Source organism: Gnatocerus cornutus, chromosome 8 (genome assembly GCF_029298725.1).
Source record: "Gnatocerus cornutus isolate USDA-ARS CGAHR chromosome 8, icGnaCorn1.1, whole genome shotgun sequence".
Taxonomy (NCBI): domain Eukaryota; kingdom Metazoa; phylum Arthropoda; class Insecta; order Coleoptera; family Tenebrionidae; genus Gnatocerus; species Gnatocerus cornutus.
This window is the reverse complement of record NC_142240.1, coordinates 10,460,365-10,727,647: the sequence shown is the minus strand read 5'-3', so window position 1 is coordinate 10,727,647 and position 267,283 is coordinate 10,460,365. Positions and strand designations below refer to the sequence as shown.

The following is a 267,283-nucleotide window of genomic DNA, read 5'->3' as shown; positions in this document are numbered from 1 at the left end:
AAGAAAAAAATAGAGAAATGAGATATCTAATTGGTTTATTATATTTTTGGGTCGTATTAGACCGACCAGCTAAATAAATTAACCGCAAGGAACTTACATAACATTTCGTTTCCAACAAACAATCCCCAACTAAACTACACCTACATGTAGTCTATAATTAAGAACTACCACAAATAAATAACAAAATTAACTTGGCAAACTGTTCCTACCTTTACTTATTGTTGAATTTCCACCCTTGTCGGCACATAGGGCATTGCTGATTAACAGGCTGCGACTGAAGCCACTTCACAATGCAGTGCATATGAAAACAGTGCGAACACTGGCCCCAAACTAATGGACAATCATCACCAGGTAACTTGCAATCAGGGCAACACCCATCGAAAGGCATACGACAAATCCCACAATTATCGTCATTTGCAACCCATCGCCAAGTCGCAACCCCCGTCCAATCTGGTATATAAAAAAATTTAAAATAAGCAAAAAAAAAATTGAGGTTATGTCACAAAACTGAATCAGCGTTCTACTTACTTTTGACCGTCAATTTCATTATTTCTAGGCCATGCAGTATAGTAACATTAAAGTTACAATAAGATTTAATTCACAGAAACAAATAAAATTAATCAAACACTGTGTATAAGACGAAATAAAAATGGCTGCACTAAATGACAGCAACCAACAATACACCCACTTGATTCCGGGAGATTCGAAATTGTAGAAAAATAGAATTGTTAGAAATAAATTAAATAATTATTATAATTCAAATCTTTTATTAATGTAATCTCATGTGGCTGATTACGGCGTGCTCAGTCCCAAATAACTTCCCGCAAACGGGACACGCACAAGTTTTTATTTCCACAATGTTATGTTTGGTCTTTCTGTGCGCCCTCAGTGAAACATTCTGTCTAAAACCCTCTCCACAGATTTCGCACTTGTATGGCGTTTCATTGGTGTGTTGTCTCACATGAGTCCTTAGCGCAAACTTGCTGGAAAACGCTTTATGGCAATACTCGCAGATGAACGGTCGCAGTTTCAAATGTGCTGTTTTAATGTGCTTGTTGAGGTAAAAGAAAGTGAGGAAAGCTTTACCACACGTCTCACAAATATGTTCTTTTTCGCCTGAAAAAAACTATTAACAAGTGACGACAAAATCGCGATTATACCTGCATGTTTTTTCTTATGTAACAGGAAAGAGTAGCGTTTTCTAAAAACTTGACCACATTCTTCACAATTGTAGATCACGGTACTGTGGGTGTGGGCAAGGTGTCCTCTCAAACTCTCCAAGCTCCTCAAGCTAGCTCCACAAAGTTCACAAATTTGAGGTCCTGAGGAATGATTAAGGAGGTGTTTTTTGAAGTTACTTTTTGAGATTTCAGCTTCACAGACAGGACATTTCTTCTTTTGATGAGTGTGGTTTGTTAACTGTTTTCTAAATTGAAATTTCTTTTCGCAAATATCACAGCTATAAGGGCCTTTATCCAGGATTTTCACAGCCTTTTTTGACTCTAATAAAGTGTTGAACTCTTGGTGTGCTTGCTTCATGTGGATGTTGTATAAGCTTTTGTAGCGGAAAGTGACTCCACATGTCTTACAAGTATGATTCACGTCTTTGCACTGTTTATGCTTGTGAGCAATATGAAATTTGTACTCACTAATATTACTAAAGGATTTGTTACAGAAATCACATGTTTGTTCATCACTAAAATGCTCTTCTACATGTTTAGCTAGTAAATTACCTTCCATTTCCATCCCACATATAACACAGTTAGAGCAGCACAGCTTCAGCAATTCCTCAGAGTCTGTTAACTTTACAAGATCTGTTTCAGGGTTCAAGATAATATCTGGGACTTCAAGTTTCACCTCAACGTTATTTAAAAGAGAAATTTCTTTGAGTTTTTCATCTGCTTTGAGAATGTTCTGTTGAATGTTAAAAGCCAGCTTCATGTTTAAAAGACACTTCATACAAGATATTGTGGGCATGACATCATTGGCGTTAACCTGCAATGTCCTCGTTATAAAAAGACACGACAGAATCTTCATCACCTTTATAGAAGTTAGAGCTTCCAACATTTCTGAAAGATTGTTTTCCAACAGAGAATAACAAACGGAGGGGTACGCCAGACATAACCTACAAATGCGCTTATTCATCGCTACCGCCTACAAATAATGATTTTTTAGAAATAGACTTCTACAACAATTAATTATTCATTTGAATCAATATTTGAGAGATACGATTTTAAAATGTTATTCGAAGAAAACAAACTTGTCGGACATCAAAACAACTGATTACCAACTGTAGAAAAGAAAATTTTAAAATTTGTGGAGGGCACCAGAAAGCTCTAACGTCGCTCCTAGTAGACATTTCTTTTCATTCGTATCTCGGTGAGAGTATAATGGTCTTAGAACGGTGGTTTACATGTCTTTTAGCTGGTTAAGTTATAAATAACTCCATTATTTTCAATGTTTTGAGTTGGCGCGACCACACTAAATTAATGTTGGCAGCTCTGGCTTTCACTTTGAAGTTTTGTGACGAAGATGGCAGCGTTTGGCGGGTCAGTGGTTATATTTTTCTTGCGCGCTTTAACTTCCTGTTAGTGTTAACCACGTTGTGTAAACAGTTTTTCCGAGGTTTTGCCTGTGACAAAGACTTGTTTTGTTTTATTTTGACGTTGGATAATGGAGTTACAAAGAGGCGTTTGCAGTTTATGTGCAGAAAGCACAAGAGTTTTAACGTCGTCAGATGCCGAACAATTTTCTAATTGCTTACCTAATTTGTTTTCGGGGAGTTTTTTAACGGAAACTGAAGTAAGTTCCACGGAAATAAAGTGATGTACTAAAGAAGTTTCTAGTTCCAGACCATCAAAAACGCAATAAAAATATGTGGGATTTGCTGCCACAAGATCCAAATCGCGGAAGAAGCAAAGTCTCACTTGAACAAAAGTGATGAAAACCACGTCAGCGACAAAGGAGTTTGTCACTTTTGTAACACAGACAAGTGTGTAATGCAAGTTGATAAAACTTGGAAATATTTTTCTCACAGGACTGAAAGTTACCTAAAATCTGCAAACTCAGAGTTAGGTGTATGCCCAAGATGCCTCTTCTATTTTGATGTTATATTCAGCTTTAAATCGAAGTTGTTAAATAAATTTGTGAGTATTCATTAAACTTCTATTTATCCAGTAACGTTTGTTTTGCAGCCAAAATTAGTTACTCAAAAGAAGAAGAAAGTCCTAACCCAGAAACAAAATGATACCCCTAAGAGAAAGTCTTTATCAAACTCACCTCCAGGCGCCAAGAAAAGGAAGATTTTTGATAACTGCTTTGATTACCTTCAACCATTGTGTAATAATAACTATTGCATTGAAGATGAGTTGAAAGAGGACAAGAGATTGTACAGAGGAATAGCTTATGTTGATCTTAGAAATGCTAAAAACTTTGAAGCTAATGAGACACCCAAATTGCGTCCTATTATCAAAATTAAATTGAAACCTAAAGGCAAAAAATCTGAAAAAGTCTTACTAAGTCAATCTGCAGATATTCCTAAAGATGAAAACAACAGAACTCATAGGAGACATTCTTGTATTGGTATCACGGAGCCGTCTGAGGAAAAACTTGATGAGACTCCCAAATCAGCGATTGTTTCAAACCTTGTGCCTAAACGCCGCGTTTCTACCTTCATAGACAATGGGGAGAACCAAGAAACCAGTGAGATTGCTCCAGTAGAACCTGAAGAAATTAAACCCAGTACTGAATTACCACCAGAAGAGAGCACAGAAGCAAAATTGGAGACTAGTGAAGAGACCACTGTTATAGAGACAAATGGGGTGGACAAATCTGACCAAGAGAACACCGAAACCGAAGAAAAAGAAGAAAAACCAAAGGAAGATGAGACAGTAACTGAGGCCGTCAACGGCAAAAAAGAAGAACCTACAGAAGTCGTTCCACTGGATTCTCCTTCTCCCGCAAGTTCTCCAGTGCCCTCCCCTAGAAATGATTCTGATTCTAGTGATAAAGATCAAAGCAAAGATAACATAGAACAAGACGGGCTGGAGCGTAAAAAGAAAAGAGTTACGTTTAGTGATGAGATAATGGATTTACTCAATTAAGATTTTTTGTAACATTTTTACGGTGGACTACTGTTTTTTACATAATTGTAGTTTTCATTCTTCAATAATCCTTTCTCGCAATGAATTATAAGAAAAACAAAACTTGCTTTCTTGTGTCCAAAAGTGCTCTTTTTCGTCGATCCATAGAATTAGTTTCATTAAATTTTCTTTACCTTCTTCAGTGTTGTCGCACTTTTGAACTAAATTGATGAACGCCGGAAATAACTCTTCACCTGCAAACAAATCACCTCACAAATTTGTATGCTTACTTTGCAGCCAATCGAATTATTAGAATCTGTTGAATTTGAACATTATTTGTTGTGTATTGTAGGAAGATATATTTTGTTTGGTTTACAATAAATTTGATGACTTTGTATCGAAATTTGTGTTTTACGTTATTCAAATTATTGTCGTAAATTTAAAAAGCTGGAAACAATGTTAAACAAAAAAAAAACGAATTAAAGTACCTGCAGAAATGGCCGACCACGTCCTCGTTTTCTCCCTCCTGTGTAAATCTTTAACCTGATGATACATGTAAAAAGCCATCATCATGTAAGGAGTAGCTTCGTACGGTTTCTTCCGCTTCAAATAAACTTCCCCCGTAAATCTGTAAGCTTGAGCAACAAAAAACGGTAAATTGTTCTTCTGCGCTATAATCTTCAAGTCTTGTAAATGTACAAGACACTCATCGGATTTCCCATGTCTTGAAAAAAAGAAGTCAACATTTGAACCCGCGTTGTCTTTTACTCACTGTAAATTCGCAAGAGCTAATGTAGTTTTACATTCGCACACTTTATCAACGAGTTTTCGACGGGTCATTCTGTTTAACACTTTTGTCGTTGTGGCTATAGCATCTGCAGATTTGTTTAATAAAAGTTCGCAACGTGCGCGGATTAATAGAGCCTCGGCTTCACCAGCGTGGTCACAAGCCTCTAGTGCTCTTCTCCGAGCTACGTTACAAATGTCAATAGTTCTCTCGGGATCAGATCTTAGAAGAGATTGGGCTTCATCGATCAACGCGCTGTAAAGTAGTCTACATGATTCTATATAAATCACGTCTTGTTTCTTGTTCAGGATCTTGGCGCAAGACCATGATTTTCCTTCAGACATTTCTCTGGCTAGATCGAGGTAGAACTTCCCCGCGTCGACTTTCGTCCCGTTTTCTACCAGATATTTCCCTATTATGAAATACGCGATGGCTTCTTGTTTGTCGAAAGTTCCTGGATATTCCATTGAGACACACTGGTATAAAAGTTGCTCCCCTAACCACCACCAGTCTTCGGCGCCAAATGCATAGTGCGCCGCTAATCGCAACAGTTCTTCCCATTCCACCGCAAACCTCTTCCCTTTATGAGCTTTTTCAGCAGCAGTCAAAGACTTGACAATAAAATCTAAATTTGGTTTGGAATCTTTCAACTGTGGTCGAATCCAGTCCACACTTCCCGGATCATGTTTCTTACGATTTTGAGTTTGCAGCTCTATTAACTGTCGGATGAACTCCGCGGTGTTAATGAGACCAGCTTCTTCTAAATCTGCAAGAATTGCTTGGTGGTAAGGAAGACGATACTTTCGGATGTCTTGTTTTGTTAAGACTGGCAAACTATTCCTGAGGGTCTGTCGGAGGCGTTCTTTTTCAACTTTTTTCAGACGCTCTTTTTTTACCGGGGACACGGTGGCGTCTTCGAGGTCCTTTTCATCGTACAGCGACATTTTTGGTTTTAGTTTGACAGTTTTGTTAATTGGTAACTCAGGTTTTGAAATTGGTGTCAAGATGACTATCATCCACGCTTCTGCCTCCTACGAGAACCAGCTGCAAGGAATAAAGGAAACAAAAATTGAAATTCTGTGGGCGATGTGCATTTTTATTGTTCTATTATTCTACTTTTGTAGCGACATCACGGATTTGTTCGAGCGATGAGTTTAAAATAAAAAGCGGAACCGATTAGTCTCGAATTTTATCACTTGTTCGAGACGAGTTAAGTGGAAACGAATTAAATCGTCTATTAAAATGTAATCATTTAATCAGGCTTTCATTCAAGTTCATTCATTACTCAATAATTCTCAATTCGTTATAATTCAGAAAAGTTATCGACTTCTTAACGTTGGTTTTTGAGATAATTATAATCGTCTGAAGCATTTCACGGAGTTGTCGTCCATGGGTGGCCTATATATGGGCAGGTTTAGATTTTACCAAACTAAATGAGTCATTATTGTCCAGCCTACCACGATTCCATTGACACTACTATCGCCCACTGGGTTTCATATGGGTTGGCTGAATCTCGAACTATCGCCACAATTAAATCCATTGAAATGACGAAGAATGACGATTTTTGATAAGAAATTTAGCAATTGGCTCCTTTTTTGAGGAAAATAGAATGAACCGCTCAAAATGTATGAAGTAGATACTAAGAACCGGAAAATTTAACATTGGAAGCTTGGAAATTTTAAAGATGATACATCTGATCCTGAAAACTAAGACTGAAAGCCAAGGAATCTGAAAATCCGAAATTTAAAGCAAGCGAAATTCCGGGACCAAAAATAGAATCAAATTCTGCCTTCAGTTGAAATGTTGTTCCACCTCCAAATGACAAAAAAGATATGTAAATATTTCAACAGGTGTAGACATGAGCGTGCACTTTTTGCAGTTACGCGGAAGTGCTAAATTATTTTCACATTTAGTGGTAGAAATCGGAGGTTAATAAAAATTATAGGTCATGGTAAAATAAAATTGAATTCCAAACGAGGTAAGTAAATTTTAAGCACTTGTAACATAATCAAAGTGAGAGGAACTCAATCTTAGACGCGATTTCTACGCAAATTTTTCACATTTTCAGTTGTGGGAGTTTACAAAATCTCATCTCATTTCAAATTCCTTTATAAGACCACGATGATGTCTTTGGAAAGTGGGCAGAAGTTTTATAATGGCATCAAATAAATACAATAACATGTTACTAGTACGTGTACACAGGTCTTTAAACAATGAGACTATTGATCAGTTTAAAATGACCTCGGTCCTTGTAGCATGAGAGAAAATCTCACTTTGGATTAACGACTACATGACACGGAATAAGTAAACACGCCAAAATGACTTTCTCTGCAATTAAACCAAAAGCCTAATTGGAACGATTTTCTAGAAGATTCTTACAGTGGGTGTAGAAAATCAATTTGTAATTATAATATAACGGCAAAATTAAAATAATTTTGCAATCCCACACTGGACAAGTCAAACCACCGGTGCTTCCACATCATGAATGAACGACCGGCTTACTGTAATAAATGACACATGTTCTTTAGCTTACCTAACAGTTGTTGGAAATTAAACTTACTCTCTTTTGATTTCCTTGTAGATCGGTAAAAAACGTGACGTGGGTAATCGAAGTATTATAAACTTGCCACGGACTTAAATGGTCATCATTGCGATCGACATGTTGTCCTTTGAGACCACCTCTCCACCAATTTCTCCAGAGAACCGTCCACTTTTTTCAGTGGTGGGGAACTTTACATAGTCGCGGTTTTCAGGATTTAGAATCAAAAGTAGTTGAAGGAACTGTGCGCGGAGTTTTGTGTTGGGCTTGACACATTTTTGGAATAAAAATTGCACCACAACAAACGTAAGCTCAGCTCTAGGTTAAGTTGTTTAAATCAAGTGCGAAAATTAGTGTTAATCAAACTATTTGGAAATTTAATTTGTTGAAATTCGTATTAATATCTTACCGCTAAATCAGAATTGTGCGTATCGCTATTTTATTTTAATTGCACACTTTATTTTTTATGGACAAAAAACGAATATGAATAGCACAACCAATTAAAAAAAATCGTAATTTTCATTATTAGCAATATTCGAGGTCCAAGCAAATATTTAACGATTTTTTATTGTTTGCAATGGGCCAGTTCAAATACCACAAATTATCATTACCTAAACGAGAGGTCGTAAAATTTTGTTGCACCAAACAAAATTTATGTTCGTGTGCACTCAAATCTTCTACCAAATTTGAAAAAGTGAGTATTGATCGGTTTCGTTGCTGACTTCGTGATTGCATTTTATCCTTCTCTACCTATTAACCAATAGCTGAACGAACATTCGCTAAAGATTTTAGCAGGTCAAGATACACAAAATAAGGATAACATGGTGCCTGGTACCATTCCAGATAAAAACTGTGTGCTCCGATAAAATGTCACGAAAACTTCAGTGTTGTGATTTTTTCTTTTGTAAGTAATTTATTGTTATTAATGGCACCAGTCGTTGACTAAATGTTTATACAAGGATCATGACTGTACCTTTACGCTTTGTGGTCACAGACCGGTAAATCTTCCTTCTCTATTTTTGGGCATTACATCAGTTGGTCGTTTAAAATGAAAAATGAAGATAATTATTTAATTCTTGTAGAGTTTAATAGGTGAGTAGGATTGTTGGGAGCGGCCTACAATTTTGGATTTTAGGTCGAATCGATGAGTAATTGAATTATAAATTACCGGAATGAAATAATCACTGTAATTTATTAGTTTCAATCTATTGATTCGGATCCGACTAGTTCTCTCGCGTGCGGCAATTGGATGCGGATTTTTAATTACTGTTGTTGTTATTTACTACCTATTTTTGTACTCCATTTTCCACAAGGATTTCTCTGTTTATTAAACTGAACCTTGAAATGATCTCATCTCGTAATGGTATAAATACAACCACAATTACGATCGTGATTTTTTCTATTAACATGAATCTGATCTCACACAAATGAGGAGAAAATCACATCACTTCCGTTGCTGGAAACCTGAAATCCGAAATTTCGATACTGCTTTCATTAAAATTGCTTTCATTACCTTCAACACATTTACCTTCACCCAATTATGACAACAGAATCAAAGTAGAGACCATATGTTCGCTGATTGTGGTGATTCATAAAGGATAAATTGAAATGATCAAAAATAAGAAACTTCTAACAACAATACACCTTAAGAACATCTCTGAGATCTGTAGGACAAGGTCGAGGTCTTCATAAAACTCGCGAGAGTATAAAAATGTTAGGTGTTAAAATTCACGTCCTTTAATTACAATAACAATAGTTTTTCTGGTATGACACCATCGACAATCTTAACATATTTAATTCTACATTTGTACAATTTTGCGCTATCTTAATTAATTATTGTTTCATTGACCGGTGAATTTTCTAATGACATTCCCACTCACCTGGAAATATGATGTCATTTCTATAAAAAGCGAACTAAAAATGTACGTAATCGGTCTGTAAATGGCAACAACTTTATGCGATAATTTTATACCTAGAAACAATAAATTAGTTTTCATTTTTGATGGTTAATATTCATGAGATGTCCGCAACATTGTTGGATAATAAAAGTCATGAATTTATGCCTGTTTTGGATTTGAAATGGCAAGTGCACAAGAGATATTCAATATTATGCAATGCAAGTTTGATCTGCACTGATGATTTTAATTACATATTATGTTTTTAAAAATTGGATTTCCAGAAAGTTGCAACAGCTTTCTTCAATTAATCATGACTCATTTATAGGCTGATTATATTTGGCCACGAACGGTTGTGTAGGTTGCATTTTTAAATACTATAAATATTAAAAAGCCAAACATGTGTTCCCATCTTGCATTTTAATGCACATAGACGATTATTCCAGAAAATGGGTGGTTTTACTCAACGTCCATGGACCCCAACAAAACGACGAGGTCCTATCGCCGCAGAATACAAAAGTCCGGGTCCAGCCTGCGTCTCTCTTCCTTCCTACATAGGTACTGCACTTACGAATTTAGCTCAATTATACGTCATGTTTAAAACACTAATTAGAGAGAAACATCGTTTTAACTAATCCCACACGTCCACAGGTAAAAAAACATCGGAATCAAAGAGTGGGCGCGCTCCAGCTTTTAGTTTCGGCGCTAGGCATAATGGTAAGGTAGAAAGTATCGGGCCCGGACCTGGACAGTACAATGTGACCGGACTTAGTGCAAAAGGTGGGTTGGAATTATATTTTTAATAAATCAGTGTAGCAGAAAACCAGTTCTGATATCCCTTTTCGACTTGTTTGTTCCACGCCCATATAAGGGCGAAATGTCCCCGTGGGGGGCTACGCGATGGACAGATGGTTTTCATTTTTAAAGTGATTAAAAGTTTCGTCATGAGCTCTTACATCACTTGATTGACAGGATAAATGCTCTCACGTTTTTTGTTACACTTTTAAGCCATTTATCATGCTTGAAGATGGAGTTGTTTGTAACAGGAAAAGACACACCTCCTGCTGTCAGTTTGCATGGACGTCCAAAAGACGCAAGATCTGAAAATTTTCCTGCACCGGGAGATTACAATCCTGATAAGGCTGAAAAAGTGATTCATGATAATGCTCCGAGGTACACATTCGGGCTGAAGACTAATGTTGAGAAACCAGTGGATACGCCAGGTATGCCTTTAACCAAAAAACGGAAATTAATAACTAAAATTGATAATTGATAGTTAATTTTGCTCAGATTAATGTAACTAATGATAGTTAGACTAAGGTTAAAGGTTTAAAATTGTTAACACAGCACCTAACGCCTATAAACCATTGCGCCGCTCAAACGCCCATCGCTATTCTTTTGGGATGAGAACGCCCACTCACAGAGTGTCAGACACTCCGGGTTAGTTATATTTTTATTTTAAGTTTAACCCTTACTTTATTATTTAACCTTTATTTTAGCACCCAATGAGTATAACGTACCAGATTCTGACGAGTCGCCAAAATACAGTTTCGGTGTCAAAACCCCAATCGAAAAACCATCTGAAACACCTGGTTAGTTATTTAATCCAGCTTTAATCCAGATTACGGTGGTGGTACTAATCTGGACCGCTTTTTATTGTAACTAAAACTTTATTAAACTCGTAGCTCCCAACGTTTACAACGTGCCTACCGCCGATAAAGTCTTGCACGAAAATGCGCCCAAGTACAGTTTCGGATGCAAGGTACAATTGGAAAAGCCTTCAGAAACTCCGGGTTCGTGTTAAAATTTTTACTAACACTAACTTGTGTCTACTAATCCAAACTTTGGATGACATTAGACTAATTTCTGGTAAACTCTAGCTCCGAATGTTTACAACGTACCAAATTCGGACAAAGTTTTGCACGAAAACTCTCCGAGATACTCGTTCGGGCAAAAGGTTCAACTGGAAAAACCCTCGGATACGCCTGGTTAGTGCACAAACTAAACTTTCTTTATTAATCTTTCGCTTGATGGTGTTGCGCTGAATCTGGTCTGTTCTCTCGTTTTCGTCTCTTTAATTTATTTTTTCCTAGCACCAAACGTTTACAACGTTCCCACTTCTGACAAAGTTCTGCACGATAATTCACCCAAATATAGCTTCGGAAATAAGGTCCAATTGGAGAGACCCTTCGACACGCCTGGTTGGTTGAAAACCTGACACTTAACTCTTGTTTTTGTCAGTTTAAAACTGTTACGATACCCATAAGTTTTCCGTTTTAGCTCCCAACGTGTACAACATCCCTTCCGTTGTCGGTGACAAGAAATCCGCTCCCTCTTACACTATCTCTGGAAGAAACAAAGAAATCCTTGATGAACGCGTAAAAAATCCCGGTCCAGGACAATACAACAATGTGAATCCCGAAAATTACAAGCAACATTCTCCGGCTTATACCATTGGTGGACGTACTAACGTACCAATGGATTCTTCAACGCCAGGTCCTGGCGTTTATTGTCCGGAAAAGGTAACTTAGAATTACCGTAAGTTTAACTAATAAACATCTCGTTGCTTACTAACTTAAGGTTACTAGCCACCTGCTTCATCCTCCTTCGCATTCTTTTGGGATAAAACATTCGCCTTTTCTTGGCTCGCAACATATGTTCCTAAGACGTGAAAAAACGTCGCTACTTTTCTAACACTGGTGATACGAAAAAAATAGTTTTTATGGTAGTAACAGTGTTGTTTTAGGTCGACCTCGATTTTCATCCAGCCCATAGTTTTGGAATCAAGCACTCTCCGTATGCAGAACACTATTAAGTTCTAACAGACTGCAAAATTATCTTACTGGACCATTGCTTGCATTTAACAGGTTGCTTCGTTGTTGATGGAAGTTTATTCAATTTAACAGTGTTATGAGCTTTCATTAATGTTTGTTATGTAAGTTAGTTCCTAGAGATTTTATTATATCGTCTTTTTGGTAATATATTTATTAACATTTTTTTTTTCGTTTTAATTAATAAATCAAGAGTCATTCTTTTTTATGAGTGTTTTATTATCACTTGATTGCATTACCGTGCAGTTTTGGAACGATATAAAAACTCTTCGGGGTAAACGATAAATCATTCTGACTCTGCCACCAGGTAAGAACTTGACTGTTTTTGTACTTTTTTTCTAAAAATTAATTTTCAGAAAAATGAGATTCGTTGCCCTTTTGTTCTTCGCAGTCGTTTTGACTTCTGCTTACGGTTGGTATTTGAGACCCAACGTCTTTTCGACTTCCTCAAATGGTGACAACACCCAGCTGTACCAATCTTTGGCTCAGTTCTTCGGAAAATTGAGCAAGGAGGCTGCCAATGCTGCAGTTTCTGCTGGAAGACGCTGATTTACGAAAACTGTTATGAATTGGATTTAATAAAGCATTAAAATGATTTTTTTTTTATCTTGAAACGCCCAAAAAATTTGCATAACAAAAGTATGTCTCTATCATCAAGAATGGTTTTGGAATTCATGTCATTTACTATTTTGTCGCTTTGTATTTATAGTGAATATAGCTAAATACAGGATGTCTCAAAACTCTTGACCTAGAGGCAACAATTCTAAACAAAAATTTCAAAACAAAAATTTTTTAACTCAAAAAATTAACAAAAAACGGTAGCTATGGACTCATACTATCATTCATTGGTCTGATGAACATTACATTCTCGTTGCGTAGGATATTTTACTCCATCTCTAGAATAAGATTCCGGAATTGGTTATTAATTTTTTATCCTTTCTCAAATACCTTTAAACTTAATCAATTTTTGTTGTATTTTTGTGGGCACCTGCCCTTGCTTTATGAGTTCTGGAACATCCTGTATGTTAAAAATTATTTAAAATGTCACCTACGTCAACGTTTTAGTTACAGTTTTATCTCCAAGTTGTTTATTTTCAGGTTTAAATTCATAATTTGAACATTCTTTTTAAAACTAAATGCTCTATGATTGAAGTTAACTACAAATATCAGTTGAAAAAATCCAAACCCACATTTGTAATAAACGGTAAATTTATTTGACATTTCATAACCACTCTTGACGGTGCTAGAAATATTTAAGTCAAATGCAAAATCCGACATCTGCATCAGATCGTAACACAACAGTATTGTGATTAGTTCGTTCTATACAGATTTTGAAAAGATAAATTTTTGTCTTCCAACATTTAACAATAAAAGCTTCAGAAGAAAATTTTCTTTTCCTTAAAAATTAAGATTCGATGCAGATGTCTGCGTTTGCATTAAATCGACTCATTTATAAACACTTTGTATAAATTTAATTCATTCTATTTTGCGAGTATAAATATGAAAATTCTACAATATGGTAGAGTAGTGAAGTTTTTTGAATATGTATTTGCTTACAAAAAAATTGCAAGGACTTAATAAGCCGTTTTGGAAAGCCCAAATTAATTTTGAACCGGCGCATCCACCATTTTTTCGATTTCAGAAACTTTAAATGTTACCAAAATCTCAATAGACTAATTTTAGACAAAACAAACTGAAAACTTAGAGACAATGCTTTCGAAGTACATATTAGTACAGTAAAGACAAAGATTGAAGAACAACATTAATTTATTAATTAAAATACATCCAGACTGATAAAAAAATCTAGCTATGTCATTATTTTATCATAATTTTCCGTCTTAACGCCCAGCGGTATGTCCATTAACATCCAAAGCTCCATTATGATTCATAATGCTCATTCTATGGAAATAATCCCCAAGAGACTTAAAGATGTCGGCGGGATTGTGGCTCTCAGTGAAGCTCATGCCGCGATGGGTGGCAAAAATATTGGGTGTTGGACCAATACCATAAGCGCTGGTCAAAACGACAGCCAAGACAACAAACAGAGCGAAATATTTCATTTTGAACTAGAAAAAAAAGTTTTATGACTACAAAAAGTTGCAAATACTCACGATGTGGTGGGTTCAACGTTGAGGACACGTTTTATTCAGTGGTGGCAGAAGTCGCTTTTTATATCCGAGCTTATCAATTTCGAGAGTTGTAAATACTTCAGAAGTTATATTTCGGGTTATTAGTCTATTTGTTTTGCTATCAACGTATTGAATATTACATTCCTGTGAATTTTTCAAATATAAACTTTTTTGTTCCCACCGGAACACGTTGACTGAATTTCAACCAACCTTTGGCCCGAATAAATAATCTGTTATAATGTAAAATCATTAATTTTCCAATCACGTGGCATCCAATTTTAAGCCAGACTCTGTAGACAAAGCATAAATTGGATTATGTATTTATTTTCTATATCCAAAAATGTTTGAAATATTTACTGACGCTCTTGTATGGGAGGATTTATTAAAGTGATAACGAGGTGAACAATCCGCCCGGATTCAGTAATTAAAAACCACAGCTCATAATAATAAATTAAAGCACAAACAATTATTACATTTATTGCATTTTGACACAATATTCAAATTAACAATAGTACAATATAAAACAAATAACAAAACCTGCTAATTAAAAACTGAGATTTATTTTGATTTTGTCAAGAAGGAAAAATATAAAACACTTATTATAACTACATTCGTTTGCCTATTCAGGTAAAATCTTCCAACGGTAGCAATAGGAATTTACAACTATTACAGGTTTTGTTTCACTTTCTGACATGAATGTTAGATGAAGGGGATTTTGGCCTGACAACAGTGACAGCGACACGTTCGTGTCGGAGGATTTTAACACAAACACTAAAACCATTGATCTCACAGCGAATTATCTACAGCTTATGCGATATGTATTTTACATATGTATAAACATTAAAATTAATCACATTTTGTGATTATAAATTCGAGAAGTTGGTTCCACTAGGTTTGGAGCGGGTTTTTGGTGGTGGTTCCAGAGGAAAAGACAAAAAATTGTCTTTTTCCTGGAATTCTAGGGTGAACTAAGTAAATGTCGCACAAATGTAAAAGTCTTGGTCATATTTGTGCGAGATTTTTACCAAAACCGTACCTAGTAGTCCTAGCACCTAATTATATTTCCGTAGAAAACTAAAATTTTTTAAAAAAGAGTCTCTTGTGCTCTGGATTCCATATCCGTTTGAGCAGTCTCAGTCACTTTAACTTCCGGTAAATCAAGATTTTCAACAACCGTCAACGAAGACTTTGATAAAGACCTACTGCTAATTTTTGGCGATACACAAGAAGGTCCATCGTTAACAGGAGTACAAACCAACGACTCACAAGTAGTATTTTTCTTCTTCCTCCTGTTGTAACAAGCGCCAGCATCACTTAAATCGCTATCAGTGGAAAACTGTTCCACTTCATCATCAGTACTATCTCTGTCTTCTTGGAAAACAGAATCACTGGTATACGACGCCATGTCCAAGTCTGTATAATCAGCACCTAGAGAACTATTACAACTACTGATAGACGCTAACGGTGCTAGACGTGGAATTAAATTCGGTGGTTCGGCGACGCGGTCGTACAAAGCGCGATCACTCCCACAAGGAGAACCCCCAGGAGTCGGCTGAATCACCTTGATGTCGATCGGATAGTAAAAATCGTAGATTTCGAGAAGCGGCGATGATTGGCGTCTGCGACTTTTTGATTTGTGACCTGGCAGCACTGGAAGGCCTAGAGCGACGGCGGAGTCGCGACGTTCCAAGTAGGAACTTCCTGAAGACGAGCAGGTTATGTTACTGGGCCTCCTCGGAACGTCAAGATGTCTGTGAATTCAAACGAGTTACATGAATGCGGCGCCTGGCATATTGATTAACATTCTTTGTGCAGCTACACTAGTCACGACTGATTAAACAAAGAAAAGATGGCATTCATCACGAAAACAATGCCAAGAGATGAAGAACAAACGTCTACTTAATTGGTAGCGGTCGGTTTTGAATAATTCTGTTTGCTTTCACGAACTACTAAAAATTCACATTAAAGTTCCCCAAGTTTTACGGCAAAGTTTCCTGCTGGGCCACGATAAGCGAAGGAACCCCAACACAAACAAACGGTAATTGAAAATTGAGAAATCTTACCCGTTGTAATAGACATCATCGTACAAAGATCGATCTTCTTCAGGAGGCGAGTCCTCGTCAATAAAACACGGCAGTCTTGAGTGCGTCCTTGTGGGTGGTTCCATCAAACTACTATACCCTCCCACCGACGAGAATCTTGTCGTCGTTTTAATCCAACCTGGAGGTATACTTGAAGTATCTAACGATCTCCTTCCACGTCTCGGATTTAATTGTTGGTAAGCCGTCGCTTCGAGGACAGCGGCTAATTGGCGTTCTTCTTCTTCGACTTCGGCAACCGCCGCAGCCGTGAAGTCAGGATCTTCCAAGGCCTTTTCAGTCTTTGATTTGGATTTATACAAAACGAGAATTACCATCAAACCAAAAAAACCACCTAGTGTAGCTGCAATGCGAACTCCGGTCATAACATCATATGAATCGTAAAAGACTCTTTCTAGTTCTTTTCGCTCCACTTCTTTTGGATCGGGTGTTGTTGAAAAAGGAGGCAGTACTGTGGTATTCTGTAGCGAGCCATTTGGCTCCGCCGCCATCACGTCCGTTGGGGCCCTGCAAGAAAAAAAAAGTTGAAATGTTGATTATTGAATTAATTAAGTTCTTCAGCGGTTTTACGTTAAAATTCATAATCCACTTGCGCTCCAGACATGTTGAAACAATTACGTCTAACTAGAATCAGAGACTGGTATTTTGCTGCTTTAAGCTGCTTTATAGCATCAAACGTAACTCTCTGTAATATGCACGTGGCTTTGAAATGATTAATAGTCTGCTCGCTTTAATAATTTAGTTGAGAGTACGTAAGTATTAGTATTAAAGCTTGCTTGAGGACACTCTCCTGGAGTAATTAGCAAAAACACGCAGCAACTGAAATTTATAGTGCACATTTAGCCTCAGAGACCGTACGAAACAATGATAAAAAATGCTTCTTTTCACGTGTATTTATTGTTTTTTTGTACCCGCTTCGCAGGCTGTCTTTATAAATAAACGTGAAGAATATTTTTAGTGTGAAAACAGCTATAATTTTCCATCAAGATTCGACTGAAAGCCGCATTAACTATATCGTTTCTGCGTAAAAACGGCATAAAGTGGCTCCACTTCATCGCTCTCAATTTATCAAATAAATCAATAACGAAAAGAGCCATTAATTCCCATCAGCAAATGTAGGTGGCAGAAATAATTTTCCTCGGCCATCCTTCATTTCTTGATAAGCCAAATACGAACTCCCCCACTAAATAATTTCAGCGCACATGTCGGCAAAAACGTTAAATTATGAAGCCGAGCAACTTTTTCTCCGGTAAAGTATTGACATAAATCAAGAACATAACTTATGAATTTCCCACTCCCCAGCGAAATGCGAGGCCAAAACCATTGTAAAACCGGCGTGAAAGAAACTCTAGTTCAAGTGGGATCCCACAGGTCTCGTTTCGCCAATACCTTTCCTAAATTATTCTCTTTATATCTTTTTAGAAGCCTTCTTCTCCACTAAATGGCCCGTAATTTTAAATATCCGCTTAAAACAAGAATTGGGTTTTATGCACTCGCCAGTTGTCTCAAATCTCGTTGTAATTGCCCCAAAATGACAAGTTCTCTGCAACTTTTTCTTGTCCTGGAGGCTTTTAAACTTGGAAACTTTGCCATTAAATTAATTTCCGTTTTGTGGCAGTTTGATGCAAATTTTAAGCGGCATTTGTTGAACGAGTGTAAAGAGATTTTAATTCAATGAATTTCTGGTTTAATTAAGCTGTGAACTTGGAGATGACGGTTTTTCGATGAAACGGAACATAAAAGAACGTATTTTTATTTTGCTGCGAGCGCCGTGTGCCTTGGTGGCAGCTTTTATGGAGGAGGAACACGCGATATTAAAAAAATGGTGGAGGATCCGGGAAAACGCCCTTAACTATTTTCAAGTTACCCACAGTTGTAGGCGGGAACTTTAACTTTAGCAGCGGTAAACTGTAAGGTGGATGTGGCGTTTGAAGGACTGTTATCAGGGTTAAACGGTAATTATATCTTTTACATATTGAGAAGAGAATTTTATTCGCCAACCTCCTGGCCACTGCATTTTATCACCTCAAAACATCCGGCACTGTCAACAATGAATTAACCAAATAAACCACCGAAATGGCACAAACACAAAAATTCTAAAAATAAATTATAAACATTTCAACATACTGCAAACTATAAAATGAAGGTTATCCATAAACTGTTATTATTAGATTTCACAGTACTCTCATCGACACGTGTCCACAACCTGAAGAATCCCCTAGGAAATGGCATTGTCAATTGTAATTTGCTCCATTCCGAGTTTGATTTTAATACCTGAAATAAAATCGATTCATAAAAAATGTATAATACAATACGTCCGTCTGTTGGAAATCTCATGTTGTCATGACTACGACGTCTGAAGCGTCACGACGCAAAACATGATGAACTGACGCCGTGGTAACCGTCAAGGTTGCAGCGGATTTATCGAAGAGAAATGAAAAATGTTTACCGCTTAATTTGATGTGTGAAATTGTTCGCTGGTTCTGACCGAAGCCAAAATGAGAAACAAAGTTTGAAAAGTTTACTTTGTGCGAAGTTTAAACGGGTTCTAAGTAAGCTGATTGCAAACGGGGGAGCATGGGAGTTGTTTGAGGTTTTCAGAAAGAAACTCCGGGCTTGTTTTACATTTTTCCGTACAAACATCTTCGTTCTATTTCTAGATTATACAGATATTTTTAAGTTTTCCGTACCAAATAAACGAATGGAAATAGTTCGAGTCTTTATTGTAAATTCTTGTTCAGATAAGTGTGGAATGAGAGAAAAAGATTGATGGTAATGTTGTTTTTCACTTTAGGTTCCTGTTGATCTACAATCGCATATAAAAGTTTCTTATTGTTCTTTCTTGTGCAGAGATTTATTACAGATTTCGAGTTTTTCGGAGATTCGTATCTGAGAAAAGTTGGATGAAAAACAAGGACATAATCTAAACTAAACTAAACTTTTGAATCACATTTGGGATAAATAAACTCGGGCAAAGTAAAAATGACCCACCAAACTTAAATCTGAGTTTTTTTTTATTTTCGTTTGATTGGTTGCATTGACTAATTACAAACAGGACCAAAAATAGGAATGTGCAAATTTACTAACACACCATCAACAATTTACTTAGATAAGGCAGCTATATTTACCAAAGAACTTATTTATAACTTTCTGAGAGAAAGATCTGTTTGAATTCAATTGGGTTCATGTGCTCCTGGCGGAATTCCAACCATTCGTCTAATTTGATAACAAACTGAGGTATTTTAAACCTCTGGAGGAAGAAACAGTCATTGCAATAATTCTACTTGATTTTTATTTTCAGAAAAATTTTCATTGTTTGAATGACCTAGTTCAGAGGCTTTAAAGACAACCCAATTTTAATGAATTATTTAAAATTAGGTCGCCCCAATTGCAGTCACAGATCGCTGCTACTTAAGGTCTTTTGTGGTCTCAATCAATAAAGAACAATTATCTTACCAGTCAAACAGACAGCTAATGGCTTTATCTCTGATTAACGAGGTAGCTTTCAACGATTGGATAAATAATAGAGTCGCTTCGGGGCACATTTCGAAGATTAACAAAGACCGTCTTACCTATCATATTCAACCGATGAGAAACGACATAATCAAAATCTTCCTTCATATCAGCATCCAGATTAGAAAAGCACTAAACTCTCCCACTGTTTCTACCCGGACTTGAGTAACAAAGCACCAAATAAGTTTCACAAAAATTCACCGTTCTTGAACACATTACTATCAAACTGGCAAGATCTATTTTTAGTATTTGTAATTGAAAGGATGGGCAATACGTAAATCACTAAAATAATTTTCTCGTTCTATAAACATCACACATTTAAAATAATCTACACTACATTGTTTAAAAAAATGGAAAAACTCGTTACATTGTGCAAAATTTTCGTTTAATTTGGTTTCTCGACGCCACTAATTCGAATCATACACTTGGTTTTATTGTCCCAAATTTGAATTCTTCGGCCTTTCTTGAAAAACATGTTCATTTATTTCGACATGACAGTCACTACTGAGAGACGGCGGCGTCACGGCGCAAGCGTCTATAATCGAACGACGGCAAATATTAAACACACACCTACGTTCTACAGCTGTGATAAAGCAACAAGCTAAGAGCCGTATTCTTGAACCGTTCGAGTTGAGACGTATACGAGTCGTATACGCGTTCTCACCGGTGACTTGACGCGAACGCTCGAGCGAGTCCGATCAAGACCGATGAAATCCTATACGTCTCGATTCGCACGGTTCAAAAATACGGCTTTCGCTCGGACTCGAGCGTGCGAATTTAGCGTTCGCGTCAAGTCACCGGTGGCAACTCGTATACGACTCATCTCGTGCGGTTCAAGAATAGGCCTCTAAAGCCGGCAGGATGCGGGAATCAAGGAAATTTGGGAAGTTTTAATATACATAACAAGTTAGAAGATATGAGAAATGATGGGATGTTTGATAAATTATTCATTTTTGTTCGATGGTGGGAAAAATGGGGCTGGGGATCATTGGGAGCTATTTTTCAGACTAACGAGATGATCTATTGTGGTTTCAAGGGGCCCCGAAACGGCTTGAATTTACAGAGACTAGAAAATTGGGTTCTTAGTCTGGATGTGGAGTGGAAATATGGACAGAGGAAATTCTAAAAATTCATACTTCATAGGGCCTGCTCTTGTAATATTTTGTCTCAAGTTTTTCCACATTTTCCAAAATTAAATAAAATTTATAAATTTTTTATTTAATTTTCATTGAAAAAAATTACGTGAGTAAATACTATAGACAAGTTGTATCCTTCCCTTTTTTTCTGCTTCTATTGTAAGCCCCATTTGTAAATTCCCAAAAGTTAATAAAGACAAAAAAAGTTATTTTAAAATTAAATCCCAAAACAATAAATTAAAAAAATAATAATTGAATCTACATAAAATGGGTACCAACAAATTCCCCATTTTTTTTTCTTGCTTAGGAGACCGACTCGTGATGCGTCTAATAATTCACAATTCACATCTCTCATTACCAGGAGAGCAGAATCTTAAGAAACATGAAAAACCAAAGAAGGATTCTAGTCTCCTCTCTTAATAGATGGCACCACAATCGCTATACCTGACAGCACGTTGACAGTTTTCATCTGATTTTGACACACACTTAACCTAATTTTTTGGCGGTATTTTTATTTTCCATCATGTCAAATCAGCTCGAAAAATACAACAATGATCCTCGAACACCCTGTAAGTACGGTGATAAGTGTTATCAGAAAAATCCCGAGCATCTGAGTAAATTCAAGCACCCTCCTAAGACTAAAAGAAAGGTAATTGGAATTTTCTTTTTGTGGAAATTAGTCAGAATTTGTAGCATCATTCGAAGTTGTTGCCGGCGAAAAGGGCCAAACTGAGTGAAGACGAGGATGATCTGCCTGATTCATCAGAAACTGGGGAACAAAAAAATGAGGAAACAAAGAAGGAATGCATCTCGTCAAGCGATTCTGAAGATGAAAAAGTACCTGAAACTCAAGCAGATGAAGAAAAACCTGAAGGAGCTGAGTCTCAACCAGCTGAAACAGAAGAAATTCCCTCAAATCAACCCTTTAATCCCAAATCCTTTATAAAATCTCGTTTTTTGGTTGACCCCCCTGCCGATTTTTACGACTTTTGGGACTACTGTAAAGAACTCAAACCATCATCGCCCACTCACGCTTTTAAAGACGTTGGTTTAGAGCTTGTAGGTCCTTTTGACGTTCTTGCTGGTAAATTCAAGAATGTTAAAAGATCCCCAGAGGAATACCTCAAACATTGGCGCTTTTATTACGACCCCCCAGAAGTTCTCACTGTTATAAAAGGTGATAAAACAGGCTACCACATTGGGTACTTTTACGACTCCCCTGAGGAAGCCCCCTCATTTCTGGTCAGCAACCACGGGACCAAAGATGGGGTGTTTACCAAAATGGGAGACAACTTATTTGCTGCTGTAAAGTAAGATTCACCCTTATGGTCGTTTTAACACCCAACAGTTTGTATTTAGAGGAAATAAAAAAAACTGGGGACCCTTTCAAGAAGATGTTTGTGGCAAAACTTCAGAATTCTCTCAAGCAAAAAGCTGAAGAACTCAAAGTAAACATGTCAAGTCACAGTAAAAATATGAGGGAACGAGAGTTCAAAGTTGTGGCCAAAACTTTTAACAAAATTGGTCTTGTGGTACCTTACAACAAGAAGTAGCAACCCTCTTTTGTTGAACCTTTAACTTTACTTTTTGTTCTAGGACTCAATTGGGCTATCGCGACTTGGCAATGGAAGACAAGGATCTAATGACTTTATTGACCAAGTTGCAAAACGCGGTTCCAGAACAAAGATCTAAATTTTTATCAGACTTACAACCTGTCCTGACCTATGCAAACATCGCTTTAGATGAGTGCGATTTTGGCACTGGCGTCAAACTCGGCTGGCAGCTTCTCTACCACGGAATTGACAGTCTGAATGCTACCATAGCCCAGTTCTTAGGCAACTCTTACCGGTTGTTAAACAAAGAAGCTTTTGCTAAAATCGCAGAAGCTCACATGAAGAACCGGAAAAAGGGTGTCAACTTGAGTATTATTTAAAACTAATAAAGAAAAACGTTTATTTGATTGTTTATAATAAATATTCATCCAGACGACCCAACTTTCAATCCATCAATTGTCTTTTTCATCATCTGACCGGTGTAAAACGAGTTGAAATCCAATCTGAAAAAAATTCGTTATTTTTAGTTGTTTGGCGGGTTTCTTACCAAAGGAACGGGAAATCGGGAAATCTTCAAGGGACAACTTTAGGGGATATTTACCTGTATAATAAATTAAAGAGTCTGTCGTGTTCACTGCTATCCCGGTTAAGATCGCTGATTTGATCAAGAAGATTAACCAGAGCGACTGAAAACTGTACGTCAAACAGAGAGATCTGGTCTTTGAAGCTGGGGACAGCTTCAGGGGGACTTTGGTCGTGGAAGGCCTTCTCGTTCTGTGGAAATCAAAATTATTAGTGTTTTTAAGGGACAGGAGACGGGGTGATGATGGCAGCCAGAAGGCAGCGCTTGATGAAGTTTTAATTGCCTGTCTCTTGATTCTTTACCTGTTTAACTTTCCGACGTACAATACTATACAAAGAAAAGTGGGTTTTCATGCTAGGCCAACTATCAACGTTCTAAAGCTCAAGCTGATGACACGATCAATTATAAAATACCTGATTGAATGACTCATACAATGAGTTTGGCAGTGAACCGAGTTCAGCTTCCACAAAATATCGCTGCGTCCGCTATGAAAGAGCAAGTGAAAAACACAAAATGAATAATAACAAAGCTATGCACAGTGCGCCACATTGCGAAAGGGACCCATTTCTCACCTGCATGAATTGACAGAATTGTACGCAAATCGACAGAAGTTTCATGACGGTCCTCAAAATCGGCGGAATTGTAAGCATGCAGTCTTTCAGACAACTGTTCAAGAAGTCGCAATGGCAAGCGAGAATTTCGTCGACATTGTGCACCTAAAACAAAAATAGAATTGGCGCAGTAAACAATTTTACTACCTTTGCTATCTTCTGCAAGAAAAGACACCAATGCGGCTCGATAACTTCCACCATCATGTGGTACTCGAGATTCTGGACACAATGCAGCATCCTCTGGCGCAAAGCAAACGCGGTTCTATAATGTTGCGCGTCTTCAAAATGAAACTTCTTCGCGACTTTGTTGCATTTCCAAACTTGGCAGATCATTCTTTCCACGTATTTGCAGTAGAAAAGGTGTCGGAAAAGCATTTGGTACCGAGCCAATGACTTCCTGTTCAGAATCAGAGATAACGGCCAATGAACCTCGTAACTGAAGGCGAAGGTGTCGATAACGTGGAGTTTCTGGCGGTCATGAGACGACCAATAGTCTAAAAACGTGACTTAAAAAAAAGTACCGAAAAACCACTGTCGTACCTTGCTCTAAATTAGTTTCAATCATTAGAATCTTCATCATTTGGAATTGAAGATCATACGGCAAGATCTCGGCGCGCAAATCGTCTTTATAGGGATCGCTTACGGCACTGGAGAGTCGTAGCGCCAAATCCATCAAAGACTCGAGGCGACCATGGATCACATCACCAACATCTTTACTTAGTTCTTTCTCGCAGAGCGTTAGGAAGGTGACAATGAAGTCGCCTTGGTCCAAAAGGAAGTAATGTTTGACTGATTTCAGGCGCCCCAGTAAGTCTTTCTCTTTCATTACCAAATCTAACAAAGTTTGACTCGCGAATTTGTAAGCGGTCTCTATGGATTCAATGTACTCTTTTCCTTCGATTTTGTACAAGATGGGGCGGATCTTGTTTTTTACTGGCTTCCCACATTGTCGGATTACATTCAAGTATTTTCCGGCTTTGAGTATTATGTCGGCGACTGATTCTAGGAACTTTGGGATTTTTTCTCTTTCTATGGAATACTTCTTGTCCCAATAGTCGGCGGAGTAGTCCACAGGCATGTCCTCTTTTTGGATGACTTCATTGTCTTTCACGAGGAACTGCGGAAATAAAGGGGTAACGAGCGGGACCCTCGAAGTGCCTTTTTTACCTCACTGATGGGATCTGAGATGATCCCGCGGTAAATCCACATCCCTAACATCTTCATGTATGGCACACACGCGGCCTCCATCAAGTTCACACATCTTTGCTGAGTCTTCTCATCACCAATAGACCCAATTATGTGGTCATGAAGCAAACTTAAGACTTTTCCCCCTCTAGCGTCAGACTACAATGCGAAACACATAAGAACTGGTAAAACTAAAATTGATCTGAACCTTGCTAATTGTTGAAGCTATGTTAGCTGTAAGACCTAAGGAATGCAACCGTTTCTGCATATAAAACCACAGCTTTTGCAAATTCAAATTGTCCCCCATAAACTCATCTTGCAACTGTGTGACATAAATCTACAAAAAAAATTACAGTGTGTTTGCAAATCTTAATACAATCCTACCAAGTGCTCCTTTAAAATCGCGCCCATCTCCTCCGCCAAAGCGTTGTTGACTTGCCCAAACTCAAACCTCATCTTCTCCTCAGTGAATCTCTGAATGACTGAATAATGACTGGCAATTGGTAATATCTGTCTAACTAATTCTTGTAGAGGAAGCGGGACGTTATCATTGATTTTAAAGCTCCTGGGACCATACAAATCATTGAGTTCTTCAGCCTCAATGTAAGACCCTGGAAGCCCAATCAGTACATTTAACAAGTCCTCAATTAGAATATTCTCTTGGGAAATCGGTGGGACTGTTGCGGTCAGAGTACTGAAACTTTGCGACGAAAAATCCCACGATAAAGTCGGGCGTCGTTGCACCCACGAGGTCATCGACGGTGTACTAGCTCTAGGAAGTGTAGAAACATTTAAGACGCTAACATGTGAATCATTTGACTTCTTCAAAGCTTCTCGTCGTAACCGATCTTTAACCAACGGAAGATCGTCTCTGGTAATTTCAGTTCTTTGCTCAGAAGCGCCGTGTTTTGGCGTTTTCGCCAGCATGTTCTTCACGCTTGAATCTTGCAAGATTTGGTACATGAGCTTGACGTAAGACCCCAGGCAATCTACGCTGTTGGACAAAATTAGACTAAGAAGTTAGAACACCCTCCCTTACTTCTTTTCCTTCAGATCCTCGTATTTCGCCAGGAAAGCTTCAGAGTTTTTAAGATCTTCAGCGATCCGTTGAACGTAACTTTGAATGGCCACTTGAGAGCCCGAACATTCTTTACCGGTGCTATTGTCTATGCTTTTTTGTAGGGTGTCGACGAGGCGTTCGGGTGAGTTTTTTCCACTAAAAAAGGAATAAAAAATGGTGGCAAAAAAAGGAAGGGCTCACCCTAAGGATTTTAATAGTTCCGCAACCAAATGCTGCAGTTTGAATTCGCTCATTTTGAGATTTCGAAAGATGTGTCAGTTTTTACCTCAAACATTTAAATTAAACGGGTTCTGTCATTTTTATTTACTTTGACATAACCTCAAAGTTTTGAAAAAGGAGTGGGGTTTTGATAGTATAACGTCCCGAAGCGCGCGAGATTTTAAAAATAATTGTTATCTGCTTCCACATTAGCATGATTGGATTTGGTTTCATGTTATGTCTAGAACTCTAAAGAATTCTATTTTTATACTTTTAAGTTTTAATTTTACAATTTATTTATTCTTTTTATGCTAGAAACATAAAAATAAAAGAAACGAATTTGTTGTAAAAGACATCCAATCGTTTACAACACAAGTTCAAACTTTCTCGTCCAAGAACCAGAGACTTGTTAGAGGGCAATCGATATTTAATTCCGTTTATTGTGTTGGGCAACAGTTATTATAATCATGTAATCAATCTATTTGTAGAGATATACACAAACAATAGAGAAAGCGTCGCCTGTCTTTAGGGCCAGCACGCAAGTGTCCGGACAGATACTTGAATAATTTATACGATAAACGTAACTTTAGTATTACACTTATCGATGAATGTTTATCAGTATTGATCATTCCGTTCGTTTTATTTACAGAAACATGCGAATCATGCAGAAACAAAGAAAAGTCAAATAAATTACTAAAGTAAAGTACCTAATTGATAATATGATAATGCAATACAAACGTGTCAACTTGAACACAACAAGCATTACTCATTCTCATTAGATTCTTCCTATTAAGTACATCCGGTAGTCATATTTGGTAGTCCAAATAAAAAACTGTTGTTTGAAGTTCAACATTCTATGAAGAGACTACGAGTCTCAGCAGTAGAAAAATACACACTACATTTTAATTCTAAAAATTTAAACCTTTTTGAGAAGCTCTTGTATATGAGCACACAATTTTAAAATCTTCTTGAACGACTATCGCATAATTTCACCCAATAAAACAAAAGATACTGAGTCCTAAGTTACGCCAAAAATCCAGAGCTCGATCTCTTTCAATTGTGCGTTTTTGTTAACATCTTATGAATTGCTTAAATTAACGAAAAATATACAGGGTAGGTCAACGAAAACGAAACAGAGGCGTTTTAAGCCATTTACCCGTAGATTTTCAAAAAACGCCGAGACGGGTCAATTTTGGTTGGGAGGGGGAATACAACACACGTAATTATACCTTTCTACAGACAACCCCTTTTGAGGAGTGAAATTAATTCCTTTAATTTTTTAAGATAGATATAGAACATTTTGGAAAGGCCACACATTTTAATATCATTTTCATCCCTTTAATGGAAAATGGAACAAGACAGGTTGGGTTTCCCACCGTTTTCTTCATTTTGATTTTTGAAAAACGTAGTTATTTGCGTTTATTTTACATATGATTTACACTAGAGTAAAACTGATCCCATCAGTTTGTAGCGCTCGTTTTCTCTTAATGTACAAAAAAATAATAATTTTATAGCTTCATAATTAAGAGCGATTTTGGGCCGGAACACTAGTGTCCAATAAACAACAGTTTTGAAGATCTGACCAATTAACGAGAAGTTTTGATCGAGGTGGTGGTTTGGGTGCGTTTTTTGCTAGAAAAACTCCTTTGATAAAGACAATGCGGACCAATGAACGAATTCTTTTTTGCGTTGCAATCCGATTTCAATCTCATTCTCCATTTTGCTACGAAGAAAGGGCGAATCTTTAATTTTTATATCCTCTTTGACTTCTGTTCGATAATGTGTACCTACTGCAAGTGACTCAACTATCTATCTAACTCTCGTTTGCAATTTCGCTTAAAGAACTGGTTTATCCTTAAACAAATTTGAATAAATATAGAACTAAAATAAAATAATCGAACATAATATTTATAGAAAATATATTTAAAAACTGCACGCTACATTTTGATAATAACATTTGAAAATATCTATAAGCACAACAAATCCCATAATTATATCACACGTTTAAGTTACCAAATAGAAGTATTTGTTTAAATTTTTAATAACATTTCCAAACTATACATAACTAGACCTCAGTCTTTTTTTTACCCAGAGTTTATAATACTTAAAATACGTGTACTGGAGGTATAACAGAAAATATGGCAACAATTCAACCGAAATATTTCGCTTTCAACGCAAGAATCTCAGCAAACAATTTTTCAACATCTCCAATCATCGGCGCGCTTCCTCTATCTCGCCTCGTTTTAACAATACAATTGATCCTTTTAACTGTCTCCTTATCCAGATACATATTGGAACAACTCTCTGCACAAGACAGTCTTGACCTTCTTCTTGGAGCTGCTTCAAACTCGCAAAATATCCTTCCATGATTGTTCGGTAAAACAACCAACTTACAGCCCGCGGGAGCGAACAAACAAATCCTTTTAGCCAACGGTTTCAAGAAAGTATAACTGGCGTCCTTTTCATGCGGAAAACAACAGAATAAAGTGTTAAACATCTTCATTAAAGAAGTTGGTAGAATGTTACCAACGAGCATGCTTTCGACGTAGTAAATGTGTTGCGCTCTTGCGATGTGGCCCACTAGTTCCGCGTTGTTCTTGATGGCCTGTGTATCACTAACCGCCAAACCGTTCAATAAGTTCAATAGGATAATAGTAATCATGAAAACAAAGAGAGAGAAAATTAGTTTACTGGTGATGGGGTATGTTTGGAAATTGATCGATCCAGCGTCAAACTCCCCTGTTAACATGACGATAGTCTTGAAAAGAGACTTTCCAGGGCCTGTAAATAAATCGTCGTCTTCAGTGTTGGTAGTGTTGGAACTTTGAGTCGGAACCTCCGTCTTCGCGAAGAGAATGTAGAAACTAAGAGCAAACGCGATGATTAACAATGAATACCACAACAACAGCTTGAAGAAGTTGACAGAAACTGTCTTTAGCATCACCACGTTTGTCGATAGTTTGGGGTGTTGCCCCACCATGAGCACCAACTCAAAAGCAGCCAAGAGGATCGAAATTGAAGCCAACTGTTTTCTTGTGTCGTTCGTAGGCGAACTTATGTACAATATCATCCCAGTTATAATAATCAAGATTATCTCAACGAAGTTTTCAAAATTTCTAAAGTAATTCCCGGGGGATACTGCAATTTGAAACAACTCCCTTAAAACTAGGATCCAGAAAGTCACGTTAAGGGTAAAACACGACAATCTTGCGAGTCCTGTGCAGAAATCTGAGCTCTCATTTGTGAAGTTTGCGTAGTACGTGAAAATATACGTAATTAACGAGGCGACAAAAACAATATAAAATAAGAGATTAGTGTAGAATAAGAACCGAATCCTGTGCCACTTCATAAACAAAAAACTTACAATAACAGGGTGTTGTAACAAAGCTCGAAATTCCGGGGCGCTACTCATGTAATTTATAACTTCCGTTTCCGGTAGAACCTCAGGATTTAGTTTAAGACCTTCAGGATCGGCTTTGTCGAATTTCACTCTTCGTCGCGGAGGAACTAAACTCTGGTAATCAAAAACAACCTCGAAGTCTCGCTTCTCGTCGTTCTTATTATTAATGTTGAACTTAACACAGTCATCCAGATGTTGTTCCAAAAGCTCTGGTCTAATATCTTCAATGGGCATCTTTCCGAACTTGTTCTTAGAAGCGAGGGACGCCCCAAGGTTCAACAATTTCTGAGTGGTAGCATCATTGGAGTACCGAAGAGAGTAATGGATCGGCGTGTTTGTTAATTCGTCTTCATCGTTCACATCTAAAGTTTTGGATTCAAGCTTGTTTAACATGATTTGGCAGCATTTCTCGTGGTCAATTGTGTCGAATTTGGGGCTGTCTGAGTGCTTGATGACGCTGCAGAGGGTGTTGGCTGTGATTTCTATGTCGGGGTGCTCGAGTAGGATTTCCACGATTTTGAAATAACCGTGCCCTGTAGCTAATTCCAAAGGAGTTTGGTCGTGGTTGCTGATGACTTTGTTGACGTTGGCGCCTCTGTCTAACAGATACTTGACCACTTTTGGGAGACCTTTCTCGCAGCTGTATTGCAGTAGAGTTGAGGTACCATCATCCAAGTTAACAAAATCGCTGGGATTCGTCAAGGATAGAGTATCAAAGTATTTTATGAACTCGTCTTCTTTCGATTGTTTCATCAACGAGAAGATTTTGTCCTTGGGAACATGATAAAGAATTCTTTCGGGTAGAGGCCCAGAGAACAACTTCTTCTCCTTTATGAAGTCCCTCGCAGTTTTATTCCGGAGTTGATGACTGTCTAAGTCAACATGACACACACTCGTCTCCAGAATTGTTTTGACCACCTTCCCAAGCGCGTTCTTCGCCGCCCAAAAGATAGCCGATAAGTTCTTCCCATCACCTTCATTGACACTGACTCCAGCTTTAAGGAGAAGTCCAACATTTCCACAAAACTGCTCTTCATCTTCCTTGATGGCGTTACATTTAACTAAAGTGTGTAACGCGGTATTTCCATCAATAGTATCGTTGATGCGTCCTGAAGGAAGATTTTTGATGATGACTTCCAAAATGGAACTGTCGGGATTAACAGCCGCTAAATGGAGAGGTTTCCATTCTTTATTTCCAGTAACATCACCTCCGAGATCGACGAGAGTTTGGATGGTTCTTGGCTCCACTCCTTCTTCATTGCAGGCTGTTGAGAGGATGTTTTTTGAAGTGTAAGGATATTCGTGTTTGAGGAGGTTCTTGTTTGAGTTGACCAGAGTGATGATGGTGTCGGTGTCGTTTCTTTTTACGCTTTCCAGAAGAACGGTTTCTGGAGGTGGGCAAATGCTGTTGGTCCGAGTCAAGTCCTTCATTTTCTGAAATTGGAGAATAGAAAGATGAATTTAAACAAAAATAAATTTGTATATTTCATTTGATTTATTATTAAATATCTTTTGAAATTAAATTGGAGGAACAGATGGAACTTTTTGGTCTTTATAAATATTTATATGTCATGTAAGTGAGAATGAGTTGACTCACCAGCTCTTCCCACATTCGTTAGACTATAAAGTGCAATTAAACAGTCTTGACGTGTTTTAAACCCTTTTTTTAATATTAAAATTTTTGATTTAATCTACTCTAATCTAATCTAATCTAATTAAAAATGATTTGTGTACTTTTTGCAATAAAATGTACACAAATCCGATCCGAGCTAATACTGAACAAATATAATTTCATTTCAAAGCTGGCGCAGCTGCATAAAAATTTTCATTTGAGTTGTCTCTGCTCATGAAGCAGGATATTGTGAAACAGAAGCCCTAAGCTATGTTACCTACTTTTTCTGTAATTAGATATGGTTATAGAGATCTGTGAGATGAATGAAATGCGCAATTGTAAGAAATAGAAACGATTTATCTCTAATGTCTTTAACGGAAAGGTCTTGAAAATAAAAAAATTCTTTTAGAAAGTCTTCATGTTGTAAGATGAAAATACTACAATATGTCGTGTCACATGACCATGTGATTTATGTAAAATCAATTAATGAAACCCTAATAACCCGTCGATGGTCTATAATCTCAACATGAGCCAATTAAATCCAATTTGCTGATATTTATCCACCCCCAACTAAAGCTTATCACAAATGACTAAGCAAACTTTTCCATATTTACACAAGATTGCACCAATCACGAGAGCAACTTTCGCTTAATTTTACAAAAAAGGATGTTTGACCGGACTTTAATTGCGTAGAACGGTGAGGCGGTGTCTACTGGACCGGATCCGACTAAATAATCCACTTGTTTTATTAGATCACCACAGTAATACACATCGTTCTAAAAACATCAAACGGAATGAAAACCATTGTGAAGATAAAAGTGATAAAGTGATAATTCAGCGCAATTTTTACCACAGATGGTACGCAGTTAAAGTACTCACCCCAGATCGTGAGTCACTTTAAATCCAAATAAACACCACAAAAAACACAAAATGCGTGGGAATGATGAGTTTTTCACGTTTTAGAGCACCATTTCAGCAATTTTCCGGGCAGTGTTGCGCGATGAAGAAGTCGCAACATTTGACGACGAACTACGGATCTCCAGTCGATTGTAATATGCTTTGGTGGGACGCGTTGCGATGGCGATGGTATAATTGGAATTATTAATGCATTTACCTGTTTCCTTTTTTGAAATTTTTAACAAGTGGGTTGATATTTGCATTCAATGGGTAGGTGGATGCAGACAAGGTTTCGAAAAAGTGCGAAACTGAACACGTAAGCACCTGTCTATGCGTTTACGTGAAGTACAAGTATTTTACATTAATGATTACACGTGAAAATTACAACTACATGGGCCTGTTTATGACACACACCTTTTATGGTATTTTTACAGTCTTCAAGCTAGGATCAAAGAGCAAAAAATTACTTCTTTTTAAGACCTATATATTGAAAAGTTAAATCTCGTCTTAAGCAAAATAGGGCGCATTTTGATCTGTATGTATAAAAATAACTAACTTTAGTTTTTTTTTAAATCATAATTAGTATTTTCGATTTACAGATATCGTCGGTTTAAGTCGTTAAGTTGCTAAGGTCACTTTGAATATTTTGAACCGAGATCTTTATTTTTCACATATTTGTCGTCAAATCTGATTCTGAAATATAAATACATAAATGAATCTAATGCTGTACCTTTTTGTACTCTATTTATAAAATTGAAAACACTTCTTGTTCAGAAGGAGATAATAAATTTTCGATTCCTTCATGAACCGGGACGATCTTTCATTACCTAAAAGCGATCAAAAAAGGATTATCTTTTGCTCGAGACAATTTGCTGAAAATTGACAACAAAAAGGGATTAAAGTAATTTTTTTTTGTTTTTATTTTATTTCTAAGTTCTTTAGTTTTAGAATCTCTGCTAATTCGATAATATTATTGTACTGATTTTATTATCTTGGTTCGTCTTTGGGCCGACTTCATCAGACTCTGGACCTATTGGATTTTTCTAATACTAACTAAATTAAAATTGTGTTGTTTTAACTTCTAATGGAATTAAAGTGATGATAACACATTTTTAACTCAATATTTAAAGATTCGGTCATGCAATGTGAGAGAAATTGTACATGAAACTTAAGTCTTGTTTGGACTTTAAATAAAATTACTTAATCCGCAGCCAAAAACTACACTAACGCTATCCTGTTATATTGAGGTTGAAATACAATTTTAACTTGCATTTTTTTAGCTCATTAACTCGCGGTCATTCCAATTGTCGCGGGCAAACGCCTGAATTTGATTGGTTAAATTTAAACCTTTCCAACTAACTTTAGTAAAGAAGAATTGCCTTAATTTCGTTTTGATTGATAAAAAATTGTGTCTTTTGGCGACTGCAAAATTTCGCACTTCCTTTTTCTATCATAAAAGAACAAATATTTGCAACAAATTTGTTTTTAAATTTTTAAACTTGGTGAGATGGGGGATTTTCTTTTTCCAATGTTGGTAGCGTGGCGACTTTGACAACCTGCATAACCTAACTTTTGAGACATGCCATCACAGACTTTCGTTTGAGTTTTTCGCATCAATGGAGTCATCCGATTCTGATATTCCGTTGTCGAAAAAGGTGCATAAATGCACCTTTCCCCAGTGTAACGCCGCTTTCTCCAGAACCTATAAATTAACAATTCACGCTCGCAAGCACACAGGCGAAGTATGTAATTTTTCCAATTAAAAAAAAAAAATGTCACATTCTTGTAGCGTCCCTTCGTTTGTGATGAGCCTGGATGCAACAAGACTTACACGAACAATTCACATCTAAGAAGGCACAAGAAAGTTAGCCATGAGGAGAAAACAGCTCAGACTGTTATTTGTGATTTTGAAGGTTGTGGGGCTATTCTAGCTAATAAATACTCGTTGAAAAAACATTATAATCGTAGACACAATCCTGAGTTGTATCCTTTTAAATGCAATGAATGTTCTCAAGGGTTTCACAGGAAGAAGCAGTTGCAGGAACATGTGTATCTCCACACTGGAGAGGCAGCTTTTAGGTTTTTTTTATATTTTTTTTCTGCCTTTTGTAACTTTTTTTTTGTAGTTGTGATTATTGTGATATCAGTTTCACTACAAGTCTTAAGTTGAATAAGCATAAAAGGTCACATAGAATCTACAATTGTGAATGTGGGCAGATTTTTCACAGGTGGTCTTTAATACTCGCTCATCGCAAATTGTGCAGAAAACCACGTAATTTTAAAACAAAGCTTATGCAAAGTGTTTAATTTGGAGTTTTAGGTTACTCCTGTGAAGTCTGTGATAAAACATTCTCTCATTTAGGAAATTACAAGAGTCATCAGTTGATTCATAAAGACAAGTCAGAGAAGTTAGTTTATGTGTGTCCTTTCAAAGACTGCAAAAGGTTTTACTTTTACAAAAAGAACTTGAAGGTTCATATTCTCACTTTTCATAAGAAAATTAATGAGGTGCAGAAATTCAAGTGTACTTATCCTAAATGTAACGCTGTGTTGAAGACAAAGGTAAAAAGTTGAACTAATTAGAGCTGTTTTGACGTTTTATTGTAGCGCCTGCAACAATTACATTTACAAAGGCATTTCCATTGGAAGAAGAACAAAACTAGGAAAATTCGTAGAGATAAAGGAAAACCTAAGAAAGAAAAAGTGACCACAGAGAATACTGTAATTAGTCTGTTGAAAGAGAATAAGAGGAGTTCAGTTATTTCCACCACAGAAGTGGACCCTATTTTACGGCAGTGTGAACAAGCCCTTAGTCTGCTGCATAAAAAGATTGTTTCTGTAGAATAGCCCCAAATAAGAAATTTTTGAATAAAAGATTATTTTGGACGTTTTGGTTTGAGTCTGCACTGCTGACGTAACGTCAAATTCACAGGTCAAATCACATGATATCATGTTCCGATTTTTACAAACATTGAATGTTCACAACTGGAAGTGCCAAAGTAAGGTTTACTTTGCGCCACGTTTTCGCACTCGTAAGTAATACGTTATCTTTAACTCACGCCCGTAGTTGTAAAAAATTTGAAAAACCTTCCCGCGGTACCAACAACCAATCATGTCACAGAATTCTGACGTTTCTTAATCACCTTTAAAGGTTATGTGGAAAAGTCACCTCTATCAAAAGTCATAAACCTATCAAATTAATGAGCTGCAGTCCAAATATTAATTAAAATGTCTTTAGTCTACCTCTCAAAGCAATCAAAAGAAGACTTCAAGAAATTCCTCCAGTCAGTGGACACAGTTCTGTTCGATTGCGATGGAGTCTTATGGCTAGAAAATGAGCCAATTCCGGGTTCCGTGGAAGTTGTCAATCGACTTCGTGAACTCGGTAAGAAAATATTCTTCGTTACAAATAACTCGACCAAAATGCGAAACGAATTTGCCATTAAGGCGAAAAGAATGAATTTTAACATTGAAGCGGTAACACCACCACGCTCTAAGAAGCCTTCTATCAATAAACTTAATTTTTCAGGACGAAATCATATCAACAGCTTACTTAGCTGCCGCATATTTGAAAAATGTCGGTTTTAAGCAAAAAGTCTATGTCATTGGATCAAAGGGACTAACTCAAGAACTCGACGCGGTGGGAATCAAACATTATGGAGTTGGAGTAAGATTTAGTTTTTCTTTCAGTCTTGATTTGACCATAATCCTCAGCCAGATGTCCTCCAAAACGCTTTGGTCCACATCATTGAAAACCTTCAACTGGAAACCGACGTCGGCGCCGTCATCGTCGGTTACGACGAGCATTTTTCCTACGTAAAATTGTTGAAAGCAGCGTCGTACCTCAATAATCCCAATTGTCTCTTCATTGCCACCAACACAGATGAGCGGTTTCCGATGAGTACAGACCTGGTGATTCCAGGGACTGGTGCTATTGTCGCGTCTGTAGAAACGTGCGCGCAGAGAAACGCGCTCGTTGTTGGGAAACCCAACCCTTTTATTGTTGAAGACCTTATAAAGAAATACGGGATTTCCCCGAAGAAAACCCTGATGGTTGGCGATCGGTAATTGGAATCTTAACTTCGGCGGAAATTTATACGTTGTTTTAGAGTCAACACTGATATTCTTTTGGGGACAAGATGTGGGTTCCAGACATTGCTGGTTTTCTCCGGTGTGACGACGGCTAAAGAAGCGGCGGCGTTAAAGTCGTCCCATAAAAAAGAGGACAAGGAGATGGCAGCTGACTACTACCTAGAGAAATTGGGGGACATGTTGCCGCTTTTTGAGTAGACAGTATTTATAAGCATGAAATCAATATATCACTGTTTGAAAAAATAGTTTAATATTTACAAAACTCAATAAATTAACGGAATTAGGGCTTTCCTCTCCTTGGGGAAGTCCTTCTTGAAGTGGCTCTGATACCACCAATGACTTAGTAAGATAGTCTCCACCTAAATAAACTCAACGTAACTCTTGTAGCTGTTAAATTATAATTACCTGATTAGTAACAAGCCACGCGTAGACATACCACCATCCTGTGTTATTTGCCAGCAGGAGCGTCAGAGCAGAATACATAACAATTTCGGCCGTCGAATGGGGCGACGACAGGTAATCAAACCAGTCACCTTCAGGAATCTTATAGCCTTGGCTAACAACAGCACCTATCGCAATCATTTTAGTAACGAGTTTTTATCAAAGTTTTTATTACCTTTTTTATTCTTTCTGACGTTGCCTAATATCACAGTGGTAACGTGTTGATGGTACCATGCCCATAGAAACAAGACAATTGCACAAAACTCCACGACTCCGAAATCAGACAAGTAGAGATTTGTATCGAGCGCTGCCCCCCGTGCGAATTTTGGCGCTTCGCTCAGCACCACCAAGAAAACTCCGGGATAATACGCCATTCCGATTAGATAATGACTCAAGTTCATAACGGCGCCTTTGCTGAAAACTGACACAAAGTGGGTGTCGTAGAATCTTCTGAAGACTTGGAGGACCAAGAGGATGACGGCTATAAACACTCGGAGAGCCGGGACTGAAATTTCTGTTTAATATTTAGAGATTAGATCGGATTTTTACCTGTTGCTGTCCTTTCGTAGCCGCATGCAAAATTCAGAAATGATTTCAGCCAAGAATTTACATCTTTGTGTAAGAGGAAGACTGCGGTAACCTCGTACAAGGCAATGGGGGCGTAGATCAGGGCGCTACTTAAGTAAAAGTGGCGGAAGTATGATTTGGGCACTTCAAGGGGTTTAATGAAGGATGATTTTTCAGGGGATGAAAACTTTCCATATCTGATGGTTTTCACAATCCAAATGGGCAAGTAGGGTTCAAAAATGTTTATTAGGGTCCCGCACACCAAAACACCGAAAGTGATCGATGCAAAAAAGGCTTTACACAGATTTAGACTGAAAAGAACATCTAACATCTTGCGCGGTTCTTCTTCAAATGATAACTAGGTAAAGGAAAGTAGGTGAGAGAAAGCACGCCGGAAACAAGTGAACATATTAATAGACTTTGATTTTGAGTCTCAGCAAATGTAGTTGCGACTGTGGCAAAGGACCGCTTTTCACATACGAAGGTAATAAATTAAAAATTAATAACAATAATGTATAAAATGTATAGATAATGAAGGCACATTTTCATTAAAAATTAATGAGGTCTCTCGATGCATGACGTATAATCTAAATGCATCATTAAAGAAAAAATTATCTAATCAAGAAAATCAAAGATCAAGGAGAATGTTGTAAATAACAAAAACAAATCCTGAACAAAAATGCTGAAAGAAATCGGAGACAATCACGTATCTTGACTGGTGGCAAAAGTCACAAAACCAAAACTGATTAAATGATTATGTTACCATTTTTTATTTTACTTTGTTATCTTGTTGATTAAAAACTTGACAACCCGAGGATCATTCTCCTAACCTCAAATGTTTTTCTTGTCAAAACTGATTCAGCGGTTCCAAACATTTTTATTTCTCTAAGCACAATCGGTGATCCCTGAGCTCCAATAAATAATAATAACGATTGCTATTGCCCTAAAAAAATACCCTCAGTATTTAAATCTAAACCACGATGTCCACCGCTAATAAAAAAAACATTAAAAAAAATCTCAGTTTAGTACCACTGATCGTTCTTTTGTCATTTTGACACAATCACATGGTTACGACATTTGTTTCTTTTAATGAGTGCACAAAACAGATAAAGGGGATTTACTCGGTAATTACCTGCTAGTGATGTAACTCGTACCTTTCTATAAAGTTATTTTTATAATGTTTTAGTTCGGCTCAAATCATGACTGATAAGGAAGAGCAGCACCCTCGCAGCCCTAGAAAACACGGCCATTCAAATAGAGGACGCCCTGGCCAAAGTCGAATCTACCATCACTTGGGGGTTCGTGATTTAAGAGAAATAATTGACCGGAAGCGCGTAGAAAAAGGCGTCAATGTTAGTAACGGTTTACTGGAGTTTTATCAGTTATTTGTGGTGTTTACAGGAGCCAGTACCTCCTAAAGATCCTTCATACAACTACCTGAAGGATCCTCTAAGGGAGACCGCAGAGCATGACGGGGAACCAAGACAAAACCCCAGAAGATCTAATAGAAGGGAGAGGGAACCCAAAAGTTCGCCCTCACACCAACAAAAAGATATTGAGAATCCTTTAAACATTAAAGTTGAATTTTCTACTTCAACAGGTCAACATTTTTATCAACTGGATGAAAACACTGTTTTACCTACTATAAAGCATGTGCCTGATCATACACCAGGTTATACTCGCCCATTTAGGGGACGAGGTCGTGGCCGTGGTAGAGGAAGAAATTACTACAGCAGGACTATAAGAAATACGCGCCAAGGACAAGCTCCTGGAGGCGAACAACTCGCGGAAGTAACACCTAATGATGTTGAAGCAAATTGGGATTTGGAAGAGAATGAAAGAAAAGAAGTTAGCAATGACCAGGAAGCTCCACAGAATGAAGAAGTAACTCTAGAACAGAGCATTGGAGATTTAAAACTGGAAGAGGATAAAGATAAGATTGAGGAAACTAAAGAGTAAGATTGAATTAAATTTTGGTGATTCTTGACACATTTCTGTGCAATTAAAATGTGATTGAAGAATCAACAATGACCAATAAGACTAATCCTAGATTAAAGCGTACTATTTTCTAGAAAACTATTTAAATTACTTTCATAAGTACATTTTAATGTAATGCTTTTGCATTTTTTAATCGATAGAATAATGTATTTGATAACTACTGGTTGTGATGTTGGCAATAATTAACGCTTTTAACAGATGTTAATTTATTATATTTATTATACAGTTTTCCAATTATTAAAGCCCGTTGAAAACGGAATGCTCCCGGGGTTTTAATTTCCCGAATTCCTTCCTTATTTCGTCTTTCAAATCTTCGTCGTGAAAATCATTCTAAATGAACAAAAATAATTACAAATAATTTAAAAACCTATCGTACTTTTAGAGCGATACTGTAGCAAATCTCAGCTTCACTAACATGCTTCATCTTTAAGTTCACTAGTGTTAAGTATCCCCAAGCTATAGCGATATTATTATCCAACAGAACTGATTCTGATAAACATTCTTCAGCACTTAGAAGATCATTCAGCTACGACTGTTAATTTTACAAGGACACCTAACGAACACGGTTACCTTGAGGTACGCGACACCGCAACACAGCCATGTGTAAGGCGATGGATGATTTTTACATGCTAACAACAGCAGTTTTCTTGCTTCTTGTTTGTCTTTAATGACTTGGGCACAGTTTATGTACAGTAGATGCATGTCATCGGGTCGTTCGTACGATTCTAGCACGTATGAGTACTCTTGAAGAGCTTTGTCGAAATTGTTAAGCGCCATGTAGCAATGCCCGGTCAAACTAACCACCGCATAGTCCTAGAGACTCTGTTAGGTGGAGAAGTAGAAAGATTGGTCTTACTGAGCCGTGAAAGAACCTGGCACGCTCCAAGTGTTTTAGCGCGTGTTGGTATTCTTTCTTATAGTAGCAGATAGCCGCTAGGAGATAATGGACCATGCCGGTGTCTCGGATTTCGTAGATCAGAGCGTTCTCCACCCACTAGAACTCTGATTAGTTTATTCTAACTTTACTGGAGTTTCGTACAGAATACACGCGCATTTTTAGGAGGAGAACGCTGACTTTGAAGTAGAGACTGTCAGGAACGATACTGCTTTGCCATTCTAAGTCCTCAGATGTCAGAAACTCATCTGAGTCCAATTCAGGGGCTTCAAAGTACTTCTGAGCCATTTCCATGGCTAGATCCATACCGCCGATATTGTCGATTTCTTTGTAAAAAAAGTACAATACCATCCAGGCTGGGAGGATAAATACAGTCAAGGATGGTCTGGTTGAAGATTTACCTTCAACCCAGCGCGGTTCTTGCACGAGTACTGTAAGCAAACACACTTCCGCTTCTTGCACTCGTTTCTTCTCAGCCAATCGGACTCCGATCATTATCAAACTAGAAACTGTTTTACTTGAAACGTCGAGTTTTGCTCTCACCTGTTTCTGTGGTACATGTGCTTAGATAAAGCCGTGTGACAACACAAGAAGGCTTTTTCGTCCTCACCACAATGTTTCTTGAAGATGGCGTAGTCAAACCAGAAGTCTGGGTTTTCTGGATCTCTGTGAAGCCTCTTCAGGAGCACAAATTATGTCACTTGTCTGTGGTTGTTTTACCTCGCAATAGTACTTTTCCGCCAACACTAAATTTCCAAGGGCTGTCGCTTCTTGTGCGTAGAATCGAAGTCGGTCCTCTGACGGTTTCGGTACTTCAGTAACAGCACCAGTCATTTGCGTTTTATTCAAAATGTGCTTTATTTCCGACGTGAAGAGAATGAAAATGTCTTGAACTAACTTCTGTTGTTGGAGGTGATCATAATCAAACTCGTTCAGTTTAAACCGACCGATTCTTGAAGCAATGTCTAGCGTACTAAGCATGAGTTTGTGGTAAAGACCGGTTCGTTCTAAATAAGTCAAAAAACTGGCTTGGTTCTCACCTAGAAACATTTGTACGATTTTGGTGTTCTTAGAGCACTTTTTTCTTACAGTGGCATTGTTTCTTCTTCTCCACGTACGTATTGTACTCTTCATTGATTTGTTTAATGACATCTTTAACATTTTTTCTGCACAACTCCGTTATGAACTCGCTGTCCAATGTCACTTTCGGCTCTTCTGATTTAGTTTGGACTAGTTTTTTCAAACTTCCATGTAAATCCTCGAGTTTTCTTTGTTCAGTTAGTGGTTCTGTTAGTTCAAACTCTAGAACTATGAACGTGGGAGTACCATCTTCACTATACACTCTAACACTTGGTTCGGGTGGAGGTACAGGGGTGGGTTCCGGTGGTAATTTCTGCAAACAACGCGTTTATTGTGAAGACCGAAACTAAATTTACATCTTTCATATCTAAGCTTTCTGGTTCAACTTTTTTGCCTTTCTTTTTTCCTTTTTTGCTTCCTTTCGATTCTTTAGACTTTTTACTTCCTTTCGACTTTTTACTTCCTTTCGATTTTTTCGACTTTTTGCTTGACTTGCTACTAGCCGACTTTGCTCTTTTACCACTTTTCGGATCGGCTGGTTTTTCTTCTTTTACAACTTGTTTTGGTTGAGAAGGAAAAAAGTATGAGTTCTCCAAACCAGCAAAGCTCAGAGCTTCTTGTTGGTGGAACGTTGTCAAAGGGACAGCAGTGCGAACCTTTGTAACTACAATGAGGTGAGAAACACTGAAGAGATTGTTTTACCTCCTGGATATAACAGTGAAGACAAGTCTACCAAGGCCATCAAGTGGAGATAATTACTAGCTGTAGCCGCGTCTCCTATGTTGACAAATTCAGACTGTTTGCTTTTCCTCGTTTTGGTTTCTTTCTGGACTGATATCTTCTTAGCATGGATTTCAACAATCACTCTTTGGAACTTTCTTATTTGATCGGACAAGGCGAGGAAGGCTTCTTTTAAGAGGAGATCGCGGTAAATATAATTGAATTGTATTCGTGGTTTGTCGTTAGTAAAGGAATCTTGAAGATCAACGTTGTCGATGCAGTTTTTAACACCAGCAGGATCATAATTGGTACTGAGGCTAAATAAACCAAAAGACAGATTTATGGTACTCACCTATATTGTGTTACATTGGTGTAATCATTGGGGAGTTCCGGCCACTGTGTGAATCTCTTCGTATTTTCTCCTGTCTTGCAGACCCCGTTTTTAATGATGATTGGGTGTTGACACTATTAACCATGGTCATCTTTGTATCATTATAAACACAAACTTACCATGTTTATATAAGGTAACATAAAACACAGGTGGTACTCATCCATGTCTGCCATGATTGAAGGAGTATTGTAAATAGAATCGACTGTCAGTGTTAAGATGTTGGGTTTACAAGAAAACTCCAACGGTTTGTCGGTGAAAACAGTAACCAAAACTCCTGGTCTGGCCGACCATCGCGTCATTCGTTCATCATAATTTTGTTGCGCCACTACCAGAGGAACAAATTCAGTAAAGTTCGACTTTCCTAAAATCCCAATTCTTCTTCTTATTATTGTTTTATTTTCTTAACGTACCAAAAATTAGAGGCAACAAGTCTAAAATGCACGCCCCTGTTTCAATCTCTTTGGGTTCAACAGGTTTATGCTTCTTCTCACTGTCCAACAAGCGGCTCTTCTTCGAAGAACCTTTAGAGCTGCTTGATTTCTTCGATTTTTTACTCTCTTTGCTTGATCGCTTTGATTGTCGATCACTTCCTTTGCTGCGTTTCTTTTCCTTCTTCTTTGGTTTCGGCATTTTTACTTCTTTGGATTCTTTCTTTTCAACAACATCACCAGTTAGAGCTTCGTACAAACTTATGGCGCTTTCGATGGACGAAAGCTCGACGCTTTGCATTTTAGCGCTGCTTTCTTCGACGTAGGACGGTCCATCAGGGTTGGGGAACTGAAATAACTTTACTGAAGCATCAACAGTTGAAGAGCACTGGTTCTTTTATTTACAAATAACTGGATGCGCCGCTAGTTTATTTAGTTCTTCAGGAACATCCGGATCGTATCGGATTGTGAACTCGTAATTGGCAGCACTGAGAGGATCGTCTGTCATTAAAAGTGTCGGGGATTCACCGAGGTCTTGCCCCGCGAACTGACATTTTGAATAAATCAAGCTTGAAGAAAAATTCGGGAGCTTGGGGGAAGAGTTAGTTGAAGGTGGTACCGAAAACGAGACTTACGATGTTTTGGTAGCTTTCTAAAGAAATGGTTATTTTGGGAACGTCTTTTTCGATAACAGGGGCAAGATCGGAGGGTTTTCTTTCTTTAGAAGGGACTCCTTGGTTAGAACTCCGGCTCTGTTATTCAACAGTTGATACATAGATGGTTGAAAGCTTATGCGATTACCTTTTTGGACCTTATAGACGTGTTTGATTGCTCTTTGACCATTTTTTTGAAGTGGAACGTGACAGCCGATTTTTGAAAAAGTTTCTATGACTACTGGGGCTTTGGTTCTTTGATCAAAAGATTTTTTTTATGAAAACTGCAATTCGTAATCGTCTAGACACATCGAAAATATTTACGTTGCAGCGATAAGAATCTAACTTATGATAAGCGCAAAATATTTTGATTTTTTAACAATATAATTTTTATCTTACACTTTTTTTTAATAAGATTTGCGAACAAAATTTCGAAATTATTTTGTTTTGTTCTAACGGAAATCGATCGGTCAAAACAACGATAAAAATGCCTATAAAAACCAAAAAGCTTGAGTAGCAAGTATCAATAAGAAACCTTTCTAAAATGTTCTACTTCGCCATTTTTGTTGTTCTTGCGACGACTGCGTATTCTGCAGCCAGTAAGTATTTTTTTATAATTAGTAGACAGTTACAATATTTCTTGTAGGTCCAATGGTCCCAATTTGTCCTGCTCGAGACGGGAGATTTCCCGTTTATATTCCAGCCCGCGACTGCTCAAAATTCTATGAGTGCTCCAACGGAATTCCGGTCCTTTTTAAATGTCCCCCAGGACTTTACTTTAATCCCATCAGAAACGTCTGCGACTGGCCGTGGAGAGCTGGATGCAGAGGAGTTCAAGACTAATTCAGCAGGAAATTATAGATTGCCTTAAATGATGTTTTAATTACGTGTAATTTTGCATAATTATCCAAAAATAAATCTGCTATAATAAGATGCATCCGTTGCTTTTCGGTATTCAAAATGTGGCTGCTCATCCTAGTTCTAACATTTTCTTGCAACTTCGCGCAGCGTAGGCCTAACAATGTGTGTAAAACTTTCGAAGATTATTTGAACTACACCGTGAATAAAAACTGTTGGCATGATCCAGACATACTTTTGGAAACGGTGAGTTTTAAAGTTCACAACAGCAAAACCTGAAATTATTTCAGCCCGGTTTGCTAAAAAAATACATCGGTAAATACGAAAGTTATAAAATCACGACAGACGACGGCTACATCCTGAAAATGTTCCGAATGCCCAGAGAAAACCCGAAAGGTGTTATACATCTCCAGCATTCTCTAGCTGTTGATTCCAGAATGTGGATAGGTCCAGGAAAAGATTCCATAGCATATTATCTATGGAACGCTGGATACGATGTCTGGATGAACAACCATCGTGGTACTCTTTTCTCGCAAGGACATAAAAACCTCTCTTATTCCAGCTCCTCGTATTGGAATTTCACGTAATAATTCAAATCGTCATATCAGTGATTTAACTTTCTTTCAGTTTCCATGAAGTCGGTATTTATGATATTCCTGCTCAAATACGACATATTCGAAATGTAACGAATTCAAAAATTATCTACATTGGTCACTCTTTTGGTTCGACTAGTGGTATGATTTACGCTTCAATGAAAGCCCAAGAAGCAAAGAAGAACATTAAAACTTTTATCTTCATGGCTACGCCGGTGTATTTTAAACACGCCACAAGTATTTTAACTTTGTTTGTACCTTACAGACACTTGCTTGAGGTAGTTACGTATTCATAACATATTTGTACATCTTTTCACCCTTTTTTTCAGTCGCTGGTTGATATTATACGAATTGGAAACGTAACATTGTTTTTACCTCTGACGATGATCATAAAAATGACAAATCGGATGTTGCCATTTCTTCTTGTAATTCTCAATATAATAATGTGCTTAGCTTGTGGACTGACGCTTGAAGAAACGGATCCTGTAAGTGTAAAAATTTGCTTCAGCTTAGCTAATTACACTCTTTTAGCTTCTTTTAAATTTGGACGCTGGGATCTACATCAAATCTTTTTCGTTTAAAATTCTACAGCATTATCTTCAGTTAATCGAATCTCAAACCAGATTTCAGATGTTTGACTATGGAAAGGAGACAAATTTAAAGTATTATCATTCAGAGACTCCACCAGCTTATCCGTTGATGAATGTTTCAGTTCCTGTATACTTTGTGTCGAGTGATAACGATTCTTTGACTACGTTACCGGTAATAAAAGATTGAAAAAATTAAGTTTGATGTGAAATTTTGCAGGATTCTGACTTGTTGATCAAGGATTTACCGGAAAATGCTACTAAATATGGGCACTGGAAATTTTCTCAAATAAATCACGTGCAGTACGTTATTGGCAAACACGCGAAAGAAATTCTTTTGAAAAAGTTGTTACAGTTTGTTGATAAGATTTGATAGAAAATGAAGAACTTAGAAAGAGGAAATTGCCTCGTGTTGTCTTAGTTGTCTTATGAAATACACAAAAATCTTTTAATTTTCTTTACTTATGCAGTCTTAATGGTTTACATCTGTCGATACTTTAGATTATGTTATATTTGAGATTATTGAGATCTTCAATTCCTGAGATTCTAAGGTATTATTAATTAATTTTATTTGCGTTTAGAGTACTTGGTCTCATTAAATTCCATAATTCCATAATTCCGATAATTTTTAAGCGGCCGCCACCAGCTAATTATATATTGTCTTACACGACCTTTTAAATACCTGTAATTTTCTATTCATTATAAAAAATAAAACTAATATAACAAGAAACATCCGCTTCTTTTTGGTAGTACCGAAATGTTGCTACTTGTACTAATTGTATTAACATTTTCTTCAACATTTTCGAAAGGTCAATCTAACAATGCTTGCAAAACTTTCGAAGACTATGCGAATTACACTGTGAATAAAAACTGCTGGTACAATCCCGACATGGCCCTTGAAACGGTAAGTCCAAGTGCTCATAACTGCAAAAACTGAAATAATTTTAGCCTGGTTTGCTTAAAAAATACATCGGGAAATACGAATCGTATAAAATTACCACTGAGGATGGCTACATCCTCACAATGTTCCGAATGCCCAGAGAAAACCCGAAAGGTGTGATTCTTCTCCAACACTCTCTAGGTGTTGATTCCAGAATGTGGTTATATGAAGGAAAGGAATCTTTAGGTATGACTTCTTATTTTTGTTCCGATAAACAGTGATGATTTAAAGCGTATTATTTATGGAACGCTGGGTACGATGTCTGGATGAACAGCCACCGAGGTACTCTTTTCTCGCAAGGCCATGTAAAACTCTCTTATTCCAGCCCCTCGTTCTGGAACTACAGGTAATAATTCAAATTGTATTATCTGTGGTTTAATTCTTTTTTAGTTTTCATGAAGTCGGCGTTTATGATATTCCAGCTCAAATTCGGCACATTCGGAAATCGACAAACTCGAAAATTATATACATTGGGCATTCTTTTGGTTCGACTTCTGGTTTGATTTATGCGTCGATGAAAGCTCGGGAAGCTAAAGAAGCGGTTAAGACTTTTATTTTCATGGCGACTCCCGCGTATTTTAAGCATGCGACGAGTGTAATGACTTTGTTTATACCTTATAGGAAATTACTTCAGGTAGATTTATTGATATTTTTAGATGTACTACAGATTTTATTTTAGACACTTGTAGAGAGTTTACATCTGGGAAACGCACTTTTCTATCTACCAGTAGCGATGATATTGAAAATGGTAAATCGGGTTTTGCCGATTCTTCTTCCGGTGATTAACATAATAGTATGTTTAATAAGTGGATTGACGATGGAAGAAACTGATCCTGTAAGATTCGACCTTTTTTATCCGCTCAGCTGAACACCTTTTTGTAGGCTATTTTAAATTTAGACTTTGCAATCGTAATCAAATCTTTTTCATGGAAAATTCTTCTGCATTATCTGCAACTACTGGAAACTAAAACCAGGTTCCAGATGTTTGACTACGGAAAGGAGAGAAATTTAAAGTATTACGGTTCAGAGATTCCAGCAGCGTATCCGTTAATGAATGTCTCAGTTCCTGTGTATTTTTTATCGAGTGATAACGACTCTTTGACTACGTTACTGGTAATGAAAGATTAAGAAAATGTAATTTTGACTGAATGTTTGTAGGATTCTGACTTGTTGATCCAGGATTTACCGAAAAATGTGACCAAATATGGGCACTGGAAAATTTCTCAACTAAATCACATGCAGTACGTTCTTGGCAAACACGCAAAGGAAATTATTTTTAAAAAGTTACTACAGTTTGTTAATGAGATTGACGTAAAATAAAAAATTACAAAAACAGGAAATTATTTTGTACTATTCAATTCTGCGAAATTTTACAGTTTTAATTTATTCCTACATACTACCCACTCGAGACCCCAGATTTAATTCTTTTTAGGTTCTTTGGATTCCAAAAACCTTTGAGAAATTTGCGACCTTTTTAATTCTTTAGGTTTTCAAGATTGTCTTATTACTACACCACTTTATAATCAATTTTTGTCAATTCAAAATGTTGAGAAACTAAAGTTGTGTTAAGACAAAATGCTGCAAAATTAATGGATGATCAATTGGATAAATTATTATTATTAATTTCAACAAAATTCTGAGTTAAATGTGAACCACCCTCGTGTATTATCTCTAGTTAGCGTTCAATGGATCAATTACGAGCGGAAATCCTTCCATCACTGATAATTGTGATAATTCAGGATGATTAATGAAATGATTGATTGGTGCGCACCCTGGGACCTTCCTACCACTCAATATTATTTCATTGGCTTGTGTTATCTTTATCAAAGTGGTTTTTACAACAAAAAACGCACAAAACGGTCAACACCAGTGCTCATTTCTTACGGAATTTATGATTGGTGGAATTTATAAGCGAATTAAAAGAAGTAGATGATATCTTTACTGTATTTTGTGTTGCAGAGCACGACTTCATTATTCTAGTCTCGGCCAAAAAAAAATTCGGTCTGATATTCGATTTCGCTGTCTAAAAAACGTTTTTGAAAACGATATCAAAAAATTGTTAGATTTTTTTTTGTAAAAATGCGTCGTAATTCATTGTCAAGCGAAACAGCGTCTTTTGCCTCTTTGCCATAAAAACCTCGTCCAATCTGCGTTAATAATCTCGCGTCGCAAATAAAAGGCGTCAATTTCGATACCTAATGAAGTCAGCATCCCACACAACCTGACCCAATCCAATTTCTAAACATTTTTACGAACCACTCGAACATAAAAAAGAGACAATTACAATGTGGGCAGCCGCGAAACCAGTCTGAAAATTGCAATATTTTATGTATTTAAAGATATGCCATATTAGAGCAAAACCGTGGGCACTGATGTCCTTTTTCCACCTCTGAGTGAACGCAACTTTGTTATTGATTCAAAACGGATACAGATAAAAGAGTGCGAAGAAAATTTATTGGCGAAAGCTACAAATCCACATCTTAGATACATTTCCTGGAACCAAGAAAACGGTATAAATTCCTCCTTCATAACGAAAAGCGATAAAAGTCAACTGTCGCGATAAAAATCCCGCTAAAATTAAAACGTCGCGTTGTTAATTGCGACAAGCCATCCGATGGAGCCATTCTAGCAAGTTTTTCTTTACGATGGTGCTTTTACAATCCTCCGGTTTCCCCAAATAAGGCCATGGATGTGTTTTGAATGTATATTATGGGCATAAATCAGAACAAGTGGAAATATGCACCTGGCTAATACGTTGACCTCGGGACCGTCGCCCACATGAAAATTAACATTTTTCATCAAAGGTGTGTCGCCAAACTCATTTGCGTTTAATCTACTTACCTATAATTACCACTGCTGGCTTCAGGGCCCCAATGTGCTTCTTTGAATTTGGAACAAAAAGAAGATTTTTACATTGAAAAGCGCAATTAAGAGATATTGTGAATGGAATTCCGAGGCCTTGTAACGTTCGCCAAATAAAAAAATAATTGGACCATTCATGAAAAGAGTAGTGCTCATTCATAGTTGCGGCGGGGGGCACCTGGGATTCCGAAAATGTAAAGTCGTAAAATTACATTTACAGAGAACTGAATTGCGCTGTGGCATTTCTGGTGACTCAAACATTGTAAACATAAAAATGAATGACTACCTAATTAAAATTAATTATTTTTTAAATTAGTTATTTTTATCGGGAGAGGTTTAGTATTTTTTTATGTATTTTTTATTCTCGATTATTTTTCATGTCTTTCATAAAACGTACAGTGGGGAGTTTCAGCAGCCGAAAATAATTTCATAAATTAACAGTGGAGAATAAAACGAGAAACTCAGGTCTTAAAATGAATGTAGCCAAGTTGTTTAGATTCAAATTTTGACCTGAAAAATTTGAAAAATTTTGGGCAGTGTAAAAAATTACGTAAAATTTCAACATTCTTCCTATAAATCAAAACTGTTAAATTTACGAAATTGGAAAAACAGAATTAAGTCATCGAGGATGACGTAAATGTTATTTAAATCTAAGTGAATGTCTGCGGTGACAAGCAAAATTTTCGGTCTCACGTTATTTGTGCATCAAGGACATCAAACTGCAAGAAGAGCGTTTTTGTTTAGATTTTTACCATTGGCCTCTAACCTTCGCTCTCTTATTAAACCTACAACAAATGAAAAAATCCAAACAATGTTAAGGTTGGTTCACACGCCGTCAATCTCCATTCATCCGTCACCTGATTGACATGTTTGAGATCGTATTAGTCTAACCCCCACGTGTCTCTAATCCCATTTATATTATGTAAAATATCCAAGCCCGAGCACTTGTGATTTATCGTTGGAAATGTCGAAATGTGATAAAAGTCCGAATAGGTGCGCCTATACCATAACTCGAACCCACACTTCCACCCTAAAAGGACAATAAGTAGGCCCCGAGTGTTTGGCAAACAAAAATAATCCTCTGAAACCTTGAAATTTTATTTACTTTCCCGGTGGTTGTAGAATTCAAGCGATCGAATTTTTCGACACAAGCGACCTTCTCTCTTTGTGGCAAGCCTTTGTCTTTATACGGTAAGAACAGCCGCCTCCGCGCCGCCCCCGGTGCAAAAACATCAAGCAAATTCCAGAGTTGCACGATTTCCATTTATAAACTCGCAATGCCTTTCCTACGTAACTTCCTTCTCGGGACGATCTGAATCCCATTTCGGACAGTTATATGCGACAGTTATTTAGACATCTGGGAAGCGAAATTGGACCTCAAAACGCGCGTGGCCTTAACCTGCGACCCACAACTTGTCACTTGGAATAGTGCCATCCGTAAAACATTTCAATTCCTATAATATGGAAAGTAAGAAGGGCGCGCAAATTTAACGACTTGTAATTGGCATTCCAGCGGAAGGTGCGAAGATTCTTTAATGGCCGATGGAGGGGGGACGTTGGTGGTGGAGAACACTGGTCCACCCACGTGCTCACTTGACAGGTCCACGCAACGTCCGTGCCACTATTTACATGGAGCCGATCTGCGATTGGACGATATCGAGCGCAGGAGAATTGCTCCGGACTCGCAAAAAAAGAAAAAAAAACATACATCCAGTTTTCAAAATTTTAGTTCAATTTAGGCAAAATTTAATAAAAGCCGAACGGAATTCACCATTTGAAGGTATTAATAACATTATTATTATCATTATTATTTCTCAATTTTTGGTATAAAAATCAGAAGCTTGACTTGACTTTTTTCTCTGACTAAAAATAAAAAGAATGACGATTCAGGACAATCATTAAAGTCCCTAAACAGTAAGCATCTTCAATTTTTTTCTTAAATTCAATTAAAGCTTTTCGATCTTTTTGTGCTTCTCTCTGGCTGTCCACCTGGCGCGGCGCAGTTTACTTGTGCCGCTCGCCCGCCCTGAATGAAAACCTACACATTCTCAAAGTATTTACGTGATTAATGCAGTAAATTGAGCCTTGCAACAGAAAGGAGACGTTTTCTGCTAAGCGGATTGTTTTGACGTGTTAACTGCGGTTTTGCTCAAATTCCAGCCGTCAAAATCGCAAAATGCTCTTGAGATTCTAACTTTTTTTTCGCGTCCGTGGTCAGTTTTTCGTGAAAAGTGAGTGGACATCATGAGGTGATCTGATCACACATCAGTGCCATGGATATTTTCCAAGGAAATCAGGCAAGTCAATTTTCATTCATTATTAACACCTTAAGTCGTGAATTAAAAAACAAACACAAAATTTACACAAGATTTGACGCAACCGTTACGAAATTCATCGTTTTAATTGGCCGTTTTGCCAGCCTCCCCTCTCGCGGCCATGGATGCGACTCACGGGGTTGGTTGAGATTTTTCCTCCCCTTAGCGCGCCATTATCCCGCCCACTCGATTGAATGAGTTTTATTGAGTGACCATTTCGCAATTCGGGTCAGTCATGGAAAAAATCTCGAAATTAAGCAACGAGAAGAGAAATCTGACATGATTAGAAGTAGCGTGGGTTGTCACGTGAGTTTTGAGGGTTGTTCACCCTTCTAGGCGCCACTTGTGTAACACTGCACTGGCCGAGCGCATATTTTTAGAGCAAAAATGCCCAGTACTTAAAAATACCATGGCCCCGGCTTCAATGAAGCTTAATTGACAACAAACGAGAAAAAATCGGCGTTAATCCCGAAAAGCGACGGAAATGAGCGCGCCAAGTGGGAGGCGGGAGGAACATAAGAACGGGTTAATAATAAACCTAGTGAACGTGGAGTACCAAATATGGTTCAATCTCGTATTACACCGACGTCCAAATTCAGAATATACCTAAGAGGAGAGAGGGCGTCCGGACGCCGAAAATAGCCGACGTCGCGCGCCTTCTACGGCCAAAGTTGTCTTCGCGCGCTCCGTCAATGCTCAAATCCGTCTCATAATAAATAATAACAGAGTAACAGCTACGCGAAAAATTTCTCCTGTGCATGAATTGACAGATTGATCGGTGAAGAAGTGCAACAAAAATGAATCAGAGTAAGTACAAGCGGAACACTTCCGACATAACATGGGGGCTCCGGGGGCTTTGAGAAATATCGGGTTCACGTGTATGCGGTAATATTTATTTTCGACGTCGTATTTTTACTACACCGCTCATTTTATACTTCTTGTAGAGGGGGTTACCATGCAATGTGAAGAAGTAGATGAGGCGCAGTCGGAGAATCCTGCAGCGGAAATGACTTTCAGTGACAGCAGGGACTCGCCCTCGCCGAAGCCCTCTGCGCAATTATCCGACGACTCCAAGTAAGTTACCCATCAAACTTTTGTATCGATCTAACACTGTCCACAGATTCCAGATGACAAAATTCGATGGAATTAATCTTGAAGATGACATTGAGAAAGTGGAAGTGTCATCTCCCGGCTCCTCCGAGACTATCGAGGAAGATTTTGAAGGTCCACCCCCAATCATCCCTTCAATCCCTGAACAGAACCCGAACGAATCAATCAAGAGTTGGCTTCAACGCATCACTGATCTCCAGAAGAAGTTAGCGCTGGAACCGAATCCTGTTTCTTCATACTCACTTAAACCCGCCCCCCAACCCGCTCCTAACCGCGTTGTTAAATTCCAAGACTTGCCGTACATGGGGGAGATGACTCTCGATAACTCCAAGCCCAGAAGAGGTCGCAAACCGAAGAAAGCGGATATCTGCCATTTAATCTACAAGAACTACGGCACGATATTTCCCGGGACACCCAACCCGAAAAGTTATCTAGAGAAAGACAAGAAAGAAGTTAAAGATGACAGTAAAAGTGATGTACAGAACCGAATCATCAGCAGCCTTCTGGAGAAAAGACTGACTCAAGAAAACAAGAAGGAGAACCAAGACCAAAACGAGCCGCTAAACTTGTGTATCCGCGATCTCAACCACTTAAAAATCAGATTGTTGAAAAAGAACGACAACACGTACACATCTGAAATCAAATCAGAGCCTGCGAGTGATGATGACGTGGAGTTCATCCATGAAACGCCGTCTCCGTCGAAGGCAGACACTCGGTTTTCCGACACTTTGAGTACTCCAAGTCCCACTCCGGATGCTCCGGGTGGTTATGTCTACTGGCCGAATGCTGGAGTGTTCATCCATCCCATGGCTTTGCAACAACACCTCATGTACTACCAGAGGATGGCCGCCAATAATAGTTACACGCTCCCCAGCCATAGTCCACGCCCGCCACCTCCTGAAGAATCTCAAGAACTTAGGAAAATCATCCCGAAATCCCGTAAAAAAGCTGAAGTAACTGAAGAGACTGAACACCAACCCGAGCAAAAGACAAAACGCAACGCTTCTTCGTCTTCGGATAAAACTCCGACGAAGCGGAAACGTTCTGCCATCTTTATTCCACCGATTCCTGCAGAAAACAATACGAATCCAGCCACAGAAGTCAGTATTTGTAAGTTTAAATTCACTGGAGGGGCGAAGCCGAGTTTACAAGAAAAAAAGATGTTATCCGTTGACTCTGGGGGTAACTTCCGGTATTATAGCGGTACCGGCGATAAAAGTATGAGAGGATACGAGTTCTTCCCTCGGGAGACTCTCCAACAACAAGTGAACAACAACCAAGGAAGCAGTACCGGAGCTTTCTTGCAAGCCAGTGGCGAAAAAATCTACCCAGTGGCCCCAGTTGACTTCACCGGGTCTAAACCCAACCAGGACTTCCTGCTAACTCCGGAAATTCCAGCGACTCCGGAGATGCACTCTAGACATAAGAAACGAAAGTCGCGGAAGTCACTCCAGAGGGAAAAGCTCGAGCAGACGTTCAAAGAAAAAGGATTTTTGATACAAACTCAGCAACTGGAATCCGCTGAAGGTGCCACATATTGTAAATTCCGGCAACTGAGGAAGTTTACGCGGTATCTGTTCCGGAGTTGGAAGGACTATCTTCCGGGAAATGTGAGGGAGTTGCACGAGGGTGAAAAAGTGGAAGAGGAAGGGGCAGAGCGTGATGCGGACTCCATGTCAAGACATTCAAGTGACATGAGTAACGTGCAGTTGTGACCAAAGAGTTTTGGTGCTAATTTTGTAACTCTAAATTAAGGGTACATTTCTATTAATCTAGTCGTTACGTCTGTACTGTAATTGTTGTTAATTTAATTAAACTTAAGGTAATTCCCGGAATAAATTGTTGTTAATAGTTGGGTTTTATTGAGAAGAGAAGTGACGTGGAAATAATTTATTTCTTACAATATCATCTTTAATTACAGATCAAGTAAAAGCTTTAAATTGCTATAATAATAATATTGCGTCAAGAAGGTCTAAATTACAATGACAATCATGGAATTTGTTTAAAACGTACATTAATAGACGTTTTATTTTTAAAATTTATTGATCACGAACTTTGTGAGCATACTAATAACCTATTAATAAAAATATTTACAATAAAGTACAATAACAGAGTGATTTAAGTCAAAAACGTGCTTAAAATCTATCACAAAATTATTATTACGAGGATGACAACAACGTTGCCGTAGCTTGGACAAAATCGACTCTGATCAAATCACAGTCGATTCCATCGACTATAATATTATTTTAAAAGCATATCTTACCAAACTTAACAAAACAGGAGAGACTTTTCCATTTACTACCAAAATATCAAGGGAATAATAGAGGCAACTACGGTATGATTGAAAATGCAAAGACTTTAGGGCACTTTTGTAGACAAGGACGAATTATTCCATTCGAAGCATCCTGAGGATAATGGACGTCATTATCCGGGAAATCGGGACAAATGGGATCACCCGACCTTCAGACGAGGAAGATTACGAGATATTTAATAAATTTAGAATATCCTTAGGACTACCGGTTAAATGAAGATTAGACCGAGCTTGAACTGAACCCACAAAATTTTTGGAACGTGGCCAATACAACATTTTACCGTTTTTCGTTGGACACCCTGTATATACACTGTAGAAGTTAAGTGAGGTTCTGGCAACAATTAGCAGGAATTTTGTTGCGGTTCGGTCCAAGCTGCGGCGCTTTCGGCGGTTTTCATCATGTGTTTTTGTGATTTGGAAAAGTTTCAGTTGGCAGACGTGAAAGTTTCGCTCTGTTGATGCGAAAATTCCGTTCGTCCGCCCGCCAAAACCCAAAATTTGGTTCCTTGGTCCAAATGTTGACTTAATTCGGTCATTATAATACAGTGAATAGTAAGATGTGCAAATCACAGATGCAGAGGCACTCTTTAAACAAGTTCTGAAGTTTCTATGTACAAAAGTCCTTCCGGCCTTATCAGGAACTACATTCGTTGTTTCCGGTAGCACGCTTCCAATTCCTGCTAGGCCGAGGTTTTTTAAAAAAATCTTTGAATATTTTATTAAGGCTTATTCTAGAAAGTTCTAGCAACCTACGAGAAAAAAATCTTCTTGTATTGGACCCTTGTTACATACAACTCACGCGAGAAGTCCAATCCGAAGCTTGTGGGTTGAAAACGCTAATTTGATATTGAAATTAGGCTAAGTTCGATCGATATACACAACTCGTTACGAGTCAGAAAAATAGATTGTCGATAGTTTTGACTAAGGGTTTGTTTTACAAACCCCTAAGCTACCGGGTGCACGAACCAGTGTCAAAAAGTCCCAGTGGCAGCTCGTGCACGCCGTATCTAATCATATAACTAAATAGGCACGATCTAGATATAGATATGGAAATCTAAAAGTGACTAAAAATATATGTTACATGATTATTCTTAGTCATTTTACATGTGTGCCCCATAATACCATGATTAGTTGTAATATTGACTAACTTATATTTGTATGTACATTACCAATTCCGTCGTTACCAGTGAGCTAAACCTAACCGAAAAAAAATCCTGGTGGGATATGTAGACATCTGCAAAATTATTGCTCTTGCACCCGATATGAGACTGTATAACAAACAATTTTGTACGAACGAAAACACCCTCAGACATCGTCTTCTATCGATCTTAAGGATGCTTGGTTTTTTTGTGCCAACGTATTAAGGATGTGGGTTAAGGCGTCTAACTTCTTGTCCATTGTTCCCAACTGTAAATCCACACAATGTCATTACTCACTCGTGCTCTGTCTTCATTTTACCTGTTGCTCTACCCTGTATAATCTAGCTCCGACGGTCATCGGCTTTACGTTGCCCACCCTGTCGATCCCTGCCAGGTAACTCCCCGGTTTCCCTAGTGTCTGGTCCAGGCGCCTTTGCAGTTCCTGAAACATCCCTCATCACGTTAAAGCTGACAGGGGATAGAAAACTATTATTTCAACGTTTAATCCGGCGGAAAATGGAAAAAAAACGAGAAAGTTTCACGAATTATTTCAACCACTTTAATGAGAAGATTACATCAGTCGTTACGCTAGTTTGTAATAAAATCCATTAAAAACGTCTCCGCCTCCCTTATCGCAGAAACCGGAAACAGATTAAAAAAGTGTAGCCGAACAAACCTGTCAGCGCGTTGATAATGAAACTTTGGTTTGCCTCCAAATCAGTTCAAATGAAGAAGCTTAAATGTCACCTGAATTAATTTTTTATGTAAAATAAAATGAAGTCGTTCGTGTAAGAGTTCTCGGTCATGCAACATCGCATGCAACCCAGATAACTACATAACAGATCTGTCACTTCAAACCGATTAAATTACAAATAAGTCAGTTAAAAACCGGAAGAAAAACTCACCTTAATTCTCACCATCATGTTCAGATGCCCCTGACTATATTGTTCGATGACATCTCGTACGTCGTACGGCTTCCTCGCTTGTTGGAATTTCCGTCTTGCGACGAAGTATTTTATCTTTCTGATTGCCCTGATGGCGTTCTTGTGGGCCTCCGTCAATCTGAATTACTCACACGTAACTTTTGGTAACTAAAACTGTTTTTCTTACTGTGTCACTCTAGGGAGCTCGCCATCCAAATCGTCGATGTCGTCGCTCGCAGCTTCGGTGACAGTGCTCGTTTGACTCATGAAGACAGCTCCTCTGGCGCTCTCGCGTTCTCCTCGGCGAACCCGATTCGGTGTTCCTGGAAAATTCAGAGCTTGGAGAAATGCAATAGCACCCAAGCGAATATTCCAGGGAATCGAACTACTGGAGATTACATTTTATGATAACTGTGAATTAAAAATGTAGCACCAACACCTAGACCTTTATCAGAAGAAGTGACACAAGTCCGTCAATAAAATGTATTATTTTCGGTCAGGGTGGTTTAGTGTTCGTGAATTTTTAATAAGAGACACCAATTTAGTTATTTACGTGGAGGGTGAATTTTTGAATACGATACATTAAATTCTTGTTAAAGACTTCTTTCTATGCATAGCGAATAACACGCTAAAAGCGCTCGCTTCTAAATTTTAGTAGCAGCTAGACTATACTTGTTTTTATCCGTCTCGGCAATCACCGGTAAAGTACCCCGTTAAAAGCATCCTGTCTTCGACAGAAATTTTTCTGAACAATTCCCTTTATGATTATAACACGGGTTGTGTCTACAGGACGATTTATTCTCAGCACCCCTTTCAGTATCGTAATGACGTCACTACAAGAGAGCGTACGTAGAAAAACCCTTCCCGAACAAAAGCCTACCTTTGGAATCTCGGTAAAGCTTCATCGTTCGTAATGATTCCAATGGTAAATTCTTGAAGCACGTAGAACGCGGTCTTTATCGATTTTCGTATAAGACTAATAAAGGGATTACTGGCTTAAAAAGGCACAAAAGCGACTTTTCCAGTGCCTCTTTTGCTGCAAAACAAGAAAAATGATGTTGCTTTCATACACGTGCTCTACCGGTGGAGCCTTTGTCCGGGCCGAGTGCGATTAATCTTTAGAGTCCATAATTTATAGAACTTAACAACAAAGTCGGTTATTTTTGTGCTCCATCTTTGATGAGGGATAAAAAACTACGAGTGAAATTCGCCCCAGCGAATCTAAATCTGCGCACGATTTCCTACCTGCCTTGGGCTCCTCCATGTAGAAAACAACGTCGGAATCGGACTCGCATCTGGAGGGTGCTGTAGTAGGACCTGCGGGGGCGACAGATTGGACGGGGGTGTCGCCCTGCGGCGTTTCTGGTGTCTCCATGCGATTCCGCGATTTCCGACGTTTCAAAACGGACGCCTTCTTAGCGACCTGCAACATCAGGGACTGACCCAAGCCATGGAGACTTAACACCGAGACACCAAACACTGCATCTAGAACTAGCCTAAGTAAACGTACACTATGTGATACATGGCCCGAAAAACCGATCTTTCCAAATGTACGAAGTGATTTAGGTGCGTCAGATGGAGTCGCTTTGGAAAATTCAATTTTATATTGCTCAAGGATTTACATGAGGAGATTTCATTTGAATTGGTTCTTTTGGTTTTTATGCGTGATGAAGGGGATGTAAGTTTTCGCGCGAATTATTTATGGGGATGAATTATTCAGGGAGGTCATTGATGGGACTGTTTTTATGAGGGCATAAATTATGCAATTGTATGACATGAAAAACAAAATCTTTGACTCCATTATGCGGATATTATTCGGCGTTTTCATTAAATTTAACGGCTCGTGTCTAGTCGCTATGAAGCAAAAATTATTTTGATGTTTCGTGTATGCAGACTATTGGATCTTTGTTAAAATGATTGATGCGACACGAAATCTGTTAAAGGGCTTTGACCTCGATTAAGTTGGTAATTTGTAGAACGCACTCTAATTTGACAGCTTATTAGACAGCGAAATACGTTTCCGAGCCCATAAAGATCTCGACGAAACATCAATTCTTCAACAGCCTCTTATTTCGTGACGTTTCACAAGAAAGCAGTGCGATAATGTACATACAGTGGCGTGAATTGCGACTTTCCCGTACTTATACAGACACAAAATGCGAAAAATTCTAATTTTAAAATAATTGCACTGAATCTAATTACAATTCTAGCAAAAGATTACCAAAAAATGCGAACACAAAATTCTTCAGAATTGGTGGATGCGCCGGAGGAAAAAGACAATACAGTAAATGTTATTCTACATTCTTTAAAACGTACTTTTGCGGAAAATCTGTAATAACTCGTTGAAAAAGTTAGGAATTTTCTTGAGCTTTCATCGTCCGATAATTTCAGCAATTCAACTCACCTTGGAAAGCGGAATGTTGCAATTGGCGCCGCTCCCACTGGAAGAGTTGTTGGCGGAGTTCATGCCATTCGTATCTTTGAGATAAACTTGCCACGTCGCCCTCGAATTAAAACTCTTGTCGGCGGCGTAACACCGCCACAAACACTGTATAAGCATGGCGGCCGCCGGAATTTGCCTATTGAAATGTTTCTGGCGTTGTTTCTGTTGGACTTTGAGAGCGAAGCCTGAACCGAGAATTCCCTGGAAATCGCTGCATGTTATTAAGTTACGGGTGGAAGGTGGTTTTGTTGCAGGACGAATAAACAGAAAGAAAGAGTGTAATTAACGGTGGATGCGAGATGAGTACTCAAAGGTCTAGAAGAAGTCTTAGTATGTATTCTCCATTAGAGGCTGCTTTAAAATTTATGCTTTTTTTGAAGCGAGACTTCGCGGAAATTTGAAGCCTCTGAATTCAGCGGCACACATTACATGATTGACGTCACGACGGGGTTCATTGTTAACGAAGATAATGACGATTTACATTCATTAAACAAGGGAGGATAATGTGGTTAGGGAAACTGAATTTGCGGTCAGATTTGTGAATATTACGACCATTAATATTACTAAAAACTACGCCCAACATGTGTCAATAAAATGAAGATTGATGGTCGATCAATTTTGGGAGTAACGCGATACGCCGAGATTTGACATGCAAAACATAAAACAACAATTTTCTGTGTCAACTCACGGCTGGAAGAGCGAAGAAGGATATGGCGAAGACGCTGAAGCAGGACGCGACGATTTTGCCCATCCACGTTCTGGGCACCGTGTCCCCATACCCAATGGTAGTGACGGTGATAACTCCCCACCATAAAGCATCAGCATAACTGGAAAAATCGCCCGTGTTCTTCCCATCAGCACCCACAGCATCCTTCTCTGCCAAATAAACGAAGTAACTGCTGAAGATTAGGCCCAAGAAACCGATGTATAGAGTCGTTATTAGTTCCTGGAACCCCCAAAATCACCCAAAACTCCCTTAATTTCTCAACTCACTTGTCGATGTATGAACACAACCGAGCCCAGCAACCTCCACGTGCCACCTTGTCTGTCCACGTGAAGCATCCGCAGGATTTGCAAGAAGCGAATTCCCCGGATGGCAGACGTGGCAAACACTTGCCCGTTGGAACCGAGTGTTAAAACTACTATCGAAGCTACGACTACGATTAAATCTGAAAGAAAGGAGTTATTGGGGGTGGTGGAGAGGTAGAGACTTACCGATGATGCAGATTGGTTTGCGAATGAACCTTAACCGCCCCCAGAAGCCCATGTATTTGGACCGACATCCTGCTGACCACAAACGCACCAAATACTCCACTCCAAAGAAAACCACCAGACATATTTCCTGGAAAACAGGAAAATGAACGGGACTGTACAAATATTGCGAAACATGCAGGGTGCAAAATTCGCCCTGTGTAAATAGCGATATTGCCGACGCGGGTTATCAAATGTGCAACCTAAGGGAGCATACAAATCGAAATTATAGAACAACAAAGCGAGTTTTGGGCCTTTGCGTAGTTAAATTTAGTTTGGAGGAAAAACTGGGATACGCACCATCCAGAAAAGAGTCTCATTGGCGAAGTTCTGATAGGTGTCAATGGTAGACAAGACGCTGAATATTAAGCAAACGAGTACTAACATAAACCTGTAAAAAATGAGTTAATTAGACACCCTCATTAGCTCTTTCACCCCGACCCATACTTCAACATAAATTCTCCAATTTCGTTCTCCCAGGAACGAAAGGAAGAGCTAATAATTGCCGACAAATTAAAAATTTACCGGAAAAATAAACTCAAAACAGCAATAATATGTTGTTTGCGATATAAGAGTTTGATACTCGACACGCCAAGGTGCTTTCTTAGATTTTTACGAGGAGATCTTTCGAGTGGATCGATTGGAACGGTTCAATTTGGCTCAAGTGGAAGTGTCGGCTTTCTGATCAAAGAAGAGAATAAAGTTTTCGAAATGTTGAAGTAGTTTGGAAGTTTACGCGGATTTGGTATATGCAAAAATAGTGTTGAGTTGGAGGCAAAATATTGCAATATTAGCATTGTTTTTCTTCCTCATCTTCGTGAGGTAGAGAGCGACCTTGGCCTTTTAACATCGTGATGAATTTAAATTTCCATTTCGTGTTAAACATGTGTTAGATTCGGACAAAAATTAGTACTTTCGGCGATATCTGATGCCAAACACGCTGTCGCTGGTTTTGTCAGGATTTGAAGCGCTAAATAAGCGACATCGCCTTTGTTCCTTCCTCCTACGATAATTAAAAAATTCATCTTTCATCCGTCACGACTAGTCGATAAAATCCATCTTGTAACTTTCTTTACAACTCTTTTATTGCTGCATCTCATAGCAGCAAATTTGATGGTTTTTAATTACACGTGTTTATATCAAAATCAATACAGAAAGTGGACAAAAATTTGAAGTTTACTTTTCACCTGTTGACACGCTTCCGTCCATTGTCTTTCAAAATCAAAGAACCCGTAATCATCGCGTAATGATTTATGTTGTCATTATGATAATGGACATAAAAAGCGTCGCATTGAGTCAAGGTCCGCGATTCGATTTTCAATAACCCACTTTTTACATCACAACGACAATCGAAGTGTTTGTATTTTCAAGGGAAGCTCGTAAACAACAAAGTGGCATTGTAAATATCGATTGAGGTTCATCAAACTGATTATTCAAGAGCGAGCCGCCACTGGAACGGTAATTAAAAGTGCACGTTTGAAATTAACTCAATTTTACTAAATTAGGGGTGGAGAAGTTATTTTATTGTGGAGGTAGTGCTGCGATTCAAAATTAGGCAAATTATGCATCAAAGAGTTCTTCCCCAGGGTGTGTTTCATGTTTTGTTAAACATGGCGGATGTCAAACAACAAGGCTGCCAACTTATTTAAAATTCCAAAGACGCCGCCGAAGTGTGAAACTAGAAAAAGCGAGTAAAATATATATTTCCATGGTGTTATCGACATAATAATCACATCAATTAACGCGTTTAAAATAATTGGGCGTAAATAATAAATGAGATTTTAACTTGAAAACCCACTCGCTTTCATACTCCTCATGAAAATTAAATTTCTTTTAAAGTAAATGTCAATATCAAGCTTTTACATTTTAATATAAACTTTCCACTTTTCCTCTTATCACATTACGGCGCTGTCACACTTCTTCCGCCAAATATCACGTCAGGTGGAAACCAACTCCTCTAATAATTATGCTTCTCCACCTATTCGCATCATCCCTTAATCTCGTCGAACATCGCCGTTACGATGACACATTATCCCCAATAACTCACCCTGAATCTTAGCTCCTGTTGAAACTGTGTCCTTTACATTATTGAAACGCTGCCCTCTGACAAGGGTGCAATCTATCAACATTTACTTACCCCTTGCGGGGTATCAACCTTGACATTTTTCCACAAAATAATCATCCTTTCGGGAGTAATCAAATTGAGATTAACGGAAAAGGGTTAATTTACACTTTGTTTCTCACTCTGCTACACAAACAAACCGTGTTTGATTAGGAGAAAAAGGGATGTTTATTAAGAGCCCTATATCGCACAACTACCCCTTTTTCCATGTTTGTTTAGGGGAAAACGGAATATGTTTGCTATTGTAGTTCGTGCCCGTTGTGAAATTCCCAGAACCACCACTTTTTAATAGTCGCGATTAAACTCACTATAGTTTCAAAACCGTAAACCTCCCACAATAGTCTAATTATCACAGCCCCTATTTCCTCCACCCCAAAATTTTCAAACGGGTGCTTTGCACGCATCGCTAATTAATTTCCCGAGTTGATTTAAATGAAAGCAACCATGTATTGATTCCGCCACCGAAATTTTTAATCAAACTTTTGAATAGCGCGACAGCTACTTCCCGGACTATCGTCACGTCGACGCCGCCATTTGCATACGAATCGCAAATCGCGTGACTGTCGAGATTTATAGTTTCGCGGAATGAAATTGTTGATTTCCCACCGGATTTTGGAGGGCCCGGAGCAGTTGCTCGGGAGAAGTCGACGCTTTATAAATAAATAGAGTAATTGTAGGTGTATCAACCGTCAATAATAGATCTGATGGTTATCGGAAATAGATAAGGAGTTGGAGTAAAAATAAAATCTAAATTGGGTGTAATCCCGCATCTTTTAATTACGTAAAAACCAGCATAAGCTCTTGCAATCATTGCCGATAAACGTTCATCATTTTTCGATTGATGTCCACATATCCATCATCCTTTTCATCAACTTCAGATTCGCTGCTCATTTCAAATTCCCCGATTTAATTAAATTTATTCCCAACTCTGTTTTAAACCGGAAATCGGAAATATTTCAAACTTCCCCATAAGCTCTCAAAACGAGTCTTTTCCTTCCGATGTTGCCCCCACACCGATTACTATCAAACACCTGTTTTAATTCCGAATTGTTTAATCGAGTGCGGCAGTTGGTAAATGGAGTTTATTAAGTATTGAAGCAGATTAAAACGGTTCAATTCCACCGACACAGACCCGTGTGGAAATAGGCCATCAACCAACACGACATCGTCAAGTGCAATGTTATAATTTTATATTTATTCCGTGCGGCTATCGATCGAGTCGCAGCTGATACGAAAAGGTCAAGGAGGATTCTCGCTTTTTATTAAAAAAGATAATTTTCAGGGTTCTTGAAAAAGACCAATCAGTTATTAATTCATGTAATCGTTCCAGTGGAACAACTCCAAAATCAATGAATTTGCTAAACGCATAATTAAATGAGGAGTTTCCCAATTCGCCACAAATTTATAGTTTTTGGTTTCCAACGGCAATAGTTTGCATGTCTGGGAAGAAACACGCGAAATTTTTGTGGGTGATAATGTGAATATTATTTCGCGTTTTCGGAGTCACGCGATTGGATAATAACGGAAAGAAAAAACGGACAATTGCTTTTAATTGCGATGGAAAGTACATGCAAAGGAAAAATAGCTGTAAGTTCCACGGGGGAAAATAATATTCAAAGTTTTTAACGCTAATAGAACTGTCTGGCTTTGTTTGGAATCAACAGTGCAATAAGGGGCTCATTAGAAGCAAGCTTTTGTAAGGAAAGCAGTTCTAATATTGCTATTGTTGCGTTCTACCGTCGGTTATTCCGTTCTGTTGCGTATAATACCTGTAGAATTTTGTGTACTTAAGGCAGTTCAAGTTGGCCGAAAATTAGTAATTTTATTGTTTTCTAACTGAAGAAACAAATTATTGGATAAATATGTTCAAATAAATATGTTTTATAAAGTATTGATTTAATTTATCTTGACGCATCCACCAATTTTTAACTTTAATGACAGTCACTACTAATTTGTTATTAATTTTTATATTTAGTTGTTCCAAAACAAGTAATGAGTGGCCAACGCCAATAAACTTTGCCGCTTCCGAAGTATCGAATAATTTGATAAGACACCTGATCATCTTTCTCCAATATTTATCGAACGAAAGCGATGTTTTTATCAATTTTAACAGAAATTGGTCATCCCGCATGAAGTTTACTTTTCAAGAAATTGGTTCAAATTAAGTTTGTTGAACACGGTGTTGAACTCGTAAAAGTCAGGGCTTTAGATCGAATAGAACTTCAAGCCCCCCAATCTATTCCTGGGGGTGGTGGAGCATTTCAAAATGAAAATAAATAATTCCACCTAAATGCTTGCGGGCAAATAACAAAAAATTATAAAAAATTAACAGTAATGGGTATCGATTTGCAAAACACAACAGAATGTAAATTATATTGTTGGCAAGCATGAAATAGGCGGCTTGATAATGTGTCGTAGTTTGCAGAAAGTTCTCATGTACCGACTCGTTCTTGACATTTTTTGAGCAAATTAAATTTAATTCAATGATTAGTAATTATTTAACTATCGATTATTGTTGAAAAGTAAACTGCCAGAAGTTGGTTTGTAATTTTTAATGAAGGTTAGTGTCATTATAAAATTGAACATCTCAATTCGCCGCGTTTATTCCCCTCGATTTGCTTAACCGCCCCATTTGAATAAATAACGTCATAAATTCCGCGTCCTTGAGAACTTTTGCCGCCAAGATTCCAATCGAACATCGATCAATGAATAATTCATCATTTACTTTAGCCCCCCGCGATTGTCTCCCCAGTTTTCCCGGGCCTCCATCTGCGACTCGCAATTAGGTTAATAGTCCTGTGATCCGTTAATTTCCTGCTCTTGTATAAGACCCACCCCCACCACAAACCTAGTTGAAAATCCGTGTTGGGCCGCCCCCGCCACTTACACAGTGAAGTGATAGATAAAACACAGCCATCCTCCGGGATGTTCCAGAAAAACGTACGTCCTCTCCTGACACGTCTTCCCTTTTTTGTGATGGAACACGTACTTGGCCTTAAAGGCTTGATCAATGGGCAAATAAATTGGATAATACGGATCGGGCACACCACGCGGCGTCTCTTCCGCTGCTTCAACATCATCTTCTTCGTCGACGACGTCCTCAGGCTGCACAACATCATTCTTGTGATTTTTAGCGAAGCGTTGTTTGCGTTTCAAAGGGGTGGGGACTCGTTTGTGGTGAGCTTCACCGAAGCGTTTGTGGCCACGAAGCCGCTGCAAGAACGGGAGACGTTCCGAACACTCGGCTTCCTCTTCGCTTGGGTCATCGCGAGATGCTCCCACGTGGTTCACGGGACTCTTGAGCACGCTTAACACTAAGTCGTCGCCGGGCTCGGATTTCGGCTCGAAGTGGCTCCCGATCGGAACCAGACTTAGTTTACGGGACGTGCGATACAAACTTTCCTGTTCAGACCGATTCATCTCGCGGAACATCACTAATGACAGCATTTGCGACCGAGGGTTTGGAGGTCGCGAGGCGATTCATCCTATGGTGGGCATGCTGAAGAGCTAAAAAGCAAAGAGTCAGGAATGGAGTGGTGGGACTACCATTTGACTCTTTGCTCCAAGTAATTAAAGCGGCGAGAATAGGACGCTGGCTGGCAAAAATTATGTTGATAGCTCAAATTGTTCTATTAACAAATTGAGTTAATGTTTTATTAATATAAAATCAACAAAGCTACTAACCAATATCTACTAAAAAAACTGTTTTGAATTAAAATTATGAAGACATTTTTAATAAGGGTCGTGAAAATATAACAATTTTATATAAAAGAACTGTTTACATGTTCTATTTTATTCATATAAAAGAATAACATGGATACGAAAAAATTAATGTTATGTTTTTCAACATAATTTTGTACTAATGACGATTAATATACCCAATGATTACCTATTTATTAAACAATAATTATTAAAAATGAATTTGACTGTAGACAACAGCAAAAATGGCGAAAATGCGAGCTTATTGTTTGTTGAAAATGTACAAGTGTTATATTACCGAACTGCATCAGAGAATTTTACTTCCGGCATTATAAATTTGTAGTTTTTCTGGAAAATTGTAGAAGTGCATGAACGTTATTTATTTTTTTTTTAAATACAGTTTACCAAAAATTTTCGGTAGCAATCGGCAATGTTTTTGGCATGAATTTAATTACATACGGCTAACTCTATTCGTGTTACAAGTTTGTTAACTACAACTATTAAAAACGAGTGCAGTTTAGTGCAATAAATCTTTTTCTGACGTCTCTCCAAACCTAGGTGAATTTAGCTTTATTGAAATTTTGCATTTTACCTTTGAATTCTCTGATTATTATGAAATTGTGTATTATAATCGCACCGTTATGATCCAATCACTTTGCACATTTCTAGCGCCTATTTGCTGAGCCTTTTTGTATATCATTCGCAATCCCATTTCCTCCCTAATCCTTGTCTTTCTTTTATCCCATCACCAACGCCAGCGTCCTATCAGCAGTCCCACCAAAACCTGTATGATCGTTGTGTCCCGGCGCCTCCGCCAATTTCAAGGCGGCGGTGGGGGCCGTCTGGCCCCCGATTTATCGACAAAACAAGTAATGGTCGGTCTTACAAATGTACACATACACACACACACCACAACTGGCGGCGGCGGCGGTGGCGGCAAAGAGCGCGCGGCCACTAGCGCGTCTGGAAACCAACTGTTGGTTCGCGCAGGGGACGGCGTTCACAACACGACGACGCTCTCCATCACATCGATCTAAGCCAAAGCGGAATCAAATCAGGTAGGTCGACTTTAAACGGCGCGTTGGGCACGGGAACTGATTACCGGGAACGGGAACGGTAGTGGAAGAGGAATTTAGAATGACAAGTAAATCAGGAATGATCGGGAAATAAAAAGAGAACGACAAGTTTTATCAATAATTACCGACACGTTCACTTTGTCTGGAAGATATTTCATCTGGAATTAACTCGTTATCCTTCCAGACTAATAACTTTTAGACAGAGATATCACGCTAACAAACGAGGCTGCAACGCTTGAATATTTAACATTTAAGGGAAGTTTTACAAGTAGTGGCTTGTTGAGAAAGTTTTCGGACTGCATAATGTTATTTTCAGTGGCGGAAAACTCGAGGGATCGTTTTGCTACAAAGCAGACTTTTGTGAAGTCATTAATATCACGAGATTGAACAGTTGACCTGTCTACATATTTATATCTTAAAATTGATGCTACATGGTGTTGCCATCATGCCATATTTAGTTAATTGTGACACGTGTCAGGTGCAGAGTGACATACATATTTTACATCAGTGTCAGGTGCCATTGGGGATTTGCGTCGGTTTCTTCGGCGTCGGGATGCTTCCTTATCGCAGTCTAAAATAACATCTGTGAAGTCGGAATGAGGCAAATTTGGCGGCTTCCTCGGCCTAATTGTCGAGTGTGGACGCTAATACAGTCCTAATTGTCCTCGTTACATAATATACGTATTATCTATGCGGAGTTTATAGCTAAAAAACGTCGATTATCGCTAATAAATAACAAATAAAAGCGCCCTATTGACCTGTCGGATTGGCTACCGATGTTAACGTCTACCAATAAATAAAGTTAATCCCCTTCAAACCTTCTGACGTGACATGTAAACAACCTAAAAATATGCATATTTTCCACATTGTTTTCCACTCTTTAGTTGAACATTTCGTCCGCAGCTGGCGCTAGTTCTCGTACAAGTTCCAGTATTGAGCAGAGCACAATTACAAGCGAACCACCCTCTGATATTATATTTCTCCACTTAAGTACTCATATATCATATATCATTCTGTACTCCCATTAAGTATCCGTAGGGAATAAAGTTCAAAGGTCAATTTCTCCTTTTATTACTCTTTCAAAACCTCGCAGAACCAATAAACTTGTAGTGGCGATGTAACTTTTATTGCCCCATTTACAGTAGACAGATGGCGCTGAAAATCATTAATCTTGGAGTTAACACCTTGCATTGTACATCACATTTTATCTCGCGATAAAACTTCATCGATTATTGAAAAGTGGAAGTAGTTGTCTGAAAGAATAGACCACGAACCCAAAAAAAGTTGATTAATTTTTGATGGAGACTAACGAGAAAAGTAAATTTGTGTAGAGGTTGTTTGTTCGGGAAAGGACCGGGTCAAGCACAAATTAATTCTGTTTTATGAATTGTTATGGAAATTGGGTCAGAACCACGGTGGTGATATCAGGGACCATTTAATTGAAAATTGCAACATTTAAGTTTATTGAGTACTTGGAAAAGTGTAAAACTGAGAATTCTAAATCGTGTTCCATAAAAACGTTATTTCTTTTTAAGAGGCAATATTTCATCCGCTTCTGTTTCATTAAAATAACAAGTGCAAAGAAAAGCGGCGATAAAAACTGTCCGTTTTTGTTCCTCCATCTTGAACAATTTTAATTGAGTGCGCTGTTCTCCTAACAAGAAAACACTCGCTATCTCTTACTTTTTATCCTTCGGGATCCTCTTTTCTCGGTTACTACTAACCCTAAGCTTAATTGGTAGTAATTCGCGATCACCTTACTCGCCCTCTCGAGGGGTAATATTTCAGGACCGCTGAATAAAATTTTCAGGATGGCTATTTATTACCAATAACACTGAGCTTGGGGATACTCGACATGACGCAGTTCGTGCGACCATTAATATTTGATTACAACGCGAAATCCTCTAGAGGTCCGACAAAATCTAAAAATACACTCACACAACGATGTGATAGACGAAACATTTCCAGTTGTCCGGACGCTCCAGGAAATTGTAAACTTGACCCTGGAAAGTGGCCCGGCCGGCGATCTTCCTGTGTTGTCGTGAAGCGTAACGGGCAGCTTCGCCCCATTTTGGGGGGCTCTCGATTAGGAGCGACGCCGCGTTGAGCCCCTGACAGCAAGTCGTGCTAGGAACTAGAAAATTATAATAAAGTCCTAATTGCATTGGCGGTTTAATAAAAAAACTGCAATCAATTTTGTGGAAGATCCGGGAAGTTTGGAACCGCTCTAACTTTAAAGGAGCTTTAAAGATTGAGCAGAAACCGTAACTCGTCAAACGTGTTATTTACAAGCAAACCCGTGAAAAGTCTTGCTTTTTCCTAAACCCCATTCATTCATTTCGATCGGATTACAGCTCCGAAAGGTCGCGTTTAGAAGCACACTGACCTGTGTCCAGGGGCGTTTCAAGTAGTTGCTGAGAGCTGCGGTCAGATAAGGGACTCGGTTGCGGCGTCCCACCCACTTCGACAATGGTGACGGAAAGCTGCGACCGTCCACCTTCCAACCAAATTTTCAAAACTCGTCCAACTACTCGACTTTTAATTACCTGTATTGAGAAGTTTCTGTTGTTCGTCCAGGGCCATATCCAGAGATTCCGGAAGCGCAACTCCCAGATGGGGCATTTTTCTCTGGATAAAATACACCTGTAACGAATTGTTATTTACGCTGGGAATCGATTTGGCCTTAATACACGAACACGAGGACGAGCATCAGTTTTTATTGACAATGGGAGAAATGTAGGGAATTGGTGCGATCAATGGCATTGTTGTTCCTAATTTGACTGGCGGACAAAGGGAAAAAGGGGAGATCTAATCACAAGGGTTGTACATGCAACAGGCTTCGATTAAGCTTTAGATAGCAAGGGGTGATTAATGGAGGAGACTGCTGCTGATTTTAATTGCAAAGATGACGGGATGCAGCGGGAGCGGCTTTTCTCCAAAACGTCAATATTTTTATTTCAAATATTTCTTGATTCGGTGTTTAGACAGATGGAATCGACAAATTGCCGCTCTTCGTTCAATTCCAACTGTTAAAAAGAAAAACAGGTCGATCAACTGAATTATAAATCTAGTTGGCTGTTACTTTGTACGTATGTCTTAATAACTGTCATTCCCTAATATCTGTCAATTATTTGACGTTTAAACGGCAAGTTGAGACATACTTTCGCAAGACCAGCCGACTAGATAAATAATTCAGTTGATATGCGTCTCGCATTTCTCTTAATTTTATAGATATTTGGAAAATTCGTCTGCTTTAAACTGATAAAATCGACAAGCAAACCCTCACATTTCAGAAAACTGTCACAAAAATATTTTATAAGTTACAGAGCGCTTGGATATCTCTTCATCACGCATAAAAGCTTTTTCTATTTCCTATTCCTTTAGATATTCGGAAAATTTCTCAATCTTTGTTTAAACAAAAGGCAAATTTTCCCCTTTAGCATTTATTGGAATCTCAGTTCCGGATTAGGTAGAATTTTCGGCAGAATTTAGTGGTCAAATTTGGTCACTAATCCAGAGGATTTTCTAACGGAAATTAGTTAGATTCGACTAATTTCCAGAAGTAAAATAATACCTCTAAAGTCTACACCATTTTTGCCAAGCCTCGTATTTCTGTTAATTCCCAGTTTCTGTCTTTTAAAAGCCCAGCGTCGCAGGAAACTGCGCCTCCACCATCTTCATCGTGGTTAAAACTTTTCCTATTTCCTATTTCGTTAGATATCCCGAAAATCCTCGTTCTTTGTTTAAACAGTAGATGCACTAAGAGCTCCACTTTTCGCAAAAGTTTTCGCAAAAAAGGAACGTTAACAAACAACAAACTTTCCCATTTAACATTTAAGTCAGCTCAGCCGTCGGTCCCGAATCAGACAAAATTTCCTGGGAAATTCTGCCCTGCAGTGTGAGTGCTGTATAAAATGTGAAGAAAAAATCTCGCATTTGGCGTAGCTGGCATATCACAAGATTGCGCAAGATTTTCCGATTGCATCTACCTCATTTCCGGCCCGAAATCTGTATTTCCAAGCCGTCTAAGCCCAACGATCCCTAATTTCCTCCATTTTTGTCGTGTGTACTTTATGACCAAAATTGTCCCGCAAACTTTCCGGCTGAAAAATCCGTAATTGGCTAGGTCTGGCTGGTGGCGATAGGAAAGTCATCTCCAATTGATTGTTCAATCACAAAAGCAGGTGGAGGGACTAAAGTAACCACAGCAAACACCTTCTTTCTCGAGTTTATCGCCTTCGTCAGCTGCTAGTTGCCATTTTCTCGACGTCAACGCAGCTTTCATGTCCAAATCTGACAGTTTATTAACGCTTTTCGCTTCCCTAATGCGAAATCGATGGGGACGTCGATTTTACATTTCCTCTGAAGATCGAACGTAATTAATTGTCGTTGCCACAGGGAGATGTCGCTGTCGGAAGTGACGCTGGAAAGTTGGAGCAGAAACCAACAAGAGAATTGGAATTTCTCTTTCCGACGTTGATATGAATTTTAAAAGTACATTAAATCTGCGTGCTCTTTCGAGAGTTCTCTCAGTCGCGATTGCAGCTTCGCTGAGATTTATAGCGGAGAAAAGATGAATAAGCTCAGATGAAAGGCATAAAATAAGCCGTAAAATCAAAAAACGCACATCCTGCTTTTCATCACTGTTCCACATCCTTGTAGTTAAAAAACAGCAGACACGTCAGTGAATTATTAACCCAACAAGCCAACAGATCAATAAATCGATGTCTCAGAATTTGCAGAGTGGTGTCGAAAAACTGCCCCAGATGGCCAACAAACTTATCATCGACAATGGCTTTTCCTGTAATGCGATAATAAGCTTTCTGCTAAAATACACAATGGAATGCTGACCTTTACTCTGAAATTTTCGCTATATCAGAGATAATTGGGGTGCGGCCTCGAATTTAAAATTCTAGCTTGGGTTGTTGTGGTGGTTAGTTAATGCTTTATTATTAATGATAACATCGTACTGGAGAACACAAAGACTCCTTTCAGAAAATAGATTACCATTCAACGGGAAAAAATGGTTTAGTGGGTGTATGGTAAGAGGGTGATGTTTATCGGTTCGTATTTACACTACAGATACAATCAATTGTACTGAAACATGTGTTCGATCACTTGACATATGTGAAAGGAAGTGAAAATATAGCCAAGAACATAAAATAAACAACAAATAAATATGTAGTCGATCGATATATGGTTAAAAATATTTTATAGTTAAAGTTTTGACCCGGCGCATCCACCATTTTTTGTTTAAAATATTTGCGCTGAAACTAGTGTTTAATGGAATGCCAGCTTTTCAGTCAACAAATTCATGATTTATGTTGATAGTTACGGTCTTTTATCTTTGAGATACCTAAATTAATAACGGAATTATCTTTTATTTGCGCGAATCTATTTTAGATATTACCAAAATCGATTCACTTGCAAAAATTACGTACGCAACAATGAAATAAATGCATCAACTATAGACGTGGATTTATTATATTAAATCACAGCGCTATATAAATCAATTTATCAATACCTGATAACTAATACGTGTTTTATTATCCGCCCCTCAAACTTCTGACATTTGGTTAATATAAAAACTAAATAAAAACCTCAGTAATTTTCCAATTTATGTTCTGATTATATCAAGCACTACTTTCTACGTTCAAAGCGAACGTCGGAAGATTAATCAAAAATGGGAAGCCCATTAGCATTCAACACAGGTGAAAAACGAGCAACGTTCCCATAATTTCTTGCTTAAGAAAATTAACGTTTCCACATTGTCCAAAGCGACTCAGTAATTACGCAAAGAGCTCGGAATTAAAGAGTGCGGTGGTTGGATTTATGAAGATTGTATTAACGGAATTCCAGCACACGCTACAAAAAGCGGAAGTTTTTCTAGGGAAAATCGTAATAAAGCTTGAGGGGATTTTAATTTCAGTTGCACCCTTTGACAATGAAGTAATTACTTTTTTGACGCTAAACGAAGCGGAGTTGATCAACGAAAATCCAGGACGAGGAGATTTTATAAAAATTAAACAATTATAGACAAGATCCACGAAGCAACACAATTTGACGGAAGGATTGAGCGGAAATGAAGTTCGTGGTGCAGTTGGAAAGTAGGTGACAAGAAGCGATCTTATGATATTATTTTTGGGACCCAGGCGCACCTACAGAAAAATTACCTCAGAAAAGCCACTAATTGCATTCTTTTCTCTCTGTTCTACCAGAATGGAAATATTGCTATCAAAGCCTCGAAAATGAAAAAATAAAAAATGTATATCCATAATTAAGCGGATTTATGGCGGGTGCTCGATCACTACTCCTTCTGAGTGCAAAGCGAGGGTTAAAAGCAGCAAAAAAAATTCGAAGCAATTAAAAGAATAAATTTACCACATCAGGTAGAAGGAGTAGCCCCCCACATGGTGAACACGTCAATCGCCGCACCACACATCATAAGTTATGCGCATCTTTGACGAAAAACAGAGAGGTTAACTTGTCTTATCCAGGGACGAGTGGATGGTGCGAAAGCTTGCGTGGAAATGCCGCCGCTGGACTCCTACAGAGCGGGAAATTCAGGATAATCAATATTTTATTTGAAATAATACTGACTATGAATGACGCGCTCCAATAAGCAGCGTCGAGACAGATGACTCCAAAACAATGTATTGATTGAATTAAGGGTGCATCTAGAGAAAAGTTGCAAATGAAGACAAAAGGTGGAGTTATCATGAAAAACACCAATCAGGTGAGTTGGTCGGAGTCACGGGGCACGGGGTGGAGTCAAAACAAACAGCCTAGATGTAGCTTAATAAAAAATATATTGAAACAACCAGATAATAATAAAAGGACACCAAAAATCGGGAGAGTGTTTAGCACCATTGCAGAGGTGAGTGCTGCATATTCTACAGTTTGCGTGACGAGCTTTTTTGGTTTCTTTACAGATGTTGAGTAATTTCTCGGAATGTTTGTTATAATCAGATTCGAAGGAGACGCAAGATTTTATAACCGAATCTGAAATGATGATGAGAAAAAAATTACGAAACATATAAAACTCACTGTTAAAGACCACATCTATGCAGCTATCTGTAAAACCGCGACAATGCATTTTGCCTGGGGTATCACAAGCAACAAATGAACCGGCCCAGTCTAAATCTTCTGGTATATTGAGGAGACAGTAGAAACAATCGAGACAGTTTATGGGAGGCTGCAGATACCCCAGGAGAAGTATAAAAAGAGCAAGGCTTCGGTGCAATGTCATTGTGTCAAATTTAACAAAGGAAACAATATAAGAAAAGAAATTGGAAGCCACTCGGATGCTGCGAGTTTAATATTTCCCGGAATATTAATTAATTTTTAGCATTAAAACATGTTAAAAAACGCCCTCTTCTTATTTTAACCGTTTCTTATAAAATGAAAACCACACCACTACAAAATATTCATGAAAACAATTGCAAACTATCATTTTCAAAATTACCGCTCTTCTTTTTCGGTTGGCGACACTGCGCCGTTCTAACCTCAAAATCAAAAGTGACCTTCAACATGTTATTTTCGATTTTTTTCCAGCCCTATTAATTCTTTTTTACTTTCAAACCGTCCACACCTAGTCCAGGTACTTTTTCTTTAAATATATTTACGAGAAAATTCTCCACTTTCTAACCTCATTTTCCAGCACCATGAAAGTGGTGGCCTTGATCAGTGGGGGCAAAGACAGCTGCTTTAACATGATGCAATGCATTGCTGCCGGTCATGAAATCGTCGCTCTAGCTAATATAACCCCCCACAACAAATCTGAGCTTGATAGTTACATGTACCAAAGTGTGGGTTTTGAGGCTATTGAGTTTATTGCAGCAGCTATGGATTTACCCCTTTATAAAGAAACTACACAAGGGGTTTCTAGTCAACAGGGCAAAAACTACGAGCCCACGACTGATGATGAAGTTGAAGACTTATTTAAGGTTTTGAGCGCCGTCAAACGTGACCTAGATATAGAAGCTGTGTCTGTGGGGGCCATTCTGTCTGATTACCAACGCGTTAGAGTAGAGAATGTGTAAGTTGAATGCCGGTAACGCTTCAAAGTTACTTTTTTTTTATTGCAGATGTATAAGACTGGGACTAATACCATTGGCATATTTGTGGCAGCGCGATCAAAAAGATCTCCTTGCGGAAATGATCAGATGTGAAGTTGACGCTGTCGTTATCAAAGTGGCGGCTTTAGGATTGGACCCCGGGAAGCACCTAGGGCGCAGTCTCAGCGCCCTCCAATCCCATTTACTAGCAATGAACGAAAAATACGGCTTGAACGTTTGTGGCGAAGGGGGCGAATATGAAACTCTAACTCTTGACTGTCCACTCTTCAAAAGTAGGCTAGTAATGTATACTTTACATCCTTCTCTCCCCCAAAAACGTCAGTTTTCATCCCTTCTAGCGACGATTCCGAGGTTGTCCTCCACTCCAACGACCCCATCGCCCCCGTTGGTTTCCTCAAACTAAACAAACTCAGTCTAGAGACCAAAAGACCCCTTCTAGATCTCCAAGCTCGACTCAATGGTCTCCCCTTAAAAGACAGCGATGGTTACGTCACCGACTACGGCGTGGAGGCTTCAGACTTCAGCGATGATGACGACAAATCAGCCGGATCCACTGAAGACTGTGCCATTAGTTTCGAGACATTGGAACAAGAACCCTCGGAGGTTAAAAGTAACGACGGCTGGCTGTGGATCAGTGGGATCCAAGGCCGATCATCTAACTTCCGGGAAGCTATGGAAGAAGCCACTCAACTATTAAAGTGTAGGTATGCGACTGGGCCAAATGGGGCGCCAGTCGGACTAAAACGTTGGTAGTATTGGCGTCCCATGAAGACGTTAGTTTAATTATAAGTAAATTTTACCACAGCCATCTTGATCAAGAACGAACAAACGATACAGGATGTCTGCTCGGTGGTGTTGTACGTCTCAGACATGGCGCGGTATGGAGAGATAAATCAAGTTTATTGCGAGACTTTTAATCACGTCAATCCACCCAGTAGGGCTTGTGTCGAGGTGCCCTCTTGTTTTCCTGTTATTTTGGCGGCGTTGTCGTGGTCGCAGCCGCAGAACAATTCGGGGGATTTCCCGATAGAAAGGTAAAGACTTTTCTACTGCCCGCGTGCGGGAAGTGATCACCTTCTTCTTTAGACATACGATGCACGTTCAAAGCCGCTCCCACTGGGCGCCGTCAAACATAGGCCCTTATAGCCAAGCGGTTCGAATTGGCGAGCTTTTGCATCTCGCTGGCCAAATCGGTCTAATTCCTGGAACCTTAGAACTAGTAAAAGGAGGAATCAAAGCCCAGTGCCAATTAGCATTAAGACACGTCGGACGCCTACTCAAGGCGGTAGATCCAAACGTGAATTTAAGAGATGTGGTCCAGGTATAGGTGCCCTTTTGAAAACCGATTCCCTTACTATTTCTTCCAGGGAGTTTGTTATGTGACCGAACTGTCTTTCGTGGAACACGCGCGCAAGTTGTGGGAAGAAAAAACGAACAACGCCATCGTCAACTACGTCGTCGTCAGTCAACTGCCAAAGGGCGCTTTAGTGGAGTGGCACGTTTGGGCGCATCGGCATAACAACCAGTTTGAATGTAAGATTAGATCGCTCTTTGAACAAACTTGATTATTTCTTGTAGATGAAGAGACGGGCAAGTGTTTCGAGGGGTACTCAATCTCTATTTATCGCCGTTGGAACTACGAAAACGACATCGCAGCTATTGTTTGTTACGTCGATAATGCGGAGGACCAAGAACTGAGCGAAGACGTTTTTATAGAAACTGTTGACTACACGCTGCAGAAATTGAAGCAAGGTCATGAAAACGACGCCACTTCAGTTTACAATTTTTATATTTTTTATTCCCGACTGAAAATACGTAGTCTCAAAGTGGAGTATCTCCAAAATCTCGCCAAAAAAACGGCACTGGCTTACACGCTTGTACCTGTGAAATTTGTCAAAAGTGAAAGTACTTATTTGTCGATTTGTGGAGTCAGGAACCAGTGATTTTATGTGCTTGTTATTTTGTTGGTAAATAAAGTTTATTATATACAAAAAGTGTTTGAAAGAAAAGACGGTTTAATAGTGAGAAATGTTTATTTCTGCAATTCTAAAACAATGATTTATGCATAATAAAATATTTAATAATAAAAGGAACCCCGAAGTCACGTGTCTAACGATAAGTATTTTTTTTAATATACACGACATTTCTACAGACACCATAGGGTCTGATTTTATATACACTTGATATTTTTTATTTACAATTAAACAATAACAAAATAAATAAAAGTAATGTTGACTTCAGATCTATAATTACACATAATATGGAGAAATCTTAGCTGGATTCGGGTCAGACGGGAGCAAAGAAGAAAATTGCACCTACGGACTAAGTTTAAAATTTACTCTTTTATGTAAAATATTAAGATAAATAAAATTAAGTACACATAATCACATCGTTATGATACTAAATCTACGTAGGTTAAAGAAAAACATTACCGTAAAATGGAAGAAATGAACGTCTTTCCTTTGTAGATTCGAAAATTTTGTTTACTAACACCAATTAAAATCTCTGAGCGATTCAAGTCGAATATTCTAAGACAAATATGTATAACTCTTATTTACAAATACACTCGATTTGCTAAGTACATAGCTATAAACAATGAAAACACGATTTTAAACGGTTCTATTGTTTTTTTGTATTTTTTCTCTTTATTTATTTACAATCATTATTGCCGTCTTTAATACTACCAAACCCGAGAAAAGACCGTTTAAATTTGCAGCATTGGATCACAGCACAATCGTGATGTTTAGTCTTAAAAAGGGGGATTAGAAAGACGATAATCAAGCGCGATAACGCGCGAACGGCCTTAAAATTTTATCTCTTTTAAGGACTAGCACCTTCTCCAATCGTTCACAACCTTTCGGGAGTAAATAGCTAAGAAATTCAGTCGATTTTACGAACAAACCTTCGCTTCGGGTAATTACAGGGCTTTCACCCAAGCTGCGGGGACCCATTGAGGCTCTCTTTCCAAACTGTTGATTTCGCTCAACAACTGGTGGTAAGCCCGCTCTGTGTCATTATTTATGATTATCATATCAAAGAAATGCCCGTACTTGTCCTCCATTTCTCGAGCCTTCTCTATAATATCCTTCAATTCTTCCTCCTACAAAAAAACATGTAGAAAAGAACCCAAAACAACGTGAACAAACTCACTTTGTACGTTTCACCGTTGCGGATTTTCTTCTGACGTAACTTTTCGAGACTAGGAGGCGCCACGAAGACCACGTAAGGTTTCAAATCCGACGTTCGCAGAATTTTGAGACTTTGAGGGTGAAGATTCAATACGCAAATCTTCCCTGAATTGACCACCGATCGAATGGCGTCCAAAGAAGTTCCATAATACGCTTTTTCATATTCTCCGTGTTCTACGAACTTTCGGGATAAAATGTCGGCTTCGAACTGGGCGCGTGTTATAAAGTGGTAATCTTGGCCATCCACTTCGTTTTCTTTTCGCGCTCGGGAAGTGTCTAAAGAGAAAAACAAAGTTAGATTGTGATGGAAAACTCAGGAAACTATCTTACGCGGAATGGCGGCGGCGAATCTCTCCGAATCCTCCATGAGTCGTTGCCTTAACTCATGTCGGCCAATGTTAGGAGGTCCAATCAAAACAATCGGCCTCTTATTATTCGCTCTGGGATAATACAGTGAAACTTCTTCATACGTTAAAATCTCTTCAGGATCGTGTTCATCTACAGCGTTGGCATAAATGGGATACCCGCCTTCGCTGTAAGCCCCCTTCTTTTTCTTTCTTTTTGCCGTTTTCCCGCACAACAACGTCGATGACTTTCTCTGTGGCCTAGCCATTCTTTCTTCCGCTGCCAGTCTCATACTCTCCCTGTAATGCTGGAAGGACTGCGAAGGCACCAGTCCTGCTAGTGTCTGGTCTTCTTCTCCTTCTCGATACGCTTGCCACCAGTTGGGGTCGTCCTGACTGATGACATGAAGAACGTCACCCTTCTGGAAGCTAATGCCGAGTTCGCGGCAGGGTATGTACATATCTTCCTCAGGGTCGTAGTCGAAGTGGGCACGGACGTGAAGAACCGAATCACGACCAGTGTGAGAACGAGCTTGGGACGCTGGCACTATAAGGAAGGTCAACGTGCCTTCCATTCCTTGGAGGATGTCGCAGACGGCATTTACGCTTTTACCGCGCATTTCGATGCCGTTGACTTCGAGGATTTCGTCGCCTTCGTGGAGAAGACCGCTTTTATCCGCGGCACCGCCACGCACCACGCGACCTGCATCAAGAAATTAACTCCTGTGGTGACAAACAAAGAAAAATCGTACCTATAACCACCGCGTCGCCTTCATTCCGAACTGTAGCCCCGAGTGGCTCCGTGCTCTTCTCAATCTTAATAATTTTGATGTTATCCTCTTGGAAGCGATGGTCGGGTATAGGCTGCGGGGGAGGTTCCACCGGGGGCACTCCTGGCGACGTGGAATCAGGCGGCAACGTGGAAGCAACACCGTCATGAGCAACCATGAGGGCTTCCAACTCATACCCTGTTAATAGGCTGGCCAATTCCACGGCGTAAGCACTTTGCGAATTCGCTAAGGCATCTAAGCAGTCTCTGAGGGCAGTCTGAGCAGTAGGCGCCGGTCGTGGGGTCGTCCTCGAGCGCACTGTTTGAACTTTATTATGAACGGCCAACGCACGACCAAACTGTGGCGAAAGAAGGAGTGACTGGACGGCGGCGACGCGACCTTCTAACCCACCAAGACCGCCACCAGCGCCGGCTTTTTTGAGCTGAAGTTGAAGACGCTGAACTGACGTCACCAAGTCACCGTATCCTACAGAAGCAATAAAACAGTCACATAGTAAAGAGTTGAGCTTTATAGCCGCAATGGTAATTAAGTTGAGACGCAATTGAATGCAAAATAGTTGAAATTCAGCATGCGTCGATGGAACACACGGAAAGTTAACTTTTCCTAATGGCATTAAAGTCTCCTCGTCCGGCGCATCCGCCGGAAACATGCGTCACCACGTTTGTATTATAATCCCCCAACTCACCGTAAACAGTGTGTACCACTTCTTTTTCCGCTGCAGTGGCCGGCGTCGTCGACCTGGAGGACTCTTGGTTCTCGTCTTCGGCGAATGCATCGTTAACGCTACCTTGAGGGCGACTCTCCAAAGCCAAGAGCTTCCTAGAACCGCGCAACGATCGATTCAAAAACTCAGCCTGAGCAGCGATTCTATCTTCTTCTTCTTTTCGCTTCCGGATTTGCTCCTAGAAAGTCAAATCAAAGTCAACACGCCCGAAGAAAAGACCAAGACACCTTATCAATGTTGTTATTATTATTATTGTAGACAACATTGGCACTCGGCATTCTTTTTACAAGTAAAGTGCCACCGACGCCACCACATTGATAGAAAAAACAAACTTTAAAACGCACCGCTCGCACACCTGTGCTAAGTAATCAATAAAACGAAGAGGGGGCTAAGCAGACCACGTGTGTTGAACAGTGATAGGCTGAAAGTTTGTTAAGTCACTTTTTCGTACAGGTCCCCACTCTTATCACATGCAAGTGGAAGTAAATATAGATAATGACGCATAATAATATAACGTGTAAATAATGTTTGGGTCAGGTACGTGCAGGAACAAGAGAGTGTCACGTGGATAGCCCAAACAGACACACCCTGTATATTGCCTTAGGGCAACCAGAGTCGAATTGCGCTACAACTGGTTTCGAAAATGTGTCGTGACATGACTCACACTAGGAATGTGTTTTACAATACAAACACTGGCGAATCCTGGTGATTTGAATGAGTGGTGATGGAGCATCGGCGAGTATGAAGCAAGCGCATTTTTTAATGTTTGCATAATTTTACATGGGAATTACGCCATAAATATTGACTAACCGCAAATAAAATAAAAATTAAATAAACAAGTTTTGCCATCAGTTTATAGTTCATAATTAATGCAACAGGCAGTGGCGGCACGTGAGGTTAATTTTTTATCATTACCTGATATTTCTTGATGCTGTCCAGCTGCTCCCTCGTCGGCTCCGCGGTTGTCGGCGTAGTCACCGGCGTCGCCGTCGTCGTCACATTATTATTATTATTCGTTATCCTCGCCGGCAGTTGCGGCGCCGGCGTCTTGTTCACTATTCTTCCATCTTTCTCCACTTTGAGATGATCTCTAGGAGGTGGTACTGGTTTGGTGACCGGTGGAACCGGCGTCGTCGCTGGCGTCGTCCCATTTACTCCGCTCTGAAACAACCAAACAATTTGTTACTGCTGTTACTACAACTCAAAGTTTTGTAATTCATGGGTTAGTCGGTTAATGTTCCTCCATTGCATGCGGTGGGTTTACCTTCGATGGAAACTTGGGTGGTGTCTTCTTCCTTTCGACGAAATTATCGGGGACGTCGATGGCACGTTCCTGATTCACATCAACGGGACGCTCTTCAAAAGTTACGCCCAAGAGGCGGTCGTAACCTACCTAAGTTTGGATGTGTGATGAATGAAAGACGAGGCGCAGTTACGGAAATCTTCAAATTTGGGCGATTAACAGGGTTTTACAGACTTTTATAAAAACACGAGCAATTTTGATTACGATTGTCTATTTTGAGTCACAGAAGATAATGCCAGAAGTACGAAAATAGAAAATATGACAAAATCGGAGCACTACTAAAAAGATTTTTGGCGGAATTGCAAAAATTTGTATTACAAACTTTGCAGTTATGTTTGTGATATGATTTGCTCTCTTGGCACTTCAACATTATGTCTCCAGTTTTGTTTATGTTTTTATCAAGACAACTCTTAAGCATTTCATCTATAAATCATTGTCAAAGTCAGAAAACCTGGAAGAACATTCTTACTATAATAGATCAAGTGAATACACAAATCCAGCTTATTGGGACAGTGCCAAATGTACAGAACTCCACAAGAATGGCTAACACTGTGGATGTCGTTCGAGCAGTAGAAACACTTAATGCAAACCCCAACTTGCCACGTTAAAACAAAAAAGATCACACAAAATTTTGAGTGTAGATTCATCTTGACTTATGTCAATCTGTCATCGCCCACATTTGAGTAACCATCATGTCCCTTACCTGCAAAATCGGTTTCGGCGGTGGATACCTTGGCGGCGTTTTATTTCGGGCTATGAAGGTGTCGGGGACATCCACCGCCATTTCTCTATGGGGTCCGTTGTCTCCCGACAACATCATCACCATGTTGTATCCCAAATTGTCGTCCAGTTCGTCCGGTGGCTTCTTCACGGGGTCTAAATCTCCGTCGAGCACCACGATGCTCGAACCAGAGCGTCGTCGTGGCCTGGAAAATTTACCATTCAGCATTTTTTTCCAATACTGCGACAACAATACTACATAATTATTAGGTGGGTACGGTTGTGTCACTGACAGATGCACGTATACGTAACAATGAACAAATAAATACTTAATAGCTGGTGTTACGTAAATTATAATTGCTTGTCGACAGAAAAAAGACTGATGAAAATGTTTCGATATTGCGGGAGATAATTCAACGTTTGTTGTAAATTGCCGAGAACTGTCAATCGTAATAATTATCTGTCATGTACATTATCTCGCCTGTTGCAAAAAGTTTCTTCCGCAAGAAACTGCTGTTAGTTACAAAAATTGAACTCATTAGTATTAAACTCGGTCACAGTACGCTGAGGCTTTTTGTCCTGCAACATAATAGTTAAAAATTACTACCAACAGCTCTAAGAAGTACGTTTTGTTCTTCACACCTCCTCAAACTTGAATTTTATACCATATGAGCAAAAAAACTTTAGATAAAGGGTGGCTGTCTACAAACTTTTGTTTTGGAAACGTATGTCGGCTTTTGTTGTCATACCCAATCATATGTGCTTGAATCTTTGATGTCTTCGGCTCTTTGAACTTCTTGTTCTGCCAGAACCATTGCTACGATGCACGCTCCCGATTTCTTCAAATAACTGCACACCAATCCATACCATAATAAAATAATCACCATCCAAAGATGCCATGCCGAGAACTGTCAAATTTTGACGGCTTAGTTTAGACAATCAACGACAAATTCATTTGTTTTTCATGGCCTCCTATTATCTAAAATTTTGTTGCTCATACGGTATAATCTGCAAAAGGTGAATGTTTCATGCCAGACACGAAACCAGACGTCCCAAATTCTTAAATAACTAGAAAGTGGTACCAAGTTTCTTTTCAAAAAGATGAGTTTTCGGAGGTACCAGTTTAAAAACAATAACTTTTTATTCACACTGAAAACCTTTTAATTGCGGTGTCATCGCATCCGCCGCATGAACCATTCTTCCTTAATTAACATTTTTTATCAAGATGCAAATTAAAGAGACAAAGACCTGAGAAGCGTTCTTTGGTTGGTTTCTTAATTTTGATCCCAAACTCTCGTACGTGACCGGATTATTTTTGTCATGATTGTAGTACCAAGAAACCGAAGAACAGGCGCCATTTTTACCTGCTTCCTCAGGTAAGTGCGTCCAAGTTCCGTTTACAATAGCACAACCGTCTAAAGAATGCACTTAAGATGTTACAGGTAATTTGTGTTAAGTATCGACCTTCATTTTTTTAGTTTTGGTCCAGTGATTTCAGATGAGCAGTGCATGATAATTAGCATTACCCTTGAGAGAAAAAGAATACAAAACAAGGTGAAGCCTTTGACGACTTGTGCGTAAATAAAACCAAAAGATCGTCCCCACGCACTTTTACTTTTGATCAAGTCGTTCCACCGGAAACCTAAGAAATCTTCAAGGTGAAACAAAAATTCTATGGTCATGTTGTCTTAATTACTACACGTCCGACAAGACAATTTATTCAAATTAGTCTTTAAAAAATAGAAACTCATCGTAATCTCATTGTTCAACTTTCTTGCCAAGACTTCACTAATTACTACTTGATCGGTGAAAGTGCCGTCCTCACCAATACAACTTAAGGATCCTCATCTTGGTCAAAATCACCCTCAACTACCATTACACCACTGAACCCACAAACACCGACTTCTTCGCGTTGACTGACTGTGGAACAAGTGGGTGTGCTGGGCAGGTACAAGGAAAACAGTTTTGATAAGACACAGAGCACCACAACCGTATACGATTACCTCCGGACTCTATCTTTCACTCCGATCGACCAAACAAATAACAAGGGCATTCCTGCGAGTATTACTCCCTGCGACGCGCCGATTACGGAGAAAATTCCGATTTTCCCACCATTATACAGGGTCTATCAGAACTAGCGGACCAAAATGAAACGATGTATTCACAATCTTCTGGGAATAATTGGAAAAATGTTTAAAAAAATCCATCTTTAATAGTGATCAGAAAATGAACAATTTAAACTAACCAATCGTGTTGCTGATGTTAAGTTACCTGAAAATTAGCTTTTCCTGCTTTATTTGTAACTATGGATGCATCTTAAATATTTTTGCATTGTTGTTACACTGACGTAATTTTTTAGGTGACGTCTTCTCATAAAAATTGACAAGTTTATTTTAAGACCAACAAAATGAAATAATAAACTCAAACTTTAAAATTAACAGAATCCGAAACACAGATTAGTAAATGAATACAGAAATAACAAAAATGAATGAATTAGCGGTATAAATTTGAAAAAATAGGTAAATATTTAGTTTTTAAAGTAAATGTTCAAAATTTCTTCCTTCCACTTGAATGCACAGAGCAGCTCTTCTCAGTAGACTTGCCCTAGCATTACCGACCATTTCAGCTGTTATTGAAGCAAATGCTTCTTGAATGCGGTTTCTTAACACGTTAATATTTTCAGGCATATTTCGGTACACCAAATTCTTGACGTGTCCCCAAAGGAAAAAATCTAAGGGCGTAAGGTCTGGCGACCTGGGGGGCCAACGTCTTGGGCCTCCGCGGCCTATCCATGCATTAGGAAATCTAACATCTAAATGGTTCCTAGTTACATTTGCAAAATGTGCTGGGCATCCATCATGTTGGAACCGAATATTGTTAATGTCAACATTTCTTAATCTTTGTAGAGGAATATTGTCTAGCAGCATGTCCAAATCATCAACTAAAAAATTTGTATAAATTTGGCCGTTGAGTCTGGCGGGAAATTCGTACGGGCCAACCTGAAAGAATGTGATGTTTTATAATTGCGTATAACTTGTTCTCAAAACAATTTACTATGGCGTTCCCAAAAATTCCAGCCCAAAGATTGACAGAAAATCTTTGCTGGGGATTACTTTGCCTGAAGACGTGCGGATTATCTCGCCCCCAAACATGAAAATTTCTTTGATTGAAAAATCCATCTTTTTGAAAGCAAGATTCGTCTGTAAACAATATGCTTTTGACGAAGTTCTCATTTGCTTCATGTTCCCGCAGAAGCCAAGTACAAAACTCCACTCTTAGAGGATAATCTTCCGGCGTAAGACATTGCACTTTAGTATAATGAAATGGGTGCATTCGTTCGTCTTTAAGAATACGTTGAACAGAAGAGGTGGACATTTCAAGATTTCTGGCCACAATACTAATGCTCGTTTCAGGTTCCTCTTCAAAAATCTCAATAACCGCTTCCTCGTTGTCCACGGTTCTCGCAGTTCTTGGGGCACCCCCAACCTCCCTTCTGCATACTTTTAAATTACCAGATTCTCTTCCTCTCTGTACTAATCTTAAAATAACATTTCGGCTAGGCTGTTCCCTATTTGGAAAACGAAGTGCGTATTGCTGGATAGTAGCTGTTGCACTGCGATTACACTCTCCATACAACAAGACCATATCAAAATATTCTTCCGGGGTAAACATAATTAATTATTAAATACAATGAAACCACAAATCAACGTTTGGAATGACTGTCTAATTGTCAGAAATACTTTGTTATGACATAACAGTCAATTATTTTTTGCAACAATTAAATAGGTTTCTATGGTAAAAAATATATGTTTTAAGGTAATTTTACATCTACAACACGATTGGTCAATTAAAACCGTTCTTATTTTAAAAGCCAACAAGAATGGATTTTTTTAAACAATTTTCTCTTTATCTGCAGAAGATCATTTATCCATGGGATGATTTTGGTCCGCCAGTTCTGATAGACCCTGTATACTTCCGACGAAAAAAGAGGGACTGAAGCGGACGCTTGCGGCGCACTTAAAAAATTTAGCGGGCATTTTTCGCCCCCATTGGGGAAATTCCTTGTGAAGAGAGCGTGGAAATCGTGATTGGACTCGCATTAATTAATTGGTTGGAGCGGTAATAATAACATTATAAATTTGTGAAAAGAAGAATGGATTTTTCCAGAAATAACTTTTTTAGGGCACAGACACCATCAATTATAATTAGAAGTCTGTTTTTAGTAGTGGCGGTAGTACATGACAGGTATAAGCAACAAATGTCACTGGTGATATTTATCATGCACAGGAAACTGAATTATTTTGATCATACGGTTCTCATTGTTGGATACGAAGAGCAATTTATAGATGAACTTTGTTCTGTTGTGCACGCAAGGAGGTCGTTTATTTTTGAAAAAGTGGTGCGTTCAACTTCAATTTTCAAATATAGGCACGACAATTTTAGCTCTTTCACGGATGCTTCATTCATTCGAAACGTCTCTCTTTTCTATACTTGTTAAATAATGCATTCTTGTCTGATATTGACAATGACACATTCTGTTAGATAGCTTTTTCATTCATGCTGGTCTATATTTGCACTATAACTATTATTTGTCTATTAACGCGTTCAGTGTTACGATTGTAAACGTAAACGAAGACTTCTTTTTCCAAGCAAAAAAGTGCTCCAAATTTTAATTCATAATATTCTCGATAACCAAAGATTAGGTATGATCTAATCACTTTCAAATTAGTCCATTTTTGTGGATAAAAACTCGGTACTTCCTTACTAGTACTACCGCAATCAATTCCTATTACATCACAGCATTAGCATAGGTGTAAATTCGTGTCGTTTTTGTCCTGTGAATTACAATAAAAACAACTCAAAGTGGTGTTTTTTACATACGTTGAGCCTAACCAGATCATATCAAATATCCGAAAGCTGACCTCTTTGAGAAAGAGATCCATTCAGAGTGTGAGAAAATTCGCCATAGTTATTTTTTACGCAATTAAAGATTTATTTTTCCTTAAAGCCGACATTCCTCAGCTTCTTGGTCCAGGTACACGCAAGACACACCTGTCTACCTAACAATGACCCTCCCACGCCCCCCGCCCTCCGACTTCCATGTAAAAATGAATCAGTCTCGCACAGCTCCACGGTCATAAGAGACGTCAACGAAACTCCGTCGTTCCAAAGACATTGTATGCTAATATCCGCCCACCAAACCGAAAGCTCTGACTCGGTCGGTTTCACTTATAAAATTACCTGTTCTCTCCTTCAACTCCCAGCTTATTATTATTGCTCTCGACGATAGCCGTCGTCTTGAACTTATTGTCTTCGGCGCCGATCAACAGCTCGGTTCTTCCATTCTGGAAGGGCGACGACGCTCTTCTGTCGCCAGGTTTCCGGACTTCTAACGCTTGCTGAGTTGGACTTTCTTTTACATCGACGGCTCGGACATCGTTGCCCAATTTGGGAACGATGAAATCTGTCGTGTCGTGACCGTTGGGAAGAAGTTTGGGGGTCGCACTAACTTCTTTGGTGGCTACTACCGAAATAGTGTTGGCTAAAACGGAACCGCCGCCTCCGCTTCCGCTTTCCGATTTGCTGCTTGCGGTGGGGTTGTTGTTTAAATTTTCGGTAGCCGTTAAAGACGTCACGTAAATGGGCGTGTTGTTGATGAAGCCGTTGAGTTCTTCGCTTGAAGTGGTCTGCTGGTTTAACTGGAAACAAAAGGAACCGATATTGTAAAGCTAGAATTACAAAAAATTTAGAATGACAGGGAAACAATAAAAGCATGTTGTCCCTTCAGCATCTGGTGCTCCTGGCGCCAGACCGGTGACAAATTGAATGACAAGTGGAAAAAAATTGCTCTCACGAAGAGGCGGAGAACCTCTGCTATTTGCATTTTCTGAATGAACGCCCTTCATTAACTGCCTTGGAAATAATTATTCGGTGATTTTTCAAGTTTTAATTTGTCTGCCTGAAACAAGACTCGGCGCTTTTTCTTTTCTTTGCAGTACCTCTGTTAAAAGTCATCCGGACTATGACAAGAATAATAGTCTGTTTTACGTCAAAGTCGTTGCTCTTATCTCTAACCTGAAGAGCTTGTTGATGTACACATGTGGCTAAAGAACTGTTAGGCGGGCTCAAAAGATAACGTGCGATGTCTAAAGCAATAGTGGAGTGGTTTTGTGGACGATTAACTCGAGATAAAACAATCTTGGTGCACTGCAGAGGCGTAATTTGACCGCTTTTCGTTAAATTTAACCCGAGAAATTTTGGACAGAACTACATAAAATAAAATACAGTGGTGTCATGACACTATCACAAGAGAATTCATTTAATTTATTAGGGGATGAAATGAGAATGGACACTACAAAAATTACCGTAAATCGTTCTTCCACTGCCACAACTTTCAAATGATTCAAAATTAAACTATTTGTTACACTGAAGCTGTATTGTTATTAACCCGATACACCCACAAATCTACTTCAACCGTCACGTGGTTATTTAATTATTCCGTGAAATCAACGATTTACAAATTAGAGAGGAACGTTCTAAAACACGTATGTGTTACGACGAAATTATGAAATCGCAGAAATTTGTACTGAATCGGGATTGAAATTGAGCAAAAATTTGACATAAATTTAAAAACAAATTATTTTAGTAGTATGTTTGTATAATAGAAGTGTGGATTTTATATTAGTCATTTTCTCTGGAAGTTTATGTAATTTTATATAAGCTGAATTGTAACCACAGTTATGAAATTTATGACTACGCATTGTTTCGAGTGTCAAATTAATTATTTACAAAAGGTTGAACTTTGCCGGATTTTTTTGAAGAACCACAATTTTTTTTGCTAGCTGTAAGAAGAAATTTTATTTAACAAATTTCATATTCTCACATAGTTATCTTTTTGTATGTACCAATGGACCAATGGACTCTCTGTGAGCTAGGATGTTTTTTTAATTTTTTACCTGTTGCGACAGTTTGGTCATGTCGACGGGCTTGACGCGCTTGAGCGCTGTGAGCCGCTCCAGGCGTTCTTGAGCCTGCTGCTCCACGGCGATGACGAAGGCATCTTGAACGTTGCCTGCACACAAGTCTAGATCGACCGCTGCAACAGAGACCAAAAGTTCAGCAACTTTTTCAGCAAGTCAAACAAACACAGAAGCGCCCGAAGCATCTGCAACCCACCATTCACGCTACAACCAACAGGGGCTCAAGAAATTAAACTTGAATGTAAATAATCGTATCGTTTTTATCATCGTGACTCACATTCGTGGAAAATTGCATTTAACTCGTTATCTCTTCGTTGTCTTCCTGGTTTCGCGATGCCCCCCCTTAACCCAGTTCTGATCCAAGTGCCCCCCTCGAGTTCGGTGACCGGCAGCCGTCTAACTGTACAGGTCTCGCCTCTCTTGTGCAACAACGAAATTCCGCGATTTGCATGAGATTAAAAGGGCACAAATGGGCCGAAACCGACGTGTGCGTTTGACATTCATGAGTCACTTTCGCGTTTATCTAGCGAAACAAACACGAAACAATGCAAATTTACGCCCGGAATTTTAAGCACGGATCATTTTTTCGTGTCAAAAGCATGAATGGAATAATTGCGTGCTCTCAGAGCTAATTTAACCTCATTTAAGAGAACCAAAATTGAAACATGGAATTTGAGACTTTCTTTTACGCGGAGATGCCTCGAATTTTAGATTGTGCAACGGATTTTTCCCAAGTCGACCGATCACTCCGGGTGCGAACAATGCTCTAATGGGAATTTCTTTACAGACATTCTAATATTAAAATAATTTCTCTTCCGGGAACTCCGCTCGAATTCAGCAGGAAAATGCAGAGCCGTACACAACGCGATTTATGTATTTTAGACATGATGCTTAAATGCACACGACCTACTTCTGCACTATGTCAGGGGTGCATCAAGGAAGTAACCTTGCTCCCGTCTTACCATATGCCGACAATAACACAATTCTAGTCATTGATATCGGTCTTTTGTGCAGATGGTTAAGCTTGTTTATACAACGGCTCCGATAGGTTCAGATTACAATAATAACAAAAACATGTGTTTTCTTGGTCACTTTTCTGGGCGTTCTGGATAAACAGACAGCTCTTGTGCAAATATTGTTACTCCATTATATTTGTATTGCTCATTTTCCACGGAAGAGCATAAAGAGTTGATGACAGCTGTTAAAGCCACAATAACTTAATTGATGATCGAAAAAACACGCTTCCAATTACAGGATTAACAATGTTCAACTAAGAGTTTTTTGGCACCGGTAAATCAAAATGCACAAGACCTAAAGCTTTGAAGGATAAAAATGGATGGAAAAAGTAGTACCGATATACAGAATTTCCTTAAGAGAATCTAAAGGCTTCGGTTAAATTGAAACTGCTTATTCAGGATGAGGGTGAAAATAACCGAGAAAAACTAGAACAATTTGGAATTGGGTTGATATTAATAAGAATTGACGTCAAGTCTAGGAATCACATTTATCACCTAAAAATATTTTGTCTCTAAAATTACATCGACGTGTTGGTCATTTCCCCGGAACCGTGACTGTGCCCGCCAACTTTTGTGAACTTTATGACCACAAATCGCCATATAAGCCGTACAATGGTAAGGCGGAACCACAGTCAAATGGGTCATTACAACATTTGAATGGTTTTAGAACCCGTAAATATTCGGCATTGTGTAATTACCATTGATGACACCACAATTAGTCTCATCATATAACGAGCTGGTTGTTTTTCCAGGCTATTATTATTTCCGCTACCGATTAAGCGGCGATTTTCCAATGGCTTTTCTCTGTGAGAAGTCCTTCAACTTTCGAATGTTCCCCTGTATTTGCGTCTTCAGTCGGGGAATGTGCGGAATGTTTGTGTTTTCCATCACACCGTAACGTGTGTAAATAAATGTCGGGTCAAAGAAAGAATTCCATTTGGAGTTGGTTTAAAAATGACTGGACCAAAAACAGTACCATCGCAAAAATCCGCGTCGAACCAGCCTCTCTCGAGCTAGTTAGCCTTGACTTCAAGTTCAAACACGTCTCCGTTGCCTACTTGATTTTGAAATAATCAAAACAACGTATCGATTGTTTTCGTTGCACAAAACCGTGCGCAATTCGATTGTGCAAGGATTGGAGATGATGACATTTTAATATTGGCATTAGTCACCCCAATTTTCCACCCACAATGGCCAAAAAACGACGATCGATTTGCCTACCTCTCCGGGGGTGTAATTTGTAATCCAATAAGATTCAAGTGTATCCGATTAGGCTCACACTACACGCACTGCTCACATGCACCAACACAGTACCCACTTGGTTCTTTCGCGGATCGCGGTCAATCTGGTGAGTAAGCGGCACCAGAGAGTACACCTTTACCTGTTCGCCGTGGATCGAAAGCGGACGATGGTGGACGAGCTGATGGATTTAATTAACGCGGTGGGTACTGTTACGTAATAAGCGCATGGGGGTACATTTCGGACGTTTTGGGTACCTACCTAAACGGGCGCCACTGCGTCTCTTCACCCGCAAGCATATCGTTCGAGAGCGAATGCACTGAAAAAGGATAACACAATTAACAAAAAAGAGACAAGAAAAACATGTTCGATACTCATAGCTTACGACACAAAAGGACGATGCTCAAGATACGCGAACTTTCCCACATTTTTAAGGGTCACAAAATTTTATTTTTAAATCATTCATTCATTTGTTACTTATCCTCCGGCATAAACACCCACAACCCGTTTTTCACATTTTGACATTTAAACCAGTCGTATTTTGCTCAAAGGGCTTAAAAAGTGTTCATTATTCTATCATTACAAATTCTGTTATTTTCTCCCCGCACAATTTGTATGTCAAGGAGTTTCTTTAACAATGAAATGAGCGACTTTTGTGACTCAGACGCGCAATATTGATAACGACTGCAATTTTTATAGTGTCATGCTTAAAAATGAGTTTGCGGGAAACTGAAAGTGCAAAAGATTGTAAAATGTTTTTTCAATAACATTCGATAAGAATATCAATTTGTAAACATCATAAACACAGAAATTGAATACAAAAAGTTTTAGTATGAAGACTCCAGAAAAAAAGTTCTAATTAAGAATTGGGATCAACGCACTGTACACCATGAAAGAGCACAATCTCTAAGTGACAGGTAGTGTAAAATAATTTTATAACTGAACACAATTACCACGTAACTAGTTAATTGTCTTAATTACCGCCGATTCACGTAAAATAATGATAACACGACACGTAGAAAAGATTAAAAAATCAAAAACGGCATAATTTTGGCCCTCACGTCTCACCTGGTGTATATGACTAATGACTTCTGCGTGGCAAGCGTCTTCTAGCGTTTTTCCATTAACTTCCAAGATTTCGTCCCCAACTTCCAAGTTATCGTTATCTGCGGGTGAACCTGAAATCATGAAGAAAATAGTGGAGGAGGTAATAAACGTGTGCCAAAGTTGGCCTACCATAAAGTTTGATTTTCTTATCCTTGGTTTCGGCTAAGATTATGACATAGCCTCCTAGATCCACCATGATTCAAATGGCGAATCGTCTAAAAGGAGCAGTTTCGATCAGAAAAGTTCGATTGCGTGTCTCGCACCTAGCTACGATCTCGTTAATCTAGTTTTGAAAAATTCTCATATCACAAATAAAAAGATACGTCTAGCTTTGTGCGTAACGGTAACAAGTTAAAGAACAAAACCCGGCGAAAAAACGACAACTAAAAAGGAAAAGAACAGAAATTTCGAACCTCAGGTACTCGAAACGTATCGAAATTGTTTTAGGTAGTCCAAGTGCACGTAATATTTCCACCATTTGAAACGTTTTTTCAGTCCCATCGCATTTATAAACGATTTACCGTCACTGGAAGTTGCCATTTTCGCACTACATATTCTGGACGTTATGTGGCGAAAAACTCTCGGATCTGTGGTGGTGAGAGCACGACTCGAGTCATGATCGAACGAACACCACGGGTGTGGATTGAATCCCTCTGAGGAGAGGAACACTTCGAGATCAATAAGGTCCTTCCAGCTTCCAGCTATGCGCTCCCTCCCCCGAACCGCCCCCACCCGCCGCTACTTGGAAACGAACCGGTTCGCCGCCAGACTACCCCAAATACGAAAATTCGCCGAAATTCAAAAAGGAGTTTTTTTTTCGAAAACCCGGAATTTGTCCCGGAGTTTGAAAGCGCGCCAACCGGATTCAGACTCCGGTGGAGCTTGCCGTGGGCGAATAAAGCAGGGAATGCGAGGTGGGGACGACAGATGGCGACACAAAACCACCCGTATTTGTTTATTTTTACCCTCATAACCCACTCCCCCCACCTGTCAACGTCCCAATATCAGCTGTCTGTTCCGACAACCGTTTATTATGCCAAGCGAAGACTTGTCTCGATAATGTCCATTGTTTGCGAAGAAGTGTTCGACGAAACCAGTCACCCCTCAGCTGATGGTGAGTCGATTCCTCCGCATTTGCACATTCATGAACTACTTCCAGCACAAATGTCACCCCCTTTAAAAAATTTTTTTTTCGTCAGAGGTCCGCGATTATGCTTCTAAAATCGGCATCGACCCCGAAGCGGAACCCCAACTCCTCCCTCTGGCCGCGGAAGGGCTTATGAAAGCTCTTCCTCCAGGTTGGAAGCCTTGGTAATCTTCCAAGTTACAAAATTTCTCTTTTCTACCTCCTTTCTTGCAGCTACGACGACGGATCCAAGTCGTATTACTACTATAACAACATCACAGGGAAGACCCAATGGGAACACCCATTGGACGACGTCTACAGAGGCTTGGTCAAGAAAGTCCGAGCTGAAAGCCAATCGTTGAGCATCGGAGAACCCACAGAAGACGCCACCTACGCCCGCGATGAAATCCCGAGCTTCGAAGAACCGCCCAAATTGGATCCTCTCCGAAAACGCGACCTAAAGTTATCCCCTCTGAAAACCAGTCCGAAACACGAAGCCAAACTTCTAAAACAGCGCTCGGAGGATCAAATTCTGTCCAATAGAAAGATTACACTTAACATTTTTAGTAGTTTCGATGAAAAGAGCTCATTCGATAAACACCCGCGAGCGTTAGACAAACCGGAGTTGAAGATCAGTGGCGGAGGAAGCATGTTCTTGAAATCCAACACTAAGAAAGCGGTGGATTTGACGCCGAGTCCGGCAAAAAGCGAAACTCTCGATGTTCAGAACCAACCGAGAAGCATCCTCAGAGAACGAAACTCCATCGAAGTCTCCAGAAGTATGGATTTCGATAAAATTTCGTTAGATAAATCGGAAAAAGATGATGATGATAAAAAGAGTGTTCGCTTCAACTTGGACACCAACACTGATGTCGCCTTCACTTTTTCGGATAAATCGAGCTCTAGTGAAGAAGAAATCGGTGACATCATCAACATCAAGATGACACCGACTAAAAAGTCGCGATTTACGGTATCTCCAGTCATGGACTTCCAGCCAGAAAACGAAAAGAAATTGATAAAACCGAATCCGACGGATTTCATCAAACCTAAATTAACAATAAGCAAAGGCTCGGACTCGGACGACGACTCCATTATAAAAAGCATAGAAAAAAAAGACAGCGAGGAATCAGAAGACAGTCCTCTTCACACAAAAATGTTGTTGAAGACGAAAAAACTCGAGGAAAAAGCCGAGAAAAAAATGGCACAACTCAAACAAAACATCTGGGAAGAGAAAAACGACGAACTCCTCAAATTCAAAGACGATCTTCAAGAATCACAGAAAGACGAATTCGAAAGGATCCTAATCAACGCCAAAACAGACTACGAAGATAAAATTAAAGATGAATTAGAGAAACTACGAATCGAAATGGGCAGCAGAAACTCCGGCGCTCTGAAAGAAGAGCGTTTAAAGTGCGACGAGATGTTGGAAATCGCTAGAAAGAAACTCCAAGAGGAGTTCGAACAAGAAGAACGCCATATGAAAGAGAAATTCGAAGTAAAAAAAGAAGAAATCGAACGATACTACGAAGAAAAATTAGCTGAAATCGAAAAAGAGTTGGCTGAAAGAGTCGAAAAAAATCGTGACGAGATGATCATCACACACAATTCGAATGTAGATCAACTGAAACAAAATCACTCGATCATCATCGAAGAGCTGAAGAAAGAGTTTAAGTTGGAAGAGGACGCATTGAGACGGGACCACAAGGCTGTGATTGCTGAACTAAAGAATAAGATAGAATTAGAATCGGAGAAAAAGGACGAAAAGTACGACAAGCTCCGATGTGAAAAGCGCTTATTAGAAGATAAATACCGATGTCTCAAAGACAAATATCTGCGGTTAAAGACTGAAGTGAAGATGTCGATCGAGAAACGTAATAAAAAACGGGAACAAGGCGGTGCCACTACGACGACAGGATCAGAAACTGAGCGAAGTCATTCGAATAACAAAGACAAGACTCCACTGAATTCGCCCTTGCGAAAACCCCCTAGATCTAGCGAACCATCAAAAAGCAAACCGGAGCATCGCACAACGCGTCAACTTATCACGCAAGATTTGGATACTTCCGTCAGTGATAAGAGTGAAAATAAATGCAACAAAGAGTATGATTCCTCTGATAATAGTACGAATCCAGGTCGCAGTCGAAAAAAGATATTTTCGCGTTTGAAGAGTTCGTCGACATCGCGGATCAATACCTCTGGCAAGTCGAGACGTAATCAAAGGTCATGTTCTCCCGTTGAAAATTTAAGAAGACAATTACAGAAGCTGGAAGACTTGGAAGATCAGTTTCCGCAAAATCCCCAAGCTGACACTTATCATCTGCGGTATCCGTTTTCGGACGGTCAAAAGTTCGAAGGAAGTTCAGAGTTAGAATTTTTCAGACACCGTATCCATTTAGAACGTGATTCCATTAAGAGAGCCAAAGAGAGTCTAAGAAACCAAAAATCGCTCTTCCAGCAAAGACAGAAGGAGCTCAAACTGAAGCACGGGTCAATGGCGCGACACACATTGCAACAACTCTGTCAGGTGAGTAAGTTCTTCGTAACTTTTTATCGAAACGTTGGTTTTAGGAGGAGAAAGAACTAACAGATATGGAGGTGTCCCTCCACCGCACACGTAGCCTCCTCGGTGAAAAAGTGATTCGTTTGCGGCACCTGGAGCAATCCCTACAAAGAGCTACCGTAACGGCGGAAAATCGCCACGATGACGCTACTCTAAGTGACATTTCTTCACACAGTGCGAGCTCCGGGATCAGTTCTACGGAGTTCGCCACCGCCGATGCCATCAGCAAGGGGATCATCCATGGTGAGCATCTTCAAGAGTCTTCCGAGATCATCCAGAGTTTAGAGAACTTGAACTCGGAGATACGTGAAATTTGGGATGTTTTACGCAAACAACATCAGTCTGGTGGCATTGCTGCCGGTAAGTAAAAAAAACCCCTGCGTGAATTTGTCCCCAATCGGCTTCTGATGTTGAAATTTTCCCTTTCACAGTAATACCACCCCTAATCTACCCTGACTTAGGCTGGCCGCTGTTGGCAGGGGCGGCACCGGTTCCAGCACCACCGTCCATCCCGACGTTGGCAGATAGGTTGCATAATTACCGCCAACACGTTGCTTTGGCGAATGCTCAAAGTACTGTTGTAACACATGCGAATCAAGGAGCTACAACTACGCTTGTTGAAAGAACGAGGAATTTAAGACATTGGCTGAGGCAAGCGGGCATCGATAATAACGTGGAAGGAAGTACTCCACAGGCCACGCTCTAAATTTTAAACAGTACAAATTTTATCAACGTTGGCATTTTTAGATTTTAAAAGTTTAGACGATTTTAAGGCTAAAATTTCGGCCAAATGTAGCTCCATTGTTAGATAGAAGCATGTATCATCAAAACGTTTCTCTATAGACGCTTCAAATTGTGATTACTCAATCTATTAAGATTTTTTACGCCTTGTGATTGACGGACTGAGGAAATTGTGATGTGATAGCGTTTTCATTTCGATTTAAACATGACCTACAAAAGTCTTGCCTTACTTCATTTTAACTGTTAACAAGTCCATTGTATTTGTACCTAAAAACGTAAAAAAAATAGTGCCAATCGTATTATCGACTGTTAGGAAGGGTTCTAATCGCAAATTTTATCAAAAAAATCTAGTCATTATCATTCCCGCACAAAAACATGTATATAAGGAAGTTGATGTTAAGGTATAAAAAACAAAAATAAACCTCTTAAAAAACCTTCTATATTCTTCATTTACAGCGTAATCACTCCAGATTTCAACGCCTTACGCTCCTTCGCTTTAACTTGCGCAGCAATGCGATCCAAATCTCGTCTTCCTTGTTGGGTCAACTCGCGGCCTCCACTTGGCGTCTTCTCAATCAATTTAAGTCCTTCCAAACTTTGGAGAGCTTTTCTAGCGATGCTGCCCGCAGAACGACAAAAGTGTGAAGGTTTGGTACCGTTGCGTTTACGTGTGCCAAAGATTTTAGTCACAGAACCCACACCAATTGGGGATCTGATGTAGATGTGTCTCACAACGGCAGCGCAACGGGTGTAGTACCAATCGGGGTCATAAGGGGCAAGCTCTTTAGCTCTTGAAGTCTTGACAAGGTCCACCCATTCGGGGACACGCAATTTGCCAGTCCTAAACAATCCGAGTTAGCAAAAAAAGTGAGGTTATGTTACAACTTACTTTTTCAAGAACTGGGCAAAAGCCTTGACGAACTTGTGTTGGTCGACGTCTTTGAGCGTCACAGACGGCATTTTCTGAAAAAAATATTCTAATTAGTGGCGAAAATTCGCAGTTTAGGGGTTAAGCATCTGCGACCATGCCGTTTATAAAACAAGTTCGGGAACACGTAATTTGTAAGACAAACTGTCCGTATATTAATGGGGACCGGTTGGGGGCACAAAATGACAAGAATTTGCTATAAAGTTACCTAAATATTTGGATATTTCCAACAGAAAACACACACCTCTGTTCACGTTTCTCCAAGATGGCGAAAAGGGATTTTCGATCCGTTATGTTGGCTAACTAAATAAACTAGAAGTAATAGCGCGAAATTCAAATCGTATCACAAATTTATTTAAAAAATTAATAGTACAAGAATATTTACGCTTATTTTGAGGTATTTTTTAACGCAGTGAACACTCTAGTACAGCGCAGATTTGTGCAGAGTTCCATAACAAAGTTTCCAATGTAGGTATCTTTTTCTGATTTCTTATTCTCAAAAAGGATGACCACATAAATGTTTGGTTCCACAGTCGTCAAAATGTAAGTACACTGGCTCTGTGAGCTAAATTTGTAAATGATTTTATCTACAATTGTGAGTTCATCTGCTGTATCTGAAATCATCTTCAAAATGGTCTCCAACTGTGGGGGGCTCCGCTAAAACAACACGTTAAATCCTGGAACAAATTACAAGAGGTAAATACACTTACAGGGGGGTATGAAACAATAATTGGGAAGCTATCATAACCAGTGGTGTCACAACTGACTTGGTTATCTGAGAGTAGGATTACACAAGCAGCTTCATATCTCTTATGAAAGTTGACGATTCTGAAATTAAATGTTTAGTAGAGCTCCAACAGTTTTAAGCCTTTACTTTTGGTAATGATCGTGATGTAACTTTGAACATAAATGTCTCATTTCATTTGGTGTAGTCTGGTTGGCTAGAGTATCATGAAAATACAAACTATACTTGCTCAAGACTGCTCCTTTGAGTTTTTGGAGCCATTGAAAGAGAGCTGGCAATGGATTGTTCTTCAAAAAACTGATTTTCCAGTTCTACAAAAATAAATAAGTTTCTGTTGGGTTTTTCTAATAATAACAGACCTCTCTATTTGGAATTTTGCTTTCCCATAAAGTCAGTCTTGTATGAGCTCCATGAATTAGAGCCAAAGATGGTAAAAACTGAAGCCTCTGCAGCTCAGTTAGAGCTTTGAACAACTGTTCTAAAATTTCTACTTCTAAACCAAATGCAGCTTTAGCTGGTGTTAAACTGATATCTGTAAATTCCAAGGCATGTTTGTCTATCAAAGTCTGAATGTATTTCAACATGTCACTGTAGATAAACTGATTATTAAGGCCCATTCCATAGATTCTTTCATATAAATCGATCATATTTACACGCGCATTTAAAAATTGGCCAATATTTTGGCAATAATTTTGGACCCTCCTGTCTATAATTGTTGTTTTACAGTTATCTTCTAATTTTCGCAAATCTGATCGCATAGCTTCATAAACAGAACGTAGAGAATTCTAAAAAACTCTCATTAGACTAAAAAGAGCACTAGAGACTCCACTAACGTCTTTTCTAAGAAATCCCTTGTTTTTTGTCTGTAGGAAACCCAATTCAATGTAGCTTTTTTCAGTCAGAGCTAATTGTTGCAAGAAGTTTAAAAAAGTGCCCCATGGTGATAATTGCGAGCCTTTTAAAGTCTCTTTTTCTTTCTCCTAAGGTCTGTGTTCAGAAAAATTAGGTTATATTATCAAATTACTTACAACATGTTCTTTAGCTTTGTCGTAGGATATTTGAGATAAGTGTGTAAAATATGTATGTAGAAATAAGTCCTCTTTCTCCATTCTCGCGGAAATAATACAAAATATGTGTATTTACAAAGAAACAGACATTTTGGAAATTCGTAAGCGCGACTGCGTGGGTAATAAAAATGTCATTTGCTTAAAAAAAGCCAGAGATTGGAGCAAACGGGTAAGCTGTCTTCTAACGTTAAATAAAAAGGTTTGTGGGCTACTGCTAAGGCATTTTTCAAATAAACAACGCTGTAATAAGACCATAATAATTTTGAAATTTGTCGCTCGTATGAACTATCCTAAATATACGTCATTCTAAAAGTTACTAGGAATTTTCAGTGGCGGGATATTTAAAAACAATATTTGCCATTCCTTTACTGCCGAGTTATTTGATGATTCCGAATGAAACAAATCGCTTTCTGTGTAAATTTATTGAAAAAAAAATCATGTACATACATATTTATTGAAATACCAAAGCAAATGAATAATGATTTGAAAATAATTTCATAAAAAGTAAACATAAAAATAAAAACAAGACTTAGCGACAACAAATGGCACAATTGTACCGCCAAAAATCTTGTCCAGTGATCTCTTAAAAACTTTAGAGTGCTATCAACAGTGTCTATTTAATTACAACATTTAACCCCCTTATTAGTAAAATCAAGGCACATTTTCAATTGGATGTAACAATAATTTCACTGATTAATTGCAAATGTGCCATGATAAAATCCTACAAGTTTTCATTTTTCACTCTATGCTAGTAACCATAACGTTCTTGTAATGAAGACATCACTCCATTCGCCAAAGAACTAATTCTTCCTGCCACTTTAGTCACTCCTTGTCTCACACTTTCTCTCACGTCTTCTAAGTCATAAGCTTGCATGTTACTGGCATTGTTGGTACTTTCTGTAAGAAGAAGAATAAGGAAGTTATAGAGATGATGATGATAAATCTACCTTTGCTATTTCCAAAGAATTCGGCTGAAGAAATACTGGAAGAACCCTGAAATCTGTTTAGATTGGCTTTTGTTTCATAGTCTGGTTCGCGATCGGTGAAGAATTGCTCAGAGGAAATTGCTTTAGCGTTTCCGAATTTCTTCTGTGCCACATCCGTGCTTGTGTCAATACTTCTGGATGGTTTTTCTACAAACTAAATAAATTTTGAGTAAAATAAAGAGTATCTCATACCTGATCTATGAGTCGTCTTTGGTTTCTCAACTGGATCTTCAACAATAACCCAATTATCCTTCTCCCTCTCGCGTTCCCTGCTACTACTCTCCAAAAACGAATCCAATTTACTGGCGCGATTCATGTTAAACCCCGAACTGAACGAATACTCGTCAAAGAAACTGTCACTGTCTGATATTCTCAACTTCCCCAAGGAAGACAACGTGCTCTGAGTGGGCTGTACATTCTCCTGCTCAATCTCCGTCATATCACTTAGCGCCGAATGACTGACCCCGCTATTAACAATTAAAAAATAAAAACAGTTTTCGTTATGATTACTCCAGTTACCTTCTTGCACTGACTCCCATTCCCAATCTCTCAATTTGTTCCGCTTTTTTGGGATCTTGCTTCCTCAATTGTTCCTCTTTCTTCATTTGCTCGTTACTGAGGTCCTTGTAGGCCAAACGCACGGCTGCCTCTCTGTCTTCTTGTTCTTTCATAGACAGAGCGGCGGCTTTGGCGGCGTCTTCCAGAGCCTTCAAACGACTCTCTTCGGCGATTTCAGCCTCGCGCTCTAAATCGGCGAAGTTGGTCTTCACCTTCGTTGCGCCGAGGCCCTTCTTTGCACCCAACTGAAAGAAAGTTAATTATAACGTAACACTATCAATTTACATTGACCCACGAAAATTACTTAATCGTGTAATTTAAGTGGAGTCGTAACGAAGTCAAGGGCGCGGTAAAATTACCGAAAACGCCCCCAGCGTTACGAGTTTCACAAGAAATTGATACATTGATAAATATCTAATTACAAAAACTCGACTTATACCGACCCCTGATTTTTTCGCCGCAGGTTTCCGGGCGGCAATGGTGGATTTCCTGGGTCCTGCCGCGGCGTTGAAGTCCACTGTGGGACCTTCATCTGGATTGATCGCCTCCTTTTGCAAAGACTGTGATTCTTCAATCTAAAATTAACATTTCAATAGTGAAACTCATTCCTGTGGTACCCATAATTCTGTTAATGTTAACCTTTGCTAGCTACACCTACTTTCTGCTTTTGCTGATGCTGAGGGGCGTCAGGAATGGTGAAATTTTCTTGTTCTGTGAAGAAATCAACTTCTTTCTCTTCAACGGTTTCCTCAACATGGGGATGAACATGGAGCTATGAATGTTAAATGAAAGCAAATTCACAAAAATTGCAGTGCTGGGTTAGGGCAAGCCACCTACCTTGTCCTGACCTTACTAAACCACAAGCACAAAAATCAACAAACCTGTGTGTTGGTTTTTAGAGAATTTGCTGCCGCCTGTTGTAACTTGTCTCTATACAGTTGTGCAGCTCTGGAGTTGTACTTCTTTTGAGCATCAGTAGTCACACAGTTGTGTTGTGAGAAGAACTGGATCTACAAACAACTATTAGAACGCATTTTTCGATTGAATTCAACTAATTACGGCGTTGGAGTTGCCACCCAGCTGCATCTGTCGCAACTGCATCCACGTCCAGTTGGTATCAAGCTGGGTAGACCTGACAAACGTCAAGTGTACCCCCAAACTTCTATGCACTGCGGAACAGTCAATACAAATAAAGACTCCATAAGTGACGCTCGACCACGTCGGGTTCTTCGCATTGCAATCAAAACACACCTGGAACAGACAACCAGACACGTCATGGTCATAACCTAATTTCCTAAACGGGGCGCTCGACTAAAACAACTTACTTTGTTAGCAGGGGTAGCTCGTAATCTATGGAAAACTGCTTCAATATCGCTTTTACTTGGCTGGGGGTCCATCGCAAGATCAACACTTTTATCACAACTGACAAGACAAGTCCTGTCACTTTCACGACACGTTGTCCAGCTGAGATTTTTTAATTCAAACTGCCCCCGCAAGAGGCGCTTTTCAAACTAATCTTTTTTAATTTAATCGCGTAATAACAATGCAATTCAGACATCCGTAGATAATTAGTAAATAGCTGAACGGGTAGAACGTTTTTTTCAAGGTGAATTTCGTAATTTTTCCAAAAATGGCGCTTTTAATTTCAAAAAATTTCCCGAGCAACCAATGACAATTTCCATTGTTGTCACGTGATTATGACAGTTGTTTGGTTTGTCATGCCAGCCAGTGGAGTTCGTCTGATTGTAAACAAAACGTGAATTAGCTGTTTTTTTATTGAATAAAGTAGAATTGGAATCGATCGGTGCATCTCCAACAGTTACACAACGATTAAATATCAACATCTGCGGCGTTGGCATGAGAAATGTTGGAAATGGACGTAAGAAATCAAAAATTGGAACAACAAGTAAGGCGCTTTAATTATTCACAAAATGGTAAGAAAATCAATCGGACGTTATTTTTAGAGGCAAATAATGGAGCAGAAAATGAAACAGAAACGTATGACGTCCGGCATGATCCAAGCCTCAGATGTTAGGAAGAATTCTGCGACGCTAAGGACCAACAGTGGAAGCAGAAGGGAGTTGCATGGTACAAGTCACGACAGTCAATTCGTCTATTAATAGAAGTATTTTAGGTTATGACGGTCCTTTACAGTATAGCATGGCAAGGGATAACAACCCTGACCAAGTTATATCAATACTATCCAGCCCTGATAGTGCAGATGGTAAGTTTCATTCAAACCCTTTAAAAACCTTCACAAACGCGACATTCCAGACACAGTTGTAGAGGATCTAACTATGAACCCCTCAAGCGACCTAATGGACGTGGAAGACGACGAATCTTCCCCTGTAGCTTCAACCCCTAATAACGGAAACATTCCAATCAACCCCATTAATGACCAACCAGCATTCATTAATACTAGCACCGGCGAAATTGAAGGAGACATTGAAGGGAACGCCGAGAAATTCGTACTAACGCCAGCGCCCCAAAAAGTTTTGTATAAATGTAGGATAACGAGAGATAGAAAGGGGATGGACAGGGGGTTGTACCCCACTTACTTTTTACACTTAGAAAGGGATTGTGGGAAGAAGGTTTTTCTATTGGCTGGAAGAAAACGAAAGAAGAGTGCCACTAGTAATTATCTCATTTCCACTGACCCCACAGATCTGTCAAGGAGTGCTGAATCTTATGTGGGTAAGTTGAGAAATCTATAGAGGGTGTGTTAGGGTCGTGGACAGCGGTACCAGGCCATAAAAATCGAATCAATACTTTAAAAAGGGCTCCAGAAATTGAAGGTTCTAAGCGTTAAAATAACTGAAGAGAAATGCTAAATACTGAATGGTTTTGAAGACAAAAAGTTAATTTTTAGATTGAAATAGAGTATTGATTTTCCGGTTCCACACGAAAGCGAAGGGCGCACGTGATCATGTCATTTTGTTTTCCTTTTTTGAGCTGTTTTTATTCTCTTGGATTTGTTGCTTGTTAAGCATATTCTTGAATTCAGGATGTGAGAAGTTCACGCTATCGGAAATCTTCTGTTTGCTGGCAACGTGACCCTTGGGCGTGTCCATTTTTAGAGTTTTCTTAAATTCTTGCAGGCAAGCTGCGCTCGAACCTCCTGGGAACTCAATTCACAGTATACGACAACGGCATTTCCCCCCGAAAGGCGAATTTCCGTGACGGAGCTACTCCTCGCCAAGAGCTGGCTGCAGTGACCTACGACACGAACGTCCTCGGGTTCAAAGGCCCCCGGAAGATGACCGTGATTCTTCCCGGAATGACTCTGGATCAACAGCGAGTGGCAATCTACCCGCAAGATGAAAGCGAGAGTTTAATCGAATGTTGGAAGTCGAAAAATATGGATAATCTCATCGAGTTGCATAACAAAACTCCTGTTTGGAACGATGATACTCAATCTTACGTGTTAAATTTCCACGGGAGGGTAACTCAAGCGTCGGTGAAGAATTTTCAAATCGTCCATGACAGCGATGTTGAGTACGTCGTGATGCAGTTTGGAAGGGTCGCTGAAGATGTTTTTACAATGGATTACCGGTATCCAATGTGCGCTTTGCAGGCTTTTGCCATAGCCTTGAGCAGTTTTGACAGTAAGCTCGCCTGCGAATAATCGAATTTTTAATGTGCCTCACAAATGAACATATCCGGCTAATTGTGCTTAGGTTAAGGTTTTATACACTGGAAGGAGTTCCGTTGTTGAAGAAAGTCTAGTCGGTTTTTTAAAACGAATGTTATTTTTTAAGATTTTATATTTAACTTTATCCTACATTGTTTCGAATACGTTTTCTTTGGATACTTTAGTGCGGCCTTATATTTTGCCTTAAACCATTCGTACTGTTAGAATTATTTACAAGAATTCACTTGGGTTTAGATAGAGATAATCGTAAAACGATCACGATACAATCAAAATCAGTGTTCGCAACGTGTCTTGGAATTGTCAATTCACCACGTTTTATCAAAAATACACTGGATGTTGTGTTCAAATCGTGCATAGAAGCTCACGAAAAATCAGTATTTCATTCATAGTTCAAACGTCGGACTCTCGTCCGAGCATTGAGAGAGGCTCAGGTTTTATTTTGTAAAGTTAGATTTTACAAATGTATTTTTGTAATTCCTGCAATAATTTGCTTGCATTCCTAGTTTAATTAATTTTAAGTTTCGTAAGTTCAAAACGCTCGCTCTTTTTCATACGAAATTATTTTGATATTGAGATGTTTTGAACTTGTGCGTTGATTTTAGCAGTATTGTACACGTTTTTATGCCTATTGCATTAATAAAGAGTGACACAACTCCAAGTGTTTCAATAACGGCAGACCACAATTATCACTCGTTCTGCTTTCGAACAAGTGGTACCGACATATTCGCACTGTATTACCCAGATTATATAACAATTTTCGACGGAAATTGCTCGGCAAAGCCGGAAAACAACTCCTGTTAGTCTCCAGTGAGAATAATTGCCCACTTTAGACACTTTGCCAAATTTTTTCGCTCCAAAATCACACTGATACACTGCATCGATCATTTCCTCTTCGTCATCACCGGCAATAACCGTAATAGAGTAACCCAATTTCGACGCTGCATCAAACTTTCATCTGAAGTATTTTGTAAAAAAATAACATTTTACAAGAGTGGCCTAGGCGATGAATTATTTATTTGTTGTGGACCGCATGGGAAATTGGGACGATTTTTTGACACGGAATGAAAATGTTGGACGATGGGCTTGCGCAATTAAGGCCGGACACGTGCTTCACGAATATTAATCCGGTTCGATATTTGGTTAATTAGGTCCGATAATCTAAATTTAGAGGCAAATTTAATAACAGTAGTTGAGGCAAAAATTACAACAAGCAGAAATTCTACATAAATCAATGATTCCAACACTTCCCGCTGGAGTTTACAGTTAACAATATTAACAGTATATCAATGTGTTCTGCAATTTTATTGATTTTCAAACGAAAACTGTTCTAAGATCTTCAAATATTGTAAAGTTTAATTAAAAACTGTCATTTCTTGGTTAATAACTCCCATAATTGCTAAGGAAAATTCCACAAAACTCAAAAGAAGCTTATTTTTCCTTCCTTGAATGTCTCAGTGCTTCCGAAGAATCTCCGCAAAAATGGTAATTTACGTTATAAAAACTTCTAGAATTTTAGTGACATATCGCTGGTGTTTGGGGGCTTTGGTCACGCTGGCAAAATCGTCAAACCAGCAAAACCGCAACCACAAACCAATTACTGGTCCCCTTCATAAATACGATCATCTCATAAAGAATCATCAACATACGAAAACCATTAAAACCTCTTCAAAATGGGTCTCACTTTTGAGTAAACAAATATAAATTAAGTTATTACGAAACCGACAATTAGAGCTCCACCTGTTTGTTTGTCCATCTAACGATACTTTCGTCGCATCCTTGCCGAAAGAAAGCCCCCACTGTCCGATCTCCGGAGCGTGGCCGCCTTCCGATGTCTGCAAACTCTTTATTACTCTCGAGTTTGTAACACTTGAAACGTTGCTTTGAACACAACTGGTGATGTGACTGTGAAGTGACCACTATTAATAAATCATAACAGAATACATCCTGAAGGAATCTTCAGTGGATATCGTCGTGGAAACTCCAGGGGATGAAGTGAGTACAACATGTTTTGATGACTTAACTTAATTAACGGTTTATTGTGCGACATGTGTAAGCAAGTGTTTTTTCTTGGTAGTTAAAGATACAACGTTGTTGATTCAGAGTAGGTGATCTAGATAAATCCGTGGCTCTAGAATGGCGATTTTGATTCATTCGGTTCGGTTCTACATCAAGGAAAGTTCATAAATTTCGCACTATTGTTTTACCTTTTTCGGCGAGTTTGACTCAATTGAAACGGAAAGTCCATTGAAATTATGCAAGATTTTCACCAAACCTTTGTCTTAACATAATCGAATCTTTTGTCCGGAACACGTAAAGCAACAAATTAAAATGTAAATGGAATGAGGTAGCTTTTGAATTCTTTCACCTCGATCTATAGACTTCATTATTTCAAGTATTTGAGTGTTAGCACCAAAATTTGTTACGCTTTGTGGACAACAAAAAGTCTTTTATAACTGCGTGTTTTTAATTTGAAAGGATAATTACACGTTGCCAAAACATAGATCTTGTTCACAGCATGACAGAGCCTCGGGGTGTGTTAATTACAATCTATTAAATTAAACGGAATTTTTTCTGCACTATAGAGAAGAGCACTATGAAATGGCGAATATTTGGGAGCGGAGATAATCTAGGACATTTTTATAAAGTTTCACCGAGTTTCATACTGTAAAAAATTCTATTTGCTTAGTACTAAAAAGTAAATTCTATGTACTTAGTTTTATACTCTCGTTTCTTCCGTTTGTCTTTTTAATGTTTGCTTAATTGTTCCTTTCACCATTAGCAAATTTTGTCCTTGACCTCCACCGTCTGTCCACAGTGTCCCTCATTTTTATATGTAGGTGCACATTTGTTTAAGCAAACAAAATTTTAATTCTAGAAGCGTTTCCATCCGTTTTAAGCTTGGATGGCTGCAAAAGATAACGTTTATTCCATTTTTTATAATACAGTACATGTCCGGGACGAAAGAGAAATTGCAACGAAGCTTAGAACAAGAATCAAAATATAAACGAAATAATGCTCCTCAATCAGTTCTGATAAATCACATCCTTCCATTAGGGCGTTTTCGATTATAATGCGCTACTCCTCATGCATGATTGATTGGTGCTAAGCAAAAACGATTAGCGTAATCCGTAAAAATGCAGTGCAAAAACTCTGATTAAACGCCCACGTTTTTTCTTATCAGGTGTTATCACGAATTGCTGCTACTGAGGGGCGGGACAAGATAAAAAAAACAACGAATGAGGACATTTCGGTTGAACTTCTCAAACCACTTAAAAGCGTTCTTAGTAATAGACACGTAGCGAAAATTACATTCATGACAATTTTATTGCCTTTATATCTATTAATTTCAAGTGATGATGACTACCTTAGATTACGGCTATTTAACTTTAGATATCTATTGTTTCTGCATTTAGAAACGCGATGCACAGTTAAATCAATAAGACCTAATTGACCTGCTTCAGTAAAATCACGTTTCCTTGAAAAGAAACTGTAAAAACAACATGCGATGAGTTTTCCACCAGGTGGTAACATTTTTGAAATCTGGAGAAAATGATATGCTTAAATGGGCAACTCTTATTCTTTACCAACTGTTGCAGAACAATTTACGTGCTGTATAAGAAATTGACCCATCGCGTATAGTAGATCACGCCTGCACGAGATCCTCCACAGGCTCTAATTTCTTGATTTTTTCTACTTTATTGAATTTCCTGAATGAAACACGTAAACCGTTAGAGAAAGGATCAAAATTCTTGTACCTAGAACTTGACTCATGAAGCCTACTTATAACATTTTCTAATTATAAACTTCTTTCTTTGCAATAATAGAATTACGTAGCATTGATGGTTGTCAAACTAGTGGTAGAATCTAATGGTGAGAGTGGAAACAGTGGTGGTTCTCGTCTTTGTCTGCAAAGTAGACTGAGTGCATATAACTTGCACAAAAGTGCAGCAGAGGACAGATTCTTATCATCTGACCCGAGATTGTCCCTCATTCCATTTAAACATAATTCAGTGAAAGTGTGAACTTTATTCTAATTAACGAAATGAAATAAGACCGCTCCGGTGCGCGCATAAAATTATGGGTTTTTTGGTCAAGTTCTTGAAGCTACTAGAACGACGCACTAACCCACAACAGATCCAGTCTTTCTAGTTTGCAAACTTTCGAGATTCACAAATTTCCTCCGACATGGTCAGTGAAGATAGTGTCTCATTATTACCAAGCATCGGACGTGAAAATATGAACTCTTAAAATCTATTCTTCATTAAGAGCATCACGCTCTGTTTCCTCTTGTTGCAGTTTTTTTCTTAAGTTAACACTGCGCCGCTAAAATTTTTCATGGTCTCTGTCTTGGAATAACAACTTGCGTAATCGGTCACTGAAGATGTAACCTTGACTTTGTGTTGCACTAACCTGGAAAATAAGCAAAATGACCTGAAATTAAAGATAGTTAAGTGCAGCTTCAGCGACTAGGCAACCAACACAGCTTTTTTTTTTCAAAATCTTCACTCTCAACCAGGTCACTGGAAACCAGCCATTACGCGATTAGTTTTATTTGAAAATGTCTGTTTCAGGTACCAGCCATGGGTACCGCTATGCCGAGCGCACCGGCCGCTCAAGGGTTCCTGCCAGCAGTAGTTCTTCGGATGTTACAGTGCCCGCAGTGTCTCAAAAGCCACTCGGAAGAAAAACGTAAGTCACTTCTTATCCTCAAGTTTGAATTTGAAGTGGTACCCAATAGTAGCTTACATTTTCTTACAAATTTTTCGCGGTAGTTTAGGCGAAAAATCGTACTTTTTTCAAATGGTAAGAAGGTGGTACCATTCTTCGAGAATGACTCACCCATTGTTTGTGGTACTAGTTCGTGGAATGAATATATTCTTTTATCGTCAAATTTCCATATTTTGTGGTACCATGGTTATAAATATGGTCCAATTTTTCGATCCGGGTTGGTCAGGGAAAGTCATTGACCGTAGCGGTACCACTTCATTACCATCTCTTTTTGACCCACGCACGCTATCGTAATAACATCCTCGTCACATTCTTCGAAAAGGTGGTATTTGTTTTCATTCGCTTTTTTACTGTTAATGGCGCTCTAAACCGTTGTATGGCGACCAATTAATTTATGGTAATTCCCAACAAATTCAGAGCAACGGTATCAAATACCATCGAACCATATTTTGGTTATTCTGACCTAATTCTGTTTTGTTTCAGGCGAAAATGCAGTGTTCGTTGGTGTTTGTGGTAGTGCTATCGGCGTTGAGCGCCGCGACGCCGATACCATCTGGAACCACAACAGCAAGGTACTCTTTAGGAGGACACACGCATGTAACGTATCTACCTCAATCTGAGTCCACGAAAGTTATTTCGGTAACAAGAACCGCCAAACAACCAAAAAATGAGTCATTTTACACGGAAATGCTTCTAAATATCCTAACGCAGCCGAAATTTCGCGGGGAAAACATTAGGAAAATTAAAAGAAAAGACGAACAACTTTTGAGTAATTTTGTTAAAAGCAATTTAGAGGATTTAAACACGCCCAACAAAACCATGAAAGTTAACACTGTAAATAAAGTTAAGATCATTTCCACCACCCCTAAAGTGACTAAAAAAATTACGCGGAAACCTCAACCTAATCAAGTCGTTATCAATGTTGCTAAACCTGTAAATGTAAGTAATTTTAAAAAAGTTGTTAAAGCGACCAGTACAACGAATCCTCCGTTTAAAATAAAATTGGCACCGCGCCCCCAATACCGGAAAACTACAACGACGAAAAGACCCAAAAGTAAGCCCACGGTCCGGCGAGTCTTTACCAAATGGTCCCAACAACCCACTTTGAATGAAATCAAGCAAGCTTGGTACGAAGAAGGAGTACCGTTCCCCACCCCCAATCCAGAGATCAACTCCCATTCTCCTTCTTTCTCCCTAAACGACGTGTCTTCGCTTTCTCCAGAAACATCACAAGAGTCAGCACCTGAAACCGATTTGAGCGACGCCATTAGTACTTTCAATCTAGATATGGCTCCTGACGCCACTGGTGTTAAACAAGGAGGTGGTTCTCCTTGCCCCACAGTGCACATTGCGAGCTCGGTACTCAATCCTCAACAGCGGCAGGACTGTTCTGATTTAAATTTAGTCATAAACTCTCATTTCCATCAGAACATGCCCACTGACCGTACTCCTGTTCAAAGTGACACTGCTGTTCGACCAGCGGAGGATCCAGTACCGCCCCCACAAGTTTTAGCTGATGGTGGAGGAGGATCACCGGCGGCGGCAGCTCCTGGGGGCTCAGGTGGTTCAGGTGGTTCTGGAGGAAGTGGAGGTAACGGGGGTAATGACGGCGGTTTAAAGTTACCAGACCTCAAAGGTTTGGTTGATTTATTGAGATTTTTCTGGGAGAAATTCGGGCATATTCTTCGATGGTTCCTAAATCCTTATTTATACATAGTACCAATTACATTGTTCTTTTTGTTGGGTTTCTTAGGGGTAATCGGATTGTTTCCGTGGTGGATTCCTGCAGTTTTTCTTTATTTTAGTGCTAAGCAAGCTACTTCTAAAAAGTCAAATGTTGCGTATTATAAGCATGTTCATAAGCCTCTACATCATTACGATGGGTGGTTTTGGAACCACGAAACTAAAACTTGGCAAAACGTTGCCGATTTTCATAGGCGGGTAGATGACGCACAGTTGAGTACTAGAATTCCAGAAGCGATAGAGAATTTCTCGCGGAAATATGGACAAAGTAGTACTCAATCTTGGAAGTGGCGGAGAAGGAATAGGTAGTACCTGCCCTACACTTTTCGTGTACATAATGTATAGTCGGGATGAATGGAAGATTGAGGTGGACACGTGACACGTCTTTGTATCTAGTTTATTTATTATTTATTTATTTATTATTCATTTTATCTTGTATTTATTCAAGTCGCCATAACTTGTACTTCCTGTATTTGTGAGTCACAAGAATAAAACTCTACAAAAGTGATTTGCGTTTTTCTCCACCTCACAGGCACTGCTGTCAAGATGTACATTTTTTCAAGTTTGCTTGTTTTAGATCCCCCACGCAAATTGGAGACACAATAAAATTGCTGACCAACCAACTGATGGAACGTAATGCAACATCTCCAGACATAACGCTAGATACAAGAACTCCTCCAAAAATCAAGCAACAAAAAAAGAAAACGAAACTACCAGAAGCGTTCGAAAGCTCTCACGCTGGCGTCGCTATACCAGTCAACGAAGAAGAAGTAACTCTTGAGCAAACCACCAAAAAACTAAACTTTTATAAAATCGAAAAACCAACTACAAACAGTGGACTGTCAACGTGGATTTTACTCAGTGGTCAAACGACGCCGAAACCGTCCAGAAAACCAGTCATCAAGCCTAATGAGAATCATAATGTTACTGTCATGGTCGATTCTTCAAAAGTTGTTAAGCCGATTTTCAAAAAACGTGTGACTACTAGTACCACTCCAACAAGTACCACAAAATTAATTAAGGTGAAAGCTTCGGTACTGCATGGTGCCAAGAAAGGAACCACTACGAGCACTACGACAACGACGACAGAAGCGGCGTCTACGGTGACCACTACTCTTAGTAGTCCCACAACCAACAACTCGAGTGCTTTACCTGTGGAAGCTAAAGACGGAGAAGCGGATTTGAATACTACCGACAAAAAAACCAGACGCCCACCCACCAACAAAAGGAAGAAGAACAAGAATAGACGCCGCAGACCGAGCGAAAAAAGTGACGAGACCACTAAACTCGACAAACCATTGAAAGCGAAAGAAAAACCGATTGGAACTCAACTGTACAATTACTTATCAAGAGAAGTCATGCCGACAGTTGGTGTTGGCTTAGTGGGGTTGGTGGTAACGGCAGGTTTAGCTAGTTACTTCTTATATCCGTTTGGAATTGCGCGCCGTTCTTATGATATCGACCGGAGAGATAAAGAACCACCTTATTATTATAATGACGACTACTCTGGAGGTATTGCGGAAGAAGAAGCCATTGGAAAGGTAATTGCCGGAATGCCCTCAAATTCTTTGTACGGTAACAATTACAAGACACCCACGTCGAGACATAGTTTTAATAATAGAAGAGTTATCGAACAAAGTACCGGTTATACGGTGGCTGGAGAAGAAGCAACACCTGCGGCGGTACCGGAGCATGGGCCCAGGAGCTTAAACGTGAGACGGAGGCGTGAGCTCCCACATGTTGATGAAGGAGAGAATGAAATTGATGGTATGATTACAAAAAACGACGTGACGACGGTTCAACCAATTACCACAACCTATGCCACCACCGAAGTTCCGGACAAAGTCAAGAGTTTTGTGGATGTTCTGAAAGACCTCTTTCATTTGAAGGTTTATTTAGGACTGCAGCTGATCCAAAACGCCACTCAAGCGGTTTCTAAGTACGTTTCCCACGTGCAGAGACGGCTAGATGAGCATTACCGAAACTCCACCGAGTATTAATTTTAGACTAGTTTTAATTTTGTTGGGATTTATGTACTCCCCTGTTTACAACAAACGCACGGTATTACCATTGTATGCTTGAGAGTACGTAGATTAGTCTTGGGAAGGATTAAGGGAAAAAACCATACAAACCAAAATTCGGTATTTATTCTAGTTATAATTGTAACATAAGACTGTATAAATAAATAAATTACTATAAATTACGAGGAAGTGTTTCTTGAAGGTACTTCGCAGTGCTGGTAATAAACCTCATGTCCCTTTTCCGCCGCCCCCCTAATGCCATAGGCACCAACATCGCCATGGTCGCAGGAATCATTCCTGCACCCACTGCTGCCAAAACGGCTGAACTATCAGGTCCCGAACCCTTTCGCATGGTCGTTGTAACAGTCGGTGCAGCTACTTGTTGAATCGGCTTTTGCTTCTTCTTTAATTTCTTCAATTTCTGTTTCTTCGTGTATTGTCGATGCGCTTGTTCGACTGTCTGAAACGTAGATTCTACTTGCAACAACCCGCCATGAGATGTCGTCATGTTCACTTTAGAGTTCTTCAACGGAGGTAGCACCGTCAATCTCACACCGCGGTGTGCTCCAATAGCGTCCGGGTTTATTTGTAACGCTCGCTGTTTTTTCTGAGGGTACTTATACCCTTTAGTTGTTGATAAGAGCACCCATTCACCGTCTCCAGAAAGGGGGTGCGTGTCAGGGTGCATGTCAGTACCTTGACGTCTGTTTGATTCGTACGGTTGGGGAAAATTCGCAGGAAGACCGTCCGTTAAAATCTCACCATCGTCGTACAACGGTCTCATGGGTCTCTGGGGTTTCTGGGGGCGAGTATGCTTGCAGTTATCATCATGGGTGTGCTGTTGGTACCTGTTAGGGGTGGCATAATTCACGTGAACCTTCTGATTGTAAACAGCAGTAGGTTTATTAAAAGCGGGTCTTGAATCTGGTCTTTCATCCAAGAAATAAATATCGTAATTGTTGGTGGTGGGTTGGATGGGGCGGTGTTCTTCAGATTCGTACTCATCCCACGGCCTTGAATTTGAGGGTTTATATTTGCTCTGCCACTTTGAGATCTTCGACACAGACCATGGTACCGGTTCCATACTCACCCAACCTTTTTTATCGTCATAAGGGTGGTTGTGTCTCTGGAACTGCACTAAATCCCAACTTTTCCCTTTTTCGGTAGTACTCTCCTCCTCTTCCTTGTTTTTGTTTTTGTTCCTACGAACACTATCCGCGTAAGTCGTCAAGAACTGATGAAGAGGATCGTTCTTATCGTCGGACTCATCGCGAGTGTTAAAAGAACGGTGTTCATATTTCGATGATGCGGTCTTCCATAAAGGTTCGCCCTCGACAATGCGTATAGGATCAGCGCCCGGTACTTCGAGATCGTAAGTCTTGGTAGTTGTAGGTACAAGGTCACCAGTGACACCAGCTACTAGTAGTACCACCAAGAACATTTTAACACAAGTAGTGTCGCAACCCTAACTGGCGATTTCTCGTTCGTCTCTAGTAATATAAGTTTCCGCCACACTAACTTTAAATGTGGTACAGACCAATCCCTACCTTGTTACAGAAAAAAAATGACACGTTTTAATGCTGTCTTTGTCCAGCGAGTAGAAAGTCAAGGTGGATTTGTGTGCCGTAAAGAAAGGCTTTCTCTGCGCTCGTGCATTTTTAACTTTTGTTTACACGGCCATTGTAATAAATTTAAGTCCCGTTACACATCCACATTATATCAGATAATAATCGCTGCAAATTGCAACCGTTACAGATGAACGAATGCAATTAAATCGGGAGTGTGATTGGTTTTGCCCCTTTTCAAGTTAACAGTTAGTTGCGCGAATTGAGCGAGTTATTTCACACATGTGGGGCGAATTCACGCCCTGTTACCTCAAAGACACGTCAATTAACCCGATGTAGTGAAATTGGTTAAAAATGAAATTTCGTCTCATTGTCGTGACAGAAGAAAGGAGAACAATCTGCATTTTCTAGCACACTTGGCCGAATATTTTTGTTTGTGTTTTTTCGTGGTTCCCCGACCGTGACAATACTTTTGGTTTCATGGATGAACTCGATTAAGGCCACAAACAATTGCTCATTTGAAGATTCGCTCTTTTATTATTACCCATCACAAAGGAAATTGTTAATTGTGTACAGGCATGGAAACTGATTTTTTAGACACTGCTTGGCCTTTTCTCCACAATGACGTTATTGTCTTCGTTTCGGTGTAGAAGTACAACCCTTGTTTGCCGTAGAAGTGCAAGTCGCCGTGGAAACTACCCCGGGAGCCCGTGAAACTGAACATGGGGAGCGGCACCGGGATTGGGACGTTCACCCCCACTTGCCCCACGTCGATTTCGTTGACGAATTGTCTGGCGTGGCTACCGTTGGAGGTGAAAATAGCAGTTCCATTTCCGTACGGGTTGGAATTGATGATTTGAATAGCATCTTCTAAAGTGTCTGCGAACATAACGTTAAGAACCGGTCCGAAGATCTCTTCTTTGTAACACTCATGAGAGGGTTGCACTCCTGTTAAAAGAGTTGGTCCTACGAAATTGCCTTTAGGGTATTTTTCCACAACCAACCCTCTACCGTCTAAAGGACACTGCGCCCCTTGTTTAATGCCCGATTCTATCAAACTAAGAATTCTTTGTTTAGCTTGAGGAGTGATGACAGGACCCAAGTCGGTTCCAGGCTCATGACCAGCGCTGACTTTGAGTTTCTTAGCCCGTTCGACAATTTCAGGGATCCAGTCGCGTGTTTCCCCGACCAAAATCGCCACACTCAGAGCCATGCAACGTTGACCAGCTGCACCGAAAGCAGCGCCAATCAACTGATCAATGGTTGCACTTTTGTCGGCGTCTGGTAGAACAACGGCGTGGTTTTTAGCCCCCATGTTCGACTGCACTCTCTTGCCGGTGGCAGCTCCGCGCTCGTAGATATGTTTGCCGGCCCGGTCTGCACCCACGAAGCTGATTGCTTGGATGTCCTTATTCTCACAAATGAAGTTGACAGCGTCGTGAGAACCGTGGATGACCTGCATTTTCACTATCAGCAAAAAATTAAATGACAGATAGAGACATTACATTGACCACTCCTGGAGGACATCCCACTTCGTTGAGTAAGTCCATGATTAGCATAGTGGCTCCGGGGTCTTTTTCTGATGGTTTGATGACCATTGTGTTACCGGCGATAAGCGCTAATGGAAACATCCACAAGGGAATCATCGCCGGGAAGTTGAAAGGGCAGATACCAGCGGTGACACCTAGAGGTACTCGATACGAGACGATATCCATGTCTTTTGCTATGTTCTGTAAGGATTCGCCCTGGAGGAGACTTCCAGCGGCGCAACTATGCTCCACCACCTCTAAAAAACAGTCATAATAAGAACAAATTCTTGGTTGAAGCCGCAAGACCTACGCAGTCCTCTCATGACATCGCCTTCAGCATCTGCAAGAGTCTTCCCCTGCTCCAAAGTAATATTTGCGGCAAGCTTCTTAATATCACGCCTAATTACGTGTTGAAGCTTGAGCATTAATTGCTGACGAGTTAATACTGAGGTTTGCCTCCAAGTTTCGTAAGCTTTTTTGCATGATTCTACTGCTTCCTCCAATTCGCTTCTGGTGCTTTGAGGGACTTTAGTAACAAGGTTGTTGGTAGCGGGGTCATAAAGCTCAATCCAATCGGAGGCTTTAGAATCGCGGAATTTACCATCGATGAAGAGTTTTGTTGTAGGGGCTACATTGGAGTAGTTACGTTTGAGGAGTGAGATGAATGGAGTCTAAAAGACAACACATTATCGGCTTAGAATGACCTCATGATTGTGTGATAAGAGATTAAGATAATCCATCAAAGTTATTAATTTTTTGTTATTCAAATTTAATTGGCGCTTACTGTTGGGGTGAAAAGGCAGGTGCGCCAACCCTATGTAAAAACCCTTAATTTTTCTTTTTTTAATTTCGGGTATAAAACGTGGGATTGTCATTAAATGAAGTAAAGACAAGTTGTAGTCGTAATTTATAGTGAAACTAAAGTTTTTTCCATAATTCAATTTGTCTTCATTTCGTGCAAAAAAAGCAGTCTAGGGAAATTTCGGTGACCCACTTTTGGTACCACCGCAAATGCAATGTTTGAAATAAATGTGGTATAGTTGTAACAGTAAAACTAATCTACAAAGAAATCAACAATTTCCAGGTGAGGAATGTTTATCGCAACTTGTTACGTTGCTACAGGAATTTTGATAAGACTGATAAGGTCGCTAGTTCAAGAAGTCAATGTATGCAACAGGTTTGACCTTGAAACAGTAACACCATAGAAACTCTTTAAAATCGGTTTTCCTTAAAATTGGTTCAGAATCGTCTCCTATTTATAGAGAAAATGTGTCTGAAATACTCCCACACCATGCAGAGAAAAAGCAGGTTAGATATCTAAAGTGTGTACTTACAGAAGTTCTTTGCAGTGAAGCCATGCTGACCAATTGAGAAGATAATGGAAATTAAATGAACGAAACGAATTAACCAAGTCCCCCTATTGTATTGAAATGAGTCGTGCGTTGTCGGCTTATCTGAATTTACACAATTATTGTATAATTTATTTTTATCAATTCGGAAAACATGTTTATCTCGTGGTACGTCTTGGAGGTGGGAGACTGTTTCGATGGTATTGATCACCGTGCCCTTGGTGTATAAGCAGATTGTCAAGGGCACTCAGTGGCAGCTGATAACGCACTTTATTCAAGGACGTTTTATGGGGGAACTGGGTTAATTATAATTGCACTTTTGGCTTAGCAGAGATTCCAATTTTTATAGTTTGATCGGATTTGAAGTGGAAGTAAAAAACTGTTGAACTGCGCATGAGGATAACTTGTTCCTCGCTTGTTTGTTTTCCAATTGTTATCTTTATGCATTCTCAGAACTATAAGTTGAATTGTATAGCTAAAATAGGGATTATAAAACCAGGTACGAAGGTACGTCACAATAAGCAATTTAGTGCACGTCTTGATGGTTGCGTTTTTCTCAAAATTTTTAGATATTTTCCCTATATTGTTGACTAAGTAACGTGTGCCCAGTGACCGACAGCGCATTCAGCCTTGACTCACTGTTTATTTCTGTTTCTACCGACACAGAGGCGTAGATAACACAGAATTAAATCTTATTTCATTCGTACCACTGCATTTATTGTGATCACTAAATTTCCAAATCCTTCATTTTCCAGTAGGTAAGCATTTCATCCACGATGGACAACGCCCCCAGTTCAAAGATCAGAGCAAGTCACATAAAAAACGAGAAACTTCGGAAATTGAAAATTGTCCGCACCGTTGGGGTATTTGTTCATGCTCATCATTGCACTGATCCAAACTGCAAAGAAGCAGAATGTGACGAAATGAAAGCCTTGCTCGTGCATTTTAAAGAATGCACGCGAGCATCAAGAAAAGAGTGCCCTCCGTGTCTACAAGTTCTTGCATTGACACGGCATCATGCGAAATACAGTAGAGACTGTGAATCGAACTTTTGTCTTGTTCAGTTTTGTGCGAGGATGAAGTGTCGTGTTTTAAAGAAGAAACAGAAGAAGATTGAGGATGTAGTTGTAATTAGTGAAGATGAGGCGGAATTTGTGGTGGAAGTGAAGCAAGAAGTTGCACAAACAGAGCAGGTGATGATGTCATACGGAAGATATTTTATAATGTCATTTACTTCCAATATTTGCAGAATTTTGAACCGTTACCTTCTACGAGTGCGCAAATTTTTTCTTGTCCAACACCTCCGCTCAACATGACGTCACTTTATTTATCGACTAACGGTCTGTTAATCCTTTACGTCTAATAAAATTAACTGATTTATTACCAATTTTCTAGAAATGAATTACTCTAATAATAGAGGAATGTTCCAACACCAGGAAGTACAAGAAAATCATCCAGGAACTAGTTTCTCAGACTCAAGTCTTTTGTACGTACATACACATTTTTGTCTCGTAAATTACTCTTTATCTCTAGGTGGAGGCCATTTGAACCTGTCCCACGAGAAGACTTTTATGTCTTAAAAGATTGGCAATATCGGATCACTCGAAGTACACGATTGGATTCTCTAAACTCTCTAGAGGCCATTTTTAAGGTAAACGAGTCTTTTGTCGACAAATCGTGGATCCTGAGATTAGAAGATTCGATATTCAGAAAAGCCAATTCTGAGCAGGAGTATCATAGTTTGATTGCTCAAGTATTTATTGATGTTGTTATTAATAAGAGATGTTAAATTTTAATCAATTATTCGCATCCTGTGAAAAACATGGGATTATTGTATTTAATATTTGTTGATTGACTTTTTAAATATTTTATTATTGTAATTATATCGACTTTTTCATATCGTACATTTAAGTTTTAATTTTGTGATATCAGTTTCAATCTTGGAAATATTATAATTTGTTAATATATCATATTTCTTTTATAATCAGATTGTTTTGTACATTTGATTAAATGCTTTCCTAAAAAAGTGTTTTTTTATCCTCAAATCCTAACAATAACTACGCCACTGGTCAAACACTAAACGGAGTTGTAAAGGTAAAATTAGTTCAATTTTTCGAAAGTACAATGACTGCTCTCGTGATTTTATACCAGAATTTAATAAATTTGCAACAAAATTGAAACATTTCTTATTGTTTTTAATATTATCGTACAATGTTTGAAATTCCAAATACATGGACACACCTTTTTAATTTGGACTTGGTGACGTCGTACAGATTCCACTGAACTTGTATAAGCATTCTTTCCATGATTAGTAGCGCCATCATTTCAATAAAAAGATTTTTTAAAATTCTAATATTTTTTACTGAATTAGATTTACTAATTAGACTTGACTTGACTGAAAAAATGTAAAAAGCAGCCTTTTGTACGACCAATCAGAATTCAGGTTAATCACAAATCGAGTGGAATTTTTTGCTGTCACACCCTTAGATTAGTTAGAGTATAGATAGCCGACTCTATCACTCTCATTTTGATACCGAATCTAGCGCAATCTATAAAAATCTGGCCGTACTATTTTGAAGAGTCTAGACAACAACCACACCAAATGTGGTGTTTGTCTTTGCTAACTAAAACATTGGTTTTTGTCTTTGCTATTTTAAGAATAGGTTTTTATCTTTGCTATTTTTTCTTTTTATGGATTTGATAGAAATTAAAACAAAACAAAATATAAAATAAAAGTGTATATTAAAAAGTAATAAACGCAATAACAAGTACTGGATACAATGAGTTAACTTTGTTAACACATCCCACATTTTCAATACCTAATTCAGGATCATATGGTTCAAACTATACAATGATAAACTCAAAATATGATGATTAATCAATTAATTACTAAACAAACACGTTTTCAACAACTAAGAGAAAATGTTGAATAATAAAATCCACTTCATGTTTTAAAGGAAAAAATTGTATGTTGGAAAAATGTATCAAATTCAATTAAATCTCCCAACGTATACATTTAAAAAGAAAAGCATAAACTAGAATATGTGAAAAATGGAGGTACACGCTGGTACTCCATATAAATTTAACAATAATTACATGTATACAAATACACTATCTGTGTAAGATCATTCGTAAGGATTGACCACAATCAACCCAAGTTAACAATTATTTACCAGGCCAAATTTAAAGCAGACAGTGGAAAAAATTTCAGTGTGCTTCCATAAAACCACTTTCAATCAAAATGTCCCAAGCAAACTTGAAGTTTTTGGTGGAATCGCCGATCCTGGAATTGTTAATCCGCTGAAGCCAAATATTAGTAACATTTCTGTCAGATGGAGTGTGTACTCTGAAAATATTGGTTCATATTAGATCGTAATATATTAAAATGATTTTCAGTCTTACTTTTTGGACATGTTATCACCACACCCAGGAACACAACACCCTGTTCCACCTGTAGTCATATTCACAAACAACATTATAATGTTAACTTGGGTAATTAAACTACTAAATTATTTACACTACACAACGTTATCACTACATTAGACACTAAACTAAAACGAAATTAAGAAAATACACAAGGAAATTCGGAAAACACTCTTAACGAAAGTGCAAAACAAAATGCAAGTGCAAATTTGCAGACTCTGCACAAATTTGAATTCCAAGAATCTGTCAACGACTGCTGCGCTTGAATTAAAATACCAAGCGCCACCTAGATCAGAAGCCGGAAACAATAATTTATGTTAAGGCCAGATTTTTATAGATGGAGGTAAAGTAGCTGAAAAGTTCATCCTATGGAGTGCCCGTGCCTTGGTCACACCTGTCAAATTTGACATTTATAAAAGAGGTTAAACATATGTGAAATCATTAAAAAAAGTCTAATTTGCAATGGAGAAGTCAAAACCCGCGAATAACGCAACCAGAAGTAAGTATTATTGGAGTAATTCAAAAGTTAATGTACCCATCATAGAGGTGGATGCATCTGGACTTACTAAAAAGGAGCGCCGAGCCCAGAAAGTCCAAGAAAAGTCGAAACAAACTGTAGATAATAAAGAGACACAGAAAGAGCGTAACGAAAAAGCTCCAGAGCCACAAACTGTCAAGTCTGGAAACCAGCTCTCTGAGAAAGAACTTAGAAGACTAGAATGGGAGAAGAAGCTAGCTGAACAGAAAGCAGAATCTGCTGATAAGAAAGAGCAAAGCAAGGCTGAGTTACGGGCTAAACGTCGAGAGCAACAAGAAGCGCAAAGATTAGCTAAAACTGCTGTTGTTAAGCAAAAAGAAGAAGAAAAGAAACCTGTAGAGAAAGCTGTGGAGGTGAAAAAAGCACCAGTTGCGACAAAAAAGCCGGAAAAGAAAAAGATCGTTAACACTAAAAGGCTGGAATTTGTTAATCATTTGTATTCTGACGCAACATTTGGAAATACTGTTGTTAATTTTAAAAATGTTCACCCAGCATTTGTTAAGTTAGGGGTGCAGTATTCGACAAAGAAAATTCTTGGTTCAAATGCAAGATGTAGGGCTTTACTGACTGCAGTAAAGTGTTTAATCAATGACTTACAGACGCCCCCAAAACAAGAATTTTGTAGGTACTTAGAAAATGTTCTTCAGTCTTGTGTAGAACATTTAAATAATTGTCGCCCCCCTGCAGTATCAATGAACAACGCTCTTAGGTACTTTAAAACGAAACTTCACAAAGCTGAGAGCCTCCCAGAGAAGGTGAAGAAAGAAGAACTTTTAGATAGTATAGATACTTATATTAACGACGAAATCGATAAGGCAGGAGAGGCAATCAGTTTAAAAGTCAACGAAAAAATTACCAACGGTGACGTTGTGTTAACTTTTGGCTGGTAAGAATTAGTTAGAATCAACACTGAAACTAATCCAATTTTCTAGTTCTTCTCTCATCAAAAAAATCTTGAGCGACGCCCACTCTCAAGGAAAACAATTTCAAGTTATAGTAGTTGATGGTCGCCCCTTTTTGGAAGGCCGGCAGATGCTTCAGCGCCTTGTCCAAATTGGCATTAACTGTAGTTACGTTCAAATGAATGCCCTCAGTTATGTCATGAGCGCGGCCACGAAAATCTTGCTGGGGGCACACGCTCTACTCACCAATGGCTACGTCATGTCTCGTATTGGCACCGCACAAGTGGCTCTAGTCGCTCAAGCATATAATAAACCAGTGTTGGTTTGTTGCGAGACGTACAAATTTAGCGAGCAGGTCCTTACTGATTCTTTTGTGTATAATGAAATAGGTAAGTGGACGTTGTTCCAAGATTTGGTTTTACGTATTATTTTAGGTAATCCCGACTTGTTAATATCGACGGATACTCTTGAGGAGAGCAGTCCTTTGGCGCTTTGTCGTAACGAGGATAATCTTCATATTTTGAACCTTCTGTATGATGTTACACCGCCGGATCTAATCACCGCGGTGGTGACGGAACTTGCTATCTTACCTTGTACTAGTGCCCCTGTTGTATTAAGAATTAAGCCATAAAAGTTTTTTAAGTAAATTCGTCTTTGTTTTTACTGTTGGAGCTTTCAAATTAAAATTCCCGCGGTTGGAGATGAGCATTTGGAGTTCTGTATTACCGGCTATTACGTAAAGACGTAGGCGCCCTCTGCAACGTCATTAATTTTGACAAGTGTGGTGCTGTCGTTAGTAAACAAAGACGGATGTTGGCTGAAGTTTATAAAACTTGTAAACTCTTGTGTTTATTTCTTTTATAGCTAATTTGGTGTTGATAAAACGCAATCGTTTTCACGTCGTAATTTTCTTTAAATATTCTCGCGACCTTTCTCCTTTCAATGGTGTGATTAACCTCAATGACAAACTTTCTCATTAATTACGTATTAATTTAACCCTAATTAGTGAAAATGGGCAAAGCCGAGCAGTTGAGCGACAACGTTCCAGGCTTGTCGCCCCAAACCGAAGCCAGCAAATTGTTAGAACAGGCCTTGATGCAAATGGACGGTATTATTTCAGGTGAGCCCCACATCTATCTAATCTCTGACGCAGTGTCACGAGATAACATGATAAAAGTAAGCACCCACGCCGGTGTGTTTATCAAACTCCGGTGAATCAGTGCAAGCGCGCGCACCCTTATATTCCGGAGCTCCGGCGTACCGGAGTCTGTATCGCCAGTCTTTCGCTCGCTCCGGGTTTCAACAGGTGTGTTCCGGTAGAGTCGAGTTGATTACGAAACTTAATTTCCGGCGTACTTTCGCGGAGTTGCCGCGACTCAATTATGGGGACGGGGGTGGTCCCTGCGTGAGTGAGGGGGCATGGGCCCCCAGAAAAAGTTTGACATGGTGACGGTCTGAGGAAGGCCGGATGACGCGCTGGTGGTGGCTCAATATGTGCCATTCGGGCCAACTCAGAGACGGACATGCCATTAATAACGTGAACCACAGTGAGTTTCCGGAATTCCGGAAGTAGCGAGCTCGTTACCGGACTCTATGGTCTATTTTTCTTCTTGTAAGTCATGGGTTTTATTATGATTGCAGGCAACACCAGCTCACTTACGGCTCATTCACCGGATTATGGTTTCGCGGCGTCGCCTCCGGGGGTGAGGGAGGCGGCCAACACTCTCGTTACTGCTATACAAAATACCCCCGTGCCACCCCCGCCGGAGCCCAACATCGTCAAAGTCCTCCTCCACTGGCTGCAGCAGGTACCCTTTATTTTCTTTCTTTATCATTAATTAAATTCCTGAAAAAAAACGGAAAACTGAAGAATCTAAACTCCGAACTTGATTTTCACGTAATCTCACAAGTGACACGGAGAAAATGGGCGCAACATAAAAGGCATTAGCGAAACAGGGTAATAAAAGCTTCCGACATACTCATAAATCTTAATGAAAGAGGTTATCGCGACTACATGTTTCGCGTTGCTCAAAATTCGATACATGTTGGAAAATTGCGAGTATTTATTACAGCAAAAATTTTACAGAAAAGATTTCACATATTTCTTGTTGCTCGAGAAATTCCAACACAATAGGCATAAATGACGCTCTATTGAATTCGTTTAATCGAAGATATTACGTTGGCGGGCTCTTAAAAATGCTTAAATTTAATAGCGGAAAAAAGCTCCTCTGCAAACTAGAAAACGTGTTTATTACGGCACTGCATCCTTGTTTGTGCTGCTAGAGTTGATGAACATCTGCGTTCTTGTTATGAGTGACAGTTTATAGTTGCGATACTTCTAAAATTGTGTCACTACCAAAATAAACTTTGGTTTCAACATATTGCCATCAAAATGTGTTTTCCTTACACCAACTTTTTATTGTTTTTCTTGAAATTTTTACTTCCAGTTTCAAATTACAAGCAATCGCGAATTTTTTGCTTTTATAACAATGGTGGATGCGCCGGGAAATTTTCTTTTGTATTGTTTTTTTTTTGTACTAGCGATTTCCACCAAACTGACAAGAAAATTCTTATGAAAGAGAAATAAAATCAGAATAAACCATTTAAATTGAAAACGTTGAATGCGCCAAGCAGTTTTCTTCAACTGAACAAAAATAAATGTCACTGGCATTCTTGTTCCTAAAATAAGAATTTTTTTTTCGAATTATATTAAATCTAAGAAATTGTAACAATGTTTGCAGTATCTAAGCCATTCGTTGTAAACTTCTGTCTCTGACATTGCTCAAGACTCTCCCAACTCGACACGTTCCGTCAAGTCGTAAAACTTACATTTTCAAGTTTGTTTCTGCGGTTGAAACATCCAGACTCTGTTTTAAACGACGCCGACATTTAAAAAATTTTTAAATGAAATAAACCTCTCCAAGTTGGGCGTATTTACTGTTTAAAGTCAACATGAGTGAATAAAAAGTCTCTTCTTTGTTAATATTTGTGTTTTCTTGTTTTCGAGCTTGTGATCTTTGAGATTTTTTCGGGCTTAGAAATTCTCTTTATTTCGCTCTCTTTTAATCTCTTCCACTCCGAGCCAGCAATAAGAGAATCATTTTGCCGAAAAAAAGGCGAACTCTTAATCGAAATCACCGCAGTGTAATTGGCTTGAACTGTAAACGTATAATACCGAAGCGCTGTCTTATCCTCTTTTAATAATCTTCGAAGTTTCGCAATTTCTTGCTTATTGTCATTCTGTAAAGCCACCTGCACTTCGTTTTCGTTACAAACTTCGTCGTTGTCTGTATAAGTTGTCGGAGTGTACATTTTTATTCTAGTCGCTCTTTTTACCTTTTTATTTTATTTCGTACGAGAAATATCCATTCGCGTACCAATGACCCGACGTTTTTGTTGTCCCGGCGCATCCACCATCCGTGTATAATTATGAAAGGTGTGTCCGTGGCCTGTTTTCCAACCGATTGAACTTGCGTATGAACACTTTACCAACAACCCAAGCATTATCCACCCCTTGTTGAGATTTTTTAAGCGTTTCTCGCCCCTAAAGCCAAGTGGAAAGTCGTGTGTTACTGCAAATGCAATCTGGGTTAACACTGGAATTTTAATGGCATCTGGCATCTCTTGCATTTAGCTAGAGTTGGAATTTAATTTTGAAAAATACGAATTCTATATTTGAACGAATCAGTTTTTCAGTGCTATGAAATTTTCACGATTTCACTTTACGCCCATGAAAATAAATAAGCAGAGAAAAACCGATCGATCCGCGCGTTTCCGTCGGACTAATGACATCGTATCTCTCACTCAAGAACTGCAGCATCTGCTCGCCTATAAATCACTCTAGGAAACGATGACAATCGTAAATTATTCACAAAGTTTCTTTAATTATTGTGGGTTTTGCATGAAAAAGGTTTTAATTTGGGTTCAAATCGCGCTGAATATTTAAGATTTTCCAGTGCTGCATCAAAAGTTGCTTTAGCGGAGTGGAGTTTAGCTAGTTAGAAACTTTCTGGAATGTGCCCAAGAAAACACGACAAAACCAACCCAAATCCGAGTTAATATTTTTCCACATGACGTGACATTAATTGCGCACTTTCCGTCCAAGATCGGCAGAGATTCGGTCGCTTTATTGCGAGATTTATGGCAAGGAGCGCGTCGCATTAAAATATTATGGACAAAGCAGGACTCAAAGCATGCCTCATAAATCATTATTCTGTAACAACCCAAGCATCTTCAGACTCTGTAGCACAACAGTGTCGGTGTTGCCCTTTCTCGATTCACCACGGTTGATGAAAGCGCCCTTTGACGACCAGGGAGATTTTATTTTCTCTTTCCCCTGTGTCTGGAGCATCGCTAAACGGTAATCGATCTGGTGGGAACTTAATTGGCTGCCGGAACGCTAACATTTACAATATTTGTCTACGTAACACAGCTACACCTTGCGACTCCTTCAGGACCGGACGTTGCAATAATCACGCATTTCAGGATACAAAGGCTGCGCACATCTTTACTGGATCGATTTTTGTATTAACATCTGGAACGGTCGCTGTTTGTTTAGGGAAAGTTCTTTTCGAGACGAGCGATTTTAGCCTGTTGCAAATTTAATTGCAAATGGTCGCGCACGCTGAGCAAATGTTGGCCAAATCGTTACCATGCAAACGTTGACCAAATTGTTACTTCACAGTACGTTCACCTCCTTCGCTTCGGCGTTTTGAAGTTAATTTACAGTAAATCATAAACAAAACGACGCAGTGTTGCTTTCGCTAAATGAACAACTCGATAAATTACGCCCCGAGTACGCCACCCCCATAAATTTCCCCCGGTCGCGGCGCACAGAGCCGGCTCCAACATCAAAAACCACCACATTTTAGAATCGACTCCGCTTATTCCAATATTAATGACGACAATGTTAGACCGACTCCGGCAGATCCTCACTCATTCAAGAAAGCTCTTTAAACAACGCCGATAAATCTTCACTACCAACAAGGATAACAAGCATATCTGCCATAAACTCCAAGTGATTCGGGATTGATCCAGCCTTTTTCTGGACAGCTGGAAGTTCACATGGAAGATTTCGCGTCGTTAACTTCATTATTTGTGGAAATGCCAGTCATGTTTTCGAGGGAATGTTAGTTGTACTTAACGTAAAAATTGTGGAAGTGAATTTTCGGGAATTTACGACGCTATTTTGCTGGACCGTAAATTCGGAAATGGACGCGGGCGTAAAAAGGGGAGTGCGATCACCCCCGGGCACAGATTTAGGGGTTCAGTCTACAAGTCATCGACTGGAAAACACATCCAAGGAAACGATATTTATAAAATGGTGCCCCGTAGCCACAAGGCGAAGAGAAATTCAAAATCACGCGGAAGATACATGATATTGAAAAGAAGCATTTCCTCAATGTTCGGCATCATAAAACTTTAACGACGCCGACCCCATAAACTGTTAAATAATAAAATCACTTTTTTTTTATTTTTAAATTATGTTCTTGAAACTGCAGCAATAAGTGCTCGTGATTGCTGCAAAGTTCTAAAATTGTGTTATTGAAACTTGGTGAAATCTCTTTTCCGAATTTCCCCGCAATTTGCTTAATCCACTTTGATGTGCGAAAATCTCCTCTGAACTTGGTCAAACTCTGTAATCGTCAAATATATTTACCCTTCTCCGGCATTTCACACTTTCATTCCGCATAATTCCCCCGTTTCCACGATGCTGTCGACCCATTCCTTCCTGTACAACCGCTGACACTTCCTTACCGGAGATCCGTAAATTTCCATCGTTATGGCAATGGTAAAAAAATTCCACCCCCGAGAGTAGAATCGATTTCCGAATCAGCAAATAAATGAAATTTCGTCTCCATAAAAATCCGGAGTAGGCGAGCACCGATTTTCCATTTATCGAAAATTTGCCGTGTAGCGAATTTTCGAGGGTTTTCCCGTGTCACAGACCTACTCATTTTCGTCGCGTTTCAAGAATAGCTTCCTGCGGGACATTAAAGATAGCCCACTCGAACTCTCAGTGCGGTGTCATCAGCGTTGCGGTGTGCAACGCCGAAAAACACGTGGAGTGACACGTGCAGGAGTTCGCGATTGAGACACTTGTTGAAGATTTAGAGATAGTGCGTTTAGATGTGCTAAAAACCGGAAAGACCGCACTATCCGTCCGCGTCCTCACCACTTATATTTCTAATGTCTTCTTCTAATGCGGTCGGATTTATCGTCGACGACGCGAGTGTCGTAAAATAACACATGTCAGATTAGTCACCCGTTAGTTATTTCGTCCGTTTCGTGATGGACGGAGAAGAGCCCGGCGGCGGCGACCCTGACGACGAAGTTACATTCTTGTTACGTTTGAAACCGTCACCGACGCCGCCCACTCGACGGCGCCACCCCCCGGAAGAGAGAAACTCAGTTCCTAAAGGTTGGGACGTGGTGATTGAACGTCGCGATGTCACGAGTCCGGTTAAGTCGCCACCGCCGATACCTCCACGACTGCAACCGTCGGCGCCACCCCCGGAAATTCTCGACAATATTCACTGGCCTAAACCGTACTTTCCGTATCCGGACTATCGGAGTTTCAGTGGATTTTATCCGGAAATGATGGGGCAAGGTATGAGGAAGAATCCTGCAAGAGATGGTTAAAAATATAGAATTGAATTACACGGCGATAAATTTTCCGTTGCGTAAGTTTTGGCAGAGAAATTTCATTTTGTTCAGTAAGTGGCGTCAAGAAATCATCGCGTCCAATGTTTATATTATTGGTCGTTCTAGAGGTGTTATTGTTGCGTTGGTGGATGCAGCAGCTGCATTTTTAGGACGGGTTTATTGACCTTTAATTTTTGCTTGAAATTACCCATCTCTTGCATGAAACATCGACCTCGTGCCACGTGTTGTTCGATTTTTGTTGTGAAAGTGCCTCCATTTCCAAACCTGCATAATTTTGCAGCCAGGAACAGTCAAAGTTTCGCTCCGGTCTTCCGGAATTCCGGTAGCGCGGATTTAATTTCAAGTTACAGCGTACCGCCGCCACCACTAGTGTCTCCCTACTTTAATGTTAATGCCGAGAAACCGCCGACGAGACCTCCAAGACCTCAACCGAGAACGTCGATGATGGCGAAAGAAGAGGTTAACAATTTGAGAGAGGTAACCAGAGCTTTTCTGTGATAAATGTCGGCTGTTTAGCGTAACAAGCGTACTAACAGGTTTTTGGCAAGAAAAATTGCCGGGGGTTGGGGTGAATAATCGGGTTATTCACTGATGCTTCTGACGGAGTTCAAAGGGCGGTTTAACTTTCAATAATTGGAACGGCTGGAGTCGGGTGCAAGGGTTTATCAGAAATGCATTAGTCGGTTTGAATTAGTTCAGAAGGGAGGAACTCAAGCTAGAGAGTCACGATTGTTTACAGAATAGACGGATTTTCGGATTTGCCGCACGGATATGGTTTGTGGCCCGGTTAATTCGAGCTGCGATAATTGGCTTAAAAGCCTTTCAGAGATTGTATATTTTGAAAGTCGGAGCTGTTATTATCACTCAGTAACAAGCAATGTGCTGAAAAGTTGACCCGGTAACAATTATTACTTTTGCCAAAGCAGCTTTGCCGTTATTACGAGAATCAATATGCAGATACAACTGATTCGACTTGTCTGTCGCTTCACTGCCAGTCCTTCTCTGTTTTGCATATTCATAGTCTGTTCGTAGCAATATTAGTGGTTTCTACTCTAAAAAACTCCACATTTTACATCTCGTCCGCGTTTTTCGCTACCATTTTCTCCCTTGAGCCCAAAATGTTCCGGTTTCTGGAGATCTATTTCCGACGTATGTCACTTCCACCCTTCGTCTTGTTATTAAATTCGAATTTACAAATTTCTTTAATATAGAACGTGGAAAAGGGGACGTAAGGCGATACTTTCTCCATTAACAGCCCTATTCAAGCTTCAAAAGCATTCGCTTGAATTTATTCTAATGAACAAGTGGTGTTCGCTTTAATGGCGTTCTCGAATCGCATTTATTTTGACGTTTATGGTTCTAGTAATAAAAACCTACAGCTCTGGAGCCCGAAGGACTTCAGGGACTCGTAAAATTATTAATAAGTCTCGGGATGATTGTGATGATCACCTTAATCGTGAGAACTACACTGTAGTGGTCATGAGTTATTAAACTTAAGGGAGCAAAGGGATTTAAAGGCTGAAAGAACAAGTTGGAATTTATTACAATTTAATTGTTAGCGAGTTCTTGGAAACATTCTTACGTCTTACATATTATGATTTAAGGACTTTATGAAAGGGGTTAAGTACAGCAGGGTTGAATTACTTGAGTTTCCGGACGCTTTCCGCCTTCAGGTCCGGATTTCGTGCTTTTAACACTGAATAAAACAGCTCTTTTCTCCTGTGTAAACAGACCGAGGTCGGTTTTATAGCCGCGATATGCATAATTAATCGGGGCGGTTTTTGATGGTGTTTTCGCACTTTAATCGACGCTTTCTTGCCCCAAATAAACCACTTAATTCGCTGGGGATGATTGGGTTCGTAACACGGAACACTCGGTATAAATCTCTTTTAATTATGCGGCTTTATTTACGCTAATTGACACTGCAGAAAATGGAGACCTCAAAGTGGATTACTCGAGAATTCTTTCGCTAATTGAAAAGTGAAAAAGTTCTCTTGAGGCACGGATCCGTCAAATCTAATCTAATTCCATGGGGTTTTGGTCTGTCTGGTATTATTGTCGGGTAGAGTATCGATCGAGAAACGGAGATCCAACCCTATATGGTCGCGTTGGAATAGGCTCTAATTAAATAATTTTTAGTGTAGTAATGAACAATGAAAATTGTTATTCTCGATCATTTTAAATAAATTTGGTCGATGCTTCGTATAGAAGCGCTTGAATGTTAATCAAGATTAAAATTTGACGGATAACCCGTCCTAATTTTATTCAACCGTCAGTTTAACCTCACGTTAAATTAATTACAGATTAAATTTCGACCTAGTTTCCATTCTACTTTTCTGTTTTTTCTGGACAAAGAGCTTTTTCCGAGTGTCCTCAAAGCCCGACTTTGTTACCCGACCCCCGGTATCGATGACGTCGCCCTCAAAACTTTTTTATTCTCTCAGCTTCGCCATAATAAAAGCTCGTCTATTAAATTCCGTCATGTATTAAAAGCCACCACCGCTTCCCCGGAGTGCATATTTTCTCCGGCATTTATTATAAATGCTTTATCTAGGCTAAATAACGAGCCAGGGTGAGATACGATAAAACTTAACTATGGACGATGCGGATTTTGGGGTCGCGTTAATTGACAGCTTGGAGCCCACATACCGGAACCCGCTAAATCATTCACGATCAACACAACACCCGGAAACAATATCAGTGGTGCGGTTTTTTGATAAATTTCTGCTTTTCTGGTGTTGTGCTCGATCACCGGAGACACTCGAGCCAATTTACTTGTCAACGCACGCGAAGAAAGTTAATCGCACTCCGGAATTTAGACCGCGAGGGCGCCCGGAATTTCCGGTCTAAAGAGGCTCGGAATTTTAACGGAAGAGTCGTGTTAATAGTCATGAAGTGACCGGATCGATGAGAGAAGGAGCATAAGGATGTGCAGCTGGCACAGACAAACGGGAGCGTTATTATTAACCCCTATTGCCCCCAGGGAACGTGTGTAATTGCAGGACATACGAAAATACTGTTAGTTTCTTCCTGTTCTGATAATAGCATTTTCATTTCCATTGTGACGGTTTAATTTAAGCAGCCGACAAAACCAACATGTGTGATTAACGTGTTGTGTCTCTAGTTTAAATATATTTAGATTTTTTGGGGGCTGCTGACACGAAGGAGGAGTTAAAGCCACGTGATGTACGATCACAGTTGAATTTTTCAAAGAGATATGAGAGATATTAAAAAGTGGCTGAATCGGAGAGAGATTTATACGATCCCGACAGAAATAGATAGCATTCGATCGGGTTTTTATTTTTGGAAAAGTGGAGTTTAATGGTGGTTAGAAGGCGTAGCTTTATCAAATAATTCACCCTGATGTATTTTTAGTCGGTAGACAAATTACCTCTTGTTGACACAAGATGTTCGACAAGGGGAAAAAACTTCTCGGCATTTAAAACAGATTTAAAATAACCCGACAAAATTCTTTTAGTTTGCCTTACTAGGTCAGTAACTGGGAACGATGGATTTTTTTGCTTCTTTTTCTGGCATTAATTAGAAACGAGTTCCTTTAAATTAATTATGAAGTTAATTGTTAATTAAAATTTCACATTTAGATCGCGATTCCATTACCAGAATAAATTTTTAAGGGCTATTTTAATCGCAATTCTCAAAGGAGCTCGCTGGAAATGAGCGAGATAAATTCATTATTTCTTATTATATTGGTTTTCGCCTTTGAAGCGTTCGTTAGAAAACTGACTTAAGAGGATCCAGCTAAATTTCACTTATGGGAATTGCAATGTAAAGGTCTAACAAAATAACTCGAAAACTATGTAGATTTTTTTATGTATTTTGTAATTCGTGGACAATTTTTTCGGAATTTTCGAAATTAAGACAGATAGAAATTTTACGCAGAATTTCACGGATAATTCAAAACATGAGCTATTGTTTAAAGTACGTCCACAAATAACTGAATTAGAAGCGATTAAAGTTTCGCATAGTGAATTTTCAGTTCCGAAATGTGCAATGCTCCATATCTCCGGAACCACGACAGATAGATAGATAGCATCATCGTTTTTCTCGCACTCTTGTTGCTAAGAATCCGATCTTACATATTCCGAATTCGATAATTCAGTTTTAGTCATGTTATGTCAATTAGAAATTATCAAAAATCGTTTAGAATCCCCTTAAAGGCGATATCTGCTCGTTTTGATCATAAATGCAAATTTCTGGATTTTGTCTGAAAAATTGGTCTCACGGCATACTTTTTTCTCTTTTTATTTTGTCTGATTAGTTGCTCTAACTTTAGGACCATATTTTTAATCACCCAGCAGTCACAAACTCCCAACAAGTTTAATCAACATTACACGTACCAAGTTTTAATTCACATACTTTCATTTGTGCTATATTCCATAATCAAGTTTAGTAATTTCCTACGTGCACTTTGAAGTTTGCTAAATACAAGAGTAACTAGTGGGTGTCGGAATAATTTAATTTTATAATACAATAAATTGAAAGTTAACCGTTAGATTTCACGACTAAGGAAATGACTGTCTCCTTTAGTCATAACTTGATTTTTAAACCGATCAGCGATTGGTTAATTGAATTTTAACCAAGTTCGAAGTCGATAACTACGTGTTAATTGGTTAATAGACGTCCAGTTATATTTCATGTTTCGTTTCGCGTACATTTTATACTATCAGTCCACGTATTTTCGATTTAAGCTCCGCTTCGGTTATCAAAAAAGGAAGCACCCACCATAAAGTGCACCTCATTTTCCGCTCCCTCATTGTCCCCATTTCTATGTAAAAAGCAAACATGACAAGTTGTTCTTTTTTATTGTTTCATATTTCAAACTCTGTGTCATATCACCCTTTTATTACCTTTACAAAACGGCGGTTTTCGCCAGCTCAGCCTGCAAACAGACGAAAAGCTGAGTTTCCTCATCAACGGTTGTATTAATCATGTGACCAACGCGACAATAATACCATCGACGAGGCCATAATTCCCCCAATTCTATTTCAGACTATTGATGACCTTGATTATCTAAAATTGGCAAGAGAGCCCCACGCCTCACATGGATTAGCACGTAGGGTGAAGGCGCCCAAACAAAAATAGTTATCCTGAGACCCATCGCCCTACACCTCGGCAACGCCCTACGTCGGTGCATCCTCCGCGACAACCGCTGCCTCGAAATGATTAAATGCAAATGCTATTTGCGGTGGAGGGGTGGGTGAACTCGCGTGTGTCTCAGCTCTTACTTAAGTCTAAATTGGTGAGGTTATTTTAAGTCGGTGGCGCGTACGCATAAGGCAGTGGCGACGTCGTCGTTCAGCTGTCATTGCTTCTCTTCCAACACACTCTGTTTAGATAAGTTGAGCAAAAGCTGTTGCTGGGCGCGGACTTTGTAAGTGCACGGTGCAGTGTTTATCGCAGCAGACGAATGGATGCAATTAACATAAAATCGACACAGTGGGTGCAGTGTGAAGTGGCGAGATAAGGTGAAGAGGGTTGTGAAGTTGTGAGGGGGTAACGAGAAGCAGGGAGTTCTTAGATTACTCTCTCTTTTTTTATAGTTTCAAGGGGGGTCACTTGTAATTTTAGTGGTGGCCCACTTTCCCCTAGGTCGAGTACAAAAGCAGACCTGTTTTGGTGTTTTCAGAACACAACAGTGATAACGCTGGAATTTATATTAATTTGCCTCCAATTGACTCATTGTCATACTTAACAAGTGAACACTTTCTGTTATCTCATTCTTAGCGCTAAAGGTTCGTGCTCACTATCAGGAGCTGGATAAAACTAAATCAAGTTCATGGTTTGAGGATACTCACCATTATTATTTAGAAGTTACGTCAGTTATTTATTATTATTATTTTCACATTGTTATTGCAGTCTTTGTTTGCGACATTCCAACAGTTATATTACTCGCTTGTTTTCGTTCTGATGTTCTGAGGCTTTTATGATTTTTATACAATATCTTTCAAACACAGAAAGAACAACACATTCTTTTCCTGAATTTAACACCACAACATTGACATTGTAAACACTCGTGTCATTTTTAGGACAGCCTATATTTAATTTTATATTTAGATAACAAAAGCTTCATTACACTCATCATCTGTTGTTGGAAATAGAGCAGCCTATTTTTAATTTGCATCCATAAACTAAATCAGGTCATTTCTGTTTATTCTTTTCCGAGCCATTTTTCATTCATAAAGCAATTAATTATTCCACGAATTAACAGGAAATAATCTGGTTGAACTTAAATGAAAATGCGCTATTCATTAAAAATATTCCAGGATTTCATTTTAGCTTTTCTACTTGAATCAGCAACACAAATATTTAACTACTCTTTCAGTTATTTGAAACGAACTGCACTGGAGCATTGTGTTAAATTATTTATGTCTCAGTGTCAGATGTTAAGGTAGACTCTGAATTGGTCGATATTAGAAACAAGCTGCTATGAAGCTATCGGAAATACGTGATTTCTGGCATTTCCTGCTCAGGCTGGTTTATTGTGATTCTTTATAGACAATTTCAACATTGCGAGTCATTTTGTTGGGGTTAATAACGTAAGAAGTGCGCCAGCAGTTAATATTTGCGTTACAAATTTTGTTATTGTTCTTTGATAAATATTTATATTTAATAAATGCAAATTACAATGTGACTCGACCAGCTGCTGCTTGTTGTAAATAGTCTGTAGCCCTAAAGAAACAAAAAGAGAAGCTCAGTAACGTATCCTTTTGTGATCCTTTCCAATTTCATGTATTTCCATGTAAAATCGCGCTTAAAAATTCCTTTCTGCTCGTTACCTCAGATTGCATAACAGTTTGTTTTTCGTCTTGGAATCTGTCATCGTGCCAACTGAATTCTTTCTCAGTGACTATGATCTCTTCCTCGTGAATATTTCAACACAATGCGTGAGCTGTGCCGCGCCGGTGGTACCGTGGTGGCGGCCGTAGTTGCCGTTCTGGAGAAACAACAACAAGTTCTAGTCGGCGGTGCCCCCCGAAAACTACAACAATCGTCCAAAAATAGCTGCAGCAACGCCGACGAAAACTTTCAATCCGCCGTCAAAGATTTCGACAGCGTCGCCGAAGACGTTGAAAGGATAGTGGCACAGACGAGCTCGTTGAAGAGGGAGCGGACCGATAACAAGACGGAGGAAGAAAACGGTGGCTTTTCGAGGGGCACCGAAGGGGCCGCCGTGATTTATAGACGTCGGGATGACGAGTTTAGTTCGAGTGATGAGGAGAGTAGTAGTGAAACGAGTAGTGATTCGGAAGGGGAGCACGTGGTAGGTGAGGGGTTGGAAACCATCGCCGAGGAGGACAGGAACACCGCCTCCAGTGCGCTATCCTACAAAGGTAAAGTGGCGGCGGTTGGGGTGATGTGGCGATTTTTAAGTTGTTTCATCAAACTCGCGTCCATCTTCTACGTATTTGCGTCGATGCTTCGTACCCGACAGTTAATTAAAGCACAATCGTGAGTGTTTTAAATGCGTGCATTTATTAGGCCACATGCCGGCCATGTGCGCCACATTCCAGGGAATCTCAAAATGTGCGGATTAATCGCGATTTTTGCTTGTTTACGACCGACAATTTGTTAATTGCGGGAATTCCGGGGATAATTGAAAACGCTGTTTGGGGGAACACCTGTTATCAATGATGGGGGATTTGATCGGTGGCAAATTAATTGAGTTGCCCGCGGGCTCGTGAAAATTCGCGTTATTTTTACATTGGAATTTTTCGTTGTCAATGGAGTTTCTTCGCCCTGTTGCACGCGAATCGATTAAGCCACAAGCAGATGAAAAACGAGAACGTGAAACTAGAATTAGTCGGGTAAACGTCTGCTGTATTTGAAAAGGACTGTTTATTTGCTCGCTTTCCATCTCATGTGTCCCGCATCATGTGCAACATTTCCTCAAAGGTATTGTTTTCACGTCTTTGTTGAGCGTCACACAACTTTGTTGTGTTGGTCGTGGGTAAAAACTCCGCTACCGCGACGTCTGATTGAATTTTCCCTCGTAGTCGGTCTCAATTATCGTCAATTAATCAATTATCCCCTCGTGTTTGGGAACCCCTGAATTCGAAGTACGTCTGGCCAAGTGCCAACTACACGCTACTATTACACAAATAGCATCAGTTACGGTGATGCTTTACCGGAACGTTCATCAGGTCAGCGGGATCGTGAAGAAGTCACATTTTCAATAAAAAACAAGTTTCGTTCGCGCGTCAAAACAGGCAACTTAAGATGTGAGTAAGTGATCAAATCCTTCATTGTCCGCGTACGTCACCTCAACTTTAGCCTGCCATTCCTTAACTCAGGTTTGGAAGAAGAGGATTCCAGCCCCGAAGATGACTCTACTTTAAAAGTTGCCGTTCAGTGGCCATCTTCTAACCATGGCTCGACTTCGGACATTTCAACAACGTCGTCTGAACACCCTCGCAGTTTAAGGGACAGCTCAACTCGCTGCAACGACGATTTCCAATGGATACGTAAAGAACCCCAAAAAATGGAGGATTCCGTCCCATCATCGAAACCTCCGATCGGTCGATCGAAGAAAACTGCTCCCGGAAGTCTCGATCGACGTCGGCACCAAACACGACAAGAACGCGACCAGAAGTCGCGTTCCACTCACGTTCCTAAGAGTCCTCCGAGATTGGACGATTTCGCACCTTGTCAGAACTGGTGTTGTAATCCACATGAGAATTTCTGCTTCGAGAATTTTCATAGGCGACATGAAAGGATGGATCCGCAAAGGTATGGGAGCAGTCCAATGCTGATCGAACGGGGAAGTCATCCGGATTTGTATGGGGAGTACAATCGGTGTAGGCACGAGCAAATGATGGGGTGTTGCGGATATCATGTGGCGCCGCCACCGTGTTGCTTTTATGGAGAACGAGGATACCACTGGACGGCGCCGAGTTACCCGAAGGTATTACGCGGTGTAAAAAATTTACGCGTCAAAATAAAAATAAAATAATAGACTTTCACAGAAACATGCTCAATCGTTAAAGTAAAAGCTCCAACTTCCAAATGGAAGCTTTAAAAACTAGGTTAACAAGTTTTAAGTAAGCAACAATAACAGTTAAAACCGCTGGCTTTGGATTTTTTATTCATTTCAGAAATAACTGCAGACCTTGAAGTTTTTTGCAGTTTTTAGCCACGCCAAAATCGTGTCTTGTCTCCGCCCGATTTGTTTATTCGCCAATCATGTTTGTGCGGCTTTTACATCATTGGCAAAACATGACATCTGTTCGTCAAATGGGTGTGACTTCACCTCCGAAAATACACATTTACTCCATCCAGATGTGCGTGTAAATAAAGAAATGCGAGTTAATGAGAAATTAGAGCGTTTTTTTTTTCAAACTTTAATTTTAGGTTTATTTAATTGATCCAAAGGAATGTTCTCCTTTTTGAGATCGCGTTCAGCTCAAAATGTGATTAGAAAACAAACAATAATACGCCGGCTTAGATGGAATCCGTTTCAAAATAATAGTTTCTCACTTTCACGCTTGTTTTATCTCTTCTTGTTCTATTTTCGTAACACGGCTGAGTGTGGTGTTTGACTTGAGACTATTATAAGTTTTAAAATTTATTCGAGTGTGTGGAGTTAATGTTTTGGTTAGGAACCAGAAGGAAAAACGTAAATTGCTCTGTTACTGCTTGGATTACAGTTTGTACTTGTTTATACAATACGGGAAGCTTAATCCTTTGAAATGCCGCTCGTTTACTGGAGCAGAATCCGGGATGAATTCCTATTTTGATGAAATTTTTCGGGTGGGCGACTCCGGAATAAGTGGTTTCAATGATTCATTTATAGATTACTTTGTAACTGCGAGCGTTGTTTTAACAGAGACAAGTGTGTTCTAGTTTTTTGCACATTTCGGGATGCGAGGAAGTCAAAGCAATATGTTACACGGTAAATACGAGGACGGCGAAAAATTGTTTCCAGCATTTCTTTATTCGGAGCTGTAGTCCTTATATAGAATTATGAGATCACAAACTCTCAGATTTCGCTCATTTTTATTGTTGATTTGAATTATTCATCTAGTTGTCTGCTTCTGAAAACGTATGTCTTGTTACCTGTCATTGCCGGAAATTTGTCGATTATTTGGCATTTTAATGTCAAGTTCGCACACACGTTCGTAACGTACTAGCCGACTTTATAAATAATTCAATTGATTGCTTTACATTTTGTCGCAAGGAATCCGTTTGCGCTCTCGGCGTAGTGAAAAAGAGCCCGATAACTCATTGAAAGTCTAATAAAATTCCTGTACAAACTAACCATCAGCTTCCAAATCCAATATTTGCGTTCCACATTCCCCATTTTAATCGATCCTCGCATGGCTTCCAGCCGAACGAGCAGGACGAGAAATTCAGAAAGTTGCAATTCGAAAAGGACAATCTCCAACTTCAAGTCCAAGTCCTCACCGAGCAGATCGAAGCGCAGGGCGATAAGATCGCAGACTTGGAGAAGATTTTGATGGAAAAGAAACAGCTACTTGTAGATAGCGAAGACAAATTACAAAGAGAAGTCTTATCGAGATCGTCGTTGGAAACGCAAAAACTCGAACTAATGTCAATCATGAGCGAGTTGAAACTGCAACAGGCGGCTTTAGAAAGAGAAAACATGGAGTTGAGGAGCCAGTTTAACAACAACGGTGACATTAAGAAGCCGCCGTTGATGCCGCGACTGGCGCAGACATCCACGCCGGTCCACCATGCCAGTAATCAAGTATGTTCGGTCCTTCATTAAAAATTCGAGTGATAACTTGTTTTGTAGGCTTTGAGAATGTCGCCGTCACCAAGTCCGGTTACTCTCACCGGAAGCAGTCCGAGGCGCGAAGACGTGCAGCCTCCAAAAGTAAGATTTTGAATCGCGTTTATTGATTTTAACACGTTTTGTTAGACACCACCTGCCAACTACAAGAGACAGATTGATCTTCATTATGGAAGTCTTCCACGTCAACAGTTCATCAGCAACGGCAGCAGCATGTCTGTGGTGGATTCCAATGCGAATCCTTCGAAGAAGGGTGTGGCGTTTGGTAGGGGGCTTTCTTCACTCATTGGGGGGCGGGCCAGGGGGTTCTCCGTACCAAATCTAGGTGATAGCTCTAGTCGTCTTGGCATGAGGACGCGCCGTACTAACAACTTAAGCTCTTCGCTTATTGATGTGTCGTTGTTACAACTTCGAGCTTGGGTCCACGACCCTTCTGCTGCTACTAATGACTCGAGCTATTCACTGAAAGCCAAGTGTGGACTAAGTCACTAGTGCACACTTGGTTTTACTTCTTCAGCTTGCTTATGACATTGTGCTTCTTCTCGTTTTTGACTACGACTAATTGAGTTTCTTGACAGCCGATACTGAAAAAATCATTGAAGACGGTTCAGGTGAGTCGCCGCAGTCTCCGACTCTTCAGTTTAACAGAAACAAAGGGATCAAGAAGATTTTTGGTCGGATGAAGAGATCTGGCTCTGGAAACTTGGAGGAGTTACCGGGCATCGCGGAATTCCAACGTGGGGGTGTGAGAGCGACCGCCGCCGCTCGTTTAGGTTGGAGCGAGCCTCAACTCAACATCAAGTAAGTTTGACTTTTCTCAAATAATTTTAATAAGATTTTATGTTAGACCGGACAAACCCTTTATCGAATGGGACACTGAAAATATCTGTGACTGGTTGCAAGACCTCAGTTTGGACCAATACATTCCCGAAGCGAAACGATGGGTCAAGTCCGGACAACAACTCCAAGAAGCCCCCATATCGGAAATAGAAAAAGAACTGAATATCAAAAACCCCCTCCACAAGAAGAAACTCCAACTCGCCTTGATCGATACCCAAGAAAATGGGTCTAGTGATCCGTTTTTGAACCAAGCTGGTCAGTTGGATACCGCTTGGGTTCTTCGATGGTTAGACGACACCGGTCTTCCCCAGCACAAAGAAGCCTTTTTAATAAACCGAGTCGACGGTCGGGTTTTACACCGTTTAACAGTAGATGACTTGGCTCTCCTCCATATAACTTCAATGTTACATGTCGCGAGTATTAAACGTGGTATTCAAGTTTTGAGAGAGAACAGTTACGAGCCCGCTTGTTTACAAAGGAGGTCATTACCCGAAGACCCTGAAAAACCATCCCCTAAACAGATCTCTTTGTGGACCACCCACCGAGTGATGGAATGGTTAAGAGCAGTGGATTTAGCCGAATATGCGCCGAATTTACGAGGAGCGGGTGTCCACGGAGGGTTGATGGTGTTTGAGACCAAATTCACAGCGGAGTTATTAGCCTCCCTCTTGTCGATTCCACCAGGAAAAACACTGTTGAGGAGACATCTCAAAACGCATTTTAACGATCTATTAGGAAAAGAGATTATCCAGGAAAAACGGGAAGCGGAATCGACGATGGGATACATCCCGTTAACGCCTTCTTCCAAGCTTAAGGTGAGAAGATTTGCTCATGGAGCGTAAAGTAACCGTTTTTTAGGTCGCGAAAAAGTCCCAGTTTTCTTTGAAGAGGAAAAAGAGTAAAGGAGAGGCGGATTATGGTGATTTGGTGTGTCCGCTCAACGCGGATAAACAGTCAGGTGAACTGAACGGTTCTGCTCCTAACATGGGTGTAAGTGACTAACTTTTCTAACCGAGATCGACATCGGCGTAGCGAGAAGATCCACTAAAATTCAACAAAAGTTGGAAAGTTATATTCCAGTTTGATTGCAACAAAACAGTAAACAGATTTGTAAGTCGATCGCTACGCCGCTGGCGCAGGATTCGCCCCAATCCAAATTAATGGTTGATTAAAAATGAGATTTTTGGAGCGAGACCTGTCGAATTCCTCCCAAAATGGCTTCCATTTAACATGATTAATGAGCTAAACAGGGTTCTGCTTACAAAATAATGGTTTTCTTTCATGCTACCCGCTCGGATGGTTAGATTCCCGAGATTTTAATCATTCATTGTTGATTAGTGTATTTTGATAATAGGATGACTTTCAGGATATTATCATGTGAGGTGTGTGGGGTAATTAATTTTGTAGTTAGAACTAGTTGCATCCTGTGCAATGATAGTTTCTATGCTTCTTAGTACTCGTGGCTGCAATTTTGCACTTTTTTCATAATTTAGTCGGGATCTTGTTCAAGATTTAATTTGATGGCTTTTTGTAGCAGATGATGAAGATGGAAAGCCTAAGGGCCGAGGATGTCTCTCTTCACGTTGAAAAACTGGTCAAGTCGTCACCAGCATCAATCGCAAACTCTCCAGTACCACAAAGACATGTTTAATAAGTTTTAGTATTGACGAAATTGGAGGAAAAAGTATTTATCAAATATGTCTTCCCCCCCAACAAATTTGCCTTAGGAAAGTGCATGAGATTCCTACTGTCTTTTTTTATTGTTCGAGGTTTATCGTCGGCAAGTAAATTTAATTTATAATGAGTGTATTCTTTGATATGTGCCAAAAAGGCTGCCGATGGTCTTTTTTTACTATTGTAATCGTGGATTTATATTTTTTTGATAACTTATTAACAGTATTTAAAGATTGTTGTTACCAATTGATCTGTAGAGATATAGATTTTAGACGTATTTAACAAAGTGACCAAACAGTTCGTATTACGTAGGGTTAAAGTTGTTGACGCCATTTTGTATCACGTTGTCACCAATCACCCAACATCACACGAATTTTTATTCAAGAATATCATTTTTTGTTTATTGTATTTTATTGTCATGGACGTGTAATTGGGTATTTTTATTATCACAATAAATTATTAAACTTTAACTATCGTCCATAATCATACTAGGCAAACTTAGCTTGGCGAGTTTGTCTCTTTCTTCTTGCTCAACCTCCGTCTTCAACACAGCGACTTCCTTGTATTCATCTTTCGCCGCCTTAGATCCTGACTTTTTTCTTAAAGTGTCTATATACTTTTTCTTTTCCTCCTGAGCGTGTATCATGGCAGCCTCCTCGGCTGGATTCAGCTGAGCCAGTCGTGGATCCATCTTAAACCAATCAGAACCAAGAAGTTGATCAATCTTCCAACGCTTATTAATATCAGGTTCCAAGAGATGCGCGGTCGTTTTCTTTACTTCAGAACTCAACAGATCGACGACTTTCGATCGGAATTTCCATTGTTTGTTTATTTGTTGCTCGTGAAGTCTTTTAATGTTTGTATCATCGAACGGCATCGCTTTGTTTAGCATGATGTACATTACAACACCCAATGACCAAATATCGGCGATTTTGGGGTAATAAGCGGAGCCTTTGAGGATTTCAGGAGCGGCGTAACTCAAAGAGCCACAGTACGTCTCGCTGTTGACGCGTTTTCCATACTGATCAATGACGTACCGAGCGAAACCAAAATCGGACACTTTCAAGTTGTAGTTGCTGGTGATGAGAGCATTTTCGCATTTGAGGTCTCTGTGCGCAATTTCCATGTCGTGCAAATACTGGACGGCTAAAGCCAACTGGCGCATCCAAACGCGACTTTGCGCTTCTGAAATTGAGCCCTTTTTCAAAATAAACTCTAATAAATCTCCATTCTCAGCGAATCTCATAAAAATGAAGTACTTCGATTTACGCTGGAAGATACTGTGGACATGTATGAGATGTGGGTGGTTAATCTTCACCAATATGTCGAGTTCGCGTGGTAAAAACTTCTTCACAAAATCTCTAGGAGCTTTCGTCGTGTCTACTATCTTACACGCAAGCTGTCGCGGCGTGGACTTGTCATCGGCTGTTGCTTTGTACTCTGCTAAATAAACCTTCGCATACGAGCCCTCACCCAAAACTTTGAATAGTTTGTAGCCTCTGGAAGACAATGTGAGTTCTTCAGAGACGGTGTGCTCAAGTTGTGCCATGGGGAATGAAATTTCACACTAGCATTTTGATTATTTAAATGAAGTTTATTTGTCAAAAAAGAAATTTCAAGTTGACAACTGCTCCATTGTATCAAATCTTTCTTTCTCCCGAGGAAACTCTTCAATAATGTGGTCAGCAACACCCACCAAGTCCTCCAGCCCTTGTTTTAGTGCGTCCACTGCGCGACCTTTTCGCATTTGGATGCGAAAGTGCATACTGTGTTCCATGGGGTGAGGGACAGTGTACGCACAGAATTCAACGTCGGGACTACAAAATTAGAGTTAAAAAAAGAGTTTTTATTGTGTTTTATGCAGTACTTTCCGGAGATTACGCATCTTAGAGCGTTACCCAACGTGTGTCCTTCGCCTTCAAATATAAACGTTCGACAGGAATCGTCTGTGTCTTTGGTTCCTAATAACTGAAAAGAAAAAAAAAATCAAACTGAAAGTTGGGGATTCGAAAGAATACCTGAGTAATTGGCATTTTTTGAGGTTACGCTCGCACGTGGGTAAACGTCACAACAATGACCGTCATTGGACGATTGGGTTTTCTGCCAATAGTAGGGCTAAAATATCACTAGAATTGAAGGCGGGCGGTTTAATATTGAAAATCTTTTTTTATATCGGAAGTTTTATTTAATGCACAATTTAAAAATACAAACTTACATCTATACGGCGTCTGTTCTTGGTCGTATCGTAATCTACGAAAATAAGCTCTCTCACTTTGGTGTCCCAGACTGAAACTGATATTTTGTCGACGTAACGGAACTCCCAAAAAAAATAGTTTTAAAGTCAACCACATTTAAATTCTCATAAAAATTCTTTACAAATTGTTAAAAAACATCGGGTAACAAAATATACCGTTCTCAGTCTTAACAATATAGATAAGAACAACATTATACTAAACAACAGCTTTAGAAATCACACGATTTTCAGGCTTGAGATTGCGTTGGTTTTGAAACCATCTCACTCTTAACATTATTGATGAATGTTAAAATCTTCTTGATCTTGTCTTCAGTTGTCTGTTGCGTCATCAGGAGCTCCTCCTGTTGAGTCTTCTGGGTTTTGAGCGAGATCGTCAACTGCGAATGTCGATCCTGCAATTGGGTCAATTCAGCTGAAAGAGTCTTATTTACTTTTTCCAACTTTTTCTTTTCCTCTAGTTTTTCTGCAAAAACAAAATTCATCCAATCTAGCCGGTCTTAAAAATCTGTACAGTTTTTAGACGGAAAGAACAGTAGAGGAGAGAGAAATATGTCATAACATCATCGTTTTTTATCTAACCTGAGACTTCGGACGGCGTCACGTACGATACGCTCATTCCAGAAGGCACATTTAAGGAGCCGATGGTGCGAACCTCTTTATTAATGCACCTGGGGCATTGTCTAGGTGACTGTGCAAAAGGTCGGTTGTGACAACTGACGTGGAAACCGTTGGCGCAGCTTTCACAGATGCACAACAACCCTGTAAGTCTCTGGTGGTGTTAAATCTCTAAAAAAATTTTCTTACCTGGTTGTCGACAGCTCACGCAGGTCCTTGCATCGGGCGAAGAACTGGAAGGACTCACTCTTTCTATAGTTAACCCGCTGGGTAAATTAGGGATTGAAGGAAACGCCGAGAACGCCGACTTCGCAGCGCTGTTTCCATTCGGTAGCGGTGGTGACACCCTCTCGTTCTTCTTACGAACAGCTTGACGAGTATTCGGGGGTGAAATCGACGAGTGCAAATACGAATTACGTTTTCGTTTCTGGAAAACAACATTGAGAAGTTGTCGGTACCTTGGGGAATATTACCGGTTGAAAATCCCATCCCTTGTTGCCGTACAAGAAGTGAGGATTGGCGGTACTTCTACGTTTTCTTTCAACACGTTTGTTTTGCATTTCTTTGTAGACATCGTGAGTGACCAAGCCGAAATTGGTGAGGAACTCTGGTTGGGTGGTATCGTGGGGCTCCACAGGATTGAACACATGGTGTTCCGGGGAAGAGTGCACGGAAGTGGCTTCGAAGGAGTCATCGGAGACTGACGAAACGGAGACGGAAGTTGGGCGAGATACTCTGTTAACAGTCATTAGAGAAAAAAGTAAACAGAGGTAAAATCTTACATGTTTTGTTTCCTGGCACGGCTAAGAGCAGTGTTTAAGTTAATACGGCGTTCTTCAAGACTGTTCTTTGCAGCGTTGGCTTTGAGGTTTTTTTGGTGGTCTTTGTATTCTTCACGAAGGCGGTCCAGCAACCCTTTCTATAAAAAAAACGAATTAATACTAGCGTGTCTTTAAATATTCATCCGAACAACGAACCATTATCAGTTAATTTTTTTCTCTTAGTTTCATACACACAAAATTGGAAATTGATAAAAATATCATACCATGGCGATAAATGAAGAAAAAAACGATCTCCACTATTTAAACAAAATTTAATTCTCTGTATTATTCGTTAAGAACAGTGTTCAACTCTAAATTGACAAAGCGTTTTTAATAAAACTGTGATTACTCAGTCATAGATAGGAAACGTAATCTGCTTTTATCTCTATTTCACATTTCACTCTATTAAAATTATACAAATACATGTACATGTGTATCGCATTTTAAGTTAAAGTAAACATTAATGCGACTGGAAACAAACGTACAAATTCGAACCGAAGTAATTAATGAACGTGAACCGGTTTGATACTTATCAAGACAGCATCATTGTCATGATAAGGTCTTTTGGCAGCCTTGATAATCCAGAAATGGGAATTTATGGTTTCGGGTGAAAATGAGATTATGTCATATTTTTTACCCTGAAATTGTGAAAAAACTAATAAAAAAGTATACAAACATTGATAATAAACAAAAAATGAGAAATAAACCAGAAACTATACAGCGATTCTCAGAAAGCATGTTCAAAATGTGTGACCACAATAAGTAGCATTTTATCATGTAATCATCATTTGCGTGTTTTCTCAATTTTCGGTGGATTCTGTAAAAAAAATAGAAATTCAGAACTGCAGTTTACATCATATGATACTAGTTCAAACAACGCTCAAAGCGGCCTTTAAAATATAACAAAAATAAATTCCTCATCCTTATCACGACCAGAGGTAGCGTTTATCACCTTGAGAAAAAGGAACTCGTTTATTATTAATTTCTAGATAAAATTTCGTTTATCTAAGCTCAGGTTATTCGCTTTCTCAGCATTTGCACATCAAAACAGTTTTGTGTTCCGTGTTTCCATTATTGTCAATGTTCATATCTTATCAAATATTCTCATTTTTGAAGAATTTTTCCCAACAAAAAACGGGTCGTGGCGAGATTTGAACCCGCAACCTCCTCCTCTGAAGTTGACCATGTCGTCTATTTTTACATCGAAATTGTTAGCACGATAAGAAAACTGACTTCCTCGACTTGTAGTGCTTTAAATAAACAATTATTCACATGTTCACCTCATTAAATCCGGTCCACTTTATTTCCCAAGTCATTAATCCCCTCCCCCGCTCGCCATATTGAATGAAACTTCAAGGCCACTCACCGAATTTTCTTAACAGATTGGTTAATGATGATATTTCGGTGAAAAAAGGATTTTCCCGTGGATTCCTAACCTAAAACTGTAGATAAAGGAGCGTTTTGTGCGATAACAGTCTTTATTGACCTCTGAATATAAATGTGCATCTGCGTGTGTATTTAATATAAAATCTTGAACACACACTTTACATCGTCGAATCAATAAATCTCGCACCGACACAAAAATCACAAATTCGTCGAAGATGAGGTTTATTTGTTCGAAAAAAAGTATTTGAGCGAATTGGGTTTAAATTTGGGATCAATAGGTAGAATTTGTGGGGGAAAGTTGCGCATTAGTAATTTATTGTGGGCTTTAACTTTAAAAAGTGTTTTATTTATAGATAATAAACCAGAGAGAGACGGCGAAACTTGTTATATTTTTCATCTAGGCGGCTTAGTTAACGGCCATTTTATTATAATGTTGAACAATTATTTTGTGCTTGACTGTACCCAAACGTGAGAAGTTTAGGTTTAGGATTGAGGTTGAGGTTGAGCACGAGTTTTCTAAATGTTTATTTTATTACTTTTCGGTTTCTTACCTGCGAAATTCCGATCAGGACAATTTCTTTTTCTGCTTTGACGATCTCTTTCTGCAAATCCACGTTCTAGGGAAAAATTAAGTTGAGGTAAATTATTAATAAATTATTCGTGCGACTTACGTCAGGATCTTGTTTGAGCTTGATGACAAAACTCTGAAACAAAACGAAAAAAAATCATTCTCGCTACTTGTCTCTCAATTTTGAAAATTTACAAACACTTTTACATAACAAAACTGTTTTGGGGAAGTTTTCTTTGGGAACGACGGTGTCGTTCTGTCCCTGTCGCACTCATAATGGCGAAGGAGCCTCTCGATGCTAACGTGAAGGAAAAGTTACAAACACTGCAAACTTACCTGATGATTACGAATAGCATTTTTCAGTTGATTCTGATTTCTTTCGATCTCCTCTTTCAGTTCTTTACTGATTTGTAGATCCTTCATTCTGTTCCTGACACTTCTTCTCCTCTTCCTTCGCCCTTTATTTAAAAAAGAAATTTTATTCACTTTCGCAACCCAACAAAAGTGCACACACTCGATTTACACGAGAACAACGAATGGGAATGCGGCGCACGCTGCTAACGAAACCCACAATAAAATTCAATAAACCGCACGGGGGCAAAAAGTAACCAATAATTTAACAAATTACCAACAACACCAAATAGAACTCAACAATCTGAAGACACAGGCCCGAAACCCTCACCAGAAATGCCCTTACAATACGGATAAATCAAAATTATCAAACTTGCTTGACAGCGATCGGATATCTCCGGTGCTTTCCGAAGATTCGATCTTTACAAGACATTTTCGAAATTTGTTATTCGAAACGTGGAAAAACGAGAAAATCGGAGAAAGTTAAAAGTGAAAAACCAGAAACAACCCCCACAATAAAAAACAAACAAAAAACGATGTTGGAAATTAACGGACATTGACGTCGGGCGACCAATCCGTGCAGTGGCGTCCCCACTACCGCAAAAAATTCAAAATGTGTCCCGAAGCAACCCCTCGGAGTTTCTAAGGCAGTTCACCCCTAAAAATAAAATATTTGTGGTAAAAATATTTTTTAAGGGAAATTAGTCCAAATTTTATTTTCTTCATGTTGGCTGTGCGAATTTTCAATCCTTTAATTATAACCAAGTTAGCTCACTAGATTCTTAATTAAACTTAAATTAACTGAATGTGTTCAATTAGGAGGTCCCGCCATAATAAGAAAATAATTAGAAAAGCAAAGAAAATTTTATTTAAAATAGACACAAAATAATTTTCTTTAGGTTGGCAATCGTTTCAAATGAAGTTTCTATCCACCGCCAATTTGATCATGGCTGCAATTCTTTTGCGTTTTTCTTGTTGTTTGAAAGGCTTCACGATCCAGACTTCCTCGATAGGAACGGCTTGATCTCCCTGTAAACAAACCGTAGGTAAGAAACCCGCAGCCCCCATGTACACTCTTACCTGAATAGCGTCTAGATCACTGACTTCATCATCATCCAATTGGGCCATGATGAGAGCTTCCATGGACATTCCAACCCCCATAATACTGTGTTTTTGAATTTCAGCCTTGATTTCATCCAAAGTGACGACGCGCTTCGCCCCATAGTTCTTCATGCTTGATACCAAAGCTTGATGATATTCCCTTAACAATTGCTCCCATTTTCCCTCTACCAAGTCCATGCTGACGCAAGAATACATGAAAAAGACCAAGTCAGTGACCAAACTGGTGTATCTGGTCAATTGAAAATCAATCATTTTGATGTTCTTGGGTTTGTTTCCTTCATATTTGATCAAGAAGTTGGGGACCCAGACATCACCATGGGTTACCACAGAAAGGGGGCCTCTAACCACGCAAGACTTGACCAAAAGCCCGAACAAATCCCCATCCAGAACTTTGTTCAATCTCTGCAAATACTCAGCTGGAAGCTCTTTCTCTACAGCATCCCTGACGATGGTGAAGATGTTTTTCTGGAAGGTGCAGTACCAAGGGCGGAGTCGTTCAGAGAAGTAAGTTTCCTGGAACATCGACATTAGATAAGGTAAAATTGATTTAAAAATTACTTTGAGGCTACAGGCTGCTTTTTCAAACTCTTGGGGTTGTTGTTCCTTGAAGGCCAAACTTAGACCATGGAACTGCGCCAAAAGGTGTAAAATACGAATAGAATGTTCGTAATCAAGGCCAGCGCCACGTTCCGCAGATGTGTAGCCTTCATGGCTTAAATCTAACATAGCCACATAATCATTTTCACCATCACAGAAAGCTGAAAGCACTCTACAAAAAAAAAACATGATAAGAAAAATACGTCTTATAAAGAAGACTCACAATGGAATGTTGTTGAACTTTTCTTTCACTTGGGCCTCATTCTGGAATTTCTCAAAAGCAGCCCACACCTGCAATTGTTGTCATATAACATTAAGAAAAAAAATCGATGATACAGACCTGGTTGTAGAAAATAATTTCATTTTCAAAAAATTCGATAGATCTGTAGGTCTTCCTGCGCCCTAAATTTTTCGGCAGGAATTTCACGATCACCGGAATGGAAACTGCTTCTTCTTGACCTCTGAAACCCGGAAAAAGCTCATTTCAGGACGCTACTATAGGCAATTATTAAGCAAACTTGTATAGTTGTTTGCATAACCACAAACTAAGTGCAATATTTTTTTTTTGGAATTCTTACCCACTGTTTTTTCCGGTGGCTTCGACGGTAAATCGACTAATCGTGCTTAAATAAGAGTCCCCCTTTTTTGAGGCCTCGCCGATTTTTATTTTTTTCACTTTGATGTCGTTCAGACCACTTTTTTTATTGATCATGTCCAGAACCACTTGTTCTGTGAATTTTGGGCAAATTAAATCTTGGAGATCTTGAACGGACATTGTGGCGTTTTCTGATGCTATGGGGCGAGGTTGAAATGGCTGCTGTTATATGTAGGAATGGGCGAACAAATATCAAAGAATCTAGCAATGAATAAAAGACACGTCAGTGCGTCAGCAGTGGTTTAGGTGGGATGGTCTCTAGGCGGAAGCGGGAAATTAAGGCATTCGAACTCACCAATTGTAATTTAAGCTTTTGGATTTAAGTTTGCTGGTTTAACTCAACTATACTGACGTGTTATTCATGTTATCACATGAGATTACTGCTTTTCACAACATCACTTCAAAAGTTAGTCCTATAATGGTAGTTTTATGTTCCTAGAAATCAATAATTTCTTATCGGGTACTTGACATTAAAAGTATCTCATTTAGAGCATTTTTCGAATTTTTTTCTGCATAATAAAACTCAGATCTTTGTAAAAAATTTATTAAAAGTCGAATAACCATCGGTACGGAAAAACCAGACAAAATGCGGCACGGCCTAGTAATAACAACTCTATAAAACTCAGCCAACTATAACTTAATATCACAACTACGGCAGTACAAGTTGATTGGTGTTATTGTAAAACGCATAAGCACTGTCAGTCTTTATTGAAAAAAATCTTCGCATGCGCAACAGATTTGGCTTTTTTCCCAAACTTAATCTTTTTTTTCTTCTTCTTTTTTACATCTGACTTGTCATCTTCATCGCAACTACCACTAATTTTTGATCTGACATCCCCCTTGACATTATCCGGACAACTTTTCGTTCTTTGGACCTGTTCGCAACAGCGCCCCCATTCCACAGCCGCTTGTCTTCTCAATCTAAAAAAAGTCAAGGGTTTCCCCGAAGGTAGCGCGGGAAATTCAAAGTTATAATCATATAGTACCCAGTAGTTGTCTTGCGAGTTTCGCCTTTCGCTTTCACTTCTTTCCCTTCTTTTTTCTTTTCGATTTGTTTATCGGGTTTCTTGCGCTGCTTTTTGTGACAAGATCTGTAAAATTACGTCATTAGTAGTAATGCAGAATATGAACTTTACTTGGCTGGTGGAGGGCTAACACTGGGAAAATTAAACTGGCTGCGACCCCATGATAAAGGCACGTTTTCACCCTCGTTGAGTCCGAACCACAATTTGTTTTTCAGGGATATCAGTTTAGCTTGGACTTCCGCCAGTTGCTGAGTAATGACGTTTTTTCTGTCCGTTCTATAAACAAAGTGACTAACACCCCACCTTCAGGAAAGCACCCTTTACCTTGGTTGCGGCGTTTTTGACCGCTTCGTCGAACTTTGGGGGCCAATCTTCTCGCTTGGAACCAAATCAAAAACAGAAATACTCCTTACGGTGGTCGTTCTATACTGAATCTCGCAGTCAGACAAGGCACGAACTGGTGGCTTTTTCTTTGCGCCTTTCTTCTTCTTCGGTTTGCGGCGAGCGTACTTCACCTTGGTCTTCTCCAACTCTTCATCGGAGCTACTACTATCGGAAGAGTAATTCAAATCTTTGTCGGAAATGTACAATCCAACTGTTGCTTTACAAATCTGAAAAGTCTTTCCTGAAGGTTTGTTAGAGTCTTTGATATTCGGAGGAGTTAACTGTTTGAGTGACACCTCGTGAAAAAAATAATTTATTTGTCGTAAAATAAAGAACATCCCTTTTTTTAAAGCGATTATCACAGCATGTTAATCAAGCAAAAACACGACAACCTCAACAGTTACATCACCCGAATACACCTCAAATTGTATTTACTGGTAATGGTTTCCTTTCAACGTTGGGACTTCGGTTTAAAATTCTAGTCTTCGCTCGATGGAGTTTTGGCTTGAATTTTTTGTAGATGATGGGAGATGGGGGCGGAACTGCCGGTACGCAAAAGTAGTCGTCATCGCGACCCACTTCGTTGGAACTAGAACTAGAAGTGTCTCCTTCATCGCTGCAAAAAATAGTCAAAACAAATTTTTGAAAAGGTAAAAAGTTACCTCGAATAATCGCTCAGTTGAATGTTCGTGGGCTCATCGGCATTCGATCCTTCTTTAACTAATCTATTTATAATTTTATTTCTTAACTTCTCCTAAAATAAAACTCGCTTGTTAGTAACATGAATTTATTCCTTTATGAAGTTTTACACGTGATAAAAGTATGCCAAAACAATGGAAATGATGAGAAATACGAACATCGGAATGTAAAATCTATGGGTATGTTTCAGTACCTTTCTAGGTCCGTCATCATAAAAGTCGAGCAACGTCTGACAGAAGGACTTTGCCATCATTTCGAAATCTTGCGTGGTGAAATGTGTCTCATTTCTAGTCCCCAGAGTGGACCCAGCGAATGACGATTCCATGGTATAGCTATTGGCGATGCCCATCATCCACATCACCACTCTCCCAGTCCCTTCTTTCGCTTTCTGTATCCGGAATTTACAACTTTCGAAAGAAAACTAAAAAAAATATACTTTTGGCAACATCCAAATAAAGTCGTCGTCTCACTTTATCGGCAGTGTTCTTGTGCAACATCAAAGGAAACACTTGCTCCTGCAGCTTCCTCTCTGCACCTCTCCGATTCTCGCAACCGTAGATGAAAATGTTGTGTTTTCGAGAGTGTGCGTGGAGGTCACAGTACATCGCGACTCCACACTCTTCTAAAAGGCGACGAACCATCAATTTCGTGTACCAAATCGAAGGATAAGCGTCCCGCATTACCGTGCGGTACTGTCGATTCAAGTCTTTCGCTGACAACGAACAACGATTGTTCCCCACGATGACCCCATCAGGATTTAACATCGGAACCAATTTGAAAATGAATTTTTCACGCAGGTCTTTAGCTACAGAACAGTCGCTGGTTAAGTAGTCTAAGAAGCCCTTCATCATCCACGAAGAAGGAGTTTCCCCCGGATGGACTCTGGCAGTAATTACAACCGATCGTTTCTTCTGCAATTATAAATCAAAAAATTTGGATCGATAGAGGCTTTCGTGACTTACTTTAGTTTCTCCAGGAACTGGTGGAGAAGTAATGGTGATGTAATGAACATTGTTACCGGCTAAACTTTTACAAAGAAGGCGGATTGTAGTGAAGGTCGATTTGATAGGGTGGTTCGATAATTCGGTTAGGTAGTCTTCGAGATCGGAGTAGGTGTAAGGGTACGAATGAGCTAAATAGACTACGTCGTCTTCATGGGGGAACTCCATGGTGAACGACAGGGTGTAAGTCATCTGGGATTCGGGGTCTTCAGGGGTGCTGGAAGAACAATTTTGCTTAATCTTCACCACCCATAAACAAAATAAAAGTACTCACACGTTGTCGTTGCTGTAGTACGTAACATTATCTCCACACCTCCTCCAGCCGATGGAGTGAAGTTGTGAATCCTTGGTGGAGTACATCAGAGGACGCATTCCTTCGTTGTATAAACTGTCTTCTTTGGAAAAATTCACGATGGAAAATCTGTGACGGAACGAGTGAGTTTCGAAAATTGAAAATCGTAATTACCTGTATAAGAAGTTTTTCTTCATGTTAGTAACCCGGAAATAAAACCATTGCATGTGGCGGTTAGTATACATGTCCGCACGCAAATATAACTCGTAGAAATTTGGAGTGATCCGAATAGCCCGACCTAAGTTCCCACATTCAAATCTTGACTCAAAGCGAAGAGTGTCTTCTTCGGCACAGAGACAAGACGAGAGAAGGTATCTGCTCCCGCCGACGCTCGATCTGCTAAACTAAAGTAGCGATGGTAAATGGGAAAAACTCACTAAAAATTGTCTTACATAATTGACAGCACTGATGGGTGAGTACTGGTAAACGATGATTCCGCATTCTTCCCCGGTGGGTTTGGGCTGGGGCTCCTTCCCCGTAGGAACATAGTATGGTTCTGGAGTCGGTGGTAAATAGGAGATATGTTGCACCTTTTCCTCCAGAACTTGGCACTCGGTGGGCCATCGCGGCGGTTGCGGGACAAAGTTGCTTTCTCGATTCAAAGAAAAAAGTTCCCTGGAGGGTGCTTCTTTTTTAAGGCCATCGTCGGTGAGATCATCCTCGAAGTTCGTTTTAATGTAAAAGTTCGAAAAAAAACTGGTTGAGATTTTGGGGGTCGGCGGGAAGAGCGTAGCTTGGAGGTCTCGAACTGTCACTTCTGCGGAAAAACAGTGTGCCAAAAAGTTGCATTTTATAAATAAATTTGTTTGCACGCGACGCCAGATCAGTTTGCAAAGTGGCAGTATCGATCCAGACAGTTGTTATTAATAACTCGATTATTCGACAGACAATGGCAAAAATAGAAGCCGAGATTGATCGAAGCCAAGGTGGAAGAAAAAAACGATTTATTTTCGCTTTACGATTTGTCATCATCACTCATCTTGCCGCATTAAAAGGTCAGGACAACAATAGATAAACTGGTGCCAACAAAAGGCGGATTTTCATGCAAGAAACTCTCTTTGATGCACATTCTTCGCGTGGTAGAGAAAGTGAGAGGGCAAAGAAGGGTGAATTCCGGGTTCATCCCCTTGAAGCAACCTTCCCTTCGAAAGTGCAAAAGCGAAAGTCATTCTTCGCATGCATACATTTCCGTTTTCTTTGGCACTGTTCCTGTTGGAACTTCGCCTACCGACCCATGGTCAACTTATCGGAAACAGGTGTCCAAACAATAATAAAAGCTCAATAACTGTGCATGATTTGTCGCAGTGTTGTGATCGGATCAGCGGTTCGCTCACCTTTACTACTTTCATTTTCCGATTCCATCCTGGAAGGAAAATCCTCAATCAGCTGCGCTCCATCTCTCACCGTCTCTTTGACTGTGAAAGTTGACAGTTGGATGTCTCGGGTAAACTTTAGATTTCCATGGGGATGGAAGTGATCGATACGTTTGCGCTGACTTTTCCTACTCGCGAGCTTTTTCTTGGGAAAGAAACTTTCACCGAGAAATGGATTCGAGGTACTGAATTATGGCACGAGTGAATTCGCACTTTGGCTTAATTTCTATAAATAATAATACACCATTATGATGAAATGTTTTGCTCATTCTGGGGACAACAGACTTTAGATCAATAGACCCATTTGCAAATGTGAGGTTGGATGAGTAAAAAAGGACGAGAATTTTTTTTCGGAAAAAAAATCGATACTAAAACAATAGTCGACAAAACCTGGTGTTTCCTGGTGTTAAAAGTGGTAACATCCCTCGATGCTGCTCTGTAGGATTGACAGGTATCTGAAGACATGGGAGATGACTAACGTGTCTTAATAATGGGTTAGATAATAAAAAAAATTATAGGGAAAGATAAAAAGCTCCCATTTTTATCGTGACGCCTTTGTTTGCAATGTCCCTCTAAAATAGCCCGTGAAATATACTTGTCCTCCCGCAAAAACAGTGCGTTCTTTATATCCAAGTCTATTTATAAAATTAAAAAATGATCATTCCATCTGTCATCCGCCTCCTCTCATTGCCACCATCCAATTTCCTTGGCTTTCGTGACTTTGTTCCAACAAAGTACCGTGCAGCGGCCAAACTACCATTCATAGTTTAAACAAGAAAACTTATTTCCCTGACACTTTAATCATGCTTTTCTGCGAAACACCCCTAAAGTGGAAAAGAGACAGGAAAATTATATTATAGACAAGTACATCATGCGATGGAGCATGGCGGTACCATCGTGAGTTTCATTGACCTCTTTATGTCTTTCGTAGATTTAAACTCTTCAATAATTAAAAATATTCATGGAATTGTCGATTATAATGCGGTACAAAAATTGAATACCCGCTCTTTTCAAGTTTTGAAAAAATTAGAGGAAGTGGAGCCCGCGCATGCGCCCCAAATTCAAAAAATTTAAAATGTCAGCTTTTAAGTATTGAACAAACAATTCCTTATCAGGTCTGTGGTTACAGATTAAATCTCACAACTTGCGCAAATAAAAACTTGTATTTTTCCAGTTTTAGTTATTCCTTAAAGATAGATTAACATAACCTAAAAATGGGGCGCAAAGTGACCATTGCATGCGCTACTTTAAATCAGTGGGCCCTAGATTTCGATGGTAACCGTGAAAGAATTTTGGAGTCAATCCTTGAGGCTAAAGATTTGGGGGCTACTTTTCGCACCGGCCCGGAACTGGAAATCTGGTAATTTGAGGTTACATCACCTTATCTCTTGCTAAAAAAACATTGCAGCGGCTACAGCTGCGAGGACCACTTCTATGAAAGCGACACGTTCCTTCATTGTTGGGAAGTTCTTTTGGAACTGTTGATGGCCCCCTTATGCAAAGACATGATCATTGATGTTGGCATGCCCGTTATGCACAAGAATGTTGCCTACAATTGTCGCGTTGTCTTCCTTAACCAGAAAATCCTACTAATCAGGCCTAAAATGAAAATGTGCGATGATGGAAACTATAGAGAGTCGCGTTGGTTTTCAGGCTGGGGTAAAATCAGGCAAACTGAAGACTATTTTTTGCCCAGAATGATTTCTAAGTTCAATGGGCAGAGTACTGTGCCTTTTGGCGATGCGGTGATTTCCACCAGAGACACTTGTATCGGTTTTGAGATTTGCGAAGAGCTGTGGAACCCTGCGTCCACTCACATTGATATGGCTCTTGATGGGGTTGAAATAATTTCCAATAGTTCAGGCAGTTACACTGAACTGCGCAAAGCTTACGTTTCAGTAGACTTGGTGAAAAGTGCTACCTTTAAAGCTGGAGGGTGCTACGTCTTCAGCAACTTAAGGGGCTGCGACGGGCAAAGAGTTTACTTTGGGGGCTGTTCTTGTATTGCTCTCAATGGTAGTATCTTAAGCAGAGCCAAACAATTCTCTTTACAGGACGTTGTAAGTTATTTTATTGATAGAATGGAACACTTCCAATTCTTTTTTTTAAGGAAATCACCGTCGCGACTATAGATTTAGAGGATATTAGAGCGTATAGAAATCAAATTAGGTCTTTCGCGCACTTGGCGGCGAAGAGCCCCAGCTACCCAAGAGTTGTAGTTGATTTTTCATTGTCACCAGAAAATGACGCTACTCTTCCCATTGCTACAACTATGGAATTAACGTATTTACTACCAGAAGAAGAAATCGCGCAAGGACCAGCTTGCTGGTTGTGGGACTACTTGAGGAGGTCAGGTCAAGGGGGCTTTTTTCTTCCTCTCAGCGGAGGAGTCGACTCCTCCAGCGTTGCGCTTATCGTTTTTTCAATGTGCAGAATGGTAGTCAACGCTGTGCAAAAAGGAGGTGAGCATAAAAATTAGAAGAGAAACAAACGAAACTTAAAAAATTTCAGATACTCGAGTTCTGTCGGATTTGCGCCGCCTTTTAGGCGACCCTGAATACTCCCCGAGAACCCCATCAGATCTCTGTAACAGAATCCTAGTAACTTGTTACATGGGGACGGAAAACTCATCGAAAGAAACAAAGCAAAGAGCTGCCACTCTCGCCGCCTCCGTCGGTAGCTACCACATGCACATTATAATAGACAAAGCTATAACCGCCATTATCGAAATCTTCAGCGGTGTTACGGGTTTGTTTCCTAAATTCGCTTCCAGAGGCGGGTGTCCTCGTCAAAACCTCGCGTTACAAAATATTCAAGCACGCTTACGCATGGTGTTGTCTTATCTTTTCGCTCAGTTGATGTTATGGGCGCGGAATCGTCCAGGTGGGCTCCTGGTTTTAGGTTCTGCTAACGTTGATGAAGCCCTACGAGGCTACATGACGAAATACGATTGTTCCAGTGCTGATATTAATCCGATTGGAGGGATTTCCAAGACTGATTTGCGCAGGTTTTTAAATTATGCAAAAAATCAGTTTAATATTCCCGTTATTGGAGAGATCGTTGATGCTCCTCCGACTGCCGAACTAGAGCCTTTAAAGGATGGGAAATTGGCTCAAACTGATGAGGAGGATATGGGGATGACTTATGTTGAGCTAAGTCAATTCGGGAGGTTACGTAAGATTGAAAAATGTGGTCCCTTTTCAATGTATTGTAAGCTAGTTCAAACGTGGAGTGGCAATTGTAGTCCTAGAGAAGTTGCAGAAAAAGTGAAGCACTTTTTCAGGTCAGGATTTAAAATAAAGTGACTTTTATGACGTTGTCTTTCAGATGTTACGCCATAAATCGCCATAAAATGACAGTGCTAACGCCAGCGTACCACGCTGAGCAGTACAGTCCCGATGACAATAGGTTTGACCACCGGCCGTTTTTGTATAGAGCTAATTGGTCGTGGCAATTTAGGGCCATTGATAAACAAGTAAGTTTTGACTTTTTGTATGAATTTCGATTGAAAGTGGGTTTGAGGTTGAGCAACAAATCACCATAAAAAGGACCAACACAGGGTCAAGTTCACATTCCAGTAAAAAAATGGACAACTCGACACGTATCCGCGCAGGGATAGCCGTTTAGAGACGGTTTTTGCATATAATTTATTTGCATAACAAAATGTTATTAGGAAGAATTACATATTTTGTTCTACAAATACAATAATTCATTGTGAAGTTTATAAATACAGTTACGTATAAATTTAAATTGTCCATCAGTGTTAAAGCTAATATTATTGTATGTTTTATTTTTTTAATAAAAACAAGCTTTACGTACTCAGTTCGATACAGTCATGTTAATTAAATAAGAAACTACAACAACTATGAGAAGTCAAATACTGTGATGTAAAAGAAGAGATAAATAATGTAATCAATTCAACATTTCGTAGGTACACTGGCAAAAGTTAAAAAATTAAATAATTGTACAGACTAACAATGTTGAACTGATGCTAGTTCAACTATAGATAAAGGTACTTAAAGTAGATAAAACCTAAATATTTCTTCTATATACAAAACTATAAACATTCATACAATATAAACACGTGTTCTCTGTCAACAGAAGTATAAAGACTAAGTACAAAAAAAAACATATTGCAGAATGATTCGTTGTAATCAATTTTAAGGGACAGCGCGAAAAATAATCACAACACACCTTAAACTACGAAAGCATTCTGCAGCACCATAGTTTGTTTATTCTATGAAGCACCAGAATGGTCAGGAACGTGTTAAAGTTTAGAAAGGACCGAACCCTTGACCCTTCCTTTTCATTTTCCGAATTAGTTTTGTTAATTTCGAAACCCTTTAATAATTTTTCTAAATTCTAACTACGTTCCTTTTTTAACAGTTCATTTACTTAACCTACACTATAGTAATAAACCCAGTTCCATCCACCTGATTGCACAAATAACCCGATTTAAATATTGTCCCGCGACATTATTTGCGGCATCGCCTCCGTTTTTATCTTTCAATATTCTTCGAATCCTGCAGATAACTTGATAATTACTACAATCATGTAAAGTGAAAAAGATTAAATTTATTATCACAGAAAGAAATGAAGAGTTCGTCTCGCAATTAATTAAAAAAAAAAAAAACAACAGAGACCCTTTTTTTCGCATAGATTGCAGCCCAATCGGACGGTTTTTTTCTTCAATAAATAAATAAATAAATAAGAAATTAGGTACGTACTTGCAACAGCATGTTTGCGAAATTCGAATTCGTAAACTTGAAGTGTCGCTTGTCATAGAACTTGAGCAGGGCAGGACTGTAAGGGTGTTTTTCTTTCAAATGGAGGTAATGTACTTCGGGCTCGCTGGTCGTGTGGCCGCACTCCTCGCACACGTACACTTTGGTCCGCCGTTCTTTGTATGCGTACTGGTGCTGGACACCATGGACTTTAAGGCAATGGGACTCCAGGGAACATCTTTGGGTGAAGGACTTCTCGCACAGACTACACTTGTACGGCCGCACACCTAAAAAACTCTAACGTAGAGTACCTTGGTCTTGACTCAATAACACTAACCTGTATGCGTCCTCGTGTGCCTCTTCAAATCAAACGTGTCATTGAAACCTTTCCCGCAGAAAGTGCACAAGTATCGTTTAACATCTGAGTGACATTTCATGTGTCGGTTGAGGAGGCGTTGCAACGCAAATGTCTTGTTACAGACACGACAACAGAAGTTGGTTTGGCCATCCTCCGTTGTTATCGATGCTACTTTGGTTTTGTCTTCAGTTCGGGGTCCTTGGCGGACACTCTCTTGGTTAGCGAGCGGGTTCTTGATTCCGTGACCGCCATTGACGAACTCTAGCTGCACTTCGGAAGGGAGACCCAACTGAAAAAACAACAGAACGTGAAACAAGTGACTTTACTGTCGGGATAGCATTCGCATTGATTTGGGCAGTGCTTAGAAAGAAAGAACCAAACCAATCGAAATCTATTCAATTCAAGAACTTCGAATGGTTTGTGTCGGAGAAGAGCCTTTGCCTGCATCAAGGAAGCTTACCCTGTGCTGCAAGACGTTTACCCTGCCGTGCAGGGCAGGCGCCTCGCTGCTGGTGCTGGTTCGTCGACCACTCACATTGGCTGGTGGACTAATTGAGCCGCTGTCGTTGTGAGGGCCGTCAAGAGAGCAACTCGCCGCGCCCGGAGACGGTAACGACATCGTCGTAGGAGAATCCAAATCCAAACCGCTTCCGTTGAAGCTCAAAGTCGGCGACAACATCTGTTGTTGTTGTTGCTGTTGGTGCATCTGCACTTGCAGAGATTCGTTGTTAACTGAAGATTGATAATTCGGGAGAGTTTCATTGTACATCTTTGAGAACTGGTGGTTGTAGTTGCGACCTTCGTAGTTGCGGTTGCTGAGTATTTGATCGTTGAAGGAGTCGAGGTTCTGGTCGACTTGTTGGATTTGGGAGGATTCCGAGGGAGAGTGGATATTGCTAGTGATAATCTCTTCATTATCGTTTTCTTCATTTGGAAGACGTTGCAGGAAGGTGGATAAGTCGGCGGCGTCAGAAAGACTTTCTAGAAGAGCGTGTTCGGCTGAACTTGAGAATGTTAAAGTCGCGGTGAATTGTAAAGGATCGACCACGGCCCCCGTGACCATATCAACCATCATGGAGTCATCATACCCAGAGTAGCCGCTCGGAAGCAACTGGTTCATTGCATCAATTTTGGTTTCGTACAAGTCTAAATCAGCTTCGTCTTTCATGACGATGCCGTATGAAGCGTTTTGAAGGGTGGAGTACTGTTTTGGGGGACTTTGCCCCCCGTTCAAACTTAGATTGGCAAGTTCTTGACCCGTGTCACACTCCATGTTTTGTTGGTTGTTAACCAGATAGTTGGAGGAAAAGTTCCCACTGGCGTTGTAAGAATTCCCGTTATTCCCACCTTTCAGGGACTCGTAAAAAGGAGGAAGACTTCCAGTTGGGGGACTACTAGGTCCGTAATTTTGTCTACCGTCACGTCCAGGATTCATTCCACCACCTCCCGTACCACCACCCAAAGACCCCCCAGAACTACCCCCTGAAGTACCACCCGAGAAATTTAACCCACCGCCCCCTCCAGATGAGGAATTTGACGATTGGTTGCCCGAACTTTGATTATTACTAGAACCCCTCCCATGACCCGCAGCCGCCGACATCGTCACCGGCAACTTCCCAACAATAGCCCTCACCGAAATTAAAGGTTTGCTAACTTTGGAACAGTGACTGCGCCGCTGTTCTCTGATTCTTCTTTCTTCGTTTTCATCCTCAGTTTCCCCTTTCCGTTTCGGAATGTGGTAATCTATAGGTTGTTCTTGCTCTGGTTCCTGTATGACCAACGGCGCCGTCGGTAATCGCGCTTCTTTATCTTCATCTCTTTTTGTAGTTTTTGGGGTTCTCTGAATCACAGAGAACTGTCTCACAGGTGCCAAATTCTGCGGCTTTGGAGTATCTTCCGGTGGTTTTTTCACAGCAGGAAGTGTGACTTTATCCGGTGGTACAATAGGGGCGTACTCCTTACGCTCCGCTCGTGTAAGAACATGCCCAGGACTCCCATATGGGACATCGCCCCCCAAAATAGACGACGTAAATCGCCGAGGCGGTACTGATTCCTTCTTCGGCGACTTCGATGATGTAGGTTTTCCTTTACCATCATTTTCGGACTGCTTGTCTCGATCTGAAACGGAATTCGTGGTCATTCACACTCGTTAATTAGCATCTTATTCATAAACATGACGCGGTGGGATCGGGTTTGCACCAAAAATGGGTGGGACTGGACTGGAACGAATCGTGTGATTTTGTTTTACCAAGGCGTTTAATGGACCAAGAAAAAGCGAGGTGACGAGGAGAAAATGAAAAGTAAGCCTTCAGATGCTGACGGATAAGTGAGGCAGTGAAGAATGACTGGCAATGGGACTGAGACCTTGTCGAGTTTCGAAGTCGGGACCACAAGTTGCTTCAGAGACGAAAAAGTGCCATAAAATGGAGGCTCAAGGCTGAAGAGATTCAATTAATTTTCAGAAGGAGAGATTGCAATGGGCGGGAAGGAGACGAACAAATGTAAAACACGAGGAATTTTATTTGGTCGGCTTCGATTAAAAATAAGGTCGGAAACCCTATAAAAGCGAGTGTAGTTAATATTCACGGATCCGTGTCCTATATTCCCATCCTTGTAATACCTTTTACACGCATAGAATTCCTTATGAGCGCCCGAACCCATCACGTGCCGCAGCTCCAGCTCATTTCTTTCATAACCAGCCTGGCAACAACATAATTTCATGCAAGACTAATACTGTTTGTAATTTTTTTCAAATTATCTGATCATCACACCAAGAATGAATTCTCGTCTCGCAATTAAATAAAAATGTAATTACGCCGTCGGCATAAATCGCACCTTCTTGACCTTTACCTTCCATTCATTATCCTCCCAACAAGTGCGGCAAAAGTCACCAGGTGGCAACGTGGTTTCGCACAATTAACCAAACCAACAAATGTTTTATTTTATAGGAAAGAAATGCGTCGGGTTTAACCCTCACTTGCACGAAGGTCAACAAGGGCTCTTCGTGCCACCTGCAGGGCTTAAACCGGTCCGAGGGGGGCACAAAGAAGGAATTTTTATCGATTTTTCTTGTTTTCATTACGAAATCGCATTGTTTTACCGTTAAAGATGGTAATTTTCGTTAATTGTAGCGGACAGGATGAAAAAAGTCAAGGCTGAAAACGCGGTTTGGGATCAGCAGCGGTTGTTAATTATAATTGATACGTCTGAGGACCAGTGGCGTAGACGAAACAGGTGCTGAAGGCAAATTAGCCCACTTCTGGCAGTTTCAATGAAACATCCTGTATCAAGTGGTTGTTAATTATTGGCTCATTTTACCCGCCCTCATATTCATGCTTCAATGGGTCATCTTTTCCCCAATGGCGTGCGTGAATCATACAGGTGCCGATGTAAAATTAGCCCAGTTATGCTAATTCCTAGTCGCTGGGAGGCTCACTTTATATTTTTTGAATTTTCATTGGTGCGAACCTGACTGACGGTTTTTCTATCGTTAATTAGTGAATAAACAGCAAATAAAAAGTGTCCTTCAGCGGCGTTCGTCGACCCAAAGTGGTCGAAAACGTTGCGAACCTTGACAGTTGTCCGCTGCTGAAGCAAAATCCGTTACAACGAACTATCAATAAAATTATATAACGAATGTAAATGAAATTCGGGAAACATAACACACTGTGTGTGATTTTTTATTCGGACGCGACGTCCGTGAAACCGTCCATTCCAAATTTAAATCAAAAACAGAAAGTAAGCCGGCGTGATTGCATCGATTTCAATACAAACGAGAAAAAATTACCATAACCGACCGCTGTGTTTTTACGATAGAATCAGATTTCCTGCCTGCTCACAAATCGCCCGAAGAAGACAGTTCAATGCCATTATCATCATCATCATCACTTTTACGGCCGGTTTCAAAAAATTACAATAAAGAGCGAGTCGTTTAGCCATGAGAACAACAAAAAGTGAGCTTTAAGCGAGTCGCTTAATAAAGACAGATTTGATTTATTAGGAATTGTTCGAGGATTTATTAATTATTTATGGGTTCGCGAGATCGCGATACGAACAAGCTCGCTCGGTTTGCCAACGAAAAAATGAGATACATCCCCGGAGCGGCCAACTGAAAAATCTTAATTGGTTTCTGCCGGGACCCGAAAAAACGCATCGTTTGAATTCTTCCACTATAACGATAACGTTAATGTAAAATTTTCCGACGATGGCGAAAGAGCTGCTCTCACCGACCGCAAGGTTAATCGAATTCCTTTATTCTAATGCCGTGTTAATCCGTCTTTGATTTATCTCACCTGTTGAATTCTTGATTACAACAGTATACGTCCATTTTTAACATCGGCCATTACACTCCGGTGGCCTCGGATGTTATCACTTGTTTTAAAACCAAAATAATGGACAACGGAACTGGTTGTGGCACTGACATTTGTTTATCTTTTTTTCAGGCTGGGATAGAGAAAGTGGCTGGGATCTCTACACTTGGCAAAATCCAGAGGAATGCCATCAAAGAAGAGTTGTTTATTGGCGGTGGCGAGGATACTCAAATTGGCTATAAAAGTGCCGTTGAGGGAATAGAAGAAAGGAGGAATTTGCCGGCGTGCGCTGACAAGAAAACCAATGAGACGCGGTGGATTTTACTATCGGATTGGAAAAAAGGTAAGTTTCTTCTTGTTTTATGGTGTTTTTAACCTTGACTGGGGAATGATATTTGAAGATTTTGTGTGAAGGTGTCTTCAATTACTTCTTCACTTAAAAGAGCGACTACTTCCAATTTTACTGATAAAACTTGCTAATACCTGCACCATTAAAATGACGAAATTTCAATGCTAAATTTTAGCTTAAAATTAGCCGCTAATCAAAGAGCCACGAAAATTTAATTTTTGTAATGTTTTCCAAGGACCAATCGGTTTGCAAAACAATAGTATTCCTTACTAGTGGAATGTGTTTATTTTTCTGAACAGTTCTTTGGACAAACAACACTTTTGCTTTATTTTTTGACGACTAGTTCCCAAACATGTGATTGCTTTTATTAGTGTTTGTGGGAAATCCTTGACATTGTTTTTTCCGCAGGACAAAAATTAAACACGTCTTTTGACTTTTCCGAACATGTTGTTAACGACCACTGAGGTGTTTCTTGCAACACATTTATTACCTTGGAATAAAGAGATGTGACAAAATTATGTTTGAGCCGTGATATTTAAAGCTAACGGACGCTTGACAGTTTCGTGGGCTAGCTCGTTTCTAAACATTTTACGATGAGAAAGATTTGTCATTTCGATTTCACAATGTAGAAGTTTTCCACGATCAGACCGTCTAGAATTCGAGTTATTTCTGGTGTTTTTCAAGCACCGGATGTGTGATTAATTTGTTAGAATCGCAAATTGCGGGGTCAAAATGGTGAATTCGCCGACAAGGATACATTTCAGCTGTCTCAAATATTTACATAATTGTGTTGAACCGTTGGCCTCCTACGGTGTTTTGGGTTCGGTTATGACGTTAATTTCGCAATTTCGGTCCCGTCGATGGGCAAACAGTTTTAATAAAGTGGGTCAGTGCAACAAAGGGTCCGGGTTATTTCATGGTCTACTTGGTCCGAGTTAAAAGTGAAAAGATCCATGGGTAGTCATTGTCGCCGGTTTTTGTTTTGCAAGAGTCTGGATGTATGAAGGCTCGTGCACGTGCCGGCGCGTTAACTGGGTGAAAGAAATTAGCCGTGATAATGACCCAGAAAGAAGATAAGATCGCTTATATCACCGGAGAAAGTCCTCACGGACATGAGAACACTTTCTACATGAGGTAAGAGTTAGATAATTGAAATAGAAAAGGCGACCTTGAACTCGCGGTTAAAACAACCACCGCTCAGTAACGGTTGAACCGCTTGGCCTTGGTTAGGTTAGGTTGCGCAAGTTGCGGTACCACTGTGTTTTGTTCCCTAGGTAAATGCGATGTGCGAGCATAATGGAGCATTGTTCTTTTCGGATTTCACGCTCCGTTGGCCTTGGAACGTGTAATGGTTCGTGAAGCTGGTGGTTGATTTTTACCTTCAAGGCCACACCACCTTGCTTGCACCACCGGAGTTTCGCGTCCGCGCGCACGTTGAAGTCTCCGAGCACAAAGACGGTTTTATGGTAATGAGCGCACGTGAAGCAAGTGGACGAGCCAAAATGGGCCTACACTGTGACATTGGGTGCACCATCTAAAGGAAACGGTGTGCGACAACCTGTTTCAGCGCATATTTCTCATATTTACGTGGTCTTCAAACAATCACAGTTATGTTTGTCTTGTCACCTTGTCGCGGCAATAAGTGTATCTTCAATTTAATGATTAATGGACATTCTTCCAACGGTACCGTGATAAGAACCCCATTAGGACACATTAGATGCGTCAGTTTGGATAAGCGCCATCAACCTCTTTCTTACCTTCCTTCTTGTTGACGGTGAGCGACAAGGGCTGCGCCTCGTCCAAGATCTCGTTCTTAACACTCGCAGTATTCTGCGCTTCCTCCAGCACCAGCTGCGTCAACTGCAGCCGGTTCTTGATCAAGAAAATCTTCGGCATTGCGCCTTAAGTCATCCGTAATCCCAAAGAAACACACACTGTCAATACACACACAACAGTTGAAGCACTCGCGTCACACTGAAGAACCTCCAGACATGAGCTCCAGTTTCACGTGCTGCTGCGATCAAGTCCTTGTGAAGACTGATGACCGCAAGAAGTAAAGTCGATGTGAACCGTTGTGTCCCCCTCTCGGCCCCGCACACGCCGACCCGTAGAGGTTGCCCATTCGAACTCGCTTGGCATTGGCAACAGCGACGGGGCTCCGTCTGCTACCTGTTCGCGTTGAACACCCCCAGTTGCGCAAGTAAGCACCCTATCAAGGTCATGGGGTGCTCACGTTCGTCGCTTCACTTTGCGTTCGAATCTCCGGGTTCTGATTTCGTCCAGAATCATCGCGGATCTCCGCCGGAAAAACTATTCGCAATAAATTAGCGCCTGTCTTTTTCTAATGCAAGAATGCCAAGATCACGGCCGGCGATGTTGCCGGTTTGCTGTACCGGTTCTCCTCCGATGGGCGAAATTGACAACTGTGGCATGTTTGACAGTAATATTACAACATAATGGTTTGCGTGTTCGAGGACCGTTTCGGCGATGCCGAACCGTTCAAGTAATTGAAGGCATTTGCATGAAGACTGCTAATAGACACTAGACAGAACATCATGATAAACAACGTACAAGAATTGAACAAATAACAAAGACGCCTAAAAATAGAAGAAACAAACAAAACAAACTAGAAGACTTGAAAAAAATTGTAAATAATAGATACGTAAACAAAGATAATAAAAATGTTAGGTGTCGTAATTTTTTAAAATGGCCATTAACTTCTTCCGACTGAGCTTATTTTTTTTTTAAATACTGAAGGACGAAGAAATCTGAAAGTTTTTTATTGTATGTTGAAGCGAACAATATTGAACGAGTATAAAAACTCAGAGACAGGTATTTCCAAAAATTTGACTTAAATTGAAGATTCTGAACTGTAAATCCTGCTGGACTGAAAGCTGCGCTTCGCTCCTCGCTGTTTTTCTGATCTTTAGAAAATTAGTCTTTTTTGATGTGGTGACAAAAATTCGCCCTTTAGAAGGATCTTGTACTCTTAACTCCGAACAAATCAATGACCATTGTCCTTATGGAAATTTCCTGCCGTAAAAACTTGTCCTGTCATTTTTGTCCAAGATCAAAATTCGCTTTGTCCATTGTAGCATGTGTACAAATCCGTGGGTGTCACACTTTTAAAAGTGTGAATTTCTCACCAATTTGCAGACACTAAACTATTTATAACCGCGTCAGCCGAAAGTTTATTGGTCAGTTCCTGCAGTGATGGCCGCCTATCTAATTTTTATTCTGTGATAACTCGTCTCAAGTACAGTGACTGGCTAAAAGCTCATAATTACATCACTCATTTACTAAAGTAAACAATGTAACTGTTTTATTTATTTTCACTCAATCAGTATCATTCCTGCTGCTTGCAAATATGAAATTTATTAAAATAAACTCAATGACGTCCACTCGAATGACATTTAACCATAATCAGGAAAAACACAACCGATTAAGCCGTTACGTAACTTGCATTGTTTATACGTTGCCTTCGATCATTTCACACATGGTTTGTGATGGAGCAGGTCTTTGATCTTCCTGGATTATTGCTTTCAATTAAAAAATCTAACGGCTCACTTGTCGCCATTTCATCCATCGACAGGTTGCTTTCGCAGGAATTTCGTCTACAATAAAAGACACGTTTGAAGAAACAGATGGAGGCAAGGTCGGTGGCGGGCGGGAAGTGCGAAAATTTATTGCATCATTGGAGATTTCGGTGTTAGGATGACCCACGCGGGGGCGGGGAATTTTCAGAATTTCATTAAAAACAGCCTTGGAGCTTCTTGGTGCCAAAAAATGTGACAATCGCTCCCATTACTCCAACAGGATTAGAATGGGTCTTGGGGTTGTGGGTGTTAATGATTCAGAGCTATAACTATCACTTTTCAGCACTGAAATGACAAAATGTACAGTTATCAAGGAACGGCCCACTTGACACAGTTTCAACTCAAAAATTCTTTCTTTGGTATGCCATTTTTGTTGTCCCGGCTATAACCGCGGATTTATTGTTATCTTGCTACATTTATAGCTATTATCCTTTTTTGAAATCTTAATTAAGGCAGCTCCAAGTTTATTTTTACTTTCATTATTGCATTAATTCCTGCTTTAGCTTTTGCTCAAAAACCAATAAATTAGCAGGATTACACGTTATTACCCCGCAGATGAGCACGCAAACCAGATTTTCAGTTTTGCATTTATAGAGATTAATTAGTTTCGCTTGAATTGACAGTTTCAGGTAACCACAAGGATCATGCAGGAGTGATAGTGACTCATTATTGGTGTAATTATCTTTTTTTACCAAGAATGGTTTTTACAAATATGAAAATATTGTGTGGGAACGTTCTTGGATATTATACGCAGCAGGAACTTACGAACTAATGTTATTTAATATTCTAAAGAATGGAATGTGCAATAATGTGAAAGAAACCGCAATTATTTGCCGGGTATAATAAGTTTGTACGTTAATCTGGAGTGGCAGGATTTTTTTTTCTTTCTAGAATGCTAAAAATTCTCTCAAGGATTCACCAATGATTCAAATTTCTGTTACAATCCTATAATTACCGATATTGCTATGCTTGTTGCTCCTGGGACAGCAGGACTCGGGTTTGTCTCACAAAATCACATTCATTTGCCATAAATAATTTTAAATTAGCAGGATTCACGACTCTAACATTCAAGTTCTTTAATTTATAACGTTTAAATGGTTATCGTTCCATAGGTCGTAGCAGGAGTATTTTATTTAATGTTTTATTGCAAAACCAACGTACTAAATTTAGAAAAATTTAAATAGACACAGCAGGAATCATTGCTATGGTATTTAGTTTCAAGGAATGGATAGATTATTGCTGCAACTAAAACGGTAATAGAAGTTATTAATCTTTACAGGTTACTGCAGAAAATTGCTTTCTGGCTAAGTGAATAATTCTGCAAAAAAAGAATCCAGGAGCTCATAGATTAGATTACCACAACACCGCAGGAATAAGTATTTACATTAGCGGTGTAATATTTTTATATAGATAAACCGCAGGAAATGTTTAAGACATCCCTTTCTGATCGGCAGAATGCTTTTGATTGGGTTTGAGTGTAAGTTCTTGGTTCCTATTCGTCACGCGCTTCGCATCCCATGGCTCTTGCAGATGTCGCGGCATTACACGCATTTTCCGCACACTTAAGTGAACTTCCTAGTCACTTAACCCGTTTAGAACGTGTTTAAAAAGCAGTTAACAACAATCCGCCATTATAAAGCACTTTGTTGTGACACAATACTTATGGGAACTTCCAAGTTAAGTGACCCGTAATGGCAATGACCATCGTCACATGTTAAAAAATTGCACAATTTTTTCGTAATTCGCATGAGTAAGAGGGATAACATCTGCACAGTGGGCGAGTCGAATCGAGCCTCGCGAGGGCCCCCCGGAGAATGTGGTGACAGTCAATGTCAAGGCCAGAACTAGGCCCGGAGCGCACCGGACTTGCCACGAGATCTTATTACGCGGGAAATGTAGAGATGTTAACGATGGGTGAAGGCACGAAGGGTAATAAACACGTTAAATTCCTGGTTAATGTGTCATCGCTTATCAGTAGCGTTTATGGGTTTGTTGTTGTCATTTTTAGCCGAAATATAGTGATGGCCCTTTGGCGTTTCCTCAAGTTCGTTGTACCAATAAAACTCGTTCCGCAGCTTGTTTTTGCATCGCGAAATACCACAAGTTCAAGCTTATTTACCAAAAACCCACATAACGGCCCTGAACCACGAAAATACACTCAAAATTCAAAACTAGATAATTTATAAATTATTCAAAGGCTAATCCAACGCCGCGTCATAGCGTCAAGAACTAAGGTCAAAGAACTGTCAAATTGTCCATGCATAATACCAAAAACACTACAAATTTCATGTTTCGATAAAAAGCTAAGTATACGTTGCGAAAAATAAAAGTCGTGTCACGTGTAATCGTGTAATTAGAATGAGACAATTATGTTGTAGGTTGAGATGCTCAGTGTGATTGATGTGAATGTGACGCAGTTGGAAATAAAATGGCTTTTGTTGCTATTAAGCGCAGGTTAACATTCGCGGCTGACGTAGGCTTCGTGAAGTTCATTGCCAAAGTTGCTAGTTTGTCACGGTTACAAGTGCAGTAATGTTTATTTTATTCTTGTTTTTTTGCAAAAACGAGTTGTTATTTGTTTATATTAATTGTTTACGTTATCGCTGAATTCTGGGAATAAATCAAAGTAGAAGAAAGAAATACTTAACCTTTTAAACAATGGCAAGGTGCGGGAACGAAAATAAATAGATCTAAAAAGAGCTTTATTGACAAGAAAGAATGGAAAAATAACAGAATAAAACATACACAAGAAACAGTAATATTTTCATGGTAAAGCTGGGTATAGCATCTGCAGGATTTTTTTTTAATGCGACAAAGAATGAAAACTTATTTCCAATATCAAAATTTCATTTTTTTTGCAACTATAAACAATAGTCAAAGAATAAATTGTCAAATGTCGAAGGTTTCAGTCAAACATAAAATATGTTTGTCTCTCCAGGAGTTCAACTTTTCTTAGAACACGTTTTAGCAATATTTGACACCTATATCTCATTACTTCTTGAAAACGAAATGACCATTTTTCGTCCGATTAAATCCCGAGAAACTGTAAATTTAATTAGACCATTAACAGGAAATGGCTCGGTCTACGTCACCGCCCATTCCTGCAAAACTGCGCCCACATGAGTGAATTTTTTCAATTCCCGGCACTTCCATTTTTAATTTCTGTCCTAATTCGTCCCGCATTTCCTTACGAGTTCAGTTCCTGTTATCTTCTCTTCCGAGAAGTTAGATTAACTGCGGTCGCCACAACGGCTCATCCTGCTAGAAAAATGTCCATCAGCGCCGACAGGTCGTTCCTGCTTGGCGTCTGCACATCGCCATGACCAACTGAATGGCACAAGAGGTTAAAGTCCTTATTCTAGTAGCTTTAAAGACGACGATGAACTTCCGGTCGCGGTTTTACCGTTAGGGATTTCTAAGGCGATTGACGTTGCAGGAATCTGAGAATTTTCGTTTTCAGCAGGAATTCGGCGATCAGGTCTAACTGTTGTTCTGTTTGTATTGTAATGGAAGATAATGTATCTAGTTGGCGCGTGGTGGACGGCATGCTGGTAATGGTGGTCGATAAGCGCCATCAAGTTCGCTTCCGTGTTGATGTAATTATCGTTTTTATTGGCGGTGGGTAATGTGCCAGATGACGCCTCTTAATCGGATTTATGGAATAGGGACTTTTAGCACCGTTAGGGTAATCTTGTGAATTTTTTATTACTCCGGTTGTGCTTGGATGAAAGTCTCCGGTGAGGAGCGAAAGGACTTCCCTGATGACCATCCTCAGGAAATTGTTCTCGAGTCACGTCAGAGCAGCCATTTTGCTGGAAATTTCCTATTGCATCAATCAAGTGTGCACATCATGTCCTAACGGTGATGGCATATGGCAAAGACAACGCTGCAGAAGTTGTGAACAGCCATCCGTCATCACTGCGAACATTGCCATCGTGAACTCGCTCTTCATTTTGTATTAAAATGCAACCGGCCACTGAGTCTGGGTTAGGTGAATGTTCACGAATTCAAAGTTGAGCGAGTTTTTCTTCTAGTACCGTAACTTCGCACAGACGTGATGTACCACAGTTGTTTCCGGTAGCTTCAGCAATGTTTGTACAGTCTCGCTTTTTTTTGTTAGCGAAGAAGTCTTATTTTTGTTGGTACAACATGATTTTCATGCAAGTCGAGTCACGTATCGAGAGACTTCAACGCCAAGTCAGAACACAATTTGCAAATAAAGTGGCAACTAGATCGTCCCATGTTGACCTTGCAAAGTCAAGGTGATAAGTTCGCGACAATAGAGCTATTGTACAGTTCGATGAAAGAAGGATAATCAAAAGGACAAAGCCGCGCAGATGACACAGGAAGCTACATTGAACGCCACTCACATTATGTACTTAGAATTATAAGGAATCTGATTATTTGCGAGAAAATTGCTTCTTTGTTGTAACACCGATGAAATTTTCACAATATAAACCGCGTATGAGTCTCTATTGTTCCCATCTTTATTACAGATTTTATGAAAACTTTGACAGGTGTTTAGTCACCTGTTCACCAACCACCCTTGTCCTAAAATTCCGCCACATGTTGGCATTCTTTTCTGCAATTACAACTCGCGTGTCTGCCCGCGACAACTGGAAGTCGTAGCAGACAGCGCTCCGGTTCCGCTCCAACCCTATTAATCCCCGGAGTGCTCCGGGTCTGTTGTCTCCTGCTGAAGCAGCGTCAGATGCAGAATGGGTTCCGCTGTAATGTTAGCGGAACCCATTAGCGCGCGGACTAACGGTATAACCAGCACGTCAGTGCCCGGACTCGCCATTCCGTCAGGTGCAATGAACCTGCTGCGTGTGTCCGCACATGGACCCCGCAAACCCCTCACCCAACCCCCAGGCCAAGGTCCCATCGGCGCAAATTGGTCACTGTCACACACGGGATGGGGCCGCTGCTGGGGGCCCGCGCATGATTGCCGTTAGATGGAAATTTCGTGCGGGATGCTGGAGACTGCGATGAGAGGTCAAGAAAAGAACGGGCCTGCGATCTTCGTTGGATTTGATGATAAAAATCGCCATTTTTCTTTGCTCTTTTAAAAGGCACCGTTAGAAAAAGGTGGAAGAAAAATGCATAATTACGTTGATAAGAATTAAAAAGTCGTTATGTAATATATCAACTCCTTTCGCCATTTTATCATAACTATGCAGTTGGTACGTTCTGACATTGAAGGCCTACACGGCCAGCTTCAGCAACTGCCAATTAATCAAGTTCTTCGAAGAACACTTGCAAAAAGCGTGACTCCTTTCGTAAAATTCACCGGCTGTTGCAAGACAAGAACACAGAAACCGTTGTTTATCCAAAACAATCTCATTCAGTATTTTCTGAAGAATTTTTAAATTTAAAGGCCATGAGAAGGCCTCACTAAACGATTCAAGTTTTATGTTTACAGCGACATTCTCATTCGTTTATGCAAATTACGCAAGAATTACCGTTACTAATTAATTACTAAGATTATTTAATACCAATAAATGCAAAACTGTAGTAGGCACGTCATGTAAACAAATGCGTGTCGAAATGATCTCTGTAGGTCCAGAAGGCTTTGTAATTATATAACATGACTTGGCTTTGCGGAGTTCTATTGGTTCTTTATTGTCGGAGGACCAAAAGAGTGGTCGGTGCGGTGATGGTACCGTTTTTTGGCAAAACAACAAGGACGTGGTTCGTCCATTTAAGACCATGAGGTAATATCACCCATTACCACCATGGTGGTGCGCTAATCTGCCCGCAGACTTTATCCTTGCGTAACATCCACGCCTCGGTGCCTAGACATTGACGCTTGACCGTATTCTGCAAATGGCATTAGCAAAGGTTAAGTTCAATAATCCTCCCACTTCTTTCGCGATCACGCTAACATGGCGACGTAGCATTGAACTTGTGAATCATTTAAACGTTTTGATGAAAAGAAATGACGCAGATTATTTGAAATCGTGCATCATTTTGAGCAGTTATATAAATGTTGGAAATGTGTCAGATGCAAGGAAATGTTGAATAATAATGGCCGCAGGAAATGCACGTGATAAATGAATATTCCTTCCTTTACACGCCAATTTGACGGGCGCAAAATCTTGGGATTAATGACTTTCGCAGTGTAAACAAAGCTATAAATTCTGATTAACAAATGAGATTGTTGTGTATTCCGAGAATCGGGCTAAATTGTAGGCAGCAGGAGGAGCAGCAGGAATTATAATGTAAACGTGTTTACGAGGCGGCGATTGCAAAAAATGTTGCTGTTGCTGATTATAATAGTTTAGTTGAAGTGTGATGTGAATATTTAATTGGAGGTTCTGCATAATTTCCTGCTCGCCTTACAAGAAAAAAATTCCGAGAAAAGCACACATGGTTTTACAATGAGGAAACGAAGCTCCCTCTAGATTTAAAACAAAAAATTAAATTTTAATTAATCAATAGGGGTTTTCTTGCAAATTCCCATGTCTACCATAGAACTCCTGACAAATATCCGTACAAAGCCCATGAATACCCTGTTACCCCGAATTTCTCAGGTAAAGATTGTAAACCATCACGGTCTCAGCGATAAAATCAAAAACATGGAAATTACAGGGTAGAGATCCTCCACCTAACGACTGAATCGTTTTTGATTGCCACCGAAGAATTCGAAATCCTCTTTTCTATGCACTTAACATTTTCTTGCTCTAAGAAAAGACCATATTTAGTACCAATCATTTCCACACGAAGAGCAACAAGTTCGTTTTTCTTGCATAACATTACCTCTAGTTCGATTTCTTTTCGTTGTTGATTTTGTTGAAGAGAAGGTGAAGAAAGAGCAAAAGGAAGAGTTGCGCAATAAGAGCGAGTGCAATGCGAGAATCGTCGGTCGCGGTATCAACGACCTCCGATTGCCTAGTGAACCAAACCCGTTCTTCGCCTCCTTCCAAGCCAAAAATCCACCAAGAAAATAGCACTGGGCCGCCATGTTGTTTCGAAAAATAAAACAAAAACGAATCGTCTATTTTTGTTGAGGAATTTTTGAGTGGTGAAGTTTCCATCACGCGTTGGCGTTACCGCGGTGGTTGCTGCCCTATTCTTTTCGGCGTTGCATTTCGCATAACTTTCTTCTTTTCGCGGGCAGGCTTCGAACGAAATCAAAATTTGAATAAAAGTAACTCCGTAACTGTCGCAGTTACTTTCCGATCCCCGTTATGTTGCGTGGTTTGTGTGTATGTATGTTACCTGACCGCACCGCTACCATGGTAGTGGGCGACCCATGATCGTCCATAAATCGTCTCGCCGAACTTCCATGGAAATTTCCTTATTTGTGTTCACTTGCTCATCAATAACGGTAAAGAAGAGCAAAGTGACCACAACACTCCAACTCGTTTTTAATTCTAGAAGTGGTGATGAATTTCTGTGGTTCATCGACCATGAGATGGAGATAACCACCCTTGAATACTTTCTCTGGTTCCCAGCCTCCGCAACACCTGTACGATTTTCCCACACCCTTTCAAGCAGCTGACACAACCCCTCCGCCCTCGTAAGGGTGCAACAAAAGAAGGGTAAAATAACACGGACGTTCTCTTCGTCTTGCCCCACTTCCGACGCCCGTCACGGTCAAGGACTGGCCAATGTCGCAATTAACAGGAAATGCGGAAGTGGGCCGATTTGCAACAGGATGAAGAGGAGGGAGGTGATAACTCTTAAATGAAATGCCAATTCATTTCCATAAAAAACAGATTTGACCTCGAGTACGAATGAAAATATTTTTCTGAAAATTTTAACAGTTGAGAGCCTTGCTGTTATTTTTTCTGCATTTAACACTTCATGGCTGATTCTTGGGCGTATTTGTGGTAAGACCGTCAATGTTGCCAACAAAGCAAGCAAATATTGCATAAATCTGAATAATTCAAGAACACACAACATCCTAGCCGCTAACTCCGAAACCAAACAATCAAAAGTAAAAAATATTTATTATACAAATAAAAGCACCGTTACTCCGCCATATTGCGGCTATTACCTCGGAATTGATGCAAATTACTTTTTAGCTATCTGCGGTTGGTACCGGCTTGTTTGTTTAGCAACGATGTCCCATTTCCACGTTGAAAATTCTTCAACGTATGCAGAGTACTGTTATACAGATAGTAAAATGATTTCGCGTACAGTTGCGCAATTCTGAAACGTCCTTTGAGCGACCCATTTTGTGTGGGAAAAACTCGAGACGACATATGGATGATACTTGATTATCTTAGGTAGATGATAGTGATTGGGGTAGGTCGGAAGCGCAAGGTGAAGGGTTAGAATTTTTTACAGGGCCTTATGTTCCTTCGCAGCTGTTTCCTTTCGTTCGATTAATTTTCGGAGGATTTGTTTTTATTTTCCGGTCGGCGGAGGCAACATGCTCTGAAAGCTGCTTTTAATTGGAAAGATGGACGCATTACGCAATTTAAATTTACATAAGATTCGGCGAACGCAGCTAATTAAAGAGAGATACTACGATTTTTTGGTTTTCAGGGCCATGCTTTTGCTGAGGAAGTCAATGGCCGACCACATCCGCAAGAAGTTGACAGGGCACTCGAAATACCGAACATTTTTACGGAAATTTCTTTTTATTTTGTCACAATTCTATGCGTGATTCAGTGCCACGTTTCTGCCTTGATCTGGCATTGAACTCTCCTGCTCACTTAGACAATTTCTATTCTTATTCAAGTTTTGTGACTCATGTATTTGATCTATTTCTGTGTCTTACGTGAGTTTCACGTGCTCCACAATGAAATTGAAATAAAAGTAAATATTTGATTTGCCCTTTTGATAAAACGCTGCGGCAATTGACCATGAAACCGCAGATCGGCAACGCTTGCGAATCTGCGAAAAAATCCTCGGCGCCACTGACCCAAACCGTCATCCTTGATCAATCTCTGAAAAACCAGAATTTTTCGGTTCTCTATTAACCGTTAAAACTAAGAAATTGCGTCTTCGCCAAGGACAACCACAAATGCACCCCTCCATATTCGGATTGTGTCACTAAGACTAAAGGGACATGTTGCGAATTTTTTTTAATTCCTCCAAGGTGGTCGCGGAAAGGTTAATTTAGTATGGATAGTCACGTGGAGATGTGTTTCTTCGGGATTGGATCACTGCCATCACGTGAGATACTCAAGAGGTGGAGATTGTTTTTCTGCAAATTAAATGAATTGGCTAACCTCTGGTTGGCGAACGCTTGGCCGCTCACTAACGGGTCAACGACTGGATGTTACCTGAAAGACATTCAACATTACCAAAGTCAAGGCGGCAAAAACGATTATATCATACTTGTTTGGACTGGCCGAATTTAGCACAGTGGTCATAGCTATTATTTTTCGACAGGATGTTATCTACGTGAATTATTTGATAATGGTGGCGCAATTACGCAACAAATTCTAGATGAATCCCACGTTTTTCAACGAATACAAGCCAATTAATGCATCTTGGAAGGTCCCATTTGCCATCTGGCGCGATTCTTGAACTTGTTCGCAGAAGATTCGCATTCCCACGCATGGTAAAACGACACTTACATTCCCAATAGAGCATTGTTTGGCAAGCGCCACCTGGTGTTTATTTTCCGGTGATCGATGGACTGAGGATTAATAAAGGATATTCTCATAAATGGAATTATGGAAGATTTTGCGGGCGATGGAAGGCGGAATTCAATGAGTTTTAGCCAGAAGCTCGCGCTTTGTCCATGGAGATTGTGGGATTGTGAGCTTGATTATTTCATCTAGGGCTAAAAATCTTACGACTTTCTAAGAGATTCTAAAACTTCTAGAAGATCCAGGAGTATCTACTAGAGAAAATCTGCATTTATAGCTCTTAGTTTTGTAATTTCTTGGACTTCGTCATGTTGTGAATGTGAATGCTAGAATTTTACACAACAGCCATTAGGTTCTTTTTTGTTTCACCTCTTCTGAAATTTTGTCTTTTTTGCCCAAGTTCGTTGCCTCAATCCGACAAAAACCGAATAACGAACCAATTAAATTCGCATTGTAATCAGAAAAAACAGCGACAATCTTCTAATCAAATATCATTCAGAGTTTCCTTAATTTCATGCCAATTACGCCATTTGAAACTGTCAAATCATCGTCAACGCGACCACAATCAGTAAAGTTTACAAAATTGTTGAACTCTGCGCCAAGGTTTCGAACCATTTTCCAATGAAATTCGAATTATATAACAATAAAACAACAACTTAAACCAATTATAAGAATAAAGGCGGTGAGAGGGCGGCACGGTACCAAGGCCACAATATTTCGACAATGAGAATTTAATCGAATTTTTAGCTCCAGCAGACTTTCTGGAAAAAATGCGGCCTTGAAGATGGATATGTAATTCGAGATTTTCACCACCAACCCAGTGACCAGATGCTGACCCATCGGTTTGGGCAGCTGACGAAGAAAAAAAAATCGATCAATTTGTGTAATTAGAGACTCGACGAGCCCATTCATCATCGAAAAAATGATCGCCAGGTGGCGCTTCAAAGAACAATAGATCCAGCTCGGCGCTCTTTCAAGAAAATTAAAATTTATCCGACCGCAAGTACGAAAAAATGTTCTTCCGAGATAAAATCAGACAAACCAGTATTTGCTTTTTTTGGGACAATAGGTGTGTACATGCCAGCATGTTGGAATTTATGGCCACCTGAAATCGCAAAAAAATTTCCAACCTTGAGACTTTTGCGATGACATAACGCGTGATGGCGCTGCAAGACAATGCGTTTTGCCCGGAACGGTACCGGACTTTCGAGGGTCAGGGTCCCGCAAATATCAAGAACAAACGTCGACCCCAAAATTGGCAAACATCCCGACCTTGAAGATTCCTTTTAACCAATCTAGTGTTATATGACGGGAAACAATCCAGCATCACTTTCCACGGCCCGCTACGCATGAAGATGAATAACGAGACCGAATAGCGGTTGCACAAAACGAAACCGAAATTGTGTGATGACGCCTTTAGCGATTTGACCCAGGTCAAGTTGGACTTAGACGGCACCAGGATAACTACTTCTCGGGCACGAGTTCCGTTGTAACCGTTGCAATAATCTATTACCTAACATTATTTTCACAATTGTTTTGTCTTTCTATTATTGCCGCATAATCACCACAAAACTGGCCCAACGGATGCGTCTTGTTCAAACTACAACATTCAATATTTATCTAGAAAAACTTAACACCTAACAGTTCAATATTTAAAGTTTTTAAAGTGGTTTTTGAGTAAATAATTCGATAATGTTTAGTGCCATGGGAAACCATTTTTTCAAATCGTTCCGCTTCCTGTGATTGTAAAGAAATTCGAAACGAACCTAAAATTGAAAAGGGCGCAGGTAAAAGCACTTCCTTGCCCTCAGCCTCCACAATACTTTCGGTTTCAACGCCCTCAAATTGCACAAACGTTTCAACCTTCTCAGAATTATCTCAACCCTCCATAAAAATTAGACGGATTGTGCAATAAATATTGTACTTTTACTTGAAAGGTTTATGAGCCTTGTAAAATCGAAAGTGTGGCCAACAACCCTTCAATCAGAGTTCCGACTTTATGGGGCTGAAACGAGAAATCTGAAAGTATTTCGGTCGGGCAGCCATAAAGCAAAATATGAATATTATAGGACGCCACATAAACGAAAGGATAATGGTCGGAAAATTCCTTTGAATCTTTGAACTTCGAGCTTCTTAATTTGGATTCTGCAATATTCGAAAATCTACTTGTAGCTTTTGAAAATTTTGGAATATTTGGAATACTTTGCGTTTGCAGGATTCTTCCACCTTAATCTTTTGAGTTAAGAGTCGGACAAACATTCTCCTAAGTGATGTTTCATTCCGATCTCCGTGACTCATACGTGGGTTGTTGTTTTTCGGCGACCCACCGCCAAAAACAAATACTTTCTGCAAACGCAGTTGTTTTTCTCCGAATTGAGGTTGGCAGCTAAAAATTTCCCCATCTATAACGGTTTTCGGTCGAAACCAAAATCCCAACCAACAACCGATGAATTGTGCAACGTCGTCATCAAATAGGAAGAATGTGGTCGGAGAGAGAGGATCACGTAGAGCAAGTTTTACGGCTTGGGATCATAATAATAGACAAGTTGTTTGTCCACGGTTGGCGAACTGGCCATGGCGTAGCAAATGACTCAAAAGAGACTCGAGCAAAACCGGGAAGTAAACTTGGAAAGGCCAATAACCCAGCAACTTCGGTCAAGATCATTCCATCTCGCTCCTTCCTCCTCTTCGCCCGTTACCCGCAGGCTGTTGTCGATGATGGTTAGCAGAAGTGCCAAAAGTGACCCAATTCACGGACGCACCCTTTAAATTGCACATTCTTGAAGTATCAACTTCCGGAGGAAGACCACCAAACTCGTGGTGGTCATCACGTAGGAAAAATTTTTGGCTTGGATGCCTCCTCCGTGCTCAGTCCATTTTTGGACTCCAACCCTTGGTTGCGTCATCGTGAAAACAGTAGGAGTGTCCTCATTTTGAGCTAACGGGACAATGGACATCATGTCAAGAATGCACAAGTTACGTATGATTCGCATTTAAATTGCACCCAATAAAAACCAGCCATAAACTATGCATTTATTCATTTTTTACACGCAAGTATGCAATAAATCCACCAAGTAATTTGTTCTGAAAGTAACCAGATTAATTACACAATGTTGGAGGGTCATTTCCTTGCTCTCTTCGCACAAGGTTGTTCAGTAATTACAAGTAATCCGTGCGTGGACAATGCGCAGCCAAATTTTATTGGAAAAAATTGGATTCTACGTGACTCTATTATCTCACACCTTCAATGCAAATGAGAGATGTGTTTACTACATTCCGTTTTTTCTCTCTCACTATTGTTGAAGGGTCTGTGAATGGTCGAGTACAATGGAACTATGAGCGATTATATCGCCGGGAATGATCCGAATTTTTTAGTGAGGCTCGTTCATTGTCAAGCGACATGAAAAAAACACGATGCCGGAAGTGATGCTTTGTGATTATTTATGATTAAGTGTGCAGAACGAAATCTGCACTCCAATAAGAAAAAGAAGTACCCGCACTAAAGAAGTACGTAGGCAACCAACATTTTGCAGATGCCAGTAGCACAAAATGTTTTTGTCAAGGAGTACCATCTATGGAGGTACTACCACAACACCAGTTTCAACTTACAGTTTTCTACCAATTGGGAAAAAAAGGCTCTGAAAACTACTGGACAATCCCCACAGAAGACGCGTTTCTTTCTTTTTTTTTTACTTTTTTGGTCATTTTTCAATAAAAGCTCTGTCTTTTTTAACCTTGCCTTCGAGTCGACGGACTGGATTTTACGCGCCATGTTAATTTTAGTCCTGGGAAGACACACCTTTCAGTAGAAAAACCGTTCTCGGAAAATCATGTGGGTAATACCACATTTATGGCTGCGGAATGGTGGTCAGCAACATGACCACAAGGTGTCATACTACATAATATGCAAATTTCTACTACCATTCATGCTCTGTGGGAATGCTCAAAGAATTAAAATTTGACTTCATTGCTCTTCAGAATTCTTCTAATTGAAATTATATAAGCACTTCTGGGTATTTTATTTGGTGAGAACTGAATTTTAATAGATCACTAGAATTATCACTGGATAGCACATAACATCAAGTTAATTTCGCTACACAAACTAGAAACTCGTTTAACACTTCCAAGTACCTATCAAAGTTTTTCACCACCACTCGTTCAAATTCCGCAACAATTTCTTCTTCAAGTAGTTCCAACCGAGTCTCATGATTCTTCCGAACAGTTGCAATAACCATAGGCAAAGTCTTTTCCATCACTATTATGCTCTCTAAAGCCTGAAAAAGACACTCACTATTGTCCACCTTAATTTTGCATTTTTCAACCGCTAATTTCACCGCAATTGTTCGGTTCCAAGCACTTATGAAAACGTTTCGCGCATCTGAAATGACTTCTTGCGCCTTGTTAATACCATCAAGAAGAACTATTTTAGTATCCTCAGCTTTAGATTTCTTCAATTCATGAATGTTCTTCTCGCAATCTGTGTCAATTTCAAACTGAGTAAACACCTGGAGAATTCCATTGATGTCATCTCTGACACTTTGAGCGTACGATCTTATCAACTCACTTGCTTCAATTTCATAGTTTGAGAAGTTTGTGATGAGATTCTCGAGGTGAGTTGTGAATTCGGCAATGTAGAGTTCTATGGGGAAGTAAATTTGTTCTTCTAAATAATCCAACTGATGAGCGACTTCGATTTCTAAAGGGGTCTCTGCAGATACAAGCTAAAGAAATAAAAGCTATTTCGAGCAAGGAACGTACCAGAAATGGGCGGAAAAGCAAGGAAATTAACACGAACATATTCAGTTGACGTGGTTTCTTATTTGTCGTTTGGAGATCGATAAGAGATCATTTTTAGTTAAAAATTTGATCGGCGTTATCAGGGCGCTGATTTATTAGTTATCTTATGATAACGGCTAAAATTTCTAGTTTGATTACACTGTGTAACAAAATTTTACAAATATTTATCTGATTTTTTTGTTAATATAGTCGCATTTTGTTTTTTTTTAAAGAATATAAATACCTACCGTTTGTGTGAGTTGTCCCCAAGAAAAATAATAAATTTATTTGTTTCTCGCTTTGGAAAATTAACAATTATATTCATAAAGTAAAACAAAAGTGTTAAAAAAACAATAAACTATAAAAGTAAAATTCAAAATACAATATTTATTCTTTTCTTTTTTGTTTAGCATGTGGAAAATAACAGCAACCCAATATAGCAATCAGGGAACAAAAGTATTGAACCCTTGACATAGTCAATTTGGAGATTTTAATGCCAAATAGACTTTATACGCTTCTCAAAATTTCGTCGCGTAAATTATTTTGAGCTGCACTTATTTAATTGTTATACAGGTGTCCCAGAACTCATGACCCAGAGAGCAAGGGAGGGTGCCGGCAGCAATTCAGATGGTAAATTTTAAAACAAAAATTGCCTAAGTTTAATAGTATTCGAGAAAGGATAAAAAATTAACAACCAATTCCGGAAGCTTATTCTAGAAATGGAGTAAAATTTCCTAGGCAACGAGAGTGTAATGTTCAAATTGTCTAGGCATTGCTTGAGTTAAATGTTATCTTTCGACTTTACTTCATCGCGTATTTTTTTTAATAGTGAGTAAATACCCGCTTCTCCGGAAATGAGGTCGTATCAATTTCTTAGAAAGACTTTTGATAATAGTTCATTATGTAAAAACAGTTTTTATTTATTGTTAATTTACGATTTTAACATTTTATCTTCTCCTACATACACTTTTACAGATTAATTAGGTGCATCGTTAGCTAATCCAGAGTTTCTTTTATTGTTTATCATTATCAATGCCACCGTTCACTAGTAAATACAATTTGTCAATTTGCAAAGAAATAGAATGTCTAACCTTGAACAGATTGCAAGGCTAAAGGTCAACAAATGGGGAAAACCAACTTCTCGATATGATTCATATCTTGGTAAATATTTACATAAATTTAATTTTTTTTTTTTAATTTTTTTAGTAAGATCGATGCATAGTCTAATTCTCTTTTTTTTATGTGAAGGATAAAAATGATAGAGACTTTTTTTTCACAATATTTTTATTTTTACTTTCAACAATATAAAAAAATATAATATTTAATAACAACAATACTTATTATGAGATTGCAAATTCTTTCAAAGACCCAGACAGTCGATTTACATCATACATCTCCAGATCGCCGGAATTAATATTAAAAGTTTCAACATCCATTTCCAGAAGCCTGGAAATTCCGTTTCCACTGTCCATGTTGATGTTATTAGGGATATTAAAACAAGGAATCTCTTCCTCTGTATTCCTCCTCGACGACGACGGCGTCCTTTGATTAATATTGTTAACGAAAAGAGGCAGATTGCTTTCTGACGTGGACGGTGTACTGACTTCGAAAGGAAGATCTTGTGATAATAAATCTTGTTTCGGTAACCACTCTTCAGGAGTACTTAGAGGTGTGAGAGGCTGGAAGCACGGAACATCTACTAAAAGATCGATTTTCTCTAATCGAGGAATCTTCGGTAGGGTACCCATGTCCACTGATCCAGAAGGTGAAACTTTACCCGAAGAGCAGCTTTGAATAAATTGAGCAAATGGCATGTTACCGTCGTACTGGACCCTCTTCTCCTTTAAAAAACCCGGTTCTGAAACTTAAAATTAGAACTCCGTGGATGAAACAGTTTTAAATCGTACTTGCAGATATTGGAAGGTACTCAAAATGGCACGGTGGGCTGTGTACCCCATCAGAAGGTCGTACCAAGTCCACACAAACCATGGCAGGTCCGAGAATGTGTTGATTATAGTACTTTGGTGGCCGGAAACAAATTGCTGTTTGATTATACACGTGATTGAGATCAAAAGTTGCGTAGTCTTCCCACACAAGCTCGTTATTCAGGGTTTCAAAAAATCGGATCCTAATATTCTCTTTCGCTATCTGTAAAACAAAATTAGCGTTTACGTTAGGGAGCAGAAGTACGTACTTTGGTGCAAAGAAGAATCATATCATCGTCTCGTCCGTCCACATAGCTGTTGCAATGAGACAGTCGGAATATGACAGGGTCTGGATACGTTTTTTTGTTGTAAATTGATTCACTAACGACCGGTCCAAGTACGGTGCGTTCATTTCTTTCATTTATGGGAAACACCTGCACGCACAACCTAACAAAGCTCAAATCTATGGACTTGACGTCGTTCTTGTGTGTAAACCCAGCTAAAAACACGCCATCAAAACGAGGTTTTATTAAAACAAAAACTTACTTCTAAAAGGATCAATTCGCTTCTCTTCCCGCACCTTCAAGCTTTCTTGCACGTCTCGTATTTTCACACATTGCACTGCTAATTTCGGAAATCGAATAACTGAATTATTTTTCGTGACTTCATCCTCCAGGTAACAAACTCCGTCTTTACACTTCGGATGGCCTACGAGTTTATGTGGATGTGGTCTATATGGTTGGTCATTGGTAACACACGATATTAGCACCCCAACACGTCCTTGATATCCCTCAATTTGTATCGTAAAAGGGATTTTATTATCAGCAGTACTAGAGGCTCCTTGGATGGTCCCTGGACGATCTTCACAACTGTATCGAAATCGCACTGATTTTGTTGGCTGGACGATAATTCGAACAAAAGGACGAATTTGCGGTGCTGGTGTAGGTTGCAAGATCGACATTGTACAAAACTGCAAGAAATGTGTTAAAATATCACATGCGAGATAGTGGGATTTTACCACTGATGTCATTCTGTAATCTAAATAATAATAATAATAATGCAGCTACTTACTTGGAGCCGATCTATTTTTTGTGATCGCTCACGTTTCTTCCTGACACTGATTCAAATTGCGGTTTCTGCAGGAAGAAGTAGAAGCGCAGTTATGATACGCATGTGAAGATGTTAATGTTAATGTTGCGCTACTCCGCTGTTGCGAATTAAAATAGAAAATATTCGTTTCAAGGTTATTTCCACCACTATTTTCCACCTACTGTTCAGGAAAGACGTAGACGCTGAAACCGCTTATTATTTTTTATGCTTTGCTTTTTTACCTGATCTCTTTACCCGAGGGGACGTTTAAAAATTTGGGAAGCTTGGGGCCGCAACTAATAATGCAGTGATGGTTGTGGTTTACATATCGATTTTGCATTTCTAAGGACGCTCTTATCTCTAATTTTGAAGAGAGGTCATTAGTATTAGGAAGTATCGCACGCATTGCTTGACGTACAATTATTATCAATTATCTACACATGTTCTTTAAATTAAGTGCCACGTAATGAGGACACTTCAGCGATCAATTATTTTGAGCCAAAAAATTGTCAGTTCAAGTGTTGTGATTGATCTAAATCAGTATTTGGAGTATTTATGGAATGTTGGTTTGATTGTTTATCTTGATTTTATGTGCCAATCCATTTATCAACATCTTTCATTGTGGATTATATTTAAAAGTAGCTCCGAAGTTGCAAGGATCACCAAAATTTCATAAGCCCAAATGATTATGAAAAATTCGAACGACTGGAGATGAGAATCAAAAGACGAATTTAAAAAAGCTTCTGCAAGTTATAAAGCTCTTGAATATTTTAAACGAATTTGCAAAGTCTGCTTAACCCCGTGATTTGTTTCATAATTTTGCGTAATTATTTATACATGGTACAGGAACTAAAACAGAGTGATTTCAATGCAATGATAATCCCGACTATTGATTCTTCGAATGCGATTAGCTCCGGTTTTACTAATTAAATCCCTGCAAGTAGCTTTATCACAATCAGAATGAAAAGAATGTTAATAAAGCAATTTTCCAAGTGGAAGCTTCCCCAGCTTCGGGAAGTCCAAAAATCGAGTGAAAGCTCTTCTGGCTGCGTGTGGTGGGCGAGCTTTTTCGCGAAAGCTCTTTGGGTAGCGTCCTGAAGCTGCTTGCGTTGGTGGCCGGTAGATGTAGCGCGGTATCTGAAAAGCGGTATCGCAAATCTGGCAGCTCGTTGTCTCCACCTCGTAAAAAATATGCGAACTATTCAGGCGCTATTAAACTTTGTGGAATGTGGCCTGTGGGACGGACCCTGACGCATTCCAATCGCATTCCTTCGCCCGTTGTGCCACGACCTTGTCATCCCGCGGTGTTCGGGGGGTGAAAGCACCGGGGGTGAATGCGGTGCGTGTTCCTGTGTTTGTTTCGCGTGTTGCGTATTTCGCGTTTCGCTGCAGTGAACGCCGTCTTCGTAGTCCTGCAGCCCATTCACCGAGAGCAAGTGCGCCGCATTCCTTAGTCGAGAGCGGCCTCGTCCCATTGGCGGGTGTCGTGGTGACGTCAGATCGCGACCGCTCATGATAATGTGGTATTCAACATGGCCGAGTAGTTAGTGGTGTGTGTGCCAGTTGCTGTGAATTTGAATGGATTTTGTTGTGAATAATGCCAAGAAAACGGAATGGTGAGATACCCTTACCCGAAGGTTGGGATTACGGCCGGGATTACGACGGAAAAATATATTTTATCGACCACAATTCGAAGAAAACTACGTGGATCGACCCCCGAGACAGGTAGGCCACTCACCCCCAACGACAGCCCCCACGAGAAAACATGCTGAAAGTGCTGCCATCATTTGGGAAATATGCGCGAAACAAAGAATTGTTATTTGTGTCTAAAAATACAAACGCGGTTTCGGAGCGTCGCGACGCGGTGGTTGCGAGACGCCAAGCGGTCTACCCTCGACGTCGCGCTATTACTAACCATTCAGGTATGCTTCTTATCGGACCACGACCGATAAGGGCAAGAATGTCGCTTATCTCCGATGCCCCGAATCCCGGTGATGTAACACCACCAGAAGAACGACCACTCAAAAGTGGCACGAACAATTACACCGCTATGTGCTGTTATTGCCACTTTTTGCCTCCTCCTCCATCGCCGAGCGGTGCATTGACCACTTTCACTCCACTTGTCACAACATTTTGCATCCATCATGGGATGAATCCCACTGAACCCCAAAAGAACTATCCACAAGTTCTTGAATTCGAATCCAGCATTCCTGCTAGCAGAACATTCTGATAATGTTATGCGTCACTAACTTCCTAGTACTGCGTTCTGAATTGAAAAATATTTACATTTCGAAATGGAGTACGACCATAGTAAATCTCGATCGTAAATTGTAAATAACTCGATGATAATCCCACATTTTCGGAATATTTGCGACATTGTCGCAAACAAGGTGATAGCAAAAATTAGAACAACAACCTATTCGTCATTGATTACTACGAAACGCGTTAAATTTTGGACACATTTCTGCCCACAATAAGAAATAGAATCATCTTTCTACAACAATACTAGGCATAGTAAATCTCAATCGTAAATTGTAAACACCCAACTGATAATCCAATTTTATTTTCCAATAGTCTTTGTCTAGATATTCCTGCATATTTATGACATTGCGACATAGCAGATAACAAACGTTATGTTCATATTTTAAAGCGTCTTTTGCGCGTTGAAACAAACAGGAAACTCAATAAAATTACAACAAAACATGTTTGGCTGATCCTGCTGATTCAAAAAATTCAGAAATATTTAGTTTTAATAACAAGTTTTCAATGAGAATAATTTGAACCTGGTCTCGTCAAAATGCGAACTTTCTGTTATTCCTGTCGTTAGCAGGACACATTGTATGGAATTTCAGATCTTTTCACATGTGAACAAGGCGAATTACTCACATTTTAACCAATTATTTTGCAATCAATTTGCAAGAATGGATAGGGCATTGAAATTGTCTGTCCACATACCTATAATTTGTGTACTTTTAGTAATTTATCTAGCTATTTCAGAAATTTGAAGAATTTACTGCTTCAGTCGAGCTTATTTACATCATACCAATTTAAAAAGAAAAAAACTAACTAATCTTTCTTAGTTATGTTCGAGCGTCATATTTTTTAATAAATCGACTGCACAAGCTTGTTGATAACAGAAACGAAAATAGCTGATAGTAGGTAATTTTATTCGAAAACACAATTATTATTAAACAATTCAGCCGAGATTGTGTTTTAAACTGTAATTCAAATACTGACATTTTGACCTCTAGCATTTAAAATGAACCGAAAATGAAGTACGTTTGCTTCAAAGACCTTTAAAAAGACGTGTTTCTATTAAGGCACACCTAAATTAAGTGAGATAATTTTTTTAGATTAAAAATGAGCTCCTCAAGAGGCGCTTTTCTCCTTTTCGTTGTCTGGTCTCTTTAGGCGCCACCTCCAGCATGGACCTTTCATCACCTCAGTCAGAGGTCGCAAATTCCTCTGATTTATGAGCGGCAAATGTCCTTGCGTCGTGAATCCGCTTTTCCAGTCGCTGACCTGAGGTCAATTTTTTGTTTCCTGTATTTTCGATCGTGCGACGGCATCATAAAAGTCAACTTCGGTTGCTGCTTAATTTTTATGATGTCATAAATATCCAGACGTCGCATCCTTTTCCTTTCTTTCACCAAAAAAGTTCATTGATTCGATTGACCTGGGGATGTTATCTGACCACACCCACTTAACAGATAATTTACGCAAATGACCGTGGAGAAATAGCCGATACAATTAACCGATGTAGGCCAACTAAGTGAGGTCAGAGGTCGCTCTAATTGGTATTTTATATGAAGTGGCCATTGTATGGTAATGCAACATGATATTTCTACGTGGAGAGGATGAAGCAAATTCGGACTTGAATGTTCGATGGTCTAGATTAAATTCGAAGAGGCAGCGGGAATTTTTTTTGCTGCGGAAGCCCGGAATTTTCTGGGTCTTTGTCAAAAGGAGATCTTTACGCAAAAGCTTGCAAAGAATGTGTTTATCAAAATTTCCCAGAGTAGTGTTATCTATGAGTTTTCACAATTGGTTTTTTCTACGAACGTCAGGAATTAATTAATCTTGAAATTATTGTTATTGAAAAAGGAATGCAAACTAGACTAGTTTGACGAGAAATTCGAACCACGGTCTTCGACTTCGATAGACATAAAATCGCTGTTTTTGTTGTGGTCAGAATTTCGAAATGGTAAACATCCAAGGCAAAGGCCTTACGTGAAAACCGAGTAGAGAACAAAAGAAAAAGTTCTTCTATTTGATGTTTCGAGGACACAGCATCCTCACTTTCTGGCAGGAGCAGCAATTACTTAATCTAAGCAAACTGTGATGAGTAATGCAGGTTTTAGTCACCTTATGACGATAAAGACATTGGAAAAAAATCCTGCAAATTGAAACATAAGAGGTCCTCTTCTGCGACATCTTGAATTTAAACTCGAGGAGGCCCAGCGCGCAGGTTAGCGGCGACATCTAAATATAACCGCAATTAAAATTCCACATACGGAATTATCTCTCTCCACCAATTACCATAAAATTGTGAAATTCAGCTCGGGTTTTAACGGAGGCGAACCGCGCCGTTGCTTCGATTTTTCTTCGCACAACCGGTTAATTTTATAATCCTAATCGCAATAAACATAAATTATGCTCGTTTCATTTACATTTAAAAACAAAATCAGCAAGAAATGGCGAGGGTGAGGCACAAGTGGGGTGCTGACCTCGGTCAAGGACTATTCACCACGGATGACCCACAAAGAAGGGTGTCCGTGGGAATGGAATGCTGGGACGACATCTGGCGGACGGCGGCGACCCATCTTGATGCAGAGTTGCCGTGTTTGGGGCCACCCTGTGCAGTCGCTTTCCATTTACATATGTATTTAATTATGTTATAAAATAACAATGGAGTGTACTACAATAAGTACAGTTACTTTCCATGTTAGAAGCTCTACAAATGAAATCGTCCTCTTTTCAGTGTGTCACTGGTTCTTTCGCTGTCAAAACTTCATTTCCACTCTTCCCTTGCCAGAATTTAGGTTAATGAACGTCGTCATCGGTTACATAAGCTCCCTTTTGAGGCCACGTCGCGTACCGAATACAAATCCCGACGTTTCGTTTCCGCCGTCCTCAGGGTTGGTCCAGGTTATGGTTGTTTGCCTTCCGTCCCGGTTAATCTCCGCTCCGTAACTGTAAACATGATTAACATGAACGCAAATAAACACAAGTCTCGAAAGTCGATCCTCCGATTCATTGGAAAATGGTGTTTGCGTTGCGTTAGTCACTCCGGTAAACAAAAATCCGGGCGATTAGGAGACGATCGCGTTGGAATTCCTCAAGGTCCGGTACTGCGTTCGGCGTCCTTTAAAGGTGCTAAACACGTCGAAATTTCTTGGCTAAATACGGCGGATCGAACGCTGGCGTTGTCGTTGCCAAGTTATTTCGCTTCTAATTATAGACCGAGTTGAAATGTAATTTATGTTTGGACGTCGGCCGGATTGTTGGAATTCTTTGCGTTCAAGCCAAAATCAACGAGAAAACACAGGAAAGGAAAATTTTGGAAATGGGAGGGAGCGCTGGAGCGCTAATCTGTGTCACTTTCACCGGAGTAAAAAAACACGAAAAGCGGACCGAAGAGCTAGATGCTCCAAATTTCGAGTAAACGATGAGGTCGGGCCACAAAAAACGCAACAATTACACTTCTCATTTCGAATAAAACTTCCATAAATCAAATTCCTAATGTTATGAGAACCGTGGAACAATGACCAATCTAACGTTAAACCAGTGGAACAATAATTTTAAGTAATCTAGTGCTTATCGAAATTGCAGGCCAAGGCGACACTTTTCACGCTTTTTTTTTCGTCGTGGAATTCCACCGGGTACCACAAATGTTCCATTCCTATTGTTTGACATTTCAAAAGAGAAAATCACAAGTAGGTAGATAGAAACTTAAAACCGATACAAATATGTAAATATCCCTTCGCCGAATTTATTGATGTTTTGCAAAAACTGCAAAATGTGTATATTTGAATTTTATTACCACGAAACATGATTTCATACACTAAAACGCTGTGTTTTACGAAAAGTGGCCTGTTTGCACGTGTTATTGCCAATTTGATTACAACCCAAATTGCGCATTGAATGGTAAATATTTAAATGTTTGTTGTACACAGATGGTGTAGGAGGACCTTGAAACGCGTAAAAGATGACAATTTTGCATTCAAATTAATTATGAATGGAATGTCGCTTCTTGGCTCCGGTGAGAGGGAAAAACTGCAGAATTAGACGTGTTTTTGAAGCACAGGAAACGTTTTTTTCATGTAAAGAGGACACATTAATCAGAGTGCTTCTAAATTCCTTGCTCAAAGAAACGGAAGAACGATGTAGAAAATCAAAGCAGGAATGCCATTGATCCACCCGAAATGTCCAAACAGCAGGAAACTTGAATTCTGCGCTGGGGATTATTTTATCTATTTTGATCGGTCTTACAAAGGGTCCAGGACTCGTTTTTGAAAATTCCCATATCCCACAGCACTTTGCTTGGGGAATTTGGTGTTGAGAGGTATGCCTGAAGCGCCTTCGCCGCAACCGCATTCCATTTCTGTTATTATCAGCGCGGAATTTCGTTGCGAAACGTAACCCCCAACGACCCCCATACGGTTACGCGCGTACGCGTCCTCCAATAAATCGTACCAAGTAACGAGCGCGTCAGCGCACGTTTTCTGAACGAATAGTATTGTGGAATGATGCGTGCAAAAGCAGGATGGAAGATGTCCGACAAAGAGGACGAAACGTTGGAATGCGGTGACGGTCGAGCCCCCTTCAGACGAAGCTCGCAGCCGACGGGGCCGTGACCGACCCCCCACCCACGTGACCTTCCTTCCGGGGTGAGAACGCCATATGGAGCTGCGCTGGAGCAATGCCAAAATTTTTCCCGACGACCTTGCGGGTCACATAGCTGGCTTATCGAGTGATAACGACGACGCTGATAAGGACGCGGCTTGGGGAATATTCGAAAAATCCACCGATGTGGTTGCGCGAGTGATGCATTATTCATTTATTATAATGTCCCGGATGTACGAGATACTTAAGATATACTAGAGAGCAAAAAATGCACACCCTGTAGATTATAGGCAATTAGAACCAAATATGGCTACCGTGGAACTTGTCTTGAGCTAATCATAGTCGTGCTTGCTCAAAAATTTTGCCGGCGGAAAGAACCCTCGGGAAAAGCTCGCCACTTCATTCTCTAGTCATTTAAACGTTTTCCGGACTCGCAGCTTGCCACACCTTTGCAAGACTTTCACCTCCTTTTCGTCATTTTTACTACGTTTGTCATTTGCAGGTTCACGAAACCACAAACATTCGCGGATTGCATCGGCAACGAATTGCCTTTGGGATGGGAGGAGGCGTACGATGGTCAGATTGGACCATACTTCATCAATCATCAAACCCGTAAGTACCATCGTCATTGTTTGGTGAGACGAGGCGCCACTGACTTCTAATTGCTCGAAAAAGAATGCCATATAAATCAGATGCCACTGAGATGATTCAAGGAATCTCACTTAACAGCAATTATTACTTTATGGTGTTTTGTTACCATCGTAAAACGAGCTAATGTGTTACATGCTTTGTTTTTCATGACGAGATAAAAAATCGTTTTTTTTTGCAGAGTCCACGCAGCTGGAGGACCCTCGCCAGGAATGGAGGGCCATCCAGGAGGCAATGCTGAGGGAGTACTTGCAGACGGCGCAAGATGTCCTCGAGGTGAGCTAAAGACCATTGAAAAAAAAACTACTGTTAAAGCCCTCAAGTTGTCAAAACGTATCTATTGATCAATGACAGTAATCCTGTGGATCCTATTATCGTTCCTCGATGGGTTTTCGCGTGGAATTTTTGGAATTCCACTCGTGAGATCTTTTGTCATTTGCAGTGTAAAAATGCGCGTGGCCCCGCCCATGGTAGCGCTATTCTCTGGACAATGCGTGGATTTATCTGATGCATTCTGGAGGTGCAGTGGAGCGTACATCGCACTCTCACACATGCAACGGAATGTGACCGTGGAAATAAAACCGGAGGGATCGCATTTATTGCAAGAGGTCCGTTCGAGGGGCCCAACTGTCCCAATCCAAAATCATCCAAAAAATGTGCACGTATTGAGCTTATTTTTAAACCTGCGTCGATCAGGGCAACTGTATTTCGATCGAGTCGAAGGTGCGTGCTGCTGACTCGGTGCGGTTCTTGATTAGCTAACTGTAAAAAAAGATTAGGATTTTTCAAATGTTGCCGTTCCACGCGGTTGATTCCGGTCTAATTGCATGGGAAAAACTGAGATAAATACGCGCTTTTGGGGAGCGAATTTTTCTTATCTTAACGGGGAAAGAAAGAATGCAGAATGATGTTCGCGCTGTTGTCGTATTTATAGTCGCCGCCAACGAAAATCAGAAGTCATTAAGTCGTAAAGTCGGCCCACAATCAAGCTGTTATTTAAAAGCTAATGATGGTAATATAGCTTTCAGACTTTTAAATCGTTGATTAATTCAACAACGCGGCTCTTTCCGATTTTATGCGATTTTCACCGGAATGCTTGCACTTGAACCTAAATGACGTTTCTGCAGATGGTCATTGTTTTGTTTTGGAATGGTAATTGCCGTGACACAATTAGTCACTCGCTTTGATGGAATTTATTACTCAGTTCATCACGAGGACACCAGAGGGGGAGACCAAATTTTTATTCATCCGATATTTAGACCAGCTTCTTTGTCTTGTTCTTTTGTTCTTTTTTCGAGGCCCCTTGGTATCAGCTTCAACCACTACTCTTCGACACACGCCCCAGGCAGTACAAAATTCAACATTATTCATTATCATTGTCTATCAACTTCTACGAAGGAACTCCTGCAGATTGTGTTCGTCTTTCTTTGTCCGCCGTATTGGCCAAAATTCTGTAGAACTGTCCGACTACATTTCAGAATGATTTATTTTCCTGGCGTCGAACTGAAACTGCTTTGAAACAAAATAACTCTTTCCTTTAATTCTGTGGTGGTTTTATTGTTGAAAGTCTCGGTATTTTTCAACAGAAAAGTATGATTTATGCATCACGTCAGCAATTAATTGTCGTGGAATTCGTCGTTAAACACCGTCAATGAGTCATTTTGCTCCCATTTCGCCTCTTTTTTTGTTCCTGTTCTTTATATTCCTCCATGAGCATTGAGTTTGTTCCTCCCTCCAATCCAAGCGAACATCTGACAAAGCCAGGTCAAAAAAGTTCACTCTAATCTCCCGTAATAAATTCTTCCCATGTTTTCGTAACCTTTCAATAACGTCAAATTCGAATCATTCCATGCGTCAGAAGTAGCCGCGTCAACGCGATAACCCCCCGCATCCTCGACCCCAGCGTCGCGTCGCCCCTCGTCCTTTATTTTGACAGACAACGTGTCGCCGTATTTTGACATACGATATTTTCGAACACCTTTTATAGCGACTGAACACCCGGTGTCCATTGGTCGTCGAAGGGGAGGGGGCGGAGGCTCGTGCCGTGGCTCAGGAATGTCGAGCCTGTTCGGATTCCGGCGAAAACATAAGAGAGAATCGCTCAAAAAAAAAAAAGGGTCCGTCCCCCCTCGGCGAACAGGTGGTGAAAAGCGGCGAAGGGGGGGCTCACGGGGGGGGAGAAAACACGACATTATCTTTTGTGTGTCCGAGTGTGCTGCGGATTGGCCTGGCACTTGTTTCGGGGAGGAAGGGGGGTCGGGCGCGCGTTGCAGCGGCTACCTGTGTTACGCCGCACGATCCCAGCAGGCCACTGCATTCCACCGATCCCAAGCGAAGAAGTACGAAGACGCATTCTTTTGGCCTGATGCTCCGCACACACGGATCAACAGGTTGTTTTTGTGTTTTATCGCCGGATGAGGACAATGGAGATGGGATTATGTAACGGGGAAGGGGGGTGAGGGTACCAATAAGCCATACCACGGATTCTGGGAATTCCATTGAGATTGGGCACCAAAAAGATCCAGAAAATGAGATTTGGAACAAATCCCTTTAGCAACAGGGACAACTGCTAATGACTTAACAGTTCTTGCAGTTTAGTGCTCCATTGTGGTTGGAGATGACAACTTTATTGACTTTCCCATAACTAGGATTTATGGGGTTTAACTTAATTACTGATAATCCTAATCTTCCAAATCTGAAGTTTAAGTCCAGATTTTCTCAGATTTGTTGCTTCGCTCATTGAAACTCAAATCTTTAGGATTTAAAATGTACAATTTCGACTTTGACTTTGGACCATGCATCAAGAATTTGAACTTTCAAGCTGAATGCTAAAATTTAGACTTCCTTTGAAGTTTCACTGTGAATGCAGTTTGAATTCGAAACAATAAGGGTTTCTCGAATTGAACTGATCTGAAATGTTTGAGCAGGGAATAAAATTTGGACTTGAAATAAGAATTGCAACTCGAGCTCCGCAAGCGAGGGGTTGTTTTGTCCTTTTTACGTTGTTCCATCGAAAAATTCCGGTCTTCCTTGAACTTCGGCGATGACGTTATCCGCGGCTAAGAAATAAGAATTTCGCTCTTTTATTTTGTACCCCGTGGGCGTCCGGACGCCGCAGTCTCCAAGCCGCCGCTCGCACGCGAAACAATGCGGTCGACCCCTCGCCCCTCGGGGGCCGTCCGCGTGACCTCTGGAATGCACGGCACACACGGAAATTAAAGTGTGGCCCGGGCCAGTCGGCAGGGTGCGAAGGACAGAGCCAAGGCCGACCACCGACAACCCGACACAAGAAGCGCAACAGTCGAGATGTGGCCCTTGTGCTACGAGTACGTGCCAGCACTCGAAGTGCACACTCTTCCAGCCACCATACATTTTCACCGTCAAAGTGCCCAACACGGCTTCAGGACGCTACCGGCTTCGTATCACTACGGCGCCCCTATTTATGGGGTCAGAGTCGTGAGTTTTATCACAATTTCAAGTTTTTTTTTCTTAAGAATTTGCGCGCTGGGTCGAGACTAGTGGTGATATTTTCGTGTGGGATGTTGGTAATAGGATGTCGGGTTAATTAATGATGAGCCCCCTGGTGGGGACTTTATTGTTATTGGTTTTGTAGAATGCTGCGATCTCGGGAGAATTGGAGGCGTTTTAGTAACGGTCCATCTTGGAGTTTATGGCGGATGATGGTACTCCAAGACCGTTTCAATTAATTCAATGGTTTTTGGTAGTTTAAGTGATGATGGTGGGAATTGATGGACTAATTACTATGTTTATTTGGGTTTCTCGGAAATCGTTTACGCGTTCTGTTGCGAGCTTAGACGCCGCTTTATTGGTACCAACAATGTTCAAATTAAATTAAAGAGCAGTAATCACCTTTACGATTGGTCCAAACGAGTTTTTAAATTGTAGTAGTTTGAATGTGATCATTGATTGCTGCAGTGACAAAAAAATCTATGCTTCCATCTGTATACGATCGAAGACTTTTTGTTTACTCTGCGTTTATACAAACTGACATTACATCATCTTAAAATGAGTACTACATTTTAATAGCCGCCATTATTTTTTATCCACTTTTCCATAATTCAAGTTTAAGTTTTTTTTTTTTATATTTCTGGAGTTAACAATGACATTCCTTACCGCTTGAATCAGGTTTATTTTTGGCGTTCCACAATGCTAACGCTGCTTTTTTTTATTTTCAGGCAAAGAAGGACATTTACCATGTTAAATCTCAAAGACTAATGTTGGCTCAAGATGAATACAATCATCTCAATAACGCCTTGGCGAACTTGGCGACCTCCCGAACCAGCTTGTACTCTTCAGCCAGCGGCGTGAGCACCAAATACGACCCCGACCTGCTCAAATCGGATGTCGCCTTGGCCAAAAATAGAGTCTCCAGGTTAAAGTCTGAGTTGGAACAGATCCGTAATGAAATGAGGTACACGCAAAAAGGAGTCGACACGCTAACAACGTAAGTTCAGAGAAGAATCCGCCATTCTAAAAATTACTTTTGTTAATTTTTTTCTTTAGTGTTGAACAGAAACTTAACTCGCATCAAGGGTATAATATCGTGGAAGCTCAAGCTATCATGGCCGAGTTGGTCAACATTCAGAAATCTCTCTCGAGTGGCGAGAAAGAGAAAGCGGAGTTGATGCAGTCGTTGGCGAAGTTGAAGGACGATTTGACGAGGCTTCAGTTGTCGGAAGGGTCGCCAGATATTTCCACTTTGAGTCTGCCTCAAGAGAAGTTGAGTACCGCCTCGCAGACGGATTTGAGTTGCGAGTTGGTACCGATCGGTACGAGACTAGCTGAGATGGCGAAAATGAGGCTAGAATACGATGAAGCGAGGAAACAGGTTCAACATATTCAGCAGAAACTCGCGGATTTGGAGGAGAAGGTACAACCGGGACAAGTGGAGTCGGATAAAGACAGACTTTTGCTCTTCCAAGAAAAAGAACAATTGTTGAGGGAGTTGAGAAGTATCACTCCAAGGATGCGGTCGAAGGAAGAAATGAGCGGAATACAGTTGGAATGCAAGAGGCTAGAGCAAGACTTAAACAAGGCTCTGGAGATGTCTAATAGAGCGATAGCAGACAGGTTGAGGTTACACGAAGAGAAGCAACTTCTTCTTCAGCAGCTTAGAGACGCGTTACGTCAAATGACGCATTTGGAGTCGCACTTGAAGACTTTGTCGGCAAGCACGCTTTCAGTCAGTAGCAGTTCTAGTCTTGGTTCCTTATCAACAACAAGCAGCAAAGGCTCTTTGAGCTCCGGCTTGAGCTTCACGGACATCTACGGTGGTCCTCAATGCACCACCAGCGTCCCCAATTTAGACAAACCCGTTGACATGTTAGACTTACACAGAAGAGTAGAACGCGTCCTCAAAGCCAAATACTCCACCCCATCCCCTTGCCGCTCCCAACCTTCTCTTTCCCCGCGCAGCTCCCTTTCTTCCGTCTCACCGCCAGTCTCCCCCATGTACGAAAACCTCCCCTGCAGCGTTCCTCCACCTTCTTACGAACAAGTTGAACGTGACCGTCAAGTACAAAGACTGATTGAGGATCTGGGCCACCAAGAACCCCAAGCCCAACACAAAATCAGTCGTTATTCTTATGAAAGTTCAGGAGATCCGCCATTGTCACCCATCTCGGAAACACCACCACCGATTCTTGACCACGATGGTACAGCTCTTTCACGGACATCATCTTCGGGGACTAACACAAGGTCGGTTTCGGCTGCAGTTAGCGACGAATCGGTAGCAGGAGACTCTGGAGTTTTTGAAGCTTCCAACAGAAAGAAGCTTCTGCAAGATCAAGATGTCGACACGCCTCAAGTACAACTTAAACTGAAATATGTTCCTGCTGATAACATTCTGAGCATTTGTGTGGAAAGGGTGCGGAATTTGTGTGCGCTCTACATTACGGAAAATGCCCAAGTGTAAGTTAACGGAAAAAGGTCGAGTCGCACAGTATTTATAAGTTTGTTTGCAGGTATATCAAGATCGCGCTGCTCCCAGCGTCGCCGCCCCCGCTTTTCTGCACAAAGCCAGTGAGAGACTTGAAGAAACCTAGTTTTGGTGATATTTTCACTATCAGCGTACCTGCCAATAAACTTTACACGAAGACGCTCCAGTTGAACGTGTGGAGCAAGACTGAAGAACAAGAAAAGTGTGTGGTAAGTAAAAGCAAAGAAGTGTTTAGAAAAGCGATGCATTTTACGACTTGAAAGTAAACATAGCGCGCAGTTATGCGATCACGACTTTTCTTATATCGTCTATCGCAAAAAATTATCTTGTTTAAACAGTTGCTTCAAGTAAATATTTTGAGACGTCAAAACAATACTTTCCGAAGGTGTAAAAACCAAGATATGAATGGAATGCAAGTACGAGTAGTAATTACAAAACGTTTGTTTAAAAATCTTATCGCCAAAGTTGCAGACAATAATTGGACAATTTAAATACTTTCGGCGCGCATAAAACTTTGTAAACAAACCAATTTCTCTTGTTTTTCTGTTTCTTCAAATACAACCGACGTCATGAGTGTTTTTTTCTCAGGGTTGCACTCAAGTTAGCTTAGCCGACTTTAACGTCCAGCAAGTGTCCCAGAAATGGTACAATATTCTCAATATACAGCTGATGGATAGTCGGGAAGAGTCCAAGTCGTCGCACCCTCGCCAAGAGTCTGATATTTCTCGCCACGAATCAATAGATCCTTCTTCAAAACAACCAGTAAAAGAAGAGAGTTCAGACGATTCTACGATCATTTCGTCACAAACTTCAACTCTTACTAGAAACCAAGACCCAATGAATTTCCTCAACACCGTTAACTTCACCCTTGAGGAGTTATACACCTGTATGGACCGCGAAAGCGATGAATCCGAAGAAGAGATCGATGAAGATGAAGAGGACGTGGAAGTCTTGGAAGTCCTCGATGAAGAAATTGAGACCTTCTCCGACAAACAAACGAACACTGAGTGTGCTTTTTATCCCGAGCATGCGAAACAGATGAAGCTAGCCGCCGCGGGAACCCCTATGGATGACAGAGGGGTGATCAAACGTTCCCAGACTTTCACCCCCAGCGCTCACGTCTCCAAGAACCAGTACATCTGCAAGTTGAATAGAAGTGATAGCGATAGTGCGATGCCACTTTACAGGCGAGGAGGCAAGCCTTTTGAGAGGCACGCTATTGAGAGGCGATCATTGAGGTTCAGGAGACAATCTGTGGCGACACGTCCTCAATCACACATGACCACGACAGCGAGAACTTCCTTGGATCTGGAATTAGACTTGCAGGCGCAACACACGCGGTTAGACATGCTGCATTCCGAGTTATTGAGGCTGAGGGAGTTGAAGTCCAAGTTGGAGGAAGCAAAAGAGAAAGGAGACACCGAAATGGCGACGTACATTCTCGAGGATGAGAGGATTCAGAACTTGATTGCGCATGCAGAGAGCTTTAGAAGTCCCAAGACTCCCGAAGAGAAAAAAGTCGAGAAAATGCTGAAGAAGGTGTCGAAGGAAATTTACAAGTTGAGGAAGACGAAAGCGGGAAATGGCAAGCCTGATATTATTTCATTCAAGTAAGTTGTAAGACTGTTTTATTGAGAGTGGAAGTTTATTTGTGTTGTTTTTTTAGAGAGAAGATGGCGTTTTTCACGCGAGTCAACAGCAACGTGCCTTTCTTGCCGTCCGACGAGTGCCATTCGGACACGACAAAATCAAAAGACGAAAATAGTATAAGTGACAATAGTGAAGTGAAGAACAATGAAGATAGTGCGCAATCGGGTCGATACGAGTATGTCGTTGATAGGGTATTGGGAGTCGAGGTTTAATAATATTTATTGAATCGATTGTAGTGAATTGTAAATTTGTTTTTATTATTGTACATTGTGTAAAGACGGCGTGAGATAGAGTGTCCAAAAAGAAAATCTATTTTCTGAATATTTATAACGAGGATGTGATTTTGTGCCTTTAGATCTGAGAGAAATCTTGAAATTTTTTAATACTCAAATGTATTTGTAATGCTTTATTGAGCTTTTGCTCTTCATGTTATACGTTTGCAGTTCTAAACTGCGTGTTCATTGTTTCTATTGTATGCCTGTTTACGTATCTTGTTTATACATACTTTTAGTACAATTCTTTTTTAACTTTGTTACCATTGCTCCTTTTTTCATTTAGTTATCGAAATATTTATATTAACATTACTTGTTCGTTGAAATTTTACTCATTTTTCACGGGCGAGCTCAGTTTGTGTCTGGATGCAAGTGTCTCAACTATATTAGTTGGGTTTATCATTGTTATAATTATGATTATTCTAGTTAGCTTTCATAAACGGTTATTTTCGTGATTTTTTTACTTGTATTATATGTAAATAGTTACTTTTGCGTTAGTTACTGTAATATAAAATGGTATGTTTTTAAAAAACATAAGCACATTTCTAAACACAAAAATATATTATATGGTTCTAATAAAATGTAATAAACACGGGAAGTTTTCATTTCAAAGTCGTCAAAAAACGTTAATCCTAGCTCAGACATTTTTATAAGCGCCGTAATAATTATGAAAAACTAGTTTCTATCATACAGCTGTTCAGTTTTAGAAAGTTACATTTGGAATCTTTTGGCTTTAAATCTTCAGATTTAATTAGTGAAAGTGCGAGTTTAAAAAATTTCCACAAATGCTCCTGTCTTACAAAAGGTGATAATAATAATAATTACAGTCAGCGATATAAATGGACGGGAAATTCGGAATTATATCCTTCGATTTTTTAACAAGGAGATGTCGAAAATGAATTAATTTCATAACAAAACGCACGGATTTCCCAGAAAAAAAACGTCACATTCCAATCTGTTTACAGTACTCATGTGGTTTATGTAAATGTTTTCAGGCAGTTTTTCACTACAAGGGATCGTAGGTAAGACAAAATTTCGTTCCCGTTTTTACTCTCCGTGTTTCCCTTTATTAAGGAAAGCAAAACGGTGTTGGTTTTATGTTATTGTTATTAAAATAACATCAGTTTCTGCAATATTCCAAGGAAAGAAATGCGCTCCAGGCGTTCTCATGGGAAATTGAGATCGGCTCTGGGAGGAGTTGTTGGGTTTTCTTAGGTTTTTTTGCGTTGGCGGAAGATCCATTATGGGAATTTTGGCGACGCCTACTATTTACGTTTTTATGATTTTGCAGCTAACTGTTGCAAACAATTCGTAGTAGGAAATACGTTCAATTAAGTTTTTCCACAGGATTGTCTATCAATCTGATTTGTAAAGAAGTCAATTCTAATTTAGTTTAAAACGTAGATAAAACTGATAATGATTTTTGTTTTGAGAAGTTATTAAGGAACTAGAGCACTGAAATTTTGACAAAATTATGTTAAGCTCATGTGCAGAAATTTCGGTGCGCCAATGAATTTATGTCGATGGCATTGCCAATGAAAATCACCAAAAGGTTGGGAATAAAACGTTGACTACAATAACGTGAGGTTTACAGTGCCCAATTGTTCAAGTTTGTATTCTTCAAGGGTGAAACTAAATTTACATGTGGCGACATTGTGGATTGTTTAATGGAAGGAAACATTTTGTGATCACTTTCCACAATGATTTCAGGTAACTTTTTGATTGTTTCGTTTTAAATTAATCTGGTATATGGAGCAAATAAAAAAGCCAACTTACGAATAGTGTAATCGCGATAGACATTCACCCTTTTAGGGTCCCATTTATTTCAAACTAATGAATTATTTAAAACGTCGGCTTAAGTCGTTAAGTTGCTAAATCCATTTTAAATTTTTGGAACCCAGTTCGAGAAATTTTTATTTTTTAACATATTTGCCGACAAATCCGAGATGTGAAAGTTTGAGAAAAAAGTAATAACTCATAAAAGGATCTAACGCTGTACGTGTCTGTTATTCTTTTTATAAAATTGAAAATTTATTTTGTTCTAAAATGGACTTAACAACTTAACAACTTAAGCTATGAAATGTGTCTTGTCTAAAAGTGCGATAAGAGAAAGGATAACAAACTTAAATTATTAGTACTCATTTCACGCAGAATTTAAAACTCTTCAAATTTTTAACTTACGTTTACAGACAAATAAATTGGAAAGGATTAAAGATTTGCATAGTGAATTTTCAGTTCTGAAATATTTAACGCTCCATGTCTCCGAAATCGTTTTTCTCACACTTCTGTTGCTTAGAATAAACTACTGGTCCTACCGATCTGAGCTTTGGGCAGATGATAGACTTAAAGCTGTTCTTTCGATTGATATTCAACTCAAAGGTATTCAGCGTTATTTTCACCCAAAAAAACTTCTTAAAAATGATCCAAAAAAAAACCTCCTGAAAATTAGTTATGGCCGATTAAAATTTTGAAGGTCCGAAAAAATCGGTGTTCCATATCACGGAAACTACGACAGGTAGAGAGATCCTATTTTCGAAATTCGAAAATTTAGTTTTTTTGAAAAAAAAATCTTGACTGAAAGTATTAAATTAAATAATAAAACAAATAACCAAGTATGTAGTTAATTTTTAAAATCGTAGCCTAAATTCTGTTTTCTGGTGTGTGTGTTTTCTGATACTCCTCATTTATTTTGAATACCGCATTTCAAGGTCATAATTTGTGAAAATTGTGGAGCTCTACGGCAAATTTGAGAAGATTTATCCATTGAATTGAACATAAACGAGTACTGGAACACCCAAAGACCTGTTCGTGATTGTTTTCAATACATAAATCCTCTTAAATTTGTCGTAAAGCTCCACAACTGTCACAAATTATGACCTTGAAATGCGGTATTCAAAATAAATGAGGAGTAAATGAAATTATTTTTAGTTTTTATTTTTATCGAAAAGGTTCAAGTTACGTAAATGTTTATATTTTTTTAAAAATTGACAAAGAACCAAATTGGATAATCTATTTCAGATTCTTGCTTCTGAGGTCTAATAAATTTGTAAAAAAATCAATTTCAGACTGAGGAACCGACCCAAATTAGATTTTTTTTTTCGTTTTACTGTGAGTGGCTGACGTGACTGTATTGTTGGTTGCCTATAGAAATAATTATTATTAATTTTAGTTTAAAAAGTTACAAAATTATTACACAATTAAACTAGCACCTGCGGGTACTGATTTAGATCATTAGTTTCAACAAATCCTTAAGTAAAATTCTAAATTTCAATTAGGTTGCGCCATTGTACTGTTGGCAACGCGAATTCCCCCAACATCTCGCCATCTCTTTTCCGCTTCGAAACGTCAACGTGAGAGGTTAGTGTTCATGAAATATTTTTACCAAAATCCGAAAACATCACTAAAATCAACGGTATTTTCATCATCCACCTTATTAGATGATCACCACCTTTACCTCCTCGACCTGTTCCTACTCCAATTTTCCCCAAAAAGCCCTTCCTTAATTTTTTGTTTGTGCTTTTGACTTATAGGTTATGTCATTGTTTCTTTTTCAGCACGATGAAGCAAATCGTTACGAACCAAACGGTGAAGATCCCTGAGGGGATTACAGTACATGCCAAGTCCCGTCTGGTGACCGTGAAGGGCCCCCGTGGTGTTTTGAAACGTTGTTTCAAACATCTCGCTGTTGACATTCATATGGTCACTCCTCGACTTCTCAAGGTAGAAAAATGGTTTGGCTCCAAGAAAGAATTAGCCGCAGTGCGTACAGTGTGTTCCCATGTCGAGAATATGTTGAAGGGGGTCACTAAGGGCTACCAATACAAAATGAGGGCTGTGTATGCCCATTTTCCCATTAATTGTGTGACAACTGAAAACGATTCAGTTATTGAAATCAGGAATTTCTTAGGGGAGAAATACATTAGAAGGTGAGTGGTTTGATTTTGTGTTTTTTTTTTTTAACGTGGGGGTTTTAGAGTGAAAATGGCGTCGGGGGTTACTGTTAAAAACTCCGCTAAACAAAAGGACGAGTTGATTATTGAAGGAAATTCTCTGGAGGATGTATCTAGATCCGCAGCGCTTATTCAACAATCCACGACCGTGAAAAATAAGGATATTCGTATGTTCTTAGATGGATTGTATGTGTCTGAAAAGACCACCGTTGTGCAAGATGAATAAACTTGCATTTAATAAATTTGTACAAAAAAAGGTTCTCGGGTTTCTTTTATTATAAAATAAATATACAAACACCAACACTCATTTAATTTCTACAATTGTACACGAGCGACCGGTGGTCAATACTATTTACAAATCATCTGCGTCAAATTTCTCCACTTTGATAACAGCAAGCGCGGGTTCAGGCATTATATTTTCCATGACAGGGAAAAAATTCGGTCTCAAGTCTGCACTTAAAAACTTCAAATCGTACTTTTTCTTCATGTTCATTTCTTTAAACGCGTTAAAATCCTCGGGATGTTTCGTCCTTATATGTTTGTACAATAATTTATTTATGGTAAATCTTTTATCACAAAGCCCACAACCATACGGTTTGTCCCCAGTATGGGTCCTCTTGTGCTCTTTCACAGTGGTGCTATGGGCAAACCGGCGCCCACAAACATCACAAGGGTACGGTTTTTCCCCTGTGTGGGTCCTCATATGCCTGGTTAAGTTCTCCACAATCATAAAACTCCTTCCACAGATGGTACACGCATGGTTTTTCTCTCCTGTATGGGTCAGTTTATGCCTCTTCAAGTTCTGGAGATTGGGGAACGATTTGGGGCACATGTCGCACGTGAAAGGCTTGTAACCTGGAAGACCATAATTATAATTAAAGACACACTAAAAAATTATCACCTGTATGTGAGTTATAGTGGCGTTTTAGTTGCGCTGAGGTAATAAAGGTTTTTTCACATAAACTACATTTGTACGGCCTAATGCCAGAGTGCGTTTTTTGGTGGTTTTGTAAATAAACGACATTATGAAACCCTTTCCCGCAAATATCGCACTGATAAACGTCTTTATCTGAAGAATGACAATCCATGTGGTTTGTTAACTGCTTCATAGTCTTCATCATTTTATGACAAATTGGGCACTGCACTGATCGTCTCGTCATCGTCGTTTCTTCATGACTCTTCCTATGTTTCTTTAATCTCGCTTTAGTTTTGAAAGCACTTTTACAAACTTCACACTTAAATGGCCTTTCCCCTGAATGCGTCTTTATATGATCCTCCAAATGTGCAAATTGCGTGAATTTCCTCTCACATGTATCACACTCAAATCTGCGCTCTCCTGTATGAGTCCTCATATGTTTACTCAGATTCCCATTAATAGAAAACTTCTTCCCACATTCTTTACACTCGTAAGGTTTTTCACCGGTGTGTCGCCTCGCATGGACATTCAACTGTGTGTTATCACGAAATTTCTTACCACAAGCACAACAAGAAAAAGACTTGTCAGCTAACTTTGAGTTGATATGATCATACAAGTCTTCCTCAGTTTGAAACTGCTTTTTACACACCTTACAGTGGGACTCGGACTCTGATTTAGCATCAGGAGACTCAGGAGTCTCCTGTTTCAAGCTTAAAAACGCAGGATCGGGAGGCAGAATTGAGTCTATTTCTTGCTTGATAACCGCCACCTCGGGGGCGGGGGCTTCTTGCTTAATAGACATCGCAGTTTGTAAATGTTATAAAAGTTGAAGCGCGTTTGGGGGCATCGTGGGGCGACTAAACCACTGGCTGTCACTGACAACTGTCATCGATTCTAACCAAACTTTTTACTGTCATTATCACTCACTGAAAATGCAACGATTTTGGGAGATAAACTGCCAGTTTGAGCGCCTGAAAGGAAGTATCACGCCTTTAAACAAACGGGACGGTGAAAAGGGCATACAATCATTTTTTTGGGTTTAAAAGTTGACCTATTTCGGGAATTTCAGATTCTAGTGGAGTTGTGCATGACAGTACTATTTCCACGCCGGTTCAATTGACCGAATTGAAAAAATTCGAACTAATGCAATTTTAGTTTCTAATTCTGTAATTTTAACAAAATAATTTAAGAAAACAAAGAACTAGAATTGCGCGAAATTGTTTGGCCAAAAAATTTAAAATTGTATAATTGGTTGCATACCCAGCCCAAATTTTGATTTCGTCCTTAATTATCGCGAAAGTTTTAATTTGCAGAGTGTAGCGAGGGCGTCTCTGTAACCGCAGCTAATTAATAAGTCAAATTAAAATAATCTCCACAATTAGGGAATTAGTTGTGAGAAGACATGCGCTTTGAATGAAAAAAATCGTTTGCGATTTTGAGCTTTGTGTTCAAGTTCCTGAGGTTGGTAGTCGCTGGCGTTGGTCTCCCCACGCCAACTCTGTTTGTTCTTCGGGTGGGGCGTCGAGTTGCTCCTCGTTCTTGCGACGCAGTCGCGTTCTATTGTGAGTTTTAATGTTTTGACATGTAGTGCATTTAAATTTTCGTTAGGATTTGTGTTTTTATTTTGGTTATGTGTTCGTTTTTCCCGTGTCTGTTCGTCTAGTGTAGTGTCAAACCTTCCAATTTATCGTTCGACTTCGATCTAGTGATCGCGGTGTGAGCTCAAAACGCCAAAAAGTCAAAGAAAAGGCTCTACGCTGACGTTATTTTGTGTGCCTCGACAAAAGCGATCATCTCAGAACGAAGGTGTAAGTAATTTTTGATTTCTTATTGTCCTTCAATCCGTTTCCGGCGTCTACACAGTTTGCTGGGGGCACTATTGTTCCAACGTACAGTTATTACGTCATCGAACGAGATCACGGTCATCCTCTTTTACGTGCTGTATCAATTTCTTTGGACGGTGAACTCGACGCGTTTCCGGTTTCAAAGCTTCGTCTTCAGCCAAGCGGATGACCAAAGGTGTGCTGGACCGTGAGCACGGGGTTGGCTGTGGAAAACCTGTGGGTGGCAGTACTTGACCTAAGTGTCAGTTGAATGACAGATCAGGGATGAAAAGGGGTGATAAACCGCGCCGACAGATGGTCGTGGGAAAGAATGCGATTCGCGTGACGAAAACCTTTTCAGCAGATCCTTCCGAATTATGCACACCTTGAACGTCTTGATTGTACTTTTTTGCCATCAGCTTTAAGTTTAGGACTTTGTTAAATTACACGGCGACGGTTTCCCCATGTTTACAATTTACTAATGTCGAAACATTACAACAAACAATATCTGTGTAATCTCGTGTAATTACAACTAATGACGAGATTCACCGCGGCGTAATGGCCATCTGTCGCCTGAGTGAATGACACCTCCAATTTCTTTGTTTGACAACCATCTCGAGTTTCCCAAAAACGTGACTCCGAATTCTGTTTTCTTCGTGATGTCATCGGAAAACAGACTCTATTCATTATTTTTTATTGCTTCATATTTTACACATAATTTAAATAATCTTATTATATGATATTTCTTTGTTGTTCTTTGGTGAAAGTGTGAATAATGCAAATGAAGGTATTGCTAAAAATTAAGCAACATCTTTGGCATTGCACAGTTTAGACTGTATTTCCCTAAAACTTTGGCACACATTTTGATCTGACTGTTTGCCGTTTTCCCATGTTTATATTGGAGTCTTATTTGTCTGGTATACATTTTCACGCCCGAAATGTGTTTACCCTCTTGTATCTGTGTTTGATAAGGGACAACTCTTCCTGATTTTGGATTGTTTATCTTGTGGTGTTGGCGTTAGTCTGCGATAACAGGGAAATGTAAGTCGGGGTCGTGAGTCACTTGACACAACTTGCAATACGCTTTGAACTTTTGACGGGTGTGTGTCTACCAACATGGAAAACATCAATCTTTGGAATTTAAATTGTGGTGGTAGCTCTGCCTGTCATCTGGATAGAGCCATAATAATTGACAATGTTAAGATATCACAGTTATAAACGTCTGTAATAAAATACAAGAAATCTTTGGCTCTCTGATGGTACTATGCGATTCTTATCTGAATAACGGAATCTCGTGTCTTGAGTCACAATATCTTCTTTCAACTAAACAAATTTTATTTTTTTGGGCTCTTTTTGTAACTTTTCTCGGATTCCACACTTCGCTTCTCCCATTGATCTGGAATTTCTACAGGCAAAACCCATTGCCCACAATTGTTCCAATGTTCAAAGAAATAAGACACATGCCAACGTTTGCTCAGTATTTCGTGTTGCTTTTGGCATTTATGGGTACTTCATTGTAGAAATAACACGATTCTGGCCTAGATATAATCTGAGCCGTTTAAACGAGGTAGTAAATACGCAATTACCGGTGTAGTTTTTTGTACACATTTGTTACGTTAAGCCCTTTGTTTGTAAAATGAAAAATGTTATTATCATATAAATGGTTGATTTCACACGACGAGGCTGCAGGTTTTTTCAACCACAAGTCGACTAAAAACATCCTGAGAGATTTTATCTGCGATACGAATGAGTCATTACAAGAAAAACATGTAAATATCCGAGTACAATGAGCAAATGACCTACCGGTGATCCAAATCTCAAAATTTGAAAATCGTAGTCTAGCAGTTCACTGAGCTAATCACAGTTTCACGGTGAAAGCAGCGAGTATCTGCATCGCAGTGATAATCCACAAATATTTGCTTGCCTGCACTTTTGATCTTTGTTCAGTGCACGTTTTGTTCGAACGGACGTCCTCTCCCTTGAAGCGTGAAAAGCCCCACACGATTCGAGTTTTCTAAATGGAGGAAACTCGAATTGGAACAAGAACTGAGAACAGTCATCATCCATCCAGCGGTCAGTGGCTTCGTCGTCGACAAGACATTTAACTTGTAGAGGTAGTGACCTTGTAGCCCGCATTGGCATTACGTCTGTTAAGACAAGTTCCGCAATTGCCAGAGGGTGTTGAAACAAAAGATCGATTCGACTTATCGCAATGCGTGGGCAGCAAACGCTCGTTGTTCTAATTTCACCAAACAATGATAGCAGCAGTGACTGTTTCGCCACTAATAATGTGAACAGAAAGGTGAAAGCCACGTTCTCATCTTACGCATTGTCTCTTGATGAAAACGATCCAATTAAAAGTTTTTTGATGAGTTTGGTAAGCGTGTGCCGAAAATACCGTTGACGGGACGCCACTGGAGTTCTAATTGTCGGCAATTAGGTTTAATTGGACGAGAGCTGAGCAACGATGGAAAATGTTAAAACGTACGCGAAGGAAAGGAATGTGTTGGCAAGCTATTGTTTGGTTTCCGTTTGTTCTTAGTCGACGGATGTTGTTGAAGATGAGCGGGAAAATCGCGAGTTGCGGATTTGGTGGATTGTTGATTTCTAATGGTTTTTTATCATTTTGTTCCGCTAGAGAAATAATTGCTGATTTCCGTCGCGGTCTCTTGGTCAGCCATGGCCGACGGTTTTCCTCGGATCTAGCGGGTTTTCCACAGAGCGAGAAAATTAAACCACCGTCATAAAGAAGTCAAAAAAGCGAAAGAAGAGAGCTAAAAACTTGACTTTTCCGTCGTCCAACTTCCCGCGCTTATTGCATATTCGATTCATTTAATCAACCTTGACTTATATCGATTAGCATTTCCTTTTTTGATTTTATGTGAACTGGCCTGTAAACACAACGGCTCGTATTGTCATTCCACAGTTATCACTCTTTAATATTATCGCTTGTAAATATTGATAATTTTAGCAATATAAAAATAGAAACCACTGACATACACTTTTACCTTGTATGGTAAAAAAGGTCAAATTTAATGGTCACTTGGCCTCGTCCTCTGTTATCCAATTTCGGATGAAATTATCACAGTTCTGACGTTTCGACGCCTCTGGTAGAATCGTCACAGTTATTCATGAGAAATTAGAATTAACACGGCGCGGCGTAGATATTAATAATTTAAAGGCGCTGCAAGCTCAACACCTGAAATAATAGGTGGTGAATCATCCTAGTTTCAACGGTGACAAGTCCTTCGCGTGTTGTTTTGTTTATGAAAAGGCAGCAACCGCAAGCTAATCTACGAAATTAATATCTAGCCATGAGCCATCCGCCTCTTGTAAATATTTGCTGTAGGTATTTCCTACATATGGTGGACTACATTAGGCGTTTGTTTACGCCACGTTGACAGATCTTCATCAGAATATCGAGGGTGCTTTTCTTAGAATTCTCCCTTGAACGTAACCAACTGTTGCGCCCCCATTCACCAAATCCATTCATTGAGGTCATCGTGAATCAATTCGACCGTGCTGTAGCATGCTTTGACGTCACACATTGGCGTTATTTAATCACAGGACTAGCGAAATTTGCGTCACCTGGGGATAATGAAAATATTAATAGCCAGGACATTTTCGCGTGAGTCAAGCCAAATGAATCATCTCTATTGGAAAAATGATCGGCTCGGCGAATGCAAATAGAGATAAGATAAAAGGTTTTTTAATAAGGAACAAGTGATAACGGGAAGTTGAGGGCTATTGTTAATTTCGTAATAACAATAACGTCAATTGAATTCAAGTTGCTGTGACCTTAAGGTTTGGTTAGATGGGAGAGTTGACGCTTTTCTTGATTTTTTCTCTAGCGGAAGAATGTGAGACTGAGATAACACAGGTGACTATGGAGTTCGAGGAACGGTGTGCGTTATGCCGTTAAATATGTTAATAGATGCCGCAAATGGATGGGGAGGACGGTTTCGGTGCGGTTACGGCATTGATAAGTAGGACGGTTCATTGATCGAAAGTTTACGTTACAAATTTAATTATTAATTTGCCACCATTCGATTATGTTTATTAAAGAATTAATTAATTTTAGTGGTTCGTTTTGCTATGAAATTAGGGGAAAATTCGTTCAAAATCGTAAAACACACGTTAAATACCTATAAAAACGTTTGTTTATTCAGGTTTGGAGAGAAATTTTCAAACAATTGTTGTAAACCCGATACGGTTCTGTGGCTTCTTTCTGGGAAACTTGACTAGAATTTCGTCGATTTTCGTTTACTTTGAACGAAAAGTCTGGCAGTTTTACGGCAGCAAAAGTACAAATATTTACTCCGGTTAATGTGTCAATAACGAATTTATTTGCTCGGAAGTTCCAGATTTTATAGAAGTGCAGGAGATTTCCAGGTTGAACGAAAGTAAGGATAATTAGTATGGAGATTTTTCGCTTTCGACTTTTCGCATTGTCGCAGAAACCGGGATATTTGTGATAGTGATAAGACTTTCACCGGAAACATTATCAACATTATCCCCATTTGTCGTTTTCCATGAATCTCGAGATGTGAAAACAACAAGTTTTTGTCGAAGCGTTCTCTAATGCAAATCAAAAAACCGGCTTGGTTCTATTTTCGCGTTTTTATTAATAACTGAGTCATTTTTCCACATTCCGATTTTATTGATTGCATACTTTCATTATCACTATCAGTGTTTTATCTTATTTCCTGGTACTACTTTTGTGGGACGACTAGTACCGAAAGGACCGTCCATTATCGGGATTCCTCATGAATAGACCCCGAAGAATGGGCTCCGCGACGAGGTATGCGACAGCGTCATAGCCGTCCGTTGGAATTCCTTCAGCATTTTTAATGACTCAGATGTAGGTGCTCCCTGTTGCGATTTTCGTATAGAAAGCGTCATTTTAATTGAATTATCTAGAACGATGTAACTAGATCACTAGGTCAGAGTTCACAACACGGGAAAATGGTAAAAGTTGATTTTGTAAGACGAGTGGACAATAATTTTCGGAGGAATTTCACGCTGCCACTGGTGAGGTGATTCATGGCAGGGATGCACCGCTACGAACTAAATGCTTTGTGAGGACCAACAATGTCGATCATGTTCAAGCGTGACGTGGAAGAGTAATGGTAGTTTTGGCAGTTTAGTGTGGAAAATTGCTGGTTTACAGTTGGAAAGTTTTCGACTTTTGAATATTGAAGGTTACGGCTTTGTCAGATGATCAGGCGATGCAATTTGTGCTCTATTCAGTGCTCATTTGGAGCTTTTTGTAGAACAGTCTTTGTTCTCTGCGGATTTTTACGGGTTATAAAACTAATTCGAGAGTCGTCGAATTGTTTAAATGGAGCCGTCATGCTCTTTCTGATCCGTAACTCGACTTTACTTGTTGCAAAGTCAACACCCACAACACTACTTCTAAGTAAATCCACCTCGCGCAAATTGAATGTAAATCGGAATTAATCATAACCATAGTCCATTCGTGTGGGTTGCGCCCATGTATCGCTTTGCCAAGCTAAACAATCTTTATCTCGCCGATAAACAATAGCTTTATGTTCCCTGTTTTAATTTTGGATCGTTTCCGCCCCAGATTTTCCACTTTTTCGTGTCATTTTCCTTCACTTTGTCGTGGCCGATCGTGCGTGGGTGGAGATATGCTACACTGGATCTTATTTCCGTCCGGTATTGTTTCCCATCGTTATCGAAAATAACTAGTGACCTTTTTCCAATCCGTAAATCTGAGCGATGTTTGAGGCCGACTAATTCGGCGGAATTCAAAGTAAAAAACTCCCCATTACTCGCGGACGATTTATTGTGAAGCCAGCTGTACGTTGGATTTAATCGTTTCCAGAACAGATGCTCCACGTTTTTAACCTTTACGGTCCACAATTAGACACTTCAAAGAAAAGATGTTGGGCTAGTTATGGCAAAGATGCGCGAGACGGATTATGACTTTGTTTTCACACGCTCGCGGAAAAAAACATTTATTTTCGTTGGCTGGCAGACAATTGCGGACATGACTAATAACGAGACGTAGACGTCGGAAATTTGTGGTTGTAGTGGTAGTATAATTGGTGGAGTAAGTCAGGTGTTGTGACGGCGAAAGCGAAATATCCGCCGACATGAAGCAATTAACACTTTTTGTGTTTGCATCGCCATTGCTATTGCCATTTTGTTACCACGAAGTCAGAGCCTACCATTAGATTAGACCATCATGGTCGCACCTGTGTACATCCGGTTGCATACGCTATTTCCTAATCATTTTCTTCTTTTTGCAGCGTGATGGGATGATCGGCTTGCAAGAATGCGGGCCCGCGCCACCTAGAGCGCCAATTTCGGGAAGCCGGGCCCGTGAACGTGCGGCTCAAGCCGTGGACTATTACAACACCCATGTGCACCGTGCTTGGGCCAACGCTGGCCTCTCTCGTTCGTCGTTCAACGACCGTCACCATAATCACCAGCCAACGGCCCGTCGCCCTCACCATTTAGCTCCTGAGCAGCTGTATCGTAGTAACTCGAGTTTAGAGCTCGTTGACCACAACGGTCGTCCCTCGAATCCGGCGACGCCGACGCTCAAACGTGAATACGGCAGCCACGGCAGCATCGACGTGATTGATCGACCTCCGAACACCACCGCCACCGGAGAGTCGTTCTTTGCTATGCTCCAAGATTATCAACCCGCGGTGTTGGTGGATCAGAGATCGCCAGGACCGGCGGAGTATTTAAGAGGAAAAGTGGACGTAGGGGACGGCACCGATGAAGGTGCGCCGCAGAGTCCTAAGGCGAGGGTGAAGTTGTCGCGGTTGTGGGGGGGACAAGTTAATGTGAAAAGACAAGCTATGGATGATAGCATGGTGAATACGTCTTCCAGTAGCAGTAGTAGTGTTGTGGGGTCGGCCGAGGCTGAAGAGATTGCCAGGAGGAGGGCTTTCAGTCATTATGATTGTCAGTCGATGACCACCAACTTGAATTACACCGCCAGGTACGTGCACCAAAACTCTCAATTCTTTCTAAATTAAATTTTTAGACTGCGGCGGATGCTTGCGAAGAGACGCAACACCACGACTGGCGCCTCTGCCGCCACCATGTTGGCCAAGTCTTTTCCCACTGACGGTGATACCGGCGGGGAGGACGACAGTGGCGACGGTCAAAACAACGATCTGGTCTTGAGTTGTCCGTTCTTCAGGAACGAAATCGGCGGAGAAGAAGAGAGGATTGTTAGTTTGACCAGGTTGCAAAACAATCAGGGACTAGGAGGCAGTAAGAAGCCTCTACATCGACCACCTCTAGCTTACGGAGTTGCCGTCCTCGAATTCCCTCCAGGAGAGACTCACTGGCGACACTCCACGTGTCCTTACCAGCGTCTTCCAAGACCCATCGAAAGCGTCGATCAAGGCGCGTTGTATTATAGAAAGTATTTTCTGGGACAAGGTGAGTAAAGTTGCTTTACGAGCTAATAAAGAGATGTGTTTATGGTTACTAGGAAAAAATCCAATAAGATCGCGTTTATTACATGTCTATTTATTATAGAGCACCAAAACTGGTTCGGTATGGACGAACAACTGGGCCCCGTAGCCATCTCAATCCGTCGAGAAAAAGTTATCCATCCAGATAATCAACTAACTTCTTCCAGTTTGATGCAGCACCAATACCGTCTGGTTATCCGGACGTCGGAATTGCAGACTTTCAGAGGTGCAATTCTCGAAGATGCGATTCCAAGCATCAAAGCGTCCAGTAGCACCAAAACTTTGAATGTTAAAGAAGTTCTCGAATATGTAGCTCCAGAGATTCAACTCACTACGCTTAAATTGGGTATTCAGAATCAAACAACAGAAGAGCAGCTTCTTAAACTCGACGAACAAGGACTTCACAATCATTATAAAGTTGGGGTCATGTACTGCAGAGCGGGACAATCGTCAGAGGAGGAAATGTACAACAACGAAGAGGCCGGCCCGGCATTTGTTGAATTCTTGGAGACAATGGGCAAGAAAGTGAGATTGAAGGGTTTCTCTAAGTACAGAGCCGGACTGGACAATAAATGTAAGTCTCTGAACTCTCACAACAAACACTGATTTTTTGTTCCGCAGCTGACTCCACGGGTTTGTACTCGGTGTACTCCCAATACCAAGACTGCGAAATCATGTTCCATGTGTCAACAATGCTCCCTTTTACACCAAATAACCGACAACAGCTTTTACGTAAGCGTCACATCGGTAATGACATCGTCACGATCGTGTTCCAAGAACCTGGCGCTTTACCCTTTACACCAAAAGGTATAAGGTCGCAGTTTCAACACGTCTTTATCGTGGTTCAAGCCATCAATCCATGCACTGAAAATACCCACTATAAAGTGGCAGTGAGTCGTTCCAAAGAAGTGGAAGTTTTCGGTCCTCCGATCAAAGACGGGGCCATTTTCCCGAAAGGTAAAGCATTTGCCGAGTTCCTTTTAGCTAAAGTGGTCAATGCCGAAAACGCCGCACATAGATCTGAAAAGTTTGTAACGATGGCGACGAGGACCAGACAAGAATATTTGAAGGAGTTGGTGTTGAATAATTCCACGTCGACGCCGGTGGACATGCATCAGAAATTCTCGATTTTTAGCAGTAAGAAGAAAGATAAGATTCGACCGAGGTTTATACCAGACGCGTGCCAAAGAGGCGCAATTTTGTGGCAAGTCTTGTTGGATGACAGTGGACAGTCACAGCAAATTGAGTGTTTCCTGGGAATCTCCACGGATACGCTGGTGTTGATCGAAGAGACTTCCAAGCAGATTGTTTTCGTCACGCCGTGTAAGAGCATCCTCGGTTGGTCTACCCAATCGAATTTTCTTCGAATTTACCACCACCAAGGGGAGTGTATGACAATGTACATGCGAGATAGTCACGGCGACAGGGACGAGCTCGTGGAAATCATGGATCGCTTAAAAGCAGTGACTCAAGGAGTTCTAGCTAAAGAACTAAACTTGAAGAGAAATATCATGGGGCAGCTCGGTTTCCACGTGCAGCCTGATGGAATAGTGACTTTGGTGGAGAGCGCAGGTGAAGCTTGGCACGGCGGTCTTCGCCAGAACTCGCGTCTGGTGGAAATCTGCAAAGTTGCAGTCTCCACTCTGACGTACGACCAAATGGTCGATTTGCTAAAGACCTCGATTCTTGTTACTCTGACTGTGATACCGCCTTTACCCGATGGATCTCCACGGAAAGGTTGCACCCTCCAGAACTGTAAATATAACGAAGGTAATTATGAAGGCGATTACGAGAATTTGGGGACTGAAGACGGGAAAACGAGGAAAGCACCTCAGATGCAACAAGCGGTGCCTGGGAATCACCGTCGCATTTACGAAAGGAGTTTTTCTCCGCCTCGTTCTAGTAATAGTTCGGGGTACGGCACTGGAAGTAGCAGCAAATCGTTCCATGGTCTCGCGGTGAATCCTGAAGGAACCATGACAAGTTCATCGAGTGGACACTCAAGCGATGATAAGTGGTACGATGTGTTACAAGAGTTGGAACCGCAAGCGCCGCCTGTGCCCCAGAAGACTCCCTCAAGAGCGAATAATACTTTTCCGTCGACTCCCAAGCGCAACAACCAAATTACCCAGCTGCAAGTCTCGCAATCTCATAACCACTTCGGACCGCAGCCTATACATCACAACAAAGTACAAATCAGCCATTCGTTACCTCTCCAACATGTCAATTACTCCCAGCCGCTGACAGCTGTCGTGCATAACAACACGAACGATTATGAACTCGCATACAAATTAGAGAAGAACAATATAGTGAAACAACAGAGACAAGAGAGTGACTACATGATGACCAGACAATTGAATAGCGATTTCGGGAGGATGAACATGACGGACAGCCACTCGACAGATAGTTCCATCAGCGGAGAACGCCTTTACGGCTTGGGAAGCGAAGACGACCTGTCGAATGGGAGCGGCAACGTGTCACCGAGGAGTCGTCGAGCCAAACATTTAAACTCGAATAGCAGAAATCAAAGTCCACGATCGGTCAATGGAGAGGCTAAACTGCGACCAGGAGTCACGGCGAGGTCCTCCAACAGAAACAGCGCGAATTTATCGTCTAGTAACTTTCAAGAAGAGTTGCTGAGGCTGATTAACCCTGATAGTATTGAAGCTTCTGCCGAGCCCAAGATGCCAAAAGATACGAATAGTCATTCCAGGTAGGGAAAAGAGTATTTTTGGGGTTTCATTGGGGAGAAATGCGGTATTCAGAGGGAAGCTTTTGGGAGAGTTGTATTTGTTTCAGGTTTCTGGGAGAAGCGGATTTGGATAGTGTTTAGGAGGTTTTCATTATTACACGAAAGATAGTTTTCAGTAGACTTTGTAAGGTTTTAAATAAATTGACATGTTATTGGGTCTTTTAAACAGTGTTTTAATCATTGGATTTAGTGTGAAGAGTCTACCATAATTAACTTATTCACTTTCAATAACTCAATTTCTAGTCAAACGAAGCTTGGTCTGTTGCCCACGATGTGTGCTAATTAACACGCATTGTGGACACCGACCTAAAATGAACCATAAAAAATTTTGGGGATGCTCTAAGAACCACATTACACTGCCATTTTAGTTTTCTGCTTAACCCAAAATAAAAACTTCCCCCTCTTTTTATTCAACGAAATGTTTTTTTTGTTAAATTAAGGCACCAAAACTTCAAGGACATCTCTGAAATATTTTATGGTTCAGATACCATCGTCTGGGTTGTTTCGCACTCAAACCACACCTGTGAACTCGGAAGCGGCTTCAGATGCCTCTTTTCTAATTGTAGAGAAAACTTAAGCGCCTCGCTCTCAGTCCATAAAACTCAGCCGGAAGTTATCTTAACCACTGCAAGGCCCGCCACTGTGATTTCTAATGCGAGCACCACGTCCAGTCCTTTACCTTCCGAATTCAAAAGTTCCAAGGATGAGTTAACGAGTCTTACCAAAACCAAGTCTATGGTATCTCTAGAAGAGTTCCCGATGCCTGCAGATTGGCCGACTCTCGTCGACACCGCCACCCGGGTATTAATGCAGGTCGCGTCGGATAACTACAGTAAGCGTGAAGACAGTAAGATCTGGGATGAGGAGACACCGATCGATGCATCAATAACCTCATCGTAAGTTGTTTATTTTTTGTAAAAAGAGTTGTGCTAAGAGATGTTAGGGTGAGTTCCAGCACCAGTGTTCCGGAGCTTCAGAATCATGTGACAGATTTGGAGTCGAGTCTCAAAAGGGAGACCCGAAGGAGGTTATCTTTGGAGAACGAAGTACGGCGATTGAAGGAGGAAAACAAGAAACTAAAGGACCAAGCACAAAGCGCGGTGCACCAGCTGCGTAGATTCACAGAGTGGTTCTTTAAGAACGTCCAAAGGCAGTAGTTGTAAATATGTTAATGTTGAATTTGTAAATTTTAACATAGTACAAAATTGTTGTATTTATTTATTGTTTGACAGAGCGGAATTTCAGTTTTGGGTCAGTATTCGAAATTGACGGCTGCACAGAGCCGAGTATTATTTTTCTTTTAGTTCAGATTATTTATAATAGTTACCACACAGTTTTTTATTTAACCGACACTTATTTATAAGTTTTAAAAAATTGTTACTTATAGTACTGTTGTATTTACGAGTACGTATTTTAATATTACTCTTAAAAGTGAACACCAAATCAAACTTAATGTTAATTCGTAGTTTTAGTGTTAAAGCATCCATTCCTGACACGAGGAGATTGTTAGAATTTGATGGTGACCTGCTGATTGCCTTATTTTGAATGGATTTAAAATATTTTAAGTAACTTGTTATATAAACGTAATTTTTCCATTTACTATGTAAAATGTTTATTTAAAATAAAAGTGGAAACTTCTCTGCGTCTCTCCCTCCACCTATTGGGTATTTTTAACACTTGACGTCACCTTGTACTTCTCCAGGTCAGGAACAATTAAAATTTGCGCAAGTTAAACACACTGAGAATTTTTATCACGTTTAATAAGACGCCTTAGTAATTAGTACTCTTACTCATCTCCGACTACACCCATGATACTATTGAGCTGTATTTATTTATAACTATTACCTTCAGTTGGAAAATCGCGTTCGCCGCGTGCGGCATGAAAATATGTCTGAAACCGAAAAACAAGTGTTTTGTTGCTGTTTTACAAAAACCAGGAAATCTGCGGAGGCCAACGCGGCAACGATAACACAAAACTGTGAATCGGCTCCTGTGGCGGTAATTTTGATTTTAGAAACTTTCATTGTAGCATGACCACCCTGGCGATCGATGCCGACGAGACCCAGGTAGAAAGTGGCAAAGTGTGTCAGCTCTTGTTCATTTTTTTAGGTAGAGGACGCACTTGCTGCTTTAAGTTGACATGTGGAGCTTATCCATCGCAGCGCATTTATTCTGTGATATTTGCTTAGTGATTTTGCTGTTTACATAATGCAGATAGAAAATGACATTCTTTATTGTGTTCAACAGAGAGTGCCTTTCTCGGCTGACCTTCCCAAAGATTTAAATGTTGGAAAAGCGATCTGTGTCACGGGAATCGTTTTACCGAAATGCTCAAGGTTTGTGGTTGAAAATAAATTTATTTCGCCTAGCATTATTTTAATTCCTTGCGTAGCCTTGGATGATGTCAACAAATAATTGCATTAGCCAAATATTGTTTGTAAACATTTCATTATGACTGGCAAGCGGTCACGTGGAATGGGCGCTGTTCATGACTAAGCCACAAAAAAAACGTGCATTTTTATTGGTTTGCGCCGACGGGGGCCCCGCATTTCAGCCAATCAATGACTCGCTTTTGATAATTAAAAACTAATTAATAAGATATCCCATTGTGAAGGGAATAATAGCGATAACAGCCGTGTCAATATCATCGCTAATTTTTTGTTTGCGAAATGCCGATGGTAATTCTTACATAACGACGGACTGAAATAATTTCGCTTGTTTTGCTTTGCATATTTCCGCTTTAATTTCGACTTGTATTTATTTTGAATAGAATTTCATTTACGTGAGCCTTTTGTGGGCGGCTCAACGGTAATAATAGACTGTTTTTTATGGAATTAAATTTGTGGAGAACCAAAACTTGCCTAATTCCATTAACCCGCGCTCAAATATGTATTTAGTGCTTATCAGTTATCTCACACCGTGTAAACGAAGGCTGGTTTCATGAGTGGAGCAGGTGCGAAGTGTTGAATCTGATTTATAATCTAAAAATTGGGATTTAATTGGATTCGGTGTCGCCGTTTTTATTTATGAAGGATCCGGCTCCACGGACCATAAAACCAGCGCTTCTCAACTTTTTCACATCAAACAAATTTCTCTTGTCTTTTGTCGTGCTGAGCACTTCTCTTTTTGCTAAAGCCGCGTCCACACCCATGCCACCTATATTTCACGTCGAAGTAATCCCTGCTGCATCTCTGTCCGGCCCTGTCATCCCACGGCCCATTGACATAACGTGACAAATGGCCGTTGATGGATGTCGACTGGGACATTGCAGGCTGTTTCCTTTACAATTAATTACTTGGAACTGATTTATGGAGTCTTGTGCTGGCGGTGATCGGCGTTTTTCCGCTATTGTTCAAAGCTTTAAAAACTAAAAGGAAAAAGCGCCGTAATAAAAACAGCCTGGGCGTCTAATCTAATGACGTATCGTTTCCTTGTGCAGATTTGCGGTGAACTTAACATGCGGAAGAAGTCCAACTGCGGACGTGGCTTTCCATCTGAATCCGCGAATGCTCCAAAGATACATAGTGAGAAATAGTAGGATAAATGGGCAATGGGGAAATGAAGAAAAAACGTCGACAGTGAGGTTTCCGTTTGGCCGAAGTCACGGCAAGTTCGTCTTGAGTCTGCTAATAGGCGATGGCGAGTTTTTAGCTGAAGTTGATGGACTCCATGTCTGTAGTTACAGCTTTCGAGTCCCTTGGACGAAAATTACGGGACTTGAAGTGCAGGTAACGCTGAGTCCGACATTGTTTTAATTCTGACGATTTATATTCAGGGCGACGTGGACGTCTTGGGCGTTGAATACAAGCAACTGGAGAAATATCCCGAGCGTCCTCCTGAGGCGAATCTCGTCGAGGGACCCCAAAAAAACATTGACAGTGTCCTCAAAACTGGCATGGTAATGAGCTATCCTTGTAAACAGTCAATTCGTTTTATTAAGGACGTAAAAAGTTGACTTTATTATCCTCGTCTGATTTCGGGCGGTGGTGATTTCCGGTCTCAATTCTTGGCTATTCTTGCTACATTTTGCTGTATTTATCTAACTCCCCACATGTAGTCGGCACTAATTGCCAATTGCATCCCTCACCGGCGATCAATACAACAAAAACACGCCGGACGGAAGGAGTAGTGTACATAGAGGGAGTTTTTATTTGATTGTAATGACTTCGTGCTTATTTTGTTATACTAACTCCGAACACAAATAGTCTGCTAATGCAAAGAAGTCATTTACGCCGTAATTCGAGTACATGACGCCAAATTTACTACTCCATAAATTGCGCTTGTCAAATGGAAGCACGATTACAGTTACACCTATAAAAAGTCGGATTTGCATGCATTATAGACGGACTTTGAGAAATTACCACACTAATTAGAGCGATGTATTAGTGGCGGATTCAATGGCCCGAAAAACGAGTTTCAAACTTCCAGACTTTTGTTATTAAATCCACAGTTTCATTCCAATAAATAGAAAATAATTCATTTAGGAAGCGCAATATGGGAACAACGTCTCTCTCTTTAAACGTGTCTAGTATACGGGGTGAACCAAAATAAAATACAAAGTTGAAAGGGGGTTCATTAATAGTTCTCAATGAGTTTGAAGTGGTGATCAAGAATGATCGAAAAAAAATTCAGAAGTCTCGGTGCGAATTTGTGGGGTGAGGCAATAAAAATTACCGAAAAGTTGGAAACGTTGATTAAATAAGTTTAACAATAGACGTGGTGGAGTAACAAGCGTTTTACAGAACCGAATTATTCAAATTTGGATTATTCTGACGTGGATTTTTTTTAAATTCTTTGCCGGTGGGTTTATTAGTGTTCACTCTGTATAAAAAAAAGTAAAAGAAAACATTCCGTGTAATATGAAATTTACTTTTGCCGTATAATCGGGGATTTTTATACGGCAGTAAACCTCAAAATTCGTTTAATATGAAAAGGAAATTAAAATTTGCTCTGTGAATACCTGTGTATTCATTAAACGAAAATGTCTGTTATAAGAGCTTTAATAAGATACAAATCAGAATTAGACTTTGTTGTTTCTACATTTTGTGCTTTGCAGTTTTAATTGTATGTAAGTATCAAATTCCGTCGCTTCCTAAGCCCGCCTCACTTGACACAATAATAATTAATGCTAATTACGTTAAACGAGTTTGGGGCGGTTTCCACCCTTGTTCGTAATTTTCGTACTTACCTGAATACGTTTATCCGGTGACAACCCCGTTGTACCTGAAAGTTTTAATTAGTTCTCATGCCAGGAGATGATTTCTCAATATTTATCTACGAACGTCCATAAAAAACAATCAAGACAATTAAATTCGCCATGATTTTTCAGGTGTTTTTATGTTTTTCAGGAAACTCCGGTTACGTTTTTATTGCCTTCGGGCTTTCGACGAGACTGCCAATTAGAAATTTACGGCAGGGTAAAAATTTTACCTCATTCGTTTTACGTTAATCTGCAGCAGGGGTCACAGCGATGGCCGCATGCGAATATCCCGCTGCATTTGAATCCACGATTTGGTAAGTACACATCATTTAAATTATTGATATGGAGGGTATTAGTTGGTAGATATATGGTCGGAATTGCGTACAACCAAATGCAACGAATTTATTATAAACGAGCAATATTCCGAATTGGTCGGATTACTACCTTGGTCGAAAACAAACTAATAGCGCGGACTTTTTACATTGAAGTGCATCGATTAAATTTGTTATATTTCTACGTTCGTCAGCGACCAGGGAATACGCCCCCTGGAAAAAAAAGAGCGAGCACTGGTTCTGTTCATCCGATTCGGTCGGGCACTAATTAGACGACCAACCCATCAGTGTAGTGTGTTGCGATGCATTATTAATTGATTTAATTTGGTACAAAGCCCTAACAACTCGCGATGTAACAGCGTTATAACGTGATTTATTTAATTGGATAAAGGGAACAACAGGACCCTGCTAATTTGCTTAATTTTTCATAGTTACATCTTCGCGAATTCGTCGAAAGAGTCGGGTTTAGACAACACAAATTAAATTAAATGAGGGTTTTCCATATGCGGTTCTTTCCCTGTCCTCGCGTAGATATTATTCCATCAATTTACTTTGATGGCGTCCTATCCGGAATCTATGGAGTCTCACCTGTTTCCTTACATTCCAGGTATGGGTTCCGAGCCGTTGTTTGTGAGGAACGCTTGGATTGACAACGGTTGGGGTCAAGAAGAGCGCTCTCCTGGATTCCAATTTCAACCGGGTTCACCTTTCACTATGGCAATCCGACGAGGGGACGATCATTTTTCTGTTTGGATAGACGGCAAACTAGCCGGAGAATTCAAATTTAGGGGCGACGTTGATAATATTGATACCGTCCATATTGAAGGCGATGTAGTTATTTTTGATGTCACTATGAAAGAAAATAGCGATAAGCTCGGGCTTATGGCTGCCGCCAGCTGAACTAGTCACACCAGAGATGCTGTTCCATGTTTTATTTTTAATTTATTATTGCGTCAAGCGACGAGTTGACTCATGAATAAAGAATTGCGTTTTTTTATTTTACTGGTCTTGCGTGTGAAGCCTTTCTTCGCATTGTCCTCTCCATTCTCCCTCTGGACCCCGTGATTAATTTCCAATTTACAATAATGCATAATTACTCGAAGCCTGGAAATAATACGTTCCATTAACTTCAAGAACGAGCAAGCAAATGAGCAATTTGCCGTCGAATAATCGAAATTGGTCTACCCTCTCAGAAAACGCGTTGTTATCAGCATAACAATAGGTCCTCTATACTGTTCGATATACAATTAACCGGCTAAGTAAATTAGACGTCGTTACTTGGCGTCTCAAGAGGGTGTTTTTTCCCAAATACGGCTCCAATGAAATTATTTACCGATTAAAATCTCACTCGAACCATCCATCCATCATCGGTTTAATGATAGCTCGACAAAGAAATTAAATTTCTGCGGGTTATGTATTGGCACTTCATCATATCACGGGTTCAATACATGGAGTAATTAAAGTACCTACACTCCACTTTAATTGGAACACAGAGAACGAAGGCGGTTTCACCTGAATTGAAAAAAAACGACAATGTGGACCGGCTCAAGCACTCCTTTTGTTAATTGGAAATTCTGGCCCAACCACCAAAAATAGACACCAAAAGCCAATAAATACCATGATAGAAGAGTTAAATAAATGTACAAAAAATAATGTTTTTGTCAGTTAATTAAAATTTTAATTAAACGTTGAACAAAGCCCGAACTAAAATTTTCGTTAATAATTCGGATTTCATCAATCCTTGATAGGGCATTTGTCATTATTACATATTTTAATTAAACTCAGTTTTATCCACAAACTACTGTTTAATTAAGGCTTCCAGAACGTTCGATGTTAGCTAAAAAGACCATTTTGACTGTTGCTGCACTGTACAATCCAAAGAAATCGCTCTTGTTTTCTGATGTATGTCAGCCACAACAGAATACCGCTGTGTGCTTACTAAATTGACTGATGTAAAGAGGAAATTGCACGTAAACTTCAATGTGTTGTTGCATGATCAAGGGAACAACAGTTCGAGCCAGCGAGCAAAATCTTGCTAAAAATGTCGTCTACGATAAAATTTGATACAATGAAGAGGTCCTGTTTGTGCTAAAAATGAATTTATATTTCGTTATCTCAGTGTGGCTGTTGATAACAAAGGTCAGAGATATCGAGGCGTAAAGTTTGATAAGCACTTTTTTTGCTTACGAGTGAGTGTCGCAATCACAATAAAAAATATAGAAAAGAATTATTTATTACTCTATAATTTAAATCGATTAGGCAACACAACGTACAATTAACACAACACTCTTATTTAAACTGTAAAAGAACGATAAAATATGTCGTGATGGTGCCCAAAACACTCAGCAACGTCTTCCTGTTAATATCAAAGAACCCAGCGGCTGTGACCACGGCAACATTTCTTTCAGCTTCCCGAACCAACTTCAGAACTTCATTTCTTTGGATAGACTCATCAGGAAACTGCTGTTCTAACTTATAAGCCGCAAGCACTGCGTTTCTGTATTCTGAACTCACCTGACTGCCACAAATCGCCATGGAGATGGTGCTAAATAGAGCTAAAGCCGTATGTAATGTGCCAACAACAATCTTTGATTCTAGATAGAATTCATCTATCACTGGTTCTGTTACGACTAAATTTAAACAGGTTAACATTTCTGTTACGCTCAATGTGGTGAATCCCAGAAGCAACCATCCAAAAATTGCGTTGAATTCTGAGACGGTCTCGGATAAGATACAGAATAGTCGTGATATGTCTTTGAAAAATTGTAGTTGGGCCTCTTTGAGTTTTTGTTGTTGCAGGGTTGTAAGTTTTCGGTATCTCATTTTAATGGCGATGACGAGGTTCAAGATGACAACCACACAATAACCGCAGGGCCAATAACAGACATTGTGAAAAGTACAGGTGTGGACAACTACCCAAAACCCCAATTTCTTGCTCCAAACGTAGAAAACATAGCATAATACAGTCATCAAAAAAATAATGTTCGCGACTAACAATGCAAAACCACTGCCTACAACATTGCAAAATTTTCGACCTCGCGTGTTAAATCTTCTGTCGATTTCTTGAAGGTTATTGTGCAGTTGCAACCAATGTTGACTATTCCAACCGTTCAGAAGAATCATTACCGTTACAGCTACCAGAACAACATTGTTGATGGCGTCGACAATTTTTTGAGACTTAACGTAGACTGTTTCAAATGCGTGCTGCCTGCGGATCAAACCGTATAAATTGCCCGCAACTATCACAATTGCAAGGAGTGTTCCAGATATTTTCCGCGTCAACGTTTTTTCGATTGTACAAGTTTCGAAATTGTAAGAAGGTGTCACCCCGAGAACTGTGGTAATTTTGTAAATAGGTGCCATAAAGCGGATGTCGAGGCGAGAGAGTCTTAGCGTGTTCATTTTCTCGGCTAAACTAATACGGTAATGTCAGTGAGACAACGAGTGGGTTTAATAAACATGCAACAATTCGTTTAGTCTATTTACTTTTAGAGTTTTTTTCCATTTCATGATTACAATAATTTTTTCTCGTATTTAGAAGCCAGTTATTTTGAACTGAAGTATGATAATGCAGTACGTCGCATTAGTTGCTAGCACACTAAGAAGTGTGTTCTTGTTGAGATCGAAGAAATCAGCGGCTGTTATTACTGGTACGTTTCCTTGCAACTGTTTGATTAATTCGAGTAGTTCTTTTCTTTCAGGTGCATCTTCTTTAAATTGTTGTTGCAAGTTATGGCATAGAGAGATTGCTTTTCGGTTCTCTGAAGTAATATCGCTACAAAAAAAGATCATGGGAGTTGTGCTAATCCATATAAAGCATGTGAGCATGTTATATGTTAAGATTTCTGTACTTCCATCGTAAGATATCCATGTGTTTAAAGAATCAAGAGATTGAGTCCAAAGTGTCCCTATGATACAGAACAAGATCCAACCAAAAATTTCATTGAATGCGTCTATCATGTCGGTCAAAAATTGGAACAGTGAAGCAATTTCTCGTATTTTGGTAATAGTGAATTTCCATTTGTGATAATTCAACAGGGAATTTACAGTTCTATACCTCAACCGTAAAGACAAAACAATGTTGATGGTAATAGCGACCGAAATTGCATAATAAACCCAGCAAACGTTAGTAAAAAAGTAGCTTCCCACTATAATGTCGTAACCCACTTTTTTTCCCCAAATCATGACAATATAGCTAAATACTCCAAAGAATAAAAAAATATACCAACAAAAAAAAATAAATCCATTTTGTAAAACATTGCTCGTTTTTTTGTCAGTGGTGCCCAAGATCTTATCGACTTTTTGGAAGTTGTTGAAGAGAATAAAAACGTGCTCTTGGTTAAGACAGAACGAGTTAAGTACACTAAACATTGTTATTATAAGAACAAACAAATTTGTGAGCCCATCGGTCAACAATTGGGGAACAGAATATCCAGAGTGAAACAACACAAATCTTTCAAAAGTTAAATATCCATTTCCGAAAATTATAAGAATTACAATGAGAACTCCGTACATTTTTTGAAAAAGATTGGGCTGAAGGACGAATTTGTGAAAATTGTAAGACGTTGATACTCCAAGGACTTTTGTAATTTGGTATATTGGGACTAGGAAACGAATGTCCTCTCTGGACATTGTTAACATGTTCATTTTCGGAGTGGAACTGACTTTTCTTATTGATTAGGCGGCGTAGTAATGATATTAAAATGATATGGACAATAAACGTTAAGTAATTAAATTATTGTTACCTATGATTCGATACTGAGAATTTTAGAACTTTTATCATTACAGTGTAATTATTAAAAAGTTGTTGCTCAAAACGATTACTATTGCAAAAAGAATTCCATAAATTCTCTGCATCAATTTTTTTTACAATGGCACAAGTTTCGAAGATGCTAGTTAGTTTGCAAATAAGTCTCACAAAGCGAATGTCGAGTCTTAGCGCGTTCATTTTCACGGCTATACTAATATGTTAAGGGCAATGAGACAACGAGTGGTTTTAATAAACATGCAACAATTCATTTAGTTTATTTAGTCGAAGAGTTTATTTCCATTAAATGATTACAACTTTTTCTCTTAATCAGAAGCACTTATTTTAAACTGTAGTATGATAATACAGTCGCTAGCACACTAAGAAGCGTGTTCTTGTTGAGATTAAAAAAATCAGCGGCTGTTATAACTGGTACGTTTCCTTGCAACTGTTTGATCAATTCTAGTACTTCTTTTCTTTCAGACCCGTCTTCTTTAAACTGTTGCTGCAAGTTATAGCATAGAGAAATTGCTTTTCGGTTTTCTGAAGTAATATCGCTACACAAAAAGATTATGAAACTTGTGCTTATCCAGGAAATAAGTGTGAACACGTAATATGTTAATGTCAAGAACGTTTCTGCACTTTCATCGTATGATATCCATATCCATGTGTTTAAACAATCAAGAGATTGGGCCCAGAGTGTCCCTATCATACAGAACAAGATCCAACCAAAAATTTCATTGAATGCGTCGACCATGTCGGACAAAAGTTGGAACAATGAAGAAATTTGTCGTATTTTGGTAACAGTGAATTTCCATTTGTTATAGTTTAATAAGGAATTTACAGCTCGATATCTCAAACGTAAAGAGAGAATAATGCTGATGGTTATAGCGATCGAAATTGCATAATAAACCCAGCAAACGTTGGTAAAAAAATTACTTCCTACTATTATGTAGTACCCGACTTTTTCTGCCCAAATTATGCGAATATATATAAACAATGCAAAAAATGAAAAAATGTACCAACAAAAGAAAATAAATCCATTTTGCAAAACGTTGCTCGATCTTTTGTTCGTGTTTTCCAAGATTTTATCGACTTTCTGAAAGTTGTTGTAGAGAATGAAAACGTGCTCTTGGTTAAAACAGAAAGAGTTGAGCACACTTAACACTGTTATAATAAGAATAAACAAAATTTTAAGCCACTCGGTCAATAATGTCGGTACAGAATATCCAGAGCGAAACAGTACAAACCTTTTAACAGTTAAAAATGCATTGCCAAAAATTATTAGAATTATGATGAGAACTCCATAGATTTTTTGAAAAAGATTGGGCTGAAGGACGAATTTGTGAAAATTGTAAGACGTTGATACTCCAAGGACTTTTGTAATTTGGTATATTGGGACTAGGAAACGAATGTCCTCTCTGGACAATGTTAACATGTTCATTTTCGGAGTGGAACTAACTTTTCTTATTGATTAGGCGGCGTAGTAATGATATTAAAATGATATTGACAATAAAAATGTTTTCTGTTAATTAAATTATTGCTAGCTAAATGACTCGATAATGAAAATTTTAGAACACCTATCATATTTCAATGTAATTAAAAATTTCTTTGCAATGGAACAAATCTCAAAATTGTGAGAAGGTGTCAGTGAGTTTGTAAATAGGTACCACACAGCGGAGTCTTATTAGCGTGTTCATTTCCACGACTGGACTAATATAGTAATGTCAATAATGAGGCAAAGGTGGGTTTAATAAAGCATGCAACAATTCATTTAGTTTATTTACTTTATTGACGCTATAATTAACAAGAACTTATTTTGAATTGTAACAAGATAATGCAGTACGTAGCATTCGTCGCTAGAAAACTATGAAGCGTGCTCTTGTTGAGATGAAGAAAATCAGCGGCTGTTACAATTGGTACATTGGCCTGCAACTGTCTGATCAACTCGAGCACTTCTTTTCTTTCTGGTGCATTTTCTCTGAATTGTTGTTGTAGGTTATAGCATAAAGAAATTGCTTTTTTGTTTTCTGATGGAATGTCGTGGCAAAACAAAATTATTCCAGTCGTGCTCAGCCAGGTAAAAAGTGTAAGCAGATCATATGATAACATTATGAGCATTTCTACTTGTGATGACGATGAAGTTATCCATGTGTTTAATAAATCAAGAGATTGGAGGAATAGTGTCCCTACAATGCAGAGCAAGATCCAACCAAAAATTGCGTTGAATGCTTCGACCATATCAGATAAAAACTGAAACAGCGAAGCAATTTGTCGTATTTTGTTAAGCGTGAATTTGTCTTTGTCGCCGTTTAATAATGAATTGACACTTCGATACCTCAGTCTTAAAGCTAAAAGGATGTTGATGATTATAGCTACCAAAATAGCATTGTAAATGGAGCAAATGTCGTCAAAAATGTAGATTCTCAGCATTCGTTCGTATCCCACTTTTTCGCCCCAGACAAAAACCATATAAACAAATAATGCAAAAAACGAAAGCATGTACCAACAAAAGAAAATAAAACCATTTTGCAAAACATTGTTAGTTTTTTTCCAAGTAGTACCCAAGATCTTGTCGACTTTCTGGAAGTTTTGGTAGAGTATAAAAGAATGGTCTTGGTTAATATGAAACGAGTTCAGCACACTACACACTGTTAATATGAGACCAAACAGATTATTAAGCGAGTCGATCAAAAGTTTGGTTACGGAAAATTCAGCGCCATACAGCACGAATCTTTCAACAGCTAAATACACATTTCCGACAATCATAACAAGTACGATAAGAACACCGTAGACTTTTTGGGTAACATTTGGTCGAAGAACGAGTTTGTGGAAATCGTACGATGTTGACAATCCAAGGACCTTCGTAATTTTGAAAATTGGTACCAAGAAACGAATGTCTTTTCGGGACAATGTTAACATGTTCATTTTCGGTGTGGAACTAACTTTCCTTATTGATCAAGCGGCGCAGGAATATTAAAATGATATTGACAATAAATGTGTTTTGTTAAATATATGATTGCTACCTAAATGACTCGTTAATGAAAATTTTAGAACTTCTATTATCACAATGTAATTTTTTTTACAACGACACAAATTTTAAAATTGTAAGAAGGTGTTAGTGATTTTTAAATAGGTGCCACAAGGCGAGAGTTCTCGCGTGTTCATTTCCAGAATGGATTAATATGGTAATGACAATGAGGCAAGAGAGAGTTCAATAAAGCATGCAATAATTCATTGAGCTTATATGTGTATTTTATTTATGCAGTTGTTAACAAGAACTCATTTTGAACTGTAGTAAGATAATGCAGTACGTACTATTCGTCGCTAGAAAACTAAGAAGCGTGCTTCTGTTGAGATGAAGAAAATCAGCGGCTGTTACAATTGGTACATTGGCCTGCAACTGTCTGATTAACTCGAGAACTTTTTTTCTTTCCGACGAGTCTTCTTTAAATTGTTGTTGCAAGTTATAACATAAAGAAATTGCCCTTTTGTTTTCTGATGGGATGTCGTGACAAAAAAAAATGATTCCAGTCGTGCTCAACCAGGTAAAAAGTGTAAGCAGATCATATGATAACATTATGAGCATTTCTACATGGGATGACGACGACATTATCCATGTGTTTAATAAATCAAGAGATTGGGCAAATAGTGTCCCTACAATACATAGCAAGATCCAACCAAAAATAGCATTGAATGCTTCGACCATGTCAGACAATAACTGAAATAGCGAAGCAATTTGTCGTATTTTGTTAAGAGTAAATTTCTCTTTGTCGCTGTTTAATAATGAATTGACACTTCGATACCTCAGTCTCAAAGCTAGAAGGATGTTGATGATTATAGCTACCAAAATAGCATTGTAAACGAAGCAAATGTCGTCAAAAATGTAGATTCTTAGCATTCGTTCGTAGCCGACTTTTTCGCCCCAGGCAAAAACCATATAAACAAATAATGCAAAGAACGAAAGCGTGTACCAACAGAAGAAAATAACACCATTTTGTAAAACATTGTTACTTTTTTTGCCAGTAGTGTTTAAGATCTTGTCGATTTTCTGGAAATTTTGAAAGAGTTTAAAAGAATGATCTTGGTTAAGATAAATCGAGTTCAGCACACTACACACTGTTAATATAAGACCAAACAGATTATTAAGCCAGTCGATCAAAAGTTGGATTATAGAAAATTCAGCGCCATACAGCATGAATCTCTCAACAGCTAAATACACATTTCCGAAAATCATCACAAGTACGACAAGAATACCATAGACTTTTTGGGTCACATTTGGTCTAAGAACGAATTTGTGAAAGTCGTACGATGTTGACACTCCAAGTATGTTCGTGATTTTGAAAATTGGGACCAAGAAACGAATGTCTTCTCTAGACAATGTCAACAGGCTCATTGTCGATCAAAAACTACCGCTTAGTTAGGCAACGTAACTAAACTATCAATTTATTAATATTAGGAGTGGGTTTAATAAAGGAACCAACAATTTATTTAGTTTATTTACTTCGCGTTTTCCCCATTTACATGATTGCCTGTCGTTCAAGGACCCTTTTATAACTGCAGTATAATAATACAGTACGTTGCATTTGTCGCTAGCACACTAAGAAGAGTACTCTTGGTGAGATTGAAGAAATCCGCGGCTGTAACCACTGGTACGTTTGTTTGCAACTGTCTGATCAACTCAAACACCTCTTTTCTTTCAGGAGCATCTTCCTCAAAATGTTGTTGCAAGTTATAACATAGAGAAATTGCTTTTCTGTTCTCTGATGCAATGTCGCTACATAAAAAGATGATTGCAGTGGTGCTTAGCCAGGAAAATGTTACAAGCAGATTGTATGATAGCATTACGATTAATTCTACACCTAGATGTAATAACCAGGTGTTTAAACAATCAAGAGATAGGGCGGAAAGTGTCCCTATAATAGAGAACAAGATCCAACCAAAAATAACATTGAATGCTTCGATAATATCTGATAAAAGTTGAAACAGAGAAGCGATTTGTCGGATTTTGGTAACAGTGAATTTCTCTTTGTTATATTCTAGCAAAGAATTTACAGTTCGATACCTCAGTATTAAAGCTAGAAGGATGTTGATGATTATGGCTACAGAAATGGCATAGTAAATCCAGCAAATGTGGAAAAAAATGTAGATTCGCACAATAATTTCATAACCCACTGTTTCGATCCACACGAATACAAGATAAGCAAATAATGCAAGGAATAAAATGATGTACCAACAAAAGAAAATAAATCCGTTTTGAAAAACTTTGCTCGTTTTTTTGTATGCTTTTTCCAAAATCTTGTCCATTTTTTGGAAGTTGTTGAAGAGAACAAAAGCGTGCTCTTGGTTGAGGCAGTAAGAGTTGAGAACAGTAAACACTGTTATTATAAGAATAAAGAAATTGTTGAAAACTTCGGACACAAGTTGGGGTACCTTGTAGTGAGAACCGTACAGCACAAATCTGTCAATTGCCAAATACACATTTCCGAAAATTAAAACAATTACGATTAGAATGCTGTAGATTTTTTGGGCCACGTTTGGTCGAAGAACGAATTTGTGGAAATTGTAAGATGTTGACACACCAATTACTTTCGTAATTTTGAAAATTGGCACCAAGAAACGAATGTCTTCTCTGGACAATGTTACCATGTCCATTTTTTAGATAGAACTAACTCTAGTATTGATTTGATTATATTATCTCCATACAGTTATTACATGAAACCGATGATATTACCACTTAATTAAATGAATCGCTTGTTTATGTTAGCATGAGAATAATGAAATGGGACCTTCAATGGTTCAAGGGTCCGATTTCATGTTGACTTGCGCCATTGCAAACCCCAATCAAACTGATGCTACCTTAGCAACTGCGTTAACGCAATTTTACGCACTGACTTGAAATTGGGCCCCAAAATGTCAATAATATTGGCAGAACAATTTCTTCTTATCAGATGTATTAATTTCCATTTTAATATTCAACACAAACTGCTATACAATAATAGTCGCATTCGTTGCTAACAAACCGAAAAGAGGATTCTTGCCACGGTAAAAGAAATCAGCAGCTAAGACCATTGAACTATTTCCTTGCAACTGTTTGATTAATTTAAACATTTCTTTTTGTTTAGCGGACTTTTCTGTAAACTTCTGTAGAATATTCAGAGTGAAACAGCATAAATCTGTCAACAGTTAAATATCTATTGCTTAAAATTATAAGAATTACGATGAGAACCAAAGATTTTTTAAAAAGATTTGGGCGAAGGACGAATTTATGAAAATTGTAAGACATTTATACTCCAAGGACCTTCGTAATTTGGTATATTGGGACCAGAAAACAAATGTGTTCTCTGGACAATGTGAACATGTTCATTTTCGGAGTGGAACTAACTTTTTTTATTGATTATGCGGCTCAATGGTATTAAAATGGTATTGAGAATAATAAATTTTATATGTTCTGTTAATTAAATTATTGCTACCTAAATGATTCGATAATGAGAATTTTAGAATTTTTAAGGTTATAATGTCGTTAAAAATTTCTTTACTATGGCACAAGTTTCAAAATTCTAAGAAGGTGTCAGTCCATTTGTAAATAGGTGCCACACAGTGTCGAGGCGCATGTGCACTTCTACGACTGGACTAATTATGGTAATGTCAGTGAGGCAAGGATGGGTTGAATAAAGCATGCAACAATTCATTTAGTTTATTTACTTCATTTACGCGATTCTTAACAAGAACTCATTTTGAACTGTAGCAATATAATGCAGTACGTAGCATTCGTCGCTAATAAACTAAGAAGCGTTGTTGAGATGAAGAAAATCAGCGGCTGTTACTATAGGTACGTTTGCCTGCAACTGTCTTATCAACTCGAGCACTTATTTTTTTTCCGGTGCGTCTTCTTTAAATTGTCGTTGCAAGTTATAACATAAAGAAATTGTCTTTTTGTTTTCTGATGGAATGTCGTGACAAACAAAAATGATTCCAGTCGTGCTCAGCCAGGTAAAAAGTGTAAGGAGATCATATGATAACATTATGATCGTTTCTACATGTGATGACGATGACATTATCCATGTGTTCAATAAATCAATAGATTGGGCGAAAAATGACCCTACAATAGACAGCAAGATCCATCCAAAAATTGCATTGAATGCTTCTACTATATCAGACAAAAACTGAAACAGCGAAGCAATTTGTCGTATTTTGTTAAGAGTGATTTTTTTTTTGTCGCTGTTTAATAATGAATTGACACTTTGATATCTCAATCGCACAGCTAAAAGGATGTTAATAGTTATAGTTACCAAAATAGCATTGTAAACGAAACAAATGTCGTCAAAAATGTAGATTCTCAGCATTCGTTCGTAGCCCACTTTTTCGCCCCAGATAAAAACCATATAAACAAATAATGCAAAGAACGAAATCATGTACCAACAAAAGAAGATAAAACCATTTTGCAAAACATTTTTAGTTTTTTTCCAAGTGGTGCCCAAGATCTTGTCGACTTTCTGGAAGTTTTGAAAGAGTATAAAAGAATGATCTTGGTTAAGATGAAACGAGTTCAGCACACTACACACTGTTAATATAAGACCACACAAATTGTTAAGCCACTCGAACAAAAGTTGTGGTACTGAAAATTCAGCGCCATACAGCACGAATCTCTCAACAGCTAAATACACATTTCCGAAAATCATAACAAGTACGACAAGAATAGCGTAGACTTTTTGGGTTATACAGGATGTTCAAAAAATAGCGGACCAACTGATAAGAACGTCAAACTCTAAGACGCTGTGAATTGGAAATGCTGTTTAAAATTTTTATTTGAAGCTTTGTAAGGGAGCAAAATAACTTTAAATATTGCGAAAAACGGCAACAGTGTTCAATTCTTTCGGTAATTATTAGGAGTATAATTTTGAGACCAGAGCAACACTTTAGTAGTTACAATTATTAATAAATCATGTAATTGGTTACTATGGTTTGCAATTAAATTTGATAACACCTGACCAGTAAAAGTCACAAAGTAGATCAAGAACCATTTGTTCTCTTCTTTGTGTGCGAATAGTCTTGGGTCCTCCATGATCCTGATAAATTTGGTTCCAATCGACCCATCTCACGTAGGCCTGTTGATAAACTCGTTGGAAAGTATTCTTGGAGGGAATTTGCCAGTTAGGAAATCCACAAGCCTTACTGCCCCTTACTGCTTCTCGACTGTTTCCTTCAGGTGTCGGTATATTCAGCAAAATTATACATCTTTAGAGAAATAAACTCCTCTAGTTTGTGACACCTAAAAAATGATTGACTTTTCTAAAAAAATGGTCATTGTCAGGCACTAGGCAACAATTAATTACTGAATTCTTGAAGTGAAATGTTGCCAGATTAATTTTGCGCTTTTGAGCTTAATTTTAAAAGTGCAAAATAACGTTTTGCATCAACATTTAAGGCATTTAAAGACTGTAAGTATGTAAACGTCACCCAAAACATGAACTCTAGTTGAATTTTATAAACCTTGAGTTCATTATAAGTAAAAATTTGTGCCATAATTAGCGCCCCTTTAAGTGGCTGTAGATTTCCAACGAAGCACTCAATAATTGAAAAAACGTAATTTAGCTACTAGTTATTATCTGAAGATTTGCGTAGTGAATAGTTGGTCCGCCATTTTTTGAACACCCTGTATTTGGCCGAAGAACGAATTTGTGGAAATCGTACGATGTTGACACTCCAAGAAATTTAGTTATTTGGAATATTGGTATCAAAAATCGAATGTCTTCTCTTAATAATGTCAACAGGTCCATTGTCGATTTAGAACTACCGTTTAGTATTGATCACGCAACGCAATAAAGCTATCAATTTACCAATATTAGGAGTGGGTTTAATAAAGGAACCAACAATTTATTTAGTCTATTTACTTTTCCCCATTTACAAGATTGCCCGTCGTTCAAGGATCTTTTTATAACTGCAGTATAATAATACAGTACGTTGCATTTGTCGCTAGTACACTAAGAAGGGTACTCTTGGTGAGATTGAAGAAATCCGCGGCTGTAACCACTGGTACGTTTGTTTGCAACTGTCTGATCAACTCTAACACCTCTTTTCTTTCAGGAGCATTTTCCTCAAAATGTTGTTGCAAGTTATAACATAGAGAAATTGCTTTTCTGTTCTCTGATGCAATGTCACTAGATAAAAATATGATTGCAGTTGTGCTTAGCCAGAAAAAAGATAACAGCAGATTGGATGGTAACATTACGATTAGTTCTATATCTGGATGTAATAGCCAGGTGTTTAAACAATCAAGAGATTGGGCGGAAAGTGTCCCTATAATAGAGAACAAAATCCAACCAAAAATAACATTGAATGCTTCGATAATATCTGATAAAAGTTGAAACAGAGAAGCGATTTGTCGGATTTTGGTAACAGTGAATTTTTCTTTGTTATATTCTAGCAGAGAATTGACCATTCGATACCTTAGTATTACAGCTAGAATGATGTTGATGATTATGGCTACAGAAATAGCATAGTAAATCCAGCAAATATAGAAAAAAATGTAGATTCGTACCATAATTTCGTAACCCACTGCTTCTATCCAGATAAATAGAAGGAAAGCAAATAATGCAAGGAATAAAATGATGTACCAACAAAAGAAAATAAATCCGTTTTGAAAAACCTTGCTCGTTTTTTTGTACGTCCTTTCCAAAATTTTGTCTATTTTCTGAAAGTTGTTAAACAGTTGAAAACAGTGCTGTTGGTTAACACAGTACGAGTTGAGAATACTAAGGACTGCTGTTATAAGAACACACAAATTGTTGAGAATGTCGGACATAATTTGGGGTACCCTGTAGCGATAGCCGTACAGCATGAATCTCTCAACTCCCAAATATACATTTCCGAGAATTATAACAGTTACGATAAGAATACTGTAGATTTTTTGGGTCACGTTAGGCCGAAGAATGGATTTCTGGAAATCGTAAGATGTTGACACTCCAAAGACATTCGTAATTTTGAAAATTGGTATCAAGAAACGAATGTCTTCTCTGGACAATGTTACCATGTCCATTTTTACTGAAGAACTGACTATTGATTTGGTTAGACAGTTCAATAACGTTATTAAATGAAACCGATGATATTGCCACTTAATTAAATTACTTGTTTATGTTAGCATAAAGGACTTTTAATGATCTAATTTTGACAATTTCTTATTATTTATTATTTTTTATTTTAACACTGAACAGAATTTGGTTTGAACTGTTGGATAATAATACAATAAGTCGCATTCGTTGCCAACAAACTAAGAAGAGTATTCTTGTCAAGGTAAAAGAAATCAGCAGCTGTGACCATCGGAATATTTCCTTGCAACTGCTTGATTAATTTGAACACCTCTTTTCGTTCAACTGACCCTTCTGTAAACTGCTGTTGTAACTTAAAACACAAAGAAATTGCTTTTTTGTTCTCTGATGTGATACTACTACAAACAAATATAATAACTGTTGTGCTAACTAAAGTAAAACACGCAAAGATGAGATTAGATAATATTTTAAAGATATCAAGTGTTGTTTGTGTTGCCCAATCGTTTAAACAATCCAAAGATTGTGTGAAAGCAACACCGACGATGCAGAGTAAGATCCAACCAAACATAGCATTGAATGCTTCGATCATTTCCGATAGAATTTGGAAAAGTGCTGCAATTTGTCTCAGTTTAGTCACATTGAATTTCTCTTTTTTATATTCAAGAAGTGAATTAACAGCTTTATATCTTAACTTTAAAGCTAGAGTAATATTGATGGCCATAGTTACTGAAATACCATAATAAGAATAACAAAAATTGAAAAACAAGTAGACTCGTAGAACAATATCATAACTTAGCGATTCGGACCATACAATCATCGAACCAATAGTTAGCACAAAGCATAAAACCATGTAGCAGCAAAAGAAAATAAATCCACTCTCGGAAAATGTCTTTTTCTTCTTATTCGTGGTCCCCAAGATCTTGTCGATTTTTTGAAAGCTGTTGAATAGTCGAAAGGAGTTTTCTTGATTAATCAAAAAAGAATTGAGTACACTTAAAATGGTTATCGTAAAAACGAAGATGTTGTTGAGAGAGTCAACCAAAATTTGAGATATTGTAGAGTCAACCTGATCTTCCACAAATTGTTCAAAGATGAAATATAATATCCCCAAAGATGCGAAGATCAGGATAAGAATGAAGTAAACTTTTTGAGTTATGTTAATTTCAGAAGAGAATTTTTGAAAATTGTACGACGTCGACACTCCAAAAATTCTACTGATTTTGAATATTGGAACCAAGAAACGAATGTCTTCTCTGGACAATGTTAACAAGTCCATATTAACTTAGAACTACCTTTAGTATTGATTAGGCAACTCCATAAAGACATTATATGATTCTATTGACACTAAATATAGCTACCTATTTTAATTAAATTACTTGCTTGTTTTTATTACATTTGACAAAAAGAAAGAAATGTTTTTATCAGTTAAGATGATTACATATTGACATACACGGAACTTATTTAAATTGAAGTATGATAATGCAGTACGTCGCATTCGTCGCCAACAAACTAATGAGAGTATTCTTGTCAAGATAAAAAAAATCAGCAGCTGAGACCACCGGAACGTTTCCTTGCAACTGTTTGATCAACTTGAACACTTCTTTTCGTTCAGCCGAACCTTCATTAAACTGTTGCTGTAATTTAAAACACAAAGAAATTGCTTTCTTGTTCTCTGATGTAATACTGGTACAAGAAAATATTATAATAGTGGTGCTAAAAAAGATGAAACACACGAAGAGAACGTTCGACAACATTTGAAAAATATCAAGAGTCGTTTGTGTTGTCGAATAGTTTAAACAGTCTAAAGACTGAGTGATGGCTATACCGACGATACAGACCAAGATCCAACCATAAATAGCATTGAACGCTTCGATCATGTCTGACAGAATTTGAAACAAAGCAGACATTTGTCTCAGTTTAATTACAGTGAATTTTTCTTGCGGATGTTTAAGGAGCGAATTTAAAACTCGAAATCGTTGTTTGAACGCTAGAGCAATATTGATGATAAAAGTTACCGAAATAGCGTAGTATGTGTAACAAAAGCTCACAAATGAGTAGCTTTTTAGAATCAACGTGAAATCTCCATTTTGGGACCAAATAATCAGAGTAAAAATAGTTACTATAAAATATACAAACATGTACGAGCAGAAAAATATAAATCCACTCTCCCAAAAGTATTTCGTATTCTTGGACGTAGTTCCCAAAATTTTGTCGATTTTTTGAAAACTGTTGAATAGAAGAACGGAGTCATCTTGATGAAGCCAAGAAGAATTGAGTACACTTGACACTGCTATCGTGAAAACAAAGAGGTTGTTGAGGAAGTCAACCAAAGCTTGAGGTATGGTCAAGAAGCCGTTTTGATATTCCGTAAATCGTTCAATGATTATAATATAAGCAATTCCTAAAACCATCAAAATCACGATAAGAAGGGAATAGCCTTTTCTTGTCAAGTTATTCTCAGGAGCGAATTTGTGAAAATTGTACGATGTCGACACCCCAAATATTCTGGTGACTTTAAAAATTGGTACCAAGAAACGAATGTCTTCTCTGGACAATGTTAACATGTTTATTTTTTGGGTAGGACTAGTTTTTGTATTGATTTGGTGCTCACTAATATAAATATTAAATAAATGATACTTTATTGTCATTAAAAGTTGTGCGTTAATTAAATTGCTTTCTTGTTTACTTTGAAGGTATGACAACAAATTATTCTACATAATAACTTCAACCAGTATTTGTTTTGAACTGCACGATGATAATACAATAAGTCGCATTTGTCGCCAACAAACCAAGAAGAGTATTCTTGTCAAGACAAAAAAAATCAGCAGCTGAGACCATCGGAACGTTTCCTTGTAACTGCTTGATCAACTTGAACACTTCTTCTCGTTCAGGTGATCCGTTTCTAAACTGCTGTTGTAACTTAAAGCACAACGAAATTGCCCTCTTGTTTTCTGATGTAATCCCACTACATGAAAATATAATAACTGTTGTGCTAAACAAAGTAAAATTCGCAAAGAGGAGATTAGATAACATTTTGAAGACATCAAGTGCTGTTTGAGTTGCCCAAAAGTTCAAACAATCTAAAGACTGCGTGATGGAGAGACCGACGATGCAGAACAAGATCCAACCAAACATACCATTGAAAGCTTCGATCATTTCCGACAACATTTGAAAGAGTGCGGCAATTTGTCTGATGTTACTCACACTGAATTTTTCTTTCTTAATTTTAAGGAGTGAATTTACAGCTTGATATCGTAGCTTGAAAGCTAGAGCAATGTTGATGATTAAAATTACCGAAAAAGCGAAATAAATAAAGCACAGATTTACAAACAAGTAAGTTCGTACAACTATTTCGTAACCCTCATCTTCAGACCAAATAACTACAAGATAACTGGTTACCACATAGAATAAAATCATGTACCAACAAAAGAAAAAAAATCCATTTGAGTAAAAGTACCTCGACTTCTTGTTCGTGGTTCCTAAAATCTTGTCGATTTTTTGAAAACTCGAAAAGAGTCGAAAAGTCTTTTCTTGATTTAGCCAAGAAGAATTGAGTACACTTACAACTGTTATCACAAAAACAAAGGTATTGTTGAGGTAATCAACTAAAAATTGGGCTGTAGTAAATTGAACTTTCCACACTAAAAACCGTTCAATGCCTAAATAAAAATTCCCCAAAATCATAAGAATAACGATGATTATGGAGTAGACTTTTTGGGTTATCTTAGTGTCAAGAGTACATTTGTGGAAATTGTACGATGTCGACACTCCAAAGACTCTGGTGATCTTAAATGTCGGTATCAAGAAACGAATGTCTTCCCGGGACAATGTTAACATGTCCATGTTGAAGACAAAACTGTGTTACTTCCAGGTCTGTTATTGAAGAAGTGAATTTCTGGTTTAGTTAACAAATTATTGATTAGGTGCGACAGTAAACACAATAAATTATTCTTGTTTACACGAAAAGTCAAATTACTTTAACTGTAACAATACAATAAAATACGTCATGATGGTCGCCAAAACACTAAGCAGCGTTCTCCGGTTAACTTCAAAGAAGTCAGCCGCTGTGATTTTTGCATCAGTTCTTTGAGCATGACGAATCAATTTTAGAACCTCCTTTCTTTCTTTCGAATCTTCGGAAAACCGTTGCTCCAATTTGTAACATTCTGACATGGCTTTTTTGTACTCTATCATCACTTGGCTGCAAGAAATCATTGTTAAAACAGAACTTATCATTGTAAAGAGTGCCAGTAGCAGATTGGCAATGAACATTTGCTTTATATGCGTCAGCTGCGACAAAGGTTTTATTACAAGGTAATTCAACCGAGCTAAGACTTGTGAGATGTTGATGGTGATTATGGTAATCAGAAGCCAGCCAAATATCTCGTTGTACGCTTGGACCATGTCAAAAAGAAGAAAAAATAGCTCACTTGCTAGTTTGAAGACTTGAAGATTATTAAATTGGTAGTCTTTGTTTGGAGAAAATCTCAGTAAAGCGGTTAGCTCTTGGTATCTTAGTTTTAAAGCATCCGCTAAGTTGATGATAAGGATTACAGTATAACCGTAATAAAATAAACTAATGTCGTGGAAAAAGTAACTTTCAAAAACAACCCAGTAACCGACACGTTGACCCCAAACGTAGACGATATTACATATAAGTGTCCCCAAAGACGTGATGTACACCATTGAAAAGATAAAACCACTTTGTAGCACGTTTCCTTTCTTGTTTTTATTACAAAGTTTTTCATCCACTTTCTGGAAAGTTTTGTGTAGTTGTAACCAGTTTTCTTCATTACAATAAATGGAATTTAGAATTGAAAGAACTGTTACCACCATCAGAAGAAGAGTGTTGACATGATCTAGAACAGCTTGAGTGCTTGTATACTTGGATTTGAAATTACTGCTCCTTCTAGATAAAGAATAACAGTTGCCCACAGTTAACACAATTAGAAGAACAATGCTGTAAATTTTTTGTGTGACTTTAGTATCAATGAGGAATTTATCAAAATTGTAGCTTGGGGTTATGCCTATAATCACAGTAAATTTGTAAATGGGAGCCATGAAACGAATGTCAAGACGTGAAAGGGTTAGTTGGTGCATTTTACTAAATCGACTAAAAGATTTCTTTATGGCAATATAATATATAAATAATTGTTTAGTTTACATAACAACAACAGGCCGAGTTTTATTTAATAATAATCATAGTGATAGTAAATGATAATAATTATTGATAACATTGGTTATTGTTACAAAAAATGTTAATAATTTAGGAAATGTTTTTACAACTTTGTAAAATTCCTATTTTTCTGTTTTTGTTTTTTTTATGTTGAAATGCGAACAAGTTGGTCGATTCTATGATTATTCTTTCTCACACAAACTATTTTATTGATAGCTAAATTACTTAAACTGTAACAATACAATAAAATACGTCGTGATGGTCGCCAATACACTAAGCAGCGTTCTCCTGTTAATTTCAAAGAAGTCAGCCGCTGTGATCTTTACATTAGTTCTTTGAGCATGTCGAATCAATTTTAGAACTTCTTTTCTTTCTTTCGAATCTTCCGAAAACCGTTGCTCTAATTTGTAACACTCAGACATTGCTTTTTTGTACTCGATCTCCACTTGGCTGCAAGAACTCATTGTTAAAATAGAACTTATCATTGTAAAGAGTGCCAGCAGCAAATTGGCAATGAACATTTGCTTTATATGCGTCAGTTGCGATAAAGGTTTTATTACAAGATAATTCAACCGAGCTAAGACTTGTGAGATGTTGATGGTGATGATGATAATCAGAAGCCAGCCAAATATCTCGTTGAACGCCTGGACCATGTCGGAAAGAAGAAAAAATAGCGTACTAGCTAGTTTGAAGACTTGAAAATTATTAATTTGGTAGTCTTTGTTTGGAGAAAGCTTCAGTAGAGCGGTTAGCTCTTGGTATCGTAGTTTTAAAGCTTCCGCTAAATTAATAATCAGTATTACGGTATAACCGTAGTAGAAGAAACTAACGTTGTGGAAGAAGTAACTTTCAAAAACAAGCCAATATCCGACACGTTGGCCCCAAACATAGAAGATATTACATATTAGTGTTCCCAAAGACGTAATGTACACCATTGAAAAGATAAAACCACTTTGTAGCAAGTTTCCTTTCTTGTTTTTATTACAAAGTTTTTCATCCACTTTCTGGAAAGTCTTGTGTAGTTGTAACCAGTTCTCTCCATTACAATAAAAGGAATTTAGAATTGAAAGAACTGTAACCACCATCAGAAGAAGAGTGTTTATATGATCTATAATAGTTTGAGTGTATGTATATTTTGATTTGAAATTACTGCTCCTTCTATATAAACAATAACAGTTGCCCACAGTTAACACAATTAGAAGAATAGTACTGTAAATTTTTTGTGTGACTTTCGTATCAATGAGGAATTTATCGAAATTGTAGCGTGGAGTTACTCCTAAAAACACAGTAAACTTGTAAATTGGAGCCATAAAACGAATATCAAGACGTGAGAGTGTTAGCTGGTGCATTTTAACAAAGCAACTGATGGATTTCTTGATGGCAATATAATATCTAAATAATTGTTTGGTTTACATAACAACGAAAAACCTAATTTTATTTAATAATAATCACAGTGATTGTAAAAAAATGATATGATTATTGATAACATTAGTCATTATTACAAAAAATTTTAATGATTTAGAAAATGTTTTGTAAAATTCCGATTTATCTGTTTTTGATTCCTCTTTTCTTTTTTGTTGATATGCGAGCAAATCGATCGATTTTATGATTATTCTTCCTCATACGAACTATTTTATTGAATTACTTAAACTGTAACAAAACAATAAAATACGTCGTGATGGTCGCCAAAACGCTAAGCAGCGTCCTCCTGTTAACTTCAAAGAAGTCAGCCGCTGTGATCTTCGCTTCAGTTCTTTGAGCATGGCGAATCAATCTTAAAACCTCTTTCCTTTCTTTAGAATCTTCCGAAAATCGTTGCTCCAACCTGTAACACTCAGACATGGCTTTCTTATATTCAGTCGCCACTTGACTACAAGAAATCATTGTTAAAACGGTGCCCAAGCCTGTAAAAAGTGCCAGAAGCATGTTGCCAATGAACGATTTTTTTGCATGTGCCGCTAGTGATAAAGGTTTTATCACTAAATTTAACCGAGCTAAAACTTGTGAGATGTTGATGGTGATGATGGTAACAAGAAGCCAACCAAAAATCTCATTGTACGCTCTGACCATGTCGGAAAGGAGAAAAAATAGTTCACTGGCTAGTCTGAAGACATGGAGGTTGTTAAATTGGTACTCTTTGTTTGGAGAAGACTTCAGGAGAGTAGTTAACTCACGGTATCTTAGTCTGAGAGCTTCCGATAAATTGGTTATGAGGACTACAGTAATACCGTAATAAAAGTATCCAATGTCGTGGAAAAAATAGGTTTCGAAAACGACCCAATAGCCGATCCGCTGGCCCCAAACGTTAAAGATGTTACATACTAATGCTCCCAAAGATGTCATGTACACAAATGAGAAGAAGAATCCACTTTGGAGTAGTGTTCCTTTTTTGTCTCTATTGCAGAGTTTTTTATCAACTCTCTGAAAAGTTCTGTGTAGTTGTAACCAGTTCTCTCCATTAAAATAAAAAGAGTTTAGAATTGAAAGATTCGTAGCCACCATTAGAAGAAGAGTGTTAAGATAATCCAAAATACTTTGAGCGCTTGTGTACATTGTTTTAACATTGTTGTTCCTTCTAGATAAAGAATAACAGTTGCCCACAGTTAACACAGTTATAAGCACGGTACTGTAAATTTTTTGTGTGGTTTTATTATCAATGAGAAGCTTTTCGAAATTGTAACTTGGAGTTACTCCTAAAAGCACAGTAAACTTGTAAACCGGAGCCATGAAACGAATATCAAGGCGTGAGAGTGTTAGTTGGTGCATTTTAACGAATCGACTGAAGGATTTATTTATGGAAACATAATATCTAAATAATTGTTCGGTTTACACAACAACAAAAGGCCGAATTTTGTTTATTAATAATTACAGTGTTTGTTAAAGAACGATAACATTAATCATTGTAACCAAAAATTCTATTGATTTCAATTCAAGTTGTTTGGACAATGTTTTACGAGTTGGCCAAATTTTGCTTGTTCTTTTTTCTTACCTTTCAACAAGTTAACCTTAGAATGTGTGAATAACAAAACCCGATTTTTCTGAAAACTGCATGCAGTTACAAACTAGAGGTAATTCGCTCTCATGTGAGGTACATTTTTCATACTAGCCCGAGCAACGCGTGCTCTATCGATCTTTTTCAAATTAATTTGTTAAACCCCCGTTTGCATACCGACTTTATTCATTCTACAATGTGCCATTAAACTGCAAAATCACAATAATATAAGTCGTCGTCGTTGCGAAAACCCCAAAAAGCGCGCTTCTATTCAGTTCAAAAAAATCCCCAGCTGTGATCTTCACAGTATTCGCTTGAACTTGCTTAGCTAGAATTAAAAGCTCCTTTCGTTCTTCCGAGCGAGGAGAGAAGGTTTCTTGTAACTTGTAGCACAGAAAAATCGTCTTGTTACTTTCCACAGCGACTTCATGGCAACACATTATGGTAACACTCATGTTTAGAATTGTTACGAAAGTATTTAACACAATTGCCACTTCGGACTCCGTATTTGGTTTCGTCTTCTTGTCAATGATAAACCTGACAGAGTTGAGAATGTGCAAAACGCTTGTACCAAAGAAGAAAATGATAATAGTACCAAAAATTTCATTGAAGATCGTGATAATTTCTGCAAGGATTCTTGAAAGAGTTCCGAGTTTTCTTAAGAAAATCGTGTAATTTTTGGGAGTGGTAATAAGAAATTTAGAGCTAAGGAGGTTGTTCAGGTCTTGGTATCTACATTTAAATGCTAAAGCGTAGTTTGTTATTAAGATCATCACAAGAATGTAGTAGAGCTGGCAGAAATTGTGGACTAAATACGTATACAATATTGTTGTGGAACCAAAATTGTCCCTCCACATCCATAAAAGTGTTAGTATCAACGTGAAATAAAACCCCATGTAAACTAAAAATTGAACAAAGGCATTCTGTTTGAAACTTGTTTCTACATGGCCGCGGTTTTTAAGAATTTCATCAAGGTTCTGGAGCGTGTTATTGAGCGTCTTCCATTTTTTATGGTTACAGAAACAACCATTGGTTATCGCTTTAGCCGCGGTGGTAAGAACAGACGCTTTGGCCAGAAAGTCTGTCATTATTTGCGTACCTTGGAAAATAAGGTTTCTCTGCATAAGCGAATACATTGTTCCTGAAAGTATGAATGCAATGAGGAAAATTCCTTTGATTTTTTGCCATAACGCATGTGAAACATCAAGCGTTTTAAAATCGTACTGAGGTGTTATACCAAGAGAACTAGTGATGGTGTAAATGGGGCGAAAAAAACGAATGTCGCGCCTGGAGAGACTAAAATAGTGCGGCATTGTGTTCGAGTTCGACACACGGTATGGGAATACGTGTTTAATTATTTTTATTGGATTGATTGACTGGGATAAGTGGATTGACACAGTTAATTAATTAACTACTTATTTGGATTAATAGAAAACGTAATTTGAAAATGGAAAAATGGTGGATGCGCCGGGTTGAAAATTTTGTTTCAATATAATTAAGCATGTCTTTATTGAGAATGTGGCAAAATTGGTTCAAAGCGAAGTGGTATGCCTGTCGCAATAGACTAGAGTAAACCTCAATAATTTCGGTGTATGTTTTCCGGCCTTTTGCCCCCACAGAAGTGGCTTAGACAGCGTCAAAAGACGCAGAGAAGAGAGTGAATATTCATCAAGGTGGGAGAGCTAATCTACGCACATCTACACACACTAATTAGTATTGTAGGTAAAGTGAGCAGCTCACATCAAAGGAGCGCAACTTTGCGCGATGTACAGAGCTTAGATGTATAATAAATGGAGAGCTTTGTGATATCATCATTAAAACACCACGCTACCGGCATACTGAATCATTCCACTTTTTACATTACATATTCCGTTACATTAAGGATAACACAAGTTTTGAATTATTTATGGGTGTCATACTGTATGAGTCGGGTCTTGGGTGATAAGGAGCCGGATGGAAATTGCCGCAGCAAAAGCCGCCAAACCGGACCTGCATCCCGACAATGTGTTCATTCCAAAAAAAAATTAAAGCACGTTCTGAATCTTTTAAATCCGGTATATAAACCACCATTTCCCAGTTTTGCTAATTTCATCATACACAGTTCTGCCATTGTGTTTATGAGCCAATCCGAGACTAGGACGGAATAAAATATGTGGCCGGAATAGTTCATATAAACACGTAAAGTTAATTTATCTCCCTCGAGCGTGGTCGTGGTGATAAAAAACAGCCAACGTTAAAACAAACATTTTCATAACGAAAAAAGTACGCGAAACACCATGAAGTGCGCATTTTCAAATAAATCTAGCAATGCACGGTTTAACTCGGAGAATGCAGGCACTGATAAAATTCGAGAGGGTCCAACCCTAAACTAACTAAACCAACTAAATCATAATAACGCAAGCCCTGCGGCCTACTGCAAACTTCACGGAATTCGCAAGATTCAATCTTGATCACAATAAATTGTCTAAGTTGGGCTAAGACCGGTTAAATTATCGCCAAATATCGATTTTGGACTGTCAAATCTGGTCAGCGACAATCGCAAAGTTTTGTTTAGTTAATTGGCTGTTTCTGCGTCGAGTTTGAACAAAAATCCCACATGAAGAATTTATTATTTGTTGTCAATAATTGGCTGTCGGTGTCACCAAAGCTGGGATTGATTTAATAAAACGCCGCATGATTGCGGCCGCAATTTTCGTCAAATAACTGTCACAAATGATTGTTTTTATCGAAATTGTTAATCGCGAGCGATGAACGTTTAGACTGTGAGCGATGTCCAACGCCCATTTGAAACTATCCTGATGTAATAACGTGATTATCTCGAGGTCTCGGGAATAAATAAATTGCGAATTTGTGCAAATTACATTCGTTGGCTGCGAATAATTGAATTAAATTGAGGCGTAAAAATGATTATTCACCGAAATTAACTTCGGCCATGCCTGTGTTTATATTATAAAGTCCGTAATTTGAACGCAAAATACGGCGGTCGCTTCAAGTAAACACGTACAACGATAACAGTACACTTAATTAAATAAATTCGTTCCCAGACACGGCTAAATTCAATATTTGTGCAAGAATACCCTAGCGAAATTATGGAGAGGGTGGTACATAAAGGAGTACACCACCGTAAAAAATAGAAGTATTTCATGAGATGTTCTTTTATGAGGTTTTAATGGAAATGAGAATAATTTCAACAGTACGGGGATATTATAATGTAATTCAACAAACTTTGCTATTTCAATTATATGTACAAAGTTCATAACACTACTCATGTCGTTTCTCTCTGTTTTGCGCTGTAAAAATATGGTGGATGCGCCGAACTAATTACCCGAAATCAATGCAGCAATAAATTTTAATCGCCATCTTTCGATCAGCCAAGAATTCTGTTTGCCTCCATTATACCAAACTCTGCGTTTACATTTGAAAGCAAACCGCTTCGTCGTCGAAATTCTGCATCTCAGACATCTTAAATCTTTCACAACCACACCAGAACCCTATTAATAAAACAACGCACTAATTAACTCCGACAAAGAAGTCGAAAACTTGTCTTTATTAGCTCGTCCCAGTGTGTTTTATTACAGGGCGCTCGCTCGCAGCTATTTATTTTTCATTTTAGCCGCTAATATTTTCACATCGTCGTAAATTTACTTAAAACGTGTTCGTTCAACCCAGAATCTGATAAAACATACGCACTAGGAATAACCTTCAATGTTTGATTTTATTACAGATAATAACCACAAAAAAATTAAGCGTTTTGTGGATAATTCGAAAAGTTTCACGTCAGGGTGTGTTGTTGGAAATAATTTCAACAAACAGCTTGGGGATGTTGTCTCAGACGTGGTGCATATAACATGCATGATGGATAATCGAAACAATAATGACGAGACATAACAGATCGAAGTTCAGGAAACTTTCATTTTGCTATAAAATCATTTCAGTATGTTGAGTAAACACATCAACAATCATATTAAAACATAATATTGCAACTAGATGAAACATGGATGCATAACAATTAAACTGAGACGTCTGATGAATAGTAAATACAGTCATCAAACTTGTTACAATAATAAACAAATTATGCGCTCCAGCCAACTAAACTATAAGTTTAATCCGCTAATGGTGCAGTCTGTTGACTTTGACAAAAATCGCTTTATTGGGATCCGTAATAAGCCAATCGACCTAACAAAGTAAAATAAATATTGGCTTATCTTCACCACGTGAGATACGGGGGAATGTGACAATTTAAGCGTGGATTTACATCAAAAAAACTATTTGTTATTCATTGCAAGGTTTCGATTTTATCGACTACAAAAAACTGCGTGTTTTGTTCGACACGAGAATGGAACAATGAGTGCAGCACAACGGTCATTCATTGAACCGCAAAATTAAAAATATAACGGACTTTCCAGGGTTGAACTATTCAATTATTAAGCGGACGTAAAAATTTCAAATCTATGGATCTTGCTCGAAGTAGAACAGAGAAAATGTGGATTGTATAACACGTGAGCAGGACCGGCTCCAGAGTCTTGGAGGTGAAATAAATATTTACAAGAGATTTTGATTCTTTTGGTCTTGCCTCGTTTTATTTTCCGATCGAGCGTGTCGCGATGGCATCGCGTTTTTCGTTGGCTGTAAATCTACAGAGCGCGTCTACGGTCGCATTTTCCATAAAAAATCTCACCCTTGTGTACAACAAACCCATGGAAAAATAAGCTTTGCAGGGCCGTATATTTGAAAATCTCGAGAGAATGTCCGCTTTAAATTCTCTTTCGACTTTGTGCACGTTCGTGTTTTTTGTAAACGCTGCGTCATTACGACTGGGTCCGTTTGAAAAATTGACGGATTAAATTGGGCCCCGGTTGACATTTATAATTGCGTTGTCTGTTGTAGAGTCGTATAATTTTTCCAGTAAATTCTCGAGTGTAATAACCGAATATCGAATCGGCTTGTAACACGAATGCTTGTCATAACTGTTGTGATTCATCTGCGTATTCTTTCGCATAAATTCTGCATTTGCATAGATGGTTGCGGATGGAAATGGCACAATGTGGTTGGATGTGTGGTAGACGCAGCACGCAGCTGGCGGACGCTGGACTTGATAGGCGGACAATGAACCCGCAAAATTGCAGATTGCAAATGCAGCAGCTTCGATGCTAATTGGGGATGTTTGCTCCCCTAAGAATGAGGGGTCAAAATTAATAAAAGTAATTTAATGATTGTATCCTGGAATCTCGGTGGAGCTCGTCTCTTTTAGTTCCTGTTGTAATTAGTATCTTGGCAATATGCGCCTCGGCCGAGCTCATTTCCCGGTGTACGATCGTCACATTTTCAATTATACAAGCATCTAGTGCGACTTTCCTGTCGTCTGCAGCCAATGAATACAGATTAAAGCCGTTGCTCGGAGCTTGTACTTACCCTTGTCTCTTATTTACGCCCCACGCACGAAACTCGTTATGTCAAGGAGAGATGCTTTGCATCACGAAAACTCTTCGCCCATCGTTTTCTAAATTCGAATTCTCCCTGTCCTTGCATTTTTCTCGTATTCCGGGGCGGTTTCGGTTGTTTCTTATTACGTTCCCAACTTTTACTCATTCGCCTTGTGGCGTTGGAAGTTTTTAATCGGGGTACGGGAAACACCACACACCCAAACTTTAAGCTAACAATATCATCTCGTGCATGCGAGGGCGAGGAATTAATGTTAAAGATCTTGGAGATAGTTAGTCAGAAGTTCCGTAGCGGCTGTTCTTGCATGTGCTGCGGTGAAGGTTCGACGACAAATTTTTCGCAACATTTGAAACGAATATTTGACAGGGAAAAACTTGTGTAAACTTCAAAGTGAGCTCGATAGAAAATATTTTTATTAAATCTTCATAATCGAGTTCGAGTTGATGAAATGGAATAAGTTTGACGGGTCTCTTTTTCATGTAGAGTTGGCATTTTATCATCGCTGTTTCTTCCTTCCGGAATTCTCTAATGATGTAAGTTGATATTTCGGTGTTCCGGCATTCGGCCGTAATTACCCCAATTAACAAACGGTTTTAATGAGCAAAATATGATATCACTTTGTTTCCGAGTGTCCTGCGATCGATATTAACGGTGCTCGAGTAGGAATTATTCTTGTTGGCCTCGAGCCTCCGCTGAAATTGTGTTACCATTCGGTCGGAAAACTAACACAATTTGTCCATCAGATGTCCGTGTTTCTTGAGGCGCTTTCAGATTTCCGTTTCGTGATCAGAAACGACTTTGGAATGCATTTAAGCTACGTTATGATGGATTACCACACAAACAATGCGGGATCATCTTCGCTGCTCTTTTCAGAGGGCGCTCATCTTTATTCTTTTCTACGGTCGAAGCTGATGTGTATTGAATTATTTATGGTTGTTTCGGAGCCCTCGACACTGACGCGATGATCTGCAAAAAACTACATAATTGGCTTGAACAGACACTTGGCACAGCCATGCAGGAAGTGGTAAAAGGTGGCGCCACCACGCAGACGAAAAAATCTTGTTTATATTATAGTTTCGTCGTGTTGGAAGTGATCAGACTTGGTGATGTAACACAGTAAAGAACTCCGCTGATGCCATTACTATTACAGAGGGTGAAGAGCAATTCTGTTGCGCTTAAATAATGGAAGAAGGTGCGAATATAGTATTGAGGTCGCGTAGTCTCTCCAGTCAAAAACTCTGCTCTCTTGTGTATCCCAAATTTAATTTGGCGCCTTACATAAAACAACACACGGTACATTAGAAAGCACGGATCAAAGAGTGCCTCGAGTCGGACGATGTTGTCTTTCCAATCCATCTGACGCGGCCGACAACAAATCGAATTACGGTTCAGTCCCGGAATGGACAACTAAGAAGGCGGACATGCGAAGAAGACCTCCAAAGTCAATAAGTCCGCCATTAGGTGAAAGAAGTCGAGTGGCTGAATTGACGTTTGTTTTCATACTTCGGTATGATATTTGCGATCGATTCACGTTGCCCGGAAATTAATTCAGGATCCGGAGGAAAAGCGTCGTTTGGTTAATACCACTCATTGTCGCTTTATTTATTCGGGATATTGATGTTTCTGTCCGCGGAAGAGTTTTTAATATAAGCCTGCATTGCGCATCTGGGGGTATAATCAAGCCACGTAATTTATTTATAAGCAATCCCACTTCTCAACTGCTAGATTTCCCTCGTTAGCTGTCGACAATTTCAGCAGGGTTGGACTGAATCTTTCATGGACATGCCGAAATTTGGTTAATGAAACAGCATCATATTACATATCCCGAATTCAAAAATTCAATTTTTTTAATTTACAATGTAATTCTGTTTCGGAGAATATTTTTCCGGAATTTTTATTGCCCCATATTTCCCGAAGTACGACATATAGAAACTTGTGGTTTTTACCATTGTTTTTCTTGTCTTTTTTTATCAAAAAAAAAATAGGAAACTACTTAAATTTAATTGATAATTAATATTTACCGAGGAAATTTGAATTAGTGCTTATTTCGTGAAGAATTTCACCCAGAATAAGCAATTAAAGAATGGAATAAATATTGAATTTTGAGTTCCGAAATGTTTAACCTTTAATATTTCAGGAACTAAGACAGATAGAAAGATCCGGTTTTTGCCATCGTTTTTCTCGCGTTCTTCTTGTTTAGAATCCGGTACCCAAATTTTTGAATTTTTGTTTTTTGACCGCTATTCGTAAACTATTTATTTGACTTACCGATCTGAGATTTTGTCAGTTGATAGATCTCGAGCTGCTCTTTCGATTAATGTATAACTTAAAAATTTTAAACAACGTTTTTGCTTCAAAGAAGCTCCTTAAAATGACCTCAAAAAGACCTTGTGAACATTTAATTCTGGGAATATTTCCTTGATTTGTGAAACAAAATCAAGTTATTGTTGCGCATTTAACGCAGAATTTCACGCAGAATCCAAAACCGAATTAGAAGCGTTTTAAATTTAAGGTTGTAGCTAGAGGGCAAAAAGATTTGAAGCTCTGGTATATTTAGTGTTTGATATCTTCGGAACTGCGATAGATAGAAAGATGCGGTTTTCGTTTTCGTTTTCCTCACACTTTTGTTGCTAAGAATTCGGTCTGTTTTCATTTAATGCGAATTTATTTCGAGAATTCTTAGCAGATGGCGACAGTCTTGGCGTTTACGTTTTGACACCATAGATCAGGGAATGTTCGCTATTTCATCACATCTGCCTTCCACAATCATATTAATTTCCGTCGAGTTCTTGACGCGGTTATTGCATCGATTCCGGTGAGCCTGCTGATGCATATTTATGTCGATGATTACTTTCCAGTCTCGTATTCATGTTGAAATAACGAAGTAATTTCCCGGAGCCGAATCTGATAATCGCCGTGATATTTCCATAATTGCGTCGTCTTTCTTGGCGTGATCGTCGTCTCAGAGTCCGATAGATGGCAGCTGGTGGCGCACGCCGGCATCCGTGCGAACGTCAGGTCCAATCTACGTGATGAGAAATGTGTTAATTCTATTTAATCTCTTCTCCCGCAGTTTGCAAATTAAAATAAGAGACCGCATTCCCCGATAACCGAGCGGAGCGGGCCTCGTTGAGATATTTCGGATATTACAATGATCCGCTTATGAAGAATTGAAACGGCCGAATTTGTATCTCGAAGCTATTCCGCCATTAACTCGGAGTTTTGTTTAATTTCTTTGGAGAAGTTCGCAGTTTTATAAGTTATATTTATAATCGAGTTTGCCTTTTTCAATTAAGGCAGCCTCCGGATTCATAGATCTCCAACAACCGGATCGTAAAAAGCCGATGACGAGGAATTAATGCAGATGGATGCTGGAGAAGATGGGGGCTGAAGGATTTATAATTCATACTTTAATTCCGACACGACGACAACCGAGGGCTCACCTTCACGGAATCTCGTCGAAAAACACCAACAATGTTTACATTTCTTTATTCAAATTTGGCGCAGTCGTGAGGATTCACTAAAAGAGCAAGCAATGGTAATATCACTTTGGAGATTAACGTGTATTTTGTACATTATACCCGACCTTTAAGTAACAGTTTTGTAGGGTCTCGATTGTATTCTAATTTATGCGTTCACCAACACAATAGGACCCGAGGGAACTCTCACAACTCATATCTTAATTAATAATTGTGTAGCCGCTAAATTATTTAGAGTAGCCTTTTATTTAGAATGCTCATTGTTGGGCTGAATTCCATTTCAGGAACATTGACGCAATCTCATCATATTTCTGGTTCAGTGAAACTTACAACGTCTCATGTAAATAGCGACGCTTTCTCTCGTTCTATTTTGGGACTCATGTAAGTTGTAATTGTATAATCTTGTACTCATTTATTCATGTTTGCTCTTGTATACTACCAGTCCAAGACGAGTTTTACACTCTCTAAGTGTTACAACTTTTAATTAGATTTTGAACGTATAAAATTTAATTAAGGCACTGCAATGCGGTTGCAAGTTATCTCCTAATGTTGGTCGATTTTTCAAATTGTGTTTACTTTACCTGAGCCTCAATTTGATTGACGCAGTTATTTATGCACATCGCCATCTTGCCAGAAGCCATAAATATCCGCTCTTTTATAAATTGGGGAAGCGAATAAAGAACTCATTAACCACAAGTTCAGATTAATTTACTCGAAAAGGTATCGGTATTCCATCAAGGATCATGAAAACCAATATTGAAGCTTCGATAAAAAGAAAATGGAACAGTTTCTTTGACGGATTTAATCCCGGCTCCGGAATAATCCGGTAAAAACCTGTTTAAACAATTTAAAAGGTCGAAGGATGATCGAGTGTTGGGCAAATAGGTTTTAAACACCCACGTTTGATGTTATGCAGAATAATTAGAGTATGTTTGCAAAGTTAGGGTTTCATCGGTAGAACGTTTAGAAAGTAATGAAATTACGGCTCTGGAATAATTCGTCCGAATGCGCTTGCAGTCGCGCCATTTTAGTCCCATATTAAGTTACAATGTTTGAATTTATTTGGCCATTTCATCGGAAATCGAACTTGGGGCCAATATGGCCAGTGCAATAATAATAAATATCAGCCGACGGGGATGAAACCGGTGGAATTGTCGGGCCTTATCAAAATTACTATCAAAAAACCTGCCCTGGTTGTTTTAATTAATTTCGGGAGTCCCTAAAGAATTTCACTGTGCATTTTTTTCGAATTAGCGAGCATTGTTTGAGGAGTTGTTGAGCATGGTCTTCGGATTTATAGCCTGGAATTTCGAATTCACAATTAAACAGTTAATTCCAACATAAAACAGACCCTGCCAAAAAAACTTGATTTTAAATTGCTCCCTGTTTTTCTAAATGCGCGATATTTTCATGGCACACACACATTTTCTGGCTTATCTTCCATTTGCACTCGCGCACACAACACGGGAAGCCACTGAATAAATCAAAATATCTGCTGGCTTTGTTAGATTCGAAGCATACAAATGTATAGTGAATGTTGTCGAAAATCTGAATTATGCACTTCGGACGTTGATAAAATATGAGATGCCGCATACCAAAAAACATACCTACCACATTATACACCTCATGGATAATTAACATCAGACTTGCTCCAAATTTAATGTCGGGATTAATACCGAGAAACTCTATCCGAGATAAATATTTAAAACACAGCTCGGAATGAGGTTTCAACGGCGATTTTAATGATTTTTCAATATTTATTATAAGATTTCAACGAAGACAGCGTTACAATTTTATGACTTCGGGTTTATAAAACTTTATAGTTGCATGGACGTAACGACCACTTATATTAACGCGCTGTATAACCGCTTTTCCAACGGATCATATTTAGCATGCCTTTATAAACTGCATACGAAATTGTATGACTTGATTTGCATATTTTAAATTAGTAACGGACAAATATGGCACGGATTCGACCTACTAAAAAGCATGTAAAGTTGGCCGAAGAAATATGCCCAAAGGGATCTTCACAATTTTTTGCCTATCAAAGCTCGGGGAGTGTTAATGCAAACGATATTGCGGGGTTAAACGATCTTGTCGCTATCAATATTAAATACAAAGTGGTGGCGGTTTTTTCTAAATTCTCCGGGTATTGGTTTTCGCGACTGTCACTCCTTTTCAGTGAGTGCTTAGTTCATAAGAAGACATTTGCTAACTCCTGATTTTTGCCTCCTCCCTTCGTAGTGTGTCGTCGCAAGTGAAATGCCTTTCCAATTAAGTCTATCTCGACATTAAATCGCAGCGGCAAACTATAGTTAAGACGGGATATAATAGGTGCAAATTAGGATAATTGTCGTCTCAGAATTCCTGGCATATTGCCGTAATTAGATTTCAGTAATAGTTTCGGTAATGTAGGCAATTATCACGATGACACGCGACAAGCTTCAACGACTACTGCAGATTTAATCATCAAAGAACAATAAGACCGAAAGAAGTTCCCCGTTAATCAAACATAACCTTATTGTCTGAAGCTCTATAACCGTCTTTTGCAGCAACCGAGAGAATTACGAGAATATACACTCATTATTCGAAATTTCTTTATCAGGGTAATCCGAGAATTCCGTCTGCAATGAAAGTATGTACAGCTTCTATAATTAAAATTTACTTAAATGAAAATTGTTTAATATTGTTGGAGGGAATTAATTCCCGAGAAAAATTCTTAAGCCCGCTTTCCGGGCTCTGTGCCTAATTCAATTTTGAGTAAATTATGGCGGGCAGAATGTTCTGCATGAAGAAATGGAAATTTGATTCCGTCTTGCCCATATCGAGGTTTGCGGCAGAAAAACACGACGGATTGTATGAAATGCTGCCGTCGCGATTTACGACTCAATGGACACTAAAAGAACCGTACCCAAAATCCCGGAATTAAGGATCGTTCCATTTAGTGCACTGAAAATAGTGTACCTGTCCAGGTGTAAAAAATCCGAAATAAATAGACCATGTTTTCATTTTGAAGATTGATGGTTGTAGCAGGTCAGGTTCCCGCAATCTGCAGAAAGCATTTTATTTTGCGGTTTGCAGGTTATTTATCGTGGCGACCATTAGAACTTTAGAAGTTCGATGCATCAGTTAGTTTTATATGTCTCCGAGGACAATAATCGGTAAGATAGTGGCATTAACAACGCTACCTGACCCCATAAATTGGCCGAAAAATTCAAGTAACCGTACGAAACTAGAAAACAAATTATTTTCGCATGAATCACGAGCAATTCCGACGTCACACGCGTTATTAAACTCATAACAAAGTCAGATGTTTTTAATTTAATAACCTTTGCGCAGCTGATGCGCTGCCCAAGAAGAGCTTCGAAGGAAAAATTTAATTATCGGTAAATGTCCGAATTACTGCCAAGTTTACGTGTCGGGAGATAATAGGAGTTTTTTGACATGTGCCCCAAATTGACTCGACTTAATTGGACTTTGTGATGAAATAAGAAATCGTAGCACCATAAATCCGAGGACTATTCATTAAAATTTTAATAAAGTTGTTTGGAAGAGCGCAGTAATCTGCATTACGAGTGAATTTATTGCTAATTAAATAATACAATTGCAAAGACTTGTTTATTTTTAGCTGAAAAAGTGTCTCTGTCGTCGGCTTATCATTAAAACACCGAACAAGTTGAATCTGCAGAAGAATTATGAGCGCCTTATAAATAATATACCGATATATTATTTGAGAACAAGACTGTATCCGACGTAGTACGCTAACTTGTGGTTTATGAATCAAAGCTCAAAGCTCTCTCTGTCTCGGATATATTTTAGTTACGAGTTAGTGTACTTTGAAATACAATGTAATTATTCTCTGAAGGCGACGTCTTTATCTCGAGTTTACTTTTAACAAGCGCCTAACTTTGCACAAGACTGGTAGCAAACAATGGAGACTGATACTTGGTCCTTCGAACCGGATAACCTGTCGAAACTCTGCGGTAAGTCTTCGAATATAATGCTTTCCAATTAGGCAAAGTTCCAAATCTTGCCACGAATAGACCATTTTTAGCACGATCCTTTGACTATTCAAATTGAATTTCACACAGAACTTTTTGTAATTGAGAAAAAACGTAACTGCAATAAACTTTAACAGTAAAAGATTTGTGGAGTTTATAAAACCACCCCCACTGAGTAATGCTTCCTTTACGTGCGACTTTATTCTTGTAACTTTAAATAGGAATAAATTTGTCATTGTACTTCCAATTTTTTAATTATCTTCCCCGTTATGTGCTACCGAGATTGAATTTTTAATAGGTAATCTTTTCGTTTCGGCGACATTGATGAGTTGGCAGCTATTGGCGTTCCTGTTCTCATAGATTAGTTACGTGAGGAGAAAGCATTAGTTATTATTTATAGGCCCTTCCGAAAAAGCTCCGGAGATAATAGGGTTGGCTTTGTAACTCTCTTGTTTAGATTCTCGACGACTTTTGATGCCAAATAAATTGCCCGACGTTCCAAATAAAACAAGAATTTCAACATTTTCAAAGTCTTTTATTTATCACCTTCATTAGTCCACGGTTCCATCATTGTGTACATTTTTTATAGACGCCCAGCAACATAAAACTTAATAAAGAGGGCGTCGGTATTAAAAATTTACGCTCTCATGTGACGACGCTTTCAACACTTCTTGCAATCGTAATGAAAAAAACACACTTATGGAATCAGGATGGTATAAAGTTTATCGCGGCCATAATGGCGGTAATAGACGCCGAAAGCGTCACCCGCTAGATTAACTTCGGTGGTTATATAAGGTGTTATTATTTAGAGAATTTGCGCAAGGCGCAACTTCAGCACCTCTATTGTCATAACAATCAATATTGTCGAAAGTTGCAGTAATGTCTTCGCTACAGGATAATAATCCGGATTTATCTGCCTCGTAATGTATCTCAGTTGTCTCCATTTGCGTGTTTTTGAATCCGTTAGCTGGTGATTTTTCAAAGCGGAGGCAATAAATATCGCTGTGCCAATAATGCGTGTCTTCGCTCCGGACTAAATATTTCTCTGGCTAAGGAGATGATTTGTGCACGGTATCGAGACGTGTACACTGCTTCGAAACAACTAAGAACAAAACAGCGATAAATCAGACGATTAGGTTTGGATTTATACCTATCGGGAAATCTTGGGATTTATTTTGCATGAGTCGGCTTTTTCAGGGCGCAAATGTGATAATGTACGGCTTGATTATGTGGCTTAATTGCCTAGGGGACATTAAGGGCAAAAAAACCATTTCCGCTCTTATCGACACTTAATGGAGAGTGGAACAAATAAGTAATTTTATGAAGGTTGGCGGTTGCTAATTAGATGACGCTTATAGTTTTCCTGGCGCCTTCAGTTTTATGTCTTCGGAAGCTTGTGATTGCAATAGCCTTGTTTCGGCGCCTCCACCATTTAGTTGGACATATATTTAAAAATTTTCCGCTCATTTTAATTTAGCTCGTGTCTAGAAATGCTGCAACTTTAAAATTATGGGCGCTAGGTAAAAACAAGGCTTTAAAAATATTGCTTCCTTTTGTCGTTTAGTGGCTCTCTCATTTCTTCAAAGCTATAACTTAAACACGTGTGAGTGGAGATTAGGAAAATAAAAAGTTTGTATCATTTTGCCAATAAACATGGAAAACACGGAGAATATTTATGAGGAGCATTCTAGTTTACACTCACACATCCTGGATTTTCTGAAATACTACGCGATAAACGCGAAGAATATTTACAGAGCTGGGGAACAAACAGCCGAAATTTAGGTTTCCAATATGCTGGGGAAAAGAGAGTTTATTTTTGTAATGTGGTTCGTTACTAAGTATATTTGAAAAACTAACAGTGTAGGAAGAATGGCATTTATAACCTTCAGAATTAAAAATAATAATGATAATTGCCAGTCTAGACTGAGGGATTAGTTAAATATTTTTTGGCACAATTGATGGATCCATTAGTAAAATATAGTCACTAATAAATATCGGAAAATAATACCGCTTCAACATAATTGATCAAATTGTGGATGATAAAAAATGGTGGATGCTCCGGGTTAACACCAATATTTACTTTTATTCCATGAAACCTTCATTGTTGTCAAAATCAAATAACTGGTTTATATAAAATTCCACACAAAATTCAGTCTCGCTTCTAGTTCAAAGGCTAGGACAAGTTTCAAACGTAATATTTCACCACACATTCCAATATCGTCCATAGCGTAGTCGGTGACTTTCTTTCGGCTTTGAAGTGAAGGAAATATTAGTCTTAAGGAGGCACATATTAAATATATTTTCAATTAAAACTTTTGTAATAAAAATTCCAGTCGGTGCTTTGTGTAATTATCTCTGGTATTCTAAGAACAATTTTTGAATGAAATATTTGTAATTAGAAGTATTGGAGTTGAAACAATAACTTGCAAACGGGTCTCATTTCGTTGTAGATTCTCTGTGCATCTTAGGCGCCGCCTTGCAATCAGAGCCCCAAATAAAACACAGAGTATCAAATCAAGCCGGCACAATGGAAGAAACCAATAACAGTGCTAAGACATCGCAATGAATCTCGGATGGAACGCCTACCCGAGCGTAAATACTTTACAAAGAAGTATTTATTAATATTGAACTTGATCCGGGAGAAATATCCGACATTCGGAATGAAATACGGCCGACCACGAGATTAAAACAATAAAACACCACAGGGTTGCCTTCGGCGGCGTCGTTGCCAATTAAAGACGAAAGGATCCAATCGGAAAAACAGACAACAATAAACATTCCCATCCGCCCTAATTCGGCAACAATATGCTCGAAAGAGAAGATTCGGTTTAATTATTCGGTGCTCTTAAAAGCGTGCTTTGTCAAAGGAAGATTTGTGGCGACTGTCTATTTAAGAAAACAGATTCGGGACTTGTAGTCAATTTACGAAGACGCATCGACGCGATTTTTGGCGGCAGCGACAAACTCGGATCCTGGGTTAAAAATAATGCTCGGTATCTTGGAGATCTGGAGATTCAGCAATTTGTCGTATATCTGCCCCCATTCCAAGTCGGCTTCTCTGGACTATTATTGTGGTGCACACGTACATATCAGCAGCCGTTTGTTATTCCCCGGTGCCGATGCCGTTCCCGGCGATAAGATTACTCCGAACGTATTGCTCAACCAGCGCAATAAGTCCATTGTAACCATCAACTCAAAACAATCCAAAATGCTAACAACGCTTTCATTAGCGCATACCGGAGCCTCCGGATTTACGAAGAATATGAGACATGTAATCCTCCTATCCTACATGGGAAATTTTCAATTGTACAAAGTTCCTTTCTCGAAAAGCTTCTAGGTACTTATGAGCATCATCGAGGCTTTATCGTCTATTTTGCAATTTTAAATTGCAATACACTTTGCTAAACATGCAATTTTTATACTTGCTCTCAAATAAATTTTTAACAGTCCGCATCAGCATAATCCCAGGAGCACCGTAAGCTTGATGCTTTATTATTTACGGACTAGGCCAAAAAACGTGGATTTTTTACGCTACTGTATGCGAAATTCTCGCAGGCGTTTGTTGTGCAATGGCGGACGAAGAGGAGGATAGAGAGCTAATTCCCCTGCAGGTGTAATCATGTATTAATTAAGCGGACACGTTCACAACCCTCCAGGATTACAAACATTCTGCAACTGCATAACCCTACATTGATTAGCTTTTAATTAAATCACGAGAAATGGTAATGACTTCGACAGGGCCAATTTCCACACGTGACACCGATTTTTATCTCCACCGGCGCATCTACCAAAGAAAATAGTTTTATCAGAAAAGTGCTCCTACAAATCGAATCAATGTATGCAACGAAAATTCAATTTCCTTTTTCTCTGGTAACCATCAAAATGTGCCTTTGTGGAGTAATAAGCCATTGTCAACTTAGGAAAGAAACAACTTCCTCGCGGCCATAAAATATCAACCATGGCGATAAAAATGCGACCTCATCAATTGTCCCCGTGCCGCCTCCACCTGCCTAGATGCACCGCAACGAAATCTGCCTTGATGGAAAATTGAATTCTGCGGTCGATCGGGTCAATCTCGTTTTTGCACGACCATTTTTTACACGAATTCCTCTATAAAACTAAATGACAGCGAGGTTTGCACGCATAACTTCTTATCTGTGCCGCCACCAGACACCTTTTTTATGTCGGATGGAAATATAAGCCGGATTGAGTTTAGACAAACGTTTTTGTAACGCAGCGCTGTGATTTTCGAGAGGTTTGCTCAATTTAACATTCTTTTTCCACGTATTTATTAAACGAGGTGGATACGCTAGCCTAAATGGCCTGTTACCGCCAGAGTGCAAAAAACGACGAGAAAAAATTGGGTTTCGTGGCGACATTTGGAAAATTCCAGAATGATGGACCGCTGCTTTCTAATTTTTTGTCGAATTTTCAATTCTTAAATCAAACGAATCGAGGTTGGTTAATAACAAGACTGCGTTGACAAAATTGGTTCCGGTTTTGGTTTGGCTTGTTTTTATCAGGGCCGGATTTGGCCCCGATCCGGGTTCAATCTCGAACTTCCCGTATTAATATAATCTTCCAGGAGAAGTCGTCTTTATGCTCCCAAAGTTCGCATTTGAGCTCGCCGCTAATAAACATTGCGGTCTTTGACGTGTTCATCGTCCACGAGCCCTTCTCCACTGGATCCCTTTTCCGCAAAGACCCTATTAATTAGGCCCCGGTTCCGATTGATTAATCGCGCGTTTCCCCAAACAGGAAAGCGTCGTCTATAGACGCCTTTCATAATCACTTTTTGTGACGTGTTTGTTATTAAAGTTCGATAAAAAATAATTCAGATGACAGGTTCGCTTAATACGTGTCACCATCAATAACTTGCCTCGGCCGATCCAATAGCTAGGCTATATAAATGACTAGAGCATGGTGCTCTGTTCAGCCAGATGATGTATGGCCAGCAAGGCGCAATGTTCAGACTCCGCAAGCACCCCTCCGAAACACGGGATCTAGATCCTTGTTTACGCGTTGCAGATGTCTGGACGAGGGGCGACAGGATGTAAATTGCCAAGGAAGGCGACGACGGCGGACGCGACCCACCATAAACTATGTGGACATGGGCATTTTTCATGGGGCCGAAATAAACGATGGTACCATCAACAAAGCGGCCTACATTTCAACCAGAAGTGTTTTGTCTGTTTGTCAAGACATAAACTGGAATGTTTATCGCGGTACGTGCACTGGATTCATTAAGAACTAAAAAGCTTTCTATTGCATCTCGTGAATAACAAACAAATCAACAAGTATAACTAGAATTAGTGCAATCGATGGAAAGAAGCCGAAAATACCTACCGAGTTATTGATTTCGACTGTAAAAAAAGTTAAAAATAAATCTTAAGCAGATACAAATTGGAAAGTCAAGAGCCGAAATTGACGGAATCACAGATTTTTCCATTTATAAATCTTAAATTTCGTAAATTTATGCCCGGGATTAAAAATAGAAGTCGTTCTGTTAAATTTGCATTTATGGACCGCAGTTCCGCATTCTTTGAAGATTGTCTTGGTAAAATTTACGTTGAAACAAATTGCCCTGAAATTTCGACCCGTCTTGTTCATCATTTTTCGTTTTGTTAACTCACCGATATTTTTCTTGCGCACCTGCGGAGGCGGCAGAGTCAGCGTTTGTGTGGGGCCTTTTCCGCAAAGCAGCGTCTTTCGCTCGTATAGAACGAATAATGCATAAGCAATCTATATTGATAGCGTTTTGATTAATGGTTGATACAAAACGGTCGTACAAAGTAGACAACGAAGCAATCTTCCGCAGTTCCGCCGCTCTAATCCTTAAAAGACGCTCCCGTTTTGTAATGAACCGCCCGCTACGAACTGTAACGAGCTTTGTTACCTTCGAAACGAATTTTCTTGCTATCAACATAATAGTTGTAAGCGAATTGCGCATATTATTTCTTTTCAGGGGCGAAATTCAATCAGTGGCCGAACAATACCTCCACAGTCCTAATTGCGATCCTGCGTAATGTTTCATTTTAATCGGGTTCGGAATCGGAGCGTTCACACCATCGGAACTTGATTTATGCTAACGAAGCTAATTGACTTTTTCATTTGGACGGCGAAGCAGTTTTGGGAATGGCCGGTTTTCAACTGGAGTAATTGGCTTCATAAGGATCAACAGGATCTGCATGGCGACGGGATTATCTGAGCGAGGATTTTTCAACCAAAGCCCTGTCGCATGTGTCCGAACATGGATTAAATATTTACAGACTAAATAAAACTCAAGTGTACCCACATCAAAAGCTGCTAATTTCTCAAAAATGCGGGGCGCTCGTTATTTTTATACCGCAACTTCATGACCATAAAGTTCCAACAGCCGAAGTCGTTACTCCCAATTCAGACCTTGTGTCGTTTATGATTAAAACTGGCCAAAACTTGCCAAAATAAGTTATCAAAGTTGGGAAGTTGAGCCAAAAAT

At 39.3% G+C, this 267,283-nt stretch overlaps 48 protein-coding genes and 4 long non-coding RNA genes across 92 annotated transcripts; 23 read left to right on the top strand and 29 right to left on the bottom strand.

Annotated features, from left to right (window-relative positions):
- Positions 1–209: 209 nt before the first annotated feature.
- Positions 210–690, bottom strand: lmgA (anaphase promoting complex subunit lemming A). Its single transcript, XM_088042748.1, has 2 exons — positions 529–690; positions 210–450 (listed from the first exon to the last, which is right to left on the bottom strand). Exons 1-2 carry the CDS (start codon positions 545–547, stop codon positions 212–214), a joined length of 258 nt encoding a protein of 85 aa, XP_087898874.1. The 5' UTR covers positions 548–690; the 3' UTR covers positions 210–211.
- A 66-nt stretch (positions 691–756) lies between these two features.
- Positions 757–2,295, bottom strand: LOC148169741 (uncharacterized). Its single transcript, XM_088043364.1, has 3 exons — positions 2,041–2,295; positions 1,161–1,995; positions 757–1,116 (listed from the first exon to the last, which is right to left on the bottom strand). Exons 1-3 carry the CDS (start codon positions 2,143–2,145, stop codon positions 770–772), a joined length of 1,287 nt encoding a protein of 428 aa, XP_087899490.1. The 5' UTR covers positions 2,146–2,295; the 3' UTR covers positions 757–769.
- A 278-nt stretch (positions 2,296–2,573) lies between these two features.
- LOC148169740 (uncharacterized) lies at positions 2,574–4,485 on the top strand. The gene is made up of 3 exons (XM_088042985.1): positions 2,574–2,802; positions 2,847–3,146; positions 3,195–4,485. Exons 1-3 carry the CDS (start codon positions 2,674–2,676, stop codon positions 4,101–4,103), a joined length of 1,338 nt encoding a protein of 445 aa, XP_087899111.1. The 5' UTR covers positions 2,574–2,673; the 3' UTR covers positions 4,104–4,485.
- LOC148169739 (tetratricopeptide repeat protein 29) lies at positions 4,158–7,506 on the bottom strand. The gene is made up of 5 exons (XM_088044223.1): positions 7,430–7,506; positions 7,249–7,370; positions 4,855–5,913; positions 4,571–4,806; positions 4,158–4,336 (listed from the first exon to the last, which is right to left on the bottom strand). The coding sequence occupies exons 3-5, from the start codon at positions 5,883–5,885 to the stop codon at positions 4,158–4,160; spliced, it is 1,446 nt and encodes a 481-aa protein (XP_087900349.1). The 5' UTR covers positions 5,886–5,913; positions 7,249–7,370; positions 7,430–7,506.
- Positions 7,507–7,608: 102 nt separating this feature from the next.
- Positions 7,609–12,299, top strand: LOC148169737 (uncharacterized). Of its 4 annotated transcripts, XM_088042990.1 has the most exons (12): positions 7,609–7,714; positions 9,750–9,861; positions 9,955–10,083; positions 10,350–10,526; positions 10,651–10,743; positions 10,803–10,895; positions 10,989–11,096; positions 11,184–11,291; positions 11,397–11,504; positions 11,584–11,825; positions 11,884–12,002; positions 12,050–12,133. In XM_088042990.1, exons 2-11 carry the CDS (start codon positions 9,753–9,755, stop codon positions 11,995–11,997), a joined length of 1,281 nt encoding a protein of 426 aa, XP_087899116.1. In that variant the 5' UTR covers positions 7,609–7,714; positions 9,750–9,752; the 3' UTR covers positions 11,998–12,002; positions 12,050–12,133. The 4 variants fall into 4 exon arrangements, with proteins under 4 accessions (XP_087899116.1, XP_087899112.1, XP_087899113.1 ...); XM_088042986.1 differs by lacking the exon at positions 11,884–12,002 and having other exon boundaries at positions 7,610–7,714; positions 12,050–12,299; XM_088042987.1 differs by lacking the exons at positions 10,651–10,743; positions 11,884–12,002 and having other exon boundaries at positions 7,611–7,714; positions 12,050–12,299.
- LOC148169738 (uncharacterized) lies at positions 7,722–9,743 on the top strand. The gene is made up of 3 exons (XR_015770543.1): positions 7,722–8,102; positions 8,173–8,312; positions 8,368–9,743. It is a non-coding gene; the product is annotated as an uncharacterized LOC148169738 (long non-coding RNA).
- Positions 12,300–13,883: 1,584 nt separating the features above from the next.
- Positions 13,884–14,345, bottom strand: LOC148169736 (uncharacterized). The gene is made up of 2 exons (XR_015770616.1): positions 14,246–14,345; positions 13,884–14,200 (listed from the first exon to the last, which is right to left on the bottom strand). It is a non-coding gene; the product is annotated as an uncharacterized LOC148169736 (long non-coding RNA).
- Positions 14,346–14,724: 379 nt separating this feature from the next.
- On the bottom strand, positions 14,725–20,468 carry LOC148169735 (uncharacterized). The gene is made up of 3 exons (XM_088043839.1): positions 19,935–20,468; positions 16,327–16,869; positions 14,725–16,014 (listed from the first exon to the last, which is right to left on the bottom strand). Exons 2-3 carry the CDS (start codon positions 16,851–16,853, stop codon positions 15,348–15,350), a joined length of 1,194 nt encoding a protein of 397 aa, XP_087899965.1. The 5' UTR covers positions 16,854–16,869; positions 19,935–20,468; the 3' UTR covers positions 14,725–15,347.
- A 1,010-nt stretch (positions 20,469–21,478) lies between these two features.
- Hpf1 (Histone PARylation factor 1) lies at positions 21,479–22,966 on the top strand. Its single transcript, XM_088043408.1, has 4 exons — positions 21,479–21,660; positions 21,705–22,321; positions 22,360–22,560; positions 22,608–22,966. The coding sequence occupies exons 1-4, from the start codon at positions 21,535–21,537 to the stop codon at positions 22,942–22,944; spliced, it is 1,281 nt and encodes a 426-aa protein (XP_087899534.1). The 5' UTR covers positions 21,479–21,534; the 3' UTR covers positions 22,945–22,966.
- Positions 22,951–26,374, bottom strand: LOC148169733 (gamma-tubulin complex component 2-like). Of its 2 annotated transcripts, XM_088043406.1 has the most exons (11): positions 26,205–26,374; positions 25,983–26,159; positions 25,328–25,937; positions 25,152–25,280; positions 24,926–25,102; positions 24,299–24,875; positions 23,906–24,252; positions 23,720–23,863; positions 23,561–23,632; positions 23,166–23,338; positions 22,951–23,067 (listed from the first exon to the last, which is right to left on the bottom strand). In XM_088043406.1, the coding sequence occupies exons 1-11, from the start codon at positions 26,255–26,257 to the stop codon at positions 22,989–22,991; spliced, it is 2,538 nt and encodes an 845-aa protein (XP_087899532.1). In that variant the 5' UTR covers positions 26,258–26,374; the 3' UTR covers positions 22,951–22,988. The 2 variants fall into 2 exon arrangements, with proteins under 2 accessions (XP_087899532.1, XP_087899533.1); XM_088043407.1 differs by lacking the exon at positions 23,561–23,632.
- Positions 26,375–28,124: 1,750 nt separating this feature from the next.
- Positions 28,125–32,205, bottom strand: LOC148169732 (transient receptor potential cation channel protein painless-like). 3 transcript variants are annotated; one of them, XM_088043589.1, is made up of 2 exons: positions 32,114–32,205; positions 28,125–31,056 (listed from the first exon to the last, which is right to left on the bottom strand). In XM_088043589.1, exon 2 carries the CDS (start codon positions 31,051–31,053, stop codon positions 28,372–28,374), a length of 2,682 nt encoding a protein of 893 aa, XP_087899715.1. In that variant the 5' UTR covers positions 31,054–31,056; positions 32,114–32,205; the 3' UTR covers positions 28,125–28,371. The 3 variants fall into 3 exon arrangements, with proteins under 3 accessions (XP_087899715.1, XP_087899717.1, XP_087899714.1); XM_088043591.1 differs by lacking the exon at positions 32,114–32,205 and adding an exon at positions 31,915–32,036; XM_088043588.1 differs by lacking the exon at positions 32,114–32,205 and adding an exon at positions 31,220–31,322.
- A 1,471-nt stretch (positions 32,206–33,676) lies between these two features.
- Positions 33,677–35,017, top strand: LOC148169731 (transcription factor IIIA-like). The gene is made up of 5 exons (XM_088042998.1): positions 33,677–33,873; positions 33,921–34,210; positions 34,258–34,403; positions 34,452–34,693; positions 34,739–35,017. Exons 1-5 carry the CDS (start codon positions 33,748–33,750, stop codon positions 34,976–34,978), a joined length of 1,044 nt encoding a protein of 347 aa, XP_087899124.1. The 5' UTR covers positions 33,677–33,747; the 3' UTR covers positions 34,979–35,017.
- A 241-nt stretch (positions 35,018–35,258) lies between these two features.
- On the top strand, positions 35,259–36,507 carry LOC148169730 (phosphoglycolate phosphatase). The gene is made up of 4 exons (XM_088043001.1): positions 35,259–35,608; positions 35,661–35,798; positions 35,846–36,195; positions 36,241–36,507. Exons 1-4 carry the CDS (start codon positions 35,360–35,362, stop codon positions 36,419–36,421), a joined length of 918 nt encoding a protein of 305 aa, XP_087899127.1. The 5' UTR covers positions 35,259–35,359; the 3' UTR covers positions 36,422–36,507.
- LOC148169729 (polyprenal reductase) lies at positions 36,457–38,087 on the bottom strand. Its single transcript, XM_088043000.1, has 4 exons — positions 37,214–38,087; positions 36,840–37,169; positions 36,629–36,792; positions 36,457–36,582 (listed from the first exon to the last, which is right to left on the bottom strand). The coding sequence occupies exons 1-4, from the start codon at positions 37,560–37,562 to the stop codon at positions 36,487–36,489; spliced, it is 939 nt and encodes a 312-aa protein (XP_087899126.1). The 5' UTR covers positions 37,563–38,087; the 3' UTR covers positions 36,457–36,486.
- A 153-nt stretch (positions 38,088–38,240) lies between these two features.
- LOC148169728 (uncharacterized) lies at positions 38,241–39,488 on the top strand. The gene is made up of 3 exons (XM_088043002.1): positions 38,241–38,355; positions 38,418–38,583; positions 38,633–39,488. The coding sequence occupies exons 2-3, from the start codon at positions 38,431–38,433 to the stop codon at positions 39,188–39,190; spliced, it is 711 nt and encodes a 236-aa protein (XP_087899128.1). The 5' UTR covers positions 38,241–38,355; positions 38,418–38,430; the 3' UTR covers positions 39,191–39,488.
- Positions 39,467–43,586, bottom strand: LOC148169727 (cilia- and flagella-associated protein 70-like). The gene is made up of 17 exons (XM_088044222.1): positions 43,545–43,586; positions 43,379–43,495; positions 43,149–43,332; positions 42,726–43,106; positions 42,435–42,676; positions 42,277–42,389; positions 41,907–42,235; positions 41,561–41,868; positions 41,214–41,517; positions 40,845–41,164; positions 40,668–40,801; positions 40,526–40,626; positions 40,269–40,480; positions 40,086–40,223; positions 39,800–40,042; positions 39,606–39,755; positions 39,467–39,559 (listed from the first exon to the last, which is right to left on the bottom strand). Exons 1-17 carry the CDS (start codon positions 43,584–43,586, stop codon positions 39,467–39,469), a joined length of 3,411 nt encoding a protein of 1,136 aa, XP_087900348.1.
- Positions 43,587–43,937: 351 nt separating this feature from the next.
- LOC148169726 (endochitinase-like) lies at positions 43,938–44,240 on the top strand. The gene is made up of 2 exons (XM_088043934.1): positions 43,938–43,995; positions 44,043–44,240. Exons 1-2 carry the CDS (start codon positions 43,941–43,943, stop codon positions 44,237–44,239), a joined length of 252 nt encoding a protein of 83 aa, XP_087900060.1. The 5' UTR covers positions 43,938–43,940; the 3' UTR covers position 44,240.
- A 115-nt stretch (positions 44,241–44,355) lies between these two features.
- LOC148169725 (lysosomal acid lipase/cholesteryl ester hydrolase-like) lies at positions 44,356–46,113 on the top strand. 2 transcript variants are annotated; one of them, XM_088043621.1, is made up of 7 exons: positions 44,356–44,500; positions 44,545–44,837; positions 44,882–45,125; positions 45,177–45,332; positions 45,379–45,509; positions 45,560–45,609; positions 45,655–45,744. In XM_088043621.1, the coding sequence occupies exons 1-6, from the start codon at positions 44,357–44,359 to the stop codon at positions 45,582–45,584; spliced, it is 993 nt and encodes a 330-aa protein (XP_087899747.1). In that variant the 5' UTR covers position 44,356; the 3' UTR covers positions 45,585–45,609; positions 45,655–45,744. The 2 variants fall into 2 exon arrangements, with proteins under 2 accessions (XP_087899747.1, XP_087899746.1); XM_088043620.1 differs by having other exon boundaries at positions 45,379–45,609; positions 45,655–46,113.
- Positions 45,939–47,860, top strand: LOC148169724 (gastric triacylglycerol lipase-like). The gene is made up of 10 exons (XM_088044221.1): positions 45,939–45,985; positions 46,068–46,118; positions 46,185–46,338; positions 46,383–46,560; positions 46,606–46,720; positions 46,765–47,032; positions 47,066–47,209; positions 47,257–47,487; positions 47,533–47,685; positions 47,807–47,860. The coding sequence occupies exons 1-10, from the start codon at positions 45,939–45,941 to the stop codon at positions 47,858–47,860; spliced, it is 1,395 nt and encodes a 464-aa protein (XP_087900347.1).
- Positions 47,861–51,796: 3,936 nt separating this feature from the next.
- Positions 51,797–54,512, top strand: LOC148169723 (uncharacterized). 2 transcript variants are annotated; one of them, XM_088043844.1, is made up of 3 exons: positions 51,797–52,358; positions 52,496–52,625; positions 52,672–54,512. In XM_088043844.1, the coding sequence occupies exons 1-3, from the start codon at positions 52,349–52,351 to the stop codon at positions 54,374–54,376; spliced, it is 1,845 nt and encodes a 614-aa protein (XP_087899970.1). In that variant the 5' UTR covers positions 51,797–52,348; the 3' UTR covers positions 54,377–54,512. The 2 variants fall into 2 exon arrangements, with proteins under 2 accessions (XP_087899970.1, XP_087899971.1); XM_088043845.1 differs by having other exon boundaries at positions 52,356–52,436.
- A 1,181-nt stretch (positions 54,513–55,693) lies between these two features.
- On the bottom strand, positions 55,694–67,553 carry LOC148169722 (potassium voltage-gated channel subfamily KQT member 1-like). Of its 3 annotated transcripts, none has more exons than XM_088043024.1 (12): positions 67,334–67,553; positions 65,738–66,357; positions 61,029–61,119; positions 60,693–60,819; positions 60,471–60,646; positions 60,166–60,423; positions 59,439–59,678; positions 58,280–58,472; positions 57,222–57,357; positions 57,017–57,173; positions 56,431–56,553; positions 55,694–56,379 (listed from the first exon to the last, which is right to left on the bottom strand). In XM_088043024.1, exons 2-12 carry the CDS (start codon positions 66,295–66,297, stop codon positions 56,278–56,280), a joined length of 2,163 nt encoding a protein of 720 aa, XP_087899150.1. In that variant the 5' UTR covers positions 66,298–66,357; positions 67,334–67,553; the 3' UTR covers positions 55,694–56,277. The 3 variants fall into 3 exon arrangements, with proteins under 3 accessions (XP_087899150.1, XP_087899152.1, XP_087899151.1); XM_088043026.1 differs by having other exon boundaries at positions 58,280–58,457; XM_088043025.1 differs by having other exon boundaries at positions 65,738–66,349.
- Positions 67,554–68,701: 1,148 nt separating this feature from the next.
- LOC148169721 (potassium voltage-gated channel subfamily KQT member 1-like) lies at positions 68,702–74,151 on the bottom strand. 2 transcript variants are annotated; one of them, XM_088043027.1, is made up of 5 exons: positions 74,007–74,151; positions 70,172–70,268; positions 70,012–70,122; positions 69,564–69,759; positions 68,702–68,780 (listed from the first exon to the last, which is right to left on the bottom strand). In XM_088043027.1, the coding sequence occupies exons 2-5, from the start codon at positions 70,245–70,247 to the stop codon at positions 68,762–68,764; spliced, it is 402 nt and encodes a 133-aa protein (XP_087899153.1). In that variant the 5' UTR covers positions 70,248–70,268; positions 74,007–74,151; the 3' UTR covers positions 68,702–68,761. The 2 variants fall into 2 exon arrangements, with proteins under 2 accessions (XP_087899153.1, XP_087899154.1); XM_088043028.1 differs by lacking the exon at positions 68,702–68,780 and having other exon boundaries at positions 69,560–69,759.
- A 930-nt stretch (positions 74,152–75,081) lies between these two features.
- LOC148169720 (uncharacterized) lies at positions 75,082–77,678 on the top strand. The gene is made up of 8 exons (XM_088043004.1): positions 75,082–75,225; positions 75,286–75,663; positions 75,713–75,988; positions 76,042–76,403; positions 76,509–76,737; positions 76,790–77,024; positions 77,071–77,236; positions 77,282–77,678. Exons 2-8 carry the CDS (start codon positions 75,290–75,292, stop codon positions 77,644–77,646), a joined length of 2,007 nt encoding a protein of 668 aa, XP_087899130.1. The 5' UTR covers positions 75,082–75,225; positions 75,286–75,289; the 3' UTR covers positions 77,647–77,678.
- An 843-nt stretch (positions 77,679–78,521) lies between these two features.
- sdt (MAGUK p55 family member stardust) lies at positions 78,522–93,531 on the bottom strand. 2 transcript variants are annotated; one of them, XM_088043768.1, is made up of 13 exons: positions 93,245–93,531; positions 93,077–93,186; positions 92,270–92,327; positions 89,730–89,869; positions 88,015–88,472; positions 82,757–82,979; positions 82,015–82,143; positions 81,666–81,911; positions 80,712–80,928; positions 79,988–80,491; positions 79,222–79,938; positions 78,854–79,167; positions 78,522–78,803 (listed from the first exon to the last, which is right to left on the bottom strand). In XM_088043768.1, exons 1-13 carry the CDS (start codon positions 93,309–93,311, stop codon positions 78,621–78,623), a joined length of 3,366 nt encoding a protein of 1,121 aa, XP_087899894.1. In that variant the 5' UTR covers positions 93,312–93,531; the 3' UTR covers positions 78,522–78,620. The 2 variants fall into 2 exon arrangements, with proteins under 2 accessions (XP_087899894.1, XP_087899895.1); XM_088043769.1 differs by lacking the exon at positions 82,015–82,143.
- A 416-nt stretch (positions 93,532–93,947) lies between these two features.
- Positions 93,948–97,931, top strand: Cep164 (centrosomal protein 164). Of its 2 annotated transcripts, XM_088043770.1 has the most exons (5): positions 93,948–94,229; positions 94,315–94,426; positions 94,476–96,765; positions 96,810–97,161; positions 97,233–97,931. In XM_088043770.1, exons 1-5 carry the CDS (start codon positions 94,043–94,045, stop codon positions 97,505–97,507), a joined length of 3,216 nt encoding a protein of 1,071 aa, XP_087899896.1. In that variant the 5' UTR covers positions 93,948–94,042; the 3' UTR covers positions 97,508–97,931. The 2 variants fall into 2 exon arrangements, with proteins under 2 accessions (XP_087899896.1, XP_087899898.1); XM_088043772.1 differs by lacking the exon at positions 97,233–97,931 and having other exon boundaries at positions 94,476–96,760; positions 96,810–96,896.
- Positions 97,932–97,961: 30 nt separating this feature from the next.
- LOC148169717 (small ribosomal subunit protein eS19-like) lies at positions 97,962–98,788 on the bottom strand. 2 transcript variants are annotated; one of them, XM_088043774.1, is made up of 3 exons: positions 98,679–98,788; positions 98,432–98,505; positions 97,962–98,383 (listed from the first exon to the last, which is right to left on the bottom strand). In XM_088043774.1, exons 2-3 carry the CDS (start codon positions 98,500–98,502, stop codon positions 97,993–97,995), a joined length of 462 nt encoding a protein of 153 aa, XP_087899900.1. In that variant the 5' UTR covers positions 98,503–98,505; positions 98,679–98,788; the 3' UTR covers positions 97,962–97,992. The 2 variants fall into 2 exon arrangements, with proteins under 2 accessions (XP_087899900.1, XP_087899901.1); XM_088043775.1 differs by having other exon boundaries at positions 98,715–98,784.
- Positions 98,789–98,802: 14 nt separating this feature from the next.
- On the bottom strand, positions 98,803–100,427 carry LOC148169716 (KICSTOR subunit 2-like). Its single transcript, XM_088043773.1, has 6 exons — positions 100,244–100,427; positions 100,049–100,195; positions 99,575–100,000; positions 99,345–99,526; positions 99,181–99,298; positions 98,803–99,127 (listed from the first exon to the last, which is right to left on the bottom strand). Exons 1-6 carry the CDS (start codon positions 100,322–100,324, stop codon positions 98,858–98,860), a joined length of 1,224 nt encoding a protein of 407 aa, XP_087899899.1. The 5' UTR covers positions 100,325–100,427; the 3' UTR covers positions 98,803–98,857.
- Positions 100,428–100,717: 290 nt separating this feature from the next.
- ArfGAP3 (ADP-ribosylation factor GTPase activating protein 3) lies at positions 100,718–103,326 on the bottom strand. 2 transcript variants are annotated; one of them, XM_088043777.1, is made up of 9 exons: positions 103,152–103,326; positions 102,886–103,077; positions 102,708–102,836; positions 102,485–102,598; positions 102,270–102,401; positions 101,788–102,071; positions 101,461–101,735; positions 101,230–101,415; positions 100,718–101,179 (listed from the first exon to the last, which is right to left on the bottom strand). In XM_088043777.1, the coding sequence occupies exons 1-9, from the start codon at positions 103,221–103,223 to the stop codon at positions 101,031–101,033; spliced, it is 1,533 nt and encodes a 510-aa protein (XP_087899903.1). In that variant the 5' UTR covers positions 103,224–103,326; the 3' UTR covers positions 100,718–101,030. The 2 variants fall into 2 exon arrangements, with proteins under 2 accessions (XP_087899903.1, XP_087899904.1); XM_088043778.1 differs by lacking the exon at positions 102,485–102,598.
- A 163-nt stretch (positions 103,327–103,489) lies between these two features.
- On the top strand, positions 103,490–106,131 carry ktub (Tub domain-containing protein ktub). The gene is made up of 5 exons (XM_088042924.1): positions 103,490–103,732; positions 103,791–103,914; positions 103,961–104,050; positions 104,101–104,520; positions 104,925–106,131. Exons 1-5 carry the CDS (start codon positions 103,691–103,693, stop codon positions 105,449–105,451), a joined length of 1,203 nt encoding a protein of 400 aa, XP_087899050.1. The 5' UTR covers positions 103,490–103,690; the 3' UTR covers positions 105,452–106,131.
- Positions 106,132–110,083: 3,952 nt separating this feature from the next.
- Positions 110,084–114,152, top strand: LOC148169713 (uncharacterized). 2 transcript variants are annotated; one of them, XM_088042700.1, is made up of 3 exons: positions 110,084–110,167; positions 110,690–110,778; positions 112,527–114,152. In XM_088042700.1, exons 2-3 carry the CDS (start codon positions 110,696–110,698, stop codon positions 113,947–113,949), a joined length of 1,506 nt encoding a protein of 501 aa, XP_087898826.1. In that variant the 5' UTR covers positions 110,084–110,167; positions 110,690–110,695; the 3' UTR covers positions 113,950–114,152. The 2 variants fall into 2 exon arrangements, with proteins under 2 accessions (XP_087898826.1, XP_087898825.1); XM_088042699.1 differs by lacking the exon at positions 112,527–114,152 and having other exon boundaries at positions 110,690–112,515.
- On the bottom strand, positions 114,143–115,952 carry LOC148169712 (uncharacterized). The gene has a single exon (XM_088042703.1). The coding sequence runs from the start codon at positions 115,409–115,411 to the stop codon at positions 114,143–114,145; it is 1,269 nt and encodes a 422-aa protein (XP_087898829.1). The 5' UTR covers positions 115,412–115,952.
- Positions 115,953–116,049: 97 nt separating this feature from the next.
- LOC148169711 (putative methylmalonate-semialdehyde/malonate-semialdehyde dehydrogenase [acylating], mitochondrial) lies at positions 116,050–118,523 on the bottom strand. The gene is made up of 4 exons (XM_088042702.1): positions 118,399–118,523; positions 117,375–117,735; positions 117,041–117,321; positions 116,050–116,991 (listed from the first exon to the last, which is right to left on the bottom strand). Exons 1-4 carry the CDS (start codon positions 118,420–118,422, stop codon positions 116,098–116,100), a joined length of 1,560 nt encoding a protein of 519 aa, XP_087898828.1. The 5' UTR covers positions 118,423–118,523; the 3' UTR covers positions 116,050–116,097.
- LOC148169710 (uncharacterized) lies at positions 118,069–120,312 on the top strand. 6 transcript variants are annotated; one of them, XM_088042709.1, is made up of 5 exons: positions 118,069–118,148; positions 119,169–119,606; positions 119,663–119,753; positions 119,809–119,899; positions 119,947–120,312. In XM_088042709.1, the coding sequence occupies exons 2-5, from the start codon at positions 119,190–119,192 to the stop codon at positions 120,200–120,202; spliced, it is 855 nt and encodes a 284-aa protein (XP_087898835.1). In that variant the 5' UTR covers positions 118,069–118,148; positions 119,169–119,189; the 3' UTR covers positions 120,203–120,312. The 6 variants fall into 6 exon arrangements, with proteins under 6 accessions (XP_087898835.1, XP_087898832.1, XP_087898834.1 ...); XM_088042706.1 differs by lacking the exon at positions 118,069–118,148 and adding an exon at positions 118,237–118,372; XM_088042708.1 differs by lacking the exon at positions 118,069–118,148 and adding an exon at positions 118,826–118,912.
- A 938-nt stretch (positions 120,313–121,250) lies between these two features.
- LOC148169709 (uncharacterized) lies at positions 121,251–122,137 on the bottom strand. Its single transcript, XR_015770545.1, has 2 exons — positions 121,816–122,137; positions 121,251–121,759 (listed from the first exon to the last, which is right to left on the bottom strand). It is a non-coding gene; the product is annotated as an uncharacterized LOC148169709 (long non-coding RNA).
- Positions 122,138–122,204: 67 nt separating this feature from the next.
- Positions 122,205–123,923, top strand: eIF2Bdelta (eukaryotic translation initiation factor 2B subunit delta). Of its 2 annotated transcripts, XM_088043058.1 has the most exons (4): positions 122,205–122,335; positions 122,381–123,260; positions 123,307–123,665; positions 123,711–123,923. In XM_088043058.1, the coding sequence occupies exons 1-4, from the start codon at positions 122,299–122,301 to the stop codon at positions 123,905–123,907; spliced, it is 1,473 nt and encodes a 490-aa protein (XP_087899184.1). In that variant the 5' UTR covers positions 122,205–122,298; the 3' UTR covers positions 123,908–123,923. The 2 variants fall into 2 exon arrangements, with proteins under 2 accessions (XP_087899184.1, XP_087899183.1); XM_088043057.1 differs by having other exon boundaries at positions 123,307–123,923.
- A 5,376-nt stretch (positions 123,924–129,299) lies between these two features.
- On the top strand, positions 129,300–143,697 carry Liprin-beta (liprin-beta 1). 11 transcript variants are annotated; one of them, XM_088044021.1, is made up of 11 exons: positions 135,175–135,428; positions 136,808–137,294; positions 138,255–138,865; positions 140,288–140,668; positions 140,717–140,797; positions 140,843–141,038; positions 141,292–141,514; positions 141,561–142,368; positions 142,412–142,543; positions 142,858–142,935; positions 143,088–143,164. In XM_088044021.1, the coding sequence occupies exons 2-10, from the start codon at positions 136,844–136,846 to the stop codon at positions 142,885–142,887; spliced, it is 2,913 nt and encodes a 970-aa protein (XP_087900147.1). In that variant the 5' UTR covers positions 135,175–135,428; positions 136,808–136,843; the 3' UTR covers positions 142,888–142,935; positions 143,088–143,164. The 11 variants fall into 11 exon arrangements, with proteins under 11 accessions (XP_087900151.1, XP_087900150.1, XP_087900147.1 ...); XM_088044023.1 differs by lacking the exon at positions 142,858–142,935 and having other exon boundaries at positions 142,412–142,511; positions 143,091–143,697; XM_088044022.1 differs by lacking the exon at positions 142,858–142,935 and having other exon boundaries at positions 142,412–142,511; positions 143,088–143,697.
- Positions 143,642–144,849, bottom strand: LOC148169706 (testis-specific serine/threonine-protein kinase 3-like). The gene has a single exon (XM_088044030.1). The coding sequence runs from the start codon at positions 144,774–144,776 to the stop codon at positions 143,694–143,696; it is 1,083 nt and encodes a 360-aa protein (XP_087900156.1). The 5' UTR covers positions 144,777–144,849; the 3' UTR covers positions 143,642–143,693.
- Polr1D (RNA polymerases I and III subunit AC2 l(2)37Cg) lies at positions 144,801–145,327 on the bottom strand. Its single transcript, XM_088044033.1, has 3 exons — positions 145,246–145,327; positions 145,095–145,195; positions 144,801–145,044 (listed from the first exon to the last, which is right to left on the bottom strand). Exons 1-3 carry the CDS (start codon positions 145,258–145,260, stop codon positions 144,843–144,845), a joined length of 318 nt encoding a protein of 105 aa, XP_087900159.1. The 5' UTR covers positions 145,261–145,327; the 3' UTR covers positions 144,801–144,842.
- Positions 145,328–145,455: 128 nt separating this feature from the next.
- On the bottom strand, positions 145,456–149,645 carry LOC148169704 (PHD finger protein 21A-like). 4 transcript variants are annotated; one of them, XM_088044027.1, is made up of 8 exons: positions 149,208–149,645; positions 148,975–149,007; positions 148,855–148,920; positions 146,879–147,015; positions 146,570–146,831; positions 146,286–146,523; positions 146,061–146,240; positions 145,456–145,873 (listed from the first exon to the last, which is right to left on the bottom strand). In XM_088044027.1, the coding sequence occupies exons 1-8, from the start codon at positions 149,292–149,294 to the stop codon at positions 145,791–145,793; spliced, it is 1,086 nt and encodes a 361-aa protein (XP_087900153.1). In that variant the 5' UTR covers positions 149,295–149,645; the 3' UTR covers positions 145,456–145,790. The 4 variants fall into 4 exon arrangements, with proteins under 4 accessions (XP_087900153.1, XP_087900152.1, XP_087900155.1 ...); XM_088044026.1 differs by having other exon boundaries at positions 145,457–145,944; positions 149,208–149,644; XM_088044029.1 differs by lacking the exons at positions 148,855–148,920; positions 148,975–149,007; positions 149,208–149,645 and adding an exon at positions 147,142–147,230 and having other exon boundaries at positions 145,457–145,944.
- Positions 149,646–150,067: 422 nt separating this feature from the next.
- On the bottom strand, positions 150,068–151,862 carry LOC148169703 (uncharacterized). Its single transcript, XM_088042958.1, has 6 exons — positions 151,520–151,862; positions 151,282–151,402; positions 151,165–151,232; positions 150,903–151,113; positions 150,303–150,857; positions 150,068–150,251 (listed from the first exon to the last, which is right to left on the bottom strand). The coding sequence occupies exons 1-6, from the start codon at positions 151,714–151,716 to the stop codon at positions 150,135–150,137; spliced, it is 1,269 nt and encodes a 422-aa protein (XP_087899084.1). The 5' UTR covers positions 151,717–151,862; the 3' UTR covers positions 150,068–150,134.
- A 262-nt stretch (positions 151,863–152,124) lies between these two features.
- Positions 152,125–156,615, bottom strand: Nna1 (Nna1 carboxypeptidase). Its single transcript, XM_088042939.1, has 13 exons — positions 156,392–156,615; positions 155,450–155,814; positions 155,172–155,401; positions 154,980–155,126; positions 154,667–154,922; positions 154,175–154,615; positions 153,898–154,125; positions 153,668–153,759; positions 153,441–153,621; positions 152,946–153,232; positions 152,733–152,897; positions 152,583–152,687; positions 152,125–152,517 (listed from the first exon to the last, which is right to left on the bottom strand). The coding sequence occupies exons 1-13, from the start codon at positions 156,417–156,419 to the stop codon at positions 152,295–152,297; spliced, it is 2,748 nt and encodes a 915-aa protein (XP_087899065.1). The 5' UTR covers positions 156,420–156,615; the 3' UTR covers positions 152,125–152,294.
- Positions 156,616–157,471: 856 nt separating this feature from the next.
- Nadsyn (NAD synthetase) lies at positions 157,472–160,252 on the top strand. Its single transcript, XM_088042947.1, has 7 exons — positions 157,472–157,545; positions 157,605–157,790; positions 157,839–158,490; positions 158,541–158,892; positions 158,942–159,713; positions 159,758–159,905; positions 159,953–160,252. Exons 2-7 carry the CDS (start codon positions 157,645–157,647, stop codon positions 160,055–160,057), a joined length of 2,175 nt encoding a protein of 724 aa, XP_087899073.1. The 5' UTR covers positions 157,472–157,545; positions 157,605–157,644; the 3' UTR covers positions 160,058–160,252.
- A 583-nt stretch (positions 160,253–160,835) lies between these two features.
- Positions 160,836–168,252, bottom strand: ovo (transcriptional regulator ovo). 4 transcript variants are annotated; one of them, XM_088042943.1, is made up of 5 exons: positions 167,929–168,252; positions 161,973–163,630; positions 161,492–161,801; positions 161,158–161,441; positions 160,836–160,953 (listed from the first exon to the last, which is right to left on the bottom strand). In XM_088042943.1, the coding sequence occupies exons 1-5, from the start codon at positions 168,065–168,067 to the stop codon at positions 160,930–160,932; spliced, it is 2,415 nt and encodes an 804-aa protein (XP_087899069.1). In that variant the 5' UTR covers positions 168,068–168,252; the 3' UTR covers positions 160,836–160,929. The 4 variants fall into 4 exon arrangements, with proteins under 4 accessions (XP_087899069.1, XP_087899072.1, XP_087899071.1 ...); XM_088042946.1 differs by having other exon boundaries at positions 162,048–163,630; XM_088042945.1 differs by having other exon boundaries at positions 160,883–160,974.
- Positions 168,253–183,322: 15,070 nt separating this feature from the next.
- On the bottom strand, positions 183,323–184,209 carry LOC148169699 (uncharacterized). The gene is made up of 2 exons (XM_088042969.1): positions 184,077–184,209; positions 183,323–184,039 (listed from the first exon to the last, which is right to left on the bottom strand). Exons 1-2 carry the CDS (start codon positions 184,113–184,115, stop codon positions 183,398–183,400), a joined length of 681 nt encoding a protein of 226 aa, XP_087899095.1. The 5' UTR covers positions 184,116–184,209; the 3' UTR covers positions 183,323–183,397.
- Positions 184,210–185,360: 1,151 nt separating this feature from the next.
- LOC148169698 (embryonic polarity protein dorsal-like) lies at positions 185,361–187,179 on the bottom strand. Its single transcript, XM_088042954.1, has 5 exons — positions 187,091–187,179; positions 186,566–186,989; positions 186,289–186,518; positions 186,002–186,242; positions 185,361–185,952 (listed from the first exon to the last, which is right to left on the bottom strand). The coding sequence occupies exons 2-5, from the start codon at positions 186,978–186,980 to the stop codon at positions 185,435–185,437; spliced, it is 1,404 nt and encodes a 467-aa protein (XP_087899080.1). The 5' UTR covers positions 186,981–186,989; positions 187,091–187,179; the 3' UTR covers positions 185,361–185,434.
- Positions 187,180–187,207: 28 nt separating this feature from the next.
- LOC148169697 (uncharacterized) lies at positions 187,208–187,533 on the bottom strand. The gene is made up of 2 exons (XR_015770542.1): positions 187,364–187,533; positions 187,208–187,311 (listed from the first exon to the last, which is right to left on the bottom strand). It is a non-coding gene; the product is annotated as an uncharacterized LOC148169697 (long non-coding RNA).
- Positions 187,534–188,602: 1,069 nt separating this feature from the next.
- On the top strand, positions 188,603–203,075 carry kibra (WW and C2 domain containing protein kibra). Its single transcript, XM_088042938.1, has 8 exons — positions 188,603–188,833; positions 194,457–194,566; positions 194,784–194,878; positions 198,799–199,067; positions 199,127–200,533; positions 200,587–200,770; positions 201,150–202,171; positions 202,228–203,075. Exons 1-8 carry the CDS (start codon positions 188,706–188,708, stop codon positions 202,421–202,423), a joined length of 3,411 nt encoding a protein of 1,136 aa, XP_087899064.1. The 5' UTR covers positions 188,603–188,705; the 3' UTR covers positions 202,424–203,075.
- A 2,655-nt stretch (positions 203,076–205,730) lies between these two features.
- On the top strand, positions 205,731–206,690 carry RpL9 (ribosomal protein L9). Of its 2 annotated transcripts, none has more exons than XM_088042974.1 (3): positions 205,731–205,840; positions 206,038–206,409; positions 206,458–206,690. In XM_088042974.1, exons 2-3 carry the CDS (start codon positions 206,042–206,044, stop codon positions 206,657–206,659), a joined length of 570 nt encoding a protein of 189 aa, XP_087899100.1. In that variant the 5' UTR covers positions 205,731–205,840; positions 206,038–206,041; the 3' UTR covers positions 206,660–206,690. The 2 variants fall into 2 exon arrangements, with proteins under 2 accessions (XP_087899100.1, XP_087899101.1); XM_088042975.1 differs by having other exon boundaries at positions 205,786–205,895.
- A 32-nt stretch (positions 206,691–206,722) lies between these two features.
- On the bottom strand, positions 206,723–208,443 carry LOC148169694 (uncharacterized). Its single transcript, XM_088042956.1, has 2 exons — positions 207,335–208,443; positions 206,723–207,288 (listed from the first exon to the last, which is right to left on the bottom strand). Exons 1-2 carry the CDS (start codon positions 208,149–208,151, stop codon positions 206,786–206,788), a joined length of 1,320 nt encoding a protein of 439 aa, XP_087899082.1. The 5' UTR covers positions 208,152–208,443; the 3' UTR covers positions 206,723–206,785.
- Positions 208,444–208,870: 427 nt separating this feature from the next.
- Positions 208,871–221,025, top strand: LOC148169693 (signal-induced proliferation-associated 1-like protein 2). 2 transcript variants are annotated; one of them, XM_088042936.1, is made up of 7 exons: positions 208,872–209,157; positions 215,448–216,151; positions 216,197–216,600; positions 216,700–217,209; positions 217,257–219,348; positions 219,954–220,283; positions 220,331–221,025. In XM_088042936.1, exons 2-7 carry the CDS (start codon positions 215,457–215,459, stop codon positions 220,542–220,544), a joined length of 4,245 nt encoding a protein of 1,414 aa, XP_087899062.1. In that variant the 5' UTR covers positions 208,872–209,157; positions 215,448–215,456; the 3' UTR covers positions 220,545–221,025. The 2 variants fall into 2 exon arrangements, with proteins under 2 accessions (XP_087899063.1, XP_087899062.1); XM_088042937.1 differs by lacking the exons at positions 219,954–220,283; positions 220,331–221,025 and adding an exon at positions 219,435–219,821 and having other exon boundaries at positions 208,871–209,157.
- A 175-nt stretch (positions 221,026–221,200) lies between these two features.
- Positions 221,201–225,921, top strand: LOC148169692 (galectin-4-like). Its single transcript, XM_088042962.1, has 6 exons — positions 221,201–221,385; positions 221,635–221,723; positions 222,827–223,115; positions 223,163–223,285; positions 224,736–224,901; positions 225,527–225,921. Exons 1-6 carry the CDS (start codon positions 221,275–221,277, stop codon positions 225,817–225,819), a joined length of 1,071 nt encoding a protein of 356 aa, XP_087899088.1. The 5' UTR covers positions 221,201–221,274; the 3' UTR covers positions 225,820–225,921.
- A 1,258-nt stretch (positions 225,922–227,179) lies between these two features.
- On the bottom strand, positions 227,180–228,352 carry LOC148169691 (uncharacterized). Its single transcript, XM_088042961.1, has one exon. The coding sequence runs from the start codon at positions 228,319–228,321 to the stop codon at positions 227,209–227,211; it is 1,113 nt and encodes a 370-aa protein (XP_087899087.1). The 5' UTR covers positions 228,322–228,352; the 3' UTR covers positions 227,180–227,208.
- Positions 228,353–267,283: the final 38,931 nt, after the last annotated feature.

Coding starts and splice junctions, on each gene's coding strand:
- LOC148169741 (XM_088043364.1), bottom strand. CDS start 2,145: ATGAATAAGCGCATTTGTAGGTTATGTCTGGCGTACCCCTCCGTTTGT. Junction 1,996..2,040: donor AAGCTCTAACTTCTATAAAG/GTGATGAAGATT, acceptor AGGACATTGCAG/GTTAACGCCAATGATGTCAT. Junction 1,117..1,160: donor ACATAAGAAAAAACATGCAG/GTATAATCGCGA, acceptor AGTTTTTTTCAG/GCGAAAAAGAACATATTTGT.
- LOC148169740 (XM_088042985.1), top strand. CDS start 2,674: ATGGAGTTACAAAGAGGCGTTTGCAGTTTATGTGCAGAAAGCACAAGA. Junction 2,803..2,846: donor GTTTTTTAACGGAAACTGAA/GTAAGTTCCACG, acceptor AGAAGTTTCTAG/TTCCAGACCATCAAAAACGC. Junction 3,147..3,194: donor CGAAGTTGTTAAATAAATTT/GTGAGTATTCAT, acceptor TTTGTTTTGCAG/CCAAAATTAGTTACTCAAAA.
- LOC148169739 (XM_088044223.1), bottom strand. CDS start 5,885: ATGATAGTCATCTTGACACCAATTTCAAAACCTGAGTTACCAATTAAC. Junction 4,807..4,854: donor TTAGCTCTTGCGAATTTACA/GTGAGTAAAAGA, acceptor CTTTTTTTCAAG/ACATGGGAAATCCGATGAGT. Junction 4,337..4,570: donor GTGGTCGGCCATTTCTGCAG/GTACTTTAATTC, acceptor ATTTGTTTGCAG/GTGAAGAGTTATTTCCGGCG.
- LOC148169737 (XM_088042990.1), top strand. CDS start 9,753: ATGGGTGGTTTTACTCAACGTCCATGGACCCCAACAAAACGACGAGGT. Junction 10,084..10,349: donor GACCGGACTTAGTGCAAAAG/GTGGGTTGGAAT, acceptor TGTTTGTAACAG/GAAAAGACACACCTCCTGCT. Junction 11,292..11,396: donor AAAACCCTCGGATACGCCTG/GTTAGTGCACAA, acceptor ATTTTTTCCTAG/CACCAAACGTTTACAACGTT.
- LOC148169735 (XM_088043839.1), bottom strand. CDS start 16,853: ATGGCGGCGGAGCCAAATGGCTCGCTACAGAATACCACAGTACTGCCT. Junction 16,015..16,326: donor GATGATGTCTATTACAACGG/GTAAGATTTCTC, acceptor TTGAATTCACAG/ACATCTTGACGTTCCGAGGA.
- Hpf1 (XM_088043408.1), top strand. CDS start 21,535: ATGTCAAATCAGCTCGAAAAATACAACAATGATCCTCGAACACCCTGT. Junction 21,661..21,704: donor CTCCTAAGACTAAAAGAAAG/GTAATTGGAATT, acceptor CAGAATTTGTAG/CATCATTCGAAGTTGTTGCC. Junction 22,322..22,359: donor AACTTATTTGCTGCTGTAAA/GTAAGATTCACC, acceptor AACACCCAACAG/TTTGTATTTAGAGGAAATAA.
- LOC148169733 (XM_088043406.1), bottom strand. CDS start 26,257: ATGAGCGAATTCAAACTGCAGCATTTGGTTGCGGAACTATTAAAATCC. Junction 25,938..25,982: donor GAGGATCTGAAGGAAAAGAA/GTAAGGGAGGGT, acceptor TTTGTCCAACAG/CGTAGATTGCCTGGGGTCTT. Junction 24,876..24,925: donor TCTCAGATCCCATCAGTGAG/GTAAAAAAGGCA, acceptor TTATTTCCGCAG/TTCCTCGTGAAAGACAATGA.
- LOC148169731 (XM_088042998.1), top strand. CDS start 33,748: ATGGAGTCATCCGATTCTGATATTCCGTTGTCGAAAAAGGTGCATAAA. Junction 34,211..34,257: donor ACTGGAGAGGCAGCTTTTAG/GTTTTTTTTATA, acceptor TTTTTTTTGTAG/TTGTGATTATTGTGATATCA. Junction 34,694..34,738: donor ACGCTGTGTTGAAGACAAAG/GTAAAAAGTTGA, acceptor GTTTTATTGTAG/CGCCTGCAACAATTACATTT.
- LOC148169730 (XM_088043001.1), top strand. CDS start 35,360: ATGTCTTTAGTCTACCTCTCAAAGCAATCAAAAGAAGACTTCAAGAAA. Junction 35,609..35,660: donor TGAATTTTAACATTGAAGCG/GTAACACCACCA, acceptor TTAATTTTTCAG/GACGAAATCATATCAACAGC. Junction 35,799..35,845: donor TCAAACATTATGGAGTTGGA/GTAAGATTTAGT, acceptor CATAATCCTCAG/CCAGATGTCCTCCAAAACGC.
- LOC148169729 (XM_088043000.1), bottom strand. CDS start 37,562: ATGTTAGATGTTCTTTTCAGTCTAAATCTGTGTAAAGCCTTTTTTGCA. Junction 36,793..36,839: donor CGTCAGAAAGAATAAAAAAG/GTAATAAAAACT, acceptor TGATTGCGATAG/GTGCTGTTGTTAGCCAAGGC. Junction 36,583..36,628: donor CGTGGCTTGTTACTAATCAG/GTAATTATAATT, acceptor GAGTTTATTTAG/GTGGAGACTATCTTACTAAG.
- LOC148169728 (XM_088043002.1), top strand. CDS start 38,431: ATGACTGATAAGGAAGAGCAGCACCCTCGCAGCCCTAGAAAACACGGC. Junction 38,584..38,632: donor GCGTAGAAAAAGGCGTCAAT/GTTAGTAACGGT, acceptor TGGTGTTTACAG/GAGCCAGTACCTCCTAAAGA.
- LOC148169727 (XM_088044222.1), bottom strand. CDS start 43,586: ATGGTCAAAGAGCAATCAAACACGTCTATAAGGTCCAAAAAG. Junction 43,496..43,544: donor CGTCTATAAGGTCCAAAAAG/GTAATCGCATAA, acceptor GTTGAATAACAG/AGCCGGAGTTCTAACCAAGG. Junction 42,236..42,276: donor ACCAATGTAACACAATATAG/GTGAGTACCATA, acceptor ATTTAGCCTCAG/TACCAATTATGATCCTGCTG.
- LOC148169726 (XM_088043934.1), top strand. CDS start 43,941: ATGTTCTACTTCGCCATTTTTGTTGTTCTTGCGACGACTGCGTATTCT. Junction 43,996..44,042: donor GACTGCGTATTCTGCAGCCA/GTAAGTATTTTT, acceptor TATTTCTTGTAG/GTCCAATGGTCCCAATTTGT.
- LOC148169725 (XM_088043620.1), top strand. CDS start 44,357: ATGTGGCTGCTCATCCTAGTTCTAACATTTTCTTGCAACTTCGCGCAG. Junction 44,501..44,544: donor CAGACATACTTTTGGAAACG/GTGAGTTTTAAA, acceptor AAATTATTTCAG/CCCGGTTTGCTAAAAAAATA. Junction 44,838..44,881: donor TCCTCGTATTGGAATTTCAC/GTAATAATTCAA, acceptor ACTTTCTTTCAG/TTTCCATGAAGTCGGTATTT.
- LOC148169724 (XM_088044221.1), top strand. CDS start 45,939: ATGTTATATTTGAGATTATTGAGATCTTCAATTCCTGAGATTCTAAG. Junction 46,721..46,764: donor CCCTCGTTCTGGAACTACAG/GTAATAATTCAA, acceptor ATTCTTTTTTAG/TTTTCATGAAGTCGGCGTTT. Junction 47,033..47,065: donor ATTTATTGATATTTTTAGAT/GTACTACAGATT, acceptor ACACTTGTAGAG/AGTTTACATCTGGGAAACGC.
- LOC148169723 (XM_088043844.1), top strand. Junction 52,626..52,671: donor CAATTATCCGACGACTCCAA/GTAAGTTACCCA, acceptor CACTGTCCACAG/ATTCCAGATGACAAAATTCG.
- LOC148169722 (XM_088043024.1), bottom strand. CDS start 66,297: ATGCTGTCATTAGTGATGTTCCGCGAGATGAATCGGTCTGAACAGGAA. Junction 57,174..57,221: donor GAGCTCCCTAGAGTGACACA/GTAAGAAAAACA, acceptor TGAGTAATTCAG/ATTGACGGAGGCCCACAAGA. Junction 56,380..56,430: donor TATACAGGGTAGAGCAACAG/GTAAAATGAAGA, acceptor GTGGATTTACAG/TTGGGAACAATGGACAAGAA.
- LOC148169721 (XM_088043027.1), bottom strand. CDS start 70,247: ATGCCCCATCTGGGAGTTGCGCTTCCGGAATCTCTGGATATGGCCCTG. Junction 70,123..70,171: donor ACAGAAACTTCTCAATACAG/GTAATTAAAAGT, acceptor TTTGGTTGGAAG/GTGGACGGTCGCAGCTTTCC. Junction 69,760..70,011: donor TGAAACGCCCCTGGACACAG/GTCAGTGTGCTT, acceptor ATAATTTTCTAG/TTCCTAGCACGACTTGCTGT.
- LOC148169720 (XM_088043004.1), top strand. CDS start 75,290: ATGAAAGTGGTGGCCTTGATCAGTGGGGGCAAAGACAGCTGCTTTAAC. Junction 76,404..76,508: donor AGCCACTCAACTATTAAAGT/GTAGGTATGCGA, acceptor ATTTTACCACAG/CCATCTTGATCAAGAACGAA. Junction 77,237..77,281: donor GCATAACAACCAGTTTGAAT/GTAAGATTAGAT, acceptor TATTTCTTGTAG/ATGAAGAGACGGGCAAGTGT.
- sdt (XM_088043768.1), bottom strand. CDS start 93,311: ATGGTGGATCTAGGAGGCTATGTCATAATCTTAGCCGAAACCAAGGAT. Junction 88,473..89,729: donor TGACCAAACTGTCGCAACAG/GTAAAAAATTAA, acceptor TTTTGTTTCCAG/TTAAACCAGCAGACCACTTC. Junction 80,929..81,665: donor ACAGCATCAAGAAATATCAG/GTAATGATAAAA, acceptor TTGACTTTCTAG/GAGCAAATCCGGAAGCGAAA.
- Cep164 (XM_088043770.1), top strand. CDS start 94,043: ATGGCGACACAAAACCACCCGTATTTGTTTATTTTTACCCTCATAACC. Junction 94,427..94,475: donor CCTCCAGGTTGGAAGCCTTG/GTAATCTTCCAA, acceptor CCTTTCTTGCAG/CTACGACGACGGATCCAAGT. Junction 97,162..97,232: donor GTCTGGTGGCATTGCTGCCG/GTAAGTAAAAAA, acceptor TCCCTTTCACAG/TAATACCACCCCTAATCTAC.
- LOC148169717 (XM_088043774.1), bottom strand. CDS start 98,502: ATGCCGTCTGTGACGCTCAAAGACGTCGACCAACACAAGTTCGTCAAG. Junction 98,384..98,431: donor TTTGCCCAGTTCTTGAAAAA/GTAAGTTGTAAC, acceptor CGGATTGTTTAG/GACTGGCAAATTGCGTGTCC.
- LOC148169716 (XM_088043773.1), bottom strand. CDS start 100,324: ATGGAGAAAGAGGACTTATTTCTACATACATATTTTACACACTTATCT. Junction 100,001..100,048: donor AGGGATTTCTTAGAAAAGAC/GTTAGTGGAGTC, acceptor AGAGTTTTTTAG/AATTCTCTACGTTCTGTTTA. Junction 99,299..99,344: donor CATCACGATCATTACCAAAA/GTAAAGGCTTAA, acceptor ATTTAATTTCAG/AATCGTCAACTTTCATAAGA.
- ArfGAP3 (XM_088043777.1), bottom strand. CDS start 103,223: ATGGACCCCCAGCCAAGTAAAAGCGATATTGAAGCAGTTTTCCATAGA. Junction 102,599..102,707: donor CTCTAAAAACCAACACACAG/GTTTGTTGATTT, acceptor TAACATTCATAG/CTCCATGTTCATCCCCATGT. Junction 102,402..102,484: donor AGCATCAGCAAAAGCAGAAA/GTAGGTGTAGCT, acceptor TGTTAATTTTAG/ATTGAAGAATCACAGTCTTT.
- ktub (XM_088042924.1), top strand. CDS start 103,691: ATGTTGGAAATGGACGTAAGAAATCAAAAATTGGAACAACAA. Junction 104,051..104,100: donor CAGCCCTGATAGTGCAGATG/GTAAGTTTCATT, acceptor GCGACATTCCAG/ACACAGTTGTAGAGGATCTA. Junction 104,521..104,924: donor GAGTGCTGAATCTTATGTGG/GTAAGTTGAGAA, acceptor AAATTCTTGCAG/GCAAGCTGCGCTCGAACCTC.
- LOC148169713 (XM_088042699.1), top strand. CDS start 110,696: ATGCAGTGTTCGTTGGTGTTTGTGGTAGTGCTATCGGCGTTGAGCGCC.
- LOC148169712 (XM_088042703.1), bottom strand. CDS start 115,411: ATGTTCTTGGTGGTACTACTAGTAGCTGGTGTCACTGGTGACCTTGTA.
- LOC148169711 (XM_088042702.1), bottom strand. CDS start 118,422: ATGGCTTCACTGCAAAGAACTTCT. Junction 117,322..117,374: donor CGATGTCATGAGAGGACTGC/GTAGGTCTTGCG, acceptor ACTGTTTTTTAG/AGGTGGTGGAGCATAGTTGC. Junction 116,992..117,040: donor GTCCTCCAGGAGTGGTCAAT/GTAATGTCTCTA, acceptor GTGAAAATGCAG/GTCATCCACGGTTCTCACGA.
- LOC148169710 (XM_088042709.1), top strand. CDS start 119,190: ATGGACAACGCCCCCAGTTCAAAGATCAGAGCAAGTCACATAAAAAAC. Junction 119,754..119,808: donor ACTTTATTTATCGACTAACG/GTCTGTTAATCC, acceptor CCAATTTTCTAG/AAATGAATTACTCTAATAAT. Junction 119,900..119,946: donor TTCTCAGACTCAAGTCTTTT/GTACGTACATAC, acceptor CTTTATCTCTAG/GTGGAGGCCATTTGAACCTG.
- eIF2Bdelta (XM_088043057.1), top strand. CDS start 122,299: ATGGAGAAGTCAAAACCCGCGAATAACGCAACCAGAA. Junction 122,336..122,380: donor CGCGAATAACGCAACCAGAA/GTAAGTATTATT, acceptor TACCCATCATAG/AGGTGGATGCATCTGGACTT. Junction 123,261..123,306: donor GTTGTGTTAACTTTTGGCTG/GTAAGAATTAGT, acceptor CCAATTTTCTAG/TTCTTCTCTCATCAAAAAAA.
- Liprin-beta (XM_088044014.1), top strand. CDS start 136,844: ATGCGTGAGCTGTGCCGCGCCGGTGGTACCGTGGTGGCGGCCGTAGTT. Junction 140,798..140,842: donor AAGACGTGCAGCCTCCAAAA/GTAAGATTTTGA, acceptor ACGTTTTGTTAG/ACACCACCTGCCAACTACAA. Junction 141,039..141,291: donor GTTCTCCGTACCAAATCTAG/GTGATAGCTCTA, acceptor GTTTCTTGACAG/CCGATACTGAAAAAATCATT.
- LOC148169706 (XM_088044030.1), bottom strand. CDS start 144,776: ATGGCACAACTTGAGCACACCGTCTCTGAAGAACTCACATTGTCTTCC.
- Polr1D (XM_088044033.1), bottom strand. Junction 145,045..145,094: donor AGATGCGTAATCTCCGGAAA/GTACTGCATAAA, acceptor CTAATTTTGTAG/TCCCGACGTTGAATTCTGTG.
- LOC148169704 (XM_088044026.1), bottom strand. CDS start 149,294: ATGAAGGATCTACAAATCAGTAAAGAACTGAAAGAGGAGATCGAAAGA. Junction 149,008..149,207: donor ATGCTATTCGTAATCATCAG/GTAAGTTTGCAG, acceptor GTTTTGTTTCAG/AGTTTTGTCATCAAGCTCAA. Junction 146,832..146,878: donor CGTGCCAGGAAACAAAACAT/GTAAGATTTTAC, acceptor GACTGTTAACAG/AGTATCTCGCCCAACTTCCG.
- LOC148169703 (XM_088042958.1), bottom strand. CDS start 151,716: ATGTCCGTTCAAGATCTCCAAGATTTAATTTGCCCAAAATTCACAGAA. Junction 151,403..151,519: donor GCCACCGGAAAAAACAGTGG/GTAAGAATTCCA, acceptor TCCGGGTTTCAG/AGGTCAAGAAGAAGCAGTTT. Junction 150,858..150,902: donor AAGCAGCCTGTAGCCTCAAA/GTAATTTTTAAA, acceptor TCGATGTTCCAG/GAAACTTACTTCTCTGAACG.
- Nna1 (XM_088042939.1), bottom strand. CDS start 156,419: ATGGAATCGGAAAATGAAAGTAGTAAAG. Junction 153,760..153,897: donor ATGATGACGGACCTAGAAAG/GTACTGAAACAT, acceptor GTTTTATTTTAG/GAGAAGTTAAGAAATAAAAT. Junction 152,518..152,582: donor ACTCGCAAGACAACTACTGG/GTACTATATGAT, acceptor GACTTTTTTTAG/ATTGAGAAGACAAGCGGCTG.
- Nadsyn (XM_088042947.1), top strand. CDS start 157,645: ATGGGGCGCAAAGTGACCATTGCATGCGCTACTTTAAATCAGTGGGCC. Junction 158,491..158,540: donor AATTCTCTTTACAGGACGTT/GTAAGTTATTTT, acceptor CTTTTTTTTAAG/GAAATCACCGTCGCGACTAT. Junction 159,714..159,757: donor AAAGTGAAGCACTTTTTCAG/GTCAGGATTTAA, acceptor GTTGTCTTTCAG/ATGTTACGCCATAAATCGCC.
- ovo (XM_088042943.1), bottom strand. CDS start 168,067: ATGCCGAAGATTTTCTTGATCAAGAACCGGCTGCAGTTGACGCAGCTG. Junction 163,631..167,928: donor CACCGTCAACAAGAAGGAAG/GTAAGAAAGAGG, acceptor ATTCCGTTTCAG/ATCGAGACAAGCAGTCCGAA. Junction 160,954..161,157: donor TCGCAAACATGCTGTTGCAA/GTACGTACCTAA, acceptor AGTTATCTGCAG/GATTCGAAGAATATTGAAAG.
- LOC148169699 (XM_088042969.1), bottom strand. CDS start 184,115: ATGTTCGTGTTAATTTCCTTGCTTTTCCGCCCATTTCTG. Junction 184,040..184,076: donor TGCTTTTCCGCCCATTTCTG/GTACGTTCCTTG, acceptor TTATTTCTTTAG/CTTGTATCTGCAGAGACCCC.
- LOC148169698 (XM_088042954.1), bottom strand. CDS start 186,980: ATGTCGATCTTGCAACCTACACCAGCACCGCAAATTCGTCCTTTTGTT. Junction 186,519..186,565: donor GCGAATTGATCCTTTTAGAA/GTAAGTTTTTGT, acceptor GCGTGTTTTTAG/CTGGGTTTACACACAAGAAC. Junction 185,953..186,001: donor GTACCTTCCAATATCTGCAA/GTACGATTTAAA, acceptor TTTAAGTTTCAG/AACCGGGTTTTTTAAAGGAG.
- kibra (XM_088042938.1), top strand. CDS start 188,706: ATGCCAAGAAAACGGAATGGTGAGATACCCTTACCCGAAGGTTGGGAT. Junction 199,068..199,126: donor GGAGTCGACACGCTAACAAC/GTAAGTTCAGAG, acceptor TTTTTTCTTTAG/TGTTGAACAGAAACTTAACT. Junction 200,771..201,149: donor AAGAACAAGAAAAGTGTGTG/GTAAGTAAAAGC, acceptor TTTTTTTCTCAG/GGTTGCACTCAAGTTAGCTT.
- RpL9 (XM_088042974.1), top strand. CDS start 206,042: ATGAAGCAAATCGTTACGAACCAAACGGTGAAGATCCCTGAGGGGATT. Junction 206,410..206,457: donor GGGGAGAAATACATTAGAAG/GTGAGTGGTTTG, acceptor TGGGGGTTTTAG/AGTGAAAATGGCGTCGGGGG.
- LOC148169694 (XM_088042956.1), bottom strand. CDS start 208,151: ATGTCTATTAAGCAAGAAGCCCCCGCCCCCGAGGTGGCGGTTATCAAG. Junction 207,289..207,334: donor CCACTATAACTCACATACAG/GTGATAATTTTT, acceptor ATGGTCTTCCAG/GTTACAAGCCTTTCACGTGC.
- LOC148169693 (XM_088042936.1), top strand. CDS start 215,457: ATGATCGGCTTGCAAGAATGCGGGCCCGCGCCACCTAGAGCGCCAATT. Junction 216,152..216,196: donor AACTTGAATTACACCGCCAG/GTACGTGCACCA, acceptor TTAAATTTTTAG/ACTGCGGCGGATGCTTGCGA. Junction 220,284..220,330: donor GATGCATCAATAACCTCATC/GTAAGTTGTTTA, acceptor AAGAGATGTTAG/GGTGAGTTCCAGCACCAGTG.
- LOC148169692 (XM_088042962.1), top strand. CDS start 221,275: ATGTCTGAAACCGAAAAACAAGTGTTTTGTTGCTGTTTTACAAAAACC. Junction 221,386..221,634: donor GTGAATCGGCTCCTGTGGCG/GTAATTTTGATT, acceptor TGTGTTCAACAG/AGAGTGCCTTTCTCGGCTGA. Junction 223,116..223,162: donor TTACGGGACTTGAAGTGCAG/GTAACGCTGAGT, acceptor ATTTATATTCAG/GGCGACGTGGACGTCTTGGG.
- LOC148169691 (XM_088042961.1), bottom strand. CDS start 228,321: ATGAACACGCTAAGACTCTCTCGCCTCGACATCCGCTTTATGGCACCT.